Source organism: Rutilus rutilus (genome assembly GCF_951802725.1).
Source record: "Rutilus rutilus genome assembly, chromosome: 13".
In the NCBI taxonomy this organism is placed as follows: Eukaryota; Metazoa; Chordata; class Actinopteri; order Cypriniformes; family Leuciscidae; genus Rutilus; species Rutilus rutilus.
The window spans coordinates 29,952,358-30,208,010 of record NC_140218.1 but is presented as its reverse complement, the minus strand read 5'-3'; the positions used below and the strand labels follow the sequence as shown (position 1 = coordinate 30,208,010).

At 38.2% G+C, this 255,653-nt stretch overlaps 6 protein-coding genes across 13 annotated transcripts; 2 read left to right on the top strand and 4 right to left on the bottom strand.

Annotated features, from left to right (window-relative positions):
• Window positions 1-3,841: 3,841 nt before the first annotated feature.
• Window positions 3,842-23,539, bottom strand: lad1 (ladinin). Its single transcript, XM_084427884.1, has 14 exons — window positions 23,312-23,539; window positions 22,105-22,230; window positions 21,131-21,422; window positions 13,548-13,627; window positions 13,198-13,366; window positions 12,004-12,090; window positions 11,650-11,693; window positions 10,239-10,281; window positions 10,081-10,124; window positions 9,918-9,984; window positions 9,596-9,724; window positions 9,406-9,498; window positions 4,636-4,726; window positions 3,842-4,556 (listed from the first exon to the last, which is right to left on the bottom strand). Exons 1-13 carry the CDS (start codon window positions 23,347-23,349, stop codon window positions 4,658-4,660), a joined length of 1,281 nt encoding a protein of 426 aa, XP_084284010.1. The 5' UTR covers window positions 23,350-23,539; the 3' UTR covers window positions 3,842-4,556; window positions 4,636-4,657.
• Window positions 23,540-25,100: 1,561 nt separating this feature from the next.
• tnni1a (troponin I type 1a (skeletal, slow)) lies at window positions 25,101-32,963 on the bottom strand. 3 transcript variants are annotated; one of them, XR_014629556.1, is made up of 8 exons: window positions 32,711-32,963; window positions 31,703-31,739; window positions 30,912-30,953; window positions 30,103-30,234; window positions 29,601-29,690; window positions 27,793-27,969; window positions 25,680-26,623; window positions 25,107-25,345 (listed from the first exon to the last, which is right to left on the bottom strand). XR_014629556.1 is itself a non-coding variant. In XM_084428099.1 (8 exons), the coding sequence occupies exons 3-8, from the start codon at window positions 31,071-31,073 to the stop codon at window positions 26,519-26,521; spliced, it is 579 nt and encodes a 192-aa protein (XP_084284225.1). In that variant the 5' UTR covers window positions 31,074-31,152; window positions 31,711-31,739; window positions 32,711-32,754; the 3' UTR covers window positions 25,107-26,518. The 3 variants fall into 3 exon arrangements, 2 of the variants coding, with proteins under 2 accessions (XP_084284226.1, XP_084284225.1); XM_084428099.1 differs by adding an exon at window positions 31,041-31,152 and having other exon boundaries at window positions 25,107-26,623; window positions 31,711-31,739; window positions 32,711-32,754; XM_084428100.1 differs by having other exon boundaries at window positions 25,101-26,623.
• Window positions 32,964-40,456: 7,493 nt separating this feature from the next.
• phlda3 (pleckstrin homology-like domain, family A, member 3) lies at window positions 40,457-43,094 on the bottom strand. 2 transcript variants are annotated; one of them, XM_084427245.1, is made up of 2 exons: window positions 42,333-43,094; window positions 40,457-41,204 (listed from the first exon to the last, which is right to left on the bottom strand). In XM_084427245.1, exon 1 carries the CDS (start codon window positions 42,716-42,718, stop codon window positions 42,335-42,337), a length of 384 nt encoding a protein of 127 aa, XP_084283371.1. In that variant the 5' UTR covers window positions 42,719-43,094; the 3' UTR covers window positions 40,457-41,204; window positions 42,333-42,334. The 2 variants fall into 2 exon arrangements, with proteins under 2 accessions (XP_084283371.1, XP_084283370.1); XM_084427244.1 differs by lacking the exon at window positions 40,457-41,204 and adding an exon at window positions 42,004-42,119 and having other exon boundaries at window positions 42,333-42,858.
• Window positions 43,095-48,548: 5,454 nt separating this feature from the next.
• Window positions 48,549-60,182, bottom strand: csrp1a (cysteine and glycine-rich protein 1a). The gene is made up of 6 exons (XM_084428164.1): window positions 59,932-60,182; window positions 53,776-53,885; window positions 51,495-51,663; window positions 50,785-50,914; window positions 50,559-50,652; window positions 48,549-49,265 (listed from the first exon to the last, which is right to left on the bottom strand). The coding sequence occupies exons 2-6, from the start codon at window positions 53,882-53,884 to the stop codon at window positions 49,189-49,191; spliced, it is 579 nt and encodes a 192-aa protein (XP_084284290.1). The 5' UTR covers window position 53,885; window positions 59,932-60,182; the 3' UTR covers window positions 48,549-49,188.
• Window positions 60,183-94,731: 34,549 nt separating this feature from the next.
• On the top strand, window positions 94,732-222,353 carry nav1a (neuron navigator 1a). Of its 2 annotated transcripts, XM_084428930.1 has the most exons (33): window positions 94,732-94,821; window positions 98,290-99,144; window positions 101,507-101,595; window positions 113,330-114,094; window positions 130,749-130,851; window positions 137,986-138,342; window positions 182,905-183,043; window positions 187,482-187,779; window positions 194,684-195,443; window positions 196,733-197,164; window positions 200,248-200,289; window positions 200,393-200,532; window positions 201,292-201,471; window positions 202,828-202,880; window positions 203,662-203,685; window positions 206,654-206,731; window positions 207,356-207,439; window positions 209,037-209,075; window positions 211,682-211,793; window positions 211,871-211,989; window positions 213,908-214,092; window positions 214,524-214,686; window positions 216,000-216,204; window positions 216,308-216,405; window positions 216,492-216,587; window positions 216,740-216,908; window positions 218,090-218,325; window positions 218,427-218,581; window positions 218,759-218,830; window positions 219,006-219,202; window positions 219,383-219,501; window positions 221,088-221,294; window positions 221,383-222,353. In XM_084428930.1, exons 2-33 carry the CDS (start codon window positions 98,309-98,311, stop codon window positions 221,464-221,466), a joined length of 6,636 nt encoding a protein of 2,211 aa, XP_084285056.1. In that variant the 5' UTR covers window positions 94,732-94,821; window positions 98,290-98,308; the 3' UTR covers window positions 221,467-222,353. The 2 variants fall into 2 exon arrangements, with proteins under 2 accessions (XP_084285056.1, XP_084285057.1); XM_084428931.1 differs by lacking the exons at window positions 94,732-94,821; window positions 98,290-99,144; window positions 101,507-101,595 and adding an exon at window positions 113,115-113,185.
• Window positions 222,354-227,136: 4,783 nt separating this feature from the next.
• Window positions 227,137-253,948, top strand: mybpha (myosin binding protein Ha). Of its 4 annotated transcripts, none has more exons than XM_084427394.1 (14): window positions 227,137-227,378; window positions 229,361-229,405; window positions 229,626-229,691; window positions 230,540-230,671; window positions 231,386-231,553; window positions 236,683-236,771; window positions 236,860-237,055; window positions 237,224-237,363; window positions 239,485-239,644; window positions 243,076-243,212; window positions 248,315-248,501; window positions 248,743-248,788; window positions 253,315-253,361; window positions 253,628-253,948. In XM_084427394.1, the coding sequence occupies exons 1-12, from the start codon at window positions 227,186-227,188 to the stop codon at window positions 248,772-248,774; spliced, it is 1,545 nt and encodes a 514-aa protein (XP_084283520.1). In that variant the 5' UTR covers window positions 227,137-227,185; the 3' UTR covers window positions 248,775-248,788; window positions 253,315-253,361; window positions 253,628-253,948. The 4 variants fall into 4 exon arrangements, with proteins under 4 accessions (XP_084283520.1, XP_084283519.1, XP_084283522.1 ...); XM_084427393.1 differs by having other exon boundaries at window positions 243,043-243,212; XM_084427396.1 differs by lacking the exon at window positions 229,361-229,405 and having other exon boundaries at window positions 227,150-227,378.
• The last annotated feature ends 1,705 nt before the right edge of the window (window positions 253,949-255,653 follow it).

Sequence of the window (255,653 nt, the reverse complement as noted above, 5' to 3'; positions counted from 1 at the left end):
AGCCAATTTATTCAAAAGTTATTATAAGTTTTCTAAATTTTGTTATAACTTTTGACCAATAGGTGGCGCTGTCTTGAAATATTTTGAGTACTTTCAGGGGATGGTGCTGATGGCACATTCTGAGTTTCGTAATATTACACCAATGCATTTGTTTAGTATAGCATTTTATTTCACAAAACTGTATTGAAGTCAATGGGAATTTCATGTTTTGTTCTATTATAGCGCCACCAAGAGGCTGAGTCCCACCATTTTTTTTACATGTCCTCAGAGTGAGCTCGTCCATATGTGTGTCAATTTTGGTGAAAATATCTCAATTCGCTTCGGAGTTATAGACATTTATATGAAAAAACAAGTAAAAAATGACTGACACATGACTTTAATTGGAATTTACTACCTCTAGACATCAATATTTTCGCATTTGGGCATTAGCTTACAGCTATCGACCTATGTTTCCAAACTTCTGACGGTGGTTTCGTCTCGATCGGACAAACGGTTTCGAAGATATCGCCTAATGTTTTTTAAGTGCTAAATCACAACGCTACACAAACCGTAAGGCAAAACCTAGCATGTTTGGTATCGTGGGACTCGGCAACGATTCAGGACTCTAATGAGATGAGTCTTGTGAAAATAAGTCGACCACACCCAAAGTTATAAGCATTTGAAAAATAAAATTCACCACAAGGTGGCGCTGTTTCGAAACTTCTCACGCTCCTTCAGGGCATCATGCTGATGAGCCACACCATGTTTCGTAACAATCCATTCATGCGTTCTTAAAATACAGCATTTTAGCACAAAATTCAAAATGGCCGACAGCCAAAATGGCCGATATGGTCAAATTGGATATCAGTCGACTCAGCATGTTGGCCTGAATCTATCGAGACCAATTTGATGATTTTTGGGCAAACTATTCAGAAGTTATAAGCAAAAATAGCCATTTTTCATATCTCCGGACCAGTAGGTGGCGCTGCGCCGAAACGCAGCATGTAGCCTCAGGTCATGCTTGTGATGACATGTGCCAAGTTTGGTCTGAATCCAATAAAGCGTTGCGGAGATACAGCCTTACGTCTGGTTTCGCAAGCGCTACTTAAAATTAGTTTGTGGGTTTTTTCGAAAATTGCTAAGCGAATCAACTTGAATTCCATAACTTTTTGTCGGCATGGTCTGTAGATGATCTGGTTCAATTTTTCGACAATTATTGATCTAGAGAGTCCAGAGAATTGTCCTAGACTGGTTTGGTTCCAATCGGGCGAAAAACCAGGGACTAGTTCGCAAAGGTAGGTTTTGGACAAAATTCGACATAGCAAAAAATTTCCCCTGCCTAAATCAAAATCGGAGATAGCCATTTTGTCCGCCTTGAGCCAAGGATTCCAACGATATAAGACACTTGATCCTGGGACAAACGGTCTAAGAGTTATGAGCAATTTTGAACTTTTGCTTGCTGTAGCGCCACCTATGGGCCAATCGGGGTCATACTCTGATAGGTTGTCCCCAAATTGAGGCCTACCATCTGGCCAGGTTTCACGTCTCTAGGCCTTATGGTTTGGCCTGCACGATGCGTTTTACGAATCCTTACAATTACAATAGGGTTTCAGCATTTCATGCTTGAACCCCTAATAAGAATGAAGGCTTTTTGCCAGTTATAGCGCCACCTATGGTCCGATCTCCATCAAACTCTGCATGCTTCCTCACCATGTTCTGACACATATGCTCATCAATTTTGGTGAAGTTCTGAGTTTTCAATTGGGATTTATAGGCTTTTTAGTGTTTTTTGCCACGCCCCTTTTCTAAATGACCCTGTTACAGCCACCCAAATGCAAAAGTTCAACTTTTTTTCGATAATTATTGATCTAGAGAGTCCAGAGAATTGTCCTAGACTGGTTTGGTTCCAATCGGGCGAAAAACCAGGGACTAGTTCGCAAAGGTAGGTTTTGGACAAAATTCGACATAGCAAAAAATTCCCCCTGCCTAAATCAAAATCGGAGATAGCCATTTTGTCCGCCTTGAGCCAGGGATCACAGTGGTGTAAGACACTTGAGTCTAGGACAAATGGTCAGGGAGTTATGGGCGATTTAGTACTTTTGCACTAAATCTGTAGCTGTGGCACAACGTAAAATTTGTTTGCGCGGTATTCGAGAACGGTTTGACGAATCAACACGAATTCCATAACTTTTTGTCGGTACAGTGTGGAGATGATACGATTCGATTTTGGTGAAAATCGGACAAACGGTCTAGGAGGAGTTCGAAAAAGTAGGTTTTGATTGAAAATCAAGATGGCGGACAGGAAGTTCGGCCAAATATGGCAAACTTGGTATCTATGTTCTCAGCGTGACCCAGGGAATCTATTAAGACCAGTGGCATTTCAATAGGCAGATGTTTTCAAAGGTTATTAGCCTTTTTGGAAATGTTGTTATAACTTTTGACCACAAGGTGGCGCTGTTTCGAAACTTCTCACGCTCCTTCAGGGCATCATGCTGATGAGCCACACCATGTTTCGTAACAATCCATTCATGCGTTCTTAAAATACAGCATTTTAGCACAAAATTCAAAATGGCCGACAGCCAAAATGGCCGATATGGTCAAATTGGATATCAGTCGACTCAGCATGTTGGCCTGAATCTATCGAGACCAATTTGATGATTTTTGGGCAAACTATTCAGAAGTTATAAGCAAAAATAGCCATTTTTCATATCTCCGGACCAGTAGGTGGCGCTGCGCCGAAACGCAGCATGTAGCCTCAGGTCATGCTTGTGATGACATGTGCCAAGTTTGGTCTGAATCCAATAAAGCGTTGCGGAGATACAGCCTTACGTCTGGTTTCGCAAGCGCTACTTAAAATTAGTTTGTGGGTTTTTTCGAAAATTGCTAAGCGAATCAACTTGAATTCCATAACTTTTTGTCGGCATGGTCTGTAGATGATCTGGTTCAATTTTCATGAAAATCGGAGCAACGGCCTAGGAGGAGTTCGAAAAAGTAGATTTTTCGAAAAATTCAAAATGGCGGACAAATTTCCATGACGGAAAATGACGTCATAGGGTGCGATCGAATCGTCTTGAGCTAGGGAATCAGAAGAAATGGGAATTTTGTTTCTAGCCCTTGTGGTTCAAAAGTTATTAGCATAAACATGAGTGCAAATTTGGACAGCTGGTGGCGCTAGAGGGAATGAGTTGGAGACTCCAAATTTGCTATGGTGACTGTTCAGTCTGCCCTCTATCAGTGTGCCAAATTTCATAACTTTCCCGCAAGCGGTTCTATGGGCTGCCATAGACTCCCAGAGCGGAAGAAAAAGAAGAATTATTTTTGGTACGCCAACAGATACAATAGGTGCCTACGCACATTCTGTGCTTGGCCCCTAATAATAATAATAAGAACGGGAACGAAAACAATAGGTGCCTCCGCACCTTCGGTGCTTGGCCCCTAATAATAATAACAATACAATTATTGCTCACACTTTAGATTAAGGTCCAATTCTCACTATTGACCAACTATTAACTATGCCTTTTCCCTCAATAAACTCCTAATTACTGCTTATTAATAGTTAGAAAGGTAGTTGTTAAGTTTAGGCATTGGTAGGATTAAGGGATGTAGAATAAGGCATTAATATGTGCTTTATAAGTACTAATAAACAACCAATATCCTAGTAATTTGCATGCTAATAAACAACTACTTATAGTGAGAATTGGACCCTAAACTAAAGTGTTACCATTAATAATAATAAAAATAAAATACATTTAAAATGTTCACAAATTCAAATTCTCTCTGGCCTGCATCATTTAAGCATTATTAAGCATAGAACTGCAAATATTTCTATAGCATGTTATTACTGAAAATATGAGACGACATAACCACTGGTATAAAAATTTTATTCATCTACAAGATAACCCTTCCGGGCAGAAAAGATAATTACATGACAGGTCTTTCAGTTTTTTAACAAAGTAAAAAGAAAAGGAAATGTAGGCTTGGTTGAGTTGGAATGGATTGATGTCAGTTAGCAAAGGGCTTGATAGGACACATTTCTCCACTCAGTCATTGAATTACATTTCCATATTGTGACTTAATTGAAACTGCGGCAAGTTGAAACAACAGCAGCGAGAGCATAAAACAGCTTTATTAAACATGAATCATCAAGCTCATATTAGAAAGTTCATTGAAACAGACATTCGTGATATCACAGTTGTACCTTGGACTGTTATGAGTTATGGCAGAGATTACGCCTCTTCCTCCTAATAAAGTACTTATCGACAGCGCATATATCAAGTTTGAGGGAGTGTCTGGCACCAGCACAAAAAAATAGAGCTTGTGATGTTCAATTTCTGTCTATAAAGACACTGTAATTGTTGCACAATCCATCAGTACACACATTCTCAATGATACAACCAGTTATGTAAGCCTTGAATTTACCCAAATAATGTAAATCAGTACTATGCCTTAAAAGTGCTGAGGAATTAACCAACGTAAAGAAGCAGAAGGAAAGGAGTTTATAGACAATCCTTGGTACTGACTGTCTGAAAGAGTCGATCGTGCTTCCTTCAAAATCTGCGGAGACACATTATCAGAACCTGAAATGCAAAAAGAATTACTAGAAATGTTCACAATTATCCTTCTACATGTTTGTTTAGAGACAAACAATCGCCTCACTTTGCCTTCAGCCATGAGAATGTCACTTGTGGTCCTGTTCTTCTCTTTCAAACAGACTTTTCTTAATGGAGATGTTCACATGTCTCAGATCCTGTGCAAGAACGAAAGTGACAAACATATCAGGATATATTATTAGTGTCACGGGTGGTTGCTGGCAGACGTATACGATTCAATTCAACACGCACTGAACATTGACAATACCGGACACTGAACTGAAACAGAACTGAACATATATACAGGTGTTGATGGTGACTGATGAGTGCAGTCTGCAATCTGATTGGGTGAGTCGCCTCAAAATAATGAAAATATATTTTGCATGAGAAATTAACCCTTTTTTTTTTTTTTTGCATTGCATTGCAATGTTATTTTCATGACTTTTGAGCAAACAGATTTGTAAATAATTGCAATAATTCTTTATGTTCCTAAAAATAGGCTTCTTTTTGTTTTATTGTTCTTTTCTTTGTGAAAAATCTAGTTGACTGCAACAAAGACAGCGTCGTAAACAGCAAACTGTTTAAATACTGTTTTAATTGCAGCCTGTTCTCCACCCGAACTTGCACTGTTTACAGTAGATCTTTAGGCGGGATGAAAAAGGTTGTTTGAGGACATGTTTGGCCTTGTGTCGCTATAATGTATAATTATTCCCTAGGTGCAGATCATTCCACATTCATAAGATACATGACACATATTTGTGTGATGACTAACAAGGTCAACTGAGTTTACGAAATTGGCTCAGTGAAAGTGTAATACTGCCACCAAGCCGAAGACTGGAGAAGAACAGTGTTCAGTGACCTAGTGTGGAAGAGGAGCCTTCTGGGAAATCATACATCAAAAATTATTTAATGTTTTTAAAAGAAGTCTCTTCTGCTCACCAAGGCTGCATTTATTTGATAAAAAAAAAATATATATTTCTATTTGAATATATTTTAATTTATTCTGATCAAAGCTGAATTTTCAGCATCATTACTCCAGTCTTCAGTGTCACATGATCCTTCAGAAATCATTCTGATAAAAAACATTCATTATTATTTTCAATGTTGAAAACAGTTGTGTACAATTTTTTTCTCAGAATTATTTGATGAATAGAAAGTTCAAAAGAACAGCATTTATTTCAAATAGAATATTTTTGAACATTATAAATGTCTTTACTGTAACTTTTGATCAATGCTGTTCTTTTGAGCTTTCGATTCATCAAAGAATCCTGAAATAAAAATGTAAAAAACTGTTTTCAACATTGATAATAATCAGAAATGTTTGGTGTGCATCAAATCAGCATATTAGAATGATTACATTAATTAGACAGGAATAAATTACACGTTACTGTATATTACATAGAAAATAACTGTTTTAAATTGTAATAATATTTCACAATATTATTATAATTTTTTTGTATTTTTAATCAAATAAATGCAGCCTTGATGAGCAGAAGAGACTTTTAAAAAAACATTACAAATCTTACCGATCTAAAACTTTTGACCGGTCGTGTACAGTATATATCATTTTTTATTTGTCTTTTTATGATCACCCTTTTTGCCTTCAGAACTGCCTGAATTCTTCATGGCAGACTCAGAGATTCCACAAGATGCTGGAAACATCCCTCAGAGATTTTGGTCCATGTTGTCATGAAAGCATCAGGCAGTTTCTGCAGATTTGTCGGCTGTTATCTCCTGTTCCAGCACATCCCAAAGCTGCTCTATTGGATTCAAATCTGGTGACTGTGGAGGCCATTTGAGTTTAGTAAACTCACTATCATGTTCAAGAAACCAGTTTGAGATGATTTGAGCTTTGTGACGAGTGTGGAAGTATCCATCAGAAGATGATACACTGTGGTCATAAAGGGATGGACATGATCAGCAACTATACTCAGGTCGGCTGTGTTTAACTCTTTCCCCGCCAGCGTTTTTGAAACGCATCTGCTCTCATATGCTATTGTTTGTTCCTGCTTCTTCTTCGCATGTGTTTTGATCAGGAGATTCTGTACTCTTTCAGAAGATGTGTAATAGCGCCCCCTACCGTCTAACAGTGGAAATAGTCAGTGGCGGATTTAGCAAATTGGGGGCCCAAGGCGAAGGTATGTATGGGCCCCCCATCCGATCTTTAAAGGTGCAATGTGTCATATTATGAGGATCTATTGACGGACATGCAATATAAGATCCATAACTATGTTTTCAGTGGTGTATAAAGACCTGAACCGTTATGTTCTTATTACCTTAGAATGAGTCATTTATATCTACACAACCGCGGGAACCCCCTTCTATGAAGATCGACATATTGTGACATCTAAAAATCACACACTGCTCCTTTAAAAGAGAGCAAAATCTTTTTTTTACAGACTGAATGGTGAATAGGCAGGTAAAGGTTGGAGAGGAGAAATAAAACTTCCCCTTTAAACCTTGCATACACTTATTCACTCCTAAACAGAAACGTTACAATGTTTACATGGTACAATTTCTGGTAAGCTCTGTTTTTTTTTTTTTTTTTTTGCTTGACAAATTTCACCATTTCGATTCAATTCTTGTGATTTGATTCAATATTGACTCATTTGTATACATATTAGGTACACAAGATAGGAGTTAATTTTTCTCAAGAAAAAAAAAAACTCACATAATGCTGCATGTGAACATACAGACAGCCATATCAGCTGGTATTATTTAAGGTTAAAAATAACTAAAATTAAACATAATGCGTTTTTATTATAATTAAATTATAAGTAAACAATATACTAAATAAATAATATAGTACACATATTTAGCTAAATACTCTTTATATCTTATTTTTCTAGTCAACTAACATGCTACCTATATTATGGTAAGTAAATGGCTTTCCTGAGGTAATGTTAGGTTAAACGTTATGTGACGATTGTTCTCTGGTCAGCTTACCTCTTTCCGCGGTTGAAAAACACTGATTGGTCGATATTATGAATAAGGAATGTACATTTTGGTAAGTTATTACCGAAGATGATCAGTTCACGTGCCTCTAGGGATCTGTCACGTCACATTACAAGCTCCAAACGGTATTTATTGTTTGAATTTTTTAATAGAATTGACAGAATCTGAGAGCTGAGATTTTTCATATCATAAGTAACCTAATTTAAACTGCTCTGTTTTGTCTGTCGGTCTCTATGTCCTCTTTGCTTCACGATTTTTCTGTGCGTTGGACGTTTGTTGTTTCTACCCATAAAAAAGTTTGTCATCTTTGGCAGTTTTCCCAAATACTTACAGTATCTGAGTCTTTTTTTCTTTTATTTGAGACACTTGGGTAACTTCGTTAGCGTTGTTGTCATTGTCAGCGGGCATCACAAAAAAAGTTTGTTACCTTATTCTGCAATTTTTCCTCCTTTTTTCAGCACCGCTTGGGTAGCTTCGCTTCGTTTTTACTCTGTACTCTGTACACTCTGTCAATCACTTCTTTTTCGTTTTTTGTCGCAATACAGCCTTGTCACTTTCGCAGATGCGTGAGATAATGGAATAGTCCAATGTAGTGAGGTGGGGGGCCCCCTCCTTTCTGCGACTAATGATTTGATGCCATTTTTCGCAAATGGAGATTTAGAAATATAATTTGCGAAAAGTAAAAAAAAAAAAAAAAACGTAAGCATAAGTTAATGGGGCATTTTGGGGGCCCCTAGGTAGCTTGGGGCCCAAGGCAATTGCCGACCTTTGCCTAATGGTAAAGTCCGCCCCTGGAAATAGTTTAGAAAATAGCCAAGAAAATATCCCACACACCATTACACCAGCAGCAGAAGCCTGAACCGCTGATACAAGGCACGATGAATCCATGCTTTCATGCCAAACTCTGACCTGACCAGCTGAATATCACAGCAGAACTCGAGACTCATCAGACCAGGAAACATTTTTCTAATCTTCTATTGGTGAGCCTGTGTGAATTGTAGCCTCAGTTTGCTGTTCTCATCTGACAGGAGTGTCACCGGTGTGTCTTCTTCTGCTGTAGCTCTTCTGCTTCAAGCTTTGACGTGTTCAGAGATGCTCTTCTGCAGACCTCGGTTGTAACAAGTTTTTGAGTTACTGTTGTCTTTCCATTAGCTGAACCTGTCTGGTCATTCTCCTCTGATATCTGGCATCAACAAGGCATTTTCACCCACAGAACCGCCGCTCACTGGATATTTTCTCTTTGCAGACCATTCTCTGTAAACCCTAGAGATGGTTGTGTGTGAAAATCCCAGTAGATCAAGAGTTTCTGAAATACTCAGACGAGCCCGTCTGGCACCAACAACCAGGCCACATTCAAAGTCACTTAAATCACCTTTCTTTCTCATTCTGATGCTCAGTTTGAACTTCAGCAGATCTTCTTGACCATGTCTACATGCCTAAATGCAGTTGTGATTGGCTGATTAGAAATATTTGCATTAACAAGCAGTTGAACAGGTATGACTGTATATAAAACAGCACAACTGTTTTCAACATTGATAATAATGAAACATTTCTTGACCATCAGATCATCATATTAGAATGATTTTTGAAGGATCATGTGACTGAAGACTGGAGTAATGATGCTGAAAATTCAACTTTGATCACAGGAATAAATTACATTGTAAAATATATTCAAATAGAAGACAGTTATTTTAAATTGTAATAATATTTCACAATATTACTGTTTTTACTGTATTTTTGATCCAATAAATGCAGGTTCGATGAGCATAAGAGAGTTAATATTACCGACCCCAAACTTTTGAATGGTGTAAATAAAAAATAGTGATGCTTTTCAGCTTAAACAAAATGTAAGCTCATTTCTCCTCCATAACACAGCACTTACCGAAGGACTATGAGATGATGACACAGTAAATGATTGCTTCTGAACCCAGCGATTAATTCGATCAGAGATTCCTGAAGAAAAATTGCGCAATTCCTGAAACAAAGTAAATGATATTAACAAATGACTGATTGATCAGTTAAGATGAGCTTAAATATGTTAGGTTTTTTTCTGACAGTGAAATGGTCATCACCTGTTTGGAGAGCACATGGCTTTTATCTGATCCCTCCTGTTCTTTCTCAAACAGCTCCCTCTTCCTTTGCACCTCGTCCACTAATCCCACAGTCTTAGGAACTGTTGGCGATTTGGATATTTCCCATTTCTGAAAGTTGGAAAGAGCAACAAAATCAAAATCCATTCCTTAAACGTGATTTCTTTGTCTTCATTCATCGATATCTGGCACTGTTCGCAAAAAAAGGCCTGAAACTCTTTGAACAACTGGTCAATGAAATGAAAAGTGTGGAAAAGTGGCAACTGTTTTGTAATTTCAGATGATGCTGTGATGAGATTCAGACCTGTGAGGCTTGAGCCAGTCGTTCCATTTTCTCCTGAATGGTGCGAGATGACAATCTTTGTCGGGAGCTTTTGAAACAGCACAGACAGCATTTCATTCATCACACCCTTATTTTACTGCAGCTACAACACAGACTATAAATGTAGTAATACAGACGCACTCACTTCCTCTGAAATGGGGTCTGCTGTTCCTCCTCTTGGTTGGAGCTCTGTGGGCCAGAAACATCCAGAATAAGCTTATATGGGATTGAGTCTGGACTGAAGATGTGTTTGTGTGACTATATACAGTAGCTTTACAGTAAATGTGTCTTTGATAGCTTTACCTTATTGGACTCAATGGTCTTTGCTGCTATCCGCACACTGGCACTGTGGATCAGATTGAAGGGGAAGGGGAAGGGAAAAGAGGGGAAGTCAGTGCAGATTTGTGTCACTCGTGACCGTAGAAGCCTAATTCAAATACTTATGAACTAATGTTAACATATATCATTTATTTTAAAAAGCTACCGTATTCAGAAAGTAATATTTTCTGAAGGTCATTACTAGTACATAAAATGCAGTTTTTTTTTTAATAAGCAGGTAAAGCACTCTAAAGTTCAGATAATTGCATTTAATCATTGTTTTTAATGCATGAATTAAATCACATTTAATCACAGTCTGTACATGTATATAATGAGTTAGCATGTTCTTCAAATACAAACAGAAACCTGTGAAGTGGAACGTGACATAATTACATGCCAACATCTGTACATTTCTATATTTGTTTGGTCAAAGTAAATCTTCATACCGTTAAAATACCTTGCGTATAAACAATAGGAACATGTATGTGTCACTCAAACACCATAAAATACTATGTTTCCAAACTTTAGACATGCACTGTACATTAATACATTTCCCTTTTGCAATTAAGTGTCAGAAAACATTACATTCAGTTCACACTCAAGAATATTCTTTGTTCATGGTACAAATTTGTATTCTAGTTAGTTTCTTAAAAAATTTAGCTATACCCTTGTGAAAAAAGAAGTAAATTTGAGCAAACTTTTAAAGGAAATAATATACTTTAAAAATAATATATTCATTAAATGCAAATTAAATATAACGTTTTTGGACACTTAATTATATGGATAACACGTTACGGTTCATTATTTAACATTAGTTAAATGCCTATAGCATTTACTAATCTTAGTTAATATTAAATTAATATGTTATTAAAATCAAAGGTTGAATTTGTTAGTTAATGCACTGTGAACTAACATATACAAACAATGAACAGCTGGATTTTTATTGACTAACATTAACAAAGAAACTTATGTCATGTATTGAAAAACATTTAACACAATTGTAATGCTGAAGTTGCAGTTTAGTACATTTAAATGTAATATCAAATAACAGACTACAGTTAAAATTAAAATCAAGTACTTTGACATGTGCTTTAGTATGTTAGTCAACACATCAAAATAAGTGTACTTCTTTAAAGCACGACAAAATAATATTAAAACAATGATTTAAATGTACTTAAAAGTAAAACTTTTAATTTGTCATTATTATTAAGTGACTTAACAGTCAAGTGGCCTTTTATTTCATTAATATTACAATATATTATCTGCAAGTACAGTTTATTTTTTCAAATATACTGTTAAAATTTGAGATACACTACAAGTGCAAGGGAAACTTGCACATTTCCAAAGCCAAATGCACATTTCAATCAATCTCAGTGTGTGTTGCTCAGTACAGTACCTTCTCTGTAACGGCATGTTGTCTTCCTCCTTCTTCTTCATCATCTGAAACAGATTATGACAGTGAGGCGCAAAGCAGTACTGTCTTATCTGCTCTTTCAGTTAGTCAAATATTTAACAAATTAGTCCTCCCTCACAGCACATGGCATAAATAATGAAAAGCAGGTGTATGAATGTCCTCGCTGTAATTATGAAGTACATGACGTAGCACTTAAAGTTTATTATTGACACAAGGAAATTTGACAGGCTTGCTATCCTTTCCATATGCAATGCAAATGTTGACACTGTGTGACATATATTTACTCTCATGCTAAATTATCTCGGATGTATTTATATAGTAAAATGAGAGCTTTACCCTGAAGGACACCGTTCTGGAGCTCTGCCGTGTGAACGCAGGTTTCGCAGCTGGTTCGAAATTGCTCGGTGACCCATTTTCATGTCTCTGTGCATACATGCAAACAAAATGAGCTAGTAAGAGAATGCGTAATGTTTTACACAAATATCATCAATAAAAAAAATGATAAATAATCTCTAGAATTGGCCTAAATTATTCTGCAGTTAATTCAGCTGAATGTGGTTGTAAACCCTGTAAATAATAAATAGAAGAGAAATGACAACTCGGTGCCCTTATTGTGTTCTTATTACAGAAATAATACACTTTAAAAAGAATATACTTATGAATGTGATGTTTACAGACACTTAATTACATGTTATAACAATTAAATAAAAAATAATTATATTAAAATGTATATTAAATGCAATTAGAGCACTTTTTCGACTCACTTATGTACTGTACATCTTTATATGTAATTTCATTTCATACTATTGTTCTTATAAAATATACACTAATGCTATATTTAAATATATTTGTAATTACACATTTGTAATAAAGTTGCAATTTAGTACATTTAAAATATATTTCATTTAAATGTGATATTGAATAACACACTATATTCAATTATAAATTAATAATTAATTAGTCAACACATCAAAATAATTACATTTTTAAAGCATGACAAAAATATTAAACCTATGATTTAAAAATGTGCTTTAAAGTAAAACTTTTAATTTGACATTATTACAAAGTGTCATGAAAGTAAATGATCTTTAAATGCATTTAAATTGCCTTTTATGTCATTAATATTATGTTATCTGCAAGTGCAGGTTTTAAAAAATATATAAATTTAAGATAAATGTATAGATTTATAGACATAGTGCACTTCTTTTTCACAAGGATGAGTGTTTCCTTGTTGATCCCCTTGCTCATTTATCATATCTGTGAAAATCTGCTGCTTCTGTTGGCCACAGGTGCATTACAGCCATTACAGTAAGTGCCATAGCGTCAGCGTTCCTCAAGAGGGAGCCCTGATATCATTCTACTTCAGATGTACCATGGTAATACTATGCTATTCTTTGAAGTTCCATATAAATGCCATTGGTATCATGGTGTGACTATCATTGCACCATGGTATCATCACAGTATGTTTTGCAGGGAAACGATACTAAACAAAACAGCTGTGCTGTCTGTGGGAGTCTGTGTTTGTCTCACCGCTGTGTCTCCGCTGGATGCGGGGCTCACAGAGCCTGAGTGGGCAGGGCTGTGTGGTGGCTCCGCCCCTGGAGACTGAGGGGGCGGAGACCTGGGGCTCAGAGGAGAAACCAGTCTGCTGGTTGCTGAGGGTGATGAGGGACTCTTATCAAAGGACATGGAGAGAGAGCTGATCAAAGAGAACAGAATCATCAATTTGAGCAGGGCTTTCATGATGGCAATCAGCACAACTACAAACATTAATGTCATCAGTGACAGAAATGATAAAAGAGCTGGGTTTACATGACAGTGAGTCCAACCAACATCTCACGCCAATTCAAATAAGTATAACATAAAAGAAATGTAAGTACCTCACAAACTTTCGGGATGCTTTTGAGGGAGCTTGGGAGTTTTTTGATGCTGCATCTTGGTTCGTGTCTCCATTTTCTCGCTGCAAAAAGACAAAAATGCAATTGAGTATGTAACCGAAAATGATGCGATGGAAGAATTGTGTTAATATTGTGTCGCCACACCACGCTAGATATTGTGCAGGATTACTTTGTGCTGGGAATGTATCAAGATGAAGAAGAATTTGTTATTGAGTGGTGTTGTTAGGCACACGTGTATTTGCAATTATTGTGCAGCATCACATCATTTGTCTCATTATGTGAGTTTATAACTTAAAGGAGAACTTGGTAACTTTTTTAACGTAATAAAACTGTCTAGAAATCATTTGGATGGTTAAACAACCTGTTCTGGTGATATTGGTGACTTTCCCCGCTCCCCCCAGCGTTCCCAGGCGGAAAACCAACCTTGCAACTTGGGGACTACCGTCCCGGCAAGATAGAAATTGGAAGTCTCGTGAGAAGCGAGAACGAGAATGAGAACGAGCGCGAAACACAAATTGCTTTACGGCAATTCGACATAAACAAACACGCATGTATGATGTATTACCAGATTACCCACCTCGGTAGACATAGCTCCACACGATACAATTGGCTTGCTCCGATCAAAACAAACGCACATGAGCAGTGGTAGAGAGGGGGAGGAGGCCGCCGCAAGTGAGTTTTTTACGACCGTGTTGTGAAATATACGCCCTCCCACAGCTGTAGGGGGAGCTTGTGGGGAAAACATGTGACAACAAAAGGGAAAATCAGCGAAGAAGTGACTAGAGTTCGCTAGAGTTACCGAGTTCTCCTTTAAGTGTGATCTTATACACATATCTTATAACTTGGCTGTTATAACAGGAAGCTATTTTTGCACTGTTGCCAGATGTATCATTGTATCAATGTGATCTTATCTTTTGGTTTGCATCCATCAAATTCCACATAAAAAAAAAAATTATGTAAATTAAATTAAGATTAAGTAATTACCAATTGTGTTTTGTACAAAACTTTCATTTGTACAATTGTGCAGTTTGTTGATTGGATAAAGCAAACATCATTAGATTGTTAGATATATAAATCACTTTTACTGTAAATTTCCAACAAAAATGACTATATTCTGATAAATACACTACCGTTCAAATGTTTTGGGTCAGTACGATTTTTATATTTCTCAAAGAAGCCTTTTATGTTAATCAAGGCTGCATTCATTTGATCAAAAATACAGTAAAAACTGTAATATTGTGAAATAACATTACATTTTAAAATAACTATTTTTGTATTGTAATATAGTCAAGTCCAGTCATTACTCCAGTCTTCAGTGTCACATGATCCTTCAGAAATCATTCTAATATGCTGATTTGATGCTCAAGAAACATTTCTTATTAATATCAATGTTGAAAGCAGTTTTGCTGCTTCATGTTTTTGTGGAAACCGTGAAACTTTTGCTCAGGATTCTTTGATGAATAAAAGTATCAAAAGAACAGCATTTGAAATAAAAATATCTCTATCTGTGTACTGTGAGCTTTTGGATATACTGTCAACCTTAAATTTAAAATGTGAAGTGAATTGACAACCAATTACTGAGAATATCTCTTACTTTCACATTCAAGCACATTTGTATTGAGATCACTGAAATCTTTACAACTATTGGTTAAAATTGCTATTTTTGGGTAGATGCTGTTAGCATTGCTTTATACTAACATAAGAAGATAAATCAAGCTAGAATTCATAATTCACAGTGAAAGACTGCGGTTTCATTAAAATGAACGTCTTTTAATTCAAACTTCTGTAGCACTTTACTTACATGTACCAAGTACTGTTAATATAAGGTAACTACGTGGGCTAAGGTTACGTTTAGGGTAGTTTCAGAGTTAGTAACTAGTTATTAGCCAGTTTTTGTATTTACTACAATAAGTATATAGTATGAACAGGACTGTAAACTATAGTGCTACTACTGAAACTTCAATAGTCCTTGAGCATTACATGTTGTTGGCTGAGAACTCATTTTTGTTTTTAAATCTCTCACAGCACACTTCAGAAGTGGGTCAAATGACTTCATGTTCTCTCATGTCTTGGTCATGTAGGTGTGTGTAAGGGAAACTGGGCCTCCCACAGCTCTTTCTGTTAATCCTGTAGATGATTAAGTACACACTCCACAGGTGGTATAACAGGAGACAGCTTCAAAGCAAGCAGATGACCTCTGACCCCTAGCCACATGATGAAACCTGTCAGATGTACACTGTGTGGAAGTGACAACTTACAAACTCTGAGTGGATAGCGGAGACAGGGTTTTTATTATTTTATTATTAATCCATTGCAAAACAAGTTCATTTGAACTTTTCTGTGAATGACAAACATAATGAGACGTTGATGTCTCGTTGACTTCCATCAGCTTGATACAACATGACTATTTCATTGCCACTGGCCTACTATATATAGAACCTAATGAGTAGTGCTACAATGTCATTTGCAACATTAATATTCCCCTGCTGTGAGAACTGATGCATAACCCTATCAAAAAAACAAGATCCCAATTCAGGTTGCAAGCCTTTGCAAAGAATATGCTATGCCAAAACATTCTAAGCTTTTAGTTGGTTTATTTAAAGAAGTTATTCATAATTGCTGCCAGCTAATGGCAAAGTATTTGTTCTACCAACAAACACCAAACCGTACGAAGCCCAGTGGTAATAGTGATAGATAGAGTCCATCAACTAAATTCAGAATTTTTGGCTGAATTTTGACAGAATATCTTACATCAGACTCTACGTGTGATGTAAGGATATATTCTGTCAAAATTCAGCCAAGAATTCTGTCATCATTTACTCATCCCCATGTTGTTCCAAACCTGTTTTTGGTTAATCTTCAAAATACATATCCAGATATTTGCTTTTATTTTTTTGTCCATCCATTGAAAGTCCAGATAACCAGGAGTTCATAACGTCTCGGTTACGTATGTAACCCTAGTTCCCTGAAGAGTGACCGAGACGCTGTGTCAAAACAGTGTGGGAACGCCTCTGCGTGATTGCATCATGAAGCACATATGAAACCAGTCCAATGGCGTGACGGAACGTCATGTGACGTCATCGACCAGGAAACCATAAAGCACACCTGAACCAAACAGCGTCAGCTTGATAAGCTGAAGCAAGTCGATCACGGGCATGCCAGGAGTATGGCAGGGTGACGCAGCGTCTCGTTCCCTCTTCAGGGAACTAGGGTTACATACGTAAGAGCGAGTGTCCGTCTGTGTGAAATCAATGTGCACATCTAGGTGAAAGCACCTGCACCCCTGGATTGGTGCAGCCATACTCCTAGAGGAGTGGGCCCGTACAGCCAAAGGTGAAGGCTGACTGGCCGACTCATAAGCAAGTGAGATGGCCTCGGCCACCCACTTGCTCATCCTCTGCTTAGATGCTGGGAACCCCTTTGTGGGTACCCCAAAGCAAACAAACAGTGTTCAGACTTTCTCCACAGTTCTGTGGACGTAAGCATCTAAGGCCTTAACCGGGCAGAGCAGATAAAGTTTATCTAGGTCTGACGTCCGGAGGAGGGTAGAAGGCCTGCAGTACTCAAGGTCTTACAGTATTAGTAGGAACTTTAGGAACATAACCTGGTCTTAGGGTGAAGAAAACCCCTTACCATACTAGGAGCAAATTCCATGCACGAGGGAGACACCGAAAGTGTTTGAATGTCTCCAATTGTCTTGAGAGACGAAATAGCGAGGAGAAAGACATTCTTTAGAGAGATATTTTCTGAAACTTCCTCAATGGGCTTGCATGGAGCTAGGGAGAGGCCTTCTAGTACAACAGCCAAGTCCCATGTCGGCACCCTCGTGCGGACTGCTGGCCTCAGCCTCAAAGTGCCACAAAAGAAAACAAGTTATTAGTAGGTGTCTCTCCAAAGATACTCCACTCAAAGGGACGTGGTAAGCAGCTAGTGCCGCCACGTACAGTGTGAAGGGGGATAACCCTGTGGAGAGGTGCTCCTGCAGGAACTCCAGCACTGCACCCACTGGGCAGTTAACTGGGTCCAGCTGGTGCTCTCCACACCAGGAAGTGAAAGGTCTCCACTTCAAGGCATACAGTTTCCTTGTGGACGGAGCTCTGGAGTGGAGAATGGTCTCAACAACCTCAGTTGAGAGACCAGAACTTATGAGCTAGGCCCCCTCAGAGGCCAAGCCCACAGTTTCCACAGTTCTGGGCGGGGGTGAAGGATCAACCCACTCACCTGAGAGAGTAGGTCCCTCCTGATCGGAATCTCCAGAGGAGAGCCGTTGAGGAAAGACACTAAGTCTACAAACATATTCGGGGTGGCCAGAACGGGGCTACTAGCAGTAGACTGACCCCATCCTGGCGAGCCCTTCCCAGAACTCCTGGGAGCAGAATATTCGGGGGAAATCAGGTCTCAGGTCCACAAAATGCGGTCTCACAATGCTGTCTCAGGTCCATAAAAAACTGCTCTTTGTCTCAGCCTAGATCACGGTTAAAGGCAAGAGGTGATCGTGCATTTGCAATAGTGGGGCCTAGGCTATGGAACAGTCTCCCCTTATCTGTGAAAACGTCAAATTCTGTTAATGAGTTTAAATCTAAATTGAAATCTTATTTTTTTACTTTGGCTTTTTAAACTTTGTATGTTAACTTTGCTGATTTTATTTTGTACCGTTTCCTTTTATTTTTTGTTTGTGTCCTTTCATTGTTTTATCTACTTTGTACAGCACTATGGTTCAACTGCTGTTGTGTTTATCTGTGCTTAATAAATAAAAATACAAATACAAATGCGTAAACATGTGACCTCGGCCATTTGTGCCCCATGGCATCCAACCCCAGAGGGGCTGGATGGCTGATTGAGAACCACAGTGACAATGTGTGGTCTCTTGGGATGTGAACAGGTCGGCCTCGGCTCGACCGAAGTTCTCCCAAAGGAGCTCCACCACCTTGGGGTGGAGTCTCCACTCCCCAGGCCTTGGCCCCTGCCTCGACAGGATGTCTGCCCCCTGATTTAAGTACTCTGGGATATATATCATTCTTAACGAAAGTAGCTTCCCCTGGGCCAACAGGAGGATCTGGTGAGCCAGCTTGTATAAGGGACGCGATTGCAGACCCCCCTGATGGTTTATATAGGAGACCACCGATGTGTTGTCTGACCGAACAAGCACATGATGGCCCCTCAGGTCTGGGAGGAAGTGTTTCAGAGCCTTGAACACCGCCAACATTTCTATACAGTTGATATACCATGAGAGATGATGGTCCTGCCACAGACCTTGGGCTGAAACTGTCAGCCCACACTGAAACTGTCAGCCCACATTGACGTGCATGCACCGCCCCCAAACAAACACTTTAACATAATGTAATGTAGTGAGGGCAGGGAGGGACACACGATTCAAAAGGCTGTTTGCTTCACTTGAAGTGGCAAGTCTGTTTCGATAACTACAACATTCAGCTCCTCAGAACTGGATAATTGCAGTACCGGTGCCTCATTCGGGGTGGAAGTAACGTGCTTCCGACCCCGAGATGAGACACTGGACCTGGGCAGGTGAAGGCAGAGAAAGGGCGAAGCCCATCTCTAACCCCTCTGCCAGATCCATTTGCAAAGCCCATGACTTGAGCCGCTGCTTTGCCACAGCAGAAGCGGGACGTGAGGAACACGAGCCGAGTCGCCCTCCTCAAAGAGCGATCGGCGGGAGCACAGCATTCTCTACTGTCTCACAACAATGCTCATACTCAGCCCCTTCGAGGGCTGACTGAACGTGCTGCGCTCCTAAACGAACAACACACAATACATGTGCATCCCCACCCGTGATGTAGATTGGGTAGGGATGAACACACTATTGAAATGTTGTTCGCTCACCATTATAAAGCTTTTTTTATATATATATATTTATGGGAGAAAACTCCTGCCTAGCAAATTCTAAGACAGACTAAAACATCAGGGACATAGATTCACATAGAGCGCTTGCTGAAGACACAGAAGCTGACGCTGTTTGGTTCAGGTGTGCTTTATAGTTTCCTGGTCGATGACGTCACATGACGTTCCGTCACGCGATTGGACTGGTTTCATACGTGCTTCATGACGCAATCACGCAGAGGCGTTCCCACAGCATTTCGAAGCAGCTCGAGTTCCATTGAAAGGGAAAGGCATAGTAAAAATAATTAATTGAGTGGTTTAACCCAAGTCTTGTGAAGAGATTTGTAAATATCTTAACTCTTTCCCTGCCATTGAAGGAATTTTCCGTCATTTATGACAACGCTTCCCCTCCATTGACAGTATTTTCCGGCAATCTGTGTTTTCACTGTAATACTGTTGGGGGGCGCTATTGTGCATCTTCTGAAAGAGTACAGAATCTATGGATCCAAAAACAAGTGAAGAAGAAGCAGAAACGGAAACAGAAGCATTGCTAACGCACATGTAAGCTAGCGTGATTATTAAACAGCACTTAAATTAAAACCACCTTTCTTTACTGAATGAAATGTCGACAGAGGATGAGGTTTAAGACTGTGAAGCTTTGATTTACTCGATCTACTTCATTTATGTTTTGATTATCGTTCTGAATCCATTACGGAAGTAGTGTTTGACAAAACATGGTTTTCTTAGCTTTTTTTTGTTTAAAATGTTGCTTTTTTTAATGAAACTTACCCATATTCAAGTGTTGATAAAAAGAATGCGTGAAGCTAGAATATTTTTTTTAAAGAAGAGGTTCTGTTCTTTCTTTTGATACCCAGACAGCAACATAGTGTCGGCTCAGATCCGGCCCACATCTGGTACGTGTGGCATCCACGTGTACCAGATCTGGGCTGGCTCTGGGCCGACACTATGTTGCTCTCTGGGTATATTGTATGTTCAAATATTTATACAACAAAATATTCTGGGGGCCATGAAGGTTTTGTGAAAATGATCGAAAATGCTGGTCCTAGCTATTTTTGGGGGAAAAATGGATATATAAGGTAGCCTAATTTTGATTGTACTTCAGAAGAATGAATTCCAAACCTGGAAATGTCATACCAATTTATAAAATCCTAGCACTCCAAGGGAACTTTTTTTTTAATTATGTTCTGAATATTTTATCAGGTAGAAATTGTAAAAAATATTTGTATGAATTCAAATTAGTATCCAAACGTCACTTCAGCAGGTGCTCGATCAAAAGAAAACTGTAAAAATAGCATATTAGACTATAATAAGTTGAAATTTATACAAATATCAACAACTTTTTCACGTTGATATAAAGGTTGTTGATGTTTGTTGTTTTCTTTGCCTGACGAAGACCGGATGTGGTTGAAACAATGTGATTTGTTAAACTTCTTTGGAGGCAGAAATAGCAGTGTGCCTGTTCTTTTACATTTCAAAAAAATATTTGTAAATCTATAAACAGTAAATCATGATCAACTGGAAAAGTCATGTAAATTCATTGGTTTAAAAGACTGGGAACCTTGAATAACATTCAGCTCTTAAAACATCTGGAATTCTGAAGTTTAATTCACAGAAACTAGGAGTGTCTGGCTTTCGAATTTTGTTGTGGACAATTGGGGACCTTAGAATCAAAAAGGTTGAGAATCACTTCTCTAGTGTTTTCCTACCTTCTCCTGTGTCTCTGTGTCTCTGGTGTTGGTGGGAGGTTCTGGTGACATGAAGGTCTCCACGAGATGCTGGATGTTCTTGGTGAGTTCCTCATCCTCCTTTTCCCCCAGCAGCTCCACATGGGGCTCTGCGTCCAGGCTGCCCCCCTCCTCTTCCTCCTTATTCTTCCTCAGCGTTTCAACGTGCCTCATCCTCCGGCGTTCATCACGGACTCGCAACATCTCCACAAAGTCCATCTGCAGCTGGACCATACCGCCACCGGAGTCGCCATCATCAGCAGGCCCGCTAACACTGGAAACATTACGTAAGTGTGTGTTTATATAATGTCATTTTGGCTTTTTCACATTTATTTCCATGCATTCGTACTGGGTTTAAGATTAAGAGGTTAAGGCATTCAATACAATTAAGCGCACTTCTTTTTCACAAGGGGATGCAGACATGTCTAAACACAGCATTATTAAATTTACATGATCTTCTTGTTCCACTCCATGGGGGGCAGAATTTGTCTTTGTACTTTGATAGATTCATCACTCTTTTAAGCCACTGGGAGAGATTCTGGTACATGAGAATATACTTGTAAACGTGTTTATCAGACAAGACTTTTATTTTGGGCAATCTGCTTTTCTACATAAACATGGACAGTGTTCATGTATGGTATTATGAGACCAAATTACAACATTACATGTAGATCATATTCATGTTCAAATTTATGATACCATAAACCTTTATCTATAGTTTTCTAAAAGCGCTCATCCCGGTGTTCTGTAAGGTCAATTGCTTCATGCAAATATTTAACATAAAATTTGCATTTAGTTTGATATACTGTATATCAGAGTCTTATCAGTTTAAAGCTGATTACAGTTCTTAAGAAAGTTGAAGTGGACACACAGTAGAACGCATTAATGCACTGCAAATGAAAGTTGCCTAAAGTTGTGTTTTCGGTGTAATTTCGGTCCTTTTATTGTTCTCGCACCTACTGGTTTGTGGTTCAGTCTCTCCAGTGGGACTTTCATCCGTGTCTGTTGTAGACTCCCTGGTCTTCCTCCTCTTCTCTCTCTCCACCTCTTCGTCATCCTCCACAGTCCACTGTCGAGCCAGCCTGAAGATCAAACACAGCACACATTTAACAGGCATTAATATTAAACATAGAATTATTATATTCTAGCACTAACCATTCAGACTTTCCCTACATATCTAAACATACATGATTTTTCATTCCACTTTTCTGTGACTATTGATGCTGATGACAGACAGACAGACATACAGACAGATGATAGATAGATAGATAGATAGCCTAGATAGATAGCCTAGATAGATAGATAGATAGATAGATAGATAGATAGATAGATAGATAGATAGATAGATAGATAGATAGATAGATAGATAGATAGATAGATTTTTATAATAAAAAATAAAAAATCAAACTTTTCATCTGACTTATTTAAAACTCTATTCAGGCAAACTGAACAAATTGGAAATGACGTTCTGAGCTACTGACGACTGAAATCCATCCGGCAGTCTTTTTGAAAATATGAGAAAGATGCAATACGATCAAAGGTCATGATGATATATCCCAGAGGTGGACTATTGTGTTTCAGTTTGAAAACAGTGTTTCATTGTGCAATAACAGGTTTTTCAAGCTCTGATTTGGTTCAAAGATACTCACTGCATTTAGTCTGAAAGCATGACATTACTCTGGATATGAATGCATTACTAGCTGTCAAAATAAACACAACCTGCATCATCACCAACTTCAAGTCCATGTCCAGTCTAGACTAATACTTTCAGTTTTTATTTTAGTCATAAAGTTGTCAGCCAACATGCACATGACTTGCTACATATCAAGATGACTCTAAGTGTATATTACATTGGAAGTGCTTTACCGTGGGTGCTACAGTAGCCAACTATATTTCTGGGAAAGGAAACTCGGTGTGTTTATTCTTTTACAAGTTACTATTCTTCCGTTTCGGTGGGGTTTTCATTATTATTTTTTTCTTAAAAATGAAAAAAAAAACCATAGTAAATAATTGCATTACAGTGATAGTTATGATAGTTGTAAGTTAAACATCCATGGACACCTGCTTCTGCAACCTGTACAGACACATTTTTTTTTGGAAACCGCAAAACCACTAACCGGACCAAACCAAATTAACGCTTAATATATATTTAAATCTACTTACGTTGACAAAGCAGACCAGTTTTTCCTGCTAATGGACATTATTTTTGTTTGTCGGTAGGAGAGAGGTGTGTGAAGTCCTGCGCTCTTCTGTCTGACTGTGTGTGTGTCACCTTTACCCCGCACCTTCACGAGAGCCGCGTCACATGACCACCTTCATCACCTCCCGCCGAGCCTTCACATCATACATGTTCACTTCACTGTTAATACATTATTATTGAATCACTTCCGTATTTTTATCAGCTCGGGTATCATGTTTATGCCAGTGAACGGCTGTATGGGTGTGTGGACGACGCAGGAACACATACACGATAATCACGACGACGCAAGAACGCTCCCTTTATTATAAATCGCTGGTCAGCAAGCGTAAAAAAAGCTATATAGTTACTTAAGAAATAAACCTCAAAATATTGTTTTAGTGAAATGTCAAAAAGCTCAAATAAATTGACAAAAATATATCAGAAACATTTTTTATATTATAATATATTATGAAATTATGAAAATTTGCCTTAAATATTTTAGAATATTTAGAAATGCAACAACAACAAATAATAATAATAATACATTTAAATCATTAAATGATTAATAAATATTTTTGGGGGAATATTGCAGTATTTATCATAAATATGTTTTCCGTGCACAAGATCATCATCATTATGAAATCGCATTTAAAATAATAATTATTGTTAATTATCATTTTAATAATAGCCTAATAAAATAATATTAATAATAATAATAATCATAATAATGAGGCCGGGGCAACCTGTCACTCACATGGGATCGAGCAATAGCAAACCACAACCATCCAATCAATTCCCCTTGGACAAAATCAAGCTCCGCCCTGACTTTACCTTATATATATTATATATATAGCCTATATATCTTTTTTTTTTTTTTTTTTTTTTGTCATATGGAATTATAAAAAGTCTGTCATTGTAAGTGAGTGAGTAAAGAATATTCCTGTTATTATAAATGACATCAATCACAAACGTCTACTTTTTGCATGGGAACACTTTATTTTATGCTGTGTTGACTCAGTACTGAAGCAATAGTTTTGTTGCATTGCATCAGTTAGCAGTGTAGATGTGGTGACATGTTTTCAAAAGGATATAAGCCTACATTCTGAAACATCTTACATGATTCAAAGCACTGAGGAATACAGCATTTTAAGTGAAGTCAAGCGTTTAAGACATTTTATGTCAGTTATTCACAGCGGAATTTACTCTGCAGTTCAGAAAGCATTGATACTCCAGGGCTGGAGGGGTTTGCTTTATTCCCTGTGCCACACCTACAAGAGACAAGTAGATCTGCTGTACTTTGACCAGGGCAATATGAAAGCCATAGTAGACTATCCAGTATAAAAAGGGTTTGGTCATAAAGGAAATAAAAGGCAACTTCGCTGGAATGACAAATCTGGTGACATGTTTCCGCTATATTGTTTCACTTACAATTGCCTCTATATTCACTCAAGCAAACAGAGAAAAAAAAAAAAAAAACATCCCACTTAAGGAACGTCACAATGTACTTCAACAGTAAAACGTTAAATAACTACATCAAGCACAAGTGGCCTGAACACTCCACCCAATGCTAACACAGGGAAGAGACAGCGATATCCACTATGCAAATAAGGGTTGGAGTCCACTGTCTTCAGATGACAGTCTCCACAGTTAACGCTTTACTTCCTGCACAAACTCCTTATCTCATCAGCTCTGCATGATCCTGAGGCCTATTCAATAGCAATTTAAACATTTGCATTCAATTAGACTAAACAAAGAAACACAGCACATCCGATTAATTTTGCAGGCATTTTATTGGCATAGCATGCAAAAAGAAGTTATCGCACTTATGTTATTATGCACTTTCTGACAAGTTAATTTACAACACTGTAAAAAATAGTTGCTGCCTTAAATTTTTAAGTACAATCAACTTGGATATTTAAGTCGTTTCAACTTTAATGACATTAAACTGACTTCAAAAAATTAGTTGAACCGTGAATAACTTATAAAAAAAGTTGTAAATTGCTTATCTTAAAGGCCCCCTGAAATCAAAATGGAGTTTTTTTTAGTTTTTAATATGATATATGATATAAGCGTCACAGAGCAATTTGGGTTGGAGATGTGTGTTCAGTTGCTCAGACGTTCAAGTTTTATTCCGTTTTCCAACTGTACGTTGGTTAACAATGAAATGGCTATTCACACCTCTACTATTGAATCCAACAACGTATCATCTTGGATTTGCTTGCTATTTGAAAAGGGGGAGGAGCCATTCAATATGTCCCGCCTTAGCTTCCTGTTTCAGAAGAAATTACATCAACGCATCATACAAAGCTGTGAATTCCAAGGCACTTCAGTGGGCCTTTAATCTTATAAAGCAATGCAAAAACATATGTGACCTTGGATCACAAAACCAGTCATAAGTTGCACGGGTATATTTGTGGCAATAGCCAACAATACATTGTATGGGTCAAAATTATCAATTTTTCTTTTATGCCAAAAATCATTAGGATATTAGGTTTTGTTTTTGTGAGTGAATGCGAACATAAATGGTCAACTTTAAAGTAAAATTTTTTTTGCACCCTCAGATAAAAAAAAAATTGTATCTCGGCCAAATATCGTCATATCCTAACAAACCATACATCAATGGAAAGCTTATTTTCAGCTTTATAAATCTCAATTTCACAAAATGGACCCATGTGACTGGTTTTGTGGTGCAGTGTCACATGTGTTGTTAAAACTTATTAATCAGATAAACTTCAATTTATTTTTTATTTCATAAGTTCAATTTCACCATTGCAAGTCAGGGTTATCCAGAGTTAATCCATAGCCAGATTCTGGAAAAGTTTTGGTAAGACTACACATGTATAATGAGTCTTGGACATCGACAAATGTTTCACTTTGTTTATTCTCGTAATACATTGGTACACCTTACTCTTTCTCATAACTGAATATTGACATAATAAAAGATAAACTAAGCAAGTAATTATTTACTTATTGGCCACATGAAAGTTGCACAATCATTTGCACCAATGCAGAGCAGTTGCAATGAAGTGCAAGTGTCATTTTAATTGTCAGTTTAATGACACCTAAACTGAAACCAGACTATTAAAGTATATCTAGTACATTAATGCTATGTTTAGTATGCAACTCTAAACCTAACCTTTTATTTGCCAAACAAAAGTTGCATGATCTTTCATGTTAACTTCACTAAGGTTTCACTGGGTGGGGCCTTTTGCTGCATCAAACATTTTCTTTCTTCCCTCCATACCAGACATGGCCTCGACGTTCTTCCTCCAGTCACTGTCCTCAACTGGCCTCTTCTGCAGAAAGATACAGCAGTGTTTCTATTACAAAGTGACGATTAAACAAGTTTGAGTGGTCAACAAACTATTGATGTTCAATTGAATGCCAATATAATGAATTTGGTTCAGCCACTTTGGGTGATTTCACTTGAATGAAAAAAGAAAAATAGGTTACGTTCAAAGACTTGAGGTTAAGCTGGTTATCAAAGACACTAGCCCCTGCTGGTAGATGTTGCAACTACACTATCTAGTTCTAAAAAACATCCATCTCCATTGACAGGCATTCAAAAGTAGCCATATTGAAAATTCGTCATTAGTAACTTCATGTGATAAACCAAGCTTCAAGGATCTCACTGTTCTTGGCACAGTTTGAGTCAGAAAGGAACAGTAAGGATTGTTAAAATCGTAATTTAGCCGGCACTTGGATTCTACGTGTACCAGATGGACTGTCCATCACTAGCTAATCGACAACACGCGACAGATATGATCCGAAGACATTCAATTGAAAATAACCCACAATGTCCCTTTAATCTGCTGGTTTATCTACTCTTAAGGGCTTGGTCTCTTCGGTATCAGTATGTTGTGTTTCATCTATCTGAAACACAATACAATATTTTATTTGGAATGAATTCAGCTACGCATCTACACAAAAAGCTTTTCTTCTAGCGAACCATACTTCTGTTGTCCACTCTCGTGTCTGTCATCCAACACCTAATCTCTATTATAGTCAAGACAAACACTGAAAATAATTAACATTGTCACTGTTTGGTATCCAAAAACGTTGCCTTTTACCCCTCTGACTCACATCCCATGAGCCTCCGCCTTTCCAACAGCTGCTGGAGGTGATGTCATCCTTCTTGTCTGAGCTCTGTTAAGCTCTGAATAGTCAGGGTGCATTGTCTCTTTTCATATCTGCATGTGGACCATTGCCTATTGCTTGATCCACAAGTTTAGGGAGTAAGGTGAGAAGGTTAGTAATGTTTTTAAGCCTTTAACTGGCGTAACCTTGAGGGATTAACAGTTTACTCTCATTATCTTACATGGAACATTCCAAGATTGTCCTACTTGTCTAGTTTTGTTTATATGGTTTCATCTGCAGGCATTTGCACCAATATACCCATTTGACTATGTAAGCATTGCTTGAATTGGTCATGTAACTTCATTTATGTGTTCAGATGACATTGTACCTTCTCAGTATCCTCTTTTTTCACAGATTTGAGGTTGGCTCGTAGGTCCATTGAGACCTTGTGCTTTGAGCCTAGGAGAGATCGGAGGATGGCATCTGCAGAAACCCTCACCCTCCTCAGGGTGGGCCGCTTGAACTTCCCCCTCAGGTCCAGAACCTTTATGTTCAGGTCTTTGATCTAGAGGACGGACGGTCATTTGATTAGCCTACTTATGAGATATCTAGCATAGAGATCAACTAAGGCCTTGTTCCAAAAGCTAGTGAGCTCCCTACATAGATAGCATTCTCCTAGTGTCAGGGTTCTGTCACTTCTGTCTAGTTCATTTCTTGGTTTTGTGACAGAGCTCTGACACTCCTATTTTGTCTCGTCTTTGTCTGCGCTCACTTGTCTATGTGCCTTGTTTCATGTGCGGGGCGTGGTGTTTGGATCCCGGCATTCCGGTCTAGTTTGGCTTCGGTTCCGTGTCGGGATTCGGACACTCATGCTCCGCGTGTTTGTATTCTTTTGTGAGCGCACAGGCATAATATACTTTTGAATAATTATTACTATAACTATGCCTTTTTTAGGTCAGTGTCAGAGGTAGTACTGCACCCCTGTGTCCAAATATACCTTCTTCCCTACTATATCGTAGGCAAAATAACAGGTAGTGAAATGAGTAGTATGTCCGAATTTATGACCTGATTGACCTACTTCTTTCAGAGATTCCCCAGACAGCAACATAGTGTCGGCCCAGATCCGGGCCACATCTGGTACATGTTGAACACGTACCAGATGTGGCCCGGATCTGGGCCGACACTATGTTGCTGTCTGGGTCTGAAGTGAGCATCTGATATTGACACTTTACTATCCCATGAGGCCGCGGGAGAGGATTTGTGAATGGCAGTGAAGTGACGCAATATGGCAAACGTTGTACGTCTGGATTACATTCGTACTACACACAGGCATACTACATAAAACACACTTTTTGACAGTCACAAAGAAAATTCGTAATCAAATGTAGTACCTACTCAGACAGTATATGCAATTTTGGATGCAGTGCATGTAGGCTATTCGTTGTGGATAAGTCATCCCATAATGCACTGCTATGAAGAACAAATCCATTTAAGTTAGCAAACGAAGCAAAAGAAATGTCAATTATGAACAAAATTCTACAAAAGTACTGTTTTAACCAGCATTTGTGTCTACTTTTGTGAGTTTTTAAGCTGATTAGAGTGCCTTGTTATTAGCTTGACGACATGCTAATTTCAAACTGTATCAGAATCAATTTGGAGTTGATTCTCATGAGTAACTCTGTTTGTATGACACACATTTGCAGTATATTTACGGAATTAGGCTACATTTCAGTTATTGTGCTCCCTTTAGGCCCGTTCACACCAAGGACGTTAATTATAAAGATAACAATAAAGATTTAGTTCTAAAAATCTTTCTAATATAAAAGGATAGCACCACACCACAGCTATAACGATAACCACATAGAGAAACGATTTTTTTCCAACAGATGGACAGCCAATCAGAATCCCTCCTGCTTTAATGAGCTCGAGCATTTAAAGTGGCAGATGACAGAATTGCAGTACGCGCTTAGAATAAAAGAACGTTCCCATTCAATGGATTGGACGCTAATATCGTTATTGTTATTTTTATAGTTATCGTTCTTGGTGTGAACCGGTCTTTGCCTATGTACAATCACAATCCCAAATGCTCAGAGCTGCATACTAATATTAGAAACCTCCAAATAGACCGCATGAAGAAAGCACATTATGACATTGTCCAACTGGTTATTAAACGATGGATTATGAGGATTGTCATACCTCACGCTTATTCAGTAAGACTTTGGCCTCAATATCATAGCGCTCCTCATCCACCACATCAATCTTACCATGAAGCTCTTGACAGAGTTCCTAAAAGAGACAGAAATGTTAATTGAGTTTCAGGAATCCTATTTGTGAATGCGTATAATATTACACACACTAACAAAATAAAGCTTATCCAAAAAGTATTTTATTATGAGAAACAAAATATCATATGGCAAATTTTCCCACTTATCGTTTTACTCGGACATCTAATAATAATGATCGTGGTTGGCTTGGATGGCTGTTTACATTGCAATTAGTCAAATTAAGATAGACAGGCATTGGGCTGGACATTTGCATTAGCCTTACGTAAGCTAACATGCAAATATAGCAGGGTGGGGTGGCGTGAGCAGCAGTGATTGTACCATTAGATTTTAAGTCGTGAGGATTTTCGTATGGCAAATGAGCTAAACTGGAAGTTTGGAGGTGGACTTCATGTAGAATTATGCCAGGAGGTTACCTGAAGCTCAGCGAATGACATGCCCTGCATCTGCAGAGGAGAAGCTTTCTCCGTCAGATACCTCTGCTTCTCTTCCTCTTTATCCAACGCCTCCTGTTCCAGCTCCTCCTTGGCTTTGGCCACCATCAAACTCTGAACACACACAAGTAAATGTTAATGCACCCGTCCCGATACCCACACTTGCAAGTCTACTTTCCCGACGTATTTCCAGTATTTGTCTCAAGTGTTTAAGTGGACGTGAAGACCGTAAGTGTGTGTAGAACTTTTAATTACCTGATGGGACACACTTATAATGTTGTAAAAGTGCAAGTAAAGTTTTATGGAGCTTTATTAACAACTACCGATCCAAAGTGTAACTAGATATGGTGTGTATTTAGTGCGCTTTAAGGGCACTGAGTTTTGGCAAACATTATCTTGGTTCAGACATATGCCTGCCATCTAGTGGTGTGTTATTGACTTTGCACTGTCTAATCAAGGCACTATAAAAAAAGTTGCTGCCTTAAATTTTTAAGTACAATCAACTTGGATGTTTAAGTCATTTCAACTTAAATTACATTATATTGACTTTAAAAATGGTTGATTCTTGTAGAACTTTGAACTTGTAGAAGTTGAAAATTGCACAACTTATTTTGATGAGTTGAAGCAATGTAAAAACATAAGCTGTCATAACTTATTGATCATATAATTATTACAGTCCCAGCCATAGAAAAGTTGCTTCAGTGGACGGAAGTTTGAGAATGGATTATGGATGTTTCGAATGTACTGTATGTGTGTTACAAACTTGTGTGTTATGTGTGTTACAAACCAACCTTTAGCATAACCTTTCTTGAGGCTGAGATCTTGGACTTTCTCTGGGGCACAGATATGAAAGTTATAACACAGTACAGGTATTACAGATAGTTTTAGTAATTAATTAGAGAAAATAATGCATAACTTACCTCTTGCCTGAAAATACAGCATAAAATGTACATTGGTAGGGTGAAATTTTATTAGACCACTGTAGAGATTATTGTTGGTGTAAAGGCCCGTTCACACCAAGAGTGGTAACTACTGTAACGATAACAGTAAATATATAGATCTAAAAATCGTTCTAATATAAAATAATAGCAGAGTCCATACCACAACTATAACAATAAAGGCACAGATAAAATACATAGTTGTAATCACTCTCAGGACAAATTTTTCCCAGCTGATGTAGCTTACGATAAAAATAATGATAGCCAATCAGAATCTATTCTGCTTAAAAGACTCGAATAAACAGAACGTTATCATTGCTGGTGTGGATGCTACTCTAAAAAATGCTGGGTTGTTTTAACCCAATGTTGGGTCAAATATGGACTAACACAACGTTGGGTTAAAAATGCAATTTAAAAATGGACAAACCCAGCTGTTGGGTTACATTTTTAATGTAACCAATGCAATTTGTCAATTTTTTTATTGCATTTTTGTCCATTTTAGATTTTGTCCAAAATGCAATTTGTCCATTTTTAAACTGCATTTTTTAACCCAACGTTGGGTTAGTCCATATTTGACCCAACATTGGGTTAAAAGTACCCAGCATTTTAGTTATCGTTCTTGGTGTGAACATGTTTAGAGATACACACTCACCCTTGTTCAGGCATCTTGGCATCAGAGCACTAAAAGAAAGCAAAACCAGAGTTAGATGAATTTGATACATTGAATTTAATTCAGTACTCCCACTGAATTCCCACTGAATGAATTCAGGAATACACCATGGCCACATCATGTCCTCATCTGACCTACTCGCATTTTTCTGTATGTCTCTGCCAGTGACTTAAACACCCCCAAACAAAGCCATGAGTGATCCTGCTACTTTCTTAGCTGGACTAACACAAAGACGAGAATTTGGACGTGTCCTGTCCTAAATGGGTAAAGCATTTGGCTAGGGGTGAAAAAAATATAATTTTTGCAAGCAATGTGAGTCTATAAAGATAAGCAGGGAGGTCAAATAAAACAAAGAATTATATTATATTATATTATATTATATTATATTATATTATATTATATTATATTATATTATATTATATTATATTAAATTATATTATATTATATTATATTATATTATTTTATATTATATTTAATATACACTGATATTAAAGCTATTGAATGTAAAATTATATATATATATATATATATATATATATATGTATATATATATAAACATATATAGCTCTTTGCTATATATATATAACATAAAATATAATTTTGTAACTTCAATATCTGTTCCCTTATTGTACAGTTATTATGATGCATCAGATTAGAGTGTCAAATTATATATTTATAGGCTAATTCTTAAAATTGCGAGAAGGTCAGGATGAGAAACATTGATAAAATGATTTTATTTCATATATATATATATATATATATATATATATATATATATATATATATATATATATATATATATAATAAAATACATTTATTATTAATAAGACAATAAAAGTGTATACAAGTTAAATATAGAAATGTATTAAACAAACAACAAGAGACTTAAAATTAATGGATAACTAAAGAAGTACATTTAGTCTATTACTAAATATGCAAAATGATTATCAGATTCCCCATCATCAGACGCATCTGATCTTACCGTACAGTGTGGGTTTGTATGGTGTCGTCCTCAGACTGATTATTGATAACAGAATAGAGATGTGCTCCTTTATTTAACCCTCAGAGTCTCTCTATCTCTAATCTGTCAGTGGAGGATATTATTAGAGCACAAATCTCTCTCTCTCTCTCTCTCTCTCTCTCTCTCTCTCTCTCTCTCATGGCTCCACCGCTCTTTGCTATCTGTCTGTGCCAGTGGAGCATCACTAGTCTGGTTTATCTGCTCAGAGCTGATTGTTCTGCTATGCTGTGAAATGTGATGATATATACTGTGGCTCCAGAAAGTATTTGGACACTTAAGCCTCTCTTAAAGTCGGAATGTCATTGAACAATATCAAACCAAGTGGCAACTGCAGCCAACTGGAGCTAGAGCTTTTCTCAAGGCATGCGGTCATATTAAATGGCTCATCAAAGTTTTTTGGGTGAAATTGAGCAATTAATTGAGGTGTTTGTATTTTCTTTGTGAGGACCAGTTTGAGTTTTACACATTTGAAGTGAAGACAGAGTGAGTGAAGTGAGGATCTTTCAGTCAGAACTCCCTTTCTGACACCGCTTGAGGGTTTAGACCATTGGAGTGAGGACAAAGAGAGTAAAGTGAGGACATTTCGGTCCTCACTTTCTGAGACCCCTTTCAAGACTTGGTTTTAGGGATAAGGTTATAATGAGGTTAAGGGTAGGTTTAGGGTAAGGGTTCGGGTTAGGCACTTAGTTGTGATGGGTAAGGTTAGGGTAAGCGGCTAGAGATTGCATTGTGTCAATGAATGTCCTCATAAAGATAGATGTACAAGAATGTGTGTGCGTACGTGTGTGTGTGTGTGTGTGTGTTAAATCCAGCACCTGTCGAGCAGCAGGACAACATTCCTCTCCTCTTCTCGTGATCTCCTGCAGCGCTGAAGCATCTCACTCAATCCCTCATCCACTCACGCTGACCTGAAACACTAATGATGAATGATGCTCACATTTCCTGTATGCAATGATTGTGATTGTGATTGGCAGTATCACCCCAGCTGATTTTGTGTAACGTTTAAAAGTTTTTAACGTATAATGTTTTCTGAAATGTTATGTTTAATTATGCAAATGAGGCATTCTCTAATTGAATATGTGCTCACTTGCATACAATTTCAAAATTTAACTCTGAACATTGGATGAAACCAGGTTTAAAATTCATGTTTCATTTTGTAGTAGAGTTATAGGATGTGTTGGTCTTTACAGAGGAGGTTTTAGATGTCTCTTCTCTTCAGAAAATACTGTCAACAGTCCACTTGTTAGAGTGGCCTTACTAGACCTGCATGACCTGGAATTAACTAACCATCATGTTGCCATCACACAGGGTCACTGTTATGAAAATATATTTAGACTAAAACCAGGCTGACATCATCATACATCAGCCACACTCAGAGAATCAGCCCTTCATTCACTCACTCCTCCTGTGTGACGAACAACCCGAGACCCGCTGGAAAACAAGACACTTTTTTGTATTTAATGCACACTTGTAGAGTATCTCAAATCCCAAAAGTATATATATATATATATATATAAAAATAAAAAAAAACTGGAATATTGATAAAAATATAAAACAAATAATATAATATTAATGAAATAAAAGGCCACTTTAGTTTTCATATTGTGGTAGTCAACAAAATAGTTTTGCTTGAGGATGAGCAATCACTTTCATCATGGATAATCAGGAATGTTACATCAACAGAACTGATTATATTATATTATATTATATTATATTATATCATATTATATTATATTATATTATATTATATTATATTATATTATATTATATTATATTATATTATATTATATTATATTATATTATATTATATTATATTATATTATTTGCAGCGCTGCAGACATTCTTCACAATAAACATCATTCTTCCTCGTGATGTTTGAGTCAGTCTGCCCTCTGCTGGAGATCTAGTCAATTTTATCATGAAACTCAGGGGTTCACAAACTGTATTTGTCAAAAAATGTTTTTAGTATTTTTATTTTTGTTAAAAGTGTCAAATTCTCACTATGAACAAGTTGCTTATTAACATGCATATTACAAGAATAGGGGCAGTTTATTAGTACTTACGAAGCATATATCAATGCCTTATTCAGCATGATCATATTCTACATCCCTTAATCCACCCAATGCCTAAACTTAACAACTACCTTATTAACTATTAATAAGCAGTAATTAGGAGTTTATTGGGGGAAAATGCATAGTTAATAGTTAGTTAATAGTGAGAATTGGACCCTAAACAAAAGTGTGATTAATGATTGATTAATAATAAGGATTTCTAACATTATTAAACATTGTATTGATATAAACATTATATTAAAATATCCTAACTTTGGCTGCTGACAAAATTGTGCCAATGCACTATTTTGATATAACGTTCCCTTTATACATATAACATCATACATTTGATTATTACAGCCACTTGCTTCATTACTGAATGAATGAATGACTCGATGACTCACTCATAAACACGGTGACTTTCCGCCACCTACTGGCGGTTTTAATTTAATATTTCAAATCATCAGTTCATTTTACCATCGCTGCATATTCCTCTATTGAACTTTTTATTTTATTTAAAGCATTATTTCTTTTATAAAGGTATTTGTACCTTAAAACATTCCTCAGACAGCAACATAGTGTCGGCCCAGATCCGGGCCACATCTGGTACACGTGGATTCAACGAGTACCAGATGTGGGCCGGATCTGGGCCGACACTATGTTGCTGTCTCGGTCCCTTTCGACTGGACGCTATGAGTAGACTAATATTTGATGGCTGTTAGAACTCAAGTGAAGCTTTAGTTTCCTGGAGGAATCACACTTTATTGACCCAGAGCTTCAGGCAAGATCTGTTTTCTGTTTATTAAACACAGGTTAAAGAGGCGTGTTGAATAAATCAGGCTCTCACCCGGCTGCTATTTTAACACAGTTTACACACGCTGTCTCTCTGCTCCTCACATGCCTCTGTCAGTGACGCACAGAAGCTTCTGGAATGTGAGAGACTGGAAGACTGCAGTCAAGGGGAAGCAAATATCATATTAACTTTACCTTTCTTCTCATTTGTGTTTGTATTACGCTTAAAGAGATGAAAGAGCATTTCATCTGCGAAACGCAAGAGAAGATATTCTGAAAAATGTTGCTACTTAAACACATTGAACAAAATGGTGTAGAAACTATTTTTCCTCAGAAATTGCTAGTAGCCTAAATTTCACAAATAATCACAAAGAAACGACGAGCAACACATTGAATTAAAAGTGAAAACTTTGAAGTGGAAAGACTGAAAGAGTAAAATGTAGGCCTATTCCAACAATTGTTTAATAATCTAATATTTTTTTACAACTGAAAAATCAGGCTGTACATTTTTGGTTACCTTTGACTTTTATTGTATGAAAAAAACAACAAAAAAAACTCAAAATATATATTTTTATGTTCCACAGAAAAGAAAGAAAGGTTTGGAAGGACAATAGGGTGAAAAAAATAGACAGATTTTTCATTTTTGGACCATCCCTTTAAGCTACTTTTTAAATTCACCAAATAAATTTCTGCTTTAATATTTGGTCATGATAATGATCAATCAATGTCATTTTTATCAAATACTTGAAATTTTAATTGACAAATATTTGGAATATATATATATATATATATATTTATGTTATTCTTGTCTTTGTTAGAACCAGTGTTATATTAGTTTTTATTTTAGTTTTATTAAAACTATTTATTATTACTAAACTATTTATTATTTTATTTTGAATTAGCTTTATACATGCATATATATATTATTATTTATTTTATTTAGTTAATTTGAGCTTTTCTGTAAATGTATTATGTGCTTTTGTCTTTTATTAGTTGTTTAATATTGCTTTTTACTTTTAAATTATTATTATTATTATTATTTCAGTTAATAATTATATGCTTCATATTTCTTTTCACTTTATTGCCAAGGCAACATTTCTAATTCTGTTTTAGTTTACGTTTTTCAACTAATATCGTATTTTATTGTTAGCTTTATTTCAGTCCACAGAAATGTTTTCGATAGTTTTAGTTAACGATAATATTAGAACATGATAATTTTGTTTTTGTATTTTAATTTCTGACTCAGGGTACGTTTACACAGCAATAATGTACTAAAACGGAAACATTTTTCCGTTGTGTTTTTCGTGTACAGATGTACAGATTGTAAAACAATCCCCGTTCACGGATCAGCGAAGACTAAAAACGCAGTATTATTCATGCCAGGCCAGTAGATGGCGATGTCACTTTGTAAAGAACAACTACGCACCTAGACTCAACAATACACATGTGCATGAAGTCACCATTTTCACAAATTCACGTTTTTGTAGTTTACATGGAGACGATAACGTGCACTTTGAAACCCGTCTTCAAAACTTTGCGTTTTCAGGCGCCCAAATGAACGGCTAAAACGCATAAAACGTTTTCCGTTTTTAGTTACTTCTCTGTAGACACAGGTCCTTCATGCAGTGTTTATGCAGAGCTCAGCTGTTGAACACACTTCACATGCACATGTGATGCTCTATTATTGCAGGGCACTTCCCTCATGATCCTGTGTGTGTTTATGGGTGTGAAGCCGTTTCCACGCAGACTGACTGCCATAACACAAACCGCAGAGACACACCTTGGGAAAAGATGCCACAACATGTCCGGATGCAGACTTAAGCATTATGTAACTGTGAGAGACTGAGTGTCTGTAAGTGTTTGTGACACTGAAGGAGTCATCTGAGACTTACCTACTGCCGCACAATTGCTTTGAACTCCATTGTGAGATCAAATATTTAGAGTGAATAAATAACTACACAGATCCTCATTTATGGCTCTTATCTACTTGCCACAGAGCAAATTAAAGCGTAGTAACTTCCACAGAACTATTAGCAGCTTTTATACACACTTTTTCTGAAACTGCTGTCCACGACGCAGGAAAGCCACTGCATGTGTCGAGGTCGAGCAGACTGTGAGCAGGCTCTTGTTCAGGTTTTGCTGCCAGACTGCTGAGTCATCTCAAGACTGTGGCTTTTTTTAACAGAGCCTCCTCAGTAGCTCCGGCTCTGGGGTTTTCCACACACACAATCTGCCTATTATTGCAACACCACAGGCACAGCCCAGGGCACTGAACGGCCTGGAGACCAGAAAATACAATATGGCAGGAGCTGTGCCGAGACCCACAGGGTGACTACAGTGTTTAATGCTGCCTACACACTCAGCAGGGAACATCAGTAGAAGTTCACTTCACTTGAGATTATGCTGATTTGTGTCATGACACACAGAGAAATGCATGTAATATAAATGAGTGCTGTCATATCGATTCATTGTGATTATTTAGTACATTTACTATTTTAATATTTTAGTCCATATTACCGTAATAACTTGTTTTAAATAATATATTGAATGTTTTTGCTTGGACTAAGGGTTGAGTGACATTGTTTTTGGTTATTGAGTGTGTATGTGGGTAAGGGAATTGGAGGTGTTTCTGAATTTGTTATGTTAAGTAGGTCGTTGTATGGTATTTTGTAATTAATAGATATTCAGATTATTCAGATTATTGATTGATTGTATTGTCTATTTTTGTTATGCATGTTGTCTCGATTTCTGTTGCTGCTGTAACACCTTAATTTCCCCTCGGGGATTAATAAAGGAAGTCTAAGTTAATCGCATCTAACATAAAGTTTGTAAATACATGTATGTGTGTATGTATGTGTATAAATATGCAATTATGTATGTATATTAGTGCTGTCAAATTGATTAATTGCGAATAATCACATCTAACATAAAAGTTAGTAAATATATGTGTGTGTGTGTATATATACTATATACACACACATACATTATATATTTAAGTAATGTTATCTTAGATGCAATTAATCGATTTAACAGCACTACTATACAAACACACACACACACACGCACACACACACACACACACACACACACACACACACACATATATATATATATATATATATATATATATATATATATGCATACATTTACAAACTTTCATGTTAGATGCGATTAATCGCAAATAATCGATTTGACAGCACTTTATTGACAGCATTTTTTTCAGGATTCTTTGATAAATTGAAATGTCAAAACAACAGCATGTTTTAATGCATCTTCACTGAATATATTAGTTCTGGCAGTGTGTATGAAATGTGTGTAAAAAATAAATTATATAATTAAAATATAAATAAAATATAGAACTGTAAGTTTAAAAATATGCATATACAGTACATAAAATATACATATGAATATATACATATTTAAACATAAAGTTATTGTAATATAATTTGTCATACTCAAAACCCCTAAATTAGTTCATAGTATCAGCCGCATGTCTAATATGAAGATTTAATATGAAAATAAACATGATTTGTTTATGTTGTAAACCTTTTTACTTGTGAAGCCTGGTTTATACTCGATGCGTCCGCACGAGCGCGCGACAAAAATGACGTCATTGCGGTGTGGGCGGTCGTGCGCGTTGGGTTCGCAAGACCCAATTTCGCCTGGCGGTGTGCGCGACATTTTTTGTAACAACGCGCGCGGCGCCGCATCCGAAGATGAACGACTTCGAGCCGAATCTGGCCGAGCTCGAACTTCTCACCACACCGCACCCAGTTTGCACATCTAAATGAGTTACTTACATTTATAAAAATGAGCATACAATAGCATCAAAAGTATTTTTTATAAACATGAAGGTCCATGTTTAATAAAAATGTTCACGAAAATTAATGCAATGTTTAGTGAAATTAGAAAATATGTAAGAGATTGTTCATTTAGTTATATTGTATACACATTCTCATATCCATATATTTTGTTTTATTGTCGCGAGTAATAATCTCAGGGTTTACTGGGTTTTACACGATTCTTTTTGTAGTGTGGTATTGTTGGTGGTGTACTAAAATAAACATTGTCGTGTGTACAGCTTTCTTCTTCTCACCGCTGATTCCTGATGGTTTAGAGGACAATTACTCGAGTCGCCCCCTATCGTTTCAAAGAATAACGCCTCGTCCGTTTGGGGAGGTGCGCGCGTAGTCTGCGGAGACTCGCGCTGCGGAGCCAGGCGAATGTATAAACAAGGCTTTATGTGACTCATGGCCATCATAACAGCCTCGTAACAGTCGCAAGAATTGCGTAGAAACAACAAAAATATAAACATGTTCGACCCTCGACTCTTTACTTTAGTCAAACCTTATGTCGTATTCCTTTGTCGTTTACAGTAGGCTACTTTCGATTTTGGGTTGTGACCCCCTATGAACCATATGTGAACGAACTGTGACCTCTCCATGTGAGACCATCAGATTCTTAGTGAACAGATCTTTCACAGTCTGTCATTTAATTTCGCCATTAATCATGCTACGATAACAAACTGGTTGTGGCACGTTTGAGATTAATCCTATACTTCCCTTCACACCTGGTTTTGCTAATGCAGGAGTGCAGCACTTAACTTCCACAGGTCCTGCGCAACATCAAAACACATTCATCCTGACGAAAAAGCCCTGTTTGACAACTTCTTTGACGGCCTCTCAGTGAAACTGACAGGAAAGCAGGCAAGGCGGGACAATATTAGTCAGTGAGGCCATTGTCCGGGCATGTGCCGCACAGGCACTTGATGTTGAACAGACTGAGACTCGCCTTCAATATTGTTTCGAATTTGCTATAAGTTGTTGACTTGGGCCTCTACAAACCAATTAAAATAATTCAGATTACAATGCCACAAAATCATTTTATTTGTGCACAATGTGTACCTAATGACATAATGAGCTTTGTGAAACAAAAATTAAACACTTCCTGTTTAATCATTGTAACCATCAAACGTTTGGCAACCGCTCTGGGTATGTAGGCAGAATACGGAGGAAATTGTAGCAATAACAGCATTGCCCAATGGAAAACAAAATAAAAACACATCCATCAAGTTTTCCATGCACTCGGGATGCATTCCAAGGGAAAGCAGTCTGCTGTGCTTTTCCGTGCGATTGAAGAACCTTTACAAGGGAATGAATCCAGATTCCTTGTTCAAATACTTATGAAATGTTAAAGAGTGCAGTTGTGAGTCATACTTCATCTATGGCTAATGTCTCCTGAAGCAGCTTCATGCTTTCAGTTATAATACTGAGTGTGAGTCCTCCATTTCACACGAGGTAAGAACGTCTCTTGAAAGTGTAAAGTCGACACCGAAATCCACTCTGGCATTGTGAGGAGTGAAGCATTGAATTATGGTGAAGAGCAATCCATTGGGTCTCTCTTTTCCTGTTGACTTATGCAGTAAAAGTGCATTCAATCTTTTCCACTGCAGAAATCCATCCAATGGTGCCGAAAGGTGTCACTGTGAAAAAAGGTGGAAGTACAAAAGAAAAGATATACGAGTTTTCAAGTTCAGAATAAGCCGTTTCCTTAACAATTGGCCTTCATTTTCTTGTCTCTCTTTCTCTTCTGGATCCAGTGCTGTGTTTGGGCTGTGAATACAATAGTAACACTGCATTAGTGAGGTGTGGAAAGAATTACAGATGAATTCAGTAAATTGACGTTTTCATTCATTTTTTTTTTTTTTTTTCATGCACAAATGTTGGACATGGCATAAAATCAAATTCTCACAAACCCCATTTAGTGGATTTCTAATGCTTGAGTGCAATTCAATTACACACTGTACACAAAGTTGCTACCTAAAATATTTAAGTACAATCAGCTTGGATGTTTAAGTCATTTCAACTTAAATTACATTAAACTGACTTTAAAAAATGAGTTGAATCTTGTGTAACTTGGAAAAAAAGTTGAAAATGGCTTAAATTATTTTGATAAGTTAGAGCAACGTAAAAACGTTGTCATAATTGATCATATAATTTTTAACAACAATATTCATATTGTAATATCTGGTGTGATTTCCCTGTTTAACTTTATTCAGCTGCTTTTGCTTTATGAATGGGAGCTGGTCAAGCAGGAATGCCTTTATAATGAAAAACAGTGTACAAAATTCCTAGTGGATATTTTTTATAATGTGGAACCAAATGTAAAGGATTCTAATGGGATCAAATACGAATTTTAAAACATCCTATTGAATAATGTAAAAATCCCAAAAGGATGTTATAACTATTTAAATAGTGTGCTTCTGAAACTCTTTAATGAACTGATTAATGACTTGCTAGTGACAATCATTTGGGATCTATTGAAGTTTTAAATTAGTCTTTTTGATGTTCCACATGAGCTTTATTCCAACTGGAGATAGTTGTATTGGGAACTATGCGTTCTAAAAGATACCGTTTTTGTTTTGTGATTGACTTCTAAGCATATTCCCAATAGAAATGGTTCGAAATTCCATAATGGAATTGGGAATCCCTCCGGTCCTCAGGCAGCTGCTGTAAAGCCTCTCAGATCTGTGAACGAATAATTAAAGCCGTGATTTTCCAAAAGACGTGAACAAAAACGTGTGTCTGTGTTTCATAGAGCTCAATCCAGTAAATGAAAAGCAGATGCTATTCTGGATAATTGATTCCCGAGAGAACACGCGAATGGTTCTCCATGCTAGGACACACAACCAACCCTTCCAAAATAAATGCTGATCAAGATCAAAAACCAGTTGTCTTTACCCTCAAAGCTCGACGTCTCCCTCCCCGCAGCTGCCCAGATGTGACAAATGTCTGTTCCTGCCGGTCTGAACGGCAACGCGGTTTTTGAAGCGCACCAGCGCGAGCGCGATCTCCGCGTTCCACGCCGTTCCCTCCTGCTGGCACCTGAAGTCAATCTCCTTCCCGCCGTTCATCACGATGGTGAAGTACACCAGACCCCGTTTATACTCCACACAGTCCAGCGTGGTCATCAGCTCGAAGCGCATCTCTTTGCTGCTCTCGCCTTTACTGTCGTACAGACGGAGTCCTTCCTCTGACAGAACGCAACGCTTCTTCTTCCACAGCTGCAGAAGTCCATTACTCCTCTTCTCCAGATAACCATCCTTCATGACTTTACACTGGTTCATTCTGAAAAAAAAGGTCGGTGTGAAACCAAAATTAAACGTTAAACAGAATCGGCGTAGCGTTCACTGATGTTTTCGCGTAGCGTTAACGAGCGAGCATTGCACGCAAACGCGCAAAACCGCTGTGCGCCCACTGAATACAGTATAAGACGCCTTCATTTAATCGTTTAGCTCAACTTTACACGTTTCTGCTGAAATTCCACTAAAGAGCCCGTTCTTGAATATAACGCATTGCCGCCAGACAGCTCTGTGGCTAAAGATCAATTTCCGACTTTTATATATTGTTAAAATCTGACTGGAAGTCCCTCAATCTGGGCATGTTGGTACTTGTTCCTCTGAAAGCGACTCTTCTCGTGTTTCTGAAGGACTCTTCCCCCCCACCCCCTCGTGACGTCACGGGGATTAGTCCTACTTTAACTGCACTCTGGAATGCTTCTGCTGCCTGATAAACATTAATAGCTTTATACGTCCATTCATGTCCTGACATCTGGCTCAGTCAAAAATCATTTCAAAGGGATTTCTAATGGAAATTCAGTCATAAGGTAGAACCAAAGGATCCTAATGGTAATTGTCTTATATCATCCCAATACAACACAAAATAAAAACTGATATATTTTAGAATAACTTTTGTAGGGTTTCTTATGAAAATGACACAATATCCAATACACCGTGAAAACAAATTATATGATCAATAAGTTATGACTACATATGTTTTTACATTTAACTCATCAAAATAAGTTATGCAATTTTCAACTTTTCGTTAGGCCTATACAAGATTAAATTCATTTTTAAGTTTAAGTTTAATGTAATTTAAGTTGAAATGACTTAAATGACTTATGCTGGAATGCTCTGTTACATGTGATACCTAACTTTAACAACATGCCCTCCCAAATAATATAAATACTTTGCCTATAAGTACCTACTACAGCACTGTAAAAAAGTCAAAGAGTTATGACAAATATGTGTTTTTACTTTACTTTAACTCATCAAAATAAGTAACTTTCAGAAAAGTTATTCAAGATTCAACAATTTTTTTTTTAAGTCAGTTTAATGTAATTTAAGTTCAAATGACTTAAACATCTAAGTTGATTATACTTAAAAAATGTAAGGCAGCAACTTATTATTTAATATTAGTATTTTGCTGTCATAGTTAATTTTGTTTTGATAAAATAAATCCATTATCAATTTAAGAGGACCCAAAAAAACGACTCAAAACATAAATGGACAGATTAATCTTTATTCTGTGTCTCAGATTCTTCAGAACAGCTGGAAGGGAAACTCATCTGATGTTGTTGTCTTTACTGATACAACTCAAATGGAATGATGAACATCTTTGAAAGTCACTGTCGGTCGTGAGAAATATGTGCTTATCTCAAGAGTTAACATATTGCAGGACATCATTTTGCATTCTGTCCACTAGAGGACAATCTTTACTTCTTCATAACATTTAAAACCAAACTGGAAGGGATCATGCCATGTTGTTTTAAAAGAGTCATGACACACATTAAACATTTAGGTCGTCTTCTTTTGGAATCAGTGTCATCGCTCTAAAATAATCACCTCATAATACAAAGATGTACTGTGTCTAAATAATTAAAGATTTATGTTGAACATTCATACATTCACTGCTCATTTTTAGAACGAATGCACACCTACAGCAAGATTTGAACGTTATGAATGAAACCTGAATTAATTGTTTGTAAATATTTGCCTGTCTTTGTCTTTCACAGATGGAATGTGTGTAGGTGGTGCATGTTAATGCTAGGTTTGGCAGGGGCCCTTTTCCTTCCCTCAGTTCAACAGCCATTACACGCTAACAGCCTGAACACGAACAACGTTACTCCCACACAACACTGTGAGTTTTTACTTGTAATGTTTGACAGCTTGAGCATATCCCAGTCATTAATTTCACTTTGCTTTATCAGGTGAAAAGTTGAACCAAGCAGGTGTACACTCTTAGGTTCAATTTTAAAGAACCCTTTATGCCAAAAAGGTTCTATGTAAGGACAAAAGTCTTAAATGATCGCAAACTACTTTATTTTTTTTTTTTTTTTTTTTTTTTTATTAATAAATTATGTTTATGACCTGTTTAATAAATAAAATTGAATCCATATACAAATTAATAAAAAATAAAAAAACATAATTTAAACTATATCCATAAAATGATCTTATGATGGGAAGGTACTTAAAGGTATATAAGGCACCTGACAGAAACCTTTAGGATTCTGTATGGAACATTTTCTTGTAAGCGTGAACTGTAGTGGGATGAAGCTTTCTCGGAAGCTCATTTTAACAATTTGCATTGTTATTTTAACAACCTCTACTTTTTAAATGATAAAGAAATGTGTTTTTGTCTTACCCTGATTCACTATAGTAAGCCTGTTTTAAGTAAGGGATAATGTAGAGCGAGGCGGTTGTTATAGCGAATACAACCCTGACAGGCTGATCAGGACCCCGATGCGAAGCGGAGGGATTTTGAATCAGCCTGAAGGGGTTGTATTCGCTATAACAACCACCTCGCACTACATTATCCCGCTTATTACATGGCTACCTACCAAATAAATCAATAATTTTACACAGAATAATGATTTAAAAAGGAGTTTATTGATTTAAAACCGATTGTATTGCTTCCGCTAAAGAAAATAGTCCATTCCGTCTCTATGGTTAGAATCCTGCGTCCATAGCAACGCTCTGTTTTTCATGGCAACGGTGTGTTATACTTAGCAGCGGTCTAAGCCATGGAATAAGTGTTTATATTATAGACCTGTTGGGATGGTGTTCATGGGAAATTGCGTACGTCACTCGCCAGTACTTGTCTCATCATATCTGTAAATAGAGAAAAGTTGCTCCGGCTACTTTTATGCGTTTCTGGTGTGGGAGTGGAGTGGTTAGTTGTCACTGAGAGCGAGAAAGGTTAACATGGATCCGCTAAATCACCCAACTTAAACAAACAAACAGAGGAGAGTCTGCTGAGAAAAAGAGAACGTGACAGAGATCGTAATAAAACATGAATCAACATTGCCGTGGCTTTTCAGAGATGATAAGAACTGAGGGATTTGAAATGTTGTAAAAGCAATGCGGAAGATGATGGTGTTTTTATTACTCAACAGTTGAGTAAGGTATTTTATTGAACAGATAAATTGCCATATGTAGCTCTCTAACAGAGTTCATTGTAAAGCATTATCTGTTGTGAAGGCTCAATTTACATGGTTGTTGTAGCGCTGTGCTGGAATTATATGGAGTAGTGAATGTTTTATGAGCAGTAAGATAACCGTATTCATCTGCACAGTCACACAGAGCCAAAGCACAACCAAAACAATGTTCTTCCACAAAATGCATTTAGTTTTGTTTTTTTAACCGCTAGATGGCCAAAAGTTACAGTGTACCTGTTCTAAAACTTTAAAAATGTTTCAGGTATATGGATGACATTTTAATACCTGAATATTTTGCACTTCATTTATATACTGATCCTGAACTTTATAATAATAATATAATGAATAATAATAATGTTGCAAATTATGTTCACATTAAAATTGGCCTTTCCATGAACAACAGCTATATACACAGCTGTGTAACCTACACAAATCACCATCAGGATAACACAGTATGACACAAAAATAATGCAATAAACATGTACGAAATATCATTAAATGTAACATAAAACTCTCTTTTGTGGGACAAAAATTTAAATAATGGCAAGCATAACTATTTAAATGGTATGTGTCATGGAGGGATGTCTGAGATTATAAATTGCATTGTGTCTGGCATTCAGATAAGGCAGAAGTCAGGGTGACGTTCAACAGATCCTATAACCAATTAAATGTTTATGACTATTTAAAGGATTATCAGGGACTTTCCAAAATGAAGCGACCTGACTGTAAGTGTCAGCTTGTACCTCTTTCAGTCACAGTGAAACTCAGTACGTGAGTGACTCATAGTACATTTCTGACATTGTAAAATGACCCGATTAAATGTAATTTAAATTATGTAATGTGGTTGCGTTCTACACACCTTACAAATGACCATTCGCATGCAACAAATGCAGATAACCTTGATACATGTCGAATCAGCAGACAATAAGAGTTTTGGAAGAATAATTCATTTGACCAAATGAATGTTTGGTGAATGTTTAGTCAAGTATTGAAAATCAAAAGATGAGGACTCGTAAATGGTATGTATATTAAAGGGATACTCCACTTTTTTTTGGAAATAGGCTCATTTTACAACTCCCCCAGAGGTAAACAGTTGAGTTTTACCGTTTTCGAATCCATTCAGCCGAACTCCGGGTCTGGCGGTACCACTTTTAGCATAGCTTAGCATAGATCATTGAATCGGACAGGACCATTAGCATCTCTCTCAAAAAAATGACCAAAGAGTTTTGATATTTTTCCTATTTAAAACTTGACTCTTCTGTAGTTACATCGTGTACTAAGACCGACGGAAAATGAAAAGTTGCGATTTTCTAGGCTGATATGGCTAGGAACTATACTCTCATTCCTGCGTAATAATCAAGAAACTTTGCTGCCGTACCATGAGTGCAGCAGGCGTAATGATATGACGCAGCGCCTGAAAATAGTCCCCAGCTCTGTAACTTCCAACGTGACCGGGACTAAGTTTGTCTAACCTATTAGACCTATTTTCAGGCGCTGCGTCATATCATATTTTTGAGAGAGATGCTAATGGTCCTGTCCGATTCAATGATCTATGCTAAGCTATGCTAAAAGTGGTACCGCCAGACCCGGAGATCGGCTGAATGGATTCGAAAACATTAAGACTCAACTGTTTAACTCTGGGGGAGTTGTAAAATGAGCCTATTTCCAAAAAAAAGTGGAGTATCCTTTTAAAGGGATTGGTTACTCTTCCGCCGAACTAGACTCGTACGCCCGTTACCGGAAGCTGTGATTGTAATTTATAAAGTTATAAATATGGATATTTTTCTTACAAAAACGCATTGCTTCACTTCAGAAAGGCCTTAATTAACCCACTGGAGCCTTATGTATTACTTTTATGATGGAGGGATGCACTTTTTTGGGCTTAAAAACTCTACTCACTCCCCATTATAAAGTTTGGAATGTTTTTATATATAAAAATATTAGGATATTTTTTTATATTACTATATTGTGTTTGGCTGAAAGAAGAGAGTAATATACACCTTGGATGGATTGATGGTGAGTAAATTATGGGGTAATTGTCATTTTTGGGTGAAGTAACCCTTTAATTTGTACAATAGTTTTCAACATTGAAATAATCAGCAAATCATCATATTAGAATGATTTCTGAAGGATCATGTGACACTGAAGACTGGAGTAATGATGCTGAAAATTCAGCTTTGATCACAGGAATAAATTACATTTTAAAATATATTACAACAGAAAACAGTTAGTTTAAATCGTAATAATATTTTACTGTTTTTGATCAAATTAATGCAGCCTTCGTCAATTTAAAAGACTTCTTTCAAAAACGTACTTACCCCGAATGTTTGAATGGCAATGTACATCATTCAGTGTAAACAAAATAAATAATTAAAAACCAATGATGTTTTTTTTTTTTTTTTTTTTTTGATGAGTGATATCATAATTACCATAACTCTATTAAAAGTTTTTTTTTTCTCCATGTCCCAGATGTTGAAAGGTAAAACACTATTCTATTAAAAAGTACGGAAGCATGTAGGCGTGATATTAAGAATAATTTGTAAGAAATACCCTCTGCTAGAAATACACACCAAAACTAGCACTGCTTACTTGCAAGGCACGCTCATTTTTATAACCATTTTAAACATTTACATTCACCAACCATTCAGTTTAATGGACACAAATAAGGAAAGACACAAAAATGGTGCATATTTGTATACTTTTACTTCTATTTCCGTGCAGAATGCATATGTGGGATATTTTCCACTGACAATGAAATAAATTTAGTGCATCTTTAGCCAGGAAGTGCTTGTGAATCATTCATGCTTTGAGTAGAGCTGAAGGGAACATTCTTTACAGTGATTAAAGAAGCATGTGGTCAACTATAAACTGGATATGCAGATCCATTAGAGAACAGACAGTACATCTAAGCAGAGTAATACTGACGTAACAGCACAGCTCAGGTTCCACTAAAACTCAAGTGATCATCTTAGGTGAGCGGATTAAGTGTTAATCCCATGTTCTGTTTACATACTTGACATTCTTCCAAGCATTTGGCAGTGTTCAATAGTTAAGAAGAGATGTTTATGGGTTTAAGACGAGATGTTTATGGGTTTAAGACAATGACATGATGTCTTGTGGAATGTGTTGAAACGTGGAATGTGTCGTCTTGTTTAAGAATTAGACAGAAGCATCTGAACAATGGTTTCCTTCTCGACTGACGCCAGTTTCCTTTTTGAAGATACTAACATGCATTCACATGTAAATGAGCAGGAGGTGTTCAGCTGCATCTACAGATGCTCACAATGGGGAATGTATAGGAAAGGTTGTGGGTTAGGGAATCTATTGGGTGTGTGACAGCGCCCCAGCACCTTGACCATATCCAAAGCCTTTTGGTCCAAAGCTTTTGGCATAGCAACCTGTGTAGGGCACAAGACGAGGAAGTTAATATGACACCATTACAATGGTAAAGCTTTTTAATATGAATGGTGTTCTCGCCACCATAATTCTAGAAGCTATTAGGGCAGAGTATTGACACAGATTTCACAAACCAATTAAAATTCACACTGTAAAAAAAGTTGCCGCCATACATTTTTAAGTATAATCAAACTGGCTTAAAAATTGAGTTGAATCTTGTACGTCTTATAAAATAAAGTTGAAAATTGCTTAATTTTTTTTTATAAGTTAAAGTAATGTAAAAACATGTTGTCATGACTTGCTGATCATATAATTTTTTACAGTAAGCTCTTGATTTGATATGAATATGATTAGGATATATGTATCAGGAACAGTGTCAATTTTTCTTTGACATTTTTAATGCTGTAAACTATAAGGAAACCCTTTCAGATTGTACATTAATAATACAACACTAAATTACAAATCGAGTTGTATACAAACATTTAAATTGCACATAAGGTAGTTTTTGTCAACTTTTGATAAATTATTTCTACTCATGAGATTTATTCAAATAGGAGACATCACTCGCAGATTAAAAATATATTGAAAATGTAATATACTGCATTTATTTATAAATTCTCCTCTCTAGAGTTAGTTTTTCTCGCTAACTATCAAATTTATGGACAATAACTGGCTTTCCTGAGGGAAATGTAACTACTCAACAATGCTATGCTGTTTTTTGGATGACTATAAATCTGCATTTGAAACACTGAGCAATTACATGAGACATTATATATTTCAGTAAGTTCTACTGTATCGTTCAACATACCTTCTGATGTTTGTTTTGTGCTATAACTAGTGGTAAAGAGGAAGAGATGATTCGTTTCGCTGCGGCGACAGTGACATTAAAGCAAAAATGGCATTTATTGTTTGAATGATGTGATAAAACTCAAAGAATTTGAAAGCTGAGACTTTGTTATATATCAAAAGTAACAAAGCACGAAGCTTACTGCGATTTTTGGTAGGGAGGCGAGCTACATATAATTTTTAATCAACTTTTGTTCATGCATCACCTGAAAACATTATAGACTGAAAGATTGATCTGAGGATTTAAGAATCAATATCGGTTCTTTAAAATGAAGATTCATTAAAATGTATTATACAATATTGTCAACCCAGCCCTTCTCGCGATGCCATTGCTAACAACTGAACGGTTTTTATTGCATTATGCCTTTGCTAGGGTGTTCTCTGTGGTTTCTAGGTGGTTGCTTGGCAAGAACCACTAAAAAGAGACAGGATAACATTGGATACTTTGCCTTTGCAGAAGATTTCTCCATCCTTGTCAGCTAAAGTTGTGGATTCCAGCCCCTTTCCACATTTCGCACACCGGAAACAACCCCTGTGCCATGCCTGCAGAGGAAGGAAGACAACAGTCACTCAATGAAGACCACGTCCAAAGCTTACAGAACCATAAATGGTGGCTTATTTAATGTTGGTGCGCCACCACTGCATTTCCTCCTGCAGTTTCTGCTTTCGTCTTACATTTCCTGCCCCTATGACTTTTTCAGCCGCGTAGACAGCCTTGCTACACCGTGGACAAACATCAGAGCTGCCAAACTTTTGAGCAAACTTGGATGTGTTGGGGTTATTGGTAGGCTGGTGCTCTTGAGGCCTGCATTCAAGAGACACAGAACACAAGAATCAGAGGATGAACAGTCGATTGTCCACAGTTTGCTAGATTGCCAGCACATCATGGAATGGTTCCCCACAAAATTTAAATTCCGTGATCACTATAACATTCCAAATCTGTCTGACATTCATTGTCTTGTGGAACACAAAATAAGCTGTTTTGAAGAATGTTCATGCTGCTCTTTTCCATTCAATGAAAGTGGATGGGGACCAAGAGCTGTCAAGCTCCAAAAAGGGCAAAAAAGCTATAAAGATATTATAATATTATAAGTGGTCTTTACAACTTGTGTGCTATATTCAAAATCATTGAAAGAGCAGCTTGGATGCTATAAATTGAATGCATTTATAGCAGAACATCCAAGCAGAGCATTCAAGACATATAAAGTAGTTGGTTGCTTTGCCTTATATATCAGTCAGACCCTTTCCATATACTCTATAGTGAGTGGTTCTTGGCCAGAATAAGCTAGAGTGTACACTCTGATAGTCAAAAGTCTGATCTTGCAAGACTAGAATAAAATATGATATTTAAGAATCAAAATGCAAATCAGGTGAATTTTTCTTACTCCTCGGCTTTAATGCCCAGCGACTCTCCTTTGTCCATGCTCAGAGTTCCTGCACCGGCGCCGTAGCCGTAGCCTTTGGGCCCGTATTTCTTGCCGTAACAGGCCTTGCAGTAGATCTCATTCTCATGGACGGCCACTGTAGTGCTGTCTAGATTTTTCCTGCACACCACTGAAATGAAAAGGATGAGTGAATTTGACAAAAAACATAGATAAAAGTGTTCTGCAGTGACCTTTAGCTTCAAGATTTCAACGACAGTAACCTGTTGCTTTGGGCAATATAGTAGATCAAGTGTGTTGAGTGGGAGGATATCCTACTAATGTATGATTGTTAGAAAGATATTATTTAGATGAGAAATTATGAATATGTGGTGTTTTATATTATAAAATCATTGTACAATTGCTTTCTTCTGATATATTGACAGAGTAGATCGATAGAGACTATAATACTGTGATAGTTTTGTGAATTTTGCAATCCTTCAGCTCTGTCTCTAAAACCTTGGCAGGGTCCTGAGTTTGAGTTTTTTATTAAAGGAGCTTTGATTTTCGTCCTCCCCTGCCGACAGTCTGTCTGGAATGCAGATTCCTTTGAGGGCCCAATGCAGGGTAATATTATGCATCATAAAGTGGCTTATAAAGACAAACAGAAGAGGGCGCCAGAAAACAGCCTTCACTTCACATAGTAGTCTGAAACTGTTGGACAAATACTGCTCTTACCACCTGCCTGATTCACATACTATCCAGAATTAGAAGTAGTTTCACCCAAATCATAGTATATAGACATAGTATATATATATATATATATATATATATATATATATATATATATATATATATATATATATATATATATATATATATATATATATATATATATATACACCATGAAGGTCTCTAGAATCATCCAAACAAAACAAATCTTACAAGAGATCTATAGTTTTTTTGTATACTTAGTCAAAAATATATATATATATATATACCATGAAGGTCTCTAGAATCATCCAAACAAAACAAATCTTACAAGAGATCTATAGTTTTTTTGTATACTTAGTCAAAAATCCAAATGGCAAAAAGTTACTTTTATTGTTATAATTGTGATTTCATAATATGTAGATATGAATACAACTGGAACAACTTGTGAAAATATGTCTTTCAGTTAGTCAAATAGCAAATAGTGGAGTTCTGCAGCCATCTACTGGTTAAAGTGATAATTTGTTACTTTTAAAACTGCATTTTCCAAAAGATGGGCAAAAATCGTACACTAAACCATGTCAAATTATCCATGTTATCCACATGAATGAAAGTTAGAAATGTGTGTCAGAAAGACCCCGAACAGCGCACAAGGGGTAAGACAAATGGATTTGTTGTTTGTTGTGTTTTCATATTCAAGATTATAAGCTTTTTTGGGTTCGCATCAAATGTTCTTCGACTTTTATACATAATAAATTTGTTTATGAATAAAGATTAATCTGTTGAAAGCAGTTATTTTGAGATAGATGCTAAATGTTCTCCTCCTATTCATATTTGACATTGAGGGGGTGCATTCAACATATTTGCCCACATTCAAATATGATGGGGAAATAAATGCAGAACATGTTCACATAGGACACTATTAACACGATATGCATGAAACCATTCAGAAAAATTTGGCCACAAATGGGTTAATTACTCACCCTCATGTCTTTCCAAACCCGTAAGACCTTCATTCATCTTCAGAACGAATATAGATCTTTTTGATGAAATCTGAGAGCTTTGCGTCTCTTCATTGACAGCCTATGCAACTACCACTTTCAAGATCTTCATTTGTGTTCTGAAGATGAAAGAAAGTCTTACGGGTTTGGAACGACATGAGGGTGAGTAATTAATGACAGAATTTTCATTTTTGGGTGAACTAACCCTTCTTTATTCTCCCTTGCAACAAGACAATCTGTGACATCAAGGCAATTTTATGAGATGGATATGTTCCTATATTGGTGTACTGCTTTTTCACACACACAAAAGTACTTCAACAAAAAGCAAACATTTTATTGCGTAATACGTAAACTATGAAGCAACTAAAGTGTGTCAGTTTGCTCTTTCAGTACAGCTTTCAAAGCATTCAGGCATAGATTTTTCATTTTAGCACAATGCGTTGTGCCTGCTATTGTACAAAAGATGATAATTATTAACAGACAAATTATGTATTAACAATGCCTTCAAGTCAACTTTTTTGAACATGCTGATCTACTGATACTGTGTGGACTCGAGTCATGGCACTGGACACAGGAAAAAGAACAGGACTTACTGCACAGGAAGCAGGATCTGTGGAAGCTCTTTCCTTCACACTGCACTTCCTCTGCAAAGTACACTGTTTTCTGGCAGCAGCCACATTTGTTTCCACCCCCAAGAGGCATCCTGAAACACACACACAGCGGAGTAGCTCACAACATGTGTCCTGAAATCACCTACTTTTGGGGACCTCCCAATGGTTCCCTAAATAAACACAACATACAGTTTTAATTAAAATCCAGAAAATGCATTGTTATATATAAACACTTTTTGTTATGCTGGTTGAAACTCTCTTCACATCCTGATAACAATCAATAACAGTAGGGGGTCAAAATATTGAAACATATATCTTCTATGGAAGTCTCAGGATAAAAAAAAAAAGTTCTTCCAATCATTGCATTCGATGTCCTACCCTGCCTGCATTTCTATACCTTCTGCTCGCGCGGATGTCATCGGCACATTCCGTAGCACGCAAACCGCCTTTTACAGTTCCTCCTGAACCAAAACAATGAGCTTATGCTGCGTTCACGCCATGTCATAACCGTATTTAAGAGATGGCAACCCGTGATGTTCTAAAGTTCAGTGCTCTTTAAAGGGTTAGTTCACCCAAAAATGAAAATTCTGTCAGTAATTACTCACCCTAATGTTGTTCCAACCCCGTAAGACCTTCGTTCATCTTCAGAACACAAATTAAGATATTTTTGATGAAATCTGAGTGCTGGCTCACTCCTCCACAGGCTTATGGACACTATAACTTGCTAGCCCATAAAATGTATTGAAGAGTTAGTATAAGTTAGTTTTTTTAGTAAGTTAGTTAGTCTCGAGTTAGTTTACGTAGTGTTTTTGCGTAGCGCGTCTGTGTTGCACGTCACCACGCATCACACACATGACCAGCATCGCCCAGTAGTGAGCCTATGTGGTGACGTGCAACACAGACGCGCTGCGCAAAAACACTACGTAAACTAACTCGAGGCACAGAGAGAGAATGAAATGAATAGTGGAATAAAGTCGTTATTTTTGTTTGTTTTTGCGCACAAAAAGTATTCTCGTCGCTTTATAAACTTAAGATTGAGCCACTGGAGTCACTTGGACTATCTTAACGATGTCTTTAATACATTTTCTGGGCCAGCAAGTTATAGTGTCCATAAGCCTGTGGAGGAGTGAGACAGCTCTCAGATTTAATCAAAAATATCTTAATTTGTGTTCTGAAGATGAACTAAAGTCTTACGGGGTTGGAACAACATGAGGGTGAGTAATTACTGACAGAATTTTCATTTTTGGGTGAACTAACCCTTTAAGTTATGTTAATTATTATTGTAATATTATGTGCTTTGAGACATGAGGTAGTTTAACGCCATCTCTCGTGAGGCTTTGCAGAATCTGCTGTGTGTTCATGTGTTTTGAAGGAGGCGTGGCTTTAGAGTCGCTCTGAAGGGAGGGTGGGATCTCATGCTTTCAAAGCTAAAAACAATTGAGGTCAATGAGAAGTCCTAAAGTTCTGTACACGACATGTGTATGTAATTATAGTTGGAATTTAGCATTGAAAAAAAGATAACTTTGCATAAAAGTGATGTCAGACCACAAGAGAAATATTATGCCAAAAAAGGCATTGAGATTAGTAAGGTATGTAGGTCTGAAATCTGAAACAGGGTGGCTTTGATATACAAGCATATTTGGACTTTCAAAAGCACATACTTGTTGTGACTCCAGAGTACAGCTTGAACTTCACGAGAGAACGCAAAAGCATGATTCACAAATTTCCTCCATGTTATATTTATTTCCTTCACCATGCCCCTTTAGAGGCTTCATAAGAACACAACTAACTTTTTATGTTCAAGGGTATGAAATGAATAAACAGCTTGAGTGTCTTTCCAAATACCCATTCTTGCGGTCTTTCCACTTGACCACTTGTCTACTTACATGACGTATTTCCTGTATTTGGCCCAAGTGTTAAAGTAGGTGTGAAGACCTCAAGTGTGTGTAGAATTTTTGATTACCTGATGAGACACTAAAGATGGGAGCTTTATTTACATTTTCAATACTTTACATTTTAAAATAAACTTGTAAATGTCTGGTCAGTAGTCCCTAACAGAAAACACAATTTAAAATTGTGGTGCTTATAATTAAGTGATAAAAATGCTAATGTTGTAGAAAATACACACAGCCTACTCATCTTTGCACCAATAAAATGACATTTGTTTTACTACCAAAATACATGCAATATCTAATTGATTTAATGTACAGTGGAATGTTTTTATCGTGATTTTAGGGCATGCGATTTCCCGAATCTAATGCATGATGGGATACGCTTAGCTTTGAATATTGCTCCGATGAGTTATTCAAGATAGGGTGCATTAAGGCCACTGCACTTTGGTATTTTTTTAGACATGGGACAGTCTTGCGCACTTCCTGTTTGCTTTTATTCTGACTGACTCTGAAATTGTTTTCCCAAGTAAATTAAACGGATTCGTATATAACCGCAAGTTTTGCGTCAGATTAGTGACGAATAATATTTGGCATCAATTCAAGCGTACTTGGTTTGCAAAGACAAGAAGGGAATTTCCGTTTACCAATCTAAATTTGGGTGTGTCTGAAAACCAAAGCTATTATGAGAGAAGAAATGTTGGTCAGCTTATATCTGTAATAGTGGCCATACCACTACTGAAGTAAATGTTAAGTTAAATTCAAGTGTATGCAATTCCATGGGGGCTATACCAAAGTATCTTTGATTGTGTAAATGTGAATGTGACCGATCTCAGGTATATAGCAATTACCTCTGTTTGGTGACCAAAACTGATGGGCTTGTGAACGTGAAACCCGCGTTAAACAGAAGACGTGAGGACCTCTGAGCGACATAGTTTCCTAATCTGAACGGGTGAAATATAATTAAAGAGTTAAAAAGAATAATCAAACATTCGCTCACGTTTAATGATGCTCAGATAACATTAAAACCTTTTTCATTCATGGAGTCAGATGAAATAACGAGGTAATACATATGAGAAAATGTATTTCATTTAATCTTGTTGTGTTGCGTAAAAGGAAAGACAGCAGAGACCTTCACCCGTCTTAGCGGAAACCCCCATTTAGACCGATAAACGGGCTTACAGCGGGAATGAAACGCAACTTTTCGCTGATTGGTCAATTAAAGATTGAACCTTGCCTTCATCAGTTCTTCCTCAGTCGCAACAGAATAAAAGCCATCCGCTGCTACGGTTCTTAAAGCTTTTATTGCAATATATATATATATATATATATATATATATATATATATATATATATTATTATTATTATTATTATTCAGCAACCTACACGTGAAACGTGTTAATTTACTTCACATCTGCACCCACAACTACCCGTTTGCCTACATATTTGGCACACTGCCTGTTTTATTTATCTGACAACTATCAAAATCTGAGCAGAGTGGATGCATTTAGGCTACATTCTAGTGTTGTTTCCAGTCCAAATATCAAAAAAATTCTTAAATCAAGATGCTTTTACTAAAGTAGTAAAATGCCATAAGATATTATGTCTTGTTTTCTGGGGGAATAAATCAAAATTAAGTGAGTTTTTGCTTAAAACAAGCAAAATGATCTGTCCATGGGGTAAGAAAAATAATATTGTTTCTGTTTGAATTAAGATTATTTTTCTTACCCCATGGACAGATAATTTAGCTAGCTTTAAGCAAAAACTCACTTCATTTTGATTAATTCCCCCAGAAATCAAGACATGATATCTTATCTAATTTTACTTATCTAGTAAATGCATATTGATTTAAGATTTTTTTTTTATATTTGGACTGGAAACCAGACAAAAATACTAAGTAAGAAAAGCATTTTTTGCAGTGTATTGATTTAAGTGTAAATACACAGAAGTCATAACTTTTATTCAGAGCCTGCGTTGAGACAGTGACACAAAGAAAACAATACAAGTGTCATGTTGCCAACAATATGCCTTTACATTGAATCATGTGCCTCTGATCTTCTGTAATTGCTGGGAAATGTCTCATTGATTTTGTCCATAAAAGGGCTTGTTGGTTGTAATCGAGACATTCCTGCATAGTTCTGATGTCTCCAGTCTAAACACTAACTCCGGCCCCTGACTGCAAACATGTTGGGTTGTCATGGATGTGAGGAAATGACACAAAGCCAACACATGCAGATAACGTTCTCTAGTATAGTAATACAGAGACTGAATGCTCTCTTATGGCCATTTCCTTCCTATTGCAAAGGTCATATAAAGTTTGATAAAGTGGCCAGACTATAAACAAAGCCAGACTCAAGGACGTTTGACAGTATTATGATAACACTGTGAAATTGTTTTAGGCAGTGGTCTAGTTGAATCGGATTTAATCTACTTCACGCTTCCTCTGATATCAGAATTCTCAGAGATTTCTGGATGCCTACAATTTAATCCGCACTGTGTTGTATTAGTTTCATTTACATATGGAAAGCCAAGGTCATATGTCTCCAAGCTCGCCCACAAAAGCCATGAACCCAGATAAGGTCTAAACTCCAACCAACCAAATAACCAGCAACATTTTACAAAAACACACAACTATTGTAAGAATAGGGCCATAGGTGGTTGGTGAACTAACTCCAGGATAAAGATAGGAGATGCGCTTCCCCTTTCGAAACATATTTAAATTTCCTTAAAATAGTTTCAGTTACGTGTCACCACAAAACGTACACATCCCAGCATAAACGCTTCTGATAAATGATTTATCATCACAAACCACTGTTCATTTTAACAGAAAAGCAAGCATACTGTGTGTGGGATTTGGCATGGCAGAAAGCATGCAAAGAACGCTTCCTTTATAATCACTGAGAAGCGGCCACTCATCTTAGATAATTGCGATCTCACAAAGTTCTATTACAATAAATGAAGCGGACTGCACAATGAATCTCTTATTTACATATCATGCAGAACTCAGAAGCCACTTATCGAGTTTTTGTTCATTGCTAACTTAAACACCTCTGATTGCCCATTGCATGCAAGCAATCAACAGATATGTTTGTGATTGGATATATTGCTCAACGCTTTAAAAAAATGTGTTGTAATTAGAAACGTTTGGCGTTCTCCAGAGCGCAAACACTGGATCGTTTGCCAAATATGTTTTGCCAATGTGCTATTATTACAGAGACAACTGATCCTAGACCAGCAGTTCTAAAAATCTAAATTGAGTTACATGTGAAATGGTGTTGTTTCCCCATGCCCTAACCCTCACATTGTGTTCCAGTTATTTTGACCCAAAGAGTATTTTCTTTTTCCCGAAAATGGTAGTTAATGTTATCACATTGGAATAAAACTTACTTACTTTCTCACACAGTGTATAAAAAGTCTGCTCCAAAATGACCTGCCTAAAACAGATTGCTTATAAATCTTTCATTATGCTATCTGTGATATTGTATTGGATTCTGACTTTTTATTATCTACTTTTTTTTTTTTTTAGCACAGGTTTTGTTTTTCTTTTTGTAACGGATTGATCGTAGGCCTCATTGTTCTGAGCTTATCCAATTCAGTTTTTTGTGGGGAAAAAGCTTGAGTGAACTTAAATGGCATAAGCTCAGATCAATGAGGCCTACGGTCAATCACTTACCAAAAGAAATACATAACTAGTGCTAACTGAAAGAAAACAAGTTGACAAAAATATTGAATCCCGTATTTGGTGATAATATGGCATAATGTGAGATTTACCATCAGTTTAAAAGACCAAGAACACCAAATTAGGTAAAGGATTTTCAACATAGCACAACGGTTTTAAATGAAAGCTCAGTTAAAAGTCTAGGTCTTCTTTTTGAGAATCTTGGTCAAATTGTTCCTTCTCAGGCTGAATGATTTTTAGAGTACAGTTATTCTAGAAAACAAGACAAGACAAGACAAGTCACATTCCTGATTTCAGATTAGAAAAGTTAGTAGTAGTTTGTAAATGTGAAAGAGAAGAATTAGACTTATAGAAGTAAAGGTTCACAAAAGTTACATCTTCTCTGCCAGGAATTTTGTCAGCGCAACAAAACCGAACAGTTCAGATGAGGTAGAAAGAATTTAAAGAATTCCTGGAAACCAAAAGCTCAAAAAGCCTCATGAGCTGCACACAAGTTTGCAGAGCCATTGCACAAGAGAAGCGGAAAAAGCATGTAGGGGACAAAAAAATACACTGTGAAGAGCTTCTTACCTGAAGTGATCGTTGGTAGGTATGTGGATACGGACAGAAAATCTACAGTCAATGTCCAACAGACTGTGGGAATGAGAACAGCTTCTTCTGTCCTAACACATGCAGTGGTGGAGGGTCTGTGTCAAACTTTAGTGCAGGAGCTCAGGGTGTGGCAAACAGTGAGGGAAGTGAGTCTAAACTATGTGCTGTGGTGAGATGTTAAAGGAACAGCACTACCTCACGGCCCTACTGTGTGTTTGCTCTCTTACGCCCCCTCTGTGGCTGACAGACATTATTCATCCTAAAAACGATCTGTTACACACTGGCGCTCTGAGACAGGAAAAAAACAAAACAATAAAATGTAAAACAAAGTATTATATATTGTCTATAGGTTTATTGTGGTTGCTCTTTCATATCTCAGTCTTGAGGTGGAAATATTAAAGGGGACCTATTTTGCCCGTTTTTACAAGATGTAGTATAAGTCTCAGCTCTCCCCAGAATGTGTCTGTGAAGTTTCAGCTCAAAATACCCCCAAGATTTATTATACCATTTTGTAAATGCCCATTTTTGAGTCAAAGCAAAACATGTTGTTTTCGTGCATGTATCTTTAAATGCAAATGAGCTGCTGCTCCCCATCCCCCTATCCAGAGTAGTGGTGTGGCATTTACAGCTCGTGCTACGGGTACTCTGTCAAAAATGAACAAAACATCTCACGTCTCACGTGAGATTGCAGTCCTTCGTCGTTGAAAGTTATTATTTGAAGATGTTTTATAGCCATTTAAAACATAACACATAGTCAGTTTAAACTTCTGGGCCCGTATTCATAAAGAATCTTAATGCAAAGAGTAGCTCCTAGTGACAAAATTCTAAGAAAATTCTTAGAAATGTGGGCGTTTACTCTTAAAATTAAAGAAAAAGTCCTAGTAAAGAAAAAAGTAATTCAGAAAGCATCTTAACCCTTAAAAGAGGTCTTAAGGTCAAAATTGTTAGGAGTACGGACGAGGACTTTTAAGAGGCTTAAGAGTTTCTTTAGCAGAGGAGAAAATGGCAGAAAGACGAAGAGGGAGAAGAAATGTGTTGCAGACGATGGATAACAGTGAGTTAATAAGACACTATAGATTAGATCGTGCAGGGACCATGTTTGTGACTGATCTTTTTAGAGACACGCTAACATCTCCGACACAGCGCAGAAATGCCATAGCGCCAGAAATGAAAGTAATCACTACATTACGATATTTGGCAACTGGGAAAATTCCATGTTTGATACATTAAAACCAACATTCAAACCACCGCTTAAATAGACATGCCAGCAATCAGTGTAACTGGAAAGAGTGGAACAATTTTTATCATTCTAAGCAATCAAATAATACCTTATAGGAAATCAACAGCATGGTAAATAAAAAAAGGATTTATATACACATATATAATGTGTGTGTGTGTGTGAGAGAACGATCAAATAGGAAAAATTACGCATGTAAGTTCAAAGTGGAGGCTTAGAATAGACCCTATACTTAAAATCACTTTTTTTTTTCCTTCTTGGACAACCAACCAATCACAGTCTTCAAAAGATTGTGTCATACATAGCAACGGGGTCAACCCCGCCTCCTCACTAAGATAAAAGTTTTTGTATTTTCCTTACTCAGAGTTGCTCTCAGATCGGTCCCGAATCGCTCTTAAGCTAAGACTCCTACATAAAAGTTTTTAAGCTAAATTAAGAGTTTTCTGAGAGGATTCTTAGAATCTTTATGAATACGGGCCCTGGGGCCGTATTCACAAAGAATTTTAAGGCTAAAAGTAGCTCCTAACTGGCGAATTTAGGAGCAACTCCTAAAAATAATGGGCGTGTCACTCGTAATTTTAGGACTCCTAATATTTTTTGACTAAGAGTAATTCACGAAGCGTTTTAGCCCTAAAAGTAGCACCTAAGCCTGGGACAGCTTAAAAGAAGTCGAGAGGACTCCTAACTCACTAAGACCTATTCACAAACCGCTTTTTGTGGCATTTCATGTTGCGATGTTTTGAAATGCGTATGCGACGGCTACAGGAGCTTCCAATCGCGAGGGAACAATTTTGCATTGTAGGCATAACTAGGGATGCAATAACGCCACCAACAACAAGCAAAACTATAGGCTACTCATTGCATGTAAACTATTTGTAACATTTCATTGTGAATCAAATTAAAATGTTCTTCTCTTTGCAAACGTAGGCAGTGACAGATTAATTCAATAATGTTGCAAAGATATTGCATCAATCCATATGTTTCATTAGGCTACTAGGCTATTTGTTTTGCCTTACTCTTTATTAATTTAGGCTATTTATTCAGTTATTCATCATCTTCCGTCCTTCGCAATACTTGTGTAGCGCACGCATTCTCAGACCTGTCACTCATCATCGTAGTGGAGGTGTTTGGAATCATTCCCGCGTTACAATCATCAGCCAATCAAGGTGGTCACTTCAGTCAAGCTCGTGCATGAGTAATGACGTCATCCATAGCAACGAAGACTCACTCTTAGTTTAGGAGTTGTCATTTTTCTTTACTAAGAGTAGGTCTGAAAGGCGTTGTGAATAACTTCTAAGAGAAAACTCCTAGCTAAAATCTTTTAGTGCGATTTAGGAGTACTCCTAGTGGTAAGATAAAATGCTTTGTGAATACGGCCCCTGTTCTCTTTCAAAAGCTGCTCTCAATGTTGCGCTTGATTTTTAAGCACTATGACAAAACATCTTTGTTTGACCGGTTGTGAACACTTTTGCAAACACATTAAATAACCTCATCAGGTTCCTTTGTCTTCAGAACCGCATTGTGTGCTGTGTGTGCTATTCAAACCTCTTCTCAAACTATCCCTTTTGCTAGTAGTTTTGTCAAGCAGGAAAAATACTTTTCTCACTCTCTTCCTCTTTCTCTGATATGGAATAAAAGAGTAAAAAAAAAAAGAAAGAGAATCATGTCAAGAGAATCAAAGAAATGCGTGCCACCCTGCTCACGGCCCATTTCGGATGATGATCTGCATGATTTTTGTATTCAGTGACGGGGGAAAAAGCACAATGTGGCAGCCCTCGACGACGCAGAGTATGAGCCATGCATGTCATTTTCCATACTCGATAAGGAAGAGCAAGCCTGTCCGTCCTTGATGATGAAATCATGGGGCTTGCGTGTCGATCTGGCTGAAGAGCTGGAGATGGGTCCTCCCCTTTCTCTTGCTCTCTCACCAGATCACGAGGTCCTCGAGCCCGCTTCTGGAGCGCGCCTTGGCTCTTCTTCAGACCAGGCTGAGGACACGAGTTCTCTTGGGAGCTTTTCTGAGAGCTTTTCTCATGACGACAGATCGTACGTCTTCAGTTAGACTGTCCACAGGAACAAGAGACCCCCCAGATGATCGGAGTTAATTTAACAGTAAATTTCTGTCGGGTGGCCAAAGGGATGCACCAGAGAGACGGTCCCTCCCCTTCTTTCAAGATCTCCAAGACGAACTATGGAACGAATTCATGGAACGAATTCATGGAACAAACCGTAAACTCTCGTGTCTTCGACGTCAGTATATTCAACTAACGTCGGTGCGAAGGCACAGGGTTATCCAATGATGCCCCAGGTTGAAGTGATGCTCATGGGCTATCTCTCCCCTGGCAGCGCATCATCACTGAAAAAGACTGCACTTACCTCCGGACCATGCAGAATTACATCTTCAATGGTGGGGAAGGCTCTTCAGGTGGCGGGTCAGGCTGGTGCTGCCCTGCACACCATGGCGGTGTTGCAGGCGTACCAGGCGGAACTGCTTAAAGAATTGAGCATGTGTGAAGGAAACGTCAGTGAGGAAGTGTTTGCAGAGCTGCGGCGAGCCACAGACTTGTCTCTGTGTGTGACCAAGCAATCGCCAGCGCCATCGGCCATTCCATGGGTGCTATGGTCGCTACAGAGAGACATCTGTTGCTCAATCTCACTGACATCAAGGAGAAGGATATCTCCCGTATCCCGTATCTCTTTCCTGTGCTGTCGGCCACCAAGCCCCAATCGGGTCCATCTCAAAAGAGGGAAGCTCAGACACAGAGCGCGCTCCCCTCACAAAGATTGGGGACCTGTGCGCCACACTCAGCCACCAAAGAAAAAGATGGACCTGAGATATTTGATCTCTCTTAAAAAGAAGAAATCCTGAGGCTTTTGCGCCCAGTCCCGAGGGGGTGTGCCCCCCTTTGTCCAGCAAAGTTTGCAGTTCTTGTGCCAGCAAGTGCGCCTGTTCTGGTTTCACGATAGTGGAGACCACACCATTGAAATGCGGAGGAAAGCGAATTGTTAAATATTCAGTTGCTTCCTGCTGTTTCCCTGGACATGAACCATTTAACATTCCCCCATCAAGCAGACACTGCGTCACTAGATGTTGCTTCACAAAACATTGCGACATTGCGTCAAAACTAGTGCGCCTTTCAGAGAAGTTGGCAGCATGGAAGCTACTGCCAAATTTATTTCCTTGGGTTTTGAGAACCGTAGAGAAAGGCTACAGAATATAGTTTGCGCGCTTTCCTCTGCGTTTCAGGGGTGTGGTCTCCACTATCGTGAAACCAGAACAGGCGCACTTGCTGACATATGAACTGCAAGATTTGCTGGACAAAGGGGCCATAGAACATGTTCCCTTCCCAGACAGACAGACAGTCAAGTCAAGTCAAGTCATCTTCATTTATATAGTGCTTTTAACAATGTAGATTGTTTCAAAGCAGCTTTACAGAGATAAACGTATAATTTAAGGTAACAGACATTGTTTTGGCATTATAGCGGTTCTTTAATAAAGTTATTTTCCAGCTAAAGTTAGTTTTGATTGATTGGCTTCCATCGCAACGATCATTTGTTATTAAATTAGGGGCCGCTAAGACGACACCATTCTCTCTACCCAGACTTTAAAGGGGTCATATAATGGTACATGCACTTTTACAGGTTGATTGTACTGAAATGTGTGTTGGCAGTGCCTGTACACAACCATCATAAAATGATAAAAATCCATCCAGTGTTTTATTTTTTTTATCTTCTTATATGTTTTCCCCCATCTCAAATCAAGCCGTTCGACCTAGTGACGTCACACGGTCGGACGCCCCTCCCACGATTGTTGATTGACAGCAGCGTTTCAACACAGACCCGCCCTCACTCGTGAGCGAGCTGTCAATCATAGCCCGCGCGTCATTGTTGATACGCATACGCTGGAGCACTGTTTATGAGCAGAATGGCGTCTAAGCGATTGTGGTGAATATCATTTTGATATTCCTAAATCCGAACCGCTGAAGACGCAGTGGCTGAGTTTGTTTTCGAAGGGAATATTCCCCACGATCAACGTCAATGCTTTCATGTTTGCGCGAATCATTTCACTACGGTGGCCGAGAAGGGTCACAACACAAACAAACGCCACAACAACTACATATGCAGAAAACACATGCAAACGCCGCCACAACAACTACATATTCAGAAAACACCTCCAAATTCAGAAAACACATACAAACGCCACAACAACTACATATTCAGAAAACACATACAAACGCCACAACAACTACATATTCAGAAAACAACTTCGTCGATTTCACATCACGTAGGCCTACGCTGCAAATATTCACAGCACGAGCAAATAGGGAAACGAACTGCAAACTGCAAAGACACAACGGAAATGTTTCCAGGGGGGCCATAATCAGTGACGGCTACAAGAGGTAAGTGTTTCTCTTTTATTATGGCCAGAGAAAGTCTACGGCCTTTGTTATGACAGACTTGTCGATGTGCTCTGATACCGAAGTGGTTTTTGTGTGTTTTCAACATATTAAGTTATTGTCCCCATAACGTATTAGCAGGGTTCTCAAGTCTCACGCATTGGCCGTGAGACACACGCAATTCAACCAGTTCACACGCTCACACGCCACACCGTGTATTTCTCACGCTGAAAAGGCAATGCCAACCAAGTTGTCCTGCAAGCTTTATATATAACATTGTATACGAGGCGCAGGCACACAAAGTGAAGTTTCCTGCCGCCAGCACGTATCTCGGCCAGATTGCGTTTGTTACTAGGCAACATAGATGCGCGAACACACGAAAGTCGACGGAACATTCTCGGCCACCGTACGTTCGTTACTAGGTGACCAACAACATCGCGCGAACACACGTCGTGATGGAGAAGGTAAGTTGGAAGAAAGCTCGTCTAACATTTTTAGGCTAGAACATTTAATATATAGCCCATCGTATACATTATTATTGATGCAGTCAAAAACTCTACAACTACTTTGCAACCAGGCCAGAAGCTTTGGCTCAGTTTGGCTAGCTTACGATATCTGAAACTAAGGGAAATGTTAGTGGGTATGGGAAGGAATGAAGATGTATTTCTTCATTTTATTTTAAATATTATATAATTTTAGATATTATACTGTAGTAATAGTCTTTCTAGTTACATTAAGGCTACATGTATTAAAGCAGAGTGCTCTAGGTAATATTTTAATTTAAATGTCTGGCATCGAGCCACAGTGCTTCAAGTGGGAGCCCCCTACCCCTGTGTTATAGAGGCATCAAAATGTGCAACAAACACTTACAACACAAAACACATTACATAAGCTGGAGTGTGTACTCTTGTGTACACACACACACACACACACACCTTAATACTCTAATATGTCATTTGTTCACAATGTCCCACCACACAATAAATCGTTATACCATTTCGACTAGACACATTCAAAATTCAAAAAGATTTGTTTTTCCAAACTGTTTAGAGCAATTTGTTATATTTTTGTAATTTTGAAATATAACATTAAAGAGTATATTTGATGTGATGAATTGCTCTGACATTTATCAGATTTACCAATTGTTATAATTTCAATTTGTGCTGGTTAATTGTGAACAATGGGTAAAATTGGGGGGCGGGGCGGGGGCGGGGATCCATTAGGGCTCCTCCCCTAACCGCATGTGATCTCACTCCAAGCTTTTGATAAAACTTGAGAACCCTGTATTAGTCCACGCAGATAATTGTTAAACGTTCTGCCAACGTTGTTAGCTGGAAACTAGCTGGCTAGCTCGCTTCTGGTCACTAAATAGATGCATTACCGCCGTTTGTACATTGTTGTCCTGATATCTGAACTATTTATTTATTTTTCAGATTGAAATGTTCTGTCCGTTTTGTGCTGCAAACCACTTCGGTATCAGAGCACATCGACAAGTCTGTCATAATAAAAGAGAAACACCAGAGAATATCTGATAAGGCCGTAGACGGGCTCTGGAAACACTTACCTCTTGTAGCCGTCACTGATTATGGCCCCCCTGGAAACATTTCCGTTGTGTCTTTGCAGTTTGCAGTTCGTTTCCCCATTGCTCGTGCTGTGAATATTTGCAGCGTACGTGATGTGAAATTGACTAAGTTGTTTTCTGAATATGTAGTTGTTGTGGCGTTTGTATGTGTTTTCTGAATTTGGAGGTGTTTTCTGAATATGTAGTTGTTGTGGTGGCGTTTGCATGTGTTTTCTGCATATGTAGTTGTTGTGGTGTTTGTTTGTGTTGTGACCCTTCTCGGCCACCGTATTTCACAGACCAGACTGCTTTACAAACGAAGTCAGTATAAAGCTGGTTTTCTTACAATACTAATGAGAATTTTTAATTAAAGTATATTACAAACTTTTAATTTAGACCCTAAATAATCATATTAGCTTGTACACTGATGGCGATCACATGCGCATTAAGAATTGGCTCTATAGTTATGTGCGTTTGAATATATGTGCCCAGGTTTGTAATTCCCTACAAACCAAGCCTAAACAAAGTACTGGTCTTTCCTTATAAATTTTGATACAGAATTTTATTTTATTTTATCACTTCGGGGTAGGTACGCGAAACAAATTTTCCCGACAACGCTTTATCTGTGGAGTGGTAAAGGGATCCTCCATAGGGAGAGACTAGTTGGCACTTCAACACTGCGTTGTCATCGGGTCCAGGCGAAGGTCCTTCGTCAGATCTGGATACGGCCTGGATCCGGCAGGCTGCGGGAAAACCTCGGGATAAACAAAGACACTAAAATTAGCGTAGATGCCATTCTTCTTATGATGTAACGAGTACATCAGGATTTATGGGAAGTGTTCCCGGTTCCGGCTGACCTAATCTATGCAGCCTAACATTGAAGTATAGAAGTCTATAATGTATTATGTGAATGCTAGGTCAAAGAGATGTGTTTTTAATCTAGCTTTGAACTGATAGAGTGTGTCTACTTCCCGGACAATGGTAGGAAGACTGTTCCAAAGTTTTGGTGCTAAATAGGAAAAGGATCTACCGCCAGCAGTTGATTTTGATATTCTAGGTATTATTAACTGGCCGGAATTTTGAGATCGCAATAGACGTGAAGGACTATAATGCGTTAAGAGCTCGCTCAAGTACTGCAGAGCTAAACCATTTAGTGCTTTGTAAGTAATCAGCAATATTTAAAAATGTATGCGATGTTTAATAGGCAGCCAATGCAGTGTTAACAGAACCGGGCTAATATGGTCATACTTCCTGGTTCTGGTAAGAACTCGAGCTGCTGCGTTTTGAACTAGCTGTAGTTTGTATATTAAGCGTGCAGGGCAACCACCCATAATAGCATTACAATAATCTAGCCTTGATGTGATGAAACGCATGGACAAATTTTTCTGCATTTGTCAATGAGAGCATATGGCGTAATTTAGATATATTTTTAAGATGGAAAAATGCGGTTTTACAGACACTAGACACATGACTTTCAAATGAAAGATTGGTATCAAAGAGCACACCCAGGTTCCTAACAGACGACGAAGACTTAACAGAGCAGCCATCAAGTGTTAGACAGTATTCTAGGTTATTACGTGTGGGAGTTTTTGTCCAATAATTAGAATCTGTTTTTTCAGAATTTAGAAGTAGGAAATTACTAGTCATCCAGTTTTTTATCTCAGCTATGCATTCCGTTCATTTTGTGAATTGGTAAGTTTCGTTAGGTTTTGAAGAAAAATACAGCTGAGTATCGTCAGCATAACAGTGCAAACTAATGCCATGCTTCCTATATCTCCTAATGGTAGCATGTACAGAGTGAACAGCAGCGGTCCTAGTACTGAGCCTTGTGGTATGCCATACTGAACTTGTGATCGATAAGACATCTCTTCATTTACTGCTACAAACTGATAACGGTCAGATAAGTATGATTTAAACCATGCTAGTGCAATTCCACTAATGCCAACATAGGTTTCTAGTCTATTTAAAAGAATGTTGTGGTCAATGGTGTCAAATGCAGCACTAAGATCAAGTAACACTAATAGAGAGATACAACCACAATTGGATGATAAGAGCAAATCATTTGTGACTCTAACGAGAGCTGTCTCGGTACTATGTTACGGTCTAAATCCGGACTGAAAATCATCGCAGATATCATTTCTTTCAAGAAAGGAACACAGTCGTGAGGATACTGCTTTTTCTAATATCTTTGACAGAAAAGGCAGATTCGAGATCGGCCTGTAATTGACTAATTCTGTAGGATCAAGTTGCGTTTTTTAAACAAGCGGTTTAATCATAGCCAACTTAAAGGTTTTTGGTACGTATCCTAGAGACAAAGATGAATTAATGATATTAAGAAGAGGATCTATGACCTCTGGGAGCAACTCTTTCAGTAGCTTAGTCGGTATAGGGTCTAACATACATGTTGTCGATTTAGATGAATTAACGAGTTTGCAAAATTCTTCCTCTCCTATAGCAATATATGAATCAAATTTTTCCTCAGGGAGACTAAAATGCACTCCCTGATGCGATACTGTAGTAGACGGTTGCATAGTTGTAATTTTGTCTCTGATATTATCAATCTTATAAGTGAAGAAGTTCATAAAGTCATTACTGCTGTGTTGGTTGGAAAATTCTGGGCTTGAAGCTTTCTTTTTCGTTAGATTAGCCAAGACTATTTTCTTTAATCTTCTTTAAGCGCAACGGGGCAACTGTGTCTAAAGTGCTGGAAAAGAGAGAGTTAAAAGTTTCTGTTGCAATATCAAGTTCTTCTAAGCTATCCGGGATGCTGAGATGATGAAACTGATTAGGAAGATTATTGATAAAGCAATCTTTAGTGGCAGAAGTGATAGGTCTAACATATTTATAACACGGAGTCAACTTTGCAGCCTTGGCTAAATGTAATTTACATGAGACTAGATCAGTGGTTCTCAACTCCAGTCCTCGGGACCCACTGCTCTGCATATTTTGTATGTCTCCCTTATTTAAACACACCTGAATCAGATCATCAGGTCATTAGGAGAGACTCCATGAACTGAACTGAGTGTGTCAGATAAGAGAGACATACAAAATGTGCAGAGCAGCGGGTCCTGAGGACTGGAGTTGAGAACCACTGGACTAGATAATGATCTGAGATGTCATCGCTCTGCTGCAGAATTTCAACGGCATCAACATTTATTCCGTGTGATAATATTAGATCTAGAGTATGATTACGACAATGAGTAGGTCCTGACACGTGTTGTCTAAGTCCAATTGAGTTTACAATGTCTTTAAATGCCAATCCCAATGCATCTTTTTCATTATCTATGTGTATATTAAAATCACCAACAATTAGTACTTTATCTGCAGTCAATATTAATTCTGATAGAAAGTCCGCAAATTCTTTGATAAAATCTTTATGGTGCCCTGGTGGCCTGTATACAGTAGCCAGCACAAATCTCAAATGTGATTTATCGTTTACACTATATATTTTTACATTAAGCAGCAACACTTAAATTACACTATAAATTACAGCAACACCTCCCCCTTTGCGTTTCAGACGAGGTTCATGTTTATAACTGTAATCTTGTGGGATTGACTCATTCAAAGTAATGTAATCGTTTGGTTTTAGCCAGGTTTCTGTCAAACACAGCACATCTAGGTTATTATCTGAAATCATATCATTAACAATGAGTGCTTTTGGAGTAAGGGATCGAATATTCAGCAATCCAAGCTTTAGCATTTGCTCATCTGTATTATAGCTGTTTTTTATTTGTTTACATTCAATTAAATTTTTAACCTTAGATGGGTTTTTGGATTTTCAAATTCGGGGAACAGACACCGTCTCTGTATGATGATATCTAGGTGAAAGAGGCTCTATGTGATGGGATTTATCTGACCTTGGTGAGGCGAGGCCGCTAGCAGACGTTCGGTTTAGCCAGTCTGTCTGCTTCCTGACCTGGGCCCCAATTTGTCATTTTTTATCTCTAAGACTATGAGCCAAATTACTAGAGAGAAGAGCAGCACCATCCCAGGAGGGATGAATACCATCTCTTTTCAACAGGTCAGGTTTGCCCCAAAAACTTTTCCAATTGTCTATGAATTCTATATTATTATTAAGTGGACACCACCTCGACAGCCAGCCATTGAGAGAACACAATCTACTAACTATCTAATCACTCCTGCGAACAGGAAGGGGGCCAGAGCAAATTACAGTGCCTGACATCGTACTTGCAAGTTCACACACCTCTTTAATATTAATTTTGGTGATCTCCGACTGGCGGAGTCGAACATCATTAGTGCCGACGTGAATAATGATCTTAGAGAATTTACGATTAGCATTAGCCAGCACTTTTAAATTTGCTTTGATGTCAGGCGCTCTGGCTCCCGGCAAACATGTGACTATGGTGGATGGTGTCTCTATTTTCACGTTCCATGTGATCGAATCACCAATTACTAGGGCACAATCAACAGAATTCTCAGTGGGTGTTTCACTGAGCGGGGCAAATCGATTTGTTATGGTAATCGGAACGGAAGAGTGGTTTTTTGATCCACGACTAGAGCGATCCCTCACTGTCACCCATTTGCTTTGCTGCACAGGCACTAATTCAGCCGGAACCGAATCATGTAAAGAGTTCACTATGCTAGGCGCATCCAAAATAGTATCTAAAGCTCTAGCACTCTTACTATCCTCAAATAAAGTTTGGATGCGTGTCTCTAGTTCTGAAATCTTCTCCGTCAGCCTGACTGTCTTCTTGCATTCATCACATATAAATCCAATATTGCAGACAGAGAAGGCAATGCTAAACATGTGACATGAAGTGCAGGTGACAATAACAGGACAAGACATTACCCACCGTGTTTGTTGACTGATTCTTACTCACCTGGGCTTTTTATGAACTCAAAGGTGCAGGCGCGCGAGAGAAAAATAAATAAAATATAACTGAGCGCACGGGTGGCGCGTTAACAGGCTAGCGAATTACTAGCGTGTTGTGCTAATAATAACGGAAGCTATCGATGTCAGGTTAATCTGAGATGTTGGGTAAGCTGTATTTAGTAGTATAAACAACTAGAAATGATAGTAAATGATGGTTCAAAACAGAAAGAAATACGAGGCTAAGACGGAGCTTACAGCACCGAAGCAAACAAACTCACAGCAGGCAGCGAGCCAGTCAGGTTATTGCAGCCGCTATTTTCTGGCTTCCAAAAAATATGGGGGTTGCATCCAATTCTAGACCTTCGCTATTTTCTTCCATTCAGCCTAGCCTTGTCACCCTGCACATACACTAAATGCATGGATGCAGCTCTGGCTCCATTGCGACTCCAGGACATGGACGACTGGCTGATACTGGCCAAATCTCAAGAGCTTGCGCTACGACATCGAGATATCATCCTAGCTCATCTTCAAACTCTGGGGTTGAGACTCAATGCCAAGAAAAGCATTCTCTCTCCATCCCAGAAAACTATGTATTTAGGGGTTAAATGGGACTCGGTCACCATGTGGGCACGGTTGTCTCCTGCACGTGTCGAGTCCATCTCAAACACCCAGAGCAATGTCAGGCTAGGTCAGGAGATTACACTCCATCATTTTCAAAGAATTCTCTGTCTTATGGCAGCTGCGTCCACGGTTGTACCATTGGACCTTCTGCATATGAGACCATTTCAGTTGTGGCTCCGAGCCAGGAGCCAATCCCCAGAGGCGAAAAAGGGTTACGCGCTGCGGGCTTCATAACCTTTCTATGTGGCTCAGACCCTGGTTCCTCACCTTGGGTCCCACTCTAGGTGCATGTTGTCATTGCAGGATGCTAACAACAGACGCTTCCCTGAAGGGCTGGGGTGTGGTCTTAGATGGCCGTCCAGCCAAGAGGTCTGGAGGACGTCATCTCGATTCAAATTGATGGCTGTATTTCTGGCCCTTAAATAATACTTCCGCCAGCAGTTAAGAGTCTACCATGTCCTGGAGCAGGTGGACAACACAGCGGTAGTCGCTTATATAAATTGCCTGGGCGTACTGCTTTTGCACCGTTTGAACAAACTAGCGTACCAGGTTCTGCTTTGGGCTCAGGACAAGTTCCTGTCCCTTAGGGCGATTTACATTCCCGGAAGCATGAATGTGGGAGCAGATTCACACACAGGGTTTGGACGCTCCATCCCGATGGGGTCAGTCAGATCTGGGAAAGATTTTACGAAAACAGAGGTGGACATCTTCACAGGAAATTATTTTTCTTTACTTTTTAAAATAATTTTATTCTGCAAGGATGCATTAAGTTGATCAGAAGTGACAGTAAAGACATTTATAATGGTACAGAAGATTTTGATTTCATATACTGTAAATGCTGTTCTTTTGAACTTTCTATTCATCAAATAATCCAGATTTTTTTATTATTATTATGGTTTCCACAAAAATATAAAGCAGCACAACTGTTTTCAGCAATAATAATAATTAGAAAATTCATATACAGTAGGCCTATATTTTGGAATGGAGAACTTGTGCTTGTGCTGTCAACATTTCTGCTGAATGACCTTGCTGAGAATGTGCAGTCCATTATTTTATGGTCCATTTACATCGACAGATGGAGTCCAGCTGCTGAAGACAAACGAAGCTGCTTTGACCTTCAGATTTTGATGCTTGGGTGGGTCTGGAAATGCCAAGAGCATGTGGGCAATGTACTACTGCTCCTCTTCACAGTGATTAAATATCCCATCAGGCACTGCTCACACACACCCGGCTGTCAGAGTATCTCTTTCAGTATCAGGATAATTACAATGTTAGAGAGATCTTCTGAGTGGGACTCTGGTGCTGCTTTTGAAGGAGCTATTTTCTCTAGTCAAAGTGAAGTACGTTTACAGATACTAACTTCAAAAGAACTTTGTAACAGTCATTTATTAAAAACTTATTCTGTAGCTTGCAGCAGACACCTGTGACTGTCATTATGACTAATAACAAACAACTTCCACCATGCATGACACACCCCCAACTTAAAACGTAAGGACATTGCAAATAATTGTCATATTTATAAATAAGGTACAGGTATTTTGAACATGTTGATGGTGACATGTACTGTTAGGTGTTCAAATCAGAGTTAGTACCCACAAATCAGTAACATATTGGTTAATATATTGTTGCTTGATTTTCCCAAATATATGCACACGTCCAATATTCCCTCCAGATGTGAAGGGCAAAACATACAATGGCTGGCTGATATGTGTTCATGTCATATCTACTGTGGGTCTTAATTCCACATCTGTCCCAGAAGTGCATGCTGTCTGGGTAGGTCCTAATTCATCATTTTGCCCTCCCCTTAGTGTGTATTTGTAGAGAGATTCTTGGATCTGTAGGAAAATGGATTTATGTTTTTCTAGGGAGGTCATTTTTGGAGACTGAATAAAAGCCATATTAGATTACATGTATTGTATTTTTTATTATGCGTTAAACTTCCTAGGTGAAAGGAGGATGTTGTGTTTCCATTCAGTCATGTTTATCTAGGACTCACTGGCTCCATCTTGTGGCATCAAATGAGTTTAAGAAACGGGACACAGAAGCTGTCACTCTGTATTGTCTCTGTATAAGATGTATAAATACATTTGTGATTTTAACAGTTGTCAAATCATAAGACGAGTCACTGGCCCAACAAATGCTCTCTCGTCATAAAATCAATACAAATTGTATGCATTGTATAATTTAGGAAGTGTATTTACAGGTATTTGGGTTACTGTGCAATTTATACTTTGGCTATATACATTAGAAGCCAATGGATCCTGCCACATTCAACATTTTGTAATTTGCTGGTTTTTAGTGTAGAGATATAGGGCCAAAATTTACCACATTCTCACTGCCCTTGTTAACAAGAAGTGTGCTTGTTGTATTGAATATGCACTTGTAGTGTACTTAAAATATGAAAATATAATATATGAAAATATAATATTAATGAAATAAAACACTTTCATGACTGTGTTTTAACACTTTTAAAATGTGCACTTTGCAATTAGTCAAATTAAAAGTTTTACTTTACATTTGAAATCATGTTGTAATAATCCTTTGTCGTGCTTAAAGAAGTACACTTATTTTGATGTGTTGAGTAATATACTAAAACATATGTAAAGTACTTATTATTAGTACTTAACTAATTCAATGTTACATTTAAAGTTAATGGTGACTGGAAGATCTGAGGCGCATCCACGTAGCATTGTGAAGTAAACAAAAGAGGAGATTTGGGAACCACCGGAGGCTGGCCCTGGAAGAGGAGGCTGAGCGGGTCCATAGGAGACGCTGGAGTCTTGGAGCTGGGCAGGGCCAGCAGAGGCAGGAGATTCAGGGAATTATCCTCTTCAAAATCCTTATAACAATATGCAGAGGCCAGCTGTAGCTGACTCTCAGTGGTGAGAGTGTAGGCAGGGCTTTCCTCTTTGCCCTCGTACACTACGAGCAGCACCACAGCTTGGGCTCCCGGGCAATGTTTGGCTCAGTCCTCTGAGATCTGGCTCTTTCATTGCGGTAGGCTCGGGAACTCCATCTGCGGTGGGCTCTGGGTTTTGCTCCGAGCAGAGTGTGAGGGTGGCTGGCTGGGCTTTGGGTCTGGAGTGGGGCTTGTGACATATCCTCCTCGGCCAGGCAGATGGTGAATGCAGACTTGCAGTACCAGCACCCATACTCCATGTCAACAGTAGGGGGCGTGTCCACCTACAGTATGATGGGGAGGAAAGAGAGAGAGCAAGAGGGAGATTTGAAGAAACACTGCAGGAAGAGAGATGGCTGAGAGACAAAGGTCAGAGAAATACCTGTATCACTGGAAAAAGAAGGGTTATGTTCAGGCAAGAACTTTACGTCCCATATTAATATTAGAAAAGCTTTCCAGTGCTGGAAAGACCTAAGCAGGAAGGCCTGAAAATGGACGCTGAGGTTGAGTTGTTTCTGCTCCACACGTGAGTAACATTGGTTTTGAGTGTGTGCTGCTGGCAACTTACAATGAACTCTTGCTTTTACTCATGTAATGTATGTTCATTTTTTTGTTCTTCCTTGTCGTTCATTCATCATCTTCGCTTTATTTTTCACAAAGCTTCACTTTGGCTATGATAAAAAGACATCCACTCTTGCACTGCGTGTCCCTCCAATGACGGGAGGGGTGTGTTTGTTTGGGTTGATCTGAATTATCAACAGTGTTCAACAATGATTCTCAGAAATCGCGTACTGCACCTTTAATGGTACAGACATTTGAAGGAAGCTCTATCGCCCCCTTGAGGTGTTTTACTGCCACAGCAGGTTTGGACAGCAGGGGCATTGTGTTTGCAATGTGTGGGCCAAGTATTTATAACTGAATCTAGCTGAGTGTATTGAGTGCATTAACAACCCTAAAATACTCTACAAAGTGCTAGCCTAGCCATATACATTTGTTATATGTAAGCATAAAGATTTTTTAATTAGTGAAAGTGTGTTCTTGAGTTTGGTGGAGAGATTTATTAGTGTGCGAGTTTATGCCAAGTGCGCAGGACGACATGATGTGTGTTACCGCAGCTGTGACCTGCTTTCTCCTGAACCTGTCCTGCTCATCCACCATTGCAAACAGACCACAATTGTACTAATCCTGAGCATTAAAATTATTGTTCATTCCCGCTGATGATTATGTGGCATATGGTTCAAGCTATGTGAAAAAAAAAAGTCTGAAATCATTTAATTGATTTGAATTACACTTTCAAAATATGAGTCAGTGTTTGTGTGAAATCCCCTTATGACAAAAATCCCATTTAATTTCCTTCAGTCAATCCTCGCCTTAATTGCATGTCATTTGCATAATGCTTCCAAAACAATCGAAAGCTCTCAACAAAGATCCGTATAATCATCTCACACCAACTTTGCTTTGTACTGCCTCCTTAATCTGTCTGTCTCTCTCATGTTATCTCCTCATTTGTGTCCGCTCAGAAAAGGCCCCCTGCACACAGATGGCCGTGTTCGCTTCATCATTAGCGGTCTGTAAAACGAAGCGGGGGCCCCCATACAAAGGCCCGGGGTGACACTGGCACAGGCGCACCATTGTGGCGGCGTCTGCCGGGCTTCCCCTAATAGCGCTGGCACAAAGCGTGCCTGGGGGCCACAAGTAGTTTGGCTTCTGGCGACTTTACCCCCAACACACACATGCACACACGCCCCACCCATTGCACTGCGCACTCTCATATGGGAATGTGTGCAATCTGTGCGCTCTATAGGCCTTGTGTAAGAGCCTTATGGTGCTGCGCAACAGATATTTCAGCGTGTTCATTTGTGTTGGTGTGAGTGCGTCCTTCATCTGAAGAGCTTCTGCTTCCACACGCACTCCAGAGACGAGTGGAAACACGCTCAGGTCGAACAGCTCTGCGGTCTTCATGCTGTGAGTAGCTCCTTATTGATTATTTCTCAAATCTGCATAGACAGTCGGATGAGTTTGTGGTTTGATGTTAAATCATGCTCTGAATATACCGGTAGCATTTTTTATTTTTTATGTATCATGTATATTTCCTTACAGCCGTTTCAGCTTGATCTGAAATCTGTCAGCTTAGCTGTACTGTATTTCCTTCATAGTGCCTTCTCTTTTTATCCTTTCGATATTTGTGATGGTTGAATGTGTGCTGTGCATTATTAACATGATCGGACATGATACACTAAAAAAAAAAAAAAGAAAGAAAGAAAAATGAATCATGGTACCATAGTATTGTTTGAGGTTCACTACCATTCAAAAAAACAAAAACAAAACCTGTAAGAACAGGTCATATTGTGAAATATATCAAAATTCCAAATAACTGTTTTATTTGAATATGCTTTAAAATGTAATTTATTCCTGTGATCAAAGCTGAATTTTCAGCATCATTATTCCAGTCTTCAGTGTCACATGATCCTTCAAAAATCATTCTAATATGCTGATTATTATTATCAATTTTGAAAACATTTATTATTTTTGTGGAAAGAGAGAATTTTTTTCAGGATTATTTGATACAAAAATATCATATATATATATATTATTTACATTAATGAATTATATATATTTATCATATATATTTACATTACTCATGTCTTTACTGTTGTGATCCGTTTAATGAGGCCATCCTGAAATAAAAGTAAATTTTTAGTAAACTTAGCCCAAACTTTTGAATGGTATAGTGTAGATATCGCACGACAAGTCTTTATGAGTCATTTTAGATTTGTTCAAAAACTGATTAGTGCAGGAACGAAACAAGCAACACAAGTCTTTAGGTGTGTTTGACTTTAAGCAGCGCTGTGCAGACCGATCAGTGTATGACGTCAAAGTCAGCTCAGCTAATATACAACAACTGCACATTGTCACTTGGACATTGGACATACTTTAAAGGTGCAGTAGCCTATGTAACATTAACAGCTAGCGTTGAAATATGCACTGCAGTTCAAAGCCTAAATATTGGAGAGAGTCGTACCCCCCCCGCTCCGCTTCAGAATCTACACACACGAGTTGCCAGATTGAGGACACCAGTAGAATAACTGGCTGTATCATTGTTTTTCAGAGAAACAAGTATGTGAACTTGGCATGTTTCCCAAATCTCTTCAAACATATTATGGTATTTTTATGCTTTAGTCCAGTCCAAAAAAATTACATACAGCACGGTGAGAGTGAGAATAGAGTCCTAGAGTGCTGTAATGGACAATATACAGTAGCATCAGAGATTAGTTTCAGTCGATTGCAATGTGAGAGGACGCTTTACCCACGAGGAGAAATGTTTCTCAAGACTGAACTTTCAGCACACTCCTCTCGGTTTAAAGGTACACAATACTGCTGTTGTTGAACGTATTTCTGCCTTTTTAAACGTGTTGCTGATTTTCATCTGTCGTCTTGTGTTCTCCTGCTGCGCGTGTTCATTGTATGAAATTAATTATGGATTCATCAGTGATGCCCACATGACGCCTCCCATGCCAGGGGGTGCCAGATTTGCAAGAGCTTCATGCCATGCAGTGAATTAAACACTGCCATTGCTTTTGATCAACTGTGTGTCACTTTAATGGATTTCCTCTTTTGAAAAGGAAGCAGATTATGTTTAGCTAATGTCGTATCTATAAACTATTGATGAGAAAAATTGTGTTTACCAGCAAAGAGTTTTTTCATGCATGACAATTAAGGTTAATCAAGCATAATATATTCACATATCAAATAAAATAGACAGAAGAACAGTGTTTATGGTTTCTAAAATGACAGAAGCTCATAAACTGTTTTGCCTTTTCAGCATATATATATATATATATTTTTTTTTTTTGCTTCTATTCAGGTTACTTAAATATGTCATATTAAATTGCATAATACAATAAGCTAAACCAACACAATTCTCAAAGATTTTTATCACAACTTGATTTATTTATGTTCAGTCCACTGGCATTTGTAAAATGAAAGTTAATTTAATATTTGACTAATATTAGTTCAAAGTAAGCGTTATTTTATGTGTGTATGAGTAAAGGGAAAATGATTGTTTCAGGCAGTTCTTCTTTTCTTCTTTTTTAGAGGAAGGTAGAGCAAGGCATGCAATAAAGTACATTTTCAAACAAGATACAGTAAACAGAGATAGTGTACTAAAATTACTTCATAAAACATTTAAAGCAATATAAATTAAACATACAATGCATGAATAAAAATACATAGAAATAAATAACATGAAAACAAAAAACCTAAACAAAAAAACAACAATTGCCATCCTCAGGAAATCAGGAGGTAACTTATAATAAAACCATACAAATTTTTTAATCACCAGAGCAGTTTTAGTGGCTTTCGTGTTAACTGATACCTTGGAAATCCAGAGTTCTCGCGAGAGCACAATTTAAATTTGCTCAGCGAGTTACTCTGGCATTGAGTAATGATGCTCATTAACTATGCTCTTGTAGCCAAGCTGCACCAATCACATCGGTGTATCTGATATAGGCGGGCCAGAGGCGAGCTAAACAGTGAACACGACAGTGATTGGTCGTAGTGTTATCCAGTTGCGTGCAGTGAGATTTTCAAATGCATGCTTGGTGCCGCCCCTCGAGTTGGGCGATTTTCATTACTCGATGCCAGACCCTTAATCTTTCAGATTTGGGTCTGGATTTTCAGGCTAGTTAACTGATAGAATAGAATAACTTTAAATCAACACAGAAAAGCCTAAAATTGGGCTTAGAATCAATGACTTTACATTTATGGAGAGGAAACTGGCCACATAGAGTTAGCAGTTTTAATATGTCGTCCATCTCTTTTGACCCGGAGTCCCAATCAAAGTACATTCATTATTTCAAAAATAAAAAGGTTGTTGTAAGCAGAGAAAATAAGCCAGGCTAATTCTTTCCAGAACTCCTTTGCATAATAACATTCTAAAAACAAATGTGGTATTGTTTCAAGATTCGAGTTACAGAATGAGCACGTTGAAGAGATGTCTAACTTAAACTTAGAAAGAACTGAGTTACCGGGATAGTAATTATGTAGAAATTTATAGTGAAGTTCTTTAAACTTGTTATAGGTATCTGAAACGTATGGTCCATTAATAGGAAGAGAAGGATCATTTAATTTCCATTTGAAAATAGCTTTGGGATGACAGCTGATTTTCCTAATAAGGGTTCTTCTAAGACAAAAATTGTTACATTTGACCTCCAATGGATAACTGGGGCATTTCACAGACTGATACTCTGTAACTGTATGACCATATGCAAAAGTTTAGGTGAAGAATCCACTCCAAAAATGGCAGTAAATTCAGTATAGGAATAAAAGCTGCCATCCAGAACAAAAATTACACCTTTGTCAACCCAATTCTTAATAAAGATAGATTTTTTTTCCACGCAGCACATTCTGATTGTTCCATATAATGCTCCTATGAGGGGGAAAAAAATTGGCAAAAGGCAAGCTTACAGGCTTCCAAGGCTTGCTTATGAAAATAAGCAAGCTTGACCTGAAGTTTGTTGCATTTGAAATCGCAGGACAATAAAAAATGTAACCCCCCACATTTTTTCATTTAGGAATGTAAAACCATAACGAATTAGGATCAGCATTCAAGCAGCGTTTAATCCAACCAATCTTGAAAACCTGATTGAGAGTACTGAAGTCCAAAGCATTCACACCTCCCTACAAAGTATTTCTTATTAAAGTCGAAACGACTTTAAACTGTATGTCGATAGAGTCAATAGATAAGCAGGTTTTCATATAAGTACAAAACTGGGTATACAATCATTGAACTACCTTCAGCTTTAGATATCAAAACACGACCATAGATAGTTATATTTCTTTGTAGCCAGCAATTGAAGACATTCTTTAATTGTTTTGTCCGTTGTGAAAATGCAAGTAACTTTGTGGGCGGATCTCGGAATCCAATTGCAAATCAAAATGGGTTGGTCTGAAGTAGGTACATTACTCATAGGTGTGGTTTGGGCGTAACGTGAAATAAACCAATCAGAGCGTCATCTCACATTCCCTTTAAGAGCAGGCATGCTTGTTCCATGGCGAATTGCTATTATAATGGCGGATTTGCCAGGCGCACGGCAGGAGCGGTTCACAGCCGAGGAGAGCGACGTTCTCGTCAGGGCCGTAAAAGACAGAGAAGTGACATTGTAAGGGGATGGGAGAAAACACACCCAAATAAGCTTCAGTTAAACAGGCGTATAATAATTTTGGTAAATGTGTTAGCTAGATTTATGCCTTTTTTTCACATCTTCATGGACACCACAATGATTTCCCTTGTGTGGTAATATTTTTCCTTGTAATTGTGTATGGTTTGCAAAAATTGGAATTGCTGCATCTGTGTAGATGAGAGAAGCAAAGTGTATGCGCGTTGTGCACACGCTACATTATGGCCAAGCATGCGCCCTTGAAATAGCATCTGAATAATGCGCCATACTGACTTTAGACTAGGTTTTTCCTGGTCTATGGTGGAATTGTTTTCTGAAACTGCAAAATAGCATCAGGGAACGTTTGCGCCGGAACACGCCTAATGTACCGACGTACGTCTGTGGAGGGAAAAGTCTGCTGTGCGTCGGGTGCAAAATAGGAATGATACATGCGTCGATGTACAAAGTCAATTGCGCTGGGTGCAAGATAGGGCCCTTACTGTGTTATTTTATTATTTCTGCCCTATTGAAATGTTAGGAGAGCATATCATGTTATTTTTCTCTATACATCTAATGTACCCCCCAGATCCAGCAGTCCTGGGTTTATTTTCTCCCTGATTCCCAGGAACGGCACCGTAAATACAGTCCGACAGCTGCCAGCGAGATAGATGTTGTTTACTGGCTTTGCTCAACTCCATACAGACCACAAATGTGTATCTGTATATGTTTGTTTATTTAAATAGATGTACAGCATGCAGTGACATCTCCCATTGCCCTGTTGTGTGTCTGAGCACATTATATTGTCTGTTGATGCATTTTATATTCTGATGACCAAACACATCCTCAAAGAGCCATTCGGTCAATTTGATCCATTTTATCAGGATCAGTTGCTCATCTGCTGAGTCACCCTAGCACTTTCTGGGATAAATTGGTCTCGGGTGATATTGCCTGTAAAATAATCCTGCATTCAAGAGTGAGGGCAGCAACAAAGGTTAAATCACCAGTGATTCAGTTAGTGACCTTCCCAATCTGTTCAGAACAAAGGAATCTGTCAGCATTTCATTTGTTCTTTAGACGTATATGTTTTACTGCATAATAATATTACTCAAGTCTGTCTGACTCATCAGTGACACGTGAATCACCCTCTTCCAACAATGAGGAGCTCATTTACAACAACTGTGAAGTTATTTTTCTGTAGGTGTTTGTGCGCAGCTAAATATATGTGATGTGTGTATGAGTTCATCAACATATGTGTATCCATCATTTACTATGGCAGTTTACAGCTCAAATAAACACTATTGGCAGTAAAACACCAACAACTTGTATTCCTTTTCACAAAACATATGATTACAGGGACATGTTATCAATAAATATTTATTTTTTCTCGGTTCCTTGCACAATATGTTATGATCTCATAACACTTTTACCATAGTGCATGATTTTTAACTTCATGCATTTTGACATTTGCATTACACGATCATCTCTATAGATTTTCAGATATAGTAAACTTGCTCAGTAGCGCATCAGTAAGGTTTAGTGTAGGTGGTACGTTATTTTTCAAACGCGATAGAGCATTAACCTTTTACCATCACTCACTGAACATTTCATTTCCAAACTGCTACGATACATTGACGTTTTCATTTCACTTTGAAAGAGTCACAAAATGTGCAAGAAGCAACAAAATGTCATTTTGCAGAAATTTTTCCGATGAGCTTGGGTTGGACAAAAACATCATAAAAGTATCCGATATGCATTGTGTGATACATATGGACAAAAGTATTGGGGACACCTGAACATTACACCAACAGGGACTATAATGACATCACATTCCTAATGCATAGACATTAATGAAAGGGAAAGTGACATGTCAAGGCCAAGTATGATAACCCATACTCAGAATTTGTTCTCTACATTTAACCCATCCAAGTTAGTGCACACAGATTAGGGGCAGTGGGTAGCCATTTTTGCCTTGGCGCCTGGGGAGCGATTGGGGGTTTGGAGCCTTGCTCAAAGGCACCACAGTCATTTCCTGCCAGTATTGAGAATCGAACCCACAACCTTCAGGTTACCAGTCTGACTCTCTAACCATTAGGCCACGGCTAGAGTTGGTTGTTCCATATAATGTTCCACTAGATGCTGAAGACTTTTCTTTGGGAACTTTTGCCCACTCATCGGGTAGAACATTTGTGAGGTCAGGCACTGATGATGGACGAGAAGGTCTGGCTCACAATCTCCATTCCAGTTCATCCCAAAGGTGTTTGATGGGGGGGTTTGTCAGGGCTCTGTGCGGGCCAGTCAAGTTCTTCCACACCAAACTCATCCAACCATGTCTTTATAAACCTTGCTTTCTGCACTGGGGCACAGTCATGCTGGAATAGAAAAGGGCCCAAACTGTCCCCACAAAGTTGGAAGCATAACATTGTCCCAATGACTTGGTATGCTAAAACATTAAGATTTTCCTTTACTTGAAGTAAGGGAAACCCTGAAAAACAGCTCCATATAATTATCCATCCTCCACCAATCTTTACAGTTGGCACAATGCAGTCAGGCAACATTCTCCTGGCATCCGCCAAACCTTGACTCACCCATCAGACTGCCAAGCAGAGAAACGTGATTCGTCACTCCACTCCAGTTGGTGATGTGAGGTTTGCATGCAGCTGCACGGCCATGGAAACCCATTCAGTGAAGCTCCTGTCTTTTGTGCTGATATTAATGCCTGTGGAGATTTGGAACTTCTCAGCTATGGAATAAGCAGAGGGTTGGCGTCTTTTATGATGCGCCTCAGCACTCGTGACCAGTTCGCTCTGTGACTTTATGTGGTCTTGCTGAGTTGCTGCTGTTCCTAAACACTTCCTTTGTTTTTTTGTTTTTTTTTATGTAAATGCAGACTGCATGGCTAGGTGCTACACCTGTGGCAATGGGGCTTTTTGAAACAACTGAATTAAATAGCTAAGAGGAGCATCCCAAAACTTTTGCACACACACATTTTTGGGAGTACTGTTTCGTTAAATGTCAAATGCAGTAAAACAATAGTGTTTTCAGAAAACACTATAGTGTTAAAGTATCACACAATGCATATGGGATACTTTAACAATGCATATGGGATACAACATTAAGCACTGTTGTGATTTTATACTTTTGTATCCTTTAGCCTCCTTAAGCTAGCATGTTGATAATGTATCCAAGTCTCACAGCCAGCGATGACGGCGCACTGCTCTGTAAACCTTCATCACCCACTGCTTTAATTAATGTTTACTGCACCCTATTCAGTGCACATCTCAAAGAAACGGAGAAGATGCCCATTTACAAGCACAGCTGTGTCTCTAGAAAGCCTTCCTGCGGTCCTCATTAAAACATCCCCTCTGTCGCTTGGGTTTCACGCCCAGTCCCATCAAACAGGCCTAAATTACTGTTATTCACCACTTAAAAAAAGACTTGTCTTATTTTAGCACCTTTTACTTGATTCTGTTACAGACTTACAGTGATTTAAGCGGATATTTTAAGCTTGTCAAAATGAAAAGGCTGTTGGTTGCATGCTATGCACCCCAGGGGCTAATTCTTCCTTATTTGTTAGACCAGTGTCAAAGCTAATGAGGCAATATGTTGCTCAATGTACTCGCAAGATGAGGTTATTGAATATTAAATCCTGCAGCTTCTAGGGGGATTTTGATTCTAAGAGCTAATATGTTCCCTGCATGACGCTAACTATTACTCTATAAACTGTTCATGGTCATGTGCAAATGTCAGACTATGAAATGTCGATGAATAAAGAAATTAGTTCATAAACCAAACACAAGCCTTCGAAAATATTGTTGGTCATTACCTTTTTATTCGTTTTACCACTTTTGATCAGTCACGTTTTTCAGTTTTTGTTTCAAGCTGCTTGCAGCTTTCATCAACCCTTTTAGTTTTAACGTGATCATTTTGACAACCATTTTGACAATTCTTATTTTATGGAATAATCGTTTTTTTTATTTATTTAAATTTACTTGCCTCACATCTTTAATCAAAGTATCTTCTCTCTCTAGCAGTGACATCTCTTCTCTTCTCTGATGATGTGTTTACTGGCGTGAGGGCGGGACAATAACCTGTCACTCACATGAGATCCACCAATAGCAAACCGCAACCATCCAATCAATTCCCCATGGACAAAATCAAGCCCTACATTTGTTCTTGTTCCAGAAGCATTTCACTCTGATATAATAAGGAAGAGATGACAATCGCAGCTTCTGTTTCATACTGATTTCAGTGTAACTTGTGCTGAAGTCATCAACCCATTTTACTAGGGCAAAATTATGACTCTTTTATCGTCTCGTGCAGGGGTGCCCAACCCTGCTCCTGCCGATCGACTGTCCTGCACAGTTCATCTCCAACCCTAATCAAACACACCTGCCTTTAATTTGCAAGCGATCCTGAAGACGTTAATTGGTTGCTTCAGGTGTGTTTGATTAGGGTTGGAGATAAACTGTGCAGGACAGCAGGGTTGGGCACCCCTCGTCTAGTGTGACCTCATGTTCACAGACGGACAATTAATTGGTCTTTGTATTGAATCTTAGCCTTCAGTGTAGATGGCACTGGAAGTGTGACAGGTCTTACGGCTTGCTTGCACTAAAGAACCAATAAGTCTGATGATTTTTTAACACAATTTTTATGAATGTAAAGAACCGGCTATTTAAAATCCTGCCGCACCACAGATCACAACTCGCATAGTTGTCCACTAAATTACATCATGTTTGTCCCAAATCGTTGTTAATGTACATACTGACTTCACCCTACGCTAGAATATTGTGTATTTAGCATTTTTCAGTCTTTTTGGTGCTTTTAATTAGGGATGCACGATATACAGCCACCATATCGGTATCGGCCGATATATGTTCATTTATGATGTTATCGGCCCGATAAGAAAATCTGGCTGATATATTAAAGCAAATAAATAATGGATTATTTCCTTCAGCTGAGACACTTCAGATGTGTACTGTTCACCATGATGGTTTTGAATTGCTTGAAATATGATTGGAATCACTTCAAAAAAAGGAAAAGTGCAACATTGGCTGTCATATTAGCTACATAAAATTATAATGAGAACATTATAATTGTACGCTTGGGACATGACTTTTAATGGTGAGGATGTCAAAAATTATATATAAATTTCGATTTCGATTTCTCGGCCTATTTATCAGTTATCGGCTTTCAAGTATAAAGAATTATCGGTATCGGACAAAATGTTCATATTGGTGCATCTCTACTTTTAATATAGAAAATATTATAAAATAGATTGCAAGTTTTCTTTCCGTTTGCAATGTTTTTTCTGAACTCTTTGACATTTTTGCCTGTATGGTGAGTAGATTTAATATCTAGGCTACAATTGACCGTTCGCAAAGACCCACCCCCTTTAGTTACTGTTGCTATGTCCGACAAGCCATACCGCTCTCACGCCACACCATGTTCTCGCGCAGTGAAAAATACATTGTGGAGCAAAGATGACACTAACAATGTGCAGACAGACAGGACAGAGCAGGTTACTTTTGATATGAAACAGTCTCAACTTCCAAATTTGTGTCGTGACTGTAGAGCCTCAGTTAAAGCTGCTCATGAACCGATCATCTTAGGTAATTTATAGTATCAAATAAACGTGAATGAACATCAGAAGGAATGTTGTTTTAACCGCGGAAAGACGTCAGTACTCTCTGTTTTTCAAGTTCATATCCTCCAACGTTAATCTGCTAACTCTCCTGACTGCTTTGTCGGACAAAAATGGCGGATTCTGCGGATGGCGGATTATGATTGGTCAGATTGCCTGTCAATCAAACTCTGTACGAAGGGTGAATTAGGCTAAAATCTCTTTAGGCTGGTACACCAAACCAACGTCAAAGAACTAGCTGTAATGAAAGCCGACGGCTGAGTCAGCTGCGTTTGGGCAGAAAAGTTGCCCTTGAACCATTAAAACTATAGTCGTCGGCCAACAAGCATGTACGACCGTCGACTTGGTGTGCAGGCTTGATCTTGTAGTGTGCCAAATGAATACAAATATTTCTTGTATAGCAAGTCAACTTCCCTAAAGTATTTAATGTCAACTGTACAACAAAATAGCTGTGTATATACACACAGACAAGAAAAACTACAGTTCAATCTTTAACCTCAAAACCCACACTTCAGACAGACCAAGCCTGGATTATTTACACCCTTATCATTCTGCCACTGCTTTTATAGCCCTCACTCACACACACACACACACACACAGTGTCAGTCGTATTTGCAGCATCAGGAGTCTTTATCAGAGTCTTTCACCCGCATCCCGAATTTGTTCTCCATGTCCGTTAACTTCATCCTCCTAATGGCTCAGGTAGCTACTGCTGTAGGAGAGGGCTAATATTTCACGCTGAGCAGGAACCCAGCCAACGGCCCCATTTACTGGCAGATACAGAGAGAAAGCAAAAGAGGGAGCGATAAGGGAGAGGGGGAGGATCTGGACTGCAGGCGGACTGCGGCAGGAGGGCTGTGACGTGATCGAGAGAGAGAGTGAGAGAGAGATGTGTGGAATGATACAACCCTCAGGCTGAGTCTCTGTAGCAGAAAGGCAGCAGAGATGCTCGGATTCCAAACAGGAAACGTGTGTCACAAGTGGATGTAGTTTTTCATCAGTCGGCTGTGTTTCGGAGGTATAATGAGTGTTTCATTCTGAGTCAGGGCTGTGCGGGACGGATGAGTCAGTGTGACACTTGTTAGTGACCCAGCATGTGTGAGTTTGAGTGCGCGTGTTTACTACCAGAGAGCCACACTTTCATTATAAGGAGTATAACTGCGTCAGTTTAGTCTGGTTGGACTGGTTCATATAACTGTATGATGTTGGGCGGTACAGTGTTTTTGAACATTGTTTTGACATTGTCATTGTGTGTCATATCAGACATATGATGTCAGAGTTCGGTCAGCTTTCAATAACTTTTGTGAATGAGTAAGACTTCCTCGCGTTAACAGAATCGGAGGCTGTTGATTGGCCGAGGGCTTCGCTGCCCTGCGAGGAAGCTTCCTGTTTCCTCCAAGTGGACTTTGTGTTTCATTGGAAAAGCACGGCAAAGGATGCAAGTGTAATCCAGGAAAAAACACATCCTATTGTTTCTTAGGATCGCACACGGATCAACAGCCCGCGCTTCTCAACGGCAATCTTAAGAAGCCAGAAGTTATAGTGAAACAGTAAGGTAAGACATAATACTTGTTGAACTAATATGAAGGCATATTAGTTATTGAATGTGTCAGTATGAGAATGATTGCCACTGCGGTATGGGAAAAAGTGATTTGAGGAGCTTTTTTTTTCAGGACAGAGGACATGTTTAAAATTTGAATGAGGAGATGTATAATGTTTCTCATTCCAGGGATTTCGGTGGATGTCATGTTTGGAGGCAGGGCTGTCATCATCTGTACTGTACTTGACTGTAGAGATATAGATTTCAGAACTTCTCAACAGGTTTTGCTTCAGGACCTGCATTTTATGTTGAACTTCAACAGTACTAAAATTGTTCATAAAAAGAAATTACATCAAAATTGTACTGAATCTTCTGCACTTTTGTGAGGCTTTCAGGTGTGATGAGTAACTGGCGTGATGTAGATTAATACACACTTATCTGAGGCTTTATTAGGTTGATTGATGTGCTGAGATCTTGTTGCTTTCATGTCGGCAAATCAACAGGCTTGTTTTTATAGTGAGTGTTTGGATTCTAAAATGTCTCTTGAATTTTGTCAATTGGGTCAAATTTTCTTTTACCTTGAGTATTATTCAGATTTTTGGAAGATGAGGCATGCCATGCTACCTGTCCATGCTGGCATCTTGTATAATTTGTCTAATAATTGTCTAATTTGCTTCTAAGTGACAGATGAATTTGTGCCAGACACTTATATTATTTTATATTTCCTCAGGTATTTTATTGAGATGATTAAATCAGCTCTTCACAGAAGAGAAAAGCAACAGATCAATCATTTCCAATTACAGAGAGATGCTGTAATACAGTAACATCTGTTTGTTATAATCCATTGATTGTTTGAAGTATAAATATTTGCATCCATACTTTTCTTTTAATTAATACACTCTGTCACACATGCGGTTTGTATTAAGCGTATGACATTGTGGCAACATCAAATATACAGTGAAGTTAACTGATGAATGACAGGGTCAAATGAGTCATAAGAGCTTCAGACCCACTGAACACGCGAGAAAGGCTCGACCCTTTTTAACCTTTTTATCAATACACAGCCCCCCAACACACACACACACACACACACACACACACTGAGCACATAATGACAGTGGTCACCAGTGGAGGCGGTCAGCGCTCATTCAGAGTCTCTTCAGATGTGCTGAACTGAAGTTAATTGAGTTTAAGGGAGAGGGACTCTGACTGGGTGTCCATTGTGTTCGGCTTCATGAGTCACACGGTCACTCAACAAGTGAAAACACAGCGCTTTGTGATTAACCATCTCATTGTCTGCCGTGTTACTCACACTTTATCTACAGTAGCAGGTCGAACAATACGAAGTTTTAAGGGAAATAGGAGGAACGTTCAGCACATCTGTTATAGGAACAATGAAAGTTTATAGCTTGTAATGTGGCAGCTGACTAATGAGTAACAATCACAGCTAATTTGTTGTAAAATATTTATCTTTGAAATAAAAAGAAACGCTATCATTTCTTATTTGTGTGAATTATGGATGAAAGAAAAATCAAACGTATAAAAATCTGACATACGGTAACACTTTAGTTTAGGGTCCAATTCTCACTATGAACTAGTTTCTTGTTAGCATGCAGATTATTGGCTGGTTATTAGTACTTATAAAGCACATATTAATGCCTTATTCTGCATGATCATATTCTACATTCCTTAATCCACCCAATCTAAACTTAACAACTACGTTAATAACTATTAATAAAAAGTAATTAGAAGTTTATTGAGGGAAAAGTCAAAGTCAATAGTAAGTTACTAGTGAGAATTGGACCCTAATATAAAGTGTGACCTGAAATATGTTTTATTTTATTTATTTATTCATTTATTTTGCCTTAAAAAAAAAAAACACAGAAAATAGTAGTAACATAATATTAATAATTATGTATTTATTCAAGTTTGCTTGCAAAGAAACAATTCATATAATGAAATATTTATTTTGTTTTGTTTTATTTTTATTGCAAATAAAATAAAATAAACTGTTAATATAATGAAATATGTTTTATTTTATTTATTATTTGATTTTGCCTCCAAAAAAAAAAAAACTATTGAAATATAATAGTAATAGTAATAGTAATAGTAATACAAATGTATTTATTTAATTTGTTGCCTGCATTTCTAAATCCATTAATCCACCCATTACCTAAACCTAACAACTACCTTACTAAATATTAATAAGCAGTAATTCGAAGTTTATTGAGGGAAAAGTTAATCGAACTGGTTACCAAACACCAAACTAGTTAATAGTGAGAACTGGACCCTAAACTAAAGTGTGACCAAACATACATATTAGCTATCATCATACACAAAATTAAACAAAATTAGCTATAGTTTCTGCCATTATTACAATAAAATTGGGGTATGGTTTAAATAAACTTAATTAAATTATTTATTACTATAAAATACCTATGGTGTTTTGGTAACACTTTATTTTATAGTGTCCTTGTTACACCTGCACATGTACAGTAGTTAGTACAGAAATAACTATAAATTAAGAATAATTACATACAACTAACCCTAAACCAAAACCAAACCAAACCAAACCCTAATCCTAACCCTAAATGTATAAATGCACTATAACAAGTACACATTAAAATAAAGGGTTACACTGTGTACACAGTGTACTTATATTATTTAAGTATAAGTAATGATAATTAACTAAATGTACTTACTATAGGGTTAGGATTAGGGGTTGGTTTAGGGTTAGTTATTACTATGGTAAGTACATGTAACATATGAAACAAGGACACTGTAACATAAACTGTTACCAATTTTCCATTATGTTCACCACAAATGTTTGTTTGCAACAAGGCCACAATATTAATTTTGCGTTGTGTTCATGCCAACCAGAGGAAACAAGGACCCACTTGAAATGCAAATTACATTTGATAATAGGGTTTGTGGACTCACAGTGCTCTCAGATAGGCTAAGTGCTGAAGACTCAATGTTTGGTGGGCACACTCATATGGTCATTTATGGAACATAATGACATAAAATAAGAGCACGTTTGGACATTTATTGGAAAATAGAGCTCCGTTCTTCGCCACTTCTTATGCCATCCAGTAGGTGGCAGACTTTACACAGATTCAGACTGTCAGTGTCCTTTTCAAGTCAGAGCAACACATATCAGAATGAACCAGACTGCAGATTTACCCTCTCATGTGGTCGCTCGGAGGTCTGCTGTTAGATTTAGCAGGTAGTTCGGCCTTGAATGTTGTTTGGCTGACAGGATCCATGTCAATCCAATGTGTTGACTCGCGATAAGGAGGTTGACTATGTCAGCACAGACCGAGATAAACGGCATGTGAAACATCCTGTGGTTTTCACCTTGATGAGCGGTGTTGCTTACTAATAAACCTGTTGTGCATGTGTTGGTGGTTGAGGAATACCTTGTGTTTAGGCATGTGTCTATCTGACTTTCTTCTGGATGGAAATTTCCATGGCATTACAGACCAGCTCGGGTCCCATCTGCCGCCGCTGGACTCCTAATGATTATTAATAGGGCATCTGAAGTGCCCCAGACCTCTCCTGGCGTTTATTGGATTATTAAAAAACAAAGAAAAGGAAGGATATGGATAGGCTTGGTGTCTGTCTGCCGGTCACACATGACCTGTGTGGCTCATTCTTCCTCTTTTTGAGTTGAAATGTTATATAAGATGAGATGAAAATAGATAAACAAAGACAGACAGAGACAGAGAGTCACACCATATTAGCCTCTGATCTGACCCGCAACAGTCATGATGCTGTAATGTCGGTCTTAGATTGGATAACCTTTCCTACAAAGCGTCCGGATTGAATCGGTAAGACAGAGATTTATTACAAGGTCATGAGCCGAAGACATTGTACACGTAAAAGGTTTTCTATTCCATCACTTTGTCTATTTTGGACTGTTTGTGGGATGTCACAGTGAGGAAGTCATTCAGGCGATGTAGTTATACCTTATTTTCCTGTCCAACGCAGCACTGCTGAGGGTTTGACTGGAGTCTGATGATAAAGTCGTGGGAAGGCCTGAACAAATGATGCTTCTTGGTTGGTAATTAAACTGCAGCTCTTCTCTGTGATAACAGGTATTTACAGTTCAACTGATGGTTTTAGAGGAAATGATTCAGGGCCCTTCATTAAACTGATAATTCACGGAAATAGCAAAATGGGTGGGTGAATCCAAGCTGTAGCTGCACACTCTTAGAAAAAAGATTCAATGGTTTTCAAAGGTTCTTGACTCAATTTTAAAGTGGTGGTATAATGCGCTTTTCACAAGATGTAAAATAAGTCTCTGATGTCCCCAGAGTGTGTATGTGAAGTTTTAGCTCAAAATACAGATATTTTTATACAGCATGTTAAAGTTGTCACTTTTTGAGGGTGAGCAAAAATGCGCCGTTTTTGTGTCTGTCCCTTTAAATGCAAATGAGCTGCTGCTCCCGGCACAGAGGGCGGAGCTTCAAGAGCTTGTGCCCTTGTACCTCACACAGACATGCACTGAAAATTTCAAAAACTTTTAGCCTTTTATGTTCAAACCGAAGTCAGACAATGATGGAGAGACTCGAGGAGAAGTGACAACATGTAGACAACATTTCTGAATGGTTAGTTGATGAATTTATGTAGCTTATGTGTAGTGATCTTCTAGTCATTGATTAGCATATTCTGTCTTGATAATCTATAAATCACGTTCCCAGGGTTTATGTAAATTTTAGGGTTAGTGATGTCACTAACCCGGGAGGAATGTCGTGTAGTCCCTACCAGCCGTTTGTTGTAGTCCTTAAAAAAATCTCCCTTTGCTTTGAACTTCGAGCGTTGTAACTTTGCAGATGTTGTTTATGCTCAAACAGCAACATTACACACTAACTAAAGTTAGAAAAGTGAAATCATATTCAACCACCCCTTAAAAGAGTGATTTTAGGCAAAAAGAAGGTTCTATAAGGACAAATGTCTTACATTTTTGCATAATACTTTTAACAGGGTATTTCGATTTTTTTTCTAGTGATAAAGTACAGTATGGTTACGAGCTGTTAAATTCATAAAATGATTCCATGATGGGAACCCCTAAAAGGTTCTACTTTTGTAGGTCTCTGCTAACCTGAACAAAGCATGAGTGTGTTGACCCACATTTCTGCCTGTGAAACAGAGTTAATAATTCACCTGTTGTCTGGCTGGGTTTTGAGGAAGCATGGCATATCAAAGTGTACACTACATTTATATTAGGCTACAGTATGCACTGGATTGAATTTAGTATTATTGACAATATATTAATAGAATGTCATTGTAAATGGTAAGTGTAACTCTTTTGAGTTTTTAAAATTGAATCTTGCACAACCCTGCTGAAAATAAAACCAGCTAAAACCAGCCTTCTTATCTGCTTTAAACTGGTCTCCCAGACTGGCCAAGCTTGTATTCAGCTGGTTTTAGCTGGTCTGCTAAAGAAGTGAACCAGCATGGGTGTGACCAGGCTGGAAGAACAGCTCAAACAGTCAACCAGCCTAGGCTAGTTTTATAAATTGCACAATATTATAAATGCACACTTAATAATCCTGAAATTCTATCATTATCATTAAAAATGACTGAACAAAATGACAGACATTCTTACACTATTTGAATAACATCCTACATACATGTATAAAGCTTATAGTTATAATAATTGTTGCTACTGTGTTGACCATAACTATGAATACCATGGTGAATTTTTGTAAGGGTTTTCTGGACAACTCAGCCTTTATTTGGTTACAGAACACTATTGACACCAGTGGTGTCAGCTTTCAAGGCCCTGTTAATGGTTTAATCGTCAAAAGCAAACGTCTTGTTCTGGGTTTTGTGCATCATGTGACTGTAGAACTCACATGGTAGACACACCGTCTCCTCTTCTCTCTGTTCGCCTCTCTTTACTCCAACACAAGCTCATGAAACATTGAGGAACATTGGATTACTGTAGTTTGCTGTAGGCCAAAGTCAATGCTCAGGTAAAGATGACAATTTATGATATACTGCTTCTGTTGGTGATTTTCTTTTCTTTTTAAAAATGTTTAAAACATAAGGCTAAGGGAATATGTTTCTGTAAGACTGGCTTTGTCTTGTCAAACTCACTTAATGTTGGACATCATGCTGACTTGTAGAGTTAATGTTAACCATTCGTATTTGTTTCTGTGTGCTTACGGTTTTTCGGGTGGAATTTTAATGAATGTTGTCTCCGAAAAGCTAATGATCTGAAGTTGAGCAACTAAATGATGCACTAAATATTTCAGATATATGAAGGTAATTGAAACCTCATTCACAGTTTTCTAAGATACATATGATGAAATGGACGATTAGGCCCTGTCTCTCACTGCATTTGAATTTGAAAGCTCATTTTCTGATTATTCTGGTATTTGTTTAAAGGATTAGAGTTGTTAAACAATAGCCTGATTCTTAAGTGTCAGTGTGAATTCCCTCCTCTTACCCAATGTCCTGTTTTACATTATACTTCTAATTACATTAGAGCAGAATTTGGAAAAATGTTGTGATGAAATTGTGCTGTTTATCACATGTTCTCTGTTCCTGTAAGTCTAGTTGTAGAAATAGTGGAGCCTGGGGCTTATTTAATGAAACTCAGTTTCTGTATTCTGTTGTCTACAAAGCCTTGTCTACAGTTATTGCCCAGGACAAACAGCCTGACCTTTTGTGATAACATGGCAAAATTATGAAAACTTGACCCATCCTGACATTTCTAAAAGCCCTGAGATCACAGTTCACTGTATCTTTATTATAATAAATTATTATAATCTTTATTACAGTTGTCTAATGTCAGAATGTATTTCCATGTGGTTTTATTGCGTTCACTTGTACATATATGTGATTGATTAGTTTTGTGGCTAATATTAGGTATATTAATATTAGGTAAATAAATTTAGCAGGCATAAAAGCTGAAAAAAAAAATCAATAAGTGGAGAAAAGAAGATTGTTAAGACATGAATAATATAAGAAATCTTTACTGCCTGAAGTTGTTTTCTTGTTGTTTAATTCTGTCCTATCAGATCTCTCAGGGAAAACGGATCATTCCCATGAAAACATTAGGGTGCAGACCTTTTCAAGCAAGGCTATTGTATTACATGCTCTCTTTAATGTTAGATTGGTTTGTGGCTTGAATTCAGACCACAGGCGACTCAACTTGCATCCCATCATGCACTCGAGGTCTCCCACACGGTTTGAATGGTAACACTTGCTGTGATTCTGGTTTGCCAGAGAGCATTTACGCTTGTTGTTTGCAGGACCCCTGATTTTGATGGATTGAGTTTTGCCTGTACATTTGAAGGTCAATAGTTACCATGGGACTGTTAGTAAACAGTGAGGGTTTTGGGGCCATCTTGACCAGTCTGTGGGCTGGGATGAAAGCCTCTACATTTGGGCACTGAATGGAATATATATCTGCCAGACTAACTGAACTGGCAAGGGTTCAAAGGTCTTTGACTAAACCACAGTGAATATCTCCATTCCTATTGCTAGTAGATTTATTTTTGTGACCAGATGGAGCTTTACAGTATTTAGGAAGAGTTTTGTTGGCTTAACAAAATGAGATTGATATAATCACCCGTTTTAATTCTAAAGCAAGTATTTCAAATAACGACTGCCTTTTCTCCTGTATTCTTTAACAAGACTCTTAACCACTCGTGCCAAATCCTTCCCCTTGGCAGGATTTTGTTTAGAGAAGCTCTTGAGGAGATTTTCTCAGATTTAGTTAAACACCCGATGTCATTTGTGTTTAAATGCAACAGGTGGGAATTTACATTATATTTGGGAGTACTGTTCACAAACAGTTAGTCTCTCTGAACTTCTATAGTGTCTTCATTTCTTTTTCTTTAACACTCTTTGGCTAAGGGTTCCCAGACTTTGCCAGCTGAGCCTCAATGATTTAAATTATTTATTTGTAAACCCTCTGAGATTTCCAGTAATGTTCTAATCTTTCATTAAATGTAGTAGTAATAATAATTGATATGATTTCATTTTTTTATACAAGATCAAATTAATCATTATATTTCTGAATGATAATAATTTTACATATTTTTAGCATTGGCATTTCTTTTTTTTAAATCTAGATTCTCCTGCTTTTAGGGTGTATGCACACTAGGCGATCTGAACCATGTCGGAGCATGTTTGACCCCCTTTTGACTAGTGTGATCTGTCCGTGGGCACAGATCAGGACTATAAGTATACAAGTAGTGTGATTGCTGACCGCGCCAGAGAACTGAATAATAATAATAACTGGTAATTTGCGAGTAGATGCAAATTCCACCCTCAGTGTCAACTGAATTAGTAATAATGTTCTGAAATGTGCAGCATAACAAGTGAAAATTGCTGCACTGCATAAGGGATAAATCTATTAGGCAATCTATTAGCCATGTTTCTTCCTGTTTTCTTCAAAAACAAAAAGTTTAATCTTAGGGCACATTTACATGACAGTGATGAAGTTTTACCTTTGCGTTTTTCGCATACAGAAAAAACGTTTGTCAAAACGATCCCCGTTCACATAGATCCGTGAAAACGATTACTGTATTATTCATGCCCGGCCAGTAGATGGCGATGTCACTTTGTCACTCACCGAAATTCCTGTTTTCGTAGTTTACACAGAGACGATAATGGTATCATTTTCAAACGCTTGCATTTTGAAACCTGTTTTCAAAAGTTTGTGTATTCAGGCCCCCGCCCCCAAAATGCTGTTGTCGTGTAAATGAATGGCCAAAACGCATAAACAGTTTTCCTTTTTTAGTTGAAAACGGTGTCGTATAAACGGCCCTTCAGAAATCCCAAAATTTGTGTTTTAAATGTGTAAATAAACGGCCAATATGCAATTTTTGAGGAACTCCTTGTTGAGGAACCCTGCTGTAGGCTATACTGTACTTAAAGCTTGTTTTATTTTAAACCATAATTCAACAGTTTAATAAGGGAAGTTAAAGATTTCTCACCCCTTTTGTGTACAGGAAAGAAAGATATTTGGAATGTGTACTATACAGATTGATATAGAGCTCCAAATGTTTGTTTAAAATTGTACATCAAACTATTGTAACTCCGATATGGATCCAGAAATCTCACCATTTGTCAGACATCCCCATTTAAATAAGTTACCACATATTCATATACTATATTATAGGGCACTCCTGTCTTGCTGTTTAGAGTATCTAAGGCAGTTTGCACCCTATAAGTAGCACACTTTCATCATATTTAACTAATGTCTTACATGTAGAATCCTTCTTATCATCCAGTATCACTAAGTTATCACTCAGCTTGAATATGCAAGGGTTTTCCATCAACAAACCAATGGCTGTGGAGACGACACAATGGCATGTGTGTGTGCACTGTGGGTCAATCTTTAAAAAACATGTTTTCCTAAAAAAGAGAACAGCTACATACACTGATTCAGGTCCTCATGGTGTTTTTTTCTTCCTTTTTTTTCTCAGCATCTGACTTGGTGCCATCATGAGTGGGGGAGTGAATGTGAAGAGTCTTCCACGAGCCCAGCCGGGCTCCGGCATACCTATGCACAGGACCAGACTCCCCTCCCCGAAACCCGAGCCCAAGTGCACCAGCAGTGGCCTTCCGAGACCATCCACACACATCCCTGTTAGCAACAAAAGCCCCTGTAGTAGCAGCAGCCCTACAGCTGTCTCCACCAAAGATGTACTGAGGGACACCACCCTCAGAAACCAGCATCTGCTTCTAAGAGGCAGTCCACCTATTCAACGTTCTTCCACCAGTTCTCAAACACAGACCCAAGACTCTAGATCAGCCCATAACAGTCCACAAGTTCGACGGAAAGTGTCCCCACTTTCAAGGGGTCATCTGGATGGGTCCAAGACAGAGAGCATGCTTGACCTTCGGTCCAATGGCAACAAGAACTTCCAGAGTGGGATCTTTTGTTCTCAGACAGGACGAATGGACAATGGTAACGGCTTGATCTCAGAAGAACTCAAGTGCCATGAGGAGAGGGCTGCTTCTGGAAGCAGTCAAAGCAAGACGGGTATCCCTTCGTTCAAATTTAGTAACAAAAACTTGAGGCCTGGTCCAGCAGCCACTAACGTTGATACAAGTCTCCTCAGAGTCCATAGAGAGAGAGTGTCCCTGCAGAACAGTGCCTCCAGTAGCTTCTCAGATGAGGAGATGTGCACCCCAGATGACCTCAGCCCGGAGGTCCCACAGAGATCACCACCCGAGGCTATTGCAGTCCCTAAACACGACGCCTCTAGTGTTGAACTGCTCAAAGCCAAACAGACACCAAAGGTCAATATGGCGGCCGTCGCACCTTTCAGATACAGGTAAGTTATTAAAAATACACTGAGGGACAGTAGCACTGCTATGATCGAAACATCAGTTTAGACCACAACCAAAAAGACCCGGCTGGTTTATTCTAGTTAGTGCAGAGTCAGTATAATGTTGACCTAATTGTTCATAATGGTTTTTCTAGTAAAGCTTTTTGACCAAGGAGGGATTGCTAGTAAAGCTAGTTAATCAGTGTGATTGGGGACATTAACCCCTAATGCTTGAGACTGATATGTAAAACACAACATATGCTAGTGACTGTCAGCATCCTTGTTCACATAAACATTCTTGCTGATCCTGGAAAAACAGTCCAATCAACCAATCAGATTTTGAGGGATGGTTACCGTTAATGTCAAGTTTAGGCTTATAGCCAGGTTTAAGTCCTTCTACATAAGTGTTATTCACCATAATTTCCCTCTGATTTTACATTTACATTTATGCAGTTGGCAGACGCTTTTATCCAAAGCGACTTACAGTACATTGCATTCCAAGGTACACATTTACATTGTTATCAGTTCTTGCTTTCCCTGGGAATCGAGCCCATGAACTTGGCATTGCAAGCACCAACACGCTACTGTTTGAGCTACATGAAAGCTTATTTCAGAGATAACTTATGGGTAGGGTTAGGTTTAGGGGTAGGGATAGTGTTAGGACTGTGTTTTTGGAAAAGAATGTTGTTGATCCAAGAACATGTTTTACTTGGCAAAATCACGACGATTATACAACAGTTTGTCACTGGGTCAGTACACTTAAAGGGGCAACTTTGTATTACAACTTACCTATGCCAAAAATTAGTCCTTTTCCACTCATAATCTTTCCAGCGCTGAATCAGTCAAGCGGTTTAAGTTTCTGTCCCGCTCTCAGAAACTGTGTCGCTCTTGCTTAAAAGCTTCTCCTGCCAGCATGAACACTCTTCTAATTATCTGCCCCTTAAAGGGACAACTTTGCATCCTTAAAATGTGCATATTAGTACCTTAGAGTATAGCAATATGTACCCTTACGGTACTACTAAGAAGGTATACATTTTGAAGGTACCTTTGAGACTATTGGCCAAGTGACAAGCTGTTGCACCTCTAAAAGTAGAATTTGTGAAGAAAAAAAGAAATCTTAGAGTGCACTTTTAATCCTGGGCTAAGAAGTCCTGCTCATATGACCTGGAGTCAAGGCCATCATCAAGAGAGGTGCCCACTAAGGTCATCTATGCATGATGGACAGCTATTAAAGCAGTTACATTTGAGACATAGAATATTGTTAACCATGTAAATATGCAAATAAGGACAAACCCCAGGGTTTACAAATCTAAAGAGAGTCTAAAATCTTGAAACCCGACTCCTCAGTATTATTTCACTTAGATCACTCAAGATGAGTCAGGATTGCAATAGAATTACATTAAGCTGTTTTTAAAATTGATTCTGGGTTAACACTTGCAAGTGTGAAACGTCGAAAAGAAAAATGATCAGGTCAAGTGAAATTCTTTTTATTTTATTTTATGAACAACAATCGAAATTCCCAATCTTGCAGAAACTTAAAGGAAAACGTACAAAATCCTTCTAACTAGCAAGTGTGCAAGAAATTTAATCAGGGACTTATTTTATTTATTTTTATCAGCATTTCAGTTTTCGAAATTTGTTTGTCAAATTGTCTTGTTTTAACGGTTTGTACATGTACTGCATTACATGTTTTGTTATTTCTCCAGCAATTCAATTATGCTGCTGCATAATTTGTCTTCCCTTTATCTGTCTTCACACCTGTCTTTGCCCAGCCCACTCTCTCTCTCTCTGTCGCTTTTGTCTCTTTCACTCTTTTTCTCCCCATTTCATCCAGTTTTGACCGATATGACAGGCCATCACTTACGCTGACAGATTAGCCTCCTTTCCCACTCGTAATCTTTCCAGCGCTGAATCAGTGAAGCGGTTTAAGTTTCTGTCCCGCTCTCAGAGACTGTGTCGCTCTTGCCCTCTGTATGCCTGCTGGGAATTCTGGGGCACAGTAGATGGTTAAAAAGCTTCTCCTGCCAGCATGAACACTCTCAGAATTATCTGCTCTAATGAGTCAGTGCAGTGGACACCCGGTGGGCACAGGATACACTGGCATCAGGGCCACTGCCATGTTAGAGTAACTGAATATAAACCAGCCGTTACAGTGACAAAGCTGCTGTTTGAAAATAGCACTGAACATTGATTATTTTAAGTTTGTAAAATACCAATTATGCTGCGTCTGAACTTCTAGACTGGCTTTCAGTGAAATAACACCTGCATATTTGCACATTTCCAAGGAGCAGAGTTGGTTTTTGGTTATGAGGCTCTGGGAAAGGCACTGTGTCTAATTGTCTTATTCTTTTCATTTTGTTTTATTAAGGCGGCAGATTGAGGAAGACATATCTCTGGATGACTTCAGTGACTGTTCCTCTGACTCAATAGAAGTCTGCTGTGATGACCTCAATACTGGTGAGTTGTTTGCACTCTCCTTTGTTTATAATATTTTGCATAGGCTTTAATATTAATCAAAATGACCAACAGTCTTTTTTAGTTTACATCACAAAGCCAAAGTGATCTGGATGTTTTTAAATGCATTAAAAATTTTTGTATAAAACATTTTTTGGTGACCTTTTAAATATGACCAATATGAGATGCTCCTAAACTGACCCAGATGCATAAAACACACTAGCCTGACATGCACCTAATTTCAAAGATCTCAATAAAATGTACAATAAATGTACTATCAATGTTAGGCACCAGTCTTAACACTTGTAATCCATAAAAAAACGTTATACACTTGTTGCATTCCCGGGTCCATTTGGACCCGTTGGAACGTAATCTTATATAACAGTCATGACTTGAATGAATGTGCAAACATTTTGAAATTTTGAATTTTACCATGTTTTTACTGTGCTATATTACTACATTTATGCCCTTTTATTATTTAAAACATTAAGAAATGCTTGAAGAATAACAGCAAAAAGCAGTGTGATGCAAGAAAAAAAAAATATATATATATATTTTTTTTTGATAAAAAATGTTTATGTAATTAAATAATTTATTTATATATATACATATTTTTTATGTAATTTATAAGAGCATATAATATAATTACTAGTATAAAGTCAATTGAATTCAATACATTTAATTAAAGTCCTTTGAACTTATAATTCATGAAAAGCAAGTGTCATATTTGTGACCTAATGTACATCATTATATATTTTCAATGAATATTTCACACATGACTTCTGAAATTTCACTTATGAATTTCTGACTGTTCACACTAAAATCACATTGAACAAATTTTTTTTTTCCATATTGGGGTTCCCAGAATTTGTTTTTTAAATTCCAAGCAATGTTTGATGTTCAAACCCAAATATGTGGTGAAGGAAGATTTGAGCCACGTTCAACTGCAGTGTGAATGAACTAAAGGAAAGATTTCGACCTGAAAGTTGAGGACAGAGAGCATTAAATCTGTCCTTCCTTCTACTTTGTGGCCTAATTCTCCATCTCTGAGTGCCTTGTTGCCCGTGGCGGTGGGTGCGTGCGTGGCGCAGTGAGAGAAAGCAGGCGAAGAGAGCGATAGCTGCAGGATTTCCACTCCCTGCAAAGAGAGTGAATGCAGTCTTCACCCCACTGCTCCAACAGACAGCCTGGCCTACTCTGACCCTCACTCAGACAGACATGAAGCCAGCTAGACCACCCCAGCTGCAGACGGAGAGTTCAGCTGTACTCTTAAATATAAAGGTTACAAAAAGGGGTTTACAGTCTGATGCCATAGAAGAACATTTTTAAGCTCCAAAGATGCTTTGTTTTAGCTTGTGAAAGCAAATGTTGCTTTTACCCAACAGCCTAATATGTTGGTTATATTTATAACGGAATGTGTTAACAGTGTTTATGAACCCAGAGTATTGAGAGAGAGAGAGAGAGAGAGAGAGAATTGGCGATGAATGATCTAAGTGTTGTGAGTATGTGTGTTAGTGATGAGTGATCTGAGAGCATAAGTGTTATAGTGAGTGGGCTCAAGGGTTTCATCAGGTTTGCGATCAGATCCACCCCTGAGAATCGACAAAAGCTGATCTGCAGATTGAATTACACTTTTTCCATTTCAACATCTGCCGGCTTCCTTCTTCAGATGGTTGACACTCAAACACACTCAAATGTACACTGATAATACATTGCCCCTCTCTCTCTCTAACACACACACACACACACACGGTCAAGAACTGCACTTTGATTCTTGAACTTCTTTGAAGCATTACATCTGAAGTTTGTATTTCTTTTGTGCCAATGGTGTCAGTCTTATTAGAGGCCTAGAAAAAGTTTATTGGAGTGTCCACAGCAGCCATCATGTTGAGATCACATGATGGAGTGTGTCTTGCAGTTCGTAGGTAGTAAACACAAACTTACAGACATCGGAAACTTCAGTGATTCAGAGCTAATGCCGTTTCAGAAGTTGTTTCATAGAGTGCTGCAGTGATGACGTATTCTTGTAGGCCAACCTGTACGTTAGCATCACACTGGTGCCCTTCACTAAAACCCAATAGGGTTTTTCCATTGGCTTTTGGATTATCGCAGAAAACAAGGTCTGTGACCAACAAAAGTTAGATTTTTACACGTTTTGTTCATCATGATAATCTTCACAAACCTTTCCGAAGCTTAAATACAATCGGCAGATGTAAAAAGCTAAACGTAGGCTATAAACAAAACACATCAAGGTTGCATGACTTCAACATCACCATCATTAGGCTTCAGCTTTTTCAGTCTTTAATTAAAAACATTTTCCCTGAAAGTTGGAGGTATAATAGTTTGCAAGAGTGTGATTATAAACACAATGAGGCTGTAAAGTAGTCTTATTTAGCCACTTGTTAGCAACCGCCTTTTTCAAGACGAGCTTTAAAAAAATCACGTGCTTTACAGTATGTCGTTTGAATAAACATGAAAATATCTTGAGCTTGTGTTCACCACAGACATTTTTTCAGTCCAAAAACCCTTCAGGACAATGGAACTGGAAGTGCTAAAATGCTAAAATTGGTTTTGGCATAGACAAATACATAATTCTGCAGCACTCTATTGGAGTGGGTGAAAATATAAACATGGCCATTCATGTTCAGAACGAGCTGGCCTTGGGTTTTTTTTTCTTCTTTTTTTCTCAAGTTTCTTCATTGATGACCTTCTAAATAGTAGCAGCTGATAGCATCTGACAAAATAAAATTTTTGCAAGAAAATTTTAAATGCACTATATTAGATTTTTGATCAGAGACCAATTAAAAGAATTTCCATATACTGTACGTTCACCTTTAACCAACGAATTAGGGTGAGCATAAGTTCGCAGTTTTAGAAGCTGATGCTGCATTTCACCTACTATTATATATAATTCGCAAACGTGAACTCCATTTTAACATTAGATATGAAGTGCAATTCCTTTGTTCGGGATTTTCCTAAATCTCATGGCATAGGATTCGAGGATAGAAGACCAAAAGCTGCCAGATCTGGCTTTATGGCAATTAATTGGGAGAAAATCCTGATTTTAGCGTTTATGCTTGCACGTTTTTGGCAGATTGCAGGCATCAAGGCCGAATTAATTTTTAGCATATGGCAAGAGAGGGAGGCAAAATCTGACCCACTGGCTGAAAGACAAATCGCAAATCAGCACTGGCCTCTTTTTAAAGTTGACTCTCCAGATTTGACTTCTCCAGCATGAATATATATTTCATCTGCTGAATTTGAGAATCTGCAGTGAACTAGAGTGCATGTGAATTGACATCAAAAATTGCTTTACACACACACATACATTATACATAATGATGCATGTATGTCAGCTAACCCTATTAACACATGTTTACCCAGAAGCCTATCAGATTTGAGGAAATTATCCCTGTTGCTTGTTAATCGTTTGTTTTGGCACCCCAGTCGCTCACTGTTTTAATATACTTTATTTTGCTTGATCTTAATCCCAGTTTTGAACGTGTTTCAAAGTTTAGATTCTCTGAGAAAAGGTTAGCGCACCTCATAAACCCTGACATGGACTGTTTGAACAAACAGAGAGGAACATTCATTTCTTAAAATGGAATCTCACATCATGTTGATACTTGAGACTGGGCATTGGAAAACAGTTGCTCTTAGGACACTTTAAACTAAAGCCACCATAAATGCTAACTGTCTTGATGCCGGGAGGGACGAGTGTAATGGGTAGTGTCAACATGGATGGTGTGCATTTGTGGCTGTGTATCCTTATGCTCAGTTTGGCATGCACTCTTGTTTTAGTAAAAGCGTGTGAATGTTAGCATGCTAGCTATGCTTTTGAATTTTCTAAAGAAAACAGTGGTGTTTGCACATGCAAAAGTCACTGCCCACAATGCAGGGGTGATTGCTATGGTTTTGTGATGTTGTTATTAATGTATTCACATTTTGATTTCAATTTGTTATGTGGTTGCCAGGGTGTTGCTATGCAGTTACTAAGGTGCTGATTTGTTGCTAGGGTGTTCTGTGTATTTGCCTGAGGTGCGTTTCCCAAAAGCATCGCTAGCCAACTATGGTCACAAGTTCTGTCCTTATTTGCATAGTTCATTGAGTCTGTGTTTCCCGAATCTATAGTTCCAACGAACATCCGCAAAACAGCATCGCAAAATTGAGTGGTCTGAACCACAGCTCTCGACCTGTGGTTAGAAACATAGGTACTTGTTTGCATGACATGTGGACTTAGTATATCCTTATCTTCAGCAAAATAAGCAAGCTGACATATATTTTATTAAGAATATATTTATGTCTTTTAGTTTGTTAAGAGTTTTAAAGCGTCGTTTTTGAAGAGTGCGCATGTGTTTACGTACTTTAAGAACAAGCCTATGATTGAATCTGGAAATGAGAATTAGTCATCAGATGTCAGTAATTGATAAATTATCAATTTATATAAAAAAATCTAGCATTAATTCAATCTCAAAATTGATTAATTTTAAGAAGTTATTACTCCACCATCTGCGTGACATCATTAACCAATGTGGTTGAACGACGAATTTGCGACAATACAACTCTACCTCACGACGAGTGATTAAAAGGTGGCTAATTCGTACGAATTCGTACAACCTCACTTGTACGAATTCGTACAATTTGCCTAAACCCAAGTGATGGGTAGGTTTAGGGGTGGGGTCAGGGGTAGGTCATTCATACGAATTCATATGAATTTGGCAATTCGTAAAATATGTACGATTTAGCAAAAATTGTATTGTAACGAATTAGCCACCTCGTAAAATTCGATCGGATTGGACATTATGGTTTCGGGAAACAGTCTTGACTAGCTAGTTGACTTCTTCAATGATGCATCATACTATGGTAGTTAAGCAGTGAGTTACATCGTTGTTCGGGAAATGCGCCCCATGAGCGTTACTTTGCACAGTGTTATTTTAGTATTATCTATATATTATTATTGTATTTATTCATATTTTAAATTCAGCTCTTTTATATTTTTTTTATTTCAATTTAAGTTTACATTTTATTATTTTTAATGTGCTTTTGTCATTAGTGTTTTATGGAATCTTGTTTCCACCACAGAATAAAAGAACAACACAATTGCGACACAATACTGACTTTTCTTCTCAGAATTGCGAGTTATAAAGTCAGAATTGCGTGATAAAAAGTCGCAATTATCTTTTTTATTTTTTATTCTGTGATATTCTGACTTTATAACTCACAATTGCAAGAAAAAAAGTCAGAATTGCAAGATAAAAGTCGCTATTAAATTTTTATCTTTTAAATAGTTTTATTCCGTGGCAGAAACAAGCTTCCATCGTTTTTAAATATTTCTAATATATATACAGTATATATATATATTTCATTTTAGTTTTAGTTTTATCATTTTAGTACTTCAACTTCAACTTATTTTATTCAGTTAGTAGTTGCCAAGGCATCATTTTCATTTATGTTTAGGTTTTTGCATCTAATATTTATATTTTATTAACAAAAATGGTTTTAGTTTTAATGAACAATAACGACACTGGCTATGTGGTCGCTTAGGTGATCTGAGTGATTTTATCACATTACTACACTCTTAAATAAAGATTCTTTACTGGCATCAATGGTTCTAGGAAGAACCTCCAGATACAAGATTTTTATTAACAGCATTGCAGAAAATGAACTTTTTAGAGGAAAAAGGTTCTTCAGATTATGAAAAATGTTATTCTGTTCACTGAAATGTTCATTCAGAATCACATGTGAATCCCCTTTTGGAACCTTTATTTAAGAGTGTACAGTGTTTCATTTTCACTTATTCAATCCAGGTGTTAATACCCTTAAATTGCACCAAGTCAGATAACAAGAGGTCAGCCATCCTTTTAAATCAGTCACTAGTGATCACAGTGGTCATCAGATAATAACACTGCAGTGATACATCCTAGTCCTACGAAATGGGGCTAACCAACCATGGCAGAGACACAGATAGAGATTAAACAGCTGCACAGATATTGCTAAAGCAAGACATAAAATGCTTCAATGAGAGACGTGATTAGTCATTAACTTAGATATTTACATTACTTCCATTTCATGAGACCATTGTCACATGCAATCTGATTTGGTTTCGTTTTCTCTGTGTTCTGTTCCCGTTTTTTGCCTGCCTGATTTGCTAATTAGTTTCCATGGTTCTTAATTAGTTAACACCTGTTCTATTTCAGTCAATCATCCCTATGTATTTAAAGTCCTCCTGTGGTGAAAATCAAGCTTTTAATGTTGTTTATATGTCTATGTGGTGTTTTTAATATGCTTTAAGACAAACCATGTGCAAATTCATAAGTCAACACCATTGCTGAATATTTTCTCTTTAAAACGGCAGTGAAAACGCAGTTTGAAATCGCTGGCATCACAAACTACCTTGTAACCAATCAGGTCAACGTATGATCGTCAACGAGTGGATCTCTGAGCTGGTGCGAGTGAGTGGAGGCGGGACTAATTTGCATATTCATAGAACCACGTATACTAAATGAGGCAAGGGTGTAGAGTTACATTCAAGCTATTTTAAGGCATGAAGACATGTTGGTGATCAAAGATGAATTTTAAGGGATACAATTATTGACTACAGGGAGACTTTAAGCCTTCAGTTTCCTGTTTTCCATTGTCTATGTTATTCCAAGTGGTTGAGTGACATTATTCTCCAGCAATGTCCTGTGTTTTAGCAAAGACTATAGAATAACACAAGGCGCGTCACTCGTATTGTTCTCGTCACTCGCGTCACTCGTCACTCAATATGGCGGAATAAGTCCCGCCTTCTAAATAAGAGCCAATCGCCGATTGGTAAAGTTATCGCGTCACTGCAGCTGCCGTTAGAAGCTCCGTTTCCTAGAAACAGTCAGACGCGAGCTTCTACTGCGCATTAGCTTGATCCAGCCTGAACAATTTTGTTTTCTGTCATGATTCGAGCGTTTAGAAACAGTTGTTGTCAGATTTCATTGGTAATTTCAAATTTAATCGTAAGCTTGGCGAACAGTTTTGGAGAATTTGATGTTTCCCTATTCAAAGAGATAGGAGCTGCACTTTCATGCCCGAGAAGCGTTTCAAAGATGGCCGCCGAGTGAAATGACTTGTATTAAAGGGACTTTGGTTTTAGTTAGTGGTTTATAATAAAGTTTTCTACTCCTTTGTCATGCGATTCCTATACAACCTACGCCTGACAACAACTATATAAGAGTCGCACAAGGACACGCATTAAGACATTTTTAATAATGTGTTCGGCTCATTTCATGCCTGCTTTGTCTCTTTGGGTCAGTGCTTTGGAAAAGAAAGCCCATTGAGTGAGCAGTGTTCATTTAGGGAGTAGACATCATAGTTTGACACTAATCGTAAAGTAAGAATTGCATTCTAATGCAAATGTTCGTGTAACACGTGGGCCAATCAGATAATCAGATATGACTCCATTCAGGTCCTAATATAATATATAATATAATAGAATAGAATAGAATAGAATAGAATATGATTTTTTTTGCAGCTAACCTGAGGTTTCTTTAAACCTGAGGAATTATTTATTTATTTTTGGCTCAGAACATTGCCTGACAGCCTGCGGGAGTGTTTTTCTTTAAGGTCATCGTGTTCTTTTGAATTCAGTAGAACATTGCAGTTTATTTGAAAACAGATAGCATGATCAGTTAACACTTTGCACTGCTGAGTGGGACAGCAGAGAGAAATGTGCTTCCTATTTCCTATAATAACCATATTTTACAGACATAAAAAGAAGTATAGTATGTGAGGGAGTAGTACGTGTAGGGTATTACAGGAATTGACGCACAGCCATACGAGAACACATGAGTAGGTAGCCAACCCATACACAAAAGAATTGTATTTGAAATATATTTTCTGGATATGTTTTGGAATATATGCAAATATTTGAAATTGGCCCAATAAATATATTTCATACTTATATTTCATATATTTTTGTTATATTTCAGAATATATTTCAATGTATTTGGAATATATGCCACATATATTTTTGACACTTTTGGGTACCCGTACAGAAAAAAATTAATTGAAATATATTCTGAAATATAACAAAAATATATGAAATATAAGTATGAAATATATATATTGGGCCAATTTCAAATATGTGCATATATTCCAAAACATATCCAGAAAATATATTTCTTTTGTGTATGGGAATGAAGTAGAGGTCATGAATCTATGGCCCAGCATTAGTCTGGCTTGTAGAGAGGATTTCCTCCTAGTTCCTCTGGTCTCTGTGGCTTTGTTTGGAAACATCGGCCCTTGGACTGAGTCATACTCGGGTGTGGTGTAGCTTAACCATCAGTAATAGACCTTTTCCTTTTTAAGAAAGGTTTAACAACTTGAAAACAGTAAACAGATATGCTTACTTTAAGCCAAAGAGATTTATTCAACTAAGTGTTATGTGAATTTTAGACAGAACTTTTGGCTAAAGCTGAATGAAATTCATGCATAATATTATCACCTTATAAAGGTTTGCTTTCTCTGTCTTTTATATTGCTTCCATATTTTGGAAATGTTGGACACTAATGGCCATGGTAACGGTGATGGCAAAATGAATTTTTTAAAATAATTCTCTAAAGGTTCTAGTGCAGTCTTGTTCTGGAAAGTTGTGTCTTAATTCTCCCTATGGGTAAATTACAGAATAGATTGTATATGTGTATATATATATATATATATATATATATATATATATATATTATAGAAAATATATTTTAACAGTATTTTAAGAGCTAATATTAATATGTCTAATAATAATATTTTATTTTTACAATTTAATAATTTATAGGATTGGCCTAAAGGTTTAGGCAAGGTTTTTGAAACTCCCTCCACATACAATCATTTGATACACGTTTGACAAGACACTGTTATACAGCAATATCTTTGGAAAGTTACAAAGTGACAAATGGGTCATATAATTGGACTTTGAATGTTTGACTCAAGCTAAATTTTGAGTTACTCTGAAGTTTGTCCAGCAATTTTGCAATGGTGTCTGGGTCTTCAGCACAGGACAGTCGGCTCAGTGTTGGAGCCCCACAAGTAAGAGACGAGGTGGCGACCTGTGGTGAAATTTACGTGAGTGCGCTATCTTGAGCCCACGGTCAAAACAGAGTGCTGTTTATAAGCAAGGGCTTCCCCATGAACAGATCTAGCTCTGTGTGTTATTCCTTCCACTTTATATCTGGTGTGACATTAATGTCTCTACTGGGAGGAACTTTGGACTAGCTTGCTGGTTTGGATATGTTTGCCTCCTTGAATCACGTCTGACATTAAAAATACGAAGTTAGAATGAGGTTAACACATTCGGTGAAAATACTTATTCGTCCTGGACTGTTTTTTTTTTTTTTTAAATGGAATGATACTTTAAATCATGTACTGTTACTTTCCTATGATGAAACAGGCACAAAATATTGCACTGAAGGAGAGACTCAAGCCATATTTAGAGACCAGAATATAATTGAGATGGGCTTTTTGAGCAAGCAACCACCTAGCAACACCTTAGCAACTACCCAGAGCATGGCAACTTCATAGCAACATTCTAAAAACTATTATTCTATAACTGTTAATATATTATTGTTGTTGTATAATGTATTTTTTAAATGCTTCTGTGGTCTTCAAAAAGGGCCAGAAATGTAATTGACTGACTGACCAGTAGTATGCAAATGATTTTCTTTTTTTATACTGTTCATAACGGTCACTAAAGGGAAGCACCAACACTGTTTTCCTTTAAAGCTGTTTGCTGCATTTGAATATTTCCGTTTGCCCTTTGGATTTCCGCCAAAAAACTGCAAAGATATTTCAGAAACTTTCATAGACTTTGTTCAGCGATTTTCTCATTGACTCGTTTAGTACTGGTTTTTAAGTTGCCATCAGGAATTAATGCATTAAGTGCATGATAGGAAGAAACGGACGTATTATGCATATTAATTAATGGATAAGGTAATGCACCACCCTGAAAGCATGCACTCTACTTGAGCCTATTGATTGACTGATAGATAAATATTGAGACATAAGTTGAGTTTATGTTATTAAGTGCAATAGTAGTGCCTTATTTGCAAACTTGATAAGAATACAGAGAGAATGATAAATTGAGTTGCTTTATCAACCCTGTGTCCTTGAGCTAAGATGTATGAGGTCAGTTATTTCCACTTGGATGGTCTGTTTGGTAGAGCTTGGTCTTGTTGAGATGAAATGACAGAACTAAGTAGAGCACTCTCAAAAATTGATTCAAACATGGCTAGATCCCTTTCGGCTTCAGAGGAAGGAACTGTGTGCGGTCTTGTGTGTATCGTACTGTTGTGACATGCCCTTCCAAACGCTGGTGAAAAATTAGGTCCATCCTCTGACAGAATGGCGGTTGTTCTTTCCGAAACTCAATCTTTTTTTCATGGGGGTAATTCACTGTGACACATCAGAGCCAGAACCTAATTGTCTATACATTTGTTATACCCTGAAGTGTCATGCAAAGTGTCTTTTTTTTCTTTTCTTTTTTAAGATAGGGCACCAGTGGCAATCCTGGCAAACTTGGCTCCCCAGATTAGATAAGATATGACTAGAAAAAAAGAAAAAACTTTTAATATTGTTTTTTTTTAATTACTTTTTAAAATAATATTACTTTTTATTGATAATTATAATGAATATATTATGAATATTTTTGTTATATCCAATTTCGTATATCATAAATTATGTTTTTTAAATTAATCCAGCTAAATTATTTAAATGAACTTTTGTTCAGTTTTGAGTGACATGATTGTGGGTAGATGATGACTGAATTAACTATGTTTGGAATGTGTGACTTAACTGGACTGACAAAATTTAGGTATGCGAATGGAAGATCTCTGCCATGTTTTATATGTGCAAATTAATTATAAAAGTTTTGTACGGGTATGATTCAGTTACATGGCCGTTACAGACGGTTTAAGATTCTGACAAGTAATAAACATGCAGCAAACACAGTTTTTACAGAAGCTCCTAGATATTCTAAAATAGTCATTTAAATCATTTTTCATAATATAACATTTCTTAAAATCAACACAAGTCTGACAGTATAATGTTACTAGTGATTATGTCCTTGCAGTGAAAACATTATTGGTTTTATGATAACAGAGCATTGTAGTGAACCAAAGAGAGCCAGTAAAGGAAGCTTGCTGACAGGCAACGGTTTAAACCACAGGTCCTTCATACGATAACACTTGTGCAGGGGAGCAGTATAGCATCTTTAGAGTGGGTGTGTTGGAGAGAGAAAGAGGAAAAGAGAGAGGGAGCCAGAAGAGAAGCGGGAGGAGGAGGAGGGTGTGTGTGGTTGAATGAGTGCGGGGGAGCAAGGGGAGGGACCGTTTCTGCGTCCGTCTTCTCTGTCATTCTGCTGCTGCACAGCAAAGCAGCGAGACACTGCTGAAGGGAGGAGAGTGAAAGAGAGAGAGAGAGAGATAAAGAGAGAGAAAATGAGTGACTGGGTAGCACTAGAGCAGCTGCAACTGAGGCAGTCTAACTGAGAGGACCCAGATGCTGGATTTACATGCTAAAGACACCGGCTACACGGATTACCTCTTCAATACAGGATCTACTGACTGGTCTTTCTGTATGTGTTGTTGGAGAGCTAGTTCTACCTGTGATAAGGATTTGGCAGCAAGCGGCAGAGCTTGCAAACCTTGTACCTTGTCTCTTTTTTTGCTTGATTGTAAAACCCTTTGACTCACTGATGCTTTTACATGGTTTCACGCAGGAGGAATGCTTGGGGGTAGCCCAAGAGGACAAGGAGTAGATCTGGAGACTGAGGCTGACAAAACCTCCAAAGCCAAGACCCCTCAGGGCCAGGCGGGTGCCAAAGGAGTTGGGGGCATGGCTGCAAAAAGGGGCAAGTCAGGGCTCCCACAGGCTACTCCTCGGGCTGAGCTAAAGGTCTACCGAGCAGGAAACTCTGAGGGTCGTCTTCCAGTTCCTAGCAACCTGCGCAAGCAAAAGTCCTTGACCAATCTATGCGTGCTTACGGACGCTGAGAAGAAGATGCACCTGTACCAGCCCAAGTGGTCGGATGACATGGAAAAACCTGGGGCAGGTCAGAACAAGTCAGGAAAGCTCAAAGATGCCGGAGGGGGTACTGGCAAGGGTATCCCTCTTTCCAAAAACCTTTCCAAGTCGGAACATTCACTGTTTCTAGGAAAGCCAAAACCCTTTAACCCACCCTCCAAGCTGGGAAAACCTAGTCGGATACCTAAGGGTCCTTATGCTGAGGTCAAACCCATCAGCAAAGCTCAAGAGCTGGCAGATGATAGCAAGTCGGATGATGAGATCTTGTCCAGCAAGGCTAAGGCTAATGGTAAGAAATCTGTAAATGGCACTTCGGGAGCAGCCACACCAGGTGGAGGTGGAGGGGGCAAAGATGCACCAGAACCAGAGGAAGGAGACAAGACCTTCCTAAAGGTGGACCCTGAACTGGTTGTAACGGTACTTGGGGACCTGGAGCAGCTTCTCTTCAGTCAGATGTTGGGTAAGTAATAATAAGATCCACTAATCCGCTTGCAATGCTGAGGAATGAGCAATGCTGCCTGGCTGACGGATCCAGCATCACCTCTATAGCTCAACCCAGCCCTGCTCTTGCTTAGCAACCGCCTCGCTTTCTATTTCTTATTCATCCTGTGCTGCTCACATAACTATGCACATTTTCTTTATTCATACATCTATTCTTGGCTCAAAGCTGCAACTGCATGTTAGTGATTTTCATTGTTGCATTTCAAACACTTCCATTGAACAATCGCTGCATCCCTTTTTGTTTACATTGCAAGCTCATGCCTTGCATCTGTGCACGTATTGGATGAGACCAATCTGCGCTCCAATCCGGGGGGTAGGCGTTGATCCAGGGGTATATTTGCCTTACCATTGTAGTGGAGTTGACATACTGCCCTAATCTTCAGAATGTGCATCCTTAGCTGCTGGTTTGGACGTCTACATTGATTTATTTACTATTGTTATTTTTGCAGATATTTTACCAATTCTACATCAATGATAAGCCTCAGTTCAGCACACATCATTGTAAATAATGTAAACAAACTAACACTAGAAACAGTTCAGTAAATGATGCTTGATGTCATTGTGGGAACTTAAAAATAAACCTCGCTCGGTTGAATTGTTTTCAAGTCATGGTGGGCAACATATTTAGCCTTGCCGCTGGTGCCATTGATCTCTGGGGCAGTTGACAGATGGTCCCCCTCTATTTTCCTCTCTCCCCTTCCCTCTCCCTCTTTCTGTTACCGGGGTACTTCAAAAGAGAATAATAGGGATGTCACACTCTTTGAGAAGGTCAGTGACTCAGAATGAGATGGCAACGACACATGGACATTGTGCGTTTTGTTTTTATTTAAGAATACATTAACAGTGTGGTGACTTATTAGCTATTTACCTTTGCGCTCAGCTATTGTTTAGTCATCTTCCCTTGCTAGGTAGTCACATGATACTTTAATATTTAACATGGTAAGTGATGATTTAAGTGTGATTAGCAAGTAGAAATTCTCTCTCAACAATCTGACACTGAACAATAGTCTAAATTCTAAGGTAGTGCCTCAGTGTATGGCTTTTTTAACGTTAGAGCAGCCAAAAATATGTGGTGTGAAGTGAATCCATTGAGTTGAGATATGAGAAAATGGAATTCAGTCTATTAGCTATACTCATTTCCCTTCCTTCCCTGGAGCTTATTTTGACCTTGCCGCTCGACACCTGCTGAGGGATGGGGGTGGGTGGAATTGGGAAAAAAAATGGTCTTATATTGTACAGCTGATCTGGATTTGATATTCTTTTCAACATCTTGACCTCCGTACATTACTGTTGATTCCTTTAGCTTGTGCTGCACACCAGGGTTAGCTGTGCAAGAAAAGGTTCAAAGCTTCCCTCTGGGGTTTGAAACATGCATGTGTGACTGACTGCATTAGTATTGCTTGGCTACTGCCTCTGCTTTTGACTCCACAAAACTCAATTACACAAGACACCATGCCTCCAAGTGTTGTTGTGAGGGATTCTTTTTTGCAATCACAATATGAAGTACTGCCCAATACAAAATAAAGTCTTTCTGTTTTATTTAGGCTATTTTTACAGTTTTAATGATAGCTATCTGGTATGAGATGAGACAGGAAACAACAGAAAGAAGGTGGGGGAAGAGGATCAGGAAATGTTAAGATAGGTGATGCGAGGTCATGTCTGCATAAGCAGCGCCGTAGTTGGTCGAAATATGAGCGCTGCCCACCAAGCAACATCTCTGATACAATTCAAAATAGTTTGATCAGTATAACTGGCAAGTCAAGCCAACACTTTATAATTATGTAAATTCGGTCTCCAGTTGGAAATATGGAAACATTCTGCTTAAGTGCTTAGATGCCTTTGGTATTAGACAGTGATAATTGGGAGCCACCAGTGGAGGATTAAGAGAATCACTACTAAGATCAGATGGAAAACCGAAACATGTCTTCTAAATACTTACGGAATGAATGAATGAGGCATTTATATAACGCTATATGTACTACTGTACCCCCAAAGTGCTTTACAATCATATCAGGGAATCTCTCCTCAACCACCACCATAAGGAACTTGACAGATGCTTCTTACTTTGTGTTGATAAGAGCTTTATCAAACCAAATATCCTACTGTGTAGGATAGCCTTTGAATTTGAGGATTAACGGCACATGAAGATAATGAAGACTTAGGTTGCAAAAAAAACAAAAGTTGCACAAAAAAAAACGTTTTAACCAATAATATGCCCCTGCAAATTCTTTTAACAATCCAGTAAAATCCTGATGAATAAAACCAAGCCACACCCTCCATTATTTTTGCATTGAATATTCAGTTTCGCTCAAAAATGTGTGCTAAATAATACAGAAGTTAATTTTGTTTTAACTTGTATGTAGTTTTAATCTGCATTACATACACTATTAGATTGTTATTACATTATTATTACATTATTGTTACATATTACATTATTAGTAATTTAATGAGACAATTTATTCTCAGTGTCTCATTCTGCTACTGAGAGCCTCTTATCAGGGGCACTTTACTGCTATCTTTTTCTTCATCATCATTTCCATCTCTGCCTGGATTGAGATCTGGGTTGCAGAAGCACTAGACTGGACATGATTGCTGCTGACAGCCACATTCAGGGTGAGGCTGCTGTGCTTGTACTGATCTACAAAATAAAGTAGAAAATTTGAACTTTTAGAGCAGCCAAATTATAATGATACAATAAAACAATACATTTATCTCAGTTTCATGTCAAGACTGCAGTCAATCTAATCCATTTCCTCTAGAACAAGGCACAATGACCTGGAAGCATTTCGTAAGTCATGGCACAGGATTTCCTCATTTCCTGAATGTGATATTGTTGGGCTGTTATGCACGATAAATGTGTGTCCACATTAAATTGGCTGTAGACCGGTGCATTGGGCAGTTAGAGAAATGATAATGTACAGGAAATGGGTTTGTTAATTCAAGCAGCCCCTTTTAAAAGGAAACCATCACTAATATGCAGTGGTTTTGCTGTGCATATTATGTTTTCCTGAGCATGACAAGCCAGGAAATTGTCGAAAGGGTTAAAGTCAAACTGACTGACATCCCAGCATGCTGCAGGCCTCCTCTTCACAGTGTGCATGATTTCATTTCAACCAGGTCTGGTTGTGTAAGAGCTGATCTCAAGGGAAACCACAGACATACAGCTATGTATACAGCTTTTATTTAAATGTATAAAGGAAGGTGTATATTTTATTTGTGGTGGTCATCATTAGTTCTCTGTTCCCAAACCTAGTGACCTCCCTACGTAGGCAGCAGTTTTAGGCATCATAGTAACTGGACCAACACCAAAGTTTTAAAAGGTAGGCAGCATAATTATACCTTCAAGATACGGTTTTAGTAAAATTATAATGACACTTAACATATATCCTTCGTGGAGAAGGCAATACCAACTTTGAAACCAGCATTGCAACAAGCTCAGTATATACTGTGTGAATGCGATTCAAATCAAATGCCTACAAGGATAATAATGCAGGTATAATATATTAAAATGGTACACTTTTTTACTTTGTATAAGGTGAGTTGATTCTGCTGTGTGCGTCATGTGTGGTACTTGGAGTCGGAGTCGCGTAAATATAAGACTGAGGTAATGTATACAATAGTTTGTGCTAACAAAATTATAGTGCTGTAACAATGTATAGATACAGTATATACTATATAATTGAACATAACTTTGTTTGTCTGTTGACCAAAACATGGTTCTGATGACCAGATTGCACTTAATAGCAAACCATGGTAAGAACAGGAATTGAAAGAGGAACCACAAATAAAGGTCAAGTTTTGGTTCGACAAACTCTGTTAACATGGAAACACGTACAACCTGACCGTCTCCATTTTGTGAGCACTGAGTCGATGACTTGTGTACTGTTTTGACGGCCAACAGATTCATAATGTGATTACTGTCATGACCAACATCTCCATGCCTCAGCATGCTGCGTGCGACCAATGCAATCTAAGTCCCAATCGAATTTCTGCATGTCTGCAAAACGAAGGAGTGGAAATAATCTGCTCATTTATGCAAGCATGCAACATGGAAATAATGTTTGTTTATCTCTTAAAACATTACGAAATATTGCGAAACAATCTTTGGTTATTTGTTTTGTCCATGTATTTGCAGTTTCAGCCTGTTCAGCACAGACAGAGTTTTAGTCGTCAACAAACTAGAGCTGGAAGCAGCCCTATATTTAAGCAAAGTAAAATAACTCTCAAAAGAGCAATACTTTCCAGGACATTTCCATGTAAAATAGTCAACTCTTGGTTGGATTCACATATTTAGCCTGTTTTATGTCAGTTAAGTGAGAGCTGTTTTGTGGGTCTTGCTCAAATGTCCAGTTATTTTTCAAGTCAAGTGGTGGTTTATGTGCAGTAGTTGCACAGTCCTGTTTTTGAAGGCCTTAATTGTTTTGCGGTTGAGACGGCCCCCACCATTACAGCTTTTTTTCAGTCGTTAGAAAACACCACATAAACAGCATTACGTTTTCCTGTCGTATATCCCGGATGTTGGCTGCTTAAAACACTCGTGGGGAAATGATTGTGTAAGCTTTTCTCAGTTTTATGTGAGGACATATCTTGGGTTTGCCTGGGTGAATATAGGGCAAGAAATCAACTCTTTTCCCAGTAGTCACTAATTGTGACTAAAGTTATCATTGCTCTAGTATTATAGATAACAAAACCAGGCAATGAAACTTGAGGTGACTATTTATGTGCTGTTTTACTTGTATCCAAACAAACTGTACTGTATTTTTGTCACATTGCCAATGGTCTCTAAAGCTAATATCACCCCACATTTGTTGAAAATGATTTACTTCAGATCAACTGTGAATGGCCCATTAAGCAATAGCTGCCAATGTATAAAACTATACAGTGAGGCTGCTCAAATTCTTTAAAAACACTGGTCTAGAGTAAACACTTACACGCTAAGAGAATGAGATTGTTGGTTTTTGTCACAGATGTGCTGTTTGTCAATGGCAATAAAGCCATTATAAATTCAAACATCCCAATGTCTCTCTTTACTCCATTAACAATGGTTTTAGCAAAACGATGGCTGTTTTGGCACACAGGTGACAAAGTCATAGTTCAATCAGGCATGCATGGTTGGTCAGATTTAGAACTGGTTCACCTTAAATCCATGATTATTGTAAATTATAAAGTTCCAAGCCTGTTTAATCAATGACCCTGTTCAATCAAAGTGACTCATCTTGTCATGGTATCCCCTACATACAGTAGGAGTATTTTAGAAATTCTTAAATCATTGAGAATAATAAGTAATTTACTTTTGTGTCTTCTCTGCTGAATACAACTCTATATGCGTATACTATGCATTCAAATATTCTTCTTAGCTGCTTTCAGACAGATCTCCTCATCTTTGCTTTAAGAAGAAGACTGGAGAGTCCTTGTTAAAAGCAATCATTTCGCCCCAAAGCGGAAAGAAGCGGTTGATCTCGTGTTCCCTCCACACATGGTCTCCTGTTCCACAGCTGGTCTCTTTGACCCTACATGGTGTGATGGGATCACTTTGGCCTGAAGTCATTTCAGAGTTATTATGTTTTTGTTTGTCATACAGCATTGCACCACCTCTTACCTCCTTGAGCTTCAGAAGAAATTGAGCAACACTTGTGCTCAATCTTTGGCAAGAAAACATTGTTCCACATGGACCTCTTTTTACGACTCTGTCTTCATTGAAAATGTGTCCGCTGGTCGTAGTAATTGGGCACAACAACAGCTGGGTTGGACCTCCTTAAGTCTTGAGAGGCTTGCAAGAGATGCAGCTGTGGTGTTAGTGGTTTCTCTGCGCCAGTCAGTTTACAAACCCTGCAGTTGTTTGGGCATCACTCCCACTTCACTCTTCCCTGCCCTTGGGCATGTAGGGATTCCTCACCAAACATTACTGCTTCTGGTCAGTTGTGAGTGGTGTGGAATAAGCTTTCCCTGAGGGGGAATTTTTTTTTAAGTTCACTTTCAACTGTTCCACTGAGCAGGAAGATAGGCCTTCCAGGCCTTTGGAAATGAATGCCTTCTTTTACAATGTAAGTGAGTTGACCTTATACATGTAAAAATACTGTTTCAGTATTATCGACACAAGACATATGCAATGTGATTTACCATGGAAAAAAGATGTGTGCAAACCTTTTCTGAGTAAATTGGTATTTCACAACTTTGTTTCCATGACCCTAAAACAACGGATGATTTAGACAGCCAACTTGGCCCCATTCACTTGCACTTTCACTTCTAAATGCCTCAGAATAACCTGTTTTTTAATAGAAATTGAAAATTGTTTTGTGGTAATCAACAAATGCTGTCAAATGAGCTTGACAGCATGAACCTGTCACAGTTTGAAATACAACCTGTCACAGTTTGAGATATTTTTTTGACTACAAGCTACCACAGTAACATATTGTCAACAGATTATTGCAGTCCTCTGAGAGCTAAATGACTTAAAATAAATTTAAAAAGGGGATTTCCCTTCGCCATGTCAGATGCATTCATGAATAGGAAGCCATCTTTTCCAATCATCACAATAAGAAAGACATTATGTTTGACATTATGGCCCAAAACTTGTGTCCAATAGGGTGGATGCAGTGTTGCAGCCTTGCTTTATTGTGTTTAAATGTCACTACAATTTTCCCAGCCTTGGTGTTGTGAGAAATATTTCCCTTTGCTTTTCTTTCTTGGCTGAATATCTCTGAACTTCAAATCAGATTCGTCATGGCAGTAGGTCTTTTTTTCTTTCTTTTTTTTTTTTGGCGACTATTTCATTAGAATTTCTCAGCTGTTCTGATTCAGTTCAGCCTCTTGTATGATTTTGCAAAAAGTGTCATGGGATTGCAACATGAGTGAGGCAAGATAAGGAAGTCTTATAATACTTTCTGGAAACAACACCAGCATTATAAGACCAGAGCATCACCGTTTTCTTCCTCTGTAGTTATCCCCCAAGGATATTATTGTGATTTTGTGCGGATATGCCAGTCTGTCTTCTCATTTCCCGTGGTGTGTCTTCTACCATTTGGCTGAAGCGTCTGCAGGACACTCTATTGTTATTTAAGAGTCCCTTCATTGACCAGATGCTGTGTGCTTGCGTGTGTACATGTCTTCCTGTTTTCATGTTGTCGAGGTCACCACTTTGTCTCCAAGCACCCTGACTGGAGTAAAGGATTAGAGTTGAAAAACACAAACACAGAGTCATAGGGTAAACTAGAAATGAAACAAACTTGTGGTGGGGGAGCGGGTAACTATACAATATCCCCTACACCACAAATGAGTCTGAAATGAATTCCTACTCAGAGTAATTTAAGAGTATCGCAGTGTATTGTTAATAAAATATTAGCCAGTTTGTCAAAGTAGTGCAAAATGTTTCTCTGGCACAATGCTAGGCCATTAAACTACATTAACATCCCTATGGGATTCATTTGGACTTGTTTAGATCCCTGTCACCTAGCATACCTTAATTAACCAATTAAACATCATCTGTTCCTCGGCGCTGGTAATAAAACATGGAAAATAAAAATGATTATGGATGGAAATCGACCATCATTTGTAAAAATACCAATGAATCCAACAAGAGCGCCAGTGCTGTGCGCTTTGTTTTACAGTGTTCACTTTCCAGACAAGACCTTTTAGAAAAGTGGTGCAGTTCTGCCAAAAATTTGTCTTCAGAGCTGTTAGCACTCTCTGACATCCATTTAGTTTGTCCATTTCACTTACTGCTCTCACAGCATTCTCAGAAAGGCCAAAGATGGTTCCAGTAAGCATCGGTCTACACCCTATTAGCTTCTCTATTGACAGGCTATGCGTCAGCTACTCATTAGGAAGACACTCTCAGTCTTTTAAGCTGTTGAGACCATGTGGCAGCCTTGGGTGTAGATGGTACTTTAAGCTGATAGTGTATTTCAGAGATGAAACCGTTTCACAGTCTTGTGTTTAGATGTTGTAATATTGGGTTCGACACTCTGCAACAATGTCTTGGAAGTTCTACAGGATGTTTCAATTACTGGAACTGTGATTCCCTCAGTTGGATTCTCACCTCTTCAGGAGACTCTAGAGGTCCATGGATTTGGAGCAGATCCAGAAGATGTGGTCATTAGGGTTAGCATGCATGACTACTTTTCATTAAGATATGTGATCTGATCTAACTGACTCTGCGTGAGTCGTCTTCTCAAAATCTCAACATTTTGGTGTTGAGAGGATTATTAAACCAGGAAACTGTATTTAAATGGCATCTTTAAATAGCTATCTGTTGGACAGTTATCTATTGCATGTCCCAAATCTTTTCTAAACAATAAAGACCATGAAATCACAATCCAAGTTCTAGAGCCACTTCTGAGGGCCCCATAAATCCCAATTATACGCCAACTGTAATTATGGGATTACTGTTAATCTTTCATCCTGTGATGAACGGTCATTTTTAAACCCCTTTAAATGAGGTGTGACTTTGCCAGTGAAAGCATTTGACAAGTTCTTTATGTGGGTTTAGAAAGTATCCCATTAGAATGCAACACACTTTACAGCCTTTCTTTTATTGTGTTCTCTTTTGAGCTAAATATACGTACAGTAGAGTCCTCCCATTCCTTTGGAAGCTTCCATTCTCCTAGTGCTTTGTCGTCACAGTATATTATTGTAACACACAAACTAAGCTACTGTTGGTTCTCTGTTTGTCGGCCTGATGCCACTTTTTGTTTCAAAGCATGTACCATTAGAATTCTCCCAGTGTCTCTGCTTTTCCCCGGACAGTCTTGAATCAACTTGTATGCCCCTGAATAGGCAGAGAAAAGAGAACGTCTGAATTGGTAGCGGCTGCTTTCAACTCTTTCTCTTAGCACCCCATCACAAGTAGATGAGGGTGTAAAAAGGGGGAGGCAGGTGTACTGCAGTCCCCCCATCCACATTTAACCAGCTAGCCTTGATTCATTAGCTTTCCCCCTGAGAATGTGTTTGCGACGGGGGGAGAAATTTGCATCCCTAATTTCCTCATTCCCTCACCCCGGCTGCAGCTGGGTCCTCTGGGCCCGAGCCGATTTGGAAAACAGGAAGTCTAATGGTCTTGGACCTTTCCGTCAACCTTACCCCATGTAGTGGGGAGGCTTTAATTACCATAAACGAGAGCTGTGCTTAACAACTGCGTGGAATTGATTAGATGCAGCAGTGAGATTGGGGGTAGGAGCCCCCCTCCTTCTACAGTGGCTAATGTCTTTTGTTTCAGGATGTAGTATGTTATAAATTCCTTTTGGGGATCCGAGAGCAAACATTTGCATCAAGAAAGGGCACCAGTTAAAGCTGAAGCTTGTGAGAAATGCTTAATAATTATTTAATGCTTTTCAGTCTGCTCTGCAAGTCATGTGACTTAAGATCAAAGGTAATTTCAGCCGGTTGCATGACTGAACATGGACAAAGAAGATTTTTTACAGAGCTTCTCGTGCAACTTGCTTTGGCACAGGCAGACGGTCTTAAAGAAAGCCCATGTAACATAACTTTCATAATGAGATCAGTGGTGGTTGGAAATATTTTGCATACAATAGTCTTTATCTGTTACTACTAACAGTTCAGCTGTTATTATTATAGATACCTTCTCATCAATAGACATTTCATGTTTTGACTTTATTTTGACTATTGATTATTTTCTCATCTAAATTTTAAAGGAAGCACTGCTTTTCTTGCCCTCTCAGAGAAAACACCTCGAATTAAGACATAAATAGCTATGTTGCTTGCTTGTTATACTCTAATAAATTCTGGAAAAAGCTACAAACCCCCCCAATGTTTTTTCTGTAGCTAGTTTTGGTTGCCCTGCTGGTACTTTCATTGGGATGAATGTAGAGAGGGACGGATTTAAATCAAGCACAAAATGAAATGAACTGTCCTAGAGTGGTCAATTCAAGTGTATCTAATATGATTTTAACTACTACTGCTCAGTGAATGAATGTGACTCTTGGGCATTTTGGATGGAGTGCCAATCTTTAAAGCATGGATTCATCCAAGCTGAAGAGGGAAAAGCCCAAGCATGTGTGCCATCTAGTGTAGGGTAACAGACATGATAACCAAGCAATAGTGGGAGTCTAAAACTGTCCCCAACATTTACATCTGTTTTATCAGTGGTCATATGAAGCGATTTGAATATATATTTTCTGAATCATATATGAGTTTTGTTTACTTGTGCAAAACATGCACCAGAATGTTAGAGTGCTTTGGATGGTTGACAAGGTATTGCAATGCAGTTCCTAATGTATTCTGGGTGGTTGTTAGGCTGCCAAGTTGTTGTTTGGGATGGTTGCCAGGATGTTGCTATGCAGTTGCTATGGTGTTCTTGTGGCGGCTAGAGTGTTGCTACATGGTTATTAGAGTGTTCTGAGTTATTGCCAAGCGAGTCTATGATGTTCAGAGTGGTTGCTAGGGTGTTGCAAAGGTGTGGTGGTTGCTAGGTGGTTGTTAATGTGTTCAAGGTGGTTGCTAGGACATTGGAATGCAGCTGCTGTGGTGTTATGGTGGTTGTTAGGTTGTTGCTACATTATTAGAGTGTTCTGGGTGATTGTCAGGCCAGTCTGTGGTGTTCAGGGTGGTTGCTAGGGTGTTGCTCAGGTGTTTTAGTGGTTGTTAGATGGTTGTAAATGTGTTCAGGATGACTGCCAGGACATTTCTGTTTGATTGCTATGGTGCTCTGGTGGTTGCCAACGTGTTATGTAGTCGTTGGATAATTTCCAGGCTTGTCAAGGGTGTTTGCTAGGGTGTTCTATGAGGTTGCTAGGTGATTGTTAATCTGTTCAGGGTTATTGCCAGGGTATTGCTATTGCTGTTCTGGTGTTGTTACATGGTTATTAGAATGTTCTGGGTGATTGACTGTCCAGTCAATGGTATTCATAGTAGTTGCTAAGGTGTTGTGGTGGTTGCTATGTGGTTGTTAATGTGTTCATTGTGATTGCAAGGCCAGTCTATGATGTTTAGGGTGGTTGTGTGTGTGTTTAGGGTGGTTGCCAGGACATTGCTATGTAGCTGATGTGGTGTCCAGTGCTATTGTGTTCTGGATGGTTGCTAGGGTGTTGCTTAGGTGTTCTAGTTGTTGCTATGAGTTTGTGAATGTGTTCAGGGTGTTTGCCAGGTCAGTCTATGATGTTCAGGGTAGTTGCTAGGGTGTGGCTAAGGTGTTCTGGTGGTTGCTAGATGGTTGTTTGTGTGTTTAGGGTGGTTGCCAGGGCATTGCTATGCAGCTGCTGTGGTGTTCAGGTTGATGCTAGGGTGTTGCTACGTGGTTGTTAGAGTGTTCTAAGCGATTGCCAGGTCAGTGCTATTGTGTTCTGGGTAGTTTCTAGGGTGTCGCTAAGGTGTTCTGGTGGTTGCTAGATGGTTATTTGTATGTGTAATGTGGTTGCCAGGACATTGCTATACAGATGATGTGGTTTTCAGGTGGATGCTAGGGTTTTGCTACGTGGTTTTTAGAGTGTTCTAAGAGATTGCCAGGCCAGTGCTACAGTGTTCAGGGTTGTTGCTAGGGTGTTGTGGTGGTTGTCATGATGTTTGGAGTGGTTGCTAGGTGAGTCACAAGAACTGACCCCCAAGTCTCTGACATTCTGCCGCTTTTGGCATATTTGATCACAAGTAATGGCACACATCTTCTTAACATGCACATGGTTTGAGGTATCAGGGGTTTGTTCTACCTCTTAGCAAGCACCACAAATTATTGGATTCATATTTTTCTGGCACCCCCTCTGCTTGCCACTGTGACCTTTCACATCTGAACAGCTTGACTACTTTAACTGGCACATGGTGCTGCAACGGTTCTGTGCGTTCAGTGACACCATCATCTCAGTATTGAGCTAATTCCCAAAGCCACTGAAATCAATAGTTCTTATATGTCACACCTCTTAATGGTGAAATCACTGTGATATGTTTTCGTGAGCATGTTCTGCAGCATTGAGTGGTGCTGCCAGACTGGCTGTGCTTAGACTTCATCCATCAGGGTGATGGACACCTCATAGGTTCATGAACTCTCTCTCTCTGCATAGGTCATTCCAGCACTGGCCAGCTGGACTGACCCGCAGGGGTCCGTGGGCGTGGGGGTGGAAGTGTGATGATCTTCTCAGTCTCCTTTCGTTACACCAGCGGTCAACAGCACAATTCACATGCATCCACTGTTAACTGGAACAATCCATGCACGATGTCCTATTACTGAGAGGAAACTCTCTGCAAATGTTTTTTGGACATGCAACTACACATAATTCTTCGAAATGCATGCTTATCTTCAACAGATATGAATACTGAATCCATTAACGAATGGGAGCAAATCCGCTATGCATGTTTTCGGTGGAAAATATCCACTGACTCCAATATGTTCTCTCAAATCTGTCCATTTTCTGGTAATTACCCTCTCACAGCCCTCTAATGTGCGCTATCACAGAGAGTTAATGGTCCTTTCAGACGCAGACTGTTGCAGACACCATCATTGTCATCTTGTCAATGGGGGGTTGTGGTCAGCTTGCTCTAAACTCTACTCATCTTTGGTTTTATGACACACATATTGCTAAATTAAATGTAATGGAAGTGATAACCAAAGGAATGGCATAAAATAACGAAGTGAAATGTTTCCCAAAAGGATTCCTTTTTATACCGCCAGCTGCCATTGGTTAGCCAAACAGATAAACCCGCTCTGTTTGACAATTATATTATTATATTATGATAGATGTTAGAGGTAAGACAGAAAATAACAGGGAGAACAATCCAAGTGCTCAAAAAAAAAAGAAAAAAAAAAGTTTGGGTTAAAAAAAATATAAAATTGTGAAATATTACAATTTAAAAATAAATGTTTTCTATTGTAATATATTTAAAAATGTCATTTATTACTGTGATGGCAAAGCTTTATTTTCAGCATCATTACTCCAGTCTTCAGTTTCACACGATCCTTCAGAAATCATTCTAATTTGCTTATTAGATGAGAAAGTAAGGTGAGGTCACCATACACTATTTCGTAGAGAAGTGTTCATCAATACTCAAAACCTTTAAAGGGTTGGTTCACCCAAAATGAAAATGATGTCCTTAATTATTCACCCTCATGTCATTCCAAACCCGTAAAACTTTCGCTTATCTTCAGAACACAAATGTGACCCTGGACCACAAAACCAGTCGCAAGGGTCAATTTGTTTAAATCACTGAAATCATCCGAAAGCTGAATAAATAAGCTTTCCATTGATGTATGGTTTGTTAGGATAGGACAATATTAGGCCGAGATACAACTTTTTGAAAATCTGGAATCTGAGGGTGCAAAAAAAAATCTATATATATTTATATATTTTTAATGAAATCTGAGAGTTTTCTGTCCCTCCATTGACAGCTACGCAACTACCACTTTCAAGCCCCAGAAAGGTAGTGAAGACGTAATCCATGTGACTCCAGTGGTTTAACCTCAAATTTATGAAGTGACGCGAGTGTTTTGTTTCCAAAAAAACCCTAAAACAAATGACCACTCTATTTAAAAAATATTAATCTCCAACGCGAGTTCACGTAACAACGTCTGCTCTCGTGTCAACACAACATGTATACATGTATGCATTATGGTGCTCTTGTGAACGCATGTTGGAGATTAATATTTATTTGATAAATAAAGTGGTAAATTATGTTTTTTTTGTGCAAACAAAGCACTTGTGTCGTTTCATAAAATTGAGGTTAAACCACTGAAGTCACATGGATTCCTTTCATGATGTCTTTACTACCTTTCTGGGGCTTGAAAGTGGTAGTTGCGTAGCTGTCAATGGAGGGACAGAAAACTCAGATTTCATTAAAAAGATATGCATTTGTGTTCTGAAGATGAACAAATGTCTTGTGGGTTTGGAATGACATGCGGATGAGTAATGACAGAATTCTTTTTTTTGGGTGAACTAACCTAGAGCAGAGCAAACATAACTATATGATAGAGGGCCTCAGTTATGTACAGTACAAGCCAAACTAGCTTTAAACCAAACCACCATCCTCACTTGCAGAGCAGCCCATTTGAACCACTCTGGGAGACTCATTGTATTTCATGAGTCTAATTGTATGAGATTATGCCTGAATGAAGAGACACTCCACATGGGGCCACATGGGGGGGTTCTCCATTTTCATCACAAAGCCATGGGCCACCTCCATGTGTTGTACTGATCCACTACACACACCCTCACAAACACACACAATCATTTTTCTATGGTGGAGATTAAAGTGAATTAAAAGAAGGACTTTGACTAATGCCAGTCTGGATGTCATTACAGAGGGTTTGGCATGAGGTCCTGCTGTGCTGACTGGTCAAGCTTCAGGATTAACACACCCCAGGGGAAACATACAAGATGGTGTGAGTGATGAGGTTTTTGGAGGGATGTGAGGTGGCAGGGACAGGTAGAGACTAATCCCACCAAATTGTAGGGCTGCCGGATGCATATTGTGCATAAAGTAGTTCCAATTAGTGATTATTTTACTAAAACACTGAAAATGGAATTTAAGTTTTCATTTAGCCGAAATGCAAAACTGAAGATAATGTATTGGTAATTACATTTTTGAAGAGTTGTTACTGCGGCCAGTAGGGGGCGCTTACCCTGTGGTCTGTCTGGGTCCTAATGCCCCAGTATAGTGATGGGGACACCATACTGTCAAAAAGCACCGTCCTTCGGATTAGATGTTAAATTGAGGTTCAGGCTGTCTGTGGTCCTTAAAAAGAGTAGGGATGTCCTGGCCAAATATTCCCATTGGCTTTTGTCCATCATCATGACATCCAAATAATCCCCATATATACTCATTGGCTTCATCACTCTGTCTCCTCTCCACCAATACATTTGTGGGGTTTGTGGTGGGCAATACGGCTGCCGTCCCATCATCCAGGTGGGTAACGCACAGTGATGGTGGTTGAGGAGTTTCCCCCTTCCATATGTAAAGCACTTCGAGTGCAGAGCAAAGCACTAATCAATGTAATTAATTATTATTTTTTTATTATTATTATTACAAATTATTTGTGTAATTGGATAATTGATGCTGTTTGGGGTATCATGTTCACAGGTGATAAACCAGTCGTTGGAAAGCTCTTTGGCAATGAGCCTCCTCTTAATATTTCAGCCTAACTAAATTTACCAGTTGCAACTCTAACATAATTTTTTGTCATGGTGAAGTCCGCCAACATTGCTGACATGTTCAGTTTTAGTATCCACATTGTGTGCATGAAATAGTCACTGACAAAGTTAAAATGTGTCATCTGAGAAGCGATATCTATTTAGGTTGCTAATTTTGGCCCTCCAAAACAATTTCTGCTGAAACATTTTTTTTGCTATTTTGGCAGAATTTTTCAGTGTCAAATATGTCAGTGCATCACTAGTTCCAATTTAGGAATACGTTTGCCAAAAGCATCTCTAGACAACTATGCTTGCAAGTTCTATCATTATTAACATTAACCCGAAACCACAGTTTTAACGAACATTTGCAAACAGCCTCACACAATTGTGTGGTTGTATACAGTTCTCGACCTGTGGTTAGAAGCAGTTTCTTTATAGTATGACTTGTGGAAAGACATAGATCATGCTCTTGAGCACAATAAGCAAGCTAACAGTACTGTACATGCAGTACATTCTATATCGTTAATTCCCTTTAAATACACTGTATATACATCTCAATCTATATAATGTAGCTTTATACAACAATGCAATGCGCTCAACGTTCAATTACCAGTGTGACACATGAACTGTATGAATGAAGCAATATAATTTTTTATATGTATGTATGTAAATATGTATCTTTTTTCTCATTGTTTGATTGGTCAAAAGACGATGCCGTTTTTAATTCCAAAATGATTAGTGGACTTGACAGCATAGTGAGTCATTTGACAACATTACACATTTCATTCTATGTGATACGCAAGTATTTTATTCCATCCGAGTCCATCCTGTGTGTATGAAGCCAAACTGATGAACTGATAACCGGAGGGGAACGTGTTTGTAAACTGCGCTATGTGGGTTTTACGATCTGACGCTAGAGCAGCGCTGTTTTTTTTTAGGGTGGGAGGCTGATTAGATGAAATACAGCACTTTTACTGTCAGCAATTTTAAAACAGTCCTCAACATGTGTCGAGTTAAGACGTATAATGCATCCCCCCCAGTTTTACAGCTTGAATGTCAAATAAATCTGTATAAGCACATTTGCCTAAATAAAGAAAGCAATTCAATTGAAAGGAGACCTTTTATAAATACTAATGTCCTGTTTAAGTGAGCTTGCTAGTACAGTAGCTGAAAGTGCTTTTGGCATCTTGGCAGACTGGAAATGTAATGTTTAATTCATTCGAGTACTGCCTGAAAAGCTGCCCGCTTGCTGAATCGCCATATTCCACTGCTCCGTTTGCTCTGCCCTCTTACAGTGTGAGAGAAAGCCGTTTGTGTGTTGTTCCTGAAAGCTGAGATACTGTACGTGTGTGAGTGGAAAGGTGGAACATGGCTCGATATCATGCATCTTGATATACGCTAATGTTTTTGTTGGCCGTTCTCCACAAAGTGTTAAATCTTATGTTTGTGTGTGTGTGTGTGTGTGTGTATGGCCACATCACTGCTAAATCCCTGCATTAACCAGTCACTCATCCTCTCCTCTCCTCTCCTCTCTGCTCTTTTCTGCAGATCCCGAGTCCCAGAGGAAACGCACCGTTCAGAATGTCCTCGACCTCCGGCAGAACCTGGAAGATACCATGACCAGCTTACGGGGGTCGCAGCTCAGCCACAGGTACAGAAGGGTCACACGCCAAGCCAAGCACTGCTGTTTTGTTCTGTTCTGTTTTGTTTTGTTTTGTTTTTGGTTAATTGTATTCTAGTAAATCACAAAAATCAGGTTTAAAACTAAAATAAGGGTTGCCAAAATGTAAAAAAATAAGACAATATAGTATAATAACTTGTATTGTAATAATTATAAGCTTATCGGTTTTGGCCAGAATTTTATCCTAAAGTCATTTGTATATGTCATATACAAATGTGGTTCAGAGGAATTTTACATGTGACCAAGTCCAAACACCACCAAAGTCAGTCAGCAGTCGTGGAATGGAGCAGCAGATGTTTCTCTGTCCTTCTCACATCAGCACCTCCCCCTGTTGTTTCCTGCTTTTCAAGGTCCACAAAAACACATACAAAAAAACCACAGCAAAAGGATGGATTAGCCTCTCACCAGAAAGCCACAACTGCTAGACCTCACACAGTATGTTGTGTTAGTGTATTGATATCAGAGCTACTGGAAATGTTTGTGCTAGAGTGTTGTTTAAAGAAGCCATAAGCACTCCTTCAACCAGAGGAAGTCTGATGCAATGCTCAAGGAAGCCGTTAAGGGTGCGTTATTCTAAACCAAGAGTTCAGCCCTGCAAACTAAACACACTGTATATTGTGTAACAGCTGTCAGAGCCATGGCTTAGTGGTGGACACAGGTGCTCTGACGCATTGAGCCGTGGTGCTCATATACGGGTGATGTGAAGTCAAATCCAGCTCCAGTCTTCTGACAGACTTTAACAGATGAACTGTATGAGATCCATAAGCGTAGTGTATCTCAGCACTCCATCTTTCACTTAGGCTGAGTGTGTCTGGGTGATTTTAGGACTGCCTCCTAGTATAAAATTACTCTGCCTCAGCAGCTGTAAAGTCATTCTATTAAAACCTTAACATAATTAGGCTGATTTAATGCACATAAACACTAATGCCCCTGTAGAGAGAAAGTCTGTAATGTGCTGAGCCCAAACTCTATAACAGACACTTTTCTGCTTCGTGTGGCCTTGCAGTGCTTTATGATGCATAACAATGGCTACTTTCTTGATTTGTCATATTTTCTCTTCCTCTGATTGAAGTGTTCACAGAAGGGCCTGTCGAAGGATAAAAGGAACGATAATCACTGTCATTTAGCCGTCATTATTATTCAACACAAAAAGTCAGGCAAACTGAAGCGCTTGGCATTTTCAAAGGATAATTCACATTCACGTCAATGGAATGAAATCCAGTGTCTTCATTTTTGGGGACATTTTCCTCAGCCTTTTGCTCTTTGTTGAAAATGTCTGCAGAAATATGTGATAACCGCAAGTGTGCAGTGCATTGTGGGTATTAATGGAATGCTTTGAGTTGTTCTGTGTCGGTTGCGTTCCTGTAGATCAAACGGTAGCATGTGTGTAGCGTGAACAGTTGAGCATGGCGCTACATATGTGTCATGGGTTTGATTCCCAGGAGTTTCCACACATCTAAATACATTTTGAATGCAAAGTAGGCCACTGCATAAAAGCATCTGCCAAAAACATATTTGCCAATGCCAATGCCAATTATGATTTATACCCTATAGAATTAAGCATAGCCTTAGGCCCCGTCCACACTACTGCGTTTTCGTTTAGAAACGGAGAATTAAAACGAATACGATCTTCGTCCACACCAGCGTTTTAGCTGCGTATTAGAATTGATCTCCGTCCACATTAAAACGACTGAAAACGCGGATCACATGACCATTCACCAACACTGGGCATGCGCATGCCGGTGTAAACCTAGAGACTTTCAAACATAGACTGTAACAAAATGCTTTCAAACATCAAAATGTCATTTATTAATATGTATTTGTGTCAAAATGACATATAAACATATTTTCCTATTCTATTTTGCCTGGAAACGCTTCCAACACGCTTGCGTGTCGCATAAAAAATAGGCGTCGGTTCTATTTCTAGCATGCGCCTGAGACGCGGCAGTTTCTGTAAGAAACTGTTCCAGCCGGTGGATTTTACTGGTTCTGAATATTACATGTGTATACTCCATGACTGATGACACCCAATCATAGAGCCGAGCGTGAGCCTCTGCGTCATCGTTTCTAAAGTCCTCCGTTTTGACCCGTCCAGACTAAAACGCCATCCGGAGATTCAAAACGAAAAACGGGTCGGCAGCGTTTCTAAACTTCTCCGTTTTGGGTCTCCGTTTTTGCCGGTTTAGTGTGGACGGGAGGTGCAAACGTAGCAAAAGGTCTGCGTTTTTAAACGAAAACGCAGTAGTGTGGACGGGGCCTTAGCCTTAACCCAAGGTAGTTCCTCGGCTTGCCCAAGACTAACCAGAAGTTTGCAATATTAGTAACATATATGTAGTGGTCCACTGATAAATCACTAAAGCTGATATATTGTCCGATTTCAGCATTGACCGACACATTTTCCTGTTTGGCTGAGAAGTACGGTGACCGGGAGGGGACATGTTCGGTTCACTTAGTTTTGTCGTGGCCACAACATATAAACTTGTGGGAACGTGATATTAAGTCATGGGAACGTCATAATATCTAGTGGGCACGAGATCATACAGTATGTTGAGGGAACGGCATCCGTTTCTCGTAGCCACGACTTAATATGTTGAGGGAACGACATCTGTTTCTCGTAGCCACGACTTAATATGTTGAGGGAACGACATCCGTTTCTCGTAGCCACGACTTAATATGTTGAGGGAACGACATCCGTTTCTCGTAGCCACGACTTAATATGTTGAGGGAACGACATCTGTTTCTCGTAGCCACGACTTAATATGTTGAGGGAACGACATCCGTTTCTCGTAGCCACGACTTAATATGTTGAGGGAACGGCATCCGTTTCTCGTAGCCACGACTTAATATGTTGAGGGAACGACATCCGTTTCTCGTAGCCACGACTTAATATGTTGAGGGAACGACATCCGTTTCTCGTAGCCACGACTTAATATGTTGAGGGAACGACATCTGTTTCTCGTAGCCACGACTTAATATGTTGAGGGAACGGCATCCGTTTCTCGTAGCCACGACTTAATATGTTGAGGGAACGACATCTGTTTCTCGTAGCCACGACTTAATATGTTGAGGGAACGACATCCGTTTCTCGTAGCCACGACTTAATATGTTGAGGGAACGACATCCGTTTCTCGTAGCCACGACTTAATATGTTGAGGGAACGACATCCGTTTCTCGTAGCCACGACTTAATATGTTGAGGGAACGGCATCCGTTTCTCGTAGCCACGACTTAATATGTTGAGGGAACGACATCCGTTTCTCGTAGCCACGACTTAATATGTTGAGGGAACGACATCTGTTTCTCGTAGCCACGACTTAATATGTTGAGGGAACGGCATCCGTTTCTCGTAGCCACGACTTAATATGTTGAGGGAACGGCATCCGTTTCTCGTAGCCACGACTTAATATGTTGAGGGAACGGCATCCGTTTCTCGTAGCCACGACTTAATATGTTGAGGGAACGACATCCGTTTCTCGTAGCCACGACTTAATATGTTGAGGGAACGACATCTGTTTCTCGTAGCCACGACTTAATATGTTGAGGGAACGGCATCCGTTTCTCGTAGCCACGACTTAATATGTTGAGGGAACGGCATCCGTTTCTCGTAGCCACGACTTAATATGTTGAGGGAACGGCATCCGTTTCTCGTAGCCACGACTTAATATGTTGAGGGAACGACATCCATTTCTCGAGGCTGCCAGTTTTATACCATGTGGGAACCAAATTTTCACATGCGATACAGGCTCCTGCTTTTACCCCGGTCATAATTTACTTTGTTATTTGTTCATTTAAGTTTCTCATCATTTGTTTTTGTTTATTGCCTTAAACGGGACTTTATTCGTGACCCGAGTATTTCATTCAAGCCAGCAAATTTCCGACAAAAAAGCCCATTCAACTTAGGAATGCGCTTCAGGTGTCTTTCACTTACGTACCCATGTCTGAACCCCAGAGACCACACTATATCTTTATATGACATTCCTAATTCAAAGTAAAATGTTATTTCATCAGTCATCTCTGACTGCTGTATATGGTTACAGTATTGACCGGTGTGGTACCCTCAACATAACTCGTGGCCACGAGAAATAGATGTTGCTCTCTCAAAATATGAAGTCGTGGTCACGAGAAAAATATATCGTTCCCTCAACATATGATCTCGAGGCCACGATTTACTATCACGTTCCCACGAGTTTATATGTTGTGGCCACGACAAAACCAAGTGAACCGAACATGTCCCCTCCCGGTCACCGTAGAGAAGTGTTCAAAGTGGGACTTTTGTTTTGAAAGTGCTGAGAATGCCAGTGCCTAATTGCTAATGCAGGAATTCCTGTTCTCCGACTTTATTAGTTTACTGTCTTTGTTGAAAAGTTCTGTCAAATAAATTATTTTATAGAAATGTTAAACAAAGACAGTAAACAATATATATATATATAAATAGTTATAGAAAGACCAACGCTAAAATACTATTTCACGAGTTCACACTTACAAATAAGTCGGATAGATTAAATTGGTAAACATATTTGGCGTGCTGTCCGGGGAGAGGGCTCTGATCTTGGTAATTGGCCCGAACACAGAGTATCCCCCCCGCAGGTTTAGGAAGTGACCTGGTGAGTGAGAGGAGACAGGGTGGTGGAGGGATTCTGAAGACTGTAGAATATCCTTAGGTGAGTTTGACTGTGATTTATATATGGTTTGCCTTCGAGCTGATTGGGTAGATATGTTGATTACTGATTGTAGACAGCTGGTGATACTAGAGTATTTGTGGTTACTGATTGTAGACAGCAGGTGGCAATAGAGTAGCTTATTTTGACGTGTTCCTCGCGAACTACGTTAATAAAACATCATATCTCATATACTGTCGGCATTCAAAAAAATACACATTTTAATAAGTCTTTGAATATCTAATAAATATTTATTTCCACAAACATTGCAAACTTTAGTGAATCCAGCAGTTAGAAGTAAAGTATTTGTAGCCTGCATAAAAACATATGCACTCTGTGTGTGTCAGTCAGTCCTTGAAACATAGTGAAACATTCACCCAAAGAAATTATGCTACATAACTAAAAGTTTGATCCCATCTTGAAAAAAAAGGATGATTTAGACACATTTACAGCTCCAACAACCCATATTTTTGTACTATAGAATTAGCCTAGTTGAAATGATGTTCTGTGGCCATAGATGAACTTGTTTTGAACCAGAAACATTCCATTAAATTTGAGAGAACTTTATCCCATTGCTTTGTATACTTTGAAAGTTGAGCTCAGGGACAGCGGGAAATAATCTCCATCCATCCGCTGGGCTTAAAAGTATTAAAACCAAACCTGGACACCTGGAAACTAAATAAGAGCATTAAAATCATTGCGGGGCAGGCACACAACTCAAGAGGATATGAGTCTATCCAGATGAGGGCTTTAGTGAGGACGGGGATGGGTGGGTGTGGAATCGGCAGAAGGTCAGCCAGTTCCTCCAGCTGCCCAAACTGTGACCTCCTATTTCAAAATCAGAAAAAAAGGCACCCAAGAGGTCAGTGTGTGTGTGTGTGTGTGTGTGTGTGTGATTGACTTCCTGTAGAAAGCTTAAGCGGCGTGTACATCAGCCATGAAGGAAATTACACATCCTCAGACATGTTTTACTTTTAAATTCTCCTGTGTCCCCACATATGATGGATCACTTACCAGAGACTACATAGACACACATCCACAAAATGTGTAAGACTGTCTTGCGATGTGTTGATGAAACGGGTGTGCTCGATAAGCTGACAGTTATATCTGGTATGACGAATGAGTTTGCCTGCACTCTCAGAAATGTCTCTGTGGAATTAAAGAGGTTTTCTCACATTTATTCCAGGCTGGAAACCTGTCTAACCAGGGTCCAAAATTAGCTTTTTTGGCACACCTGCCAGTGGTGGGTGAATTGAGAAAACGAGTCACGTCAGATACTTTAAGCACTTTTGGTACAGTATGTTACTTCTTGCGTCACTTATAATGACAAAGATTGGAGTTTTATAAAATTAAAATGTTTAAAATGACATGTTTGGCTAAAAAACATTTAGACATACTAGTCCAGCAGTGAAGGAACGCAACATTAGGCCATTGATGTCTTAGCCTAATGTCAAGTCTTCAAAGGTGTGGGCACATTTACCGGTGTTTGGCAAATTTTAATGAAAGAAAGCCAGTCATTACAATCAATACTATTGGGGATATCGTGTGAGGGCAAAAGATTTTCCCACATATTTATCAGAAAATGTCTTGGTTTGAAAGTTAAATCTGTGTGAGCTGTGCTTCGTTTACAGCTACACTATTGACAATAGACAATGGACCTTTTTTGCCCTCAAAATTAAGTTACTACTAACATTACTTTTAAAATTACAACAAAATATGAGTTACTTTTTGTTTTCCCATGTATTGACTGACAGCTCTCTTGTCCTCATGTTGAGAGTAAGTGCAGAGGTGTTGTGTGCGCTGTGTGAACATGATGGTTATTGTAGTTCTGGACTAAATGTGAGCTTACTCATCTGACTTACACAAAAACAGATTCAGTATTCCACAAAATTAATAAAAACAGTGTAATGCAAACTCAGAATACTACGCAAACCTGCAATAATTAAAAATCTCAAATTACAAAAACATACTTTGTGTATTTAATCTCATTTTAACCAATGGCTTTAGTGTTTACCTTCAATTAAACCATACTAATAAGCAAAAAAAAAAAGGTAAACATCACATTTTGTTGTATTTATTGATGAAGAAAGAATGTTAAATTCTCTTCCTCTGCGATCCAGAATGGCAGCACAGCTGAAAGTTTAGTTTGAGCTGCGCCCTCTACTGTACAGGCGTGAATTTACATTTCCTTCAGCTTTATTTATTTCACTTATGGTGTGAAAGGGCCTTTACATGTTTTTGTTATTTAAAAACAAACAAGAAATCCCAGCCCAGGAGAGAAAAAGTAATGCAAAAGTAACGTAATGCATTACTTTCCTTAAAAGTAATTACTTTTTTGGGGAGTAACGCATTACTTTTGAATGTAACTTTCCCCAACACTGGTCAAACGCTATGCTTATGTTTAGAAAATAAAGATGTAACCGCCTTGTCTTGTTGTTGTCTTTCAGCTGTATTGAGAGCAGCATGTGCTACGACAGTGATGAGACTAATGCCCGCAGCTTGTCCAACCGCTCCTCTCCTCTCTCCTGGCGCCATGGCCAGTCCAGCCCTCGTCTGCAAGCGGGTGACGCCCCCTCCTCCGGGGTCACGGCCCACTCCATGCCCACCCGAGCGTCCACACAGATCAGCCAACTGCAGCGCATCCATCTCATCCAGGGCCTGGACGCCGCAGACGATGACCTGGCTGACCTCAAGTCTGCTTACCTCATCGACAGCAACCTGACGGGCAAAATCCAACCAGAAGATGATGATGGTGATGATGATGATGATGACGTCGATGATGATGATGATGACCTAGCCAATGGGTGAGTGTTTGTCCCTTTTTTACTGCTTGCTGATATTACAGAAATATATAAAAAAAAATTGATAGATCATATTTCACTGTTCATAAATTTACAAATTTACATAAAAAAAAAAAAATTCTTTATTTGCTTTGTACAATACCGTTTAAAAGTTTGGGGTCAATATGATAAAAAAAAAAAAAAAAAACTTTTATTCAGGAAATACGCATTAAACTGATAAAAATGACCGAAAATACATTTATAATGTTACAACAGATTTATATTTCAACTTTCTATTCATCTAAGAATCCTGAAAAAAAGGTATCATGATTTCCACAGAAATATGAAGCTTTTTTTTTTTTTTACATTGATAATAAGAAACGTTTCTTGAGCATCAAATCGTCATGTTAGAATGAAGGATCATGTGACTAAAGACTGGAGTAATGATGCTGAAAATTCAGCTTTGATTACAGGAATAAATTACACTTTATAATGTATTCAAAAGAAAACAGTTATTTCAAATTGTAATAATATTTACACAATATGCTGTAATAATATTACGGTTTTACTGTATTTTTGATCAAATAAATGTAGCCTTGCTGAGTATAAGAGATTTCTTTCAACATTAAAACATATTACCATCCCCAAACTATTTTTTTTATGATTTATTTAACATTTTATTAGATAGATAGATAGATAGATAGATAGATAGATAGATAGATAGATAGATAGATAGATAGATAGATAGATAGATAGATAGTGTCTAATAAAAGCTACACAATTATAAAGATGATAAATGTTTAACAAATGAAGGTCTTCTTAGCAATGATTAAGAGCTATTACTCTCATACGAGCCACATTTTGAATGATTTCGTTGGCTGATTTATTGTCAGCCTGAGGCCCCCCGAAGAGCAATCATGTCACAATCAGATGAGGGTCTCTTCTGGAGACATATGTGCCGTCTTCAGGTCCCCATCAGAGCTGGCTGTGTCCCCCGGGGGTCCGCTTGCAGAGCCGGCTCTCGATTTCAGTATCATGACACCTGATGTTGCTGAACGCAGCAGTCCTTCTGTGAGCTGAAGCTGTGTGTAGGAGACTGCTCATTGTTGGAGATGCAGTGTTGAATGCGTGTGTGTGTGTGTGTGTGTGTTTAAGTGTGAACACAAAACTAGGAAATAACAGAGGAAATGAGATGTGTTTGCTTAAGCTGTCAGCCAAGCTTTGATGTTGCCCTCTCTTAACCTACGCTGTTGGTTTAGTCTGATGGAGAAACGCCGTCAACTGCCACTGAGCCACTGCGAAGCGAGAACGTTCATGATCCAGAACACACATATCTGAAAGTACTTCACCTTGAGTTTGACACCAGATCAAATAAGTATTCTGGTTCAGCTGATCACAATCTAAAGTAACACTCATGAAAACGTTTCCATCCACAGTTGCAAATTTTTGTTCTAAACAAAATTGGAATATCGCGTAAAACACTTGCGAATAAAGCACTGTTTCCATCCAGTGAGTTGAAGAGAACAAAATCGCCACTTCCTAATAAACTGGCGAAGTTGCTGCAGTAGGAGAAGCCACTATATATAATAATTTTCGTATATAAAATATATCACCACTCAGAGCGCACAGACGAAACTCAATAAACACGGTAATGTTGCTTTCTGAGTAGCACGTTGCTGTTTGGGAACGCATTTCAGAATGACCATAACATTGCAAAGTCGCAAAGTCGCACTTCGAAAAATGTATTATCGGAGAAAAATTGAGCGCATACGTTTTTTATGCGATATCCCAAAATGCATAAAAATAGCTGAATGGAAACATATAGCTAATGAGTCTTCATCTGTTTTTTCCAGCAGAAATGCGCAGTGATACAATACAACAGCCAATCAGAACACATCTGATAATAGCTTGTGTTATTTTAAGGATTTTGGACATTTCCTCTTTGCGCATTTCCTCTTTCCTCCAACACAATGCAGAAATGCACACCAACAGTAGGGCTGGGTAAAAATATTGATTGTCTGAGTAATCTTCAATTTAGTGATCTTGATGTTATTTCTTAATATCCCAAATATGATCTTTTGCATTATTCCTGTTGGCTGTGGCTGTCAGTTGTATAGTCTGTATTGAATGTGAAAACATAGCGACAAAATATACTGGGCTGCGGCTGGTTAGGACAAAAATTCTGTTTTACAGGAGGAGATTATGTCCCACTTGGTTAGAAAATGTTGTATGATTCAGTGACATGAAGCAAATGTCTTCTTGTCCTAGACAAATCTGAAATGAGATTTACTTCCCTGAATAAGGTTAATGTTACAGTATTTTGTGCTTTTTCCCTCATCTGTCAGTGCTAGATGTTCGAAAGCCAGTCTGATCTACTCTAGAGGTTTATATTTGTCTTTGTCTGGTTTGTCCTCTCCTTGCTTGACTAGTTTTGGATGACCAGCTGATTTGTATTAGTTTGTGCACCGCTGTCCCACTGGGAGGCGTGCTGAGATCTGTGCTGAGTTGCCAAGGTGACTGAGTGCACAGACAGGCCATGAATGTTATCAGCTCATTACAGCACACACAGCAAGCTGAACACCACATTAACACTTACTGGACCAAACTACATCCTGGTGTGTGCCATCATTTGACCTCACATTATTACATTTATGTCATTTTATTAGGTCTTCAAAATGTGATTTTTCCATTTGATTAAGGATCACTGTCGCTGTCGGGCTGAAACCTTGTGTCTCCGTATTTTGACATTTTTATTTCTTTTTCATAAATCATTACTATTGGTCAGCCTTAGTGCCTTTCTGTGGGTTTTGCAAAACCGTAGGCAATAAAAAGTATTAAAATAAGCTTGTGACTAAACCTTGTTCCTCAACCTGTCCGTCAAACCTCATAACTCCGCCCGCCTTGTTCGTGAATGAAGTGCCGCACGCAGTTGAAGCGTCTCTGCTTGTTTGCAATGCAAGGGTAAGTAAACAACTGGTTTACACGTACAGCGTTTTCATTACTCAAGAAACACTATATACACTGCCTAGCCAAAAAAAAAAAAAAAAAATTTAAATAGGCAAATACTTAACGGTCTATGACTGGATCATTATTGCTGTGATTATAGTTTTGTCATGTTATATGTTTGGCAACAGTTTTTCTAACCCTAACTGATGGAGTGTATAGCTTTTCATTTCTTAAACAACCATGTAGGTCATATTCCAGGATGACAATGTCAAAATTCATCAGGCTCAAATTGTGAAAGAATGGTTGGAAGGGAGCATAAAGAATCATTTTCACAGTCCAGACCTTAAATTCATTGAATGTCTTTGGGATGTGCTGGAGGAGACTTTACAGAGTGCTGGACTCTTGCATTGTCAATATAAGATCTTGACCAAAAAATGATGCACCTCTTGATGGAAATAAGTGCTTTTTATCAAGATGTGCATACATATATATATATATATGACCTGATACATATGATGAAATGTAAAAACTGATTGACCGCATGGCTACAGTAAACTTTATAACCTGTTAGTTGATGAAAGCGTTATGTGATGCCTCAGATGCGGCTGTTCTACTGATGGACAAAACACGAATGTCCAAATTTCTCAGAAATTTGCTGGTCAAGAACCTTGTAACTCCATTTGAAGCTTGATTTTGTTAATATGTTAATAATTAGGGATGCATGATATATTGGCCACCATATCGGTATCGGCCGATATATGTTCATTACAAATCATTATTATCGTTAAAGGCCCGATAAGAAAATTTGGCCGATATATTAAAGCCAATAAATAATGGATTATTTCCTTCTGTTGAGACACTTCAGATGTGCATTGTTTGCTATGATGGTTTTGAACTGCTTGAAATATGATTGGATTAATTTTTTAAAAAGGTGTCCTTGGGACATGGGTTTTATGAAGAAACTTTTGTTTTTGTAATCAGGCTGTCAAAAATTATATAAAATTTTGGACTGACATTTATTGGCCAATATACTGGTTATCGGCTTTCATATATAAAGAATTATCGGTTATCGGTATCTGCAAAAAAAATTATATCGGTGCATCCCTGTTAATAATATAATGACACATGCAAGTGTTTGACTATATATAAAGTCATACTGTACCAACTTTCACAACACAGTGTTTAATGATGCACTGTAAACCCTAACACTCAAAATAATGAATTGGTTTGAGTAGGACAAACTTAAATTAAACGAATTAGTTCAGTCAAATTAACTTTTATGAGTACACAGAACTGATATATTTTAAGTAAACTGAACTGTTTCATTGTTTTGAGTTTTATGAAATTATTTATTTTAATTTAGACTGAAGTTCAACTGAAACTGGGCTGGGATTTGGCACTCAAAAGGGAAAGTAAATGCTGAAATTAAGTGTAATATATATATTTTTTGTGCAAGATTAATGTTAAGTGAGAGATTGAGTAGTGATTAATGTTTTGTTACGCTAATTTAGAAGAATTTTTGTTAATGTTGATTTTAGGAGAGTTACCGTCATGAATCATGATGACAAGAAGTGCATGCGGCTTGGTTTGAGAGCATGTCAGTGCTTTATATTGCAGCATTCTTACAGCAACTGTTAAACTATGCTATTGTTAGCATGTTAGCATTTATTGAACTAATTTATAACCAGCTAAGTTTATAATAACAAAAAAATTCACATTGAGGTTACATGAAATGTTTAAGTTAAATGTATGGATTAATGTACTCAAACATTTCATGTTAAGAACAAGTAAAATGTATGAGTAGGCTACAAAATAAAAATCTGCAAGTTCTGCTTACTTAAACTTTAAATATTTGAAACATAAATATTTTGAGGCAACTGATTGCCTTAAATGTATTGAGTTTTGCCAGCTTATTCGGGTTTACAGTGTTTAAAAATTGTTTAATTTCATTTCTTGAAAACTAGAGTTTTTTTGGAGATACGAGGTTTCCTCCCAGCAGCGACGTTATTAGACATAAATACTTATATAATAAACAGCCTGTTTATACTTGTGAATGCCTTACTTTGAGTTATGTAAATTAAATACAGCCACTCAAAAATGAAACACTAACATCTGAATATACATGCTGAGAAAGCAGTGCAGAACATGTAGCTTAAATTGTGACGTTTCTCTAAGCTGTGCAGGAGCTCGTTATCTAAACCCCTTCTGATAGCTCCTCCCCAGGTGTGTGTGTTGCCATGGAAACAGAGTGATTTTTGATAGTTCTGTTTCATATAATCTCCCTTTATTCGTCTTCTGTCAGCTCAGCATATTACTGTAATGAGATGAATGCAGTGGATGATGGCCATCAGGATTAATGAACATGAAGTTGGCAAAAGTGATGTTCTGAGTGGTTGTTAGTGCGTTACTATTTTGAAAATAACTTAATGTTGAAATGTTGATAATATAATGACACATGAAAGTGTCTGATCATATATAAAGCCACAATATAAACGTATAAATATATATTTAAAAAAAAATTCGGTGTTTTTTCCATTTCCTGAAATGTAGCAGTTTTGGACATACAAGGTTTCCGCCCGGCAGCGATATCCTACAAACAGAGACTTCAGTTCATGAACATTTCCCCGGTTTATTATTAGATCCTAAAATTTACATCCATTGGACCAAGTTGTCCACAAAACAGCAATTTGATTATCCTATTTGCAATGTAATTAGACCCCCAAATATGCAGGGGGTATGGATAGCCATCTGACATCGACCTGTCAGTCACAGTGTGAGTGAAATTCATTTTTTCAAATGTCACAGAGAAAGAGCTTTACTAAAAGGGTTGTGTTCTGAAATCTAGTGAGTTCACTATAGACAACATTTTAAGCCACATATATTTTAGTGACTCTTTGCACGCTTTCTGCCAGGCCAAATCCCCCATACAGTTATCGGGAGAGTTTAAGCTGGGATGTGTAGGATGTGCGGCAACACGTAAGTTTAAACTATTATAAGGAAATGTATGTTTTTAAAGGGGAAGTGCATCTCCTTAGTCTTACTATGGAGTTGGTTTACCCTCCTTCTGTGACACACATTCTTGTGTGTGAGTCGCTTTCTCGCTGATATACCTGATGGTTTTGGAGTTACTTATGTAAAATACAATGTATCATCACGCAAAAAAGAAAAATGTACGTTTTTGTGTCAGGTTGGTAATGTTGTAATGCTCAATATAATGGTAGAATTGTGTCTACATGACCTGATGTGACATCCACCAATCAGAGAGAGTTTCCCGAAATCTCAGTGGGTTTTTTGATTGGATTAAATGAACGGAGAATATGTTGTGTTTTTCCGTGGGGGTTCGGCGCCTATGCTGCCTAATTTCATTATGTTTCCCTCCAGTATAAAGTACATAATTTTGTCCTAAATCTAAGGGACATTCTTTTGGGCATCCCTCACAGAGAAGGCAATCCCAGAATGTATTAGCTAAAGTCACCATGACATCAGAATTGACAAATTCAGGTATTTATTATAAATTACTTTTATTATTTATCCGTACACATAATTATTTTTTAACATCCCTTCCCTCTTGCAGCATCTCTTCTCTGATGATGTGTTTACTGGCGTGAGGGCGGGGGAAACCTGTCACTCACATGAGATCCACCAATAGCAAACCACAACCATCCAATCAATTCCACATGGACAAAATCAAGTCCCGCCCAACATTTGTTCTTGTTTGAGAAGCGTTTCGCTCGTACTGTATATACATCACAATAAATATATATCTCAACTTCTGTTTCATGCCGACTTTAAAAAGTTATCCAATATGCTGGACAAGTTGAGAGAAAAGCTGATTCTAAATATAAATAATTATATTTCATTCTGTTCAGAAGTCCTGCTTAGTCATTATTAAGTCCTGCTTAATAATACTAAAATATAATTAAAAATGGTGGATTTGACCCAATTCCGAGTGGTTTTAAGCAATAATATAGATAAATCACATTGTTAGCTTAGCAACATGCTAACATCAAACTGAATGACGAATTAAATCAATTGTTTTCATATTTCATATTATATACAGTCACTATTTGTGTGGCATACAGAGTTGCGGCCTACTGTATGTAGTGAGTTCCAAATCAATCGTTTGTGAAGTTCCCTTTCAGGAGGCGGGTCACTAGGTTTTGGAGCTGAGAGGTGTCACAGAGAGATTTGTGACCCTTATAAGATGTTTATATTGGGTTCCTGTTACATGGTGCTCAATAGCCTCATAGTGGCCTGGAACGACAGCGTCCCACATACGCTGGACAGGGGTCATAACTCTACCACCCCTAGACCTCTACACGGGCTCCAGTGTGTGTCCATGACAAAGGACTGCACACATAAGCGTTGCTTTCAGATAGAGACCCGAGAGTTCATGCTAAACTAACCCCAGGCGTTTGGGGGACATAAAGTTTGGGGTCATTTTCATTTCATTACTTCATTACAAAACATGAGCTGTTCAGGCAGATAATATCAAATATGGCTGGAGCTATGATTTAGGCGCGTACGATGTGTCGTGGGGGGGACGTGTTTTAGATATCCAGCAGGGGGTCCCTCATATGTGTCCATGCTCACTGAAGCAGGCCAGGGAATTCTGGCGCCACCGTGTGCAGCTCTCGCCTGTTGCTATAGCAACCCCGACCCACAAAGCCTTCGTCAGAGGCGTGTGTTGGTTTTGAACTAGACAAAGACAGCTTGTAGGAGAGAGTGTGGGAGTGTGTGTGTGTATTTAGGTCAGTGGTTTTAAGTGGGAACAGCCATTGTTGTGACAAACATATCAAGGGCCCTTGTTTCAATTAACTCAAATTTTCAGTAAATGAACGCTGTTCACAGCATCTTGGTAATGGACATTTTCAATTACTTCCAATAGAGCTGCACAATTAATCATTAAAGATCGCGATCTCAATTCAAACACCCACACAATTTATTTTTAAATGACAAAGATTCTCCTGTGTCTCCTGTGACACGTCGGAGCTCCCGCCATCTTGGAACAGTCAGAACCAATGATGTCGCAACATTACGCAGCTTCTGATTGTGAATCCGCTGAGATTTGATTTCCCCGAAGAAATGGGATAACCTTTCACAGTTGAGAATGTGCTAGTTAGTGTTAACTCAATATTACTGCTTTTGGTACTTTTCAATATTTTTACTTTTACTATGGTAACTTTTTAATGTTGTGTTTGCTGACGGCTTCATCTTGTTGTATTGTGTTAGTTTAGTAAAAAAAATCATCTGCTGAAGTCTATTTCATATATATTTATACATGCGTCTCACTACGGTTGCAGATGCTCAGTCAACTTGCTCTCGAATGTTCACGGACCGGATTTGACCATTCCAATATGGCGGACTATAGCGGCCCATAGAAGCAGCCACTAATAAGGCATCTATGTATAGATATATCTATGCTTAAATCAATCAATGTGGCAAATTCGTATGAAACTTGAACCAGTTGCAAAATCTGAATGGGGAATTTTTTCTCTCTCACATGAAATTCCAGATCTCGTGGGTTCCTATTCAAATGACTGGATTTTGTCTGTTAAAGTTCGCAAATGTGACTGCGCCTTTAATGGCCATTCACACCAATAACTATAACAATAGCTGTGAAAAATATATATTTCAAGGTAAAACAAAGACTATGGAGTTAGTTCAATGTTTCTAGTTATTTGTGAAATGTACTAGTAATTTCTGAATGAAAATTGTTTCAAAGAAAATCCTACACTCTTAATTTTCAGTTTCAGTTTTTCAGTATAAAAAGTTTTAATAATTTTTCTAACTCTATGAGAAAAGTGAAGTCCACACCGCAGCTATAACAATAACAGCACAGATAAATTAAATTGTTGAAATCACTTTCAGAACAGTTTTTCCCCCCAGCTGATGAACGATAAAAACATTGACAGCCAATCAGAATCCATCCTGCTTTAAAGAGCTCAGAACGGCTCTGAAAGACCTCACGCATTTAAAGCGGCAGCGTGCGCTTACAATAAAAACAGCGTTATCGTCTGTTGATGTGAATGCTAATGTAGTTATTGGTATTACCTTGTGCTAATATTGTTACTGTTCTTGGTCTGAATGTGCCTTAACAGTGGTACTTTTTGTTAGGGACAAAAGGGCTAGATTATTTTGAGCTTCAGAACAAAAACAAATATTTCATCTTTATGTGAAATTCCATATTAATGAAGCAAAATGTGTGCTTCTTTAATGTTAATTTTGACATTTTGATGACAGCCGAACACATAGCAGTCCAATAGCTTTAGCTTTAGCTGGCTCATCTCCATGGTTACCATGACAAAGCTTCCTGCCCAGCAGGAAATCAATCTATTCTGGACTAAGCTTCCCCTCAGGGCAAAACCCGAACATCCTATCCTACTGAATGGAGTTTTACATTGAAACGGATGTTCTTTTTTTATATTTAATGTTTGAGTCATGAGGTTAAGTATTGAATGTATTTTAGGTAAAAGCAGATATGCTCATGTGTGTGTCCAATTTAAAGGGCCAGTACACCCAAAAATGAAAATTTTCACAGATGATGTACTCACTCTTATGTCGTTCCCATATAACTTACTTTCTTCTGTTGGACGCAAAATAATATTTCAAAGAATTTCCAAGCTGTGGCTTTTTCAATTCAACAAAACTGTATAATGGTTTATATAACTATGTTAAGGCAAAACATTCTGGTCATTTTTCTCAAGTTATCAAACATTTAAGTGAAAAATGTTTAATTTTGGAGCACTTCCCTCCCAAAGGATCAGGTGACTGATTCCCAGAGGAGGAACTCTCTCTTAAACTCTTTAAGAGCTTCATTAGACATGAGTTCCGCCTCCTGACAATCTTGTGCCGACTACCTGCACAATATCAGTAATGCTAAATGATTTATGACGTGCCACATGCTGGTCACAAAAAGGCCCAGAGTCTTGAGCATGTGCAGTGACCTGCATTCAACTAGATCACATTCACTGAAGCCTTTTATTTTTTGGGGGTTTTCTCTTTATGTTCAGTAACGTAAAGGAAATCACATGGATTGTAACCGTACAGTAGGTGAGGCTAGAGCCAGGTGAAACTGAACAAGCCTTGGCTGAAAATCTGTCATCTCGCAGAAAAATCTCTGCGATCAGGGAGGTAAAAATATCCCACGATCCCCGCAGTGTGGTCATCCATCATGTCTGAAGTTTTAGGGCGTAATTGAGAGATTTGGTTGCTGAAAGGAGGATGACTAATGTGTTTTAGGATGAGACACAGAATGTCTCTATCTGTTTCTTTCCTCTCTCTTTGCCTTTTTCCTTCCCTCTCTCTCAGACGGATAGAGTCGACATTTGCCCCTCGGGGTTGATCATTTATATTTTACATCATGTATAATACATATCACACCACCCCCGTTCATTCACTCTCTGTTATCTTTGTCTCTGTACTGTACAGGCTTATGAGGATGAACAGAGGAATTGGTTCCCTATGTTTACAATGTATTAATATTGACATCTAGAATCTAATGCTACTCGATTCTAATTCAGGATTTAAAGTGGAATTTAAAAAGCATTCTCAATAAATTTTTGTATGGCGCACAAAACAAGTTTTGTAACTCTCATGGCTTACAAATTTTGGAAATATGCAAGGAATAATTGATGACAGGCCTTTATTAGACCCAAGGTGGGCATTATTTTCTAATAATTCAAAAGCCTGGAGTCAATTATTCATCTTATACTACAGTTACCACACCTCAAGACAATTGTTTAGATGTCAGAATTCAAGACATTTGTCCTTAAAACGCTCTTGTGTAGGACTAATTTCTTACACATCTAATCCCAAGCCTCCGTTGCTAATTCCAGAATGTAATTTTAGAGCTAGAAACGGAGGCTTGAGCCACTGATAGCAGACTAATGCAGTTATTAAGTGTGTGTGAATTACCTGAATCTGTGCATCTCTCAACTGTGTTCGGCAGCAGCGTCTCTACTATTAGCGAAACTGTAAGTTTATCTGCTTCAAGAACAACGCCGTTATTACCCTCTGCTAGTGAGAAATGGCATGCAGCTTTTAAGTGGTTAAACTATTTTAACGCTAAAATCTTCAGAGCACCGCTGACAACACGTTTGTGTGCGAGTGTGTGTCCGTACTATATGTGTGTGCGTTTGTGCGGGAGAAAGAGTGAATGTGCTTTCCGTACATGATAAAACGTGGCAAAAACCATGGATATAGTTAATATTTATTTGCTTGGTCAGTGTTGTTGTGGGTTTTGGTTATTTTGTTGTTGTCGGCTGTAAAGACCTGCCTGGAAATACTTTAGCCGTGCGTTTCCTTGAAAATAACTGCACACCTTAGAACATTCGTCAACCAATCAGATTCAAGCATTCAACAGCCCCTGTAGTATAAGTGCTTAATATTCTGCTCTTTAACTCTGTGAAAATTGCATAATGATGGTGGATATGGTTATTAAATGAAATGAATAATTATGGGGTCATTACATGCAACTGATTATATTAAGCACGGACTGTCATGTCATAATGTAAAACATTCTGACTGGTTGATTCTCATTCATTGCGCATGTTAGAAACACTCATAAAATATGACTTATTGACTATGACGTTTGCTCAGATTGCAGGTTTTCCTAAGCAGATGTGATGTATTAAACCTTGATTCAAGACAAACTAGCAGTCAGTGGCTTGTTTTGTATTTCTGTGGCATTGTGCTGTGTAGCCCCGCCCACAATGAAATATGATTGGTCCAAAACCTGGTGCCGCAAAAGTAAACATTTAACATCAAATATGTTCTGATTTACTGTAATTGTATCTTTTTTGCACAACATTGTTCTGACAGACAAAAAAACTTGCCACTGGAAACTTGTATCATTCAGGTTGTATAGTATTTATATCTTAATCAACTTTATATTAAGTACCAGATCTCACAGAGTCCAACTCAAACTTTGATGTTCTTCAGCCGTTGTCAAGACATAATCCTAAATTTCCTGTTTCCCTTTCCCTCCTCCTGAGTGGTCATGCAGTCACCAGACAGGCTTTCACACAAACAGACAGTCAGCCATACCTCATACAGGACGTCCTGTGCAGCAGGTAGAAACCCAAGATCCCACTGGGGTCAAAAGTCACGGAGGCACATAGGCTGTGAGTTGCCGTGGTGTCCTGAAGCGATTGTTATTAGTCAGTTAGGGGGTCTCTGATCCGTAAGGAGACCCACGGAGAAGAGAAGGCTGTAAAAAGGAAAAGCTACGGCTGAAAAGGAAAGTAAATATGCGTCAGAGACCCCCTAGCCAACTCATCCCTCTGAATCATCATTCAAATGCTACACGCTACTTTGAAACACCATCAATCCCAGCACTTACAGAGACTGAAGCCCCTTCCCACTATAACAGGCTTTGTACTATAGTGTCGAATAAATCATGACCGCCTGACTCACAAAAGTACTGGAATTACATAGTAGTGAGCAAGTGTTAGTCAACGTTAAACTTGAGTCTAATCTAGATCTGTCATTCATTCACTCTGGTGTTTTTGGTCATATATATGCTCCTATAAGCTGACAAAATGAAATATTAGTATTGTTTCCTTTTGAGAAAACGGACCAAAATCGTAGATCTTGAAGTCAGATACCGATCTAGCAACCATTATCAGTTATAAATCTATAGCCACCATTTCACCAGGTCTTTAAAGGGCATAAATCTGCAAGAAAAATCTTTCGAAGGCCTGAATTGTGTTGTTCAAACTCAGTGATGTTTCCAGTGACAAAATCTCAGCCCACTGTCAAATCACATCCAGTCAGATCATATTTGATGTTTTATGTTTCACATATTTAATGTGTAACATTGTATTTTTGTGATCAATTTTTTTTGGGGGGGGGGGAAAGTGCAGCATAACTCATCATCATCATCATCATCAAAACAACAACAACAACCATTATAATAATAATACAAAAAATAAAAGGAAGAAAAAAGAAAGAAAGAGAAATATAGTAATAATAACACCAGAAGTGACACATCAATAAAGTCTAGAAGCAGCTAACTTTAAAGAGCACATCTAAATAAAGATCTTTCCATTTGTGGAAACACAAAGAAGTGTAAATCCATCAACAACAAAAAAGAAAAAGAAAAAAAAGTAACGAACCATGAGGCCATGAAACATGTTTTCTAGAGACAATTCAACATGATCTAATGAGAAGACGCTTTCTCATCATATTATGATTCATGTGATTTGTATGAAAACATACTATTTTTTTTCAGGCATCAATTATGCTCTGTGATTGAACTGTAGATTTGAGTTGTGTGATGTTTATTTATTGGTGTGTATCATTGACTAGTTTACAATTATGCTAATGTTTTATATGCAGTTTTATATTTGGACCTGGAATTTAAACCAGTGAAATTCATGGTGGGCGGAGATACCTTGCAAAAATAGAAATCAAGAGATAGATATTATTGCATCACCAAATTACATCTGGTTAGAGTTGTAATTGTATATATACACTATATTGAAAGCTGAAATGTATTAAAGCTGAGTTAAAATATAAGTATTAGATGAAAAAACTTAAACTCGACTTCACTACAAAAATGTCTAAAACTGAAAAAAAAAAGAAGAAAAGAATTAAAGGTATATAGGGATATAAACCCCGCTATAAAACTAATAAAAATGACAAAAGCACGCAACAAAATTACTTACACTTAAACTAAAATTAAAAACAAAAGCTTATTAAAAAATATGAATAAATAATATAATAGTCTATAATATTAGCCTACTAAATATACTGTATATATATATATAAATATATATACACACATATATACATAAATATATATATATATATATATTAGGGACGTAACGCTACCCTCATGTCACGATTCGATACATATCACAATACTGAACTCACAATACGATATTATTGCGATACTCCAAGACATATGATAAAAGCTTAACAAAAAAAAAAATGTACTGTTGATTAAAATGCTAAATTTGTTGTTACATTCTTTCACTGACTAGATATATTTAAAATAATGTATTTTTTACTGGTAACATCAAACATTTGGCATTATCAGGACCCACAAATATTCCCCCATTGCATTATTATACATTATATTCAACATTATATATAGCAGTTTGATGTAGTACTGACACTAAAACTCACACAGTACTTTTTAGTTTGGGTGAACTATACACAATACATATTGTCACTATCCACGATACATGTTGTATTTTTGTATTGTGACACAATATAATGTTATACCCCTAATATATACATATTATATATATATATATCCTTTTATATATATTATAATTATTATAATTTTTTTTTTTTTGCTTTTTCATATAATCCCATTATTTTTCCAGTCATAGACCAGCGCTCAAGCACTGACAATCGAGCCTAGTGTTGTCTAAGGCATCTTTTCAAGTGTATCTAATACATTTGTATTTAAAATGGAACTGTATTACTAGAAATCAATCCAAACCAGTGTTGTTACTGACTTAAAAACAATGACACAGCGAACTAGAATGTTTTCAGAGTACCGATGCGTGACATGAGTCAAAACTGGGAAAGATGGAGGCAAACATCACCTCATGGATAAGGAGAGAGGCGTTGTGTTTACCCGTGGCACGCTGGATCAGATGAACAGACAGTTGAACTTCACAGACTCCCCAGAGCTTGAGCAGTTGGCATGGATCGCTGAATACACATCATCTGTGCGTTTGTACGCATGTGTGTGTTTGTGTTTTCTGCATGGCTGCACTTATTCTCGCATTTCAGGGAATGCATTAGCGTGTGAGTTCATGCGTCTGTAGTGGAAGATCTGGGTTTAGGCCCAAACATATTAGCAAGTGATGCTGTTGCTGTGTTAATATGGAGGCTGTTCATCCATGTGAAGAGTACGGTATGCATGAAGACAAACAAGGATATTCATAGTCCTATTGGCTCTGAGTCTTGTCTGTGGGTGTCATACATCCTATCCTCGTTTCTCAAAGGATTCAAGGAGAGAAGCTCATCAGCCTGTGGTGCTGCTGTGGAAATAGATGAAGAAGCTCGGCATTGTGGTTAATAATGAGGTCACAGCCCAGTCAAAGGCTTTAGAGAGGTCAGGCTCTGTTAACTTGCCTCCTACTCCCTCTTCAGGACAACATGTGTAAGCGCACTTGGCATAATGTCCCACAACTTACAATGTATAAGCAATAAAAAGAAATTGTCATAAATTCCCAGCATCAAGACATATAGTTTTCCACAGTCAAGCACCACTTCGATTTCTTTAGAGGTTTAGCTGTCACTGACTTCATCCGGTGATTTATGCTTTTCATTCTTTTTGAATCAGCTGATTTGAATCTCTGCTGTTTTTCAATATGTTCCCTGTCCAGAGGTTAATGAGGTCTAATGATGGCATTCTGATGTTGTGTGCCGATGACTTTGGTTGTAATGTGCCATTGTCAGAGTTAATTTAGTGAGTGGGAGCAGTTAGCTGTGGGGGGTAATTGGGGTTGTTAGTTAAAAGGCGTAACCGGGATGAGTCATTAGGTCCTGTGGTATCTTCGAGGCCGGTGGGTATGAGGTCATTTCAACAGCTGGAATCGGTCAAGGTTTCCCTGACTCTATAGGATGATCAGACTGGCGTTGCTAATTTGAGCCAGCACGCATGATGTACCTCCACCCTGTGTGTGTGTGTGTTTGTTTCTGCACCTCTGACACTGCGGGACGGTCTCTGGGGGTCATGCAGCAATCAGCTGTGGTCTGCGTGGGTGTGTTTTGTGGGTGTAACCCGCACGTTTCTGACTTCGGCTCATTTTTTGCTCCGTGTTCTTTCGTCTGGGAGAATTCACTTCAGACTGTTTAATAATACACCACAAGCAAACACTTCTTTATTAATGCATGAACCCAGCTATAAACGCGCACATGTGATGAATGCATGGTAGTATACACTGATTTTTATTTTTATTGTGAACGATTAAGTCAAGTCAACACAGGTTAATATATATATATATATATATATATATATATTTTTACCATTCTTATCAGGCTGATTAATCACAGCACATTAAGACCGTTGTTTAAAGTTTAAAGTTTAAAGGTTAGAGTTTATTTTTTTACCCCTTTTTTTGTTTGTTTTTTTGCCCGAAAAAAATCTGCCCAATTTTTTACTTTATTTCCTCCAGTTCTGTCTTCATACTGCTCCGGTATCCTGATGAAAAATGACTGTACGATAGCATCAAAGGGGTCTATGATTATGATTTCACTTTTTTAACTTTAGTTACTGTGTAATGTTGCAGTTTGAGCATAAACAACATCTGCAAAGTTACATCGCTCAAAGTTTAAAGCAAAGGGAGATATTTTCTTTTACAAAAATCGATTTTTACGGACTACAACAAACGGCTGGTAGGGACTACAACAAGCTTATTCCCAGTTTGGTGACATCACAAACCCTAAAATGTACACAAATTTAACTTTAGAGAAGAGGAAGAGTGGTTGTCGCTGTTTTTTACAGCCCGGAAAAAAGTTTGTCCTAAGGCTGACAAACTTAGAGAGGTTAATATTTATTTTAAACACTGTTTCTGAACATTATAACCTCAACGTTTATTTGTGTGCTGCACATTTTATGTAGAAGAGCTTCCAGAAGAGAGTGCTATGCAGGCTATACGCACAAAAGCTTCTCCTGAAAGACGGAGCCATTCCCATTTTGTCGGGAAAATCTGTTGTTTATGGGTCATAGCTTGTAAATATGTCTTATTATTTGTAGTTGTGTTTTCTATTAACAGTTCTAATGATAAGCTTTACTTAGTTTCTATTATGCAAACAAAGGGAAAAGCTTTACCTCTGCTAGCCTGTTAACTAACATTACAGTATTGATGTAGTGTTTACTGTGGCTTTTGTAAGGTCTTGCTTTTGTAAGACTGTTTGCTGCCCCTTAGGAAAATTATCCATAATTTTGTAATCGATAACTGTTTGTATTACCATAATTTTCTGACAAATATGATTAAATGGTGGATAACATCGTATCTATAAGAAAGAAAAAGAAAAACATACCACTCTGAAACGTCCTGTGAAATCAGTGCTCGCAAAGTCCATGCTTGAAATACGTTCAGCACAATCCTCTTGTTCATTAACATTGTCAGGGTCTGAATCGGGCTCGAAATGGTTTGAAATTGACGCCATCGTTAACATTTACATCTGAGGAGAGCTTGCGGTTATGAAGGGGCGTGACATTTCCTGAACATACGCTAAGAGCTGCCAATCACAACACACTGAGCCAGCTAACCAATCACAGCGCATTTCGTATTTCGGAAGGAGGGGCTTCTTCGAAAACAACGCGTTCAACCAGACTGGTGAGAGAGGAGCTGTAATAATGTAAAATATGTGAAAAATAATGTATTTTTTGAACAATCAAGCATGAAACCATATTACATCCCAAAAACAAAATCAAGACTTCGTAACATGGCATAATAGGACCCCTTTAAAGAAAAGTAACAGTTCTCTATTGTTGTAAGTCCAGTGGCGACCTCACGTTTTATGGAGGGAAAGCTGAAGGTAGTTCTGTGGGGGACAAACCTTATCTCCTCTCTCCCACGCCATCACCAATCAAAACAGAATGGACACAGGTTCCCGGGGGCACTGGGAAGGACACACATTTTCCATAGGACACAGGATGAGTGCACACTAATTTAACACTAAACGGTGTGAGATCGGCAGGGTCTGCAGGATAGGCGGCAGGAGAATAGCTTCATTGTTGTCATCAAAGTGATCATAAGCTTGGAGAGCTTTTGTCTGTCGCGTGCCCTCTTTAGCTAGAGCTCTTTACCCCTGTGGAGATGTGGAGGGGGCGGTTTGTGGGTGTGCTGGAGGAAAATTATGGGACTATAAAATTTGTGTCATTTACAAAAGCTGTGCTCTTGTTTTCTATGATGTACTTATCTTGTTGAGTGCGTACTTCTGTAAAATGTAAATTTATGCCAAAATAATGTGTATTTGTTAGAAATATAAACACACACTTCCGTTCAGAGGTTTGGAGTCAGTACAAATGAAAAATCCACCAAGACTGGATTTATGTAATCAAAAATACAGTATACTATTGAAATATTATTGCAATTTTAAACAACTTCTGGTTTGATATAGTATTCATTAGAATTATTATTATTTTTTATTTTTATTTTTTTTACAATGTAAAGGTCTTTACTGTGACTGATCATTTTAATGCATCCTTATTGAATAAAAGTGTTCTCTCCAAAACAAAAACAAAAATCTGACTGACCCCAAAACTTTTGAATGGAATTTTAATTTAATTAAAATTAAATATTTAATTAAAAAGATATTACATAAAAACTTTAAATAAAGTTTTTTTTTTAAGATATACTCAATTATTTTATATATATATTATTCCCTGTTATTAAAATTACCTTTGTTTTCATTCTGCTGCTCTCAGACAGTCTTTGTGTACCTGCCCAGGGCTCTCAACTGCTTTGCTCGTGTCACCGTGAAATCAATTATCTTTCCTGTCATTAGGATGTTGTGTTCAAGTGAGAGGGAAATCACTTTGAAACCCATGAAAATTTAATGAAAATTTCTACACTGCTTTTGGAGAGTAAAAAATAACAAAGGTTCAGTGATGGTAGTAAATGTGCCATGTAATATATAGCTGAATTTTCATTGGTTATTATGGATTTTTTATGGAAATTATGGATTTTGTTTTGTTTTGTAATACAAAGTTGTGCTTCTACTTTGTGTCAACACTGGGTAAAATATCAAGTACAGCTTTTGTTAAGATAACACAGTATTTAATACATTTAACACAATTTTTATGAATTAATTATCGCCATTTTGGCCTATTTTCAGCAGTTCTTACAGTCGTTGGTTTTCTCTGAAGATAGAAAAGCTAATTAATTTTCCAATTAACCCACATGTAAGTCTTCCAGCAGTGACACTGCATTATCATTTGATTTTTGTCTTGAATATGTATCAAAAAAATTTTGAAAGTTTGATATTCCTCCCATCTGCTGTATTCATATTGAAGTATCTGTCATCACAGTGTAGATATTCCAGCAAAGTTGGACCTTATTATTTGCACAAAAAAATTACATCACTCATTTTGCCACTTGTCGTGGAAACAAAAATACTTTTAAACACACTTTACAGACGTTGTTCACCAAACCCGACACTTTTTTCCTCTTTATTCCTTGCCACCTCGGAAGCCGCAGCAAATATCCGGACTTGGTTTTCCAGACTGAAACTCCTCATGCTGTGAATGCTTTTGTCATTAGTGGCTTCAGAAAGCCCTGATGGTGCTCTAGCTCAACGGAGCATCTCTTTTCAAATAAACCTTTTAAACCAAAACCCCTTCCAACATCTCTGAGGAGACTTTCTCCTGCAAGGATGCAAATATCCAGTCATGGTCTTTACATAAAGCAATGACCTTCTGTTCTCAGAGGCAATGTACTTTCAGTGCATTAGAGGCTGTAGATGTGGATTAAGGAGTCATTCTGTGTATTTTAGCAATATATTTTTTGGTGAATGGTAAATTTTATGTAACTTTTTAAGTAAAACCAAAGGCCATTGCAAGGAAAGCCCGTTCACTCGGCGGCCATTTTTACAACAGCAATTTCGGCCATCCAAGACCAAGTCCTATCTATCTGAATGGGGAAATCCTGAAATCTCAAAAACTGCTTGCCGAACTCACAATTAAATAACAGCAGCAAAATCTGACATGAACTTTACCAATTGGCTCTTTTAGAAGGCAGGACGTATTCCGCCATATTGCACTTTGCAGTTTCTCCCCTTCATAAGTAATAGGAGTGAACCATCTTTCTATATCTATAGTCTTTGGTAAAACTATCCTGGCAGTCAAACTGGCATAATGTTGATTCTCTGCCTTCTTTCCTTAGTCTGGAGCCCTTGAGCAAAATGCCCCATCTGGCCATATCATTTGACTGTTGTTATGCTTGTCAACATGATGCTATAGTGTAACCCCTCTGGTTCTACTCGCAACACTCCAAGCGGGATTCATACCGGCGTTTCTGGAATGGGAAGCGGGCACGCTAGCAAGGACCGCAGCACATATACCTTTAATTAAAATTACTTTTTTTATATATATAATTTTCTAGAAATTCATATTTATTCATACAATATTATGTACTAACCTTGGACATAATTTCATACTATTGTGCTAACCCTAAATTGCAAGAGAAACAGTAAAGCTTGCCTTAGTAAACACCATTAATGAATTTCAAAAACCATTGTCTAGACACTGTATGGAAAAGCACAATTGCTTTTCTCTTTTATTGTGCCTTGTCCACTGGCTGGAGAAATAGTCCGTCGCTGGTGTGGGAGTGACAGATGAGAGTGTGAAGAGATGGAGGTAGAGAAGAGGTGGTGATGAGCAGTCAAACAAAGCTCTTATCTGTGTAGAGGAGTTGACCTGTGAGCCGCTTGCCTCTGGCTGTTGTTCAGACCCAGTCGGCATGTCATAATATTATATCTGCGCCGTCTGCTTCCACCTCTCTGTATTTCTCTTTCTCCCACTGTCTGTTATTCTGTTGGTTTCCATCAACCGTTGTCTCTACCCTTACAGAGCAGTGCTGCTCTGTCACATACTCCCATTGTTCCACTCACACAATTGCTTTGTCCCAAAAACCTAGTGAGCTGCCTACCGAGTTAGCATTTTCACATCATAGCCATGCTCCTGATGCAACGGCTGCTCTAGAAGCTAGGCATCTTAATTATACTTTCTTTTGAAATACCTTGTTTTACCCAAATTGTTAGGAAGAATCCAAGATGGCGATATACACTTGCATTCCATTCTATACTGTAAAGAATTGATTTTAAAAATACATTGTTTGGAGCAATTAAAATGTAATTCTTTTAGCAAATATAAATTTTTTTATACACGTTTTGTCCCATTAGCTTAGCAAAATACAAACATAAAAAAACAATTCTCATTACTCATACAAAGCACTATTTTTGTGGAGTTGCTGCCAATGTAGAGTGTCCCAAATCAGTCACTAATAAGGTTCCATGGTGGTTAGGATGCTGCCTGTGTAGGCAGTACATCTAGTCTGTGAAGTTAAAAGAGTAGTTCACTTTAGAATTAAAATTTCCCGATAATTTACTCACCCCTGCTTTCTGCTCATGCTGCATATGAATCTATTGGTTTCATCAACCTCACCCCCTCGAATGCAACAATATGTAGATTCCTTTGTCTCTTTCTCTGGTTTGTTTTCCCCTCCTCTCCCAGAGCGTTTAGCTGTGTTGGCATGTTGCTGATACAGTGGTGTTGACCTCGCATCATGCCCTGAGGCACGACTCCTCTGACATCTCTCCCACGATCTCAGGTGAATTCTGGAAAGGAGTCAAGTGACCCTAACAAACCCACTCCTCCACATGGGCTGAAGGTCGTCGCTCAGCAAAGCTTGACAACCCCCAATTGGTCTAGAACATGTCCTGACTTGTGAGATATGGGGGTTGAGTGATGGAAATGCTGTCATTAGCCAGGAATGCTGTCAATCATATATGCTTCCATAGAGATTTTTGAAATTGGGCCAGACTTTTGGGGGGGGGGGGAATTGTGACAGGTTGTTCAATGAGATCTGGTGTTACTCCTAAAGAAATTGACCTTTAGGGAAACATGAAAGTGAAAAAGTCCCAAATGGAAAAGAACAGCAGAGCTCAGGCTCTACTATATTATTATCGTCTGGTTGGTCTATCAACAGCTGTGTTTAAATGGCTCAAAAACTTGTTTCTCTCTGTCTGTAGTACACTGTGGCTATTGCATCACCATGCTGCTTTATTCATTACCCAGATGCCCATTTTTCCGGCATCATCATTATGGGCTCCTCAAGGTTGCCACGTTACATATACCAATGATTCCTTCTCCATTCACCTAGTCTCAGATACTCATATATTGCTCATTTGCCCCATAGTTATAGATACACAGAAAAAAGTCAAATATTACAGCAAGAGGACAAAAACTGGAATAGATGCATTTTGTGTACTGTAATGATAAAGTTGCATTTCAAAGATACATCTGCTTGGAACAAACAAGCTTAGGGAATTGCAGAATTTGTGCCATCACAGCCTGACTAAGCTATTGTTGTTTTATGTGATAAGGAGATTATCCCGCCCCATGGTCACTGACTTTAACAAGCCCTGGTTTGAGACCAGCAAGTTTAAAAGGATGGTTCAACCAAAAAATATGATTTTTCTCTATCTCTGTTTCTATTATGATTTGCACTAATGTTATTTCAAACTCATGTGACTTTTTTTTTCTTTGGAATACAAAAGAAGATATTTAAAGAATGATAATCTGTTTCAAAATTTCAAGCTCCAAAATGTTCATAGTAGTGATGCACAGATCACAATTTTTCGATCATAAAGCAAATTGTCCGGTTCCGATACCAGTTGTCAATTTTTTTCTTTGTTTAAGCAAATTTATATGTTGTTTATTTGTTCTTTAATAGGCCAAACTGGCCTTAAACAAAACATATCTGTAGCCTTTTGAAATTAGAGGCAACCACTGAATTTAATCATGATTCAAACAAATATGCTACACACATGTAACACAAGCAGTTGTTTTTTTATTTAAATTAGACTGTACGATTTCAAGATTTAAAGCAAAAACAGAATGGTCAGACTTTAGCTTTGTGAAATGATGCTACGTCAGACGCCTGCACAAAACAAAAACAGCAGATGGACTGAATGAAAATGTAAATTCACTCTGACAGTAGGTGGCGCTTATGGAACAGCAGCGGTTTCTTTGGTTACCACTGTACATAAAGCAGCACTGAGCTTAAATAAACCAACTTTAAACAGAGGTAGAAGGAAAACAAAAAAACATCAAAACTTTTCTGAAGACAGCCAATTCCCTTCAGGGACACATTAATATAAACCCCACCCCCAATTCCTATATTTCGAGCATCGCGAACAGTGAGCTTGCTGTGCCTGATAGAGTATTGTCTCTGCTGACATGTCTGTGTTCTCCTCTTTGTGTTTGTCTTCAGTGTGTCCCGTCTCTGGCCAGTGTTAACGTCCTGTTTACAGACTTCATAATATTTCCACACAAATTCCATTTTAGGAGTGCAGTGCAGTTTGTGTGCAAGTCTGGAATAGAGTCAAGAGCCAAAATAAAACTAAAAACCAGTAGCGGATCGTGTGTTTGGAGCAAAATCCGTCAGATTCCAATTTATGGCTGACCGGTGAAGCTTTAGGTTATAATTTCAGAATTTCTTGGCTCATCCAGTGATCTATACTACTCGACTGCTGGCATATTCTGATAAGCAACTTGCAAGCAAGCTTTATTTTTTCTTTCAGATCAAATAAAATCAAACCATTGATCATCTACTAATATCAAACCTCATTGGTTCTTGGATGTCATGACCAAACATCATGACAGCTGAGTATATTATGACATAATTTGAATTTTTGGGTGAGCTAACCCTAAGGGGCTGGTGCTGAGGCAATTTTTCTGGTCCAGAACCTATTCAGTGGCAGCACAAAAAAGTTCCAGAATGACACTGGCTCTGGCACCAGCCACAACACCCTGTTAAAAGTAAAAGCCGCATGAGTTTGCCTGCCTGTCTGCCTCTATTGCAGAGACACCCTCCTGCTGGGACTGTGCAAATCATGACTGAAATCTCCCTCAGTTGTTCCCCCCAAATCCCCCCCCCCCCCCCCCCCTCCTCCTCCTCAACTGCCCATGGTCTCTTTTCTAAGCTTGTGAAATAAATGCGCATGTATTCTGGAACTGAATGATCCGGAAGGTCTCTAATCCCCTCTCAACTCACCAAAGGAGTGTGATCTGAATGGAAGGGGTCAAGAGTGATTAGAGAAGCTGGCACAACTGAATGTCCTGAAAGCTGCTGCTTAAGGGGGGTTGAGGGTAGTCTACAAATCTCTCGACATGCCAGCAAAATCTTAATGTGAGACCAAATTGCTTTGGAGGACCAGACACAATGGTGATGACGTGAAGAAATGAGAATGAAGTTAATAAAGTGACTTGGCCTCTGTCTTGGCCCAATTTAAGATGGACGCCCATCCATGTAAATGCTCTGACATTTGCAATCATAACAAACTAAGTGGATAAAGACAAGTTTACAACTCTTGTACAAGTGCCACATTTCCTTTCACTTGCTCAAAATCCAAATGTACTGTGTGTTATAAAAGAAGCAAGGGCTTCCTCTCTTGTTGGAGAAGAGTTGCCGATGGAACAAAAAAATGATCAACTGTTGTTTCACACAGAAATAGTGTTGACGTGTGCGGTTCTCTATCTTTGATGAAGGCATCTGTTAGACTTGAAACTTAGGCTGTGAAATAATAAACTGTCTGTGAATTCTTCAGCTGGACTTTGGAATTGCACACTTTCTGTATCTCTAACTATACTCAAGATTACTGGACTCGGTGAAGAAACCAAATCTATTAGCCCCTGTCACTCCTCAGCTTAAAAGTTTGCTCTGGGGATTTTCACGACTCTTTTAAAATATGAGGAGGCCAAAGTGGGGTAGAATGGCCACATAGTCAACTGAAGTTTTGAAGGCTGTTACAACATCAAAAGGATAAATCTCATTCAACTAGTCCCACTCAGAACCACTTCTCTGACCAAGCTGTCTGGGTGGGCTGGAAGAATAATCATGCGGAGGGGCCACGCAAAACAATATTGAGCAAAGGAGAGTGGAAGTGAAATTGGAGAGGAAGTCCTTCAAGATTTGCAGATGTGTTTTTCCAGAGTTTAAACTTAGTAAGTGCCATGGTCATTGCATCACTTTCTTCTGTGAAACACAAAATTAGATATTTCACGCTGTTATTTTTCCATGCAATGAAAACAGGCAGTGGCCAGGGGCTGTCAAGATTCTAAAAGCACAAAAAAAGTTCCTCAAATGTAGCCCATACAACTATATATTTCAAGACTTTTGAAGCCATGTATCCGACACAACTCTCAAAATTGCAAAAATGTTGCACATTTACGGTTTCAAGAATGATTTGAGAAAAAACACTCAAACAAATTCACCATCCTGCTTTTCACACTTTTAGGGTCAAACAATGAGATCTTAAGGGGTCTGAAATGCATATGAAACCCAGAGGTTCCCCTTCCTCCTGCTAGGACTCTCTGATAGTCCCCTGTAAGTCGTCATGCATCATTTCTTCTCTTTCCTTTCCATCCACCTGCTAAGGCTAGTCCCACACTCGCCTTCTTTAAAAGACCCTGTGGGAGAGCCACTCAGTCACATCAGCTCCTCTTTCTCTCATAAAAGGACTAAATGGGACAAGAAACGCCCGACAAAGCAGAGCAGCCAACCAGCTAAAGTGCAGCGGCTCCTGCTAAAGAGATTGGAGTGTTCTGGAGTAACCCTGGATTTGGCTCTTCTGTCTGACCACAGCATAGACAGTGGCAATAACTTAGTAGGGTAGAGTGTTTAAAGTCCACCCTCCACCCCCCACCCCCCCTCCTTCTCCTGAGGTCAGTTTTACTGCCATTTACAATGGAAAGTTGGGAATTAGGGTGAAATAGCTTCTTGTTAAAGTTATTCTCCACAAATTCCTCTCCAGTGCTGTGGAATATGTTCAGCTGTCCTCTATCTCCAATATCTGAGCTAGCTTTGAAGCTGTGTTATCTTTCATTTGTAAAACATTTTTTATAGATTTTAGATTTTTTTTTATAGAACATAGATTTTATTTCATGCAACTGTGTTTAATTAAGTCAGATAGAAGCTTGGCATTTGCAGCAGCCTGGGCCGTAGCATTCACGCAAGTTTCCTCATAGAAGTTGCATACTTAATTTAATGTGAATCATGCCATATCAAGATGTGTTTTAAGATCAAACATTATGTGATGCTTGAGAGAAAGAAGGAACTAATTTTTACCTGCTGATGTAATTAAACAGATGCTTTTAGTCAACAGGAAGGGTTAAAAGCCACATCATACAGTGAAGGAAGTCAGCTTTAAAAATATCTGGACGTTGGTTGTACTCTTGGGTTATGGGCCACACTGGAGGACTCAGAGGCTCCAAAGAAAACATTGACTGTTGATGATACACACCTAATGTAGATGTGGAAACTCTCTCTAACTATGGCAAGTTTTTGAGCCCATTATTCTGAGACTGCACAGATCTCATGGGAGGAGAGACTCAAATATGCAGGGCCCGTATTTTCAGTGTGCTTTATCAGTACAAAAGTGGACAAGTTTGCTTGAGGTGGAGTTATGGCCCGAATGGTTAGAATTTTTCAAAAGATGAACTTCCATTTGGGGTGTTCCAGAAAAATTGGGTGTATCTAAGGAAATGTGTTAATAAAATATAGTCTGTTCTTCATCAGGCAGCACTGTGACCTCCCACAATGGATCTCATTGTGCACTTCGAAGGGTCGACTGGCAGCAGAGAAATGTTAGCTCACACAGTGAAAGCCAACATGTGGCTAGGTTGGAGTTTGTCCGTTCACCCGCTCACTTACACATGGAATCAGTCCGTTCACTCGCATACTTTCAGGTCAGGGATACTCATTTATTTAATCAAAGGCATCCTTGCAGGTCTATATGATTGACTAATCATTGTTTGCTCCTTAAGTCTTTCAAACTCTTATGTTGCCAAGGGCATCGGCTCCTAAAAGAAGGGAGTGAATAAGCCAGGGAGTGGAAGCTCACAAGTTCTAGATAAGGTGGATGAGGACTCTCAGGTCTCCTCAGTATTCCTTGGTTGCTCTTTCATCTCTTGTACACTGACAGTTTCCCAGGGAAATCAAAGTCTCCAGTCGGTGGCCAGCCATTATGTTGAGGAAGGGGCCGTAACAATCGCCACAGTTGCCAATTAAGTCAACCTCTAGGACTGCTTAAAGTACAGATTCTGGGAGAAGTAGGGGGTATGGAAAGACTGTTAGAGGTTAGAGGTGTGCTACTTCTGAACTGCGGACACCTTCAAAGGCATGCTGTTGAAATAGATGTTGTATTTTGCAACAAATTCCTCATGACCCTGTATTGCTTGTAGGGCAAGAATGTATTGCTTGCCCTTGCAAAACTCGCTGTCATGAGGATTTTTGTTTTTGATGCCAGCACATTGTTACCTTTATGGTTTTTGTTGTGCTGCTATATGGTTCCTAGGGTGCTCTGGGTGGTTTTTAGACTTTTGCTATGTGGTTGCGAGGAGGTTTTGTGTGTTTACTAGCTGGTTCCTACTGTAAGAGGTTGCTTACTGATCAAAATAGCCTCTGATATTCTGGTCCCTAGACTTAAATCGGGTCCCTCCTTCCAAGTAACTGGAATTTTTTGCCCATTTTATTGCTCGATAGCCAGCCATGTTAGTCTAATTTCTTACAAATATATAAGCACACCTCTCTTCAACAAGTTGCGCAGTTTGAGGTATCATTCATGTCCGTAGCACAAACTTGTGGGATAACTTACATCACAGTTTTAATACAGTACTTCTTTGGGACTTCTTGAAACCCCTAACACCAAGTATGAGCAATAGTTTCCTAGTTGCTTTTTTTCCTAAAACATTTCATCATCAATATCACATACTTCCCCTTTAAGTACAGTACAGTGTCTGTGCCAAGTAACGCACTGGTACATTTACATACTGGTGTTTATTGGAATTACACAACTTCAGGTATAGTTACTCAGGTCATCTGTAATTGCTAAAACCAGACACACTGTTCTCCACAAACATTTATGGGGTGCAGTAAAACCACAATGACTCAATTACAGCTGTGTTGGATTCGCTGGCTCAATGCTCTGACCACAGCACCCTGTCTCAGATGGAGATCAGAGAAGCAGGGGAGGGAAATCATTCATTATACGGGACTCTTTGCTCATTAGCGTCCCTTTTGTTACTTGCCCTTTCTCCCTGTCGTCTCCTGGTGCCAGGCAACACTGCGGGCAAGAGACTGGCACACCTGCAGTTGCAGTCTTTGTGCACGCTGCCAAAGGACCAATCAAGCATGTCTGTCACATCCTTAAAACAGACACACACACACACACACACACACACACACACCTGGGCTAGGCGCTAAACAACATCAGGGCCACCAGCGATGTGTGTGACTGCTTGATGCATGGTGTGTATGTGTGTGTGTGTGTGTGCATGTGTGCAATGGAAGAAGACCCTCTTTGTCCCTTTCTTTCTGGGCTATCCTCTGTTCTTAAAGGTTTATTCATGATATCGTCTCAGTGGTTCCAACAGAGTCTTGGCTTTCTTCAAGCAGACTGTTCATTTAGAAAAGCAGTCTATTGACTATACAGAAGAAGAGTGTCTTTTCACTGCTGTCCTCTTTACAGGGTTGTGTAGTTTGTTCATGTTCAGAGAAAAGTCCCTCTCTCTACTGTTATGTCTTTTCAGTAATACACTTTTTTTTTTTTTTCTGAAGCCAAGCCTGCCTATGCAGTTTTCACAGTTTGGTGCATTCATTGTCTCTTGAAATTGTTGGCAGGACATGGCATTTGAAATGAATTTACCTTCAACTTGTTCTGATTTAAAAAGAAAGCTTTACAACAGGGCTGTAACCCCCATTGACACTGAGAGAGACACATCCCACAGATAATTAGACTAGTGACCAATCAACATGAATTTGTCAATGACTGATTCCCAAAGGTTTGACTGTATATACCCTATATGTAACCCTGTGGTGCTCTTCGGTCATTTTTGACCAAAAATATGTACTTTTTTTATTTTCTTCATCGGAATGGTACGAACTTGGTAAAGGTTATGGCACTTGCTGTGTGAACACACATACAAAAAATCATGGACATGATTCGAACAGGTTAAATGGTCCTAAAAAAATAGTCACACTTGTACTCTTCATGGTCAAAAATTACCGCATAAGAAATTAATGGGAGACGAATTTCACCTAGTGAAAACTTTTGGTACTGCGGCCAAATAAAATCGTACTGAAAGCTAATTCTAACACAACTTGTTTAGATTTATGGCTGTGATTTTCTCACAGTTTTAGAGTAAAACATGTTTTTGAAAAAAAAAGTGCATAACAATAAACGTAAAATTCTGTACGTTTTTTTTTTTTTTACGTTCACTTTTTAAAACTTTTTTCACTGCAGCAATAATCTGCCAAGTGTCATCTTTGAAAAGAGATCAAACTTAAGTCTGTGCTCTAAAGCATTCAAGATTTACGACAGTTTAAGTTGCAAAAATACATGTTCAGGTCTATGCTCAAAAAGTGAATAAATGGATTATAAAATGGATTATAAAGAAAATGTAATTTAGGACCATAAAATCCCCTAAAAATACAAAATATTAAATAAAAAACATTATCGAACTAAAATATAGTACATTCATTTCATTGAAATAAAAATAAAAATTCTGTCATTTTTGACCGACACGCCAAGAGGACCAGAGTGGTAAACATATGAAGCCTGTGAATGATATGAAAATGACTAATTTTATTCAACTTTAAAATTCAAAGATTGCTTTAAAGCTACACCTCATACACACTTTTAAATATGGAAATTTATGTTGGTTTATGTCTATGTATTCTTCATGTCCTGGACCCTTATTTGCACAGCTTAAAGGAAACTGTATATAAAATCAAAAGTACCTTTTAACAAGAGATCTGTACAACATGATGATTTGATTTATTGTGAATAAAATTACCTTAAACCAAAAATGGCATGAAGGCATTTTACTTGCTCGATATCCATGAAACTGACATTGAAACGTTATTTTGGGAACTAGTGTGATTATGTAATGTTATTGTGCTACATTTTAGTAGTGCAGATTATAATCACACATATGTACTTGTACTTGTTTGATATTGGTATTAAAGTTTTCTAATAAAATAGACATGAAAACTGTGAAGCCATGCGGTGGAGGGTCATACGAATCACAACTATATACTGAACACTATGAAAAGAGGTAACAAGAAACGACAAGCCATTTTAAATTCAGTTTATTCAGTCATATCAGTTGCAGTCAAATCCATTCCATTCAGTTAATTTCAGTTTACTGAGTCACATCAATTGATTCAGTCATGCATTTGATTAAGTGAAATTTAGTTAATTCTGTCATATTAAACTCATTTGATTCAGTCCTATTACTAAATGCCATTTTTGACTTGAATAAAATCAGGCCACTTAAATCAATATACAGAGAAATCTCTAAAGAGCTGAAGGATGCTTCATACAGTAATGGTATCTGGCATTAGCGGTTTGATGATTGAGTCAGTCTGAGTGAGAGACTCACAGCTGGCTGCGCTGAGGAGAGAAAGACAAGAGAAGGGAAGGGGTGGACATTTGGGGGTGTTTCCTTTCCTCTCCTCCCTCTATCTCTCTCACTCTCTCTCAGTTTGAGCCAGGAGCTCTGCGCAGAGAGCCGCTTCTCATTCAAACCTCCACAGAAAGCTAGCGCGGGATGTTATACTGTATGTAGTATGTGCGCCGGAACAAAAGCGGAGTGAGACATAATGAGCGGGCGGGTTCTCAACGGGAAAATGCTCCAGCTTCAGGGTCAGAGAGCAGGACGGACAACACACTATCATCTCTCAAGGTAACGCGAACGTGTGCTGGACTACCTCTGAATCTCAACGCGATTTCTTTATTGTTTCAATACGCCAGAGTTCAGCTGTGTCAGTGCGGTTCTATTGACCAACTGATTTAAAGATCAATGTAGCCTATAGGGTATAAATTCGGTCCAAAGAAACATTATTGTCAAAATAATTTTGTATCAATTTAATTTAATGTGTAGCCCAATTTGTTGCCTAATCGCTCTCGCGGGAGAAATAATAATTGATTTTTAAACCTCACGTTTAATTTCTCACGGATACGCGCATGGGTGTGAGAGACATTCCTGTCTTTGTGTCCGTGAGTTGTGTTAAAGTGTGCAATGTGAATAGTTGCGTGTCACCGCTGGTTTGTGAGTGTATCAGGCGGAGGCGTTGAATGTGAATGAATGGAGGTGTGTATCGGTGCAATGCGGAGGGGGGACAGACGGATATCTCGCGTCAGGAGGAAGTATTCTCCTATTGTGTGATGGCTGTTTGTGGATTGCCTGAAGCGGAGGTTATTCAAACTGTAGAGGACGTGCACTGTGCTTTTTTTCTTTACATACAGTGTCTTGCTATAGTGTGCTGCATTCCTCACTGACCTACATAAGAGGATGCGAGTGGGGTGCTGCTGTGAGCCGGTGCTCCACATTTACACTAACTGTGGTGGCTGCGTCTCAAAACGTGAGCTGCCTATCTAGACAGAATTTTGTGGCGTTATAGACGTGTTCTAACGCCCTTTTGGAATTCATATTCAAAAGGGGGGCGTGTCTGCTGTCATATAACTAGTAGAGCATGTTTTTTTTTTTTTTTTTTTTGTTTTTTTTTTACAAAGGCCAATAACTAGAGGTAGGCCTATGCTTTTTTTTTTTTTTTTTGGCATAAATCATAGATTTACAGAGATAAAGGCTGTATATGAAACGTTGTTTCACATGTTTCTTCAGTGAATATTTCCAAGGGTGGGCTTTATTTTTAAAAGTTTATTTCTGTATAGTCACATACTTCAAAGTCTTGACTACAAAAAAAAAAAAAAAAACTATTGAACACTGTAACTGCTAAAAAAAGATCTGTAAAAAAGATACAGTTCTTTAAACGCACATAAAGCCTATTATAGACTTTTCAAAATATGAACAGAAAAATAATTATAAATCACAACAGGCAACATACAAAAATGTCAAAGCATTAACTTGATAATTTACATAAATATACATATACATATAGATGTAACATTTAAACCATGACAACTTCACAGATTTTTTTTTTTTTTGGGATATATATATATATATATATATATATATATATATTGTTTTATATAATATTTACTCAATGTTAAAATAACTATAATATTATTTACATTTTTTTTACATATATTTAATTGTAAAATATATAAGTTTATTTTTGAAATTTAATAATATTAAACAATTTGAAAACAAAGCTCTTTTTCTGACTTCTGTTAGTCAGCCAATTCAATTTCTGATCATCTTAAAAAAATCACAATATTAGACAATTAAATGTCCTGGCCAATATATTTGGTTTATCATTATTAATTACCATATTTTTGTTCTTACTGCTCAGTCTAACACATCAGGCCACAAGAAACTGCCACAACTGAAAAAAACAAAACAAAAAACACTAAATAAACATGACATTTTGACCCCCATGTCCGCCCCTTCAGTCAGGATACAGCTATCACTTCTGTTAGCTGCAGTGCTCTTATGCTGCTTCACGTGCTATTGGAAATGTCCTATTTCCCACTCCTGATGTTGTGATTACGAGTTTGTCCCATTCAAGTGCTTTGTCGTCAGAAAGAACAGAAATCGTGAAGGACACCAGGTTTATTCTTGCCTATTTATTGGGGAAATCTTGTTGAAGCCTAAATGATATTTAGCGTCCCATTCATTGACAAACAGTTTGTGACCCGCCCATCTCAAGAACTTGGGTATCAAAATGATCCCCAAGCTTCCCAGTGGTAAATAAGACAAATCCAATTTTCTAGGAAACTCATATTTACGATAATTCAGATAGCATGTGAAGGCAGCATTAACTTACTTAAAATCGGACCTCTCCCCATGAAACTAACAGACGGTGCCCCCTCTTTCCCCGCTGCCCTTATTGATTTTGACCTTGAAATGCACAGCCCTGTTTTTGCTTTTGGATGGCTGACCCCTTAAATCGACCCCTTATGTAAAGTCATTAGGAACAAAGAGATGAAGCCGTCACTGCTCTGAGCGTTTAGCCATTAATGCAGTGAACAAGTTTTCTTTGTGTCTTTGACAAAGACCAGTTTCTCAACTGGTCGACCTTATCAATTATATCACGAGTGAGTCTCTCCAAAGTTGGCAGGTTCAACCTCTTTATCTGTTTGTTTAAGTTGCTGGGCATTTTAAAATCAAACAGTGGAATTGCCAGAAGGCGATATATGGTCAGGCAGCTGGCAGAGAGTGTCATTTTTACAGGAATGAGAGGAATTATTGTTTCTGTTATGACTAGTTATTTTTGTGCTATGCAAAGCACCAGTCTGTTATGCGGTGTAGCTAAGGTTTGCTTGGTCTGGACTTGTCAGTGTTGCCTGAGAAGTCAAACCAAACCTGTTTGACACAAACTGGCTTTGTGGGTGTTGGATATGAGTCACTTAAGGTGTGTTCACACTTGTAGTTCGGTTCACTTGGTTCATTTGGTCCGGACCAAAAAAACAGCAACAACATTTAGTCCTGATCCGCTTAGCATTCACCTTGGCCGAACCTAAAGACTTTTATGATGCATATTTCGCAACAGAACTTACAACATCCAAAACAATGCTCGTTGTGTGTGCGTAACCTACATATTTGATGGTATTTTGACCAGCTGAGAACTCGTGAAAAGCTTATAAATGTGTAAAGGAGTGAAAACAGTGTCAGGAATCCCTCCGTCACACACACAAACGAAGATCTGCTGTGAGGAGACGTGGTTCTGATGCCTGTACCGAACTGTGATGAGCAACATCACTTCATCATGTCTGGTCCGTGTTGCAATCATTTTTAATTCCGCTTGTTTGGTGCGCAACAGAGTTCGGATAGCGTTCACACTTATTCAAATGAACCGCACTAACAGAGCAATCGCACCAGGGTTCATTTTAATCGAACCACACATGCCAAGTGTGAACACACCCTTAAACCTGCTTAAATCAGGTCCTATTCTTGAGCAGTTGAGTTTTACTGCCGTCGTGGATGAGCTTCCTGCAGTGAACTGTTTGTAGCTACAGGGGGTGGGAAAGGATGTTCTACTCCATTAAAGCAAATAAGGTTACTACAAAGCTTTTGTCCTGTGTGCTATTGATGCAGACAGCATGCTGGTCTGATCATCTCCAACATCAGGATGAGAACAGCAGCCACAATATCCTGTTTTCAGGGGAATATTTGCTCTGACAGTGTTTTGCTAAATGATGGGACCATTTATGGTGCATCATAAAATCTTCCATTTGGACACCATGTTGGGGTGATTTGATTTCAATTGATTTAGATTTTTTATATAGTAAAAAAAATATGCATCAATGCATTTTTACACCCGTGGTAACTACACACCATGTGTTGAGATGGAAGTCTAAATGTAGTCCAAGACATGTTGAGATGGCATCTGATTACTACATATTTGTTTGTTTGTCACCCAGTTCTACCTTTAAAGTAGATTACTGTAGTTTAGCCGTTTTTAAAGGTACTTATCATGACATCACACAGTAAATGGGGTTTAATTCATATGTGTGTGTTTTAATTTACACACTACCGCCACACTATCAAAACTCCAATACAAATAAAATAGTAATTTTTTTTATAATATTATTACAATATAAAATACATGTTTTCAAATGTAATTTATTCCTGTGATCAAAGCTGAATTTTCAGCATTATTAACCCAGTCTTCAGTGTCAAAGATCCTAGAAATCATTATAATATGATGATTTGATAATCAAGGAACAAAAAGAGTTATTCTATATCTTGAATACTGAATAATATTTTTTGTGGAAAACGAAAAAAAAAAATTCATGATGCTTTGATGAATAGAAATTTTAAAAGAACAGCTTTTATTTAAAATATAAAAAAATTTATAATTCTCTTTACTGTCACTTTTGATAAATTTAAAGCATAATTTCTGAAAAAAAGAAAAAAGAAAAAAAAAAACACTTGATTGGTAGTATTATTATGTTTTTGCCAGTCCAATTAGTCTGTTGATATTGGGCCATTTTGAGATTATCAAGATTATCTTATCCATTAAAGTGATTTTTTTGGGGTAAAATTTTTGTAAAATTCCATTTAATTTCAGCTATTTTAAGTCTCATTTTGCCATTGTATTATGTTTATATCTGCATTATTTCAGCCACTCTGCTCTTATAAACCCCTACTGGTTGGCGAGTTTTAATGGAAATATCAGACTAACATTGATTGACAAAGCTCCATTATGCTGGTCAAGAATGTGTCATTTCCATGCATTTGGCATTGAAGCATGAGGAATTTGGCAAATCACAAGATTCGAATAACCTCTGCAAAACATTCAAATCGTTGTTATTTAAATAAGCCAGCAGAGTATTTAGACCGTCGCAGGTCATAATTCTTGTTAACCTCAGCAGCACTGGTTCCTCATGTCTCTGCGGATTCGGACTCTTAAGGATTCGTTTTTTTGAGTCCATGCCTGCGTATTGTTATGGTGAAGTGCGTGCAGTTGGTCTTCAGCAGCTGGAAGGAGAAGGAGAAGGAGGAGGAAGAGGCCACGCTGGGTTTAACAGTGGCCACAGCTGCTATGAGTTAGGCCCGCGCTTCATTCACTCTACCTCTCTGTCCTCCCCTTTGCCTGTCCCCCTCTTTCAAACCAAAACATTTCCCTCAGCATCCTGGATTCAAACGGGAGTATGTCCGTTAAATCAACCGACAACACTGGAGGGCAGCCATGAGAAACTCGAACTCCAAGAACATGTGAAATACTTGTGATGGAGCTCACTGGTTAAGATGTCCTTCAGGTTGTGAGACTGTTCTGAAACTGAAGCTGGAATAAAATGACTTTCCTGACCTTCCCTTCTCAGTTTTTACCAAAATTACCATTTTTTGGGATGTCACATTTGCCAATGGTAAAGAGGACCTATTATGCTTTTTTACATGTTCAACTTTCTGTGTAATGTCGCTGTTTTAACAATGAAAAAGGTCTGCAAAGTTACAAAGTCACTCAAAACGGAGTTATTCTCTATATCAATGACACTGTTTCTAAACTCCCTGAAACGCCTAGTCTTGACTGGTAAGGGACGTGACATTTCCCAAACACGTTCGAAGCAGTTGACCAATCACAACACACTGGTCCAGCTGACCAATCAGAGCACATTGAGCTTTCAGAAGCAGATGCTTCATGGAGCCAGGAACTAAACAGAGCGTTACTGACAGACTGGGAAGAGAGGTGCTGCAACAATGGAGAATATGGGGAAATATGTATATATTTTTTTTAACATTCAAGCATGAAAACCTATTCTAATAGAGCCCAGAAACAAAATCAAGCAGAATCAAATCCTCTTTAAAATATTGGGCATCATTTTGCCCCCCTGCAAACCCATATTGATCGACCTCTAATATGCTATATTTGAATCACATCTTTAATAGATCCTTAGTAAAAAAGAAATCATGATAATAATAAAGAGAGCGTTTTTGTGTCAGGATGCTCAAATCTAAGGATTGGCCTTGATTCTTAAGTAATTATACAGTGGGAAAGATGTCCACATGGATAGCTTAGTTTTGTTCATAAGGCCCAGATTAAGCCTTGTCCAAAACCGCCAGGGATTTTCAATAGAGAATCCCCTCTGAGCAGTTTCATTAAGCTTAATCTGTGCCTGGGAAAATGGCCACTAAAATCCCAATCAGCAATTAATTATTGACCAAAACAAGTCTTAATCTTGGTAGCCCTTAAGAGTCCTTATATATATATATATATATATTCTCTCCTCAGATTTAAACACTTTTTTATGTTATGGACAGAGCAGCAGAAAATGATTACAGGTGGGATCGCGCTTCAGAACAGCATTAATGAATTACTCACAGACCATAAATCTGGATTGAGTCTCCAGTGTTCCGCTTGCTCAATATTTTTACTTTCCCTGGCTTTCTGCTCTGTAGAAATTGTTGCTTAATACCTTCGAGTCTGGTTCACATGATTTGGGTTCGCAGACATCAACTTTACAGAGTTCAAGAGACTGTGAGCAATGGAACGGACAGTCTGTAGGGGCCTACAGGAAATCCAATGAGAAGATGTGGGCCAAAATGTCCAGCTTACTCATGTTTGTGTTACCAAGCTCAGCGTCATGCTGGTGAATGGTCTGTATATGCAGATTATATTACATGGATGAAGTTAGTCAAAAATAATACCTTTTAAGGATGGGGATGAGTAAGGATGGTCGACTAGTCATCCAACAACCAATTACAGTTAGTTAGATGAGTAAGACTGGAGTAATTATGCTGGAAAATCAGCTTTGATCACAGGAATAAATTCTAATAATATTTCAAAATAATATTGTATTTTCTATCTAACAAATGCAGCCTTGGCGACATAGACAGAAAAAGAAAATGGTATACCAACCCTAAACTTTGGAACAGCAGTAATTCTTTAAAGGGGACGGATGCAATATGGATTTTTGTCATCAAAACAATCTCAAAGAGAAGATAGTTAGCATTGTATCCTCAGAGAGATTATCTGTAGTTTATTAACCCCCCTCCCCTTCTTTCAGCGGGTTCAAGCACCTCTCAAAACTTACACACATCTGCCATAATCTGGACAGATGGAATATAGTGTCATTATTGGGAAGTTGCTCTAACTTGATATATAATCCTCGCTAATCCCTTTTGTACAGGCTTATTTGCTTTGCTAGGCTTGCAAAACCAGGCCTGCTATTTTATCTTGTTGTTTTCCATTTTAATACATGCGATGGAAATAATGTCAGGGAGGAAATACATTTCTGTTTTCACATGAAAAGCTGGCCGATCAGATAAATGACTGAGTGCTATTCTCCCGGTGAGAATAGCACTCAGCGTAACACTGTTGGGCCATGGACAGCTTTTGGCAGACAGAGACCCTCTGTGACCTGTCTCCATATGTTTACCGTACAGAAGAACACGGAGAAGGTGTCCGTGTCATTTAAAGGTCGTCTGACCATCCGTCAATTTAACTGTCAAACCCATTTTGAAGATGATGCATTTGCAGAAACGTTGTCAAAACTGAATTATAATGCATGCATCTTTCATAAGCATCATGCATTTGATAAGCTGTCTTGGTCTTGCGTTGTCAGGCCAATCTGTTCTCCAAAGCTTAGCTGGTTAGGTGGTCCTGCACCCCGTATTGTGGACCATCTGTGCCACCAGTCGCAGCCATTTCTCCGCCCACTCTTCACACACACATACAATTTACCTGTTACAGTAGAGACAAATGATGATCAGAATGATTATTAAATTCAAGATCACCGTAATGAGGGATGAATAAGTGGGTTATTGTACAGGTAGATTATGAACAAAGACACAGGTGGCTTGAAATCAGGGAGGAAAAAGCATACAGACAGACAGACATTATTGTTTTGGTAGTTGACGTATACTTCATCTTTTTAAAAATGTATTACATTTTTTAATTATTGATTGTATATTACTATTTTGTTAACAAATCTTAATTTAAGGTTAACATTGATGGGCATATTACTTTATAATATTTTTTAATCTTATGTTTTTGCCTTTACTAGTCCAGTTTAATCAGGTCTAGGATTTGACAAGTTGATTTTTTAAAAAGTACTAATATTCTAATTAATGGCTGTCAAATAATATGAGCATGCATAATAGTATTTGTAAAATAATTATTACATTTATGTGTGACATATTTTAAAACGGAATATAGCATCACCCCAGGACATCAACTTTCAATAAAAAAATGTTTCATGCCAACTACCGTTTTGTTTATTAGCCATATCAAAGGTTTGCAAATAGTGTACTTCTATACTATACACTATCTACTGTACAGATTGCTATCTTAAAAAAAATAAAATCTTGATGTGCAGCCAAGTCTACAGTACACCTGAGCCAAGTTTGGCAGTATATGTTGGCTTTAACCATTCCTTTGTTCTCGCCTGAGGGGACAACTGTAACATTGCTTCAACAATGGTGCATTTCATGCAACAGCGATCATTTTCAAATCTACTTGAACACATTTTCATGTGTGGTGAGAATGACTTGTGTCTTGTGTTTACATGGTAGTTTTAAGTGTTGGACACGCGTGTCGTTTTCGCTCTTAGCCGTCACTCCCTCTGGATTCTGTGTGACCAGTTGCCGTTGATGAAAGAGGATCTGCCACCTGTCATTTGGCATTCCAGTATTTTGCTGGGCAAATTGGGATGGGCAAAGCACAAATTATGCAGAACATGTAGGCGATTGATATACGCTTCTGTATGTGTTGAAGATAAAGGCCATATGCTTCTGGTGACATATTCAATTACTGGCTAGTGGAGTCAAAAGCAGGGCTGTGGAACCCTTATATGTTTAAATATGTGTGTATATATTCAGCCTTTTAGTAATATCTTGATGTAGACTTATTTGAATATGACTAATATTGAATATGATATAAAATTTGATACACCACCTGGACCTAAGTCATGTTACTGTTTGTGTGTCATTTATATTATTTTTAAACCAAATCTATAGCTTTTTGGGGATTTAAATTGTGTAATTTGAAAATAGTTGAGGACCCAAGATATACACCTGAGGAACACCACATAAAAAACACCAAGTATAGACTGTTCATTGTTTTCCATTTGTGTTGTCCATGTGTACTTTTTGTGTTTGATGTAAGTGTGGACAGATGCCATGAGAAAACTCATTCTTACTACCCCCTAAACCCCCAAATTGCATTTGAATAGCATTTGGATACCTTCTTTAGAAACACACTATTGCTGTTATCTGCTTGCCTTGCATCCATGCAATTAAAGTTAATGTTTGGTTTAAGGTGGAGGGGAATGGGTAGGAGGATGCTTTATCTTCAAATCACTCTTGTTTTGTTTTTTTCTTGTTTTTTTCTAGCTGGCGGGGGCTCTCGGCAATTATGGCGCAGCCTTGACACAATGTTATTGTGTTTTTTTGAGAGCCCTGTTCTGGGAAGGGAGGACAGATAGAGGAGTGTGCTTCAGTTGGAGAAAGACGGCTCTAACAGCACTAGCGCAATTAGCTCAGCGGTGTCTGTCTATTTAATTTAGCTTTGAGAACAATTGCACTTGCACATTTCTTTCTCTTTTTTTTACGGACAGAATCAGTTTGTTTTGTTCTCTAAAAATGTGTACTGGATGTGGAAGTTTATGTTAATTTACTATATATCACTATATATCTCACTATGATGGTAAATTTTTTTTTAAAATACTTAAAGAAATAAAAATTCACCTAGGCATATTTTCACAAAGGAAACAAAAGCCTGAATAATCTTACACCTTTTTCTGTTTCACTCAGATATGTATGGAAGCTTGTTTCCGCCACAAAATAAAAAAAATTAAATGATAATTGCGACTTTTTATCTCACAATTGCGAGTTTATATCTCACAATTCTGAGAAAATATGTCAGAATTGCGAGATATAAAGTCGCAATTGCGTGTTATAAAGTCAGAATTCGGACTTTTTTTTTCTCGCAATTGCGACTTTATATCACGCAATTCTGACATATTTTCTCAGAATTGTGAGATATAAACTTACAATTGTGAGATATAAAGTCCAATTCTAAGGGGGGGAAAAAGACGGACTTTTTTTTTTTTTTTTTTACCTCAGAATAGTTTATCTCACAATTCTGACTTTATAAGACGCAATTGCGACTTTATATCATGCAATTCTGACTTTATATCTCCCAATTGCATATTATAAAGTCAGAATTGCGTGATATAAAGTTGCAATTGCGAGAAAAAAAGTCTGAATTCTGACTTTATAAGACGCAATTGCGACTTTATTTCACGCAATTCTGACTTTATATCTCGCAATTCTGACTTTATAACACGCAATTGCGACTTTATTTCACGCAATTCTAAGTCAGAAATAAAGTCAGAATTGCGAGATGTAAACTCGCAATTGTGAGATAAAAAGTCGCAATTATCTCTTAAAATGTTTTATTCTGTGGCGGAAACAAGCTTCCATAGACATGCATCACATTATGGAAGTAAATAGTTTGTGAACGCAGTTTCGTTTTGACTTTAAAGCTGAATAGGAATCCTGTGCTTCCATTAGCCTTTTTATAATCCTTTAATCTGAGGTTACAGTATTTTGTGTTATCAGTGCTGTTTAAGCCACTTCTGCTTCTCATTAGCTTTTTTTCACAAGAACTGAAACCCTATGAGGTCCATCTGGTTTAAAAAAATATATACTAAATTCACACCCAATGACACTATGAACAGGGCTGGCCAGGGGAGCGCAGCATCTCCAATAGGTCGCTGTGCTTATCTACATTTTCCCCTTCCGCAGAACAACATCAAACAAACAGTTTTAGTCTGGGTTTATCGAAAACCGCATGGTGTCTGTGGCATGCCTTTGAAGAGAGCCCTGCGACTGTGGGATGCTGTAGGTAAATCCGAGGTTTTCAAGGTCTCCTCGCCCTCCTTTTCCAACATCACCTGCGGCAGAAATTCTGCAGGGAGGCTCTTTAAAGTGACACTTTCGTAAAATAAATCTAGATCACACAGATGAGATGTTCCCTGTGATTCAACTCATACATCATAGCTGTCGAGTTGACAGGTTTGAAGAAAGATTGTAGTGTTTTAAGTTGCGCATATGGCACCAAAGCAAAAAAAAAAAAAAAAAACAGCTGCCAAATGAGACGTCGCATCTCACAAATATTCTCAGCTGTAGAGGTAAACACGACATCCAGTTCAACCATGGTGACACACTGCTGTCATCTCAGGTGTGGAGATGAGTATTTTGAGGGTAAACACGGAGCTTGTCGCTTGAGGTGTTTCAAACAGCCCTGAAACCTGAACCCTGATCATTATCGCTCATAAAGAGAGCATCAGTGTTTCACCTCAGTGCTGGCCGTCTCACAAAACAGCTCAACGTGCTTAGGTATCTTATAATGACAGACTTCTCAGTATGTGCCGCTACTTAATCCAGTCTTTAGGTGTCACTGGGACATCTGAGGAATTTAAAGCATCTGGAAAATGAAGACTGGACGTGGAAATGGAGGGAAAGTGTGGAAACTGTATTGTGTTTTGTGGATGAGGTTCAAAGGCCATTATGACGTATCAAAGCCACTGAAGAATTGTCTGGAATAATTTGACTTTTTTTTGTTTAACTTCAGCTTTCAAAGGTTATTTTAGTTTTAGGTTTTATATTTTAGTTTTGTTTTATGTGTTTGTGTTTTATTTGCTTTGCCTGGTTTTTGTTTTGTGTTTTGCTTTGCTTTGTGCTTTTCTCGTTTCTCTTATTTGTTTGTTTTTAGCTTTGCTTGGTTTTTGTTTTGTGGGGTTTTCTTTTTTCTCTTGTTTTTTTTTTTTGTTGCTTTGCTTGTTTTTTGGTTTGTGCTTTGCTTGTTTTTGTTTTCCTTTACAGATTTTAAGAGATGTAATATTAATAGAAAATATTTTTCTTTCCGAGTCTTATTTTCAAACGCATGCAATGTCTGTCGTCATGTTAGACATTAAACAACATTAAACACTCTGAGGGGGCCATATGTCTTTTTATTAAATTCAAAACATGCAGGGGAACCAGCAGTGAGGGAACATTGCAAAATGAAGAAATGTCATCCCTAAGTCAGCTGTTTCAGACAGACTCACAAAGATGAGAAGCCCCTGTGCTTGTGTTTCTTGTTCTTATATAAAGACAACAGTTACATAACACACATTTTATCTTCTAGGAGCCGTTCAGGTTCCTTTGTGACACAACAAGCTTATCAATTGTTGCTTCTGACTGGAAGGGCTTCAGCTGTCTTCTTTTAGCATATTTGCTCAGTGATGTGAGGATGGCTTTATCACTTTCTCAGGGTTTATCAGATCCTCTGTGACAAAATGCGGTCTTATCTCAAAGGCACCTTCCATTCTGGAGCATTTGCTTCCTGGTACACCAGGATCAGACAAAACCAGATATCCTTGTGAATGTTTGATGAGATTCTGAAATACATTTAAAGTATGAAAAACATCCAAAGTGTTAAGTTACTCTGAAAGGAATACGGATCATATGTAGGAATGTGGATCATCTCCTACTCTGTGCTCATAACAAGTGGTGCCACTGACGATGTGCACATACACATCATTTTCAGATCATGGCCTTTATTCGCAAAATAGGTATCAGTGTGCCCCATATATACTGGAATATACCTTTATGCCAAGCAATCATCATATTTCAGATAAATTGAAGAAATGGAGTACTTTAGTAATCCAGCACAGTAAAATAATCTACTGTTTAATTCATAATCATTCCGGAGAGCGATGAAAGTGCTTTATTTTAATGTATGCAAAAACATAATCTGTCCTCTCTTCAAGAATGTGTTGCTTCCATCGCTTAGCTTTTGAAACTCAATAACACCCAGAATTACTTTCATTTGGATGTGCACAGATATAAATGAGTATTTCAGTTACAGTAGATTATGCGAAAAGGGTGTTTACATTACGAAGGATTCAGATTAATACAGACATATGCCAGATGTCTTACTCTGAAACTGGAATATTGGCTTAATCGGGTTAATGTGTTTACATGATACATACATAATCAGAATATGACCAAATTCTTATTAACATAAGAATATTCATGTGCATGTAAACATGGTCATTGAGATGTATCAGTGTGAGAACAGCATGCCTGAATCAGACTCTGTCTTATTAATAACGTGCTTATTCACATTATTATTATTTTTTCCCTGAAGGCCACTTATAAGGGAAGTTAACATTAACATTATAAGGGCTTGACATTACCTTTTTTTGCTCATCAGCCACTGTGGCTAGTGGTTTTCCAAAGTCAATAGCCACTCAGCATTTTCACTGGCCACAATTTTGACATTGATACCATGGGGGGAAACTGCCATATAGATATTTTTAATATTATCTCATAATTTGCCAGCAGGTGTATTAGGCTGCTGTCACTTTAAGATGTGACGCACAGATCCATTATACTGTTACACATGCATTTTCTTTCTCAACTGTTTGTTTTCTTAAAACAACTGACTGTGTTTACGTGAATACTAGCCAAGAGACCGGCATTTTGACATTATTTTCTGTGTATTTGACTGTTCAAGCGCAATAAGCAGCGAAAATCTGCGGGAAGGAGTAAAATTATGCGCAATACGTGCCACGCCGAAATTCAAGCCCTGTGTAACACCAACAATATTTATCTGTAGCAAATGAAACGAGTGAGTGAGGGGAGACGGGTTTGTGGTAACTCGCTGTCGGAGAGATGAGAGAGTAAGAAAGCACAGCGGGTATCGTGTATCTATTATGTGGGGTATTGGAAGCATTTCAGATATTTCAGGATCGATATGTATCGAAAAATCTAGTTTTGACAAGACTTAATTGCAGCTAGCTTATTATTTCAGATGCCTACAGACTACAATTGAAAAATGTAAATTATTTATAAAATTCAACCCGCCAAAGTGAATGAATTACACGCCACTGCTGAAATACACATGCATTTGGCGGGTGTTAATGTCAAGCCCTGGTAGTTAGTATTCATTTCAACAAAACCAGGCATGATTTATATTTCATTACCATTTTCCATCCTCTATTTGAATTATCCTGTCTGTTTTTCACACTGTCCCTTTAATACCTCTATGTAAATGACCTCTGTTATGATTGGCTGACATGCGTGTAGTGGCGTAGTTCACATGGCAGGCAGAGCTGTTGAATCCTAAATAGTTAAATACTAAATACCTAATGATATGTAAACGTGCACAGTTATGGTAATGTAGACACGATTGTGATAGTCGTCATTATCATAATGATTTCTGAATGACCTGTTTTTGCACTTTAGTTTTCATAAATAGTCTAGATGGACTGGTGAGGGTTGTGTAGATCAATGTACTACATAGTATTTCTTCTAAAAGAGCAAGAAAAAAAACCCCATGTTTTCCAAGATAAGTTTCTATTAAGCAGTTAATTAATAATTTAACTGCTTTGCATACGACATTAATAATTCATCATGACCTAATTATGACCTGGATCAGTACAGTGATGGTATTTCTTATGTTTTTTTGTTTTTTTTTGCAGTTGGGATGAAAGCAGCTCCATCAGCAGCGGTTTGAGTGACGGTTCAGATAACCTCAGCTCAGAAGAGTTCAACGCAGGCTCCTCCCTCAACTCCCTGCCAACTACTCCCATTGGCTCCCGCCGAAACTCTGCCATTGTGGTAATTCATTTTTTTATTGGATTGAAATATTGCTCTCACAGTCTGCGTTTCTGCTTCAATGTTTGTCAGTTTTGGCTAATTTCTGACACACGATACTGGATCAGTCGAGCCTGAGCACACAGTACTTACTGCTAATGGGATGAATGTGTTACAAACCGCTAACCGCTTTAGAGTGAAGGAGTGCACACTGACTCAGTCAATACTCATCTGAAATCTATCACTACATAGCATAGACAACACAGTTTATCCCACCCAAACACACTGATGCGACTCTTCCCTGGCCAAGAAGTCTTCAGGGAGTTTCTGGTTTCGTTCTCAATGATGAACTCCCATGTAGTGTTATGCACTCAATCCTCTGTGTGTGAATGTGTGTTTGTGTTGGTTACGATTTGTTGAAGACCACACTGCTTACTGGTTTAGTTTCAGCCATTCAGGCAACCTAAAATCTCTGTTTCTTGGCGCTTTGAGAAACATTTGACCACATTATTACTGTTACACAGTGCCACAGTGACTGTTTTCGTTTTAAATGTCATTACGTTGGTCAGATCAGACACCATGTTTAAAAGAATAGTTCACACAAAAAAGAAAAACTGTATTCATCTATATGTCGATTCAAACGTGAATATTGTTTCCTTCTGAGGGACTTATGAGAAGCTATGAGGTACAGTCAAAGACTATAGAATAACAAGACTTGATCCAGCTTGAAAAATGTCGTTTTCTATCACGATTGAAGCGTTTAGAAGCAAAATTTATGAGACAGTTGTTGTCAGATTTCATTGCTGATTTCAAATGTGAAATTTAATCGTAAGCTTGGTGAACAGGTTTGGAGAATTTGAAGTTTCCCCATTCAAAAAGTTGTTTCAAAGATGGCCGCCGAGTGAAATTACTTGTCTTAAAGGGATACTCCACTTTTTTTGGAAATAGGCTCATTTTACAACTCCCCCAGAGTTAAACAGTTGAGTTTTACCGTTTTCGAATCCATTCAGCCGATCTCCGGGTCTGGCGGTACCACATTTAGCATAGCTTAGCATAGATCATTGAATCGGAAAAGACCATTAGCATCTCTCTCAAAAAAATGACCAAAGAGTTTCGATATTTTTCCTATTTAAAACTTGACTCTTCTGTAGTTACATTGTGTACTAAGACTGACGGAAAATGTAAAGTTGCGATTTTTTAGGCTGATATGGCTAGGAACTATACTCTCATTCCTGCGTAATAATCAAGAAACTTTGCTGCCGTACCATGGGTCCAGCAGGCGTAATGATATGACGCCGCGCCTGATAATAGTCCCCGGCTCAGTAGCCTATTATCAGGCGGCATGCGCTGCGTCATATCATTACGCCTAACGATGTACACGATGTAACTACAGAAGAGTCAAGTTTTAAATAGGAAAAATATCGAAACTCTTTGTTAATTTTTTTGAGAGAGATGCTAATGGTCTTGTCCGGTTCAATTCATTATGCTAAGCTATGCTAAAAGTGGTACCGCCAGACCCGGAGATCGGCTGAATGGATTCGAAAACGGTAAAACTCAACTGTTTAACTCTGGGGGAGTTGTAAAATGAGCCTATTTCCAAAAAAAATGGAGTATCCCTTTAAAGGGACTTTGCTACAGTACATGTCGATCCTAAAATATAGCAAAATATATATTATACCTTTCAAAATTTTGGGGTCTGTCTGTTTTGTGGAAACTATGAAACATTTTTTTCAAAATTTTTTGATGAATAGAAAGTTCAAAAGAACATAACAGCATTTTTTTTATCAATTTAATGCATCATTTCTGAATACAAGTATTCATTTCTTAAACCAACAACAACAACCCTGACCCCAAACGTTTGAACTGTAATATATTTCCTAGAGTTTCCGGAAAATATATGTGAAAATTTGAGGTCAACTTGGACCGTAGAGCTGAAAGCAGAAATTATACACTTTACTTTTAAGACAAAAAGGCATAATGAATCAAAATTCTTTTTACATAAAGAAACTATCTTCTATACTATAGAAAGCAGTCAGGTAAGCAGTGTAAACTGTAAGGACTGTGTCGCTCTCATCCCGTTCTAAACTTAAACCTTTGCTGGACCCTTTCAAAATCTTCTCCATCAAACAGATCTCAATGTTCTTCTACACCCCCCTCAGACCTTCCCCTCCTCTTCAGTTTATTGTATCATGAGGAACAGTCCTCGGCTTCTTTCTTGATCTGACCCACACGGCTGTCTTTGCCAGAAGAAGGAAATGACATGTCAACATCACAGTTATACAAACATCGAAGTTCAGACAGGTTTAATTGGTCAAGTATGTGAGCTTGCCCGTAGCCCATAATTCCTAAGAAGGGAGCAGACATTCCTCAAATGACATCAACCTTTCACAAAGGCTTATTTACATTTAATAAAGCAGGTATGCCCCTCCACTGGGCTTCTCCTTAAGCCGGACATGGTCCATTAAACCTGGGAACATGGTCAGACTCACTCCTCTCACTTTAAATTACAAATCAATTTCACAAAGTTAAGGAGTTGTTAAGTCTTGTTAAGTGTCTTCATGGTTTTATTACTTTATTGTTTGGCAGATAATACAAGTCTTAAAGGTTGTAATTCTTTCATAAATCTCATTGCTATAATGTAATATAATATATAGACCCCCAATATAAAACATCTAAAAACAATATAAAATCTAGATTTTCTTGGCAACACTTTATGATCATTTTAAACGGAAATATTAAACATTGTCACATTATATAATGCGTAATATCACACAACTTTTCATATCCTATACCATTCAAAAGTTTGGGTTCAGTATTTTTTTTTTAAAGAAATTAATACTTTTATTCAGCAAGATTATTCGCATAAAATTAATCTAAAGTGACAGTAAAGACATTTATAATGTCAAATTTCTATTCATCAAAGAATCCTGAAAAATAAGGTTTCACAAAAAAATATGAAGCAGCACAAATGGTTTCAACATTGACAACAATACATTTTTCTTGAGCATCAAATCATCATATTAGAATGATTTCTGAAGGATCATGTGACACTGAAGACTGGAGTAATGATGCTGAAAATTCAGCTTTGATCACAGGGATAAATTACACTTTAAGATATATTACAATATAAAACAGTTCTTTAAAACTGTAATAATATTTCACAATATTACTGTATTTTTAGTTTATTGTTGATGCAATACATGCAGCCTTGGTGGGAAGTCTTCTCTAAAAAGAAATATACATAAATTCCTACCAAACCCAAACTTCTATTAAGTATTACCAGTTAACTAGCCTTTACTTTTACCATGTTGGTTTCACTTCTGCATTGCCTGACAAAAAAATACTGACAAATAATAGTATAAAATACATATCCAAATAAATGTTCCCGTTCACTGTGGTATTGCTGATTGAAAACCCTAGAAATCTGATCAATTTTAATCAATTTTAATCAAGTTTAAAATGAAAAGTTACAAATGTATGTGCTGATATAACGCTCACACCTTTTAGTAAACCCATGACAATGAGGTTAGCAGAAAGATAGAGCCAAAAGTAAACAGACTGCCGTGGAGAAGAAACACTGCTCTGATGTTCTGATGTGTGTCAGCGTGTGTTACTTCTCTTCTTCTCTTCCACGGCTCGTGTTGGAATGTGACCACAGTGCGTCTCATAAAGCAGAAATGGACTCTGAAACAGAACTTCCATGTTTGGTGTTTTAAACTGACGTTAAAATACTGTTTCTTCCCTCCTCGTCGTGTGCTGGTTTTAGAGTCCTATATTATGTTAAACTACTTTTTTTGACAATCAAACACACAAAACAAAAAAAATTACGTTAAAAAATAATAAATTAAAGGGGTCATGACATGGATTTTTTTTCTTTTAAATAATATGTTCCTTGAGGATCACTTATAATGTTAATAAAGATTTTTTCCCCGCAAAAAAAACAACAAATATGCTAACACTTTACAATAAGGTTCATTAGTTAACATGTGTTAGCCTCATGTCCCCCTGAGACGAGAGATTTCTGTATTGCCTGTCTGAAAAAAACCCTCAGATGACGCAAAAATCGTCATTTTGCACCATCGGAGGCTTTTTTGGCCAGAGGCGAGATACTACAGCCAGTAGGGGGCGCTAGTTCCGCATGTTTTCAGCCCGCGCCTAGGGGGGGCATCTCACGATAAAACGGCGTCTTTTCAGTTTCGAGTCGACTAGTAGCCTAGTTGTATCATTTCTTCCGATCCTGCCCTCTGTAACCGGTAGGCGTGGCTTGGGAGTGGCCTCAGGGCAGTGCAATGCAAGTGCATTCTGGGAGTTGTTGTCTTTCATCCACATGAGCCAAAAATACATTTTCTCTGTACCAACTTCTAAAATAATTTCACATTTCTACTACATAAATGACCCAATTTAAATACATATTCATCTTTCCAGCGGTGAAATATCCCTTTAACATTGACTCTCCCCACAGCTGCGCACCGATGCAGAGAAACGCTCGCTGGTTGAAAGCGGCCTCTCCTGGTACAGCGAGGAGGGGAAGGCTCAATGCCGGAACGAGGGAGTATACGAAACGGGCAGCCTTAAGGCCGAGTCATCCAGCAAGTGGAAAAAGAGCAGATCGCAGGATGACGCAGCAGTCAAGGGTGAACTGAGGAAACCGCAGACGCTCGGCCACCCGCCCAGCGGACTGAAGAAGAGCCGAAACCCTCCTGTAGGAGTGACCTCACCCATCTCGCACACCTCACAGAGCATGCTCAAAGTGCCAGGAGGTTAGTGATCTCACACACTGACACACATACAGCTGATGGTATGGAAACACACCCTAAAACATGCAACACATGTTACCATCATTCCTGATGTTCCAGCCGCTAAATCTTCCCAAACACAGCCATAAATTAACTAACGAACAAACAGGTCACATATTGCAATAAAATTAATGCATATATGTCTCTTGGTATCGGATAGGGATGCAATAGGCTATATATCTCACCAGCTTTTTTTTTTTAATATTTTAAAACAATATAATTTAAAAACATTATTATTAATATTTAAAAGCAAAAAATATTTTTTTTTTCTAAATGGATATGCATTTTTCATTAATTTTATGATTGATCCTAGCATTCAGTGTATAGTTAATTATCAAAATAATAAGGAATTTTTATATCAAATATTTAATATAATTTATCAACCATAACATGAAAATAATGATCAGCGTATCATGCAGAATTGTAATATAACACTCCTAGTATTGAAGAAAATGTGTAGCAAGTTCACGCTTTTGATTTGAAATTATTACTTTTTTATTTCTAATTTGAAGCTCAATCTCAAAAGGTCTAAATTTGCTCTCCATGTCATTTCATTGTGGTCTAGACAAAACAATCAAGATATTAAAGTAATCTCTTTGGTGATTTAAAGTTATCGTTTGAGAGTATTAGGTGACTTTTGAGTCAACAAACCGTGAAGTGATTACAGAGTCCAGTACCAATGGCTTTGACCTCATCTAGAAACAAAGGCACTCTTCTTATCTGCTTCATCATTGAATGCAGCCCTCTGTCTCAATGGCAAAATCAGTTGATGGCAGTTAGTGCTGGATCATTAGATCCAATGCAGAGCTCCAACAAAGCCTGATTCTGCCGCTGGCATGGGGAGAAAGAGAAAGAGAGAAAGACGCCCTGTTCGGCTCCGTGCTGGAGTGGAGGGTTGGCACCAGGTCTCGCCAGCTGTTGTCCTCCACCCGGGCAGGGGGGTTGGGTAGGGACATGTAACAGCTCTTGAAACCCTAAATCAACCAACACCACCCAGTATTCCTCTTCTTGTGAATGCATCACCCTCTCGGATTGGTTAACACCCTGTTAAGTCGCCTTTGCGATTTACAACCACAGAATTAATGCTTTAAATCAAAAGAGCTACAAGAAACCAGTTGATTTTTTTTCCCCCAGACGTTTAATGCCACTTCGCGCCTAGATATAGATAGATAGATAGATAGACAGACAGACAGACAGACAGACAGACAGATAGATAGATAGATAGATAGATAGATAGATAGATAGATAGACAGACAGACAGACAGACAGACAGACAGACAGACAGATGTTAGATAGATAGATAGATAGATAGACAGACAGACAGACAGACAGACAGACAGATGTTAGATAGATAGATAGACAGACAGACAGACAGACAGACAGACAGACATATGTTAGATAGATAGACAGACAGACAGACAGACAGACAGATAGATAGATAGATAGATAGATAGATAGATAGATAGATAGATGGATAGATAGACAGACAGACAGACAGACAGACGTTAGATAGACAGACAGACAGACAGACAGATGTTAGACAGACAGACAGACAGATAGATAGATAGATAGATAGATAGATAGATAGATAGATAGATAGATAGATAGATAGATAGATAGATAGATAGACAGACAGACAGACAGATGCTAGATAGATAGACAGACAGATAGATAGATAGATAGATAGATAGATAGATAGATAGATAGATAGATAGATAGATAGATAGACAGACAGATAGACAGACAGATGCTAGATAGACAGACAGACAGACAGACAGACAGATGTTAGATAGACAGACAGATAGATAGACAGACAGACAGACAGACAGATAGATAGATAGATAGATAGATAGATAGATAGATAGATAGATAGATAGATAGATAGATAGATAGATAGATAGATAGATAGATAGATAGATAGACAGACAGATGCTAGATAGATAGACAGACAGACAGACAGACAGACAGACAGACAGATGTTAGATAGATAGATAGATAGATAGACAGACAGACAGATAGATAGATAGATAGATAGATAGATAGATAGATAGATAGATAGATAGATAGATAGATAGATAGATAGATAGATAGATAGATAGATAGATAGATAGACAGACAGATGCTAGATAGATAGACAGGCAGACAGACAAATGTTAGATAGATAGATAGATAGATAGATAGATAGATAGATAGATAGATAGATAGATAGATAGATAGATAGATAGATAGATAGACAGACAGACAGATAGATAGACAGACGGACAGATAGATAGATAGATAGATAGACAGACAGACAGACAGACAGACAGATGCTAGATAGATAGATAGATAGATAGATAGATAGATAGATAGATAGATAGATAGATAGATAGATAGATAGATAGATAGATAGATAGATTTAGATTTAAAAGTAATTTAAAAAAATACTAATAATAACATTGTTAAATGTAATCTTTAGCAAATTGTTTAGTAATCGTTAGAGTTAATGCATTAAATCAAAAGAGCTTCAAGAAACCAGTTGATTTTTCTTTTTTCCATTGTGCGTTTAATGCCACCTTGCAGGGGTCCGTTTGCCATTTACAATAAAGCGAGAGACACAGTGGGGAACACAGCCGTTTATGCAGCTGGACCTGAAAGAGACCATCTGGATGCTGTACTGTACGTGTTGGAAAATAAACCCGTTTATCCCAAAAGAAACACGAAGCACGTCATGATGTCACTTTAATGAAAGACAGCCATATTTAGTCTTTCATTCAGTCAGTGTGTGTTGACACGTAGCCAGCACGTCAACACTCGCGCATATGTCTGCCATTCATGCGGCGTCCAATGCGGTCCAGCTTTCAAACGCACAGAAGAGGATGAATGACAGACTGATGAAATTTAAGCAATTGCACCCAGTGAACTGCGCAACTCGATCTGCTTTATACAGAAAACACACTTTAGATGTTTTCTCCCCAAATTACACCGTTTCAGTGAAGCTGTCATGTCAGCTACTACAAGCAATACGTTTTCTAGAGTGGCCTACCAAAAAATGCAAAAGCTTGTTCTGTTTAAGAGTGATATTTTATTCTAATAGCTGGTTGTTACTTACAGTGTGACATCGCGTTATTCTTGCTGCTGTAGGTTATGATTATGAATTAGAATTGAATTAGGTGTCATCCCAACAGTTTGCAGAACACGATAGAAAACAGGAACAAGATATTTTTCTGTTGTTCCAGAGTGAAGATTTTGTTTTAAATCCATTAAAAAACATGATTCCCCCTTCATATTTCTACCAAAAACTTCATATTTGCATCACTTCCTGTCTTTTATGAAAGAGTTCATCAATACAAAATGCAGCGACTGCGCCAGATTCATGATGAGTTTGAGACTGATCCGCGAGTCTTTTTGAGTGATTTATTAAAGAATCAGCGTATTAACACTTGTTTATCACATTTGTCCGTCTAAACCGTTTGAATATGCCATGATTGGAAAGAGAAAAAAAGAAAGAATGAACGTTGTCAGATGAAAAAGATGCAAGCAGAACTGCGAAAACTGGCTGAATGCTTTAGTGAAGTGGTTTGTCCCAGAGACAGTGGAGCACAAAAGTAGTCATTAGTCTTTCAGCGAGTGTGCAGACGTTACCGAGCGGCAAGCCAAACGTCTGTGTCAGCGCTATCTCTCTCTCCCTGTGGACAGACGCTGTGATTGGACAGACCGAAGGCACGAGATGGCACTGGAAACATGATTATACCCACATGTTGCAACATAGAGAATTAGGTCCAGCTTTTATTCAGTGTTGTCTTTATGATTTACCATCCACTGGGATTGGATCTCACATATTCCATATTTGAAAAATACAGTTACATAATTGGGAACCTCTATCCCTGTCATGCGAGATGTGTATGAAATACAGCCTCATATACTGGGAGAGAAATGAGCCGATCAATCTTATTTATGGGATCTCGTTCCTCAGACTTCACTCCGCCTGATCAATCCCATTGCTGCAGCTCGAGCTGATCTCATGGGTTTTATAGGCTGCGGTAAAAGTGACCCGTATTTAAGCACACATCACTGTTTTAGGCCGAATCGTTTAAGCGGATGAATCGCTTGTTTTCTGAAGTCTCTTGTGAAGCATGCAACTGCTCTCCTGCATTCAACGAGTCACTGTTTTGAATCTTGTTTGTGAACTTGTTCATGATGCACTGAGTGAGTGTAGTTCATTCGGTTCTTCATACGAGTCTCGATTACAAGGTGATAAAGGAGATTGGAGAATCGTGACAGTATAGGATGCAGAGGATGATAATTAACAAGAACAAAAGGTGGTATTGAACTCTTTTTGTTGCTGTTGTTTTTTTTTTACTGAATCATTTGGACACACAAAAGATAATCTTTGCCACCTACTGGTGTGATGATGCATAACTTGCATAAAGGGTAAGTGAACGAATCAGTCAGTGCATCTGAATGAGTATTCTCAGTGAATCAATAAAAAAGACACGACTTAGTTTTTTACTCAAGCTGAAAATAAACGTGAGTTTTTACACATAAGCTAGGGTATGCATACAAAGCGCATGACGTAAATGTATACATTTACAAATTCAATATACAAAAGTACATATACAAAATAATACATTTAGCTTGCACGTCACATGAATTTTTCTGAACTTATTAATTTGTCCACAAGGTGGCAAGTCTTTTCCCCGTGTTTGAATAATGCTTTGTCTACTATATAGTAAGCAAAAAAACAGTGTGTAAAAGAGTAGTATCCAAATTCAACTGATGCCATAGGTCACATGACAATGACAAATACAAAGTTCTGTCAAGAAACTCTAGATGGCGCAGGCTGAGAGGTCCTTAACTCAAACTGCTTGCAATCACATTATTCCCTATAGGGCACTGCTGATTGGTTCCTGTTGTATCAGTAGCCAATGAGCTCGCGTGTTCAACTTGGTCAGCATTTGCAGTTGCAGTGAGCTTTCAAAAACCCTCCACCTTCCCCAGCTCCACCTATATAGATCTTCTGTGGGTAATTCATGTATGCTATATTGGACAGCAGCAGCATGTCTTACTTGCTCACAGCAGTGAGTCGTGTATGTATTGACAGCAAATACTATAGTAAGTTATTCGCAAAGTAAGTTCTTATTCGAATGTTGTTCTGTCTTAGTATTGCGTTAACTGATACTTTAGAGTAGTAACAGCTCACCTCTACTCAACAAACCATGTGAGTATGAGGGGGGCTACTTTTTTTATTTTATTTTTATCCCAAACCATAATTATGAGTAATAGTATAAGTAATAGTATAATGAATTTTGCATTAGCAAACACTGCTAATAACAGTCAGAATCTGGGTGTCAGGGAAATAGATCTTAATTATGCCACATTGGACTGACACGTTGTTATTCTAAGACACAATCTTGTATAATAAGACCATGTTCAACGCAAAGTATATATTTCGTCGTACAAGCCAGCCGTTACAGTTATGTAGTATCAGGAAGACAAATTACATCTATCTCCATTCCTCTTCTCGCAGCTGTATCTCTGTCAGTTTGATAGCTTAATGGCCAGACTCTTTCGGTTAGCCATTTTCCCCTCCCTGTCCAATTTTTCCAGTTTCCATTGACTTTCTCTCTTTTCCTGTTTCTGACTCACTTTTACTGTTTACTTCCAGTCTAAACAAACGTGTAAAAAATTTGTCTTGCCCCCCCCTGTATCCTTTGATACAATCATGCTAGAAGTTAATCCAGTCATAGCCTGCTAATGGCCTACATTATTCCAACTCAACATATTTCTTTTCACATCTAATCTTCATCTCAAGTTAACGTCAGCTGTATTTACTTGTGTTGGCCGTCGTCCTGGGTGGCAGTGGTGTGAGTTACAGCGCCTCGTGACATGCGGTATTTCACCGTTACGCTATTTTTATTTGTTGTGCGGTCTGCTAATTGAGCCGTTTAAATGTTTAACCTACTCTCGCAAGTTTTTTCGTATACCGTGGATTGCGTTGTTGTAGTAAAGCCAATTTTCTAGTTTGCGAACAGTCTGTTTGGTGTGTTTTCCCAGTCGTCCAGAGATCGAGTCACGATTGGCCCTGTTTTTGCCGCATATTTATAAATATCTCTGAGAGGATCCAGATGGCCATCAGGGTGGGCTTTGCAAGTTCACCCATTTCATGTTGTCAGGACAGTAACAGTTGTGCCGTACCCGCTCCCTTTGTTTCCTAAATAGCTCTATGACTTCAAGGGTCCTCTGTTAAAGTTAACGTCTTAAATATTCAAGCAGACTGTCATGTTACAGTTGAGTGAATTGAAGTCAGCAGCATAAGCAGTATGATGGATTGTATCCATGTACTGCATTATTCTAATGAAGCAGCTTGTGTGTGTGTGTTTGTGTGTACATGTACAACTATCTTTGTGAGGACCAGTTTGAGTTTTAGACCATTGGAGTGAGGACAAAGAGAGTAAAGTAAGGACATTTTGGCCAGTCCTCACTTTCTGAGACCCCTTTAAAGGCCTGTTTGAGGGGTCAAGACTTGGTTTTAGGGATAAGGTTATAATTAGGTTAAGGGTAGGTTTAGGGTAAGGGTTCAGGTTAGGCACTTAGTTGTGATGGGTAAGGTTAGGGTAAGCGGCTAGAGATTGCATTGTGTCAATGAATGTCCTCATAAAGATAGATGTACAAGAAAGTGTGTGTGCAGTGTGTGTGTGTTGCACATACATTGTGGTGTTAAATTAAAGGAGGTTGCTTTAATGTATTTCCTAGTAAACTTTGCACCATCTCCTCAGCGCCAAGTGGTGCAAAACTCATCAACACAATGAGATCTCTTCTCTCTTGGTCTGATGTTTGTAATAATTCTACTCATGTCTGATTGTGTTGATTTTGTGTTTGCCTGCAGTTCCAAAGAATGATCAGCGAGTCGTGGATAAAGCCAAAATGGCGGTGAAAACATCCGGATTGCAGCGCTCCAGTTCGGATGCAGGGAAAGATCGCGGTGAACACCGGAAACCTCCCTCCGGTCTTGTCCGTCCCTCTGCCGGCACCACAAATTCCTTTGGTTACAAGAAAACTGTTCCAACTACCGGCACTGCCACTGTCCTAACAACTGGTGGAGATTCTGCGATTGGGAACAAAACTCCTAAAACCTCTGGTATCCCGGTGAAACCCTCTGCTGGTGGTGGAGCTGGAGGACGAAAGACCAGCCTTGATGTATCGATCTGTGATCAAGGCTTCATGGCTCCGAATGCACGCAACAACATCCAGTATCGGAGTCTCCCAAGACCCGCCAAGTCCAGCACCTTGAGTCTGACGGGAGGACGGCCGGGCGTTCGCCCCGTCAGCAGCAACATGGACGCCGGTCTGCAGGGTCTAAAAACTGTCCCCACCCCGTCCAGACTGAAGGAACCAGGCAGTGGGAAGAGCTCCCATCGGGCCAGTACAGGAGGGTACGGTCCAGTCAACCAGACGGACCGTGAGAAGGAGAAGGCCAAAGCCAAGGCGGTGGCGTCTGACTCTGAGTGTTGCGGAGGGGGATCGCTGAAGAACGGCTCATTGACACCAACACAGAGTGCGCTGGAGCCTCCTTCCAAACTACTGGGACTTCGGCAACCATCCAGCCTGGGGAAATATTCAGAGCTGCCCTCTCCCAACTCCCAGAGGTGAGAAAAACCTCCTTCACGTAGCTTAAACCTCACATCCGCTCTTATTGGCCGAGGTTTGCACTCGTTCTTTCAATGATGGAAAAACAACTTGACAATGACTACTTGAAATTTAGCAAAATGACAATTCATCTATGCTAAAACGGTACCACTTTACAATAAGGTTACAATAAGTATTAACTAACATGAACTAACAATGATCAACACATTTGTTACAGTATTTATTAATCTTTGTTAATGTTAGTTAATACAAATACAGCTGTTCATTGTTTGTTCATGGTAGTTCCTAGTGCGTTAACTAATGTTAACAAATAAATAAATGTTGAAATACATATTAACTAAGATTAATAAATGCTGTAGAAGTATTGTTCATTCTAGTTCATGTAAACTAATGTAGTTAATTAATGTTAAATACTGAACCTTATTGTAAAGTGTTTCCGCTAAAACATTTATAAGGTTTTGATTTTGGTATAATGTGTGAGGGTGTGAAATTTTGAAATTCTGTGACATTTTAGGAGTTTTAGGAGAATCACTCGGACCTTTTGACTTCCTAACACAAAAAGTTAGCAAACAGTCAATACATTTATATATTAAAATAAAATTCTCAAATACCGACATTTATTGGTTAAAAATGAATTGTTATCATTGTTAATTAAAATGTTTAATTAAATCATTTTGTGAATTGAAATGAGCCTAACATAAAATATAAAGATTAGATTATTAGATTATATTAGACTTTAAAATATATAAAAACAAAAATAATTAAAAAATAGAAAGGTTACCTTGAAAACGAACTGAAATAATTTTCGGTTGAAGAAAATTAAAATTTCTAATTAAAATTTAAATTAAAATAATTAAAACTAAATATAGAAATATATATTTAAAAAATGACAGCATATAAATGTAAAAAAAATTAAGCTAAAATTAAAATGAAAACTGAAATTATAGAAATAAAGGCTAATTCAAAACATGAATAAATACTGAGGTAGTGTGATACCTAATACCTAATACCTAATGCCAGATAATGATATAAAATTGATTAAGTATTTCTATTAATTAATTAATTCTTAATTTTTTTATTTACAATAAAAAAAATTAATGTATCTTAAATGTAACTTTAATATTTTACATTTATTTATTTTTTCATTAAGATTTCATTAAGAATCACCTATTTATATTTTGTTTGTTTTTTTAATAATTTTATTTTCGTCACTAACTCACATTTGTCATGTCAGTTATTTTAGTGTGCGTCTCATTTTTAATTAATCTCTATATAATGGGATCCACAGGCCATCCAGTGCCAGATCTCTACCTAAACCTGCTCACCTGGACAAAGTCAACTCCAACAGCCTGGACTGTGGGATAATCAATGTGGAGGACCAGCTTCCCCCCAAAGTGCCGCCCTTCTCCAAATTACAGGATCTTTCAGGAATCAGCAGCTCAAGCTGTCTGACCCCCAGCCCGGCTCCCATCCTCAACGTCAACTCCTCTGAATGTTTCTCCAGCGCCACCGTGGGCCGAGGGGGCAGTGCTGGTGGCTCTCCCTCGCTCTACCCCCGCCTCTCCGGGCTGCACCGTAGCATGGAGTCCTTGTCTCTACAGATGAGCGTGTCTCCAGCAGGGGGCAGCGTGACGGAGCCCAGGCCCAGACATGAGGACAGAGGGACGCTTGGTGGCTGGTCAACTGGAAGCAGGGTCTCACTTACTCTCACGACTGACAGGTGAGGCCGTGTCCAGTGATTCCTGCACCTCCTGTCTGTGATCACATGAGCTATGCTAGTGTAACTCCTAAATGCTGACAAAATTAGCTTTTATCATATATACGCATTTAAATTTGGCAGTCTTTTGCTTTACGGTTAAATAACCCTTTAATATTTAAGACTTACCTTCCACTCAGTAGTGTATGTATTTTTTTATTTTTTATTTTTCAATGAAAGGCTCTCTAGAATGAAAATCCCTCTCCCCGCCAAAGCTTGATAAATAAACATGGACTAAAAACTATAATATAATATAATATAATAAAATATAATATAATATAATATAATAAATTCAAAATAATCGTCATCTTGTTTCTATTTTTTGTTTCTTATTTAGTTCACAAAACATGGTGTGTATATGCTTGTATGTATATATAATGTATAAAATAATTCCATTTATACAGAATATTTTATTTATTATATTATATTATTATATTATATTATATTATATTATATTATATTATATTATATTATATTATATTATATTATATTATATTATATTATATTTAATTACTTTATTTTAGATGGAAATTTTAAACATCAAGGAATTGGGAATTAATTGAATTTCCTCATTTAAAAAAATAGGAAAATGTCTTTCTTTAATAACTATAAAAATGTATAAAGGCTTTATAATCGGTCATTTAAAACTAAAATAAGAATTAATAATCATCAGTTATATTATATTATATTATATTATTCAGTTAATAATTTTGTTTTAAAACAAACAAGAAGACCTTTATGAGTTTATCTACATCACATTTAAAAAATGTAAAAATAAATAAAATATAATATAATATAATATAATATAGTATAATTAATATAATATAATTATTATAATAAATTAAAAATAATCTTCATCTTGTTTCTATTTTTTGATTCTTATTTAGTTCACAAAACATATGCATATATGTATATATAATGTATAAAATAATTACATTTATACAGTATATTTTATTTATGATATTATTATATTATATTATATTATATTATATTATATTATATTGTATTGTATTGTATTGTATTGTATTGTATTGTATTGTATTGTATTGTATTGTATTATATTATATTATATTATATTATATTATATTTAATTACTTTATTTTAGATGGAAATTTTAAACATCAAGGAATTGGAATTAATTGAATTTTCTCATTTAAAAAAATAGGAAAATGTCTCTCTTTAATAACTATAAAAATGTAGAAAGGTTTTATAATCGGTCATTTAAAACTAAAATAAGAATGAATAATCATCAGTTATATTATATTATATTATATTATTCAGTTCATAATTTTGTTTTAAAACAAACAAGAAGACTTTTATAAGTTTATCTACATCACATTTAAAAAATATATAAAAATAAATAAAAATAAACCACAAGGTTCACGCAGCTCTCTGCCACCCGTGGCCTCTCTGTTTTTGTGCGGTCTCCTTTATAAAAACCCACCGCAAAATTATTTTAATGCTTGCTTAGTCAGATTAAAAACTGGACAATAGCTCACGACCTTAATGTGGCTGATTATTTTTATTAGGCCGCCACAGAGCTGAAGGGCTAATGGGGGTCATGTGTCTGAGGCAGGAAGTCTATCATCTGTTTAATTTGCATTGACTCTAATACCGTTTCTATTCAGCAACTCATCTCTCTCCATTACAGCTCTTATCCATTGCTCTCTTTATCCATTTCTTCACTATGGAGTTATTAATGAAGACTCGGCTCTATCTGTTCTTCAAAACTGTGTGTACGGAAAGAGCAGAGCAGTTTGTGCTCAGAAAAATATTAGGAACCACTCACAATGGTATAGCATTCTATGGGTGGTTGCAAGCCCATATGGTGTTTTAGCAGTTGTTAGCAGATTGCAATTTGATTACTAGGCCATTGCTAGGGTGTGTTAGCATGTTGCTATAAAGTTGCTAGGCTGTTGCTGTGGTGTAGTAAGTTTAATGATATTTCTCCACCTGTTTTGTTGACTGCCATGCAAAAATCATGTCCGATCACTTCTAAAAGTAACAGCTCATCTCTCCTCAATGACCCTGTTTACACCTGGTATTAAGATGCGTTTTGGTGGATTGGATCACAAGCAGACGAGGGAGACACATTCCTGTTTACACCTGGTGTTTTAATCCGTCTCTTTTGTCCACTTTCAACCACTTCTGTCCTGATTTCTTCGAGGGGAGGGTCTATGGGTGGGGAAATGTATGTTTTTTTTCAGATATTTCGATATAATGGACAGCTCGCGCAATTTACATATGAACACGACCGGAGATAACGGAAAAACACACGGAGAGCTGCAGCTTTAGTTTCTGCTCTGACAGCCGCAAGACCGGCCGAACGTTGTGTGTTAGAAATCAGGAATGGTGAGAGAACATTGTGCTTGGTATGTTTTTCATCTTCAAACCAAACTTGGGTCTTCAGCCGCCAGTTTAAATCCCTTCTGGCTAGCGCTCTTCTCATAATGTAACTCATTAGGTCAGTAGACGGAGAGTAAACGGTCTTTTGTGGCTGTTTGAACACATTCGACCACATGAGCGTTTACACTACGAAAGCAATCCGGTCTAATGTGTTTTCAACTACCGGAAAAGGTGGAAAGTGGACAAGCTCAAAACGTTTTAAACCCGTTTTAGTTTTTAGCGTCATCCACTTGTGATCCGACCGACCAAAACACATCTTAATACCAGGTATAAACAGGGACAATAAGTCACATGATTTGGGATTCATAGGTTTAGCACAACTTCAGGGCAACTTCACACTGAAGTTTAATACTTAGTGTTAAGTAATCTTCCAACACAGAGCCACATCACAGCATTTACATTCATACAGCACATTTGTACTCAGATAACATGCACCCAAAATTCAAAGCAGAACAATTGCCTATTATGTTAACACTCAGATTATATCTCTGCTAATTATCCCCCTGCCTGAACTACTAATTGCTCATTTTGCTTCACAAATTTCTGTGATCTATTTTTGGAGTGTGATCTCTTCATTTCCATGCATAAGCGTCCTGTCATTTGAATAATGCTCTTTTTCTCAATTTTTTTCTTTCTTTCAGCTCACAACGGGACAGAAATACTCTCCCAAAGAAAGGCTTAAGGTACTGTTCATTTAACTTTACCTCACCCCTCTTAATGGGACAAACGGTTTGATCCAATGCAGTAAATCCATGAAACTAATGTCACACCCCCATTTCCCATCAGCCAGCACATCTCCTTGCAGGCTGAGGAGGACAACAAAGAGAGACGCCACTCACACACCATCATGAGCTTGACGGAGACGAACAGTCCGCCACAGTTCCCTTCACCCATACTGCCAGGAAAGATGCCACTGACAAGCATCAGTAAGTGTCTGCACACTTCCACAGCATTAACCCTCATCCTTCCTTCGTGTCCTGTAACAAATCCTTTCATTGCGGGTCAAAATGACCCGAAGCCCTAAAATTATAGTTAATTTTGTACAAAAAATTCCGGGTCAAAATGACCCGAGGGAAGGATGAGGGTGAACTGGATTATTCTTTGGGAAATAATGAAAGGCGGGACTTGATTTTTTTTATCCACTAGGATTCAGTTTGCTCATGAAAAGGATATATACTGTATATTAAGTTAATAAGGTTCATTTTGATTCTTGTTTTGCATTCCTGTTTGCTTTAAATCGGCATGAAACGGAAGTTGCGATAGGCTTTTCTTCCCTATTGTGACGTATATCCGAGCTAAACAGCTTCTCGAACAGGAACAAATGTAGGGTGAGGCTTGATTTTATCCATGGGGAATTGATTGAATGGTTGTGGTTTGCTATTGGTGGATCTCATGTGAGTGACAGGTTATTGTCCCGCCCTCACGCCAGTAAACACTTCACCAGAGAAGAGAAGAGATGCTGCAAGAGGGAGGGGAAGTTATTTTGATTAAAGATTACGAGGCACATTATTTAAAGAAAAATAACAATATGCACGGACAAATCATTTAGAATAAATACTTCAATGTTCCAATATTGCATAAAAAGATGCATCCCCACCAGGCAACATGCTGCACACCTTTCTCCACTGTGCCTTGATTTATATCATATATAAACACTGGCTCCCTCTGCTGTCTGTTATGTGCAGTGACACCCAGCCCCACCTCAGGAACGCCAAGGATGACCAGATCCAACAGCATTCCCACTCAAGAGGCCAGTTTTGATCTGTATCAGTCCTCACCGCTGGGCAGCACCCTATCACTCGCAGAGCGGCCCAAGAGCATGATCCGATCCGGCTCCTTCAGAGACAGAGATCCCGGCGATGACGGTGAGACTTTGGGTTATATGGTTCAGTCTACATGGGGGTGTACTTTGAATCTCAGAGGGGACAAAACATTAGCATAAGTAGTAAAGCCCAAAGTATACTTTGTTTTTTTTAAGTATGCACAGTTGTACACACAGCCTGTCAAAGTATACTCTTCCAGGCTGCGTCCGAAAGGTTATAAATGCTGCCTTCGGAGGATGCATTCCAAAGTAGGAAGGCATCAAGAAACGTCCGAATCCAATTTTAGCTTCACTTCCTGTCTCCTGAGGTATCTTCATTTGATCGATTTTTAAAGGCAGCATAGATGTATCCTTCTCTACCTTTGATATCCCACAATCCTGTGCTTTCCATTCTGTGACAGTTGAGCTAGAAAATAAATAAATAAAGATGGCATCTGAAAGTTGTGGTTTCTGGTCAGTTTCTATGTAAATGAATGTTATTGACCAACATTTTCCATTTCTGATGTCATTTCTATCGAGAAATTACTATTGTAGTAATTAAATATTCGCTTAGTTTTCACCAAATCTCTCTCTATTTTGCGCTAGATCACTAAACCATTACGCTACATACGAAGTCATTGCCTGATAAGTGAGCGGCCTACGTTTTCAGACGCAGTCTCTTCCATTTATTCCGTTTTTTCTTTGACTATCTTGAAAATCAACAGTCCCGGGGCACTGTTGCCACCTTGTGGATAAAGAAATTAGTGCAAACAAATTCCATGTCATTTGCGACTGCGCATACAGAGTATTCGTGGTTACAAAAACCGTGCTGCGCTTGGACAATATGTGTGTACTGTGCTGATGAGGAAATTCACGAAAAGAATACAATATGCAGATCCTAGTGTACGCATATATTGTTAAAGGAATAGATCACTTAAAAATGAAAATTCTGTCATCATTTACTTACGCTTACTGTAAGTTGTTTCAAACCTGTATGAGTTTCTTTTTTATGCTGAACACAAAGGAAGATATTTTGAAGAATGTTGATAACCAAACAGTTGATGGACCCCATTGACTTCAATAGTAGGGGAAAAAAAAATACTATGGAATACTATGGAAATCAATGGGGTCCATCAACAGAATTTTCATTTTTAAGTGAACTATTCCTTTAAGTATACTTTGGTCTTCAGTGTACTGTAAGTTCCTTTGGATCAAGGCATCTACTAAATTACTTCAGCATTTTCTAACTATGTTTGTGCTAAAAGTTAGCTCTGTAAGCTGGATGTGACTCTACACATAATAAAACACAATACAGGACATGTACAATTTACAATCAATGTAACCTATCCCGTGATTGAGCTATTTTAGAGTTTTTAAAATCAAATTTTCTCTCTTTCTGTCTTTCTTTGTCCTGCTGCAGTTCATGGCTCAGTGCTCTCTCTGGTGTCTAATGCCTCCTCCAACTACTCCTCGGTAAGTATCCCAGCACTTTTTCCCCCAGAACACGTGTCATACGGCGCTAGACTCTCACGAGTGCAGCTCGGTCTGCTCCTGCTGATTTATTAGACCCTCACAGCAGGGACACTAGTAGAAGCTTTCTCTGCTTTCCTTACTGAAAATGGAGTTGTTACTTGAACTGCTGCACATGACATAGGTGCTGATGTGATCTATGGGTTCAATGAAGAACTGGTCTGGTTTTGTACAAAAAAAAAAAACTGATTTACGCAGTAGTATAAACAACTTTAGTCAAATATTTGTTTCATTCACTGATTCACTCATAAGTAATATTACTTATTCTAATAAATAGTGAAATAATGTATCATTACTTTATAAAAAAAAATTGCATTTGATGCCATTCCTATCTAGGGCTGCACAGTTAATTGAATAAAATAAATCAAAATTAAAATCAAGTCTAGAATTTAATTTAATAAATACTTTTAAGTTCAAGTAAAATGTGATTACAATGTTTGTCACCAAATTTCAGGTCAGCTGAAAGCGGTCTCAATTTAGTTCACACAAGTGTGATCACACTTTTTATGTGTTCTTTTTATTTTTTAGCTCGGATATTTATCTATCTTTATTATATTGTATTCAAAAGCAAAATATTGTCAAACTAATTTGACCAAATCGTGCAGCCCTGTTCCTGTCTTAGATCTTTTTCAGTTGAATTTGTGTTTTTTCATCACTATTGACTTCCATTTATTCAGCTTCTTACTGTCTCTCTGCCGTTCTTTTCTTCCGTGCAATCTCTCAGGCGGAGGAGAGAATTCAGGGCGAGGTGAGTGTCTGTCTCTCTCGGATTGTCCCTCTCCGTCATCCAGAAGTCATATAGTCATAGATAGTCATATTTTATAACCTGTTTTTGTAATACATGTTCTCAGAGATCATAACAGCTAAAGTCAGCTAATGTCAGGTGCTGCTCAATGGCACAGCATTTTAAGTGCCCCTATTATGCTTTTTCGAATACTGCCTTTCATGTAGTGTGTAATATAGCTGTCTGTGAATATAAAAGGTCTGCAAAGGTTTAAAAATCAAAGTGCAGAACAAATAAAGTTATTGTTTCCTAAAATAATTAATCGATTCTGAACTGCCTGAAACAAGTCATCAGTAATTCCAAGCTCACTTCCTGTTACATACGTAACAGTGTAAAACATTTGCATAATGGCAGTCTATGGTCTTCATTGGCTGCCCGTGAACAAGGTCTACTTTGACCCTCAAACACTGAAGCTGTAGCTGAGACTGGAAGAGTTTGGTTTGTGTTGTTGACACGTCGAGAAGACGCTGTTTTCAGTGCTGCGAATCCACTTTGCATGCATTTCAAGAGGATGAGGACTCGCACTGGAATTGATACGGAAAAACTGACGCCATCGTTACTGTTCGTATCACTGTGTATCAAGTACTGAGGAAGATCCAGAGGTGAAATTCAGATATTTATTTTCCGTCACGCACTGTAAGCTGTAGACCAATCACAACAGACTGGGCCATCTGACCAATTAGAGCAGAGTAGACCAATCACAACAGACTGTGTCATCTGACCAATTAGAGCAGTGTAGACCAGTCACAACAGACCGAGTCATCTGACCAATCAGAGTAGAGTAGGCCAATCACAACAAACTGGGCCATCTGACCAATCAGAGCAGAGTAGACCAATCACAACAGACTGAGTCATCTGACCAATCAGAGCAGAGTAGACCAATCACAACAGACTGAGTCATCTGACCAATCAGAGCAGAGTAGACCAATCACAACAGACTGAGCCATCTGACCAATCAGAGCAGAGTAGACCAATCACAACAGACTGAGCCATCTGACCAATCAGAGCAGAGTAGACCAATCACAACAGACTGGGCCATCTGACCAATCAGAGCAGAGTAGACCAATCACAACAGACTGGGCCATCTGACCAATTAGAGCAGAGTAGACCAATCACAACAGACTGTGTCATCTGACCAATCAGAGCAGAGTAGACCAGTCACAACAGACTGAGTCATCTGACCAATCAGAGTAGAGTAGACCAATCACAACAGACTGGGCAATCTGACCAATCAGAGTAGAGTAAGCCAATCACAACAGACTGGGCCATCTGACCAATCAGAGCAGAGTTGACCAATCACAACAGACTGAGTCATCTGACCAATCAGAGCAGAGTAGACCAATCACAACAGACTGGGCCATCTGACCAATCAGAGCAGAGTAGACCAATCACAACAGACTGGGCCATCTGACCAATCACAACAGACTGGGCCATCCGACCAATCACAACAGACTGAGCCATCTGACCTATCAGAGCAGAGTAGACCAATCACAACAGACTGAGCCATCTGACCAATCAGAGCACAGTAGACCAATCACAACAGACTGGGCCATCATTGGATGCATGTAAACTTATTGTAGAAGACCTAAAAAAAAATTAGGAACCTTTAAAATAGCATAATAGGGGCATTTTAATAACTAACATAGCACTAATTCATAGCCATAATCTGCCATTAGCTGTTCAGAATGGTGTTATGAGATTTCTCTGCTGTGTTTTTGTCAATTGATGTTTCATTCAATCATTCAATGAAATGAGTAGCTCACCACCTGTTGGTACTCATAATTTCCTCCATGTTCTGTGTTTAATAACTGTAATGTGAAGGCATATTCACATCAGATAGGATAAAACAAACACAACAGAAAAATATTCACAAGCTGATCATGACATCGGATATCTAAACAAAGTCCAAACATTTATTCAGCATCCAAACAATTCAGAAAATGACCTTGCTTCAGAAAAAAAGGTTAAGTTTAAATAGTCTAATTGCAATAAATTGCTAAATTGTTGTCATTTTATATATCAAATCAGATATCTAAAAAAAAAAAAAAAAGTATTGCAATATGATATTTCAGATTTGACACATTGCATTGTCTAGTTTTAGTATATTGATGATGTCATGATGATAATATTTTCCTGGTGGGAATATGCCTTTACCGTTTCATGAGTCTGTCTTCTTGATCTATGGATGCAAAAGGAATGTGTCTCACCAAGTTACTTTTCTTTTCCCTGGAAAAAAATGTACTTGGTGAAGTTTTGCATTCCAAGCCTGATGGCTTGAAGTGAGTCTGATTACTCATTGTGTGTGTTGTTCTGGTCTGGTGTTCATCATAGTGTGTGGATATACTCACCATTTGTCTTTCTGTTACCTTCAGTTGCATGTATAGCATTTATCAGCCCACTCCATGTAGAGATAACATAAACAGACACAGTTGCTATTGGGAGTGCTAAATATCATCCGTCTCAGTTTTCCAGCAGCTGCAGCGAGCTGAGATTCCTGGAGCTTCGTCGGCTCATTCTGACTTTAATGCTTTCATTTAGGAAAAACAATTTAGAGATTTACGTCAAAGTAAATAATGTGATCATTTTTAGAGGAATAGTTCACCCAAAAATGAACATTCTGTCATTATTTTCTCACACAATGACTATCAATATCCTCCACAATCCTGTATGACTTATCATAAGACTTCAGAAATCTTGTCATATGGAGTACTTTTATGATATTTTTTTATCGAGCCTTCGATTTTTGCGATCACTGCATGGAATAGAGCAGCCTAACTTCCTTACTTGTTATACGGAAGAAAGTACAGGTTTGGAACAACATGAGGATGAGTAATAATGACAGAATTCGCATTTTCAACCTATTCCTTTAAATTGAATGCCACTTTATTTTCAAATGATCTGTTGGTTAACAAGTGTGTGTGTTTCTTCACAGCAAATCCGTAAGCTGAGGAGGGAGCTGGAATCTTCACAGGAGAAGGTGGCCAATCTGACCTCACAGCTGTCAGCTAATGTATGTGCACACGGTCAAACACGGATAAAGTTAAAGATTAGCATACGTATACTACTGTTCAAACGTTTGGGAATTAACAGTTATTTTAAATTGTTATTATATTTCTCAGCAATGCTGTTTTTACTGTGTTTCTGATTTAAATAAATGCAGCTTTGGTGAGCAGAAGAGACTTCTTTCAAACACATTTAAAAATCTTACCGACCCCAAACTTTTGAAAAGTAGTTCTGAAATATTCCAAACATTCCATTTAATATTTAAAGCTGCAGTCCGTAATTTTTTTTTTTTTTTTTAAATGTACAAAATGTTATATTAAGCGAGTACATCATCAATCCATTTTCCAAACCGTGTTTTTGTCTAATCCTGAATCACTACGGTACACTTATAATAAGTGTTTATATTGGGACTATTTTAGACTGCGGAGTAGCCCAGTACCTGCGTGACTCGTCATAGACATAAACAGAGAGAGGTAACTCCGGCTACAATGTTCGTCGGCAAGACGCATAGAGTTCTGTTTATTAACCGCTAGAACTCCAAACGTTACAGACTGCAGCTTTAATATTACCTTAATTATATGACAGTCACTTGTAAGGCAATTAAATCTTTTTTCTCTCTCTCTCTCTCCAGGCGAACCTGGTGGCAGCGTTTGAGCAGAGTCTGGCCCTCATGACCTCTCGACTCCAGTGCCTCTCTGTCAGTGCTGAGCAGAAGGTACGATAGTCATCCTAAAACACACACAAACTCCTGATCAGTCTCCACCACCGATTAATTCAAAGAAGATGACAAACTGGCTTATTGGTATAACAGTTAAGGCCACGACGACACACTAAGCCGACGTAAAAGAGCTTTTGCTTGTGTTATCACCTCAACGTCAGCTGCGTCTCGGCCAAAAAGCTGCGCTCGAACACACCAAAAGGACTACAAGCGCACTTTCATCACTTTCGCTTTTATTCTCATGCACTGACTCGTTCCCAATCAGAGTTCTCTCTCTCATCGACATCGCCAAAGCCGACAGACGCAAATTCAACATGCTCGATATGGCCAAAATCTTATATCACGATATGAGTAATTAACGATATATATCGCAACATAGTTATTTTTGATACCAGTGAAATTTCATAATTTTTGTCACCAATTTCAAAAAAAAAAAACAACAACTAGTGCTGGGCAACGATTAATCGCATCCAAAAATAAAGTTTGTGTTTATATAACGTGTGTGTACTGTGTATAATTATTTTGTATATATAAATACACACATATGCATGTATATATTTAAGAAATATTTGCATGTATATACTGTATATATATATTTATACATAATTTATGTTATATATAAATACAAATATTTTATATATAAATAACACATTTTTCATCAATATACACATGCATGTGTGTGTATTTATATATACAAAATAATTATACGCAGTACACACACATATCATTTTTAAACACAAACCTTTATTTTGGATGCGATTAATTATTGCCCAGCACTAAAAAAAAACCGAATAGTAGCCTAGCCTATGTTAAAATGTACTCTCAAGCTTATTGAAGAAAAGTAGAGTCAGTGATAAAATAAGAACAAAGAAACTAGTAACAAGCAATAGAACAAAGAAATAGACCTACCTGAAATAAGAAATGCTTGCCTACATAAATTGTATAACGTAATCAAATGTATAAAATAACACTGCATATCTTCAGTGTGTAATTAAATGTATACATTTATTCTTCTTAAAGTGAGACAGAAGTGATTGAGTCAAGAGCATTGAGAGATTTGCTTTTTTGATGTTTCGGACGGAACAGACGGAACGCACACATCCATTTTCTTTCTCAACTGTTTATGTTCACTTAAGAAAAAATGAGGATACTCGCAAAGGCGGCCATTTTGACTCATAAGTGTGTGTATTTGACCCAATAACGCAACAAAAAGAACTCAGTTCAGTACTCGTCCGCTCTATGAGAAGCGGCTTTATGTGCGTGCGTCTCTCTTTGAAACAGTCCCTCCGACCGTCGGCTTGGTGTGTCAGGGCCTTTAGAGCATTAGCATTTCATATCATGAGGGAGTAGGAACATTGAGCTGCCAAAACAATGTCATTCTGCTGATTTCATGTTTTTATATTTTTATATATTATGTATATGTATATATTAGTGCTGTGAAATTAATTAATCGCGATTAATCGCATCTAACATAAAAGTTTTTGTTTACATAATATATGAGTATATACAGTATATACATATTATATTTATGTATATATATAAAATAAACGTGTGTGTGTGTGTGTGTGTGCGTGTCTGTTTATATATACTGTAGCGGGTTCCTGAGGGGAAAAAGGAGAACGGACACGAGAAAGTGAGTTCAACCCAGAGGGTGTATTTATTTACAAGTGAGCAAATGCAAAGAAAAGTAGACCAGTGGATGCTTGACTGTAATCCTCAGGTCCGTGTCTCCGTAAAGTAGTGCTTCTTTTGGTGTTTTCCATTGAGAGTGTCTTCGTGGTCTGGGTGAGTGAGGGTGAAAGTCTGCTTGAGCAGACAGTGTTCAGTCTGTGTGGAGGTCTGCCGGCAGAGAGTCCGTAACACCAACCTCCTGTTAATCACTCTCACAACAAGCGTTCGTTTCAGTTGAGAGAAGAATCTCTACCTCTTCTGTCTCTGCCAGCGCTAGGAGATTGACTGAATGCCATCAGCTGGGCTTGGCGATTGCTCCCCAGCTCCCCATTGTGTGATGAGCTGCTGGCAACTCGCCACAATACTACGGCTGAAACTAACGATTATTTTGATAACCGGCCCATCGGTGGACTCACAGCCATTATATCCTATGCTAAACCTAAACTAATCTTGACAAACTATATATCATTTGAAAGCTTACAATCTCTAGTTTTGGTGTCTGATTTTCAAAATACATTACGAGGAGCAGTAATTTATCAATTTGCAACAATAATATTTTCATACTCCTAAGGCGTGCTCAGACCTTTATTTTGAAATAGCGATGAACATGAAAAAATATGAAAAATTGGTAGAAACCTCAGTTTGTTTTCATGCCAAAAGTTCAAAAGATAACATCCATTAAATTTTTTTTTGAAAAAAAGGTCTGAAAATGTTTTAAATATAAAGAAAAAAATAATAGATTCACCATTTGTGATGCGGCGGCGCGCTATAATGCACATACATGTTTTTTTATATGTTTATTAGAGGTTGAATTCATATCAAAATCTACTTCATAGATTGTCTACTTCATAAATTGTATGAAAATTATGGAAATATATAGTTCAGAGTACTCAAACCACATATGGAAATGGAGGCGCCCTTATATGGTCAGAAATGGAGTCTGGTTGTCACCTAGTGGAAAAGTTTGGTACTGCGCCCAAACAAAATCTTACTGAAACTTAAAATTTGGAACACAATTTGTTCAGATTTTTTGTATTAAAAATGAATTTTAATCCATTATTTTTAAACAATGTTATTCCACATCCTACCAATTGCTGTCCTCCAAAAAAAATTGTAATATAAAGCCTATGAAAACAAATATAGTGAATGTATCCATGTAGGCTATGCTGTACATTATTAGCAAAAAAAAAAAAGTCTCAAAATACAAACATTACATTCTAAACCTAAAAACAACTGATTGCTTACTATTTCAAAGCATAAATTAAAATGACTAAATTAAAAATGAAAGTAAACAAAAGCACAAACCGTAAAAAAAGAAAGAAAACGTTACGAGGTATGAGGAACACGCATTCACTCGTCTGTAAATAGTAATTATATTACATTAATGGGCTATACCAACAATATTGCCTTTACTGTTACTGTTCTCATAAATATGATTACTTGTGTTAAATGTAGAATTCTAAAACTACACTTAATTTCTAACAAAAAATATTTGAGCAAAATTGCACTCATGGTCTACTGCGCTACGTCTGTTTGACGCGAATGCGCGCACCGGTGCTTGTTCGTTGAAGTCTGTGAAGTTTAACAAGATTCACTATTATACTCGTGGGACTTTCTAACATTTACATATAAGGATATAACCATAAAATGTAAGGAAAACGTGTCGAAGGCATTAAACAGCACACGCATCTGTCAAAGCACGACAGGGCAAGATGTAGTAACTTATGCTTTTGTTTGAAGCGCTTATAAATATAAAGCATTCTCGTGTTTCGGACAACTTGGATCATGAACCATTCCAGCAGCAGCTCACTCTGTGTCCTCAGCTATTTTAAATATATGTGTGTGTGTGTGTACAGTAGGCCTATACACACACACACACTGAATATAATATATATAAATATAATAATATATATACACACACATATATTATGGAAACAACAACTTTTATGTTAGATGCGACTAATCGATTTGACTGTACTAGTGTATATATATATATATATATTGTTTACTAGTGTATATATGTCTTCGGGTTGGACCATGTGTATGAAACATATTACACAAACCTCAACTGTCCTTTTACTGCCCAAAAGCTACATTTAGGTCCATATGTGTAACCACACAGAGTCACTGAGAGTGAAAGAGCAAATTTGGGTCAAATTATGACTGAGTGGAGGTTGGGGGTTTCTGGCTTTTCTATACGTTCCAGACGTTCATGGCACATTGCCCTCTGTGAAAGAGGCAGTCGGTCTAGAAAGCTTTTTTTGCGAGTCAGTGACCCGGATTCATCGATTCATTACAGTAACTGTGACCCTGCAGATTGTTTCAGTGATTCAGAGAAAGCTAATTATGTTGAGGGACCAGTGATGCACAGCGGCAGGAGTTTTTGTAGACGTCCCTGTGGCTACGTCTGCTGTAAATGTCATTGGTCAAGTGCAGGCAGTAACTCATTGTCAAAGCAGAAGTTAACCTACATTTATTTGGAAAACCATCAGTAGCAGCGCTTGTTGTTTCAATGTTGATGCTTTAAATGGATGAGCACAGAATAAATAAATCCGCATTTCTCTATAGGACAGTGAATTAACAGATCTGAGAGAAACAATCGAGAACCTTAAAACCAAGAACATGGAGGCACAGGCCGTCATCCAAGTCGCCCTCAATAACCCTGATGTTTCCCCCAAAGGTGAGGACAGGACAAATACACCTCTCAATATACGATTATTATGTTACCGAACAAACATTCTTCATCCCTTCTCTCAGAGTTTCGAATCAGGAGGCAGAACTCATCCGAGAGCATCTCTAGTCTGAACAGCATTACCAGCCACTCCAGTGTGGGCAGCCTGAAAGACGATGCCAAGAAGAAGAAGAAAAAGAGCTGGGTAAGCGGAAAAAGAGGAGCCGGTCTTTCTCCGACGGAATTATTGTGGATATTATTATCTGCGAGCGCGTAACCATAGTTTTCATGTATTCTTCTCTTGAAATTCTCTAAGGTCTGTGAAGTAAGTTTATAAGTCTCTCTGAGGGAATGCTCCTTCTCGTTATGTCTCTAACCGTTCTACAAAGCACCGTGTCCACTGGTTTCCATTGGGACAGCCACTGCAGCTTATACTTTCATATGTGTAAACTATTATATGTTACGACAGTAAAGGGGTGAATTCACTAAGCAAATAGCACATGGTATTTAAGTGCAAAAACCTTATTTTTTTGCACCTGGAAAAACAGCGTTGTGTCCAAAATGACATACTCTATGCACTTGTATTATTCACTATGTACTCAACTATCTAGTCACCAATGTTGGATGACAAAATAACCATATCAAATTCATACACTAGACTCTTACAGACAGTTTAGTGCATGAAGTGTCCAACATTCCACACTTTTTTGGTTAAATAAGTGCATCATTTGGGTGGAAAGTGCACTTTTTCTTTTTGGAATTTTCAGTGTGATAGAATAGTGGACAAGTAAGCAAATTGGGATGCAGGTTCTAAAAACTGACACGATGGGAACCAACAATTTGCGTCATGACCTGAATTGCATTAATTTGCTTTAGTCCGTCAGGCATGAAAACAGCTAATAATGTGTTGCAAATGAACTGCTCTATCTGTGGTCACAGTTCATTCTTAGTGAATTCCCTCTAGAATGCCTAATTTACTAATCTTGTAAACATGTGGAAATACTGTGAACGTTCAATGTGGCTATTGCTGCATAAGTTATTAACTATTATAAGTTAATGAATACTGCTGCACATGAATGAAGCTAATGCTAAACACTCGCACTAACTACAGCATGTTGAGAAACAACACTTTGCATGTTGAAACTATCTTACAGCTGTTCAGTATTTTATCTGTTTCAAGGCTGTAAACTCATTTATGGAAATGTGTGTATCATGTACAGTATAACTATCCTCACCTGAGTGTTTCAAGTGCCCTTGTTGAAAAATATCCTTTTCTCTTGTGTTGCTGAAGTACCGTGACATGTAGTACTTGAATTGAACACTACAAAGTAGGGAGGTTCGCAGAATGTATAATAATTTTCATACTGTAATTCTTATTTGACTCTAAAAAACTAATAACATATTCTCTTTCTTGCATAAAAGATCACAATGGTACTTTTGTCTAGTTTATAGTATTTTTTTCAGTTGTTTACATTTTTTTTTAATAACAGTTTCAATCTGTACACTATCGCTCAAAAGTTTATGGTCAGTATTATTCTTTTTTTTGTACAAGAAATTTGTATTTTTATCCAGCAAGGATGAAATTAATTGATCAAGAATAACAATAAAGGCATTTATAATGTTACAAAAAGTTTCGATTTCAAAAACTGCTGTTCTTTTGAACTTTCTATTCATCAAGAATCCTGAAAAAAAAAATGTCATGTTTACACAAAAATATGAAGCAGCACAACTCTTTTCAACATTGATAATAATAATAATAATAACAATAAATGTTTTTTTGAGCATCACATCATCATATTAGAATGATTTCTGAAGGATCATGTAACTAAAGGCTGGAAATTTAGCTGAAAATTTAGCTTTGATCACAGAAATAAATTACATTTTTATATATATTACAATAGAAAATGGTTATTTTAAATTTCAATATTTCATATTATGACAGTTTTTACTGTATTTTTGATCAAACAAATGCAGCCTTGGTGAGCAGAGAAGACTTGTTTATCTTTCGAACAATAGTGTAAATGAATGAACTTCATTAAATTAATAAACTTAATTTTTCAGAATAAACAAACACTTGTATAATGTACTTGAAGTTCTCTGTCTTTCTCTGGATTTCTCTGTAGTTGCGAAGCTCTTTTGGCAAGGCGTTCAGCATAAAGAAGGGTGCCAAAGGTGGCTCGATGTACTCTGATATTGAAGAGATCACCACTCCAGATTCTTCTGCCCCCAATTCACCAAAACTGGCCCATGAAGATGGAGAGAATCCGCCCCCTTCCCTCCAATCCAGCCAATCAGCAATCTCCTCTGTGTGAGTAAAGTTTTAATAGTTTTTAATAAAGACGATTTCACTTTTGGGTTTCACTTTATTTTGATGGTCCCTTTAACACATTCTGTTGACTATAAGTAACGTTGCACCTACATGTCTACTAACTCTCATTAGAGTATAAGTAGACTGGTAGGGTTAGGGTTATAATAAGTTGATATGTACTTATAGTCAGTAGAAAGTCTGTTGGCGGACCAATACAATAAAGAGTTAGCAGATATTAAGCAGACAGTCTACTAATAGTCTAATGAGAGTTAGCTGACATGTAGTTGCAAAGCTACTTATAGTCAACAGAATGTTCAAAAGGGACCATCAAAATAAAGTGTTACCCACTTTTGAAACGCAGCAGTAATATTACACCCTTTAAACTGCGTTTAAGTGTAATCACATTTAAAACCATATTGACGTTGTAACAGGATCCATGAAAGTAACGAGGAAAACGAGAGCGATGAGAAGGCGGTATCGGATCTGCGGTCTGAGCTGTGGGAGAAAGAGATGAAACTGACGGACATCCGGCTAGAGGCGCTGAGCTCGGCCCACCAGCTGGAGCAGCTACGAGAGTCCATGAACAACATGCAGGTTAGGAACTGTTTGCTACTGTCACTATTACCTTTGTTCAGGAAATTTTCACGGTTAAGATCAAGTCATTTCAATAGAAATCCACACATGAGGCTGGAAGATTTCCCAATACAATTCATGCAAATTTGCCAAGTTGACCAGCAGAAAGCTGCTTGGTTTGAGAGTGGCTTCTGTGTGAGCTTCATACATTGCAACACTATTGACAGTAGACCATTTTTGCCTATAAACCTTTGCCAAAATTTCACAAATATTTGAAACTTTGCACTAGAACCATGGATAAATTCATTGCAGTTAATGGACCATATCATACACCTGGCACAATGCAGCGCCAGACACGACGCAAGTGTTTTTTGCTAGTTTCAGCCTGACGCAGTTATGATTTTCACGTCCTGCGCCACGTTGTTTAAATAGCAAATGCATTTGCGCCCGTCTGTTCGCCCACGGGCGTGCTGGGCTGAAAACGAGGTGTGTTCAGGCGCATTGTTGGCGTGTTGCTATTTTGAGGCAACTGAAATAGACTGTGCCATTGACAAACAAAAACCTGATCAATGGCGCAATATTTTTTGTTACTTAAAGAACGCGCTAGTAATGTGCGCCTATAGGCGGGTCCACAACGTGCGTACACTTTGTCCCATAGATGGTCTGCTTGCGTGCTTTAACCTCACGCACGAGCAGATCCGTTTCCTCGCTAGAGAAGCTTTCAGTTTTTCCACTTGCAAATTCCGCCATGTAAATAGCGAATCCGCCATGGCGCGAGCGCAACTGGCTTTTAAAGGGAATGGAAGATGAGACACTGATTGGTTTATTGCACGTTACGCCCAAAACACATCCATCACTCATTAAGAGAATAGGGACAACCCTTTTAAAACATGCGCCGGGTGCGCCGACCATTTTTCCCATCGTTAAAATAGCAAAAGTGGATTCAGAAACGCACTAAGTGGACTTGCACCGTACGCTTTAGACCATGCGTTTAAATCGTTAAAAGAGGGCCCAATGAGCTTGCATGTCAAGCACTGCTAAAGGCTGGAATACACTACATGACTTTTAAAATCTGAACAGATTATACGATTATCTGTTTTGAAATCCTCTGACTGGTTGGAATCATAGTCTGAAGCTAAAAAATCAGAGCCTGTGCCCATCTTACACTATGAAAGTCAACTCAGACCGCCAAAAATCTGCAAACTGGCACAGATTTTTGGCAACTATTGTCGACTAGTCCAGACTGCAAATCAGGGCAAAAATCTGAACAACAGCCGTGTAGTGTATTCTAGCCTTAAAAGAAAGATAAAATCTAATTCAGTTTGTCATTGCAGATGATGGTGGAGAGTCTGAAGGCAGAGAACGACCAGCTGAAAACAGGAAGTGCTCCGTCGTCCCTTGTCCTCCCTTGCGGCCCACCTTCTACTTCCACCTCCCAGCCCTCTGGCCTCGCCAGCCTCCTGAACTCCAACCAAAGCAAACCACCCATGAGCCTCACCAAGTCCTTCAGCCTCAGCCTCAATGAGTGCTCCAACCCTGGTGAGTTCACTAGTTATGATATTTTGGGGCACTTAAGAGTGAAAGCTTGCATCTCATATCTAACCTAGGCAGACTGAGTCAAATCATTCTTTCTATCTCGCAGACGTTGCTCCTATGGAGTTACTGAGCCTGTCATATCAGAGGGACGAGTCCTTTACGCGTGTTGTGGTCCGTATTTCTGACCAGCAAGTGCCCAGAGAGGTGAATACATGAAAACATATTTTAGAATGCTTTATACATGAATATTAGATCATATTGCCTAAATATTCAATGTGATGTACAATCAGGAGGTGAGGCAGCAGGATTTCTACATCGGCTCAGTGAGAATTAACGGGAAAACTGAGTGGTCGACGTTAGACACAGACATTTCCACAGCTTTCAGGGTGAGAGCTCGTTCTGTAGCATATACATTTTTAAATAAAAAAAAGATAGTAATACTATTTTAGCATGCAAATAATAGCATGAAATTGCTGTTGATATTTAATGGAAAACATATTGTGCTGTTTATAATGTGTTCTTTGTCTTCATACATTAGGACTACATTTCCCAGGTGGATCCCAGTACGAGTATGGGACTGTCTGTCGACTCTATCCACAGTTACGCTATTAATCAGAGCAGGAGAGTGCTTGGAGCCGAGGCTCCCGAAAGTTCACCCTGTGACTGTTTAAAAAAGGGTCCTGGACTCGTCACTGTCACCCTCAAAGGTAAAAAACTCACAATTTCAATTTCAACTGAATCGCTCCATCAGCTTTTTTAACACCTCATCTCGGCACAACGTGGTGTTTCGAGCGTCAAGTCATTTTAGAGTCCTCACTGAAAGTGAAAAGCTGTGTTAATTGGCAAAATCACAGGTTTCGGAACAGATCATATGTTTATGCTGGTTCAGTGCCATTAAAGCTTATCGTTTACCTCAGACGTGCTGTTAACTCTTTCCTCGCCATTGACGGAAATTTCCGGCTTTGTGTGCTTTCACTGTTATACGGTAGGGGACGCTATGAGACATCTTCTGAAAGAGTTCAGAATCTCCTGATCAAAAGACGTGAAGAAACAGAAAAAAGTGATAGCATATGAGAGCATATGTAAAATAACGCGATCATCAACATTTAACAGCATTTAAATTAAAACTGCCTAATGTTACAGAATGAAATGTCGAACCCAGGACGAGTTGTAGGACTGTGAAGCTTTGGGGTGTTGATGGACTCGATCTACTCCATCTATGTTTTGATCATCGTTCTGAATCCCATCCTGATGTATTCTTTAAAAAAATATAGTTTTTCTCAGCTTTTTGCTCCAAATTGTGCTTTTTTATAAAAATAAAAAAAAGAATGCATTAAGCTAGAATATTTTATTTTATTTTATTTTATTTTTATTTATTTTTTAAGGCTGAAGTTCATTTCTTTCTTTGATATATTGCATGTTCAGATATTCATGCAACAGAATATTCTGGGGACCATGAACGTTTTGTTAGAATTATCAAAAATTCTGGTGGTGGCTGGCAACTTTTTTCAAAAACGCTGGTTGGGAAAGAGTTCATTATAATATTAATTCATTTAACTGTTCAGCAAATGTTTTTTAGAGATCTTCTATTGGTGATCATTTACCTGCAAACCAAATGCTAGCATTGCCATTTTGTGAGCTATGTGGAGCAAGATTGTGGACCAATGAGAATTCACTGTGGGCGGAGCTACCCAGTTTCTAAAATAGAAACCAATAAACAGGAAAAATATCTTGACACTGACACTGTTGACAGTCATGGCTGGTTACTCTGTTTTTGTCTACTAGATGTTTCTCCTTCCTGTTTTAATTGTTTGTGTCTTTAGTTCTTTAGATCTCTTTGGCACTTCTAACTGACCTCTGATTCACCTAATCGTGCTGTTTGTTCCAGGTGTTAAGGATAAATGTGTGGATAGTCTGGTTTTCGAGACGCTCATCCCCAAGCCAATGATGCAACACTACATAAGTTTGCTTCTGAAGCACCGGCGGCTGGTCCTGTCGGGCCCCAGTGGAACAGGGAAGACCTATCTCACCACCCGTCTGACTGAGTACCTGCTGGAGAAGAGCGGCCGTGACCCCGGCCCGGGCCTTATCACCACCTTCAACATGCACCAACAGACCTGCAAGGTGAAGCCTGGAAATCACACTTTCAGACAAACTGAGCTCCTTCCACCATGATTTGTGTCGCAAGCAGTTGTAAAGCCTCACTTTGGTCTTCTCTCCCTCAGGACCTCCAGTTGTACCTGTCTAATCTGGCCAATCAGATTGACCGTGATTGTGGCACTGAGGACATTCCATTGGTCATTATCTTGGATGATATCAGTGATGGGTCCTCCATCACCGATCTGGTCAATAGTGCGCTGACCTGCAAATATCACAAATGGTGAGTTTCAAAATCATGAACAAAAATCATGGTTTCAAGGTAAATAAAATATATATTAAATATAATTTTGGGAAGAAATGTGACCTGGACTTCTTCCTGACAAGCTTTGTGAGATTCACTCTTTTACAAGACAAATTTTGAATTTGAAGTTGAATTTTTCTTGGATATTTATTTCAGCCCGTATGTCATTGGAACCACCAATCAATCTGTTAAGATGTCGTCAAATCATGGCCTGCATCTCAGTTTTAGGTAAGTTCCTAATTTCTTTAGTACCTTTTTATTCCAGTTTGTAGATTGTAGTGAGGTAAAGTAAAACCTAATAAAATTTGACCTGATCTTACAATAACATCCTCATAAAGAAATTTGAAATACCAAATCAATTTTCCAAATGTAATTCATTTGTGATTTTTCCATTCGTCTGAAGAATGATCACCTTCTCTAACAACGTGGAGCCTGCAAATGGGTTCCTGGTGCGGTACTTACACAGGAAGTTGGTCGAGACAGAGGATGACAGCACGTTACACAGCGCTGAGGTGCTGAGAGTTCTGGACTGGGTGCCTAAACTCTGGTACCATCTCCATACCTTCCTGGAGAAACACAGCACCTCAGACTTCCTCATAGGTACAGCTTTAAACGTTCTGCATATCTGATCACAAATTGAATGAAAAACATTATTTAACCATTTATATTTTGTGGTGGAGATATAATATTAGCAAATTCATCTGTACCACGCACTACCTTTTAAAGGTCATGGTTTAGTTTTAGCACATCAGTGCTTAGCTATGGCTCTTGTCTCCGCAGGTCCCTGCTTCTTCCTGTCTTGTCCAGTAACTTTAGCAGAGTTTCGCTCCTGGTTTATTGACCTCTGGAACCAGTCCATTATTCCTTATCTTCAGGAGGGAGCTAAGGATGGTGTGAAGGTAAGCTATTGTCCACATAGGCCAGCGTTTCTAAACCCTCTACCAGGAGGTTCCCCAACAGTACACATTTTGGATGTCTCTCTTATCTGACCAATCCATTTCAGGTCTTTTTTAATGAGCTGATGAGTTGATTCAGGTGTGTTTGATTAGGAAGAGTTTGAAAATGTGTACTGTTGGTGTACCTCCAACTGGATTAGAAAACACTGACATAGGAAACTAACTACTAAGCAAGGGTGTCCAATCCTGCTCCTGGAGGGCCACTATCCAGCAGAGTTTAGCTCCAACCCTATTAAAACACCTGAGTCAGCTAATTAAGGTCTTGAGGATCTTTCGAAACTTCCAGGCAGGTGTTTAGGAGATAAACTCTCCTATGAGGTCCTCCTCATAAGTGACTATAGTGAAACACACTTCATAGGGAGCAAGTCTCTTAAAGGTGCAGTAAGCAATTTCTGAGAAACGCTGATGATATTTGAAATCACCGAAACAAACATGCCCCTACCCAAAAGGATCACACGCCTATCTTAATAGCCCCGCCCCCAAATTCACAAACACAGGTACCGCCCCCCTAATGTGTGTATACGCCCCTTTCTGCTACTAGTGTGTTTTGGTGCTCGGTCCGATCCACTTTCAACAGCATTTCTCAGAAATCTCTTACTCCCTAAAACCCCAGAGTGTTGTAAAATGCAGTCTATTGTTGCTAAACTGCGGGACGTGCTCGATATTAAACAGTGTTATTAAAAGCGTATTAAGCCGCGAAAGAGATACTATTCCCTAGGCGGCCTCTTGTGCGTGCGCTCTGAGTCTGAGACAGGGCTGAACAAGCATAAGCAAAGTATACTGTGGACAGTTATGTCTTAAGTGAATGTAAACAGTTGAGAAAGAAAACGTGTGTGTAACAGTATAATGGGTCTGTGCGTTAGCTCTTAAAGGAACAGCAGCCTAATAAATCTGCTGCAGTCATTAATGTTAATCAAACAACAAAAGACAAAGATAAAATCACGCACTGCTCTTAAATGAATAAACTGTAGTTTTAATAAGCATTAGTCTATATTTAATGTATACAGCAGCAAATTACATTTGATTACTTTATTAATTTCTGTTGTAGGCTATTACTAATCTGAATACCACTGTTAGTACATCTTCCTGAAGAAAAACCTAAAGCACTATTTATTTAATTTGTTCTGTTGTATTTTTTGGTGTATCACCCATCTATAATCGTGTTAAATAATCAAGGTTTCAATATTGAGCAAAATAAGCGTGATTATGATGTTTGCCATGATCGAGCATCCCTACTGCTTAAGCCAGTTTGTTGGTCGTAGCTGTTGTGCTAGCCTGGTCAGGCTGCTGTAGCTTTCTGTTTTTACAGGGCTTCTGGGAGACCAGTAAACCACTTTAGGCTGGTTTAAGACTTTATTCTACCTTAAAATTGGGCCAAAATGAGGCAGCTCACTACAATTAAGAACAGAGCTTTTCTGCTGCTAAAACAGTTTTTTTTTTCTGTGAATCAAATTACACTTTTAATGTTATTTTCAAGTCAAGCGCAGTGGAGTCTTGGAGCTCAATCTCTGCATTCATATATATTTTAGGTCCATGGTCAGAAAGCAGCGTGGGAGGATCCAGTGGAGTGGGTGAGGGATACGCTGCCCTGGCCTTCAGCTCAACAGGACCAGGCCAAACTCTTTCACCTCCCTCCGCCAACCACCGGCCCCAACGCTGCTTCAACACTCCAGCAGACCAGTGACGACAGGTCCAAAAAGGACACGTCCCTTCCCACCATGGAGTCCGATCCATTGGTGAGTGTCCAGTACAGCTATACCTGAGCCTGTGTAAACAGTTCTGCATGTGTTCTGACAAGCTGTCCTTGTTCTGTCCCTCATTCAGATGGCGATGCTGCTGAAACTCCAGGAGTCTGCAAACTACATTGAATCGCCGGAACGGGACATTTCAGGCAACCCCACATTCTAGGTTGAGCTAAAAGACTTGAGAGCTCGCTAATGGCTAGTGCTGTTTCAAAACACTGTTCTGTACAGCTGATTTGCACCTCCTGTTTCCTTCAAAAGGTTTGAGAGTGTCAGGACGAGGAACTCTCAAGAACATCCAGGTCAAGGCAGACAACATTCTCAGCCGGAAAGTAAAACAGAAAAACAGATCCTGCCAGATCTGAGCGAGATTCTTTTTTGCACTGTTGTCTTAACCGGTCCTTCCTTTGCTTACCTAACCTGCAAGTTGCATGGCAATACTTGCAACTGAGGATTGTGAAGATTGGATGATTGTGAAGATGAGATGTTCTCGTCTACCGTACTGGGAACAAAATGTGCTTCATGTTTTTTTTGTTTTTTTTTACTTTTGTTTTAGGTAATATCTGTCCATTTGGACCAAAAATCTATTTATTCTTATTTGCAAGAGTACCGACACTCCATCCTCAAGATCAAGTCGCCTGAACCCTGTACACTAAAGTGCGGTTACATTTAGACCAACTCGCATGGATGCAAAATATAATGTACAAGATGGTGCTTAGAATTCAGCCTTAACTGATGTCCCTCCATATATCATGAAGTCAGTTTCATAGCAATCGGAAAATAACTCTATATTACCTCAGTTTGCATAGTGATGCAGTTTCAAGGTGCAGTACATACCCATAACCCCGTTGCTTTTATTCCTATCAAAGCAGACATGAAGGAGACAGATGTAGACTGTAGATCTCTGAGATGATGCACTTTGACTTGTAGCTTTCAAGCAAGAGCACTGACTGTTTAAAACTCAAGGGTTGTTCACTCTGATGGTGATTTGCAGCGACAAAACAACCAGAAGTTATGTGTTTTCAATGAGGGTTGGAGGCGGCATGAGCGACAGAGACTGTTGGCGATGGACAAAGTTGAGCAACTATATGCAAATGTGACATTACCAATGGGAGAGTAGACAGTGAAGCTCATGCAATCTGCTGCTTGATATTGTTGGTTATTCATTGTCTACGAAAGTTGCTGAATTTCGACGGCACTCGGATATGCAGCAAAAGCAGTGGGGCTCATGTGATCCACCGCCTGATACAGTTGGGGGCAACCTCAGGTGATTTAATCGCTAGCAGTAATAACAGGTGCTTTTACCGGTGCATGGGAGCAGTATGCAACTTCTTACTTTCAGTAATCATGCATTTGACCTTAAGGCCTGGGTATACTTCATTTTCTACGTTAAGCTCAGTCTCACGCACAGCCCGGACAGCAACATAGTGTCGGCCCAGATCCGGCCCACATCTGGTATGTGTGGATTCACATCTGTACCAGATGTGGGCCGGATCTGGACTGACACTGTGTTGCTGTCTGTGAGTTGAGCATGCAAGCCTTTCAAACTATGCTCTTTTGAGTGTGTAATGATGATGTGTTAATAGATCTTGCTTTTCAAGTGCTCAGATCACTTGTGCATGCGCTGTTATTGGCAGACACAAAAATCGGGGGGGAACACGGACGTTGTGCATGGACTATGGTGATTGTGACCCGAGCTGGAGCAGAACGTAGACAAGGGAAGTATACCTTTGGCTTTAGTTCCAATTGCCAAGGTGCTCATGGATCATCAAGCTAATCGAAGGCTTTGTTCTCACTGACATCTCAAACCCGATTCGCTTGCTGATGTCATTGCTGTAGCAACTAACGTAGGCCCTGTTTCCACCAGGTATTAACGTGGTGATCAATTGTGTTTGGATTTTGCTGAGAAACGTTTGGGCACGCTCTACATAACTTCCATGCAGTGCATGAATACTATTTGAATGAATGAACCCGTGTTACGCGGCTTATACGCAAATGCGGGAAAGGAAGAGAATATAAAGGATACGGATGGCAGCTGCAATTTAAATCGAAATCAATTTGTTTTGGTACAATGCAGCGAAGTACAACGCATTCAGGACGAATAAGCGTTTACTTTACATTTGGCTACCTCCGTAATTGGTTTCAGTGATCCGATCGGTGCTGAACATTTGTGATAATATCACCAAAAATGCATTTAATACCAGTTGGAAACAAGTCCGTAGATGTACTGGATATTGACTCCACTGCCTAAACAAACGAAACCAAATAAAATGGGTCTAGATTGCGTTTGAAAACAAATCAGGATTGTTTGCAGTGTGAACAAAGCCAAAATGGTTTTAACAACTTGTTTTGTCTGGAGGAGGTTCAGTAATTCGATTTTTTTGGCTTTTGTTATGTCTTGAGGTTCAAAGCAAAATAACACCAGTGTTAGCTTACAGTTTTACACACGCTTGTGTCCTTTGTTCTTCTGTTACAATGAAGCCAGTTTTTGGAAATGTTGTAATAATTGGGTTTTATTTATGGTGGTTTCAAGTCATGGGACGGCCCCATGTCAGTGTCTTCTATAACCCGCTAATCATTCCAGTAATACTGTAATAATTACGAAATCTCAAAAAACACACAAAAAAATTATAATGGTGGATTGTAATTTATGAATGCGTTTGCTATTGGCTGATTACAAGTGCTGCAGAACTGTATGTGCATGAAAGCTTTAACTTTGAGGAAGATTATCGTTAAAAAAGGCACCTTATCATGAGATGCAAAGGATGTGTTGGCAACCAGTCTACAAGAGCAACGTGCTAATTTTTCCTAAATTATTCTTATCTAATTGAAACGTGTACTAACCGGTCTTAGTACTAGCAGTATAGCAATGTCAGATGAAACGCGTGCCGTTGCAATCGCAGAATGTAAATTGGATCAAAACATCAGTTTGCCAACACACCTTGTGCTCTTGATGATGCTTGCTGATTCTTGTGCTTGTGTTTACGTGTCCTGTTAATGTCAGACGTAGCTCTCCAAATGAATAACCACAGGAGTGTTTTTTAAAGGTCTTTTTTTGTACGTTTTTTTACTAAAGGATCTTAGTCTGACATTTGTAAATAGGATTTTCAAAAAATGACCAAAAAAATGCCAACAAAAAAACGTCTATGGTAGAATAAACATCGGAAGGATAAAATATAACACCTATAAACTGAATGTGTCCGGTTAGATTTACATTACAGGGAGGATCGCAGTCATCTCTCAGCTATTGCCTTTCCTGTAGGGGCAAGTTAAGTAACTAGATCATGTTGCCTATGTAAATTTTTCACTATAAAAGTGTCCTCTTTATTCTCTTCCGGGTCGTACAAGGTATAGAATAGCTTTTACGATTAGTTGGTCTCAACAACCCATAAAAAAAAGAAGTGACAGTGGTGCTTCAAATCACACAAGTACCTCAAAATCTGTCTTAACAGCTCATTGTAGGATCAAAAAACTTCCCTTAATAGCTTATGGATAGTTTGGGGCTTTGGGGAAGAATCCCCGTTGTTTGTCTTGAAAATGTGCCTAATACAAGCCAACTCGTTGGACATTGCAATACCTAAACTATTATGTTTTGCAAGGGATTGTTTGCTGCGGGGAATAGGAATGCGAGCGAACGTACTATCCTTTTTTTTTTGTGTGCTAGCTTATAAAATGACTTTGAGATTTGAGCTCGCAGGGAGTCTCGTTTCCAAATGTCCTGGAAATCGCACAAACCGAAGCCATTTCCCACTGTCTCTTCTCCTGTCACAGATACATGTGCTTTATCATATCTTGCATAACAGATATAGTTTGGACAACCTAAAATAGAGTGTCTAACTATGTATTGATTAATTTATTCGTTATTTTTTGTGGTTTATGAATAACAACGCTGAATGTTCAAGCAGGCACAATAATAAACCTGTGGTTTGTTAACTCTTTTTTTCCTACTTGTTTTATATTAAACATGCTTTACAAGGTTTGATGTTGTTTAATCAAAACAGATTGATGATTTGTCACTATGCAGAGTTGGAATATAATTTTAGGCTGAGACTGAGTTCAGTTGTCAGTACCAATGACAGATAACAATGGTATATGTGATAAGCTAATGTGCAGGTTTGATGGTGTTTTAATGTCGTTGATGTCTATCACCATTGTTTGTCTGGAAAAACACATTGGACCTACCTGTCCCATTGGGATTTCAAACAAAACTGCTTTTCTTTTTTTCTTTTTCTTTTTAAAAAAATTGATCTTGCTTTCTCTTTAATAAATATTTCTATTTTGTATAGAACATTGCAATTGTAAACATTGTAAATAGTAAACCCATCTGCGACCACAATCACAGTAAAATATGAAAAATCCGGCCCTTGGATGAGACACCTTTTGTTATTGTTGTCTTTTATTTTTTTATTTTTTTTTTGTGAACTGTCTGCTGGAAAGGGGTTATAAAGGCATACGTGCTGATCTGAGAGAATTGAATCCATCAAATATTCACTCACGTTTTCAATAAACTCGTGCCATCCCTACACTAAGATGTCTCTTTCACTGGTCTCGTACACTTATTTCAGTTTTTAAAAATATATAAATATTTGACAATTATTACATGAAATTGAACATCTGTTTGTATTTTTGCACACTACACAACTTGGTAATACTTTAGAGTACTGTTCCTTCATCAATGAATAACTACACAGGAACAAATAACGCACTATTAACATTCTAGTAACTACTATTAACTTAAAAAGAAACTCTGATTAACAAATTAGTAAGTAATATCGCTCAGTTGAATGTGTTAGTTCACTATTAGCCAATCAGTAACTACTATTTTTCATACCTCACTAAGAACTACTATATACAGGTTCATAATTAATATTAATAATGCATAATATATAATATAATGGTAACCCATTAGTAATGAATCAAGTGTTACTACATCCTTCTAAAGGAACTACTAATAATTTGGATCTGTATTCTAAAGTGAAGATCATGGAAATACACTAGTAATGACTAAAGTGTTACCAAATCCATCGGAAGGAATTACTAATCAAAATCTTACAAAAATCTCAAAAAGCATACAATGACTTCAGTCACTATTAGGTAGTTATCATGTTTTTCACTTTAGAATACTGATCCAAATAATTAGTAGTTCCTTTAGAAGGATGTACTAGTGTGTTACCGTTACCTTTTATTATAAATTATGCATTATTCATGTTAATTATGAACATGTATATAGTAGTTCTCTGGGGGGTATGAAAAAATAGTAGTTACTGATTATAGCTAATAGTGAACTTCCACATTCAACTGAGCGCTATTACTTACTAATTTGTTAATCAGAATGTTAATAGTGCGTTACTAATTTGTTCCTGTGTGGTTATTCAGTAATGAAGGAACAGTAGTCTAAAGTGTTACCCACAACTTTTCAAGTCTTTTTTTTTTATTTTATTTTTATAATAATAATAATAATTCTGCTTGTTGAGGTTTGTCTCCCTCTACCGTCTTAATTTTGTAACTGCTGTATGGACCGCACGTTGCAGTTACACTTTTAGACAAACGAGGGCGCCAAATGTCAAGAAGTAGGATTAAATTCAAGACATTAAATATTAAAAATGAGAATGGTCAAGTAAAACAAGAGTGAGAAATGATTGGACTCTAGGCACGAAAGCTACATGATACTGAGTCAACCAACGACTATGAATAACTTTAATGAGGTGAGACCAGTTTAGGGTTATTCCTGAGTTGATAAGAACAGATTTATCTGTGTACTGAAGGCTATTTAAAGAAGAGGAGGAGTCCTGAAGGTTCATACTCAGAGGTGGTATAAATTGAACGTCCCAAAAGACATTGCCATTTCAAAGACCGGCAGTCCTGTTGAGTTTCTCCCAAGCATCATGCCAGCCAAACCAGCACCTATAAAGAAGTCAGCCAAGAAGGCTGCTGTAAAAGAGGAGAAGCTGGCAGAGCCTGTGCCCGAGACTGTCCCGGCTGAGGTGCCTCCTGTGCCCGAGACTGTCCCGGCTGAAGCTCCGGCTGAAGAGGCAGTGGCCGAACCTGCCCCCGCTGCAGAGGCACCTGCTCCTGAAGGTACTCAATTTATAAGTGTGCCTAACCGTAATAACGACATCTCATTTAAAAGACAACGATTATTTTAGTAATACTAGCAGTCATACTGTAAAATTGACACTCAAGTTAAAGGAGAACTCCGGTCAATTTTAGTAATCGATTGTCGAGTTCACGCGCATAGGTTTAGTACCTATGATCACACGCGTGAACTCGACAATCGACTACTGTGGACTTCGACCGAAAACAGGATGTAAATACAGGTATGTGCGCTGGCTGAATAAACATCATTTTTTATATATTTCTTTCACATCTACTGAAGTCAGATTCACCCGTGATCACTCAGAAGGAATCACTCACATGACCTGTGCACTTGTAATGACACATCAAGGATGTTAAGAGGCTAAAAGCAGGTTTAAAACTTGCCCCATTGAAGTCAACAGGGTGCAAATTTTAAAAAGAGGATAACACGGTGTAGGCAACACCGATTTTTGTCGTTGTTCTCTGTACTGAAAGCACTCCAAATGTACAAAAAAATGAGCTCAATGTTAAAATTGACCGGAGTTCTCCTTTAAGTCATGTTTATAATTGCCTACTGTGTTCATCGACGTCTGTCAGCTGTCTTGCAGTGAAAGAATGAATGTATCATCTGTACTTTCGAGGACTCACTCACACCCCCTACTGAACAACATGCACTACTTCCATTCACTTCACTGGGAACCTGACGATGTTCTTCACTAAATTTACTTAATAATTTGCCATAACATCATAGTTGGCCTACTACAGTTATTGCTGCTACTGTAAAATTATAATAAATATAAATTAATAATATAATTTAATAAAATAGATATTTATCCATTTTGCCATTGTTCATTTATTTATTTATTTATTTATCGACAGTGGCGGCTAATTCCAAGTTACTAAAGTTACTGAAGTAAAACTCTGATGTTTTGGCACGTTTAGAATGATTAAAATATGTCCCCTTGTTCAACAGTTTTATTGATTTAGGAAAATGGAATTGTCATTCTGAACATCCACAAACCGCTGGAAGATAACTTCGGTCTTGGGTGTTGGCTTTACAATCATGACTTTTACAAAATAGAAACTTAAACTTCCAATGTTCATGCAGGAGACTTAAAAAGAAAATGTATTTTAAGAGAATCCAACGTGAGCTACCGAAAATCCGAACTGTCACAAATCTAAATATTCTAATTATTATGTACATGATGTAGAAATTTCCCTAATATGTGTCTAACCCTAGAAGTCCCTTATAAACATGCACTGTAGCACCTGTCGATCATTGGACTTTGTCTTACAGAAGCGTTCTAATTTATGACTACCCATCCACTAACATGTGCCTAATATATTCTAACATTTATTTAACATGTAACGCTAGACTCGACTCCTGCTGCTCAGGGTTAGACTGCTGCCCCTTAAGATGGGACATAGGGTATGGGGTAAAGCTATAACAAAAACACTGATGATTATTACTGCCCTGTCAAATTTACTTCGCTTTTGCATTAGAAATAGCATTATATAAGCATCTCAATGTTCAGATCATGTTTCATTTTCAGTTTTCAAATTTTGAGTGGCGTTAACCCACATCTTAGGGTCAAAACAGGTTCCCCTCACCTGTTGTTATGTCTTCAGTAAACTGGCTTGCTGTGCTGAGTGCAAAAACTACTAATCAACAACCATGTGTGTGGTCAAATCAAGATTAGCTGGTGGAAGAGTGTGTCTCACGACATGCTGATATGGCATGACTTTTTACCTGAATTTTCTTAAACATCAGTTGCTGTGACTGCTTCATGAGGGCAATATATAAGTATATTTATCTGCTGAAGTTTCTGTTGTAGAAGAAGGTGCTATTCCTGCATCTGTTGCTCCATGACACTAAACTACCATTACTAAAAAAAAAAAAAAAAAAGACTGTTTATTCAAAATGGTATCTATCGATCTCTCCTGAGTAGCACTGCTCTAATGGAAGACTAATGATTTGCTATTAGGTCCTGCTGATGAAGCTGCTCCTTCCACTAATGCTCCAGCTGAGGGTAAATAATTGTGCTTTTGCTATCATTTTTAATTGTTCGAGTTCAGTTTGGATACAGACACTCTAATTTGACTTGCACCCTTTAGAAAATGACAATTCACAAGGCTACAGTTCATTCTCTGTCGCATTCAGTCTCAAATGTTTTGTTTTATGATTTTATCGACATATAGGCAGTAAAATATAAATATAACTCTGAATAAACTTGCATATTTGATCATCAGCTGCTCCTGCTGAAGCTGCACCTGTAGAAGAACCTCCTAAACCACCAACACCACCTCCTCCAGCAGGTAATCCATCCAACCACCCAATCCATCCATCCATCAATACAACTAATCTATCCATTCACTGAATCCATCCCGACAATCCACCATCAATCCACCTAATCCATCCATTCACCCAATCCATCCATCCATCAGTCCACCTAATCCATCCATTCACCCAATCCATCCATCCATCAGTCCACCTAATCCATTAACCCAGTTCATCCATCCATCCATCAGTCTACCTATCCCATCCATACACCCAGTCCATCAATCAATCAATCAATCAATCAATCAATCAATCAATCAATCAATCAATCAATCAATCAACCAATCAACCAATCAATCAAATCAATCCACCCATCCATCATCCACCAAATCCATCCATCCATCATTACTCAATCCATCCATCCATCCATCCAACCATCTATCCAATTAGCCTCATCAATCCACCCAATCCATCCATCATCATCAACCCCATCTATCCATCTAACCATATATCCAATGGACCCCACCCACCCATCTATCCATCCATACAATCAACCCTATCCATCCAGTTAATCAATCCAATCCATCTGCCCATTTTTCTATCCAAACCATCCTCCCAATCCATATATCCACCCAATAAATCCATCCAATCCATCCATCAACCCCATCCATCCATCCACTCATTTATCCATGAAATCAATAGACCTAATTAATCAATCCAATCCATCCATCCATCCTTCCATCCATTCAATCAGTTAATCTATCAAATTCATCCATCCACCCATTTAGCCATCAAATCCATCCACCTAATCCATCCATCCATCTCTATAAAAGTTCATGTGTTTTTCTAATATGAATTTATTTTTATGTGTCTAATGAATGTGCAGTGCCCGCCAGTGCCCCTCAGAACCTCAGCGTGGATGATGTCAATGATACCTCCGTCACTCTTAAGTGGAGATCCCCGGAAAACATTGGCTCTGGACTGGATGGATACATTGTAGAATACTGCAAGGAAGGATGTGTGTATATCCTCTCAGTATTGCTAATAAGCTCTGTAGATTAGGGATAGTGTTTCAATCATCATGCCTTCATCTTGAAATTGAACCATGTAGAACTATCAGATGTCGGAAGAAAAGTGAGTTCTAAGACAGTCTGCAATAGCACCTGTCTTTAAAATGTCACCACAGACTGATTTATAGCTCGCCCATGTAAGTCTCCCTATTAGGAAGGGATGCTTTCAACCAACTGTCACCGTATCTGCACATCCCACATTTAGATTTGTGGATCTATACTGACATCACTGCTAGTGTGTTTGGAAATTCATATTTGTTCTTTAACTGGGTAGTTGACGCATCACATCAATATTTTAGGTTTTTCCATTTTTGTTTATGAATGTATAATCAAAATTGTGAGAATGTAATGTTTAATATTTAATCACCTTCTTGCCTTCACAAGTTGATTTTACATGGTCTTGTGGTGCGACCAATTCTCAAATTAATTTTAAATTAATTAAAATGCTACAACTTTTATGATTGTACTTTTAAAAACTATTGTTTTAGTTGTACATGGAATATCATGCGAACTTTCCAAAAGTTGTTCATGTCAAACTGCCGTTAAATCTACCCCAATTTTATATTAAGCTAAAGTGTTTAATAAATATTTAATGGTTTTTTTGTGTGTGTGTGAAATTTTATGAAGTTATATTATCATCTATCCATTTTTACACTCTACAGCTTCTGAATGGGTTGCTGCCAATACCGAACTCACCACGTCCAACCGGTTTGTCATCAGCGGCCAGACAACCGGAGATTTACTTAACATCCGTGTCGTGGCCATGAATGCCGGAGGCCGTAGCGAGCCCGTCGTCCTGCCACAGCCCGTCCCCGTCCGTGAGATTATGGGTGAGTGTCTATGCATCGCTGAAAAGACCTACATGTGTAGGGGACAGATGAAAGTGACGAATCATCTCTGGTTACTTCACAGAGTCTGATTACTTCAAACACTAATTACTTCATAGTGTTATACTTTTTCAGTGTATTCTCTGAGCCCTGGCTCATGTGGCTTACTGCCGAAGCTCAGATGACAGTATGTGTTTCCCTACAGTGAGAGGAGCTGGTGTAAGTGCACTGCCTGAGCTTTTAGCTACCTCTCTTGCCCTCAATGGATTCAACAGCTGTGGGTATATAAATCCCATTGGCTTGCGCCGACAAGAGCTTTCATTAGCATTTAAATTACAAACATAAAGACCAAGGGCTGTCAGTTCAATCTGAGCTAAACACATACTGTAGATTATCCTCCTAAATGGAGTGTAGCACTTGCATAATGGTGTATATTTATAAGAATTTGTATCTAGCTAAAGGATCGTATGAACTGTTTTCATTGCTGGTAGAGTGTTTATATTCAGGGCTTGGTTCTTTGCCCTTGCACTTGACCACTTTCATTGGTGGAGCTTGACCTTGAATCATTGGGCCAGATTTACTAACAGCCTGCAGCAGTGCAAACCCTCTTTTGGCGTTGAAAAAACTACTGTCAGGATTTACTAAAGACTCACTGTCAGTGTTGCCAAGTCTGTGGTTTTCCCGTGGAATTGGGCTACTTTTAAGTTGTTGCCGTGTGTTGATTTTTTTTTTTTCTTGCTGGTTGATTTCCAACCCCCCGGAGCATACAATTTTGGCGTTCCAACCATAGATATCATATATAAACGCTAGATGTCTTATGGCGCAGTCACTTCCGGCATCATCGTTCGGCCATCTTGTCACAGTGCTCTGTGCATTAAGGTGAATGATCAGCACGCACACAAATCCTCTTATCTCGCTGAAATCTTGACGGATTTACAAACGGTTTGGTTTCTTACAAACGTTATTAACGTGGCTATAATTCCGAATGCTTGAACATGTATGTTATAATTTTTCATATGTATGCAGTGTCATAACTACATCTCTGACGTTTATAACAAACCAAACCGTTTGAAAATCGGTAGAAAAATGAGCAAGTTATGGTTATTTAAAAGTACATGCACCATTGAAGTAGTGAGCGAGTACACTGTGGCAAGATGGCCGCCACGTGCGGACGTCGACCTCCATTGGCCAGCAGTGCGCACGAGACATCTAGCCTTTATATATGATATCTATGGTTCCAACACCCTCAAACCTTCAAAAAGTGAAAACCGCATTTGGATATTTTGGGGCTATTTTTTTGATTGGCCATATTGGGCTAGTTTGGTTGCGCAGACCGGGCAACCCTGCACACAGTAAGAATTTTTTTTTATATTGAACAGATTTTTTATTTTATGTGTTACTTTTATTTATGAAATTTGGAATTGCTCAGACAATTAGATATCAATTATATCGAATCAGGCATCAGAAATAGCCAGGATCGCTGATAAGAGAGGACAACTGAGACAAATGTTCAGAGCCTGGGGTTGAGGGGGGCAGTAAGAGTTTTACAAATCTGGCTTTCCAGGTTGACATGGCCAGCTAGTGGCTGTTGTGTTTTGGCTTAATTCTGTGTGTTTTGAACTGTTATTTGTTTTGTAAAGTACATTGCCGTAATGCTAGGACCATTTAAACCAAGCAATCAAATACCCACATAAGATTCTGAAATCAACTCATGTTGTTAATAGGTCAAACAATCCTGACCAAAAAGAGATATGGAGGCATGTTGGCTTGGAGAACCAAACGGGAACGATCTGTTCATCCATTTGGGTTTAGCAGGTGAATGTTGTGGTGTGTGGCAGCCATTCAAGACATCACACAGGATTACATATCCGAACACGGACTGCAAAAAGGGATCGAAGAAGCAGGATTAGGTTTTTCACACGTACAAGCACAGGCATTTGAGAAAGTAGGTCAGGTATGGTATAGTAAGCCGGAATTGAGCTGAATGTGAACCTTCAAAGCCAGCTGTGCCGTCCCACAGTGCCACCCAAATCAAGTATTATGCCAGCATGTCAGCTCAGCAATGTGTGTCACTCCAAAGGCGTCAATTGTTTCCTGTAATAATGATCGAACTTTGGAGTCCTGGGAAGTAAGGATTAGAGGTCTGGTGGGATAGATTTTGGAGGCTGTACCCTAATGGTAACAGATGTGCTCAGAGAGGACAGCTAATAGAGATTTAGATCAGAGACGTCAAAGGTCCTGGGGGGCACATGGTTGTCTAGAGCAGTGGTTCCCAAACTGGGGTATGTGAGATGACAGAGTGAATACGTTAGGTTTTGCTGTTCATTTAATTCTACCCCACCTTACAATAGCAATAAATCTGAGCATGTATTGAACATGCAATCAAATATGGGTAAAAACAGAAAAAAAGTAGTGCCGTAAAAGGTCGAATACATGACGTCCAATCAAATCACCTCATCTTTTGTGGTCAAAACTGACTGCATCCCCATGAGCAGCGTGCATGATAGGTTGTGTGAAGAGTACATTAGTGCTGTTTTCGACAATGTACCTTTGTAAAAGTGGGGTTCTAGCACTTACTAGCACGAAGAACAAATATAGACAGAGACTGTGCATAGAGATCGATTTAAGACGATTTGTTTTTACTGTTGATATTTATACGAGCAAGAATGCATTTTTTCCCGAATATCCGCACAATTGCAAATGTGACATTGATTTTATACAACAGTTCAACAAACAAAAAGGTAATATTAGGTGATGTACATTTTAAACACCATATTGTCAGTATTGTTTGCTCTATTTTACAATGAAGTAAGCACAGCAAAACTGTTGTCTTTGTGCAAAAATTTGTGCATCCACGTTTCCTTTTCTCGAGTCTCAGATCCACCCCCTTTGGATGCGAGGGAAGGACTCAAGGAAATAATACAAGGACAGAGGAATCGAAGGGAAGCTTATTTGTATATTGGACTATTCTTGATCCCTCAAGCAGTGTCATCAGCTATGCTCAAGGGATCTGGCCTTGAAGTTTGGTTATTTAAGAAATTCATAATAAATAATAATAAAGCAAGTAATAATAAAGCAATATGCCCTGTTGAAATATGTGATGTGTATGATTTAATAAACCTGCAAAGGAAAAGCATAAATTAAAATTATTGTGACAGACGTGAAGGGGGAGGAGAATTTATGCGCTAGTTGTGTTTCTCGACATGAAAGACTTCTGCATAGGATACACCTGTGCATCCTCACTCGACACTCCTTTGGAAGCTTCCTCACTCCTCGTTCCTCGCGGTGCAATTAGAAAATTGAGATTTCCTTCAAGATGGCTTACTTTGATCGGTTTCTGGGTAATGGGCTGGAGGACGGAGGAGCTAGGAAACGAGGAAGCATCAATTTGAGTATTGAGAAGCACCCATTGAGGCATTCATTCATTCATTCATTCATTCATTCATTCATTCATTCAGTAACAAGGCAAGGGTGCTTCTCAATACTCAAGTTGATGGTTCCTCAATTCCTCACTCCTCCGTCCTCCAGCCCGTGACCAATCAATCGACGGAAATCAATCGTACTCAGCCATCTTAAAGGACATCTCAATTCTCTAATTGCCCTGGGGGGAGACAAGGAACATGGAGTGAAGAAGCTTCCTGAGGAGTCATGAGCGAGAATGCACAGGTGTATCCTTCCCTCGCATCCTAAGGGGGTGGAGCTAAGACACAAGAAAAGGAGATGAGGAAAGGGATGTAAAAATAAGACATGAGAAGCACCTTAGGACTCACTTATAAATAATGCTATGAGAATGTTTTAAATAATAATAAAAAAACTGTTCAATTGAGAAATATGAAGTGGTGGGAAAGTGATACTTTGACATATTAAACTAAAACCACCAATAGGTGATGTCTTAAGTCACTGTCTTAATAACATAATTGCATTCAAGCCTCTTCTGAGCAGCATTAAACAGTGTGTAGATACATCTAGATGCAGTTTGTCCTTTAATAGTGTTAGAAAAACTCTGCCTTTATAAAGTTAAAAAATGCACCTGAAAATCTATTTAATGGGGCAAATATTTAGCCTGACTACGTCAGACTTCGTACTTCCGCTCAATTTCATTTAGCTTCTGGCCTCAGTCTGAGATAGCGACCTTTCTCCCCGTTTTCCTCCGGCCTCAAAACAGCTGGCCAATCAACGAACAGAGGGCGGGCTGAGAGCCGTGACGTAGACACTGATTGTACCGTGGATGCGTAGATTTACTTCACATAATCTGCAAAAGTCGTTCACAGCCATGTTCACTCCGGTATTTCGCTCGATGGTTTTGTTTTCGCATCATACATGTGTTTACAGTGGAAGTCAGATGCGGCTGAGCATACGCATAACACACGTCATTGTGATTGGCTTACAGGTAACCAATGATTTTAAACTTCAGACAAGCCCCCCTAGCGAGAAAGAAAACGTTTTTCAATTATGCCCTTCCAGACTCTGTCTACGAAGCAAAGCGAAGTACCAGAGTTTGGTATTACCAGGCTAGCAAATATTGTCCCTTAATGGAAAAGGTGTGACTGAAGTCTAAGTGGAAGAGAGGGGGTACGCATATGGATGTTGGGTTTGGGAACCACTGGTATAGACGGAGAAAGTCAAAAGTTTCACCAACAGACATCCTCGTTTCAATTATAAATTTAGTTTACATTTTCTTGTTTTGTTTGTTTTGAACATCATCCCTTCACATTAACGAAATGTAGTGTAGAAACAGAGCAACTAGTAATGAGGATGAGATTGACCTGTTATATGAAGGCTGTTGACCTGCAGATGGTCTGGCATTCCTCATAGATGTATTTCTGGATGCACTCCAGTGACCTAAGACACGGTGCAATGTGCTCTCTCCAGTATACAGAATAGCAAGAATAAACCTGTCGAAATGAAGTTAATCATTAACCCATTTAAATAATTGTGTGTAAGCATTAAATATGTTTTATATTTTATGTTTTCCATTTTCAAATTTAGGAAAGTCAGTTTGTGTAATTTAACACTTTATGCATTTCAAAATAATTTAATTTAAATTGTATTTATTTTGTGTTGTTTTGTTTATTTTATTGAAAATACAAGCCAACAAAAACAGCTCATATAAGATGGTTTATTTTTTTTAGATCGACCCAAGATCCGCATGCCCCGTGCCCTGAGGTCAAGATACATCAAGCATGTTGGCGAAAAGATCAATCTTGTTATCCCATTCTGTGTAAGTTCAGAGTTTTATATGTATTTAAGTCAAACAGAGCCGTGCTTATTGTGTGCTCTAATATGTTCGATAATTCTCCGTTTTGTAGGGGAAACCTAAACCTGTGATATCTTGGACCAAGGATGGCCAGCCTTTGGATACGAAGAAGGTAAATATCCGCAACAGCGACAAGGATAGCATCCTGTTTATCCGCAAGGCTGAGCGAGACGACTCTGGCAGCTATGAGATGACCGTGAAGATCGACAGCTTCGAGGACAAGGCTAACCTCATAATTCAGATTGTCGGTGAGACATGCTATGATCTAGAGCTCTTCTTGGACCTTGGCTATTTCTGTCCCCCTTGCATTTTCATTCTTAGTCCATTCCTTGACACCTCTGTGTACAGAGTAAGACCTCACAGTGTAAAATGATCCATACTAAGGAGGCTAAATCATTTTTAATGGTTGTGTGTAGATCTGCCTGGTCCTCCTGCATCTGTCAAGCTAGTCGACTCTTGGGGCTTCAATGCAGCTTTGGAATGGACCGCTCCCAAAGACAACGGCAACACTGAGATCACTGGATACACCATTCAGAAGGCTGACAAGAAAACTGGAGTAAGAAACTCATTATTGGCACATTAATAGAGCTAGTAACGCAAGAACAATGCGCAAGCACATCGTCCATCAGTTCCGCTCTCAGAAAATGAACTACAGTACTTCCCTATTTATCTAAGGAACAATGTTATTTGGGGTGAGAAAAATTGCACTTTAATAAACTGTATGTTATCTAACATAAAATGAACATACCATGAAATTAAATGGAGCTAGTTTTAATCACATGAGATATCTGCAGTCCTGCAGATCTGGGCTGTCCCACATCAGAGGTCATTTAGATGCGCTTCCTCCTTAAAAACACATTTAAAGTAGAGTGTCATGAAACAGTTACATGTCTTGTAGCTTATCAACAACCTACACATCCCAGCATAAACTCTCTTGATAAAGGATTTGTTATTAAATGACTATATGTTCACAAACTAATTAGAAGAAAAGCAAGCATAGCCTACTGTATGTGTGATTTGACATGGCAGTTCGAATAATAAATAACCATTGCTTTACCTAAGGCAGCAAAAAGTTTTCTTCAAATTCTGAATGGATTATATCGCCGAGAAAGCGTGCAAAGAGCGTTCCTTTTATAATCACTGCAAAGCTGTCACGCATCTCAATTCATTGTGATCTCACAAAGCTCCACTAATCAGTTTAGCTGACTGCACAATGAATCTCTGATTTAGCCTACATAATGTATACACTTTGTTAAGTTAACTTATAAAGAGAGGGTTTGTGAGAATGCGGAACTCAGCACTGGACAAAAACTCAGGCGTTTTGAATGGGGAGTGGATTCTAATTTAAACACGTCTGATTTGCTTAAAGAAATCAACAGATAGGTTTGTGATTGGCTACATTGCTCAACACTGCAAAACACACTGTAAATAGAAACCTTTCATCTAATCTGTTTCTCCAATATGCTATTATTACTGATCATCGACCAGCTGTTATGTGCCGCTTTTCCCTCTAAAAGCAATCAGAAGCAGCATTAGTCAGTGGTTTGAGTGATAAAATAGTCTTGAGTCCGTGGCCCAGCCTTACACTCACTTCACCTATGGCCCCACATTTTGTGTGAAACCATAAAATAAAATAAAAAATGTAACTGTATATATTTATATATATTATATATTTAATATATTTATTCCACTAACTAATATATTTCCCTAACCTAAAGATGCAGCCACATTTACCATTGTTTGACAAGTCATTTCAATAGGAATCTACTCGATCAAGAATTTAGCGTGAGGGCAAAAGATTTCCCCATGCCGATTTTGTGACGGGTAAATTCAACAGCGTAATATTTAACTGTATTCCACATTTTATTTGAGACCCAGTTAATGTGTGAGTTTCTCCTTATTAAAAACTATAGAATTAATTACTTTATTTATTTTGATAGCCGGGATGCAGAGAAAAAGCAGAGAAAATACAAAGCAGAAAAATCCATACAAAGCCACCAAAATCAGCTCATATATACCGTAATACTGAGTTTGACCTGCTGAAGGTGACGGTCAATATTTCGAAAATCTGTATTAGGTAACTTCAGGCAGACGTGTGCATGCTCTGATAGCCTAAACCACATCCACTTACCACAGTGAAAACTGACAGCAAGCAGTGAATCCTCCTCAAAACATGTTTTTTAAGTGGGATGTATGTCGTCATACTTAAGAAAGGCTTAATTTAGCCTCCTGTCAAGTCTGTAAATCTAAACGTAGAGTCTTGAGACTCTGTATATGGACATGACGCGTCTATCTATAAGCTTGTATCTGGGTGTTCGAGGCATGGGTCAGATGATTTCTTGGCGGGAGATCATCAGGTTGGGAATGTGTAAAGTGCTGACAGATAGAGAGAGAGAGTTCCATGATGACATCTCATAACTCTGACTGTCATTATGCGAATCATGATATAAACAACTAGTTTGATGGGAATACAAGATGTCTAGAGAACATACTGTACAGTACAAAAACACTTCATCTAAAAGCACTTTTGCCAAAGCCAAAGATATTTAACACAGTCACTTTGTTTACGATTTATTTATCGGATGGAACCCACAGGGAAATATTTCCCTGGCTTGTGCTCAATTTAGTGATTGTCTATGATGTCCTGTCATACTAAAAGTATTACTGTTTTTGGCAGGATTGGTTCACGGTTCTCGAGCACTTCCACAGGCTGAACGCCACAATCACTGACCTTGTGATGGGAAATGTATACACCTTCAGAGTTTTTGCCGAAAACAAGGTTGGAAAGAGTGAGACTGCTGCTGTAACGAAAGATGCTGCTCATATTCAGAAAACAGGTGAGGTCACAACATTATTGTTTTATGGCACTCCAGACTTCTCCCATTAGGTAAAGTTCACTTGGTTTCTGAAGAAAAGTAAATGAAAACAATAATTCATGCATTACATGGCTTGACTGAGGTAAGATTACTAATCTATGGTCTTGGGTGGCTTATTGCTGGCAATAGAAGGATAAAATACAACCATGTTCAATAAATACAAAGATCTGTCATGAAACTCTAGATGACGCAGTCTGATAGTCCTTAACTCAATCTGCTTGCAATCACATCATTCTCTAGGAAACAGCTGTTTGGTTCCTGTTGAATCAGTAGCCAATGAGCTCGCTGCTCAACCTTCAAAATATGTCAGCATTTGCTGTAGCAGTTGCAGTGCACTTTCAGAAACCCTCCACCTTCCCCAGCTCCACCTGTATCGATCTGCTACGAGTAATTCATGTGTACTATATTGTACAGCAGCTGCATGTCTTATTTGCTTACCATGCATGTATTGGCAGTAGCAAGTCCCGTACTTGTTCTGCAGCAGCGTAGCAGAACTATTCAGCCAAGACCAAATATATCAACACTGTCATATCCATTACTAAGCCAAACACATGGAGAGTTGCCATGACAGAAATATATACAACAATCACAATAAACAATTCCTCCACTAAGTAATTAAATTCACTATCATAACTGCAGGCTGTTTGTGGTTGTCATGCAACATAGAAAATTAACACATTAATATAGAATAAAAATGATGTATAGTCACAGGTGTGTGTGTGTGTGCAGTACAGCTATACACATACACCGTTCAAAAGTTTGAGGTCAGTAAGATTTATGTTTTAAATGTATTGTATCGATACTTGTATTTAGCAAGGATGTATTAAATTGATCAAACGTGACAGTAAAGACTTTTATAATGTTACAAAATATTAATATTAAAAATAAAAGCAAAAATTTTTCCACAAAAATATTAAAAAAGAGGGTCAACCTCACAACCTCACATTCTTTATTATATGGCAAGATGCAAACAGCTTACAAATAAACTTACTTATTGATATCATTTATATTAACTGTTCCTAAATTAACTGTAAAAACAAAAACAAAACAAAAACGTGAGTTTTTGTTGCCAGCACACATTGACAGCACATACAGTACTAAGTGTTGTCACTGTGTGGAGATAAGACTTGGCTCTGCCTTGAGTGCTAATGACAGTTATCGTTCCTCACATCAGTGGTACATGGGGGCTGCATTATAAAATGGATTGCGCTGCAGTGCTGCAAAACTGACAATAATTTAGCAACATGCATCTGTCATCTCTGCATAAGTATAGCTGTTACATCCTGAAGTATCTGACACTGAGCTGGTGATGTTTCTTATCTTCCAGCCTGTTGTAACCTTCTATCCTGAGCCAAAAGCTTTTTGCAAGCACAAGGCTTTTAGGTTAGCACATTCTAATATGACATTCACATTCACATTCTATTCTTTGTTGCATATAAATGATATAATATATATATAACAATTAGGGAGGTGTCGCAATGGTCAACTTTTCAACTTGTCACCCAAGAAACTTCTAGCTGATTAGTGAGATCAAATAATTTACCTAAATTTCTCTTTTTTTAATTTTGATGTTTATGAAAACAATGATGATGATATGTTTAGTGCTTTAATTACCATGCTAGCAGCTTGCAATGCCTTTGCTGTTATACAGTTAGCATACTCATCGGGCAATCAACATCTTTTCCCCTTAAATCAGTGGTCTCTTAACCTGCAGATTAGCTCCAACCCATCCCATTAAACCCATCTGATCTAATCAAGGTTTTCAGGATTACTAAGCTGTGTTCGAAATCACCCCCTATACCCTCTTCACTATTCCCTACATTACTCCACTAATATAGTCCACTTGAAGGAGTGAATGAAAACGAGTAAGTGAATTCGGACACTGAGTGAGCCGGAAGGGCTGCCGCTTTTGCATAGTTTGTGCTTGCTGTTGAATTATCATTTGAAACTTGGCAAACTGGCAGCTCCAGTAGTAATGCAAAAAATGATCTGGAACTCTATTATGGAAACTAGCATTTATAAACCTTAATTAAACAAATATAATAATCAATTAAAAATAAATGTATACCTTTATGATATTACGCTGTCGTCACATTGGACCAGCGGTTTGGAAAATGATTCGCCATTTGGTCAGATGCGATAATTCATTTGACACGACTTTCACAGTACACTTTGGGTATTCTCTAGCCGTAGGCTCGAGCCTACATCAGTTGTACACCCATTATTGTGGTGCATTATGAGACTGAATGAGTGCACTCGTGCCACTATGGTTTCAGACAGAAACTTCCAGGTAGGTGAGTTAGAAAGCTGGTTGGAGCTAAACTCTTCAGGACAGTGGCCCACCAAGAGCTGAGTTAGAGACCACTGCCTTAAGTCAATGGGGTCCAGTCCTGCTCCTGGAGGGCCACCTTCCATCAGAGTTTAGCTCCAGCCCTAATTAAATAGACCTGTACCAGCTAATCAAAGAGTGTCCGAAATCCTTATGTAGTGGGTTGCACTTTATTTCGATTGTACACATTCTACTAACTATAATTAACTAATGTCTAAAGTAATGTCAAATAAGGGTTAGTAGAATAAGTTGACATACAGTATACTTGCAAAGTTACTTATAGTCAGTTGAATATATGTTGGGGGACCATCAAATATAAAATATAATAATATATTAGCAGATATTAAGCAGAGCATCTACTAATACTCTAATGACTGGTTGTTGACATGAAGTTGCAAAGTTACTTATAGTCAATAGAATGTCTAAAGTGGACTATCGAAATAAAGTATTACCATAAAGTGCATTATTAGAAGGGACTACCATTTGTAATGATGTCCGAAACCATAATGGACATTCTCAAGTTCACTCATTCAATCCCACAATTCACCTCTACAATGAGTATTCAACCAATGTACAATTAAAAGCTAGCTGCTAAAGAATACATATGCTCTGAGAATTTCGGTGAATGAATTCCAGTGTCTTGCTCTCAGTTTCCGAATGTGCTCCCTCAATTTCATTCACTTATTCAAATGGACAATATCAGTGGTGTAATGTAGGGAATGGTGAATGAGGGTAGAGGAATGATTTTGGATACAGCCAAGGTCTTAAGGATCACTAGAAACTTCCAGCCAGGTGTTGGCCCTCCAGGAGCAGGATTGGACACCCATGTCTTAAATTCATAGATGCATCAGCCATAAACATTCAGACGGACATATTTTGCTGTTGCAACTTGCATTGCACCCCTTCTAAGGAACGTGTCCGATTGGAACCCGACTTGGAACCCACCAACTAATGGATTTTAAAACCTGTAGTTTTGCACATCCATAGTCCTAATGTCATGTAACAGCTATACCCTCCGGACAACTGTCAGTCCCGGCTGAGGTTGTTGTCTCCTGTCCTGTAGGTATTGTCTACAAACCACCAGAGTACAAGGAGCACGATTTCAGTGAGGCTCCCAAGTTCACAGCTCTCCTCAACGACAGAGCTGCCACTGTGGGCTACAACACTAAACTACTGTGTGCAGTGCGAGGCAGTCCAAAGGTATGGATGATCTCTCTTCTGCTGATTTGGTATAGTCCTCCATGCCCTCCTTATACATTTTATATTGTGGACAATGTACTAACCAGTAGCTAAATGTTTGGAGCCAGGAATTAGCTGATGAGTCGCTACAAATATACTTCTGAAAGAGTATCGTTGTAATTCAAACAACAGTTGTTAATAATCCAACGATGGTATCAACATATCCAAACGTCCTTGGGTTCAAGCTCAATAAATAGTTTAATTATACCCATAGCTGTAGTCATAAGGCACAAAAAGCACAGTGATGTTGGTCGTTCCTGCTGACCACTAAAGCCAGCTGGTAAACAGTCATGTGGGGACTATGTTAGCTTGTCATTCCCAAGGAGGGGGACATAGAATCAAGTTTCGAGAACAGCTGAGATGGATGCAAAAACTGGGCTGAATGCAAATCCTGATGAGGAAGTCTTCTAGGACAGTGGTTCCCAAACCTGTCCCGAAGGACCCCCAACACTGCACGTTTTCTTTGTCTCCCTAACCAAACACACACTGGTCCTTCAGGACAGGTTTGGGAACCACTGTTCTAGGACACTCCAAAATTCTTGTTCATTAAAGCTTGCAGTGATGCGGCCTGCTGTCTATTTTGCGCTAACAAAGTTCCAGAGATGTCCAGGGTCTCTTGGGCATGGTTGGATTTAAAATGTAAAACCTTCAAAGCCATGATAGAACATAACATGTTCAAGAACACAGTTTTGGCTTCCTCGATAGAATGGGTGTAGTATTTACAACATGCTCCAAGCAATACACTCTATTCCAGAGTTTACTTTACTAAGTAAAGCTTTATTTATATAGCACTTTTTAAAAACAGTGTTCACAAAGTGCTTTACAGAAGAAAAAAAAGAAAAGAAAAAGTAAATCAAGGAAAGACCCTAGTGATCAAATGTGTGTTGAGAGACATTTTTAAAGTGCAGACAGTCAATTGCTCAGGCTGCCAGGAAGAGAGTTCCATAGCTTGGGACTGAAATGACTAAAGGCTGCCCCTTTTCAGCTGTGTTTTTGGTACAACCAACAAGTTACTATTGGACTTTCGGAGCTATCTTGCTGGAGAATATTTATTCAACATATTAGAAAGGTATATTGATCCATGAAGTACCATGAAGACATTTAAAGAATAATAAGATGATCTTGAATTCAATTCTGAATGATCCAGGCAGCCATGTGCAGGGATCTTAGTGTCGGTGTAATGTGATTTCTCATGTTATAGCGAGTTAGCCTTCGTGCAGCTGCATTCTGAACTCTTTGTAATAAGTGTTAAACTCTATTGCAATAGTAAAGTCTAGATGTTACAAATGCATGAACAAGTTTCTCATTGTCAGAAGGGGAGAGAAAATCACATAGTCAGGGATTAGTGAATTTTATATAAAGATTGTGACATTCAAAAACCCTTGCTCCAGATTGTCATGATAGGGCTCAAATTCTATTTGGCACAAAACCAGTTCCAGGGTGTCTTGAGGTTTTTGGATGAAGTTGGAAATGGAACCTAAACCCGTCAAAGCCACTGAAGAACATCATGATGTACTTCATATAAGGATGCCATAGATTATTTTCCACCATCGTTGTGAAACTGTGCCTATCCATCATGTTTATCCAGACCAGTTGACACTGTTAAACTTACTTTTTTCACTTTGGTGCTACAAAATCAGGATACGTCTGAGACACAAGAGTTGGTGACAGTGTGAAAATGTACAGTAACTAAACACTGGAGAAAGAAAGATGATGTACTGGAAATGCACTTCCTCATCTGGCTCTGAACTATTTGGCCCAGTGGAGCTACATGGTAATTGCTTCCTCAACAGGATTGTTATGTTACCTTATTCCTCCCATTGAAAATTGTTTTCATAAGGCAAAGGAATGATGTTCATTGTCCAGATGTATTAATTCATCTTAGACAGTCTTATTTGTCATTGAGCCTTTAATACTGCCAGTTTGTGAAAGTCAGCAAGTTGACTAAACAGCATAGTCTTTGAACAACACATGCTACATTTTTTTTTTAAATATAAGATCAGCACAGAATAATCAGATGTTCGATTAGCAAGATCCCTGCTACGATCTGTTGTGCATTGCCATATCTGCCAACTGAAGATCTATTTTTGACATCCATTGTCCTCAAAAGCATTGCTAACATAGTTATAGCTTCAGCTTGGCTACTGTAACTCCTTCATTATTTCCTGTAAAGCTTTAGCATTAGCATGAATGAGGATCAACTATCATTCAACTGCTAAAATCAAATTGCTCAAAGTGATTTTACTTAGACAAGTTTTCACTGGAGTTAAACATTAACATGTTTAATTCATGAAGGAGTGTACGTTAATTAAGACCTCATCTCAATCTTCCCTAAAACACCTTTGCATTAGCCATTCTGTGCTGAAAAAAATGTCTGAAAAAATAATTAGCATCTTGTGGACTCAATCTGTGTGTGGAACCAAAGGTATTAGATCCCAGAGGAGCTCTATGTTTCTCTTTTCTGGAAAGTTACCCATGGAGCAGTAGGACCTCAGTTAGCATCATAATGCTACAGTATGTGCTAACGGAATGCTGAAATGCCTCTGTAAATTTGACCCATGCAGTGTAGCTGATGAACCATGAGTGGGCAGAAACTCAGGGACTGAGACGTGTGACATTTTATATAAGGACCATGACACCTCTAAGTGTGTGTTAGGGATAAAATTAATGAGGCTAGGGAAGCATTAGCACTGGAGTTGGGTTATATAGCTTCAGTTACGCTAGTTCACAGCATTACTGTGGGTTTTTAAATGCCTCTCAGTTTGTCATCCATGTATTAATTACACCCTATTAAAATTGATTTTCTTTAATTGCAAGAGTGTTTAAACGCTACTGTGTTAAACATACGTGTGAAATGGTCCAGTTTGATGGATGACTTGCTGATGTGAGTTCCCAGCAAACACAGAACGTGGGCAAATCCATACCCAACATTTGTCACAGTGTTGACATTGAACCGCTATTCACGGCCATTGCTTAAAGGAGTCATAACCTGCAATTTTCACTTTTCCACGAGAATCAATGTATGTTATGATCGACTAACGATTATACACTGGCCGGGAAGCCGATATTTAAAAGTGAAGCGTTTGTTTACCTCAGGGTAAATAAACCAGCGCGCGTGCACGTGCACTCAAATACGAGATTTGATTTCAGCTCCCTCTTGACGTCATGAGGTAGTAGGATATACCATATATGGACACCGCAGCAGGAAGCCCCCCTTCCCCCCTCCCCCTTATATTCAGTTCAGTCGAGAAAGATGGAGAAACCGACTTGCTCTGTGGTTGATTGCCATAAAAAACATGTAAATGTGTTTTATCTCCCAAAATCGGACGAAACTATCAGGGACCAGTGGATGAAATTCATTTTTAATGACGCTGTCCCAACAACCCTTTCAACTGGCGTGCAGAGCCATAAGCCCCTTTCACACAGAGATTCCGGAAAATACACGGATAAAGTGACCCGGGATTTGACCCGGGTTCATTTGATTTTGGTTCATTCACACTGCCAGTGATTTTCCGGAATCAGAGAGCGCGTTCACACACAACCCGTGTATGTCCCGGAAAGACACGTGACATCGATGTGACTTGTAATGTCTCAGCAGCGTCTTCAGTTTGCTTATGAGCTGCGAAACCACGCTTGTGCATTTTTTTCTCTGATTCGATCATAAAATTGCGCATTTCGTACCGTTTCACAGCTGGCGAACGATCCCGGCTTCAGCGTCATCACTACGACACGGCATTATTACGGCTTTTGTTCACACAGCACGCGTTCCGGGACTGAACACGGCAATGTTACTAGGTCCCCAACCCGGCATCGATCCCGGCATTAAACCCGGGTCATGTTTGCGTTCACACAGAAGGCGTTCCGGCAATTTGCCGGCAATTTCCCGGGTTCAATGCGCTGTGTGAAAGGGGCTATATAGAGCGTCCACGACAGCCAAAACATCGCATTGATCTCGCGAGACAATAATGCCTTCAGAAATAAGGGTAAAAGTAGGTCTGTGTTTATTTTTTTTCCACTTTTCTTTTTTAGAAGGGCCTGAAAGACTATAATACAGCAGTAGGTATCCAATGTAATACTAGGTTATGACTCCTTTAAGGTTGTGCCCTAGGGTATCTGGACAACCACTGGACTACATATGTACTCGTCACTGCCTTGAAGCGCGAATTAGCTTTTTAAATTTCAACCGACCGTTGGGCTCAGTGTGTTGTCTCATTCTTCATTGAGCAAGTTTAATTACGTTTAATTTACCTCAGCTAAAAAAGATACGTAGTTATTCAAACACAACCTCCAACTTCCTTTTCTAATGTGATATTTATTTGTTCAGTCTAACTGAAGGGACATAATAACGTTAGCTGATAATTCATGGAGTTTGCGATCTTGTGTAGGCTACATTACAGTAGGCTACTCTATGCTAATGTTAGCTATATTTATTTTAGTATTCGGATATTCTTTTATCCTTACCGTTAGGAAAAGTGAACATCTAACACTAACCCTAACCCTTTGTTAATTAAATGTTCTGATCTACCTTTGCTTTTTATGTTTTATTTATTATATTTAAAATAAATTTGTATATATATATATATTTTTTTTTTTTTACATATGTATGACTTTTGGAAGTGCACTTTGATTACCATATGCAGTTTTAATAAAGTTGAATTAACGTAACCTTCTGTCATTTTTACTCTTCAAAGTGTTCACTTGCAGGCGTTGATTATAATTAATTTACTGTTAGGCACATTAAATTATGAGAAACACTATTTAAAAAGTATATAATTATCTAAAATTTGACTAATTAAAAATTTACCTCAAAACATAACATGCTAAATGGGGGATATATATATCTAGCATAAAAATAAATAAAATGTAACGTCGTCTCTCAGTTGCTGAATGTCGCGCAACAACGTTGCTACAGCCCTGTCGCATCTTACAATTCTACGTTGTTACAATGTTGCGAGCACATAGACAGCAACGTTGCCATAGTATAAATGCAACGTGCCACAGACGTAAATGTGTTTGCTGGGTTGTGTCTACGTCAGTTGAAATGACATGTATTTTGTCTGCAGCCTAAGATCGAGTGGCTGAAGAATCAGATGGTCATAGGGAACGATCCCAAATACAGGCAGATCAACAACCAGGGAGTGTGCTCGCTTGAAATCCGCAAACCATCCAGCTTCGATGGTGGCGTCTACACTTGCAGGGCCAAGAATTCCCTTGGTGAGGCTACAGTTGCCTGTAGGCTGGAGGTCAAACGTAAGTACAGGATCGTTTGCTCTTTGCCTGACACGCTAATATGCTACAAGTTGCATTTTCAGCTGATTATAGTGACATTGATCCTTTAAGGTGTTTATCCGGGAAAGGAATGGCAAGCGAGCATTTTTTTGTGCTGACTAGGATTAATTTGAGTTGTTTTAAAGCATGTATAATGTGTGGGTGTGAGTACTGGATGGGTACAGAGATATGTTGATGACAATTTGCTTTTCTCTTTTACCAGAGGTGACCATCCAAGAAGAAAAAGTTAAATAAGATGATGTGCACAGGTCAGTAAATAAAAAAATGGTTTAGATTGAAATACATTGAAATACATAAATGCGATTACTCTCATTTAACATAAAAGATTTTGTTTTAATAATATATGTGTATATGTTATTATTTTTATATATAGTACATGTGTGTGTGTGTGTGTGTGTGTGTGTGTGTGTGTGTGTGTGTGTGTGTGCGTGCGTGTGTCTGTGTGTATATAAATACATACACACATTTATAATTATATAAACAAAAACTTTTGTTCGATGCGATTAATCGCGATTATTCGATTTGACAACACTAATTTTTATATATAAATTAATTAATTGTTAATATATAAATATTATTTACTGTTTTTAACATAGTACAACAATTTTATGTAAATATAAAAATATAAAGTAAAATAAATGAAATAAAATCTATTATTATTTTTATTATTATTATGACCGCCGCTAGCATAGCTAGCGAAAGCGGTCATATAGGGATTGTCAAAGTTTTTTTTGTTTGTTTTTTTTTCATCTACTGAATTTTTCGTCAACGATACCAGGGACACTGAAACACCGGGGAACATGAAATTTGGTGGGCATGTAGCCCCACTAGACTTTTACGGAAAAATTTCGTTTGGTCCCCGGGGGCCACTCCCCCCCCGCACTGGGCCCCCCCAAACCCAAAAAATTCAGTTTTTCCTAAATAACTACCTGAACCGTGGCACCGAGGATGAAGAAATTTTTATGGTATGTTGCTCTTAAGGGCCCACATCAACCTAGCCCATAATCACTCATTTGTGATTTGTGAATTTCCTTTCACTGTCCACGTTTTGATTTCGGCTAATCAATTTTGGCGAATGCAAACAACGTGATTATCGTTCATGAGTCTAACATCCAGCCACGCAAGAAAACATGTAATCTACCTGAGGGAATAATATGCTCAAAAAACATTTCTGATTATTATTAATGTTTTAAAGCTTTTAGAAAGTACATAGAAAGCTTTTGTAACATTATCTTAACTGCCACTTTTGATTAATGTAATGCATCCTTGCTGAATAAAAGTAGGCAATTACTTTCTTTATTTTTTTTCCCAAAAAATAATCTTACTAACCCCAAACTTTTGAACTGTAAGCCTAGTGTATAATGTTAAAAAAGCTTTCTATTTTAGATAAATGCTGTTATTCTGAACTATGGTTTGTTTGTAATGTGACTTTTTTCATGTATGCAATAAAATTATTTTTAGAATTAAATACATAAATAGGTTAAGCAATACAAATGTGTTTATGTCTGATAACCTTTTAAACACAAACTTAACTGCAGACACTGAAATGACGTACACTGTGTGATACAGTACAAATAATTTGAGTGTCCCTCATTTTCCTATAAATAACCACGATTGTCCCCGCATTTTCCTTTTCTGAAGTTGGCAACCCTAACTGTCACACACACACATGCAGGAATACAAACAAACGCAAGCATGCACACACACTGACATCCACACGCACAGACACACACCCATACACACACATACAAATCCACATGCACAGACACACACACACAAACACACACGCGCACACACATGTACGCACGCATACATACACGCACAGACACACACACACACACACACAGACACACACATACACATACACACAGACAGACATGCACATACTACTACTTTTTCTAGGTATATACATAAACACGCAATACAGCCAAATTGCTCCACGTCATTTATTTTTGTGGAAAGCCAGTGCAGGCCTGAGCGGCGGTCATATTTTGTACCGCCATGCGGTACATCTAGTTATTGTAGTAATTGTGGTCACATTGCAAAAAAAACATTGATTCTCAAAACAACTACTTGTTTTTTCCACCATGGACATGCAGTTACACTCTTAGATAACTCAAATGACTCTGAAAAGCTGATGTGCATCAAAAGCATGTCTTTTATGTAGTAACTCCTTTTGAATGCACACTATGCCTCCAGGAACGGTTTGCTGTTTCACCACTCAGACCTTTGAAAGACATTCAGCATCAGGTTTAAATGACAGTTAAACACTTATTATTATGATTATTATTTCTTTAGTTTTAAACTCGGTTCATTTGCATCATACAATTATATCAAAATCTAATGTTACATGTAAAAAAAAAAAAAAAGGACAAAATGCAACAAATTGATGGGGGAACCCACGTAAAACAACCTGACGAAACATTATTGTAGACTTTGTGCGTCTAACATCCCTATCAGAGAGTCTCTGACATGTGCTGGCAGCTGTTTCCCACTGTGAGACTCCAATACATGGAGGAGCCTGCAAACTGTGAGAATATACCCGCTTCAACTCAAAGAGGCCAGAATGACTGTTAGCGGTTGTGTGGGCTAAAAATGGAACTGTGGCCTGGCAGAGAGCAGAGAGCGGAAAACAGCACATCACCAATGACTTCTGACAATTGCCTCACACTGCCAGACAGACCTCAAGTTGACACCTCATGTTTGGTTCCCAAGCACTGAAAGATTAGTTTGTTGAATGCACAAGCAGCACCTAAAACCTGTAAGAGTTACGAAGAAAAATAACAAGTTTATACCATCTTTTTAATGTAACAATAAACTTTTACCCTCTTAAAGTCACCATCAAATCAAAATTGGCAATTCACAATTGTGGAAAATTGCAGTTTTTATTACAAATGATTTATCCGTGCATATCGTTAATTATTCTTCTTTTTATTCATGTGTAATCTTTAATCAAAGTAACTTCCCCTCCCTCCTGCAGCGACATCTCTTCTCTTCTCTGATGACGTGTTTACAAGTGCGAGGGCGGGACAATAACCTCACATGAGATCCACCAATTGCAAACTCCCATCCTACGTTTTTTCTTGTTCAAGAAGCCATTTAACTCATCATAATAATATATATATATTTCACAATATGGAAGAAAAGAGTATCACTAAGTTTCATGCCAATTTTAAAGACGCACCAAGGCTTGACATTAACACCCGCACAAATGAATTTTTATATATAATATATACATTTTTCAATTTTAGCCTTTTAAAAAGGCATCTTAAATAAGTGCAATTAAGTCTTGTCAAAAATATACAGTACCAGTCAAAAGTTTGGAAACATTACTATTTTTAATGCTTTTGCAAGAAGTCTCTTATGCTCATCAAGCCTGCAGTTAAAAAAAAAAAAAACAGTAATATTATGAAATATTATTACAATTTAAAATAATGGTTCTCTTTTTTTAATATACTTTAAAATGTAATTTATTTTTGTGATGCAAAGCTGAATTTTCATCAGCAAGTACTCCAGTCTTTGGTGTCTTATGATCCTTCAGAAATCATTCTAATATGCTGATTTATGATCAATGTTGGAAATAGTTGTGCTGCTTAATATTTTTTTATAACCTGAGATACTTTTTTCAGGATTATTTGATGAATAAAAAGTTAAAAAGAACTGTATTTATTTAGAATAGAAATCTTTTGTAACAATATACACTACCGTTCAAAAGTTTGGGAACAATAACTATTTTTTTTTTAAGAAATTAGTACTTTAATTCAACAAGAATGCGTTAAATTGATAAAAGGTGATGGTAACGATTTATATTGTTAGAAATGTTTTTATTTTGAATAAATGCTGTTTTTATGAATAAATGCTGTTAACGTTTTACTCATCAATGAATCCTGAAAAAAGTATTCCAAAAAAATATATTAAACAGCACAACTGTTTCCATCATTGATAATAACTGAGTATCAAATCAGCATATTAGAATGATTTCTGAAGGATCATAAGACACCAAAGACTGGAGTACTTGCTGATGAAAATTCAGCTTTGCATCACAAAAATAAATTACATTTTAAAGTATATTAAAAAAGAGAACCATTATTTTAAATTGTAATAATATTTCATAATATTACTGTTTTTTTTTTTTTTAACTGCAGGCTTGATGAGCATAAGAGACTTCTTGCAAAAGCATTAAAAATAGTAATGTTTCCAAACTTTTGACTGGTACTGTAAATTCTTCGATACATATCACTGAAACATCTGAAACGCTTCCAATACTCATTTTCCGCCGAATAGATACACGATACCAGCTGTGCTTTCTCTCTCTCTCATCTCTCCGACAGCGAGTGACACACAAACCCGCCTCCACTCACTCACTCGTTTCATTTGCTCCGGATGAATATTGTTGGTGTTACAGGGCTTGAATTTCAGCATGGTATAGCATTTATTGCGCATAATTTTACTCATTCCAGCAGATTTTGTGCTCACACCGCAGATAAAGCCGCCTCTCAGTACTAAATTGAGTTCTTTGTTGCTGCTTATTACACTTAAACAGTCAAATACACACAAAACAATGTCAAAATGCCGGTCTTGGCGAGTATGCAAATTTATTTTATATTAAACTCGTATTGGACCCTCCTCCATCTTTGTCTGTTTACAAAATATAGCTTAGAACTATATAATAGTAGGTAACTGCAAAATATCTGCAATTTAAATCTCCAAGCATTGCCAAAATCATCAATTTGTAGGATAATTGTGATGATCATTGTTTGTTTGTTTTTTGCAGTTCTCATGTTAAGGAGCAGCAGGACATAATGCTATAGAATAACAATGGTGAGCAAAGCTACAATAACTCTACAATATTTATACAATATACCAATATACACATACTCTAGTCTTCCTGTACTATATATCGAATAGTATAAGAAATAACCTTATTTGAATGCATGTCTATCAATATGTAATATGTCTCAGTGACCGGCAGTACTGTTGCAGTCCCACACATATTCAGTGCATTTGGTGTAGTTTAACAGATGCATTCTGGGGAATGGAGTTTCCTGGTACCTGACACACTTTCTTCTCTCTTTCTCCTGTTATAGATGTTTACAGTGGTGCAGGAGGATGAGCTGAAGTGTGCACAATAATAGAGGCTCAGACTCGCTTCTGTGATTCATTCTTTCAACAAAATACAAGAAACATCGGATAGATTCCTGTTTGGCTTAAAAGCAACAACCTGTTAGCGTTACGTAAAATACGTATTTTTAGTTTTATATTTCTTGCATGTATTCAAGTGTCACTTTAGTTGTCTGAACCTGTTTATTCATGATGAAATCCCTCGTTGTAATTGAGAGTGTTTCCAATAAAAGAATAAACCCACATATCTTATTGCAATATTATATAATAATCTATAAATTATAATTAAAACATAATGTGCTTTTTGTGTCTTATTGGATATAGTGCTGCAGTGAACAAAGAAAAAAAATCCTATTGTATGTCAAATTTTATTCAAAGGTCCCAGGTTTGCACCGGATGCTGTCGCCATAAGTCTGTTTCTGATAAACCAGCAAGATGGTTGATTTAGAAACAGAGGCATGAAGGGTTTTAAATATATGACTTGTGGTCTTTTTTAACTGAAGCTGATGTTATGGTATATCAAAAACATTCTAAACTATTACTCTGCCCCTAATTTAAAAAACGGTGAATCATTAGCTCTGCTTATAATTGCAGGCCCGGTTCTATGGGGGAAGAAGCAAGAGCACCCTCAGTTGAACATCAGAGAACATCAAATATCTCTATTTACAACTTCACGAGTTCACACTTACAAATAATCAGATAGAGTAAAGTGCGTATTTGGCATGCTGTCCGAGGAGAGGACTCAGAGCTCGGAATTTGGCCCAAACCAGGCGAGTGTGAGACAGGGTGGTGCAGGGATGCTGAAAACTTTCGAGGAACATAGGTGAGTCGACTACATATACATATACATATACATATACATATACATATACATATACATATATATAGCCTATATATATAGGCTATATACATAGACCTACACTCATGCTGATTGGGTAGACATGTTGATTACTGATTGTTGACAGCTGGTTGGAATGACGTGGTGATTGGATAGATCATTTGAACGCGTTCCTCCTAAACTTTGTTGATTAAACAACATGTGTACATTGCAGCTGTGGGCAATGTAGCCAATCACAGATATAGCTGCTGATCTCTTGAATGCAATGGCCAATCAGAGGTGTTTAAGATAGTCAGAATCCACTCACCGCTCAAAGCGCCAGAGATTTTACTCAATGCTGAGTTATACAGGCTCGCGAAACCTCTCATTAACAAACAAAGTGTAGGCCTAGACACTATGTAAGTAAGAGATTTATTGTGCATTGTTTGCAGCTTTGTTGATTATAAAGGAACTTAGTGAGATTGTGTAAACTGACAAAGCGACAGCGTTTTAGTGCAGATGTTGCCGAGAACAATAGCAAACAGCAAGGTACTGTTGTTCCCATCAGCCACTGGGTTTTCAAATATCAACTCTTAGTAAGAATGGGCAACTATTATTATCATTTCCGGGCTGTTTTCTGAGAAAACACTTTGGGTTTGTTGCAGCCCCACCTCTAACAGAATTGTTAAAACCTCTGCTTACATCCTGTTGGTTCACCACAGGCCAGATCAGGAGGCTGGGCTGAATGTGACTTCCCATCTTTATCTTTTTAAAACTGTCCAATTTAACAACTTCTGTCAGATATAATAACCGTCAAAATGATTTTTGGTTTAAAACGTAAGAAATATACTATAGAAGACATTGTCTTTTTTGTGTAAATGTGCTGAAAGTGGACGTTCAGCTGTAGTACACTTCAGTCCATCATTAATGTTTCAAATACATGTGAGAAAAATGTGAATCTTTCAGTGAACCCAAGTATCATAGTCTTGTCACAACCGGGGTTCGAAGTGTGTTGCTGATGGCCCAGAGCTCTAACCATTACATTATGGAGCTGTGTGGACCCAAATTGCAGAGAATCACAAGAGGCAGGACTTGAGGAAAATCAACAGTATTTACTTAATGTCCATCTTGAATAAACAAAAACAAAAAAATCAAGCATCAAAAGCAAGGCTGAA

Coding starts and splice junctions, on each gene's coding strand:
- csrp1a (XM_084428164.1), bottom strand. CDS start 53,884: ATGCCTCTTGGGGGTGGAAACAAATGTGGCTGCTGCCAGAAAACAGTG. Junction 50,915..51,494: donor CTGGGCATTAAAGCCGAGGA/GTAAGAAAAATT, acceptor TCTTGAATGCAG/GCCTCAAGAGCACCAGCCTA. Junction 49,266..50,558: donor TGGAGAAATCTTCTGCAAAG/GCAAAGTATCCA, acceptor TGCCCTACACAG/GTTGCTATGCCAAAAGCTTT.
- phlda3 (XM_084427245.1), bottom strand. CDS start 42,718: ATGAACCAGTGTAAAGTCATGAAGGATGGTTATCTGGAGAAGAGGAGT.
- lad1 (XM_084427884.1), bottom strand. CDS start 23,349: ATGTCCATTAGCAGGAAAAACTGGTCTGCTTTGTCAAC. Junction 10,125..10,238: donor AGACCATTGAGTCCAATAAG/GTAAAGCTATCA, acceptor TCTGGCCCACAG/AGCTCCAACCAAGAGGAGGA. Junction 9,985..10,080: donor CAGACCCCATTTCAGAGGAA/GTGAGTGCGTCT, acceptor CTGTTTCAAAAG/CTCCCGACAAAGATTGTCAT.
- mybpha (XM_084427393.1), top strand. CDS start 227,186: ATGCCAGCCAAACCAGCACCTATAAAGAAGTCAGCCAAGAAGGCTGCT. Junction 227,379..229,360: donor AGAGGCACCTGCTCCTGAAG/GTACTCAATTTA, acceptor ATTTGCTATTAG/GTCCTGCTGATGAAGCTGCT. Junction 236,772..236,859: donor ATCTTGTTATCCCATTCTGT/GTAAGTTCAGAG, acceptor TCCGTTTTGTAG/GGGAAACCTAAACCTGTGAT.
- tnni1a (XM_084428099.1), bottom strand. CDS start 31,073: ATGTACATTTTATGCTGTATTTTCAGGCAAGAG. Junction 27,970..29,600: donor TCTTACTGAATAAGCGTGAG/GTATGACAATCC, acceptor TCCGTCCTCTAG/ATCAAAGACCTGAACATAAA. Junction 26,624..27,792: donor AAAAAGAGGATACTGAGAAG/GTACAATGTCAT, acceptor ATCTTTCTGCAG/AAGAGGCCAGTTGAGGACAG.
- nav1a (XM_084428930.1), top strand. CDS start 98,309: ATGAGTGGGGGAGTGAATGTGAAGAGTCTTCCACGAGCCCAGCCGGGC. Junction 195,444..196,732: donor CCCTCTCCCAACTCCCAGAG/GTGAGAAAAACC, acceptor TGGGATCCACAG/GCCATCCAGTGCCAGATCTC. Junction 214,093..214,523: donor CAATCAGCAATCTCCTCTGT/GTGAGTAAAGTT, acceptor ACGTTGTAACAG/GATCCATGAAAGTAACGAGG.